Source organism: Leptopilina boulardi, unplaced genomic scaffold, assembly GCF_019393585.1.
Source record: "Leptopilina boulardi isolate dan_hultmark-lab unplaced genomic scaffold, ZJU_Lbou_2.1 LbouV2_335, whole genome shotgun sequence".
Classification (NCBI taxonomy): Eukaryota; Metazoa; Arthropoda; class Insecta; order Hymenoptera; family Figitidae; genus Leptopilina; species Leptopilina boulardi.
In genome coordinates, this window is record NW_026137902.1 from 367,864 (window position 1) to 656,221 (window position 288,358).

The following is a 288,358-nucleotide window of genomic DNA, read 5'->3' on the forward strand; positions in this document are numbered from 1 at the left end:
CGTATTTTCATTACATGTAAACTCCTGTTCCACTTAAAATCATAGATTTTTTAAACTTTGGATAAAATCGAACCACTAGCCAGTTAAAGGAAGTAAATCTGTACATAAATACCAAAGAATATTTCATTCCATTAAGTATTGCGTTTACAATAAACAATTTTCTTCGGTTTGTAAACTCCAGTCCCTGTTTCTGTGCTTAGGTACATTTAACGCAATAGTATCCTCACATAAAAGGTTAAAAATAAATTCAAGCTCAAATACTTGTTGATGCATTTATTTTAATGCTAATTAATACGATTAGTATGAAAAAAAATGTATTTGAAAACTTTTTTTCAAAAAAGTATCATTGTCAAAAGTGACCCATTTTTGGAGAATCACCTATTTAAGTGAAATATTTTCAAAACGTAAGGTTAAACCCCAAATCTTATGTACACAAATCAAGACTGATGCCAGTAAGCCCTAATTACAATTTGAAAGCTAAATCTTGATTTCAGTCCACTTTCACTGATAGCACTTACTTACAAAGTTTGAGCTTTGACAAAATTTTAGAATTCACAGTAAGATTTTAAGTCCAAAAATAGGAAAAGAACTAGGCGCAATTGCGCCTACATCTAGGGTTTCGTGGCGCTTTAAATTTTAATTAAAAAAAAATAAATCAAAAATAAATAATTTAAAAATAAATAATAAAATTTATTTTATAAATTTTATGTACTATTAAATTTTATTTATTTAGCAAAATTTTTATTATAAATTAATTATAAATTATAAAATATTAATTTCTATAAATTAATTCTCCCCCAGACAGTAAATTCGAAGAAAATCAAAAATTGGCAAAATCAAAATTCAAAAAGGTAAATGAAAGAAAAAAGAAAGAGTGGCTGTGGAGTGGAGGTCTTTCTTCTATCATTTATCTTTTTTGATTCACAAACAAAAACATTAGGTAAAATGTCCATTCGATAATGTCCACTATTAAGACATGTCAACTATAGGGACATGTCAACTATAGGGACATGTCAACTATAGGGACATGTCAACTATATGGACATGTCAACTATTGGGACATGTCAATTACTGAGACAGGTGAACTACTGGGACATGTTAATTATAGGGGCATGTTAACTAATGGGACATGTAATGTCCATTCATGTAATGTCCATTCAGTAAATGGAGATTTTGGATCTGTGGGGCCCCAAAATTTGAATTTGGGATCTGTGGTGCCCCAAAATTCGAATTTGGAAGCTATGTTTGCCCAAAATTCGAATTTGGGATCTGTGGGGCCCCAAAATTTCAATTTGGGAGCTATGGTGCCCCAAAATTTGAATTTGAGATCTGTGGTGCCCCAAAATTCGAATTTGGAAGCTATGTTTGCCCAAAATTCGAATTTGGGATCTGTGGGGCCCAAAAATTCGAATTTGGGAGCTATGGTGCCACAAAATTCGAATTTGGGATCTGTGGTGCCCCAAAAGTTTAATTTGGGATCTGTGGGGCCCCAAAATTTGAATTTAAGATCTGTGGGGCCCCAAAATTCGATTTTGGGATCTGTGGTGCCCCAAAAGTTTAATTTGGGATCTGTGGGGCCCCAAAATTTGAATTTAGGATCTGTGGTGCCCCAAAATTTTAATTTGGGATCTGTGCCCTAAAATTTGATTTTGGGAGCTGTGGTGCCCCAAAATATACTACGGACAGACGGACGCCAAAGTGAAACTATAAGGCTTTCGGCCATGGGCCACGAAACCCTAAAAATGGCAATCAAAGAAAATCAAAAATTGGCAAAAATCAAAATTGATAAAAAAGGTAAATGAAAGAAAAAAGAAAGAGTGGCTGCGGAGTGGAGGTCTTTTTTCTATCATTTATCTTTTTTGATTCACAAACAAAAACATTAGGTAAAATGTCCATTCGATAATGTCCACTATTAAGACATGAACTATTAGAGACATGTCAACTATAGGGACATGTCAACTACTGGGACATGCCCCTATAGAGACATGTCAACTATTGGGACATGTCAACTATTGGGACGTGTCAATTACTGAGACAGGTCAACTACTGGGACATGTCAACTATTGGGGTTTGTACTACGGACAGACGGACGCCAAAGTGAAACTATAAGGCTTTCGGCCATGGGCCACGAAACCCTAAAAATGGACTTGAGCTGGTTGTTTCCCTAAAAATCGTCTGATCTCTAGTTATTTTCGTCTTTGGCTGTAAGTGGAGTCAAACATTAATTTTTCTGTAAACTTGTATATTAAAATTTAAATAATAAATAGGTAATCATATGATTATATTATAATTTATTTTTTGCATAAAACCAATATTAATTACAATTCAATATTTTAAATAAAAAAAAATTTCTTCAAACTTTTACAGGCAGGTGATCGAACAAAGGAAGCAGAAAAAGAAAATGAATTCAACGATTATGAAGAACAAGTAATTACATTTTAATTATTTTTTTCATATTTCAAGAAATCTAATATATTAAAGGCCAAATTACACTGCAAAGAGACTTTCTGGTAAAATATTTAAAACAACTTTTTTTTGTTTTAAAAAGTTGTTCTTTAAAATCGCAAATTTATGTCAAAATGGACAACTGGGAAGTTGAATGACGTATCTTTCAGTGACTCTATAAACAATATCATCCTTCTACATTTTTCTAAAATGTAGCCTTCGTACTTGTAAAAACTAACAAATTATAATTCAAAAAACATCGCGTTTGTAAAAATTACTACAAAAAGTATATAAGCATTTTTTTCATAATATCGACAAGAAAAAGAACTATTAAACCAAATTTTTTGTAAAGCTATTAAAAAAGTTATGAACAAAGTAAGATTCGGCTGAAGGGACAAACATATATATTACATAACACTATTTTTGACTATATCTAACCCCCTCCTTCCCATGTCACACACTATTACATTAATTATCGACATTTTTTCTACAGGTTGTCACAAATTAATTCTCCCTTCTCCCCCTTAAAGTGTTGCGTAATATTTTCGTGGTCGCTGATTATGAATTTAAAGTCACATTTATAAAACTGATAATAGCAAATACAAGATGTCCGATAAATGGAATTAAAAAGTATATTATTATTCATAAAACTTTAAATATTTAAAATTTGTGTCAAATGTGCTGAATGTTTTAATTTACCAGATTTTTCTAGAAACTTTCTGTCGGTTAACAGTAGATTGCTTTTAGTACATTTAAACTTACCTGATTCATTTATATCCCTACTGAAAATCCCTGTATAAGATCTTGTACAGCTTCCTGTACAGGATCAGCAACTGAACTTGTACAATTTCTGACCAGTTCCTGTACAGGAAAATGCATACGAATTTGGAACAAGTTTATGTGTGAGATCTTGTACAAGATCTGGTGCAAGATCTTGTACAAGAAAGATGCTTGCACAAGAAAATGTTCATGTACAATTTCATGTATAAGTACTTGTACATGAACACGTCCATGTTCTTGCACATGTTAATTCATGTTTTTCTTTACCAAAAATTAAAAACTTCAAAGGCTGCGCAATAGTTTACTTTAACCTTTACAGCTGCGCAATAGTTTTTAGCATGCATGAGTTACGAATCTTAGTGGTTAAAAATTATCAAAATCTCAAATTTTATTAAAAAAAAAAATTTTACAACTATTTCATGTGCAAGAACATGAACGTGTTCATTTACAAGTACTTATACATAAAATTGTACAAGATCATGTACATTTTCTTGTACAAGTATCTTTCTTGTAAAAGATCTTGCACCAGATCTTGTACAAGATCTCACACATGAACTTGTTCCAAATTCGTATGCATTTTCCTGTACAGGAACTGGTCAGAACTTGTACAAGTTCAGTTGCTGATCCTGTACAGGAAGTTGTACAAGATCTTATACAGGGATTTTCAGTAGGGATGGTCAATGTAGCCACATCTGACAAATTTTTTTTTACCATCTTACTAACAAATTTCACTGTTTCAACCGCTTCACTCAATACTTTTTTACCAATCTTGTAACAAATAAAATTGACGGAAAAAAATTTTTATAGTAACTGAAATATTTTTTCACTGTAAGAGTTTAAAACAGTATGCTACTAAATAATTCTACACCAGAGAGTCTCTTTAATACTCCTATTAAATAAAAATTCATAATTCTACTGTGTAAAAATTAAGTAATAACACTTGAAGAAAAAATGCTCGATTTCTACACATCTTAAAAGACATAAACACTAATATGTTTTATTATTGCTACTAAACTTTCGAGATAAATAACACGCTATAATGGAAACACTGAACACTCTCAGAGGTTAACAAAGGACAACGCACAAAATGTACCCACGTGAAAAGGTTCCCGGAATTTTTGCAAAGTGACTCTGGGAGTAGTTCCCAGAACATTCTGAGAACATTCCCGGAATTTTTTTGGTTTTTTCCCAGAATTCATGGAATTTTCGTTTCAATCAAATAATTGATACTCCAGGATGACTCCAACGTACATCCAGATATCCAGGAGTCAATCGGACAACTTCTTCAGGGAAGTTTAGCTGTAATCAAACCATCAATACTCCAGGATGACTCCAACGTTCATCATGATGACTAGGAATCAATTGGAACACTTCTCCAGGGAATTTTAGCTGTTCTGAAACAATCGATACTCTAGGATGACTCCAACGTTCATCATGATGACTAGGAGTCAATTGGACAACTTCTCCAGCGAATTTTAGCTGTAAACAAACAATCGATACTCCAGGATGACTCCAACGAACATCATGATGACTAGGAGTCAATTGGACAATTTCTCTGGGGAATTTAAGCTGTAATCAAACAATCGATACTCCAGGATGACTCCAACGTTCATCATGATGATTAGGAGTCAATTGGACAACTTCTCCAGGGAATTTTAGCTGTAAACAAACAATCGATACACCAGGATGACACCATAGTACATCATAATGACTAGGAGTCAATTGGACAACTTCTCCAGGGAATTTTAGCTGTAATCAAACAGTCGATACTCCAGGATGACTCCAACGAACATCATGATGACTAGGAGTCAATTAAACAACTTCTCCAGGGAATTTTAGCTGTAATCAAACAATCGATACTCCAGGATGACTCCAACGAACATCATGATGACTAGGAGTCAATTGGACAACTTCTCTGGGGAATTTTAGCTGTAATCAAACAATCGATACTCCAGGATGACTCCAACGTTCATCATGATGATTAGGAGTCAATTGGACAACTTCTCCAGGGAATTTTAGCTGTAAACAAACAATCGATACACCAGGATGACACCATAGTACATCATAATGACTAGGAGTCAATTGGACAACTTCTCCAGGGAATTTTAGCTGTAATCAAACAGTCGATACTCCAGGATGACTCCAACGAACATCATGATGACTAGGAGTCAATTGGACAACTTCTTCAGGGAATTTTAGCTGTAATAAAACAATCGATACTCCAGGATGACTCCAACGTACATCGTGATGACTAGGAGTCAATTGGACAACTTCTCCAGGGAATTTTAGCTGTAAACAAACAATCGATACACCAGGATGACACCATAGTACATCATGATGACTAGGAGTCAATTGGACAACTTCTCTGGGGAATTTTAGCTGTAATAAAACAATCGATACTTCAGGATGACTCCAACGTACATCATGATCACTAGGAGTCAATTGGACAACTTCTCCAGAGAATTTTAGCTGTTATGAAACAATCGATACTCTAGGATGACTCCAACGTTCATCATGATGACTAGGAGTCAATTGCACAACTTCTTCAGGGAATTTTCGTTTCAACCAAATAATCGAGTTTTTAAGACAACTCCAACGTACATCCGGATACCCAGGAGTGTATTGGTCAACTTCTTCAGAGAATTTTACACGGAGAAAATTTAAGTATCAATTTTTGTTAAACTCATATGTATTTTTAGTAAATTGACTACTAAAGTGGGGAAAAAACGAGAAGAAGACGAAATTTCTTATTTAATAGAAGTCTCTTTAACAATATATAACCTCTTTTTTTCAATATTTAGTAGTCAAGTTAAGAAAAATTCGACGTGGACAGTGTCGTAATTTAAATGGGTTAGATGAAGCCCCGACTTCAAGCAACAATTATTCATTAACTTTTAATTATATCATAAATAATATTAATAAGGCTTTAATGTATAGGTTATTTTTCTTTTTCTGTGTTTACAATTTCACAATCCGGTTAGATTATACATTGAAAATACATTTTTTATGAAGTTAGGGGCGCTTAAAACATCAAGTACTCTTCTGAGCACATGTGAGCTTGTCTATGAAACCCCCCAAAAAAATATATCATGTCATGTACATCTCTTATATGAGAGATTCTTTTTCAATCGCCCCAGCCCAAAAAGTCAATGTTCTGGGATTGGCTTCATACTTTGGTAAATTGTTGTCCGACATAATAGTAACAAATCCCTAAAATATAAACGCATTAAAAAAATATTTGTAAAAAGTAGAGGGGGTTGAAGTTTTGACGTTAAGGGTAACATTGTCATTTTCAAATCCGTATAACTATGACAAAAGTTAATGGATTTGAATTTATCTATAATGAATTTTGATGCATTATTTACGTACTTTTCAAAAATGTATACAAAATTTAAAAAAAAAAATTTTGACCCCTTTTTTTCAAACAGCTAAAATTCCCTGGAGAAGTGTTCCAATTGATTCCTAGTCATCATGATGAACGTTGGAGTCATCCTGGAGTATTGATGGTTTGATTACATCTAAACTTCCCTGGCGAAGTTGTTTAATTGACTCCTAGTCATCATGATGTTCGTTGGAGTCATCCTGGAGTATCGATTGTTTGATTACAGCTAAAATTCCCCAGAGAAGTTGTTCAATTGACTCCTAGTCATCATGATGTTCGTTGGAGTCATCCTGGAGTATCGATTGTTTGATTACAGCTAAAATTCCCTGGAGAAGTTGTTTAATTGACTCCTAGTCATCATGATGTTCGTTGGAGTCATCCTGGAGTATCGACTGTTTGATTACAGCTAAAATTCCCTGGAGAAGTTGTCCAATTGACTCATAGTCATTATGATGAACGTTGGAGTCATCCTGGAGTATCGATTGTTTGATTACAGCTAAAATTCCCCAGAGAAGTTGTCCAATTGACTCCTAGTCATCATGATGTTCGTTGGAGTCATCCTGGAGTATCGATTGTTTGATTACAGCTAAAATTCCCTGGAGAAGTTGTTTAATTGACTCCTAGTCATCATGATATTCGTTGGAGTCATCCTGGAGTATCGACTGTTTGATTACAGCTTAAATTCCCTGGAGAAGTTGTCCAATTGACTACTAGTCATTATGATGTACTATGGTGTCATCCTGGTGTATCGATTGTTTGTTTACAGCTAAAATTCCCTGGAGAAGTTGTCCAATTGACTCCTAATCATCATGATGAACGTTGGAGTCATCCTGGAGTATCGATTGTTTGATTACAGCTAAAATTCCCTGGAGAAGTTGTTTAATTGACTCCTAGTCATCATGATGTTCGTTGGAGTCATCCTGGAGTATCGACTGTTTGATTACAGCTAAAATTCCCCAGAGAAGTTGTCCAATTGACTCCTAGTCATCATGATGTTCGTTGGAGTCAACCTGGAGTATCGATTGTTTGTTTACAGCTAAAATTCCCTGGAGAAGTTGTCCAATTGACTCCTAGTCATCATGATGAACGTTGGAGTCATCCTGGAGTATCGATTGTTTGATTACAGCTAAACTTCCCTTGAGAAGTTGTTTAATTGACTCCTAGTCATCATGATGTTCGTTGGAGTCATCCTGGAGTATCGACTGTTTGATTACAGCTAAAATTCCCTGGAGAAGTTGTCCAATTGACTCCAAGTCATTATGATATACTAATGTGTCATCCTGGTGTATCGATTGTTTTTTTACAGCTAAAATTCCTTGGAGAAATTGTCCAATTGACTCCTAGTCATCATGATGTTCGTTGGAGTCATCCTGGAGTATCGAGTGTTTGATTACAGCTAAAATTCCCCAGAGAAGTTGTCCAATTGACTCCTAGTCATCATGATGTTCGTTGGAGTCAACCTGGAGTATCGATTGTTTGTTTACAGCTAAAATTCCCTGGAGAAGTTGTCCAATTGACTCCTAGTCATCATGATGTTCGTTGGAGTCATCCTGGAGTATCGATTGTTTGATTACAGCTAAAATTCCCTGGAGAAGTTGTTTAATTGACTCCTAGTCATTATGATGTACTAATGTGTCATCCTGGTGTATCGATTGTTTTTTTACAGCTAAAATTCCTTGGAGAAATTGTCCAATTGACTCCTAGTCATCATGATGTTCGTTGGAGTCATCCTGGAGTATCGACTGTTTGATTACAGCTAAAATTCCCTGGAGAAGTTGTCCAATTGACTCCTAGTCATCATGATGTTCGTTGGAGTCATCCTGGAGTATCGACTGTTTGTTTACAGCTAAAATTCCCTGGAGAAGTTGTCCAATTGACTCCTAGTCATCATGATGAACGTTGGAGTCATCCTGGAGTATCGATTGTTTGATTACAGCTAAACTTCCCTGGAGAAGTTGTTTAATTGACTCCTAGTCATCATGATGTTCGTTGGAGTCATCCTGGAGTATCGATTGTTTGATTACAGCTAAAATTCCCTGGAGAAGTTGTTTAATTGACTCCTAGTCATCATGATGTTCGTTGGAGTCATCCTGGAGTATCGACTGTTTGATTACAGCTAAAATTCCCCAGAGAAGTTGTCCAATTGACTCCTAGTCATCATGATGTTCGTTGGAGTCAACCTGGAGTATCGATTGTTTGTTTACAGATAAAATTCCCTGGAGAAGTTGTCCAATTGACTCCTAGTCATCATGATGAACGTTGGAGTCATCCTGGAGTATCGATTGTTTGATTACAGCTAAACTTCCCTGGAGAAGTTGTTTAATTGACTCCTAGTCATCATGATGTTCGTTGGAGTCATCCTGGAGTATCGACTGTTTGATTACAGCTAAAATTCCCTGGAGAAGTTGTCCAATTGACTCCAAGTCATTATGATATACTAATGTGTCATCCTGGTGTATCGATTGTTTTTTTACAGCTAAAATTCCTTGGAGAAATTGTCCAATTGACTCCTAGTCATCATGATGTTCGTTGGAGTCATCCTGGAGTATCGACTGTTTGTTTACAGCTAAAATTCCCTGGAGAAGTTGTCCAATTGACTCCTAGTCATCATGATGTTCGTTGGAGTCATCCTGGAGTATCGACTGTTTGATTACAGCTAAAATTCCCTGGAGAAGTTGTCCAATTGACTCCTAGTCATTGTGATGTACTATGGTGTCATCCTGGTGTATCGATTGTTTGTTTACAGCTAAAATTCCCTGGAGAAGTTGTCCAATTTACTCCTAATCATCATGATGAACGTTGGAGTCATCCTGGAGTATCGATTGTTTGTTTACAGCTAAAATTCCCTGGAGAAGTTGTCCAATTGACTCCTAGTCATCATGATAAACGTTGGAGTCATCGTAGAGTATCGATTGTTTGATTACAGCTAAAATTCCCTGGAGAAGTTGTCCAATTGACTCCTAGTCATCATGATGTTCGTTGGAGTCATCCTGGAGTATCGACTGTTTGTTTACAGCTAAAATTCCCTGGAGAAGTTGTCCAATTGACTCCTAGTCATCATGATGTTCGTTGGAGTCATCCTGGAGTATCGACTGTTTGATTACAGCTAAAATTCCCTGGAGAAGTTGTCCAATTGACTCCTAGTCATTATGATGTACTATGGTGTCATCCTGGTGTATCGATTGTTTGTTTACAGCTAAAATTCCCTGGAGAAGTTGTCCAATTTACTCCTAATCATCATGATGAACGTTGGAGTCATCCTGGAGTATCGATTGTTTGTTTACAGCTAAAATTCCCTGGAGAAGTTGTCCAATTGACTCCTAGTCATCATGATGAACGTTGGAGTCATCGTAGAGTATCGATTGTTTCATAACAGCTAAAATTCCCTGGAGAAGTGTTCCAATTGATTCCTAGTCATTATGATGTTCGTTGCAGTCATCCTGGAGTATCGATTGTTTGATTACAGCTAAAATTCCCCAGAGAAGTTGTCCAATTGACTCCTAGTCATCATGATGTTCGTTGGAGTCATCCTGGAGTATCGATTGTTTGTTTACAGCTAAAATTCCCTGGAGAAGTTGTCCAATTTACTCCTGGTCATCATGATAAACGTTGGAGTCATCCTAGAGTATCGATTGTTTGATTACAGCTAAACTTCCCTGGAGAAGTTGTTTAATTGACTCCTAGTCATCATGATGTTCGTTGGAGTCATCCTGGAGTATCGACTGTTTGATTACAGCTAAAATTCCCTGGAGAATTGTCCAATTGACTCCAAGTCATTATGATATACTAATGTGTCATCCTGGTGTATCGATTGTTTTTTTACAGCTAAAATTCCTTGGAGAAATTGTCCAATTGACTCCTAGTCATCATGATGTTCGTTGGAGTCATCCTGGAGTATCGACTGTTTGTTTACAGCTAAAATTCCCTGGAGAAGTTGTCCAATTGACTCCTAGTCATCATGATGTTCGTTGGAGTCATCCTGGAGTATCGACTGTTTGATTACAGCTAAAATTCCCTTTAGAAGTTGTCCAATTGACTCCTAGTCATTATGATGTACTATGGTGTCATCCTGGTGTATCGATTGTTTGTTTACAGCTAAAATTCCCTGGAGAAGTTGTTTAATTGACTCCTAGTCATCATGATATTCGTTGGAGTCATCCTGGAGTATCGACTGTTTGATTACAGCTTAAATTCACTGGAGAAGTTGTCCAATTGACTACTAGTCATTATGATTTACTATGGTGTCATCCTGGTGTATCGATTGTTTGTTTACAGCTAAAATTCCCTGGAGAAGTTGTCCAATTGACTCCTAATCATCATGATGAACGTTGGAGTCATCCTGGAGTATCGATTGTTTGATTACAGCTAAAATTCCCTGGAGAAGTTGTTTAATTGACTCCTAGTCATCATGATGTTCGTTGGAGTCATCCTGGAGTATCGACTGTTTGATTACAGCTAAAATTCCCTGGAGAAGTTGTCCAATTGACTCCAAGTCATTATGATATACTAATGTGTCATCCTGGTGTATCGATTGTTTTTTTACAGCTAAAATTCCTTGGAGAAATTGTCCAATTGACTCCTAGTCATCATGATGTTCGTTGGAGTCATCCTGGAGTATCGACTGTTTGTTTACAGCTAAAATTCCCTGGAGAAGTTGTCCAATTGACTCCTAGTCATCATGATGTTCGTTGGAGTCATCCTGGAGTATCGACTGTTTGATTACAGCTAAAATTCCCTGGAGAAGTTGTCCAATTGACTCCTAGTCATTATGATGTACTATGGTGTCATCCTGGTGTATCGATTGTTTGTTTACAGCTAAAATTCCCTGGAGAAGTTGTCCAATTTACTCCTAATCATCATGATGAACGTTGGAGTCATCCTGGAGTATCGATTGTTTGTTTACAGCTAAAATTCCCTGGAGAAGTTGTCCAATTGACTCCTAGTCATCATGATGAACGTTGGAGTCATCGTAGAGTATCGATTGTTTCATAACAGCTAAAATTCCCTGGAGAAGTGTTCCAATTGATTCCTAGTCATTATGATGTTCGTTGCAGTCATCCTGGAGTATCGATTGTTTGATTACAGCTAAAATTCCCCAGAGAAGTTGTCCAATTGACTCCTAGTCATCATGATGTTCGTTGGAGTCATCCTGGAGTATCGATTGTTTGTTTACAGCTAAAATTCCTTGGAGAAGTTGTCCAATTGACTCCTAGTCATCATGATGAACGTTGGAGTCATCCTAGAGTATCGATTGTTTGATTACAGCTAAACTTCCCTGGAGAAGTTGTTTAATTGACTCCTAGTCATCATGATGTTCGTTGGAGTCATCCTGGAGTATCGATTGTTTGATTACAGCTAAAATTCCCTGGAGAAGTTGTTTAATTGACTCCTAGTCATCATGATGTTCGTTGGAGTCATCCTGGAGTATCGACTGTTTGATTACAGCTAAAATTCCCCAGAGAAGTTGTCCAATTGACTCCTAGTCATCATGATGTTCGTTGGAGTCAACCTGAAGTATCGATTGTTTGTTTACAGCTAAAATTCTCTGGAGAAGTTGTCCAATTGACTCCTAGTCATCATGATGAACGTTGGAGTCATCCTGGAGTATCGATTGTTTGATTACAGCTAAACTTCCCTGGAGAAGTTGTTTAATTGACTCCTAGTCATCATGATGTTCGTTGGAGTCATCCTGGAGTATCGACTGTTTGATTACAGCTAAAATTCCCTGGAGAAGTTGTCCAATTGACTCCAAGTCATTATGATATACTAATGTGTCATCCTGGTGTATCGATTGTTTTTTTACAGCTAAAATTCCTTGGAGAAATTGTCCAATTGACTCCTAGTCATCATGATGTTCGTTGGAGTCATCCTGGAGTATCGACTGTTTGTTTACAGCTAAAATTCCCTGGAGAAGTTGTCCAATTGACTCCTAGTCATCATGATGTTCGTTGGAGTCATCCTGGAGTATCGACTGTTTGATTACAGCTAAAATTCCCTGGAGAAGTTGTCCAATTGACTCCTAGTCATCATGATGTTCGTTGGAGTCATCCTGGAGTATCGACTGTTTGATTACAGCTAAAATTCCCTGGAGAAGTTGTCCAATTGACTCCTAGTCATTATGATGTACTATGGTGTCATCCTGGTGTATCGATTGTTTGTTTACAGCTAAAATTCCCTGGAGAAGTTGTCCAATTTACTCCTAATCATCATGATGAACGTTGGAGTCATCCTGGAGTATCGATTGTTTGTTTACAGCTAAAATTCCCTGGAGAAGTTGTCCAATTGACTCCTAGTCATCATGATGAACGTTGGAGTCATCGTAGAGTATCGATTGTTTCATAACAGCTAAAATTCCCTGGAGAAGTGTTCCAATTGATTCCTAGTCATTATGATGTTCGTTGCAGTCATCCTGGAGTATCGATTGTTTGATTACAGCTAAAATTCCCCAGAGAAGTTGTCCAATTGACTCCTAGTCATCATGATGTTCGTTGGAGTCATCCTGGAGTATCGATTGTTTGTTTACAGCTAAAATTCCCTGGAGAAGTTGTCCAATTGACTCCTAGTCATCATGATAAACGTTGGAGTCATCCTAGAGTATCGATTGTTTGTTTACAGCTAAAATTCCCTGGAGAAGTTGTCCAATTGACTCCTAGTCATCATGATGTTCGTTGGAGTCATCCTGGAGTATCGACTGTTTGATTACAGCTAAAATTCCTTGGAGAAGTTGTCCAATTGACTCCTAGTCATCATGATGTTCGATGGAGTCATCCTGGAGTATCGACTGTTTGATTACAGCTAAAATTCCCTGGAGAAGTTGTCCAATTGACTCCTAGTCATTATGATGTACTATGGTGTCATCCTGGTGTATCGATTGTTTGTTTACAGCTAAAATTCCCTGGAGAAGTTGTCCAATTTACTCCTAATCATCATGATGAACGTTGGAGTCATCCTGGAGTATCGATTGTTTGATTACAGCTAAAATTCCCCAGAGAAGTTGTCCAATTGACTCCTAGTCATCATGATGTTCGTTGGAGTCATCCTGGAGTATCGATTGTTTGTTTACAGCTAAAATTCCCTGGAGAAGTTGTTTAATTGACTCCTAGTCATCATGATGAACGTTGGAGTCATCCTAGAGTATCGATTGTTTGTTTACAGCTAAAATTCCCTGGAGAAGTTGTCCAATTGACTCCTAGTCATCATGATGTTCGTTGGAGTCATCCTGGAGTATCGACTGTTTGATTACAGCTAAAATTCCTTGGAGAAGTTGTCCAATTGACTCCTAGTCATCATGATGTTCGATGGAGTCATCCTGGAGTATCGACTGTTTGATTACAGCTAAAATTCCCTGGAGAAGTTGTCCAATTGACTCCTAGTCATTATGATGTACTATGGTGTCATCCTGGTGTATCAATTGTTTGTTTACAGCTAAAATTCCCTGGAGAAGTTGTCCAATTTACTCCTAATCATCATGATGAACGTTGGAGTCATCCTGGAGTATCGATTGTTTGATTACAGCTAAAATTCCCCAGAGAAGTTGTCCAATTGACTCCTAGTCATCATGATGTTCGTTGGAGTCATCCTGGAGTATCGATTGTTTGTTTACAGCTAAAATTCCCTGGAGAAGTGTTCCAATTGATTCCTAGTCATCATGATGAACGTTGGAGTCATCCTGGAGTATTGATGGTTTGATTACAGCTAAACTTCCCTGGAGAAGTTGTTTAATTGACTCCTAGTCATTATGATGTTCGTTGCAGTCATCGTAGAGTATCGATTGTTTCATAAACGCTAAAATTTCCTTGGAGAAGTGTTCCAATTGATTCCTAGTCATTATGATGTTCGTTGCAGTCATCCTGGAGTATCGTTTGTTTGTTTACAGCTAAAATTCCCTGGAGAAGTGTTCCAATTGATTCCTAGTCATCATGATGAACGTTGGAGTCATCCTGGAGTATCGACTGTTTGATTACAGCTAAAATTCCCTGGAGAAGTTGTCCAATTGACTCCAAGTCATTATGATATACTAATGTGTCATCCTGGTGTATCGATTGTTTTTTTACAGCTAAAATTCCTTGGAGAAATTGTCCAATTGACTCCTAGTCATCATGATGTTCGTTGGAGTCATCCTGGAGTATCGACTGTTTGTTTACAGCTAAAATTCCCTGGAGAAGTTGTCCAATTGACTCCTAGTCATCATGATGTTCGTTGGAGTCATCCTGGAGTATCGACTGTTTGATTACAGCTAAAATTCCCTGGAGAAGTTGTCCAATTGACTCCTAGTCATTGTGATGTACTATGGTGTCATCCTGGTGTATCGATTGTTTGTTTACAGCTAAAATTCCCTGGAGAAGTTGTCCAATTTACTCCTAATCATCATGATGAACGTTGGAGTCATCCTGGAGTATCGATTGTTTGTTTACAGCTAAAATTCCCTGGAGAAGTTGTCCAATTGACTCCTAGTCATCATGATAAACGTTGGAGTCATCGTAGAGTATCGATTGTTTGATTACAGCTAAAATTCCCTGGAGAAGTTGTCCAATTGACTCCTAGTCATCATGATGTTCGTTGGAGTCATCCTGGAGTATCGACTGTTTGTTTACAGCTAAAATTCCCTGGAGAAGTTGTCCAATTGACTCCTAGTCATCATGATGTTCGTTGGAGTCATCCTGGAGTATCGACTGTTTGATTACAGCTAAAATTCCCTGGAGAAGTTGTCCAATTGACTCCTAGTCATTATGATGTACTATGGTGTCATCCTGGTGTATCGATTGTTTGTTTACAGCTAAAATTCCCTGGAGAAGTTGTCCAATTTACTCCTAATCATCATGATGAACGTTGGAGTCATCCTGGAGTATCGATTGTTTGTTTACAGCTAAAATTCCCTGGAGAAGTTGTCCAATTGACTCCTAGTCATCATGATGAACGTTGGAGTCATCGTAGAGTATCGATTGTTTCATAACAGCTAAAATTCCCTGGAGAAGTGTTCCAATTGATTCCTAGTCATTATGATGTTCGTTGCAGTCATCCTGGAGTATCGATTGTTTGATTACAGCTAAAATTCCCCAGAGAAGTTGTCCAATTGACTCCTAGTCATCATGATGTTCGTTGGAGTCATCCTGGAGTATCGATTGTTTGTTTACAGCTAAAATTCCCTGGAGAAGTTGTCCAATTTACTCCTAGTCATCATGATGAACGTTGGAGTCATCCTAGAGTATCGATTGTTTGATTACAGCTAAACTTCCCTGGAGAAGTTGTTTAATTGACTCCTAGTCATCATGATGTTCGTTGGAGTCATCCTGGAGTATCGATTGTTTGATTACAGCTAAAATTCCCTGGAGAAGTTGTTTAATTGACTCCTAGTCATCATGATGTTCGTTGGAGTCATCCTGGAGTATCGACTGTTTGATTACAGCTAAAATTCCCCAGAGAAGTTGTCCAATTGACTCCTAGTCATCATGATGTTCGTTGGAGTCAACCTGGAGTATCGATTGTTTGTTTACAGCTAAAATTCCCTGGAGAAGTTGTCCAATTGACTCCTAGTCATCATGATGAACGTTGGAGTCATCCTGGAGTATCGATTGTTTGATTACAGCTAAACTTCCCTGGAGAAGTTGTTTAATTGACTCCTAGTCATCATGATGTTCGTTGGAGTCATCCTGGAGTATCGACTGTTTGATTACAGCTAAAATTCCCTGGAGAATTGTCCAATTGACTCCAAGTCATTATGATATACTAATGTGTCATCCTGGTGTATCGATTGTTTTTTTACAGCTAAAATTCCTTGGAGAAATTGTCCAATTGACTCCTAGTCATCATGATGTTCGTTGGAGTCATCCTGGAGTATCGACTGTTTGTTTACAGCTAAAATTCCCTGGAGAAGTTGTCCAATTGACTCCTAGTCATCATGATGTTCGTTGGAGTCATCCTGGAGTATCGACTGTTTGATTACAGCTAAAATTCCCTTTAGAAGTTGTCCAATTGACTCCTAGTCATTATGATGTACTATGGTGTCATCCTGGTGTATCGATTGTTTGTTTACAGCTAAAATTCCCTGGAGAAGTTGTTTAATTGACTCCTAGTCATCATGATATTCGTTGGAGTCATCCTGGAGTATCGACTGTTTGATTACAGCTTAAATTCCCTGGAGAAGTTGTCCAATTGACTACTAGTCATTATGATTTACTATGGTGTCATCCTGGTGTATCGATTGTTTGTTTACAGCTAAAATTCCCTGGAGAAGTTGTCCAATTGACTCCTAATCATCATGATGAACGTTGGAGTCATCCTGGAGTATCGATTGTTTGATTACAGCTAAAATTCCCTGGAGAAGTTGTTTAATTGACTCCTAGTCATCATGATGTTCGTTGGAGTCATCCTGGAGTATCGACTGTTTGATTACAGCTAAAATTCCCCAGAGAAGTTGTCCAATTGACTCCTAGTCATCATGATGTTCGTTGGAGTCAACCTGGAGTATCGATTGTTTGTTTACAGCTAAAATTCTCTGGAGAAGTTGTCCAATTGACTCCTAGTCATCATGGTGAACGTTGGAGTCATCCTGGAGTATCGATTGTTTGATTACAGCTAAACTTCCCTGGAGAAGTTGTTTAATTGACTCCTAGTCATCATGATGTTCGTTGGAGTCATCCTGGAGTATCGACTGTTTGATTACAGCTAAAATTCCCTGGAGAAGTTGTCCAATTGACTCCAAGTCATTATGATATACTAATGTGTCATCCTGGTGTATCGATTGTTTTTTTACAGCTAAAATTCCTTGGAGAAATTGTCCAATTGACTCCTAGTCATCATGATGTTCGTTGGAGTCATCCTGGAGTATCGACTGTTTGATTACAGCTAAAATTCCCCAGAGAAGTTGTCCAATTGACTCCTAGTCATCATGATGTTCGTTGGAGTCAACCTGGAGTATCGATTGTTTGTTTACAGCTAAAATTCCCTGGAGAAGTTGTCCAATTGACTCCTAGTCATCATGATGAACGTTGGAGTCATCCTGGAGTATCGATTGTTTGATTACAGCTACACTTCCCTGGAGAAGTTGTTTAATTGACTCCTAGTCATCATGATGTTCGTTGGAGTCATCCTGGAGTATCGACTGTTTGATTACAGCTAAAATTCCCTGGAGAAGTTGTCCAATTGACTCCAAGTCATTATGATATACTAATGTGTCATCCTGGTGTATCGATTGTTTTTTTACAGCTAAAATTCCTTGGAGAAATTGTCCAATTGACTCCTAGTCATCATGATGTTCGTTGGAGTCATCCTGGAGTATCGACTGTTTGTTTACAGCTAAAATTCCCTGGAGAAGTTGTCCAATTGACTCCTAGTCATCATGATGTTCGTTGGAGTCATCCTGGAGTATCGACTGTTTGATTACAGCTAAAATTCCCTGGAGAAGTTGTCCAATTGACTCCTAGTCATTATGATGTACTATGGTGTCATCCTGGTGTATCGATTGTTTGTTTACAGCTAAAATTCCCTGGAGAAGTTGTCCAATTTACTCCTAATCATCATGATGAACGTTGGAGTCATCCTGGAGTATCGATTGTTTGTTTACAGCTAAAATTCCCTGGAGAAGTTGTCCAATTGACTCCTAGTCATCATGATGAACGTTGGAGTCATCGTAGAGTATCGATTGTTTCATAACAGCTAAAATTCCCTGGAGAAGTGTTCCAATTGATTCCTAGTCATTATGATGTTCGTTGCAGTCATCCTGGAGTATCGATTGTTTGATTACAGCTAAAATTCCCCAGAGAAGTTGTCCAATTGACTCCTAGTCATCATGATGTTCGTTGGAGTCATCCTGGAGTATCGATTGTTTGTTTACAGCTAAAATTCCTTGGAGAAGTTGTCCAATTGACTCCTAGTCATCATGATGAACGTTGGAGTCATCCTAGAGTATCGATTGTTTGATTACAGCTAAACTTCCCTGGAGAAGTTGTTTAATTGACTCCTAGTCATCATGATGTTCGTTGGAGTCATCCTGGAGTATCGATTGTTTGATTACAGCTAAAATTCCCTGGAGAAGTTGTTTAATTGACTCCTAGTCATCATGATGTTCGTTGGAGTCATCCTGGAGTATCGACTGTTTGATTACAGCTAAAATTCCCCAGAGAAGTTGTCCAATTGACTCCTAGTCATCATGATGTTCGTTGGAGTCAACCTGAAGTATCGATTGTTTGTTTACAGCTAAAATTCCCTGGAGAAGTTGTCCAATTGACTCCTAGTCATCATGATGAACGTTGGAGTCATCCTGGAGTATCGATTGTTTGATTACAGCTAAACTTCCCTGGAGAAGTTGTTTAATTGACTCCTAGTCATCATGATGTTCGTTGGAGTCATCCTGGAGTATCGACTGTTTGATTACAGCTAAAATTCCCTGGAGAAGTTGTCCAATTGACTCCAAGTCATTATGATATACTAATGTGTCATCCTGGTGTATCGATTGTTTTTTTACAGCTAAAATTCCTTGGAGAAATTGTCCAATTGACTCCTAGTCATCATGATGTTCGTTGGAGTCATCCTGGAGTATCGACTGTTTGTTTACAGCTAAAATTCCCTGGAGAAGTTGTCCAATTGACTCCTAGTCATCATGATGTTCGTTGGAGTCATCCTGGAGTATCGACTGTTTGATTACAGCTAAAATTCCCTGGAGAAGTTGTCCAATTGACTCCTAGTCATCATGATGTTCGTTGGAGTCATCCTGGAGTATCGACTGTTTGATTACAGCTAAAATTCCCTGGAGAAGTTGTCCAATTGACTCCTAGTCATTATGATGTACTATGGTGTCATCCTGGTGTATCGATTGTTTGTTTACAGCTAAAATTCCCTGGAGAAGTTGTCCAATTTACTCCTAATCATCATGATGAACGTTGGAGTCATCCTGGAGTATCGATTGTTTGTTTACAGCTAAAATTCCCTGGAGAAGTTGTCCAATTGACTCCTAGTCATCATGATGAACGTTGGAGTCATCGTAGAGTATCGATTGTTTCATAACAGCTAAAATTCCCTGGAGAAGTGTTCCAATTGATTCCTAGTCATTATGATGTTCGTTGCAGTCATCCTGGAGTATCGATTGTTTGATTACAGCTAAAATTCCCCAGAGAAGTTGTCCAATTGACTCCTAGTCATCATGATGTTCGTTGGAGTCATCCTGGAGTATCGATTGTTTGTTTACAGCTAAAATTCCCTGGAGAAGTTGTCCAATTGACTCCTAGTCATCATGATAAACGTTGGAGTCATCCTAGAGTATCGATTGTTTGTTTACAGCTAAAATTCCCTGGAGAAGTTGTCCAATTGACTCCTAGTCATCATGATGTTCGTTGGAGTCATCCTGGAGTATCGACTGTTTGATTACAGCTAAAATTCCTTGGAGAAGTTGTCCAATTGACTCCTAGTCATCATGATGTTCGATGGAGTCATCCTGGAGTATCGACTGTTTGATTACAGCTAAAATTCCCTGGAGAAGTTGTCCAATTGACTCCTAGTCATTATGATGTACTATGGTGTCATCCTGGTGTATCGATTGTTTGTTTACAGCTAAAATTCCCTGGAGAAGTTGTCCAATTTACTCCTAATCATCATGATGAACGTTGGAGTCATCCTGGAGTATCGATTGTTTGATTACAGCTAAAATTCCCCAGAGCAGTTGTCCAATTGACTCCTAGTCATCATGATGTTCGTTGGAGTCATCCTGGAGTATCGATTGTTTGTTTACAGCTAAAATTCCCTGGAGAAGTTGTCCAATTGACTCCTAGTCATCATGATGAACGTTGGAGTCATCCTAGAGTATCGATTGTTTGTTTACAGCTAAAATTCCCTGGAGAAGTTGTCCAATTGACTCCTAGTCATCATGATGTTCGTTGGAGTCATCCTGGAGTATCGACTGTTTGATTACAGCTAAAATTCCTTGGAGAAGTTGTCCAATTGACTCCTAGTCATCATGATGTTCGATGGAGTCATCCTGGAGTATCGACTGTTTGATTACAGCTAAAATTCCCTGGAGAAGTTGTCCAATTGACTCCTAGTCATTATGATGTACTATGGTGTCATCCTGGTGTATCAATTGTTTGTTTACAGCTAAAATTCCCTGGAGAAGTTGTCCAATTTACTCCTAATCATCATGATGAACGTTGGAGTCATCCTGGAGTATCGATTGTTTGATTACAGCTAAAATTCCCCAGAGAAGTTGTCCAATTGACTCCTAGTCATCATGATGTTCGTTGGAGTCATCCTGGAGTATCGATTGTTTGTTTACAGCTAAAATTCCCTGGAGAAGTGTTCCAATTGATTCCTAGTCATCATGATGAACGTTGGAGTCATCCTGGAGTATTGATGGTTTGATTACAGCTAAACTTCCCTGGAGAAGTTGTTTAATTGACTCCTAGTCATTATGATGTTCGTTGCAGTCATCGTAGAGTATCGATTGTTTCATAAACGCTAAAATTTCCTTGGAGAAGTGTTCCAATTGATTCCTAGTCATTATGATGTTCGTTGCAGTCATCCTGGAGTATCGATTGTTTGTTTACAGCTAAAATTCCCTGGAGAAGTGTTCCAATTGATTCCTAGTCATCATGATGAACGTTGGAGTCATCCTGGAGTATCGACTGTTTGATTACAGCTAAAATTCCCTGGAGAAGTTGTCCAATTGACTCCTAGTCATTATGATGTACTATGGTGTCATCCTGGTGTATCGATTGTTTGTTTACAGCTAAAATTCCCTGGAGAAGTTGTCCAATTTACTCCTAATCATCATGATGAACGTTGGAGTCATCCTGGAGTATCGATTGTTTGTTTACAGCTAAAATTCCCTGGAGAAGTTGTCCAATTGACTCCTAGTCATCATGATGTTCGTTGGAGTCATCCTGGAGTATCGACTGTTTGATTACAGCTAAAATTCCTTGGAGAAGTTGTCCAATTGACTCCTAGTCATCATGATGTTCGATGGAGTCATCCTGGAGTATCGACTGTTTGATTACAGCTAAAATTCCCTGGAGAAGTTGTCCAATTGACTCCTAGTCATTATGATGTACTATGGTGTCATCCTGGTATATCGATTGTTTGTTTACAGCTAAAATTCCCTGGAGAAGTTGTTTAATTGACTCCTAGTCATCATGATGTTCCTTGGAGTCATCCTGAAGTATCGACTGTTTGATTACAGCTAAAATTCCCTGGAGAAGTTGTCCAATTGACTCCTAGTCATCATGATGTTCGTTGGAGTCATCCTGGAGTATCGATTGTTTGATTACAGCTAAAATTCCCTGGAGAAGTTGTTTAATTGACTCCTAGTCATCATGATGTTCGTTGGAGTCATCCTGGAGTATCGACTGTTTGATTACAGCTAAAATTCCTTGGAGAAGTTGTCCAATTGACTCCTAGTCATCATGATGTTCGTTGGAGTTATCCTGGTGTATCGACTGTTTGATTACAGCTAAAATTCCCTGGAGAAGTTGTCCAATTGACTCCTAGTCATTATGATGTACTATGGTGTCATCCTGGTGTATCGATTGTTTGTTTACAGCTAAACTTCCCTGAAGAAGTTGTCCGATTGACTCCTGGATATCTGGATGTACGTTGGAGTCATCCCGGAGTATCAATTATTTGATTGAAACGAAAATTCCATGAATTCTGGGAAAAACCAAAAAAATTCCGGGAATGTTCTCAGAATGTTCTGGGAACTACTCCCAGAGTCACTCTGCAAAAATTCCGGGAACCTTTTTACGTGGGTATAGAAAATGGCTTTCGGCCAATTTGGCTTAAACTGTGGGAAAATATTTTTTGAGGTGTTCTGAATAAATAATTCTTATGAAAAAATCTCTCCCAAAGAATATTTTTTGACATATAATGGGTTAAAGATGAAAAAATAGGTGGGCCTTTCTATACGCATATTAGAATTTGGGTCGTTCATAAACTACGTCACGCCATTTTTTCTGTAGAAAAAATTGCGCCAAAGCATGTAAAATTTATCACGCTAGGTGGGGGGGGGTAAAAAAGCGCAAAATATCGTGTCGTTGTTTATGAACGGCCCTATCTTCTTCTTAAAATATGAGTACACAATTTTATATTTTATAATTATATTATATTATATATTATATTATATATTATATTATATATTATATTATATATTATATTATATATTATATTATATATTATATTATATATTATATCATATTTATATATACCTATTATAAGGACCCATTTTCTTCTAAAAATATAATCACATTACATTATATTATATAATTATATTTTTAGAAGAAAATGAGGCCGTTCATAAACAACGACACGATATTTTGCGCGTTTTTACCTCCTTCCCCTAGCGTCATAAATTTTACATGCTTTAGCGCAATTTTTTCTACAGAAAAAAAATGGCATAACCTTCAAAATTTAATAATAATTTCAAAATTATAACAATATTTTTATAGATATGCGAAAATGTTGCAGAAGATTACCCCCCTCGCAATATGCATTTGTATTCTGCTGAGCAAGATGCTGAAGAAGATTATTCCCCTTGCAACATGCATTTGAATTCTACTGACCAAGATGTTGTTGCTAATGATAATAGTGAAGATGATGAAAATAATTCTGGTCATGATGATAATTGTGCTAATCATGATAATAATCTTCATTCTAACGAACGTGAAAGTGAATACGAAGAACAAAATGACTTTGAAGACTTTTCCGACAGTAACAGCGAAGGTGATGACAGCGATAACGAAAACTATCCCTATGACTTTCCCATTAACGAAATTGAAGAGAGTATGGAAATTGATGCAGATGGAAGTGAAATTTTCGATCCAGTTTTTGCTAACAATGAATTATACAAAATTATACACTCTCCTGAAACATTAAATATTATTTCTACGCCAATAGTTATAAGTAAAGGGGAACTTATAATGATTTATTTAAAGTTTGCAATTGTAAATAATTTATCTCATACAGCTGTAGCACAATTATTTAAGACTGTAAACTCTGGTTTTGCAACACCTGTCTTACCAGAATCTAGATATATGATTGATAAAATGTTTTTTACATCAAGTTACGTTATCTATCATACACTTTGTGAGAATTGTGGTACGTACCTTGGCTCATTTGTTAGATCTGATCGCGAAAAAGAATGCCCTATTTGCAAAAAAATTAATCCTCTGCATGATAAATATTTAAAAAAATTTTTTGTAACATTTAATGTAAATTTTGATATTAAAGAGCTGTTGGAAAGCAACTCAGAATATTACAAGTATGTTGTACAAGAAAGGACGCATGAAAGTGGTATGTTTAAAGATATTTATGATGGAATAGCTTATAGAAATTTTACACAAAATTTAGATCCTGAAATGAGAAAACAATACGTCACATGTATTTGTAATTGCGATGGAGCTGTAAGATTCGAAAACTCTCCTCATTCAGCATATCCAATCTATTTAATGGTTAACGAAGTACCCCTACATGTTAGAACATCGCAACCAATTGTATCTGGATTGTGGTTTGGAAAAGGTAAACCAGAAATGAATGTTTTTTTAAATGCTTTTGTTGAACAAATGAATGATATGACTGATTGTGAGAATGGTATTCCGTGCAATATAGATAATAAAGTAATTAACATCAAACCTTATGTTATCTGCTGTTGTGTTGATTCAGTCGCTCGTGCTTCAATGCAAGGTATTAGTTTATACAATGGCGAATGCGGTTGTGCATGGTGTAATCAAAAAGGTAAATATATACCAAGAGCTGGAGGTACACGCGGTGCTTGGAAATTTCCTTTATTAAGTGTCATGCCTGAAGACCGAACTGAGGAAAGTATGTTGAAATGTATGGAATTGCTTGTATATCCTAACAATAATGATGAGTCAGGGCAAGAACTAGAAGAGTCCCCAGATATTGAAAATGTAAATAATAATGATGATGGATTGCAAGAAGCAGAAGAATCTTCAGATGTTGAAAGTAACTTTCCAAAAACGCTTGGAGTAAAAAGCGTATCACCTTTAATTAACTTGAAGGAATTCAACATTGTTTCCGGGTTTTCACCAGATCCAGTTCATTTTGCCTACTTAGGTATAGCTAGACAATTTACCAATTACTGGTTTATTAAGAAAAATTCACCATTATCAAAGACTTTAAAGGAAAAAGAATTGAAGGAAATTGATAAGTTATTAGAAAAAATATCTGTTCCTCATCAAAACATGCGCTTAACTCGGTCAATTACTGACAGAGCATATTGGAAGGCAAAAGAATGGGAAAATTGGATACTTTATTACAGTCTACCTATTCTGAAACAGTATTTAGAGCCAAAATTATGGAAACATTGGGCTCTCTTCGTTGAAGTTATTCACATCTCTTTGCAAAACGTTATCACAATAACTGAATTAGAACATTTGGAATTCTTAGTCAAGGAATTTTTATTAGGAACTGAAGAGAATTACACAAAATATGCAATGACATATAATGTTCATCAGTCACTGCATTGGGTCACATCTCTTGCTAATTGGGGTCCCTCCTATTGTCATACAACTTATGCATTTGAAAGTGCTAATGGAAAACTACTGAACACAATAAAAGCCGCAAAAGGAGTAACACATCAAGTAGCCAGAAATTTGTGCTTCAAAAAATGTGATACTATTTTAAGAAATAAAATTCTAACGTTTTCTTCTCCTCGTATAAAAGAATTATACCTAAATTTAAGTGGAAAAATTACAAAAAAAACTTTTAAACTTAATAATATTAGATATTTTAGATCTGCTAAAAAATTAGAAGAAACTATTATAAACCAATTAAATCTCTCTCACCAAGCAGTTGGATATAAAAAAATTGTCAAAGATAAGTGTATTTATTCAACAAATAAATCTAGAATGGAGCGTTCAGATAATAGTTATGCAGAAATGAAAGACGGATCTTTTATAAAAATAAAACATTTTATTGTAGATGAATCGACCAATTCGGAATATACACTTTGTCAAACATTGATAACTGAAAATGCATGGCAAAATAACTGCCCTGTTATTAAAAGAATCACTTATCGCAACAATGATTTATTTGCAGTTAATACGAATGATATAAAAATAATTTGTGTCTTCATGAAAATAAAAAATGTAGAGTATATTTGTCCTTTTCCAAATTTACATTCATTCGAATAATTAATTTAAAATTAAAATATTCTTTTTTGAACTTATCAAGTTGAATTTTTCGATTTTTTAATTTAAACTCATCGATACTCTTTCATGGTTTACTAAAACATAAAAAGCACAAAAATATTACCGTCAACAGGGGCTATTCTGTAATTCGTAAAGTTTTTGAGCATTTCGCAAAATATTGCAGGCAAATGTTTTTAATTTACTTCTGATGATGTATACTAAGTTTGACAACTTTTTATTGTATATTTCAAGGGAAAATTGTAAAAAACTAAAAAATTAGGATTCTCTGGGTAATTATGAACACTTCAAAAAGTTAATTATTTATTAAAAATTTAGTTTGTAACATATTAATAATTCTATAGTGCATCATTCTTATGATATTTTTATGTTTACGAACTAAAAAATATAAATTATGAGATTGCATTTGTTTCAAACCAACATTAAAAATAGTAACTTTCATTGAATATTATGATATTTTCAAGATTGTGTTATATACTTAAGTCCAAATTGAAAAGAAAATTATTTTTAAAATGTAGAAAAACATTTTTTTTTCAAGTACTATTTTTCAAATTTGTTGCAATGTGTGTTATTACATGCATGACTTTGAGGTACCACTACTTCATAAAAAAAAACCTTCGTTGTTGTTAAAAACCACAGGGAATTTTTCAGAGTAGTATCCACAACATAACTTGATAGTTAAAAATCTATTTTTTTCAATTCTGAAGTTTGATCATGCACAGAGTACCAAAATGGCTGTTTTCTGAGCATAATAGCCCCGGTTGACGGTAGTTGTTCAGCAGGTAGAAGCAAATTTAAATTTTCGTCAAGTTAAAAGACAACAGATCATAAGAAATTTTCGGCTCACACATATTCTTTTTTCAAAGAAATTCCTCCCATTTTGAAAGGTGGAAATATTTACAAAACCAAAATTAATGTTTAAACATGACGTAAAAATATTTTTCACAAATTTTGCATATTAAAAATAAATTAAACATAAAAAGTTTAGAAATAAAATAACAATATATAACAAACAGAATTTTTAGGGGACACCACTGCATTTTTTCTTCATTTCGAATTATTTTTTTGTACAAATCGTTGCGTTTTTCATAGAACTAATATTACTTTTCATAATAGTAATAACTGAAACTATGATAAAAAAATATTCAAGAAATATTAATATGTATTAATTTTAGTTGGGGATACCACTGGCATGGATTGTTAAAACATTCCTGTTTATATCTATTGTATCAAGTTTAATTATTTTTTTCCTGTTTCGATTGCTCAAAATACAGTCTTTTATCTAAATTTATGATTATTTGATTATATATTTGATACATAAAAATTAAGCTTATATAGAAATCTTATGAAACATTTTGATGTTGTAGAAGTAATATTTATTGATTTCAAATTTACTTTTTGATTTTTATACTTAATTATTGTGCTTCTTCATAAAAGATACTTTCAACTCTTTTGAATGATATAATATTTAAAAATGATTTAAACAAAATTTTCTAAATATAGTAATTTATCTCATATGTTTATGACAAAATGTTGGCATGTACGTATACATGTATGTATGAATTTATGTTTTATGCATACACATTAAAGGAGAATATGAAAACTTATATTGTGGAAAATTGTAAAGATATTATATTGTCATCGAAAATATTTGAATGTCTGGTACTTCAAACATGCCAATGAGACTGCATGGGGTAACGCCGGAAAAAATCGTGCAATTTCGGGAAAATAAACAAAGATTCTTGAGAATGGTGCATTCTTTCGAGAAAAGAGTAATTGCGGGGGGAATCAAAATAAGGAAATAAATTCAATGACATTCTACCTTAATCGTTCAAAAAAATAAAACAAACAAGTTTTATCACTTCTGCGACATATTTTATATCTAATGGAGATGTTTTAAGGCAAGATCTGTATCCCGGTTAATAATACGACGTTAGCCTGACGAGATCGTATCATAAAGTAATTTCTATCAAATTTTATTCAACCATCTGGTTTATTGATTATTATAATTATTGGAATTCGTCAGATTTCTGTGCTCATGTATTTGTGTAAGTGTGACGACGATTTTAAGTTTTGAATGTTAAATACATTGTATTCTTCGCTTTGATTTATACTAAATACAGAGTTTTATGATTGGTTTAATAATTGTTCTTTCTTTTTCTTAAAAAAAAATTTTTTTTTAATAATAATCTATCTGTATATTCTTTTTATTTAAAATTGTTACTAAAATATTTAATGAGATAAAGGAAATGAGGGTGAATTATTTTTTATACATTAAACTATAAAATTATTAATCTTGTAATTTTTTAACCATGTCTTATTTAGGTATACGTCAGAATGAAAATTTTTATACACATGGAATATTAAAACTCACCCTGACTGGAAATATTTTATCTCATTTATAACAATTGATTATTATTAACTAAAACCTTTTTGTGCAAAATTAAGAAAAAATACACTTTCTTAGATTTCTTTTGTCAAAAGTTTGTTAGTAACAACAATCATTTATTTAAGTATTGATGAATTATTAATATCATAAAATACCCTCACCTTTCCCTACGTAGTTTATTTAAATTTAAAATGAGAAAAATGTACATTTTTCAGGATGCCATGTGTCAACAATTTATGTATAACAATAATCGATTGTTAAAGTAAAAAATATATTAATTATATACTATACATATTTTAAATTGCAAAATAAAAAAAAAGTTTTTTAAAACGCTTTTTGTCAAAGATGAATAAATAACAACCATTATTTGTTTAAACAATTGCTTGATTGTTTCAATCAACAAAAATATCTTAATCTCATTCGTACTCACCTTTTAAATTGCTAAATTACGAAAAAATAAACTCTTTCTATTTTCTTTGTCAAAAGTTTGTGAGTAACAACAATTATTTATTGAAACAATTGCTGAATTGTCAAAATAAAAAATGTTTTTAATCTCATTCTACTCACCTTGTAAAATTGCAAAATTGAAAAAAAATTACTGTTCTAGTTGTTTTTTGTCAAGTGTTTGTAAATAATAATTATTTGTTTAAAAAATTGTGGAATTGTTAAAACCATCAAATATATTTATGTAATACCAAACAGCTTACTTAACTGCAAAATGAGAGAAAAATCTGCAACTTTCTAGGTGCTGTACGTCAAAAGTAAGTAAACGTGAACAATTATTTGTTTAAACAATTGCTAAATTTTTGAAATAGAAAAATATTTTAATTTCATACTGATGATCTTATAAAATTAAAAAATATAAGAAAAATTTTTTTTTCTCATAATCTTGTAAATAACAAAAATTATTTGTTTAAACAATTGTTGAGTTGTTAAAATGAAAAAATATATAAATGACATTCTACTTACCTTATAAAACTGCAAAGTTGAAAAAAGTAAACTTTCCTACAATTTTTTTTTAAAAAAGTTTGTAAATAACAATAATGAAATGTTTAAACAATTACTGATTTGTAAAGTTTAATAAATATCTTTATGTTACATTACTCATTGTCAGTTTATGTAACCGCAAAATGAGAAAAAATTTACATCTTTCTAGGAACTGTGTATCAAAAGATAGTAAATATGAACAATTATTTATTTAAACAATTATTGAATTGTCATAATAATAAAATTGTTCAATTTCATACTACTCACACTGCAAAATTGAAATATTAAAAAAAAAAAATTTTTGAATAATTTTTTATCAAAAGTTAGTAAATAACAACAATTATTTATTTAAACATTTGGAAAATATATAATTTTACATGAAGTAATAATTTATTATTAAAATTAAGTTGATAAATTGCAATAATAAGAAAAAACTACCTTTTTAAAAGTACACTGATAAGAGAATTAATAGTTAAAAATTAGTGTCTTAATAAATATACAGTAAGGAATAAAAAATTTTATGGATAAACAACATAAAAAATGTTCCTCTTTACATAATTGATTAATACATAAGAAAGAAATAAAATTTTAATGAAATTTTTAATAGAATTAAAAAACATGTGTAAATACACGTGTAAATACACGTATAAAAACACGTGTAAATACACGTATAAATACACGTGTTTTTACACGTGTTTTTTTTCAATACGGCTCTTAAAATACATAAAATTATAATTCCGTATTCCCATTATCTTCATAAAAAATCACAATAGAAAACATCATATATATATATACATATAAGTTTATTTCAACTATTTGTGCGCGTAACTAAATTCACACTGTTTAACATTTTTGTGACAGTTTATGTTGTCCTTATTTTAAAGTTATACGCTTTGAAATCAAGAGGATATTAATATGCAGACAAACAAGAAGCATGTAACCCCGGGGCAGAAGGACTTTATGGTAGCCTTTATGCTAAGCCATAGAGAATTGGCGCTTGGGAGATTGAAGGGCAATAATTACAAAAAAAATTCTGTAAGTCTTTTAACATTATTTTGAAATTCTTTTTGAAGAAACTGTTACTTAAATTTAACAAGTGACAAATAATAATAGTAATAATTTCGAATTTCTCTCAGTTTCAGTTTTTTAATATATTATAAGTGTTATGATTATTACTATTATTATATTTTTTCCATTACGGTTTATCAACACAACAGTTTATCAAGAATAAAGTCATTTCAAGTATATTGAAATTTAGTTAACCAATTTTAACAAAAACAATATATTATTTAATATAAAAGTATTATAAAATAAATATAATTAGTAATTTTTTATATTTACATACAAAATAGTGATTTCTTAAATTATTTGCAAAATAATCCATTGTACATTTATTGTTTAGGAGGAATTTTTTGAACAAATGGCACAATTGCTAAATCAAACAACGAATGGAGCAATAAAAGATGTCGCATCCTGGAAGAAAGTGATTATTTTTGTTTATTTAAAAATTAAATACAACCACATATAATTTTTAGATTTTTAAAATTACATTCCAATCAAAAATTTAAGCTACACTGCGAATTTATTTTTCCTAAAAAATTTGCCAATTTTCTCGAATTCTTTTGAAATATTTCAGACAGACTCGGAATATTACGTGAATAAAATAACATATATATAGGAATTACGGAAATTTTCCAAAGATTCAAACAGTTAAAAATTTCTAGTTGTGATTACATAATATTTAAAGTAAAATTGAAACTTTTCTATACTTAGAGTTGGAGAGATTTCAAAAAACAAACCGTTCAGAAGAACACTCAAAGGAACATGGAAATAGAAAAAAATGAAAGTAACATAACCGAATTAACAGAATGTGAGAAAGACTTGTTGAAGCACATCATTCCAAAAGAACAATTTGGAATATCCATCCCTGAAATAGGAATTACATCAAAAATAGGGAAAAAACGCAAGAAACAAAGGTTTTTACCACAATCCATGTATTTTATAAAACATTTTTTCTTACATCTAAACATGTAACATGTGTCTTTATTTAAATTTTTACCATAGAAAAATTGTTTCTTACACTTTTAAATTTTACTATTTTATCCAATTACTACACAAACACTAACAGCAACGGATATTTCAGAATATTCAATGGACATCCTATCCGTATCCGGAAATTAAGATACCTTCAGGATGTACTTAAGAAATTTACAGAGATCCCTTGGACATCCTGTGGATATCCTTATTTCCGGATATCCTTAGGACGCCCATAGGATATTCTAAATATCCGTAAAAATGTTAGGGTATACGGTAAGAAAAGTTAACTATGATTATGCATGTTTTCATGCACATGATCATGTTCTTAAAAATGTACATGACGAGGTTATTTCTAGTACAATTAAATAAGAATCATGCATTCAAAATCGTTCCTAGGGAGTTGTGACGCTGATGTTGCTGAATTTGAATCTGAGGGAAAATTTGATAAGACAAAATAACGGATCTAATTTGTGATAAACAATTTTTTTATAATTTATCCCATTAACTTTAAACTTATTTCTTTGAGGTTTTTGAGGTTGATGATTTTTTAATATAAATAATTATAGTAAAATTCAAAATGCTTGTTCTAATAATGCAAAGTTGGTATCTGACATTTTGACTCTGCAGTCATCACAAGAAATTTTTTTCATGTAGCTTATTCTTGGCATTACTTAAGAATAATTTGCAATTCATTATTAGTGATACATTATTGTATGATAATTTTTTTTCCAAAAACTATATTCTATATTCAGAAAACAATTTTAATATAAATTTACATATTATTTATAATTTTAATTAATTGCAGGAAGCACCTATTTCTAAAGAGGAGGAGAAACATGAAGAAGAAAGAAAGGTGGAATATACTAATAATAATTATTCAACAATTAATATATTATTTACTTTGTTTATTTATAATTTTAATTAATTTCAGGAAGCAGCTATTTTTAAAGAGGAGAAGGAAGATGAAGAAAATAAGGTAGAACATACTAATAATAATTATTCCACAATTTATATATTATTTACTTCGTTTATTGAATTAATTATTTATACAGTAATTATTATTTTATTGATATTTAAAGATTACCACGGAAATAAGTTTTGACCTAAATGAATTATTTAAAGAAGAATTCAAGGAAGACGTAAGCTTTGCAATAGGTAGTTCTACAGAAAACAAACATTCTGTAACTAAACGAAAAGTTGATTTAATTTTTAGACAAAACAAGAAACTGAAAAGTGAAGGTAATTTAATGCTTACAATATTTTTTTCATTCACAACACATAAACACGTCGCTGTTAACCCTCAAAATCTCCTATAAAATAGCTAATTTTTTCTGTATAATATTTAAAAAGGATTCTAATTGTATTTCGATTAAAAAAAAAGTATGATCTATTTGGAAAATTATTAATTTTTTGAAAAAATTTCATTATAGTTTTTTTTATTGCGCTCGTCGACCACAATTCAGCACGACTTTTACTTTTCTAAAATTTTTGAATTTTCACAAAAGTTCAAAAAATGTATGCAAGTGAAAAAGTATGATTTATTTGGAAAATTCTTATTTTTTTGAAAAAGTTTCATTATCGAGATGCTGCTTGAAGTATTTCTCGTAATTTTTCATTTTTTAACCTTTTTCCAGAAACTATAATAAACATTGATGATAGTGAAAATGAAGCAGAAGAAATCAAAGAACAGAAATTCTCCAAAATAAAAGGTTTATTGATTATTTGTATTTATTTATTTATGTATGTAAGTTAATTATTGACATATGATTCTCTATATATATCAAGAATGTTTAGTTTATACATATATGCTTATCTACTTAATTTTAGATTGCCCTCTGAGCTTTAAAGGTAGAAAAAATGTTACAGTCGTTTTTTTGAAATGAAAGAACAAAAGGAAAAGTCATTAGATGTTTTATAAAGAATTAAAAAACTTTATCTTTATTTAACTATAGTAAAGGATACAATTTTATAAAAATTTAACTTTACAACCACATTTTGCTTATTTTTTCAAAGTGTTTATTTAACCACAAAAAAAATTTTTATTTAGCTATGAAAAGTAGTTAAAATTGTAAAAGTTAAAATGTTTCTAGAATTTGGAGCTTTTGTAAATAATGTATTAAATAATGAATTTTATTTATAAATTTTAATAATGTTATATAGATTTATCCTTAACCCTTTGCGGCACCGGAATCATTTCTAAATAAATTTGTTACTCAGGGGTTTTCGGGGTTGCTGACTACGAATCCGATGTCAGTTTTTCAAAATTCAAAATGGTGGATCCAATATGGCGGCTGATAAAATAAAAAATTTGTTGATTGAAATAAATGTTCAAAAATTCAAAATGGCGGATCTAATATGACAAGTCTCTAAAATGCGATTTAAATGGCTTTTTCTGGATTTATTGCGGTTTCCTTGGCAACCATGGTTGAAGCGAAAGGAGTTCATGATTTATGATTTGAATTATTCTGAGGAAATTAATGCTTTTGGAGTTGATTTATTAAACTTCCTTGAATGACATAAAAATTTATACAAGTCCATGATGAGTATTTTGATCAAAACTCAATAGTTTAAACAATAATAAGTTATTTTAGAGTTTTTTTATTGTCTCAACATTCTTTCCCATTAAATATTACACATTATTAATAAAAATGAAAAAAAATTATTTAATTGTTTTCAATTATATAAGTGTGGTATTGTATCCATTGTCTCTTCTTTCCTCTGGATTTTATTCTGTAACAATATAAAATTCTGATTTTTATAAATACTACTATTTTTTTCTAGATAAATCTGCAATAGAACTACTGTCCGAGAAGGTACAATTGAAAAAAGAACAACTAAAACTGAAAAAAGAAAATATCAAAAATCAGAAGAAATATCAAGAAAATCTATTAGCTGTTTTAAAAGATATTTCTGAGGGAATCAACAATATCGTCAGTCGATAAATTCTTCAGTTTTTTATATACAATTCTCGTTCAATTATTACATTTTCATCACTTTTGTTTAATTGTTGTCAATAGTAAGGTTTAATTAGTTATATTATTTTTTTCCGATTTGAAAATTTGTAATTTATTTTGGTTCGAAAATTTCTATTTAAACACAAGTCGAAATTCTAATTATTTTTATCTTCAAAAATTTAATTTTGGTTTGAATTTAAAGATTTTTTTCCCTTGCAATTCAAAATTTTCATCCGATTGTGAATTTTTCAATCAATCTTTAATTCAAATTTATTTTTTTGTCATTTAAAATTGGGAGTTTTTTATTTCTAGAAATCGATTTTGTTCTTATTTAAAATTTTTATTTTCGTTTTAATTTGAAATTTCGATGTTGTTTGTGGAAAATTTTAATTTCATTCCACTTTCAAAATCTGATTTTGTGTTAAATTGAAATTTTTATTTTTATCCAAAATTTTATTTTATTCTGAGATTTGTAATTTACTTTGATTCAAAAATTTGTATTTGAATCCAATTCAGAGTTCAGATTACAAATTGAAACTACAACATTATTATTATTATTATTACCAAATTTATAAATAAACTGGAGTACTTGTTCAAAACTTCGTGTGGAAATTTTTTGAAGTATTCTTTTTTATAGAAATCTCTTTCTTATTAAAAATAATCTGACAAAATGATAAAGTCGAATTCTTCATTATCGTAATTTTCGAAAAATCTTAATCATCAGAAAATAGAAATATAGTATATCTATATATCTAACATATTTACAACAAATTTTCAGTCTTATTGAAAAAAGAATTTCTTACTATTTTGAAACTCTAAAAAAATTTTCAGGTTTTCACAAAAAAAATTATTTTTTTTTAATACTCTACAATGCTATATTTTTTCTCTTTAATTACAAAATCCCATTTTTTACTTGAATTTTCATTAAAAAGAATAAGCAAATTTTGAATAGTGCGCTAACTTAAAGTTTTTATTGAACAATAAAAATGAAGAACTTCAGGATGTTGAAATTCCAATCTTTACGAAACAAATGAGAAAGATACAAAAAATGAAAATGTCAAAAAGCCACAAGATGGAAAGTATTTCGAACCTGCAAAGAACAATTTTAATTCGATTCATGCAAAATAATAAGGATCTCCTGCATTCCAAGTGTTCGAAGGGAGTTCAAAAAAAGAAATGGCAAATTTTAAGTACAGTGCTTAATATGGAAAAGAATGGATTTAAAACAAATGTGGACACATGGGAGAAGGTTAGATTTTATAAAATGATCGACTGAATAAATTTTCACATTTCATTTTTCTAAAATTTAATTTTTTCAATATTTATTATTATTTATTTTCATTATTATTATAATAATTATTATTATTATTATTAAATGGTTAATTAATTACATTACTTTTCAATTTGACTGTTACTGTTTTCACTTATTATCAAAGCAAAATTCTGATTTAGAAACGCGGGTTTGAACGCGCCTAGGGCGCGAAGAGCACTCCGTCGCGCTACGCGCTCCAAATGTTATGCTGACTCTACATTTAATATTATATTATAATATTTTAATATAAAAATTATATACAATAATTTTATTATTATTATATAGGATTAATTTTCTTAAAGTTCTTCGACTTTAAGGAGAACATTCTCATCATGGCACTCGCGTTTCACGCTCGAATGTATGATGCGGAATTAGAAGTGTTTTTGAGTATTTGGATTTTTTATTATTTAAATATATGAAACATTTGAGCAAACGAATACATTTAAGGGGTTAGTATCTCATCTCCATTATTTTTTTCAAATAGTTTTTTTAATTAAACAATTTATTTTATTTAAATCAAGCTTGTTATACATAAAAGTAAGGGTTATATATACTATTCCCAGTTGAAAAATCTTGTACAATATCATTTTTGCAAATCTATTTGTTTCGATTTATAAAAGTTATTTTGTCAACAACATTTTATGTCTATATACGTACGTACATACATACATACATACACACAGACAGACACTTCGCCGGACCATGCTTTTTCGACTCAAGGCACCTCAAAACGTAAAAATTTAATGGAAATAGTAAAAGTCAATTTTCGACCAATTATAATACCTTCTCATGTGATGTGTTCAATTCTGAGTGAATTGAATATTGTGAAATTTGGTGTTGTGCGCGATAATTTGAATTTACGCATCAAGTTAACACGTGAGGGCGCTAACATGTCACGGCGTCGTCGTTCCGCGCATCTCTGTAAATTTTAGTACTCACCAGATATCTCTAGAGGTTAGATCTCATCTATCTCAAGGCATTAATCTGTTCATTTTCTAAGTTAATAATCACTTAACTTTAGTTTATTTATCAAGCTCAATTTTATAACAAGGTATTTTATCACTCGGGTTGTCTCCCACACAATTATCGGTCGCGAAATCAAAGGTTAATCTCAAGTGCGTCGAAAACGTGCTCAGACCGGCATTGCCGCCAGCTGAGAAACACAAGACAATTCTAGAAACTCTAAGGAAATTCTCACCTTCTTAAGTGTAAATCTTGTGTGTTCGCTGATCAGCAATAAAGTGTTGTTTTTTGTGTAAACTTTCCGATATTTTATTTCGCTGTGAATTTTTGATAACAGACCTATTTCCTCACCAGCAAGGTTTTGCTCCCTCTCAAACATTTTTTGGTCCTTCGAGCCGGATGGCCTGTGAAAAAAGTGCATAGTGAAATTTCGAAGTGTTTGCCACAACGACATTTTCAAGGAAAGTGCTCAGTGAACAATCAACGAAGGAATCATTCTCGTGGCGTCTCAGCGTTGCACGCCTCAAGGATTCTCTCAGTTAACGCCATCTTTTCTACGGTTTCTTCCCCTCGCCTCATCGCAAGTGGAAACGAGTTCTCTCCCGTGTGCGCGCTCCCACTCTCACGGTTCCCCTCCTCTCGCAACGTCACAGTGCCGCGCTACAAGGATCCGCTCACCAATCTTCAGTGAGCGCCATATTGCTTCTCTCCCCTCTGCTCGGCGGTTACAGGTGACGACCGGTGCACGTTACCGCTGTGCTCACGCATCGAGGCTTCACGCACCCTTTCTCTCTCGCTCTCGTTGCGCGTCGCACTATTGCTTACACACCACTCAACTCCATTTGGTCTCGTTTTCCCTCGTTCTTTCAAATCTCTAAATCATGTCAAATAACGGGAAAAAGGAAGTTGAGGAATTCTTTGATGGCATGGAAAACCCCGACAAGGAAAAAACCGACAAGGATAATCTCACCAAGGACGAATCAAAAAAGGAAAAGTCACCTGAATCAATCTCCAAGGTGCATCTTGAACCTAAGATCCTTCTCAAGGTCCCTTCTGATCACGCGTCACGTGTCAGCTCAAAGGTAACAGATGACGACGATCAATCAAAAATCGATTCTACTCGCAAACCATCATCCAAGGTAGAACTCAAGGTATCAACTCAGTTCACAAGGCTCAAAATCGTGGAAAATACGTTCCCAGATTTACAACGAGGACTTTTTGTGGACAGTGCGGATTTTTTGGAACTAAGGGTTCAGATTCTCGAGAAGAATTATGAGGAGTTCAGCGAGATTCATGATGAACTCATCACCAGTAGTTCGGCCAAATTCCTTAAACACCCTTATGTACAGGAGGATGTTTTCGGACAATTTGTTGAAGCTTACACCAAGGCAAGGGACGCGATGCTGTACCACGTGTGCAAGCTTCGAAAATTGGAACCTCCCGCTCTCACCCACTCACCCTCATCATCGGAAGTGCGATCTTCAGGGAAGCTCCCCAAAATTCCTCTTCCAACTTTTTCGGGCGATTACTCAGCTTGGAATAGCTACAAGGATCTCTTCTCTTCTTTGGTCACAAATGACCCAAAGATATCAACTGTGGAGAAGATGCAATACCTTAAGGTTAGTCTCACTGGTGACGCGGCCAAACTCATCTCGAATCTCTCAGTTTCCAATGACAGTTTCGAATCTGCCTGGAACATTGTCGTTTCTCGGTACGACAACAAAAGGTTACTCATCACTCGACACATGGAACAGCTCTTCTCAACCACTATCATCCCCCCAAAGTCCGCGCAAGGTTTAAACACTCTCTTGTCCTCAACCACGGAAGCGTTAAACGCCCTCTCAACTCTCGGTTTGCCAGTGGACCAATGGGACCAAGTTTTGGTGCATCACATCTCAAAACGGCTCGACACTCACACTCGAGAAGGTTGGGAGATCAAACTCGGATCAAGGCTGGATCCCCCCACCTACACTCAACTCAAGGATTTCCTCACTGGTCGAGCTCGTGCTCTTGAGAGTATCTCTAGCTACTCTCAACCAACAAGGAACCAAGCATCAACATCAGGCAAATCTCAAGGTAACTCATCATCTCAAAGGGCATTTGCTGGATCCACTCAATCCCCAAGACAACAAGGTTCATCATCATCATGCTCAATGTGCGGTAAATCTCATTTCTTGGTCAGATGTGAGAAATTCCGAGATCTGATGCCTACCGAAAGAAGGCAATTTGTCATCAAGGAACGCCTTTGTTTCAACTGCTTGGGACCCCACAGTGCTAGTGCGTGTAAGAGTGAAAAAAGGTGTCAAGAGTGTGAGGGTAAACATCACACCATGATCCATCAATCCACTGCACCCAAGATCAACAAGGATACTAATCAACCATCAAAGGACAAGGATCAAGATCAAGGATCAAGTACATCAAACAGCTCCAAGGTCAATTGACGTGGGACGCAGCTCGACGGCGAAGGATTTCACTCAAGGCCAGTGGTTCTCCTCGCCACTGCACGTGCTCTTCTCATCACTCAACAAGGTACTCCTCATCCAGTTCGTATGCTTATTGATTCCGGATCTGAACTCTCTTTCATTTCGGAATCAACGGTATCTCATCTCAATCTAACAAGGCATCACTCAAACATCTCAATCATCGGCATTGGAGCAACAAATTCAGGTAACACTCGAGGAGTTGTTTCAATCACTCTCAAATCAATCCATTCCTCAAAATCAATTTCTCTCCACGCATACGTTCTTTCAAAATTGTCGTCAACGCTTCCTACCACCACTCTTCCATCTCTCAAATGGTCTCATCTTCAAAACATCCCTCTTGCCGATCCCGATTACACCATTCCAATGAAAGTTGATCTCATCATTGGAGCGGACGTGTATGCTCAAATCATTCAACCGGACATCATCAAGGGACCTTCCTCAACACCCATGGCTCAACTTACCATCTTTGGTTGGGTAATTCTGGGACCAACCGATGGCAATTCAATCAAGGAACATTTATCTCATCATCTGATTGTGGATCAGCAACTGGATGATCTTCAAGATCTTCTCACTAAATTCTGGACTCAAGAAGAAGTACCTACCAAGGAAAAGGATCAACTCACAACTCAAGAATTGGAATGCGAGGAGCATTTCAAGGCCACTTACTCAAGGGACTCCAAGGGCAAATACATCATTCGACTTCCAATCTCATCATCACCGAGTCAACTTGGCGACTCATTCTTCAAGGCTCAACGGTGTCTTCATCGGCTCTTCAAACGATTTTCAACTCAAGGACTTCTCAAGGATCGCTACTTCGCATTTCTTACGGAATATGAAGCTGATGGACACATGGTCAAGGCTCCTCCAAGGGATAGTAGCCTTACAACCTATTATCTACCTCATCATGGAATCCTCAGGGAGCAAAGTACCACAACAAAATTAAGGGTTGTTTTCAATGGATCAAGCCCTTCCACATCCGGTGCCTCTCTCAACTCAATACTTCACACTGGTGCAAAACTTCAAAAGGACATCTCCGACATTTTACTCTGGGTAAGAAGATTTCGATACATCTTTTCTACGGACATCACCAAGATGTTCAGACAAATCAAGGTACATCCGGACGATTGGGATCTACAACGAATCATCTGGGTGGATTCAAACAACAAGGAAATCTCTTACCAACTCACCACGGTCACCTACGGAACAAAATCTGCACCATTCTTGGCGGTAAGGGTACTTTTACAACTCATTCAAGACGAAGGTTACAGGTTTCCTCTGGCTGTGCCCGTACTTCTCAATGGTCGATACATGGACGACATCTACGGTGGTTCTGATGAGGTGTCAGAACTCAAGGACATAGCCAAGGATCTCATCGATCTTCTCAACTCTGGCGGATTCCCTCTAGCTAAATGGCAAAGCAATCACCCCGATTTCTTCGACGCTGTAACAAGGAAAGGCGACTTGAATTCCCACTTAATCGATCACACTCAAACCAAGGTTCTCGGTCTCTCATGGTTTCCAAGGTCAGATGAATTCAAGTTCTCATTTGAGCCAACATCTCTCCCAGGTCAAGGAATATCCAAAAGGTCTATCTTATCCGAGGTATCTTAATTGTTTGATCCCCTAGGATTTCTTTCTCCCGTCATCATCCGAGCCAAAATGTTGCTGCAGGAACTGTGGCTTGAGAAATTGGGTTGGGACGACCCTTTATCTGAGAAACTATCTTCAAGGTGGATCAAATTCAAGGAAGAGCTAGCTCAACTCCCCGAGATCTCAATCCCTCGATGGCTCAATCTCACATCAACCTCAACAACGGAAATTCATGGATTCTCGGACGCATCACAACTCGCAATGGCAGCTGTTGTTTTTCTCAAAACCTCGGAACCAAACCAAGAATCAAAAGTTACATTTGTTTGTGCCAAAACCAAGGTTGCTCCCCTCAAACGTCTAACCATTCCAAGGTTGGAACTCTCGGCTGCTCAACTCTTGGCACGACTTGGGAACTACGTTCAACGGACCCTGGAATTATGTCAAGTTCCAGTATTCCTGTGGACAGACTCATCGGTAGCCCTCACTTGGATCAACAGCCACCCCTCTCGTTGGAAGGAATTTGTACACAACAGGGTATCTTCGATCCATGACCTCGTCCCTCAAGGTCAATGGAGATTCATCAAAGGAAAAGAAAATCCTGCTGACTGTGCATCAAGGGGCCTATCAATTCAACAACTCTCTCAACATCACCTCTGGTGGAATGGTCCACCATGGCTCAAGGACATCAAGGAAAACTGGCCCTCATCAACCTCAAGGTCGGATTCATCAGCTCAAGTCGAAGAAAGACCAGGATTAACATTTACTGTTACCACCTCTCACCCCCAATTGTGGGATCTGATTCATCAATACTCAGATCTGCACTCATTGTTAAAAATCACCTCAATTTGCCTCAGATTTCTCGCTATTCTCAAAAGGATTCCCAACTCTTCTCTGGCCAACCCAATCGGACTCAAGGATCTCGATCTTGCAAGGACATTCTGGATCAAGAATATTCAAGTGGCCTACTTCTCAGCAGACATCAAGGATCTCAATCGAGGCACAAAATTCTCAAGGTCTCATCCGCTTTCCAAACTCAATCCATTCATCGATCATCAAGGTATTCTCAGAGTCGGAGGTCGACTCAAACACTCAAGTTTGGATCACGAAAGCAAACATCCTGCTATTCTACCCAAGGATTCTCCCCTCACTCGACTTCTGATAGCGGATGCTCATTCAAGGACTCTTCACGGAGGAACTCAACTCACCTTGGCTCATCTAAGGAATTCCTACTGGATCATCGGAGGAAGACAACCAGTAAGGTCATTCATTCTCAAGTGCATTCCTTGTGCTCGACAAAGAGGAATTCGTGCTCAACAACTCATGGGTCAACTACCTTTGGAAAGAATCACCCCTTCAAGGCCATTTCTCACTTCTGGGGTTGACTACGCCGGTCCAATCACCCTCAAATCCTGGACAGGTCGTGGAGCTAAAACGAAAAAGGGATGGATTTGTCTCTTTGTGTGCTTCTCATCATCGGCTCTGCATCTCGAGGTAGTGACGGATTATTCCACCAACGGATTTCTCGCAGCCTACCGCCGATTTGTCTCAAGGAGAGGTATTTGTCAAACACTCTACAGTGATTGTGGTACCAACTTCATCGGCGCGGACACTACTCTCAAGCAACTCTTCAAGGACGGATCTCAAGAAGCCAAGGAACTCTCTCAACTACTGATCAAGGACGGCACCTCCTGGAAATTCAACCCTCCAGCAGCTCCACACATGGGTGGAAAATGGGAAGCTGCCGTGAAATCAATCAAGTATCATCTCAGAAGGACGATCGGCGAGACGATTTTGACGTTCGAGGAATTTACGACTCTTCTTACGCAAATCGAAGCGGTTCTCAACTCCCGACCATTGGAACCTCTTACAGAGGACCCTGACGACTTGTCAGTTCTCACACCAGGACATTTTCTCATCGGGGAACCACTCACATCAATACCGGAACCATCCCTCTTGGACCTGAAAACTTCAAGGTTAACAAGGTGGAAATTGATTCAACAACAAGCTCAATTTTTCTGGGCGAAGTGGTCCACCTGTTATCTTCAACAACAACTCGCTATCTCCAAGTGGCATCATCCAACACATCAAATCAAGGTTGGTTCTCTAGTTCTCCTCACTGACGAAAGGTTCCCTCCCTCAAAATGGCCTTTAGCTAGGGTCACTGCATTACACCCTGGCAAGGACGGTCTCACCAGAGTCGTTTCAATTAAAACTGCAACGACACATCTCAAACGACCAATCACCAAGTTGGCTGTGCTCCCCATCTCGACGGAAGAAGCTCTCAAGGACAACAACTCAACCTAAATGGATCGTCAACTCCGTTGCCGATGAAGGGGAGTATGTTCAATTGGCGATTCAAACAGCTACACTAGCGCCACAGTTGAACTAATTTAGGCGTGACTCGCTCTAAAGCAGTCTCTGTTTTGACAGTTTATTTCAAATTATTTAATTATTCTGATATTTTTATTGCGTTTGTAAAATTATTTTTAAGCGTTAAATAAAAAAAAATAATTTAAAACACATGGAGTGCTACAGAGCGAGTCACACCTAAATTAGTTCAACTGTGGCGCTAGTGTAGCTGTTTGAATCGCCAATTCTGAGTGAATTGAATATTGTGAAATTTGGTGTTGTGCGCGATAATTTGAATTTACGCATCAAGTTAACACGTGAGGGCGCTAACATGTCACGGCGTCGTCGTTCCGCGCATCTCTGTAAATTTTAGTACTCACCAGATATCTCTAGAGGTTAGATCTCATCTATCTCAAGGCATTAATCTGTTCATTTTCTAAGTTAATAATCACTTAACTTTAGTTTATTTATCAAGCTCAATTTTATAACAAGGTATTTTATCACTCGGGTTGTCTCTCACACAATTATCGGTCGCGAAATCAAAGGTTAATCTCAAGTGCGTCGAAAACGTGCTCAGACCGGCATTGCCGCCAGCTGAGAAACACAAGACAATTCTAGAAACTCTAAGGAAATTCTCACCTTCTTAAGTGTAAATCTTGTGTGTTCGCTGATCAGCAATAAAGTGTTGTTTTTTGTGTAAACTTTCCGAGATTTTATTTCGCTGTGAATTTTTGATAACAGACCTATTTCCTCACCAGCAAGGTTTTGCTCCCTCTCAAACATGATGAGAATGTAAAAATAAATGCTTTTTTCATTAAAATCTTAAAAACGTAAAGAGATAGAGAATAATGTTTAATGGCAAAGTTGTAGCTGATAAAATTTTGAAGAAAAAAGTCTGTGGGGTCATTATGCCAAGATGAATACATTACAAGATAATTGAGTCAGATATTATGATTTTTGTGTAAAAAAATATAAATAATATGTATATAGAGTGGTTTTTTTCTAAATTGATATTTTTTTTACTTGTTTCATATTTTCTGAGTCTATTATGATGAGAATGTGTCTATTTTATGGACTGATTTTTTTCACCCCATTAGTAAAATTTAATTTTTCATAAAAAATGTCTTTTTTGGCGTTTTTTAGGTGTTTTTCGACAATTAAACCACTGTAACTTTTACAATTTTAATTTAATCAAAAAATTTTATTTAAAAAAAATGTTTTCTTTTTCCTGGACTGTAATGCTGTGTAGTGAAAAAAAATTTTTTTTTTAAAAAATTAAATTTCAAAATTTTGAAAATCCCGCAGTTTTTGCATTTTTTGATGAAAATGTCTGGCTAACGAACTTAACCTGTATTTTGATTCTAACTTTGTGTATGCAAAATTGCAAAACGATTTGTTTCGATTTACAAAAGTTATTGTGTCAACAACATTTTGTGTCTACATACGTACATACATACATACATACGTACATACATAAAGACACACAGACAGACACTTTCGCCGGACCATGTTTTTTCGACTCAGGGCACCTCAAAACGTAAAGATTTCATGGAAATAGTAAAAGTCAATTTTCGACCAATTATAATACATTCTCATGTGATGAGAATGTAAAAATCATATTCATTTAGACTTGGATCAACTGGAAGACAGATGTAAGGCTTAAGTCAAGGAATGAGAGAAAAAACTTAACTGCGACTGGAGGGGGGTCTCCCATTCCTGTTGATTTCCAGTACATGGACCAACAGTTAATTTTATTATTGAAAAATGAGGAGGATATAATTATTCTTCCTCCACCTGAAAATTGGGAGTTAACAGCTCTTAAAACTTTAAATAATGAAATTGAGTCCGAAAAAAAGACACAGGCAATAAATAATATATTAATTTTCAATCATTTTCACTCTTCTTTAAAAAGTCTTCTTTCTTCATTCTTGATTCTTATTCTATTTTCTTTCTTCCTTTTATTTTCTTCAATTTTTCTTCTCTCCTGATTAATTTTTACCTTATCTTTTTTTCTTGAGATTGGATAAAAATTATTAATAATTCTGGACTATGAAAGTAATATTAGAATTTTACAGGAAAAAAGCAGCAAACAGACAATGGAGAAAAAGAAAGATTCTTTGAAGCCAGTCAGAGGCAATGATACTTCTGGAAACGATCCTGAAAATATTTCTGCATCAGTGTCTTTAATTAATAATGATATAATCTTTCTTGATGATTCGGACGGTGAGGAAACAAGAATCACGGAACCAGAAACTACATCATCAAATAAATTTAAAGGTAAATATTAGAGTCTACTTTTGTTATTGTTGAAATCGATTGAAAATTAAAATTTCCTTACATTATTTTATCTTTTTTTCATTATTTGTTTTCTTGGAAATTATAGGGTTATATCAAAAGTACTTGAAAATAACAAACTTCTAAAATTACTACAAAAATTCTGCTTTTTTGGTGTCAAAAATATATTTTTGAAAGGCATACAAACCTTAATTTTTCCTTTTTGAATTCTATTTTCACCTTTAAAACTTTTAAAACGCAATGAGTTATAAAACAATTCCTTAAATTTTGTTTATATCTGTAAATAATTTAATTTGTTTTAAATAATTAAATTCTAGAATATCTTTCTTCAGGTTGAATAATTCTATTTTTTTTAAGTTTTAAATATGTTGTTTCCTTTAAAATTCTGAAGAAATTTTTTATTTAATAATTGATAAAGAATTGTTTCTTATAATTTTTAAAAATAAAATTTTTTAACAAAATTTAAATGATTTTAAATTAATTTGTATTGAGATTTACAAAGATTTTTAATTACAGTTTTTACTTAAATTACAGTAAATTTTTAAAAAATTTAAATTACATTTTCTTTAAATAAGTTTCGAAAAAATGTATTTAAAATTCTGAAAATTGTGGTTTTTGGAACATTTAAATTCTCTTTTTGATAATTGAATTAAAGATGATTGAAGTTTTATAAGCAAGTAATTAAAAATTTGTAAAGTAATTAAAATTTCCTAAATTCTACTAAAAGTTATCGATGGAAGTTTGATACAGGAACTAATCTTATTTTTAACTGTTTCAATTCTTTTTAGAAGGATCAAGGAAAAAATCAAAATTCTATTTGCAAATTAATTTTTAAAACAATATATTTTATATAATTCCATGACTTTTCCAGGTTTTCACTAACTAAAAAAAATTTTCTGATAGTTCCAGGTTTTCTCAGAGCGTAACGTCCCTGTAATTGGTTTATAGTTGTCAATTTTTTAATTTCTTTGTTAACTTTATTGCGTCTTTTTAAAGCAGATTAAATGTTCTAAAAGCAACTTTCCCAACAACACCTATACTTGCAGGAAGTTTGTCAATATTGCCTTAAGGTCATGTTATTCCGTGTGACGTATTTCCATAGTAAAGTATATGTGACACGTGACCACTGAATGACACGACCTTAATATTCTAACATCTTTATAATATTGTTAATGTTAAAATATATATAGATATTTTTTCCAATATTATATATAAGATTATGTACCGTGAGGGTTTTGCTTAAATTTATCTAGAATTATAATTTTTTGCTTTCTCCAATTAAGCACTATAATGGGTTTATTCATTTAGAATTTTCAATAAATTTTTAATCGTTTTTAAATATTTTTTTCTCCAATTTCTTCATTTAACTAATTTTTAAAAATAATTTGTGACTATGCAATGATAAAAAGAATTATTGGATTTAATTAGTATTAATTAAATTAATTAATTAATTAATTAATAATAATTAATAATAATTAATAATAATTAATAACAATTAATAATAATTAATAATAATTAATAATAATAATAATAATTAATAATAATTAATTTTAAAAATGATCAACAAATTACATTATTAATAATTTTATTTAATTTATTTGTTTACGGAATAACAAGATAATGAAAAACTTAAAATTTTTTACAGATTTATTAATGAAACGGAAAATGACTTTGGAGGATCCATTGAAATCGTATCGAATGCAAAAAGTTTTTCTATTAAAAGAAAATAACAAATTGATGGAAGAGAGAATGAAGATTGAAAAGGAGCGAAACGAAATTTTAAAAAATATTCAGTTACAATTAAAATCTTTGAGTCAAGACACGAGATAAATCTACAAAAATTTGAAATTTTTTATAATGTTATTATTGTAGTAGAATTCGTTTAAATTTAAAGTAAACTTAATGTGAAAAGTAATTTTCTTCCTAATTTGCGATTTTGAATCAATGTTTAATTATTAATATATTCTTTTATCAAAGTGAAATAAAATATAATTACATAATTGGTTTAATAATTTGTTAATTAAATAAATTAATTACTTGAACATTTGAATACGAGAAAATGAAGCTATGATTGCTGAAAAATATTATTTTAACAAATTACAAACCATGTATTCTGAAAAAGTGCACGGTTATCTCACCAGAGGGGCAGAACCGGGGAGTATTAAACATGAATTATAGTGGTTAAAATACTTTTTGTTGTGAAAACTGACAATACGGCCCAATAATGTCTGCCTAAATTCGTCAGACTTTACTTGGCAATTATTGACCATCAAATAGGCCCTTTACTGCACCAATTCTCTTTCACTTCTATAATAATAATAATAATAATAGTTTATTTGTTCAGAATCACTGATTCATACAAAAGAGTGCTATTGAGCATAAATAAATACAAATAATTCGTGGAATACATAAGATTATATTAGGTTATTACCTATTTTTTAAACATATTTATGACGAAGAAAGCCATTGCTTTAATATTTTCTGCTTGTGGAAAGTTTAATAGATCAAGCCAAGTATCCCTGATTATCGAGCGATCTTCATTTGTACATATATATTTCTTTTTAATATCACAGTATAGGTTACATTCAATCAGTACATGGTGTAATTCTTTCCCCTTCAACTCCCCATCTTCACAGCAATATTCACAATCAAACTTAAGAATACCTTTTTGAAGGATGACTCTTAAGTTATAATTGTTTGTTAAACGGATTTGCGCAATAATTTTTATAAGAGTTAAAGGGACTTTTAGTTTTAGATAATTTTGAATTCCTTCGCATAACGTTAAGTTAGGGAGCAGCTGTAGAGATCGAGAGTTTGCCAGAGAATTCATATCTTCCGCACGAAGAAAAGCTTCATACGTTTTTACTAATATAATTTTATTAGTTTGTATATATTGTACGTTCCACGTGATCTTTTCCCCAATAAATTCAAAGAATTTTTCAACCTGTTTACACCAGTTATATTTAAGCGGTATATTGGGAGATTTTGATAAGGAAATTAGTCTTAACAAGCATATTTTAGGGAGTCTATCATTATTCATTTTCAAAATTTTTTCTATTAAGTTTAAAGTTAGTTTAAAAACTCTGCTAGACAATTTAACTCTTTCACTTCTATTTTCAATAATTGACCCGAATCTTAACACAATATTGTCACATTAACGGCCCAAGTAATGAGCCTGTAATGGTAAAATGACATAGCCAATACTAAAAAATAATTACATAATTAATTAAAAAATATAATTATTTTTATTATTTTAATATTTGCCAATGCTGGGGGAGTAATTGCAACCTATATTGGGCCATTAATATCTGCCGAGATCTGACTGCCGACGTCCAACCGCAATTAGCACCACAAGAGTCGACTCAATATTGTTTGCCAAGACTCGGTGCCAACTTTGCCAATACTGGGCCAGTATTTTTTTTGGAAAAATTTTTCTTGGTTCAACTAAAAAAAATACTTATTTGTTTCTTTCAACAAAAAAAGAAGAAAAATGTATATTGACGAATTTAAAACCCAAATGGTAAATTTCACGTAGAATGGCCCATACTAAAAATTAAAAGACCGGTATCGCATTAGTACTACGCCGGCAGTACAGCCGGTCATGAAATGATTTTACTATTATTTGTCTGTACCATACAGGTAATGAACCAGTACCTCGCCGTTAGAGTAGTAGTATTAATATTAATTAATTGGTATTATTATTAGCATTTCACTACATCGACAGTGAAGTTGGTATAACATAAAACCCTGAAACAATGTACAAGACCAGTATCGCACTGATGGTTAATTAATACCAGCCTGGTACGTCTGCTAAATTCTTTCCTAGGTTATTATGCTGGTACTAGCTTAAAACTCATAATCCGTCATTGGTCCGCACAGTGGGAAAAAAATGACCCTCTGTGGACAAAAATCTACCGACAACACAAATCTTAATCGATTTTAATTTTTTTTTTTTTAAAATACTCGGAGAGGTTTTTCCTGTAACGCACAACTGCGATAAATTTGATTTATTTCAAACTAACCTTAAAAATGATACCTATATATAAAATTACGTTATTAGGATGGTTTAAAAAATAAAAAAATGATTAATTTTGATATAGCAGAGAGTATTGTGAACCCTTTTTGATCACTGAATGCGAATTTGACATTAAAATTGCAAAATTTTAAAATTCAAAATGGCGGGTGCAATATGGCAGGCAATGTTTTATAAAAGTCACCAAATTCACTCGAAAGTTGTTATTCAGGGGTTTTTAAGGTCGCTGGTTACGAATCTGAAGTCAAATTTCAAAAATTCAAAATGGCGGATCCAATATGGCGGATAAGAAAATCAAAAACTAATTGGATTTGCTTGAAAGTTGTTACACGGGGGTTTTTTGGGTCGCTGATTACGAATCCGATGTCACATTTCCAAAATTCAAAATGGTGGATCCAATATGGCGACCAAAAAAAATTTTAAATTCACTAGATTTGCTTAAAACTTGTTACTCGGGGGTTTTCGGGGTCGCTGATGACGAATCTGATGTTAAATTGTCAAAATTCAAAATAGCGGATATAAAATAAAAAATAGGAAAAGAACTAAGCGCAATTGCGCCTACATCTAGGGTTTCGTGGCGCTTTAAATTTTAATTAAAAAAATCAAAAATAAATAATATAAAAATAAATAATAAAATTTATTTTATAAATTTACCTAAAACATTAGGTAAAATGTCCATTCGATAATGTCCACTATTAAGACATGTCAACTCTTGGACATGTCAACTATAGAGACATGTCAACTATAGGGACATATCAACTACTGGGACATGTCAACTATAGGGACATGTCAACTATATGGACATGTCAACTATTGGGACATGTCAACTATTGGGACATGTCAATTACTGAGATAGGTCAACTACTGGGACATGTCAATTGTAGGGGCATGTTAACTAATGGGACATGTAATGTCCATTCATGTAATGTCCATTCGGGAAAATGTCCATTCAGTAAATGGAGATTTGGGATCTGTGGGGTCCCAAAATTTGAATTTGGGAGCTATGGTGCCCCAAATTTTGAATTTTGTCAACTATAGAGACATGTCAACTATAGGGACATGTCAACTACTGGGACATGTCAACTATAGGGACATGTCAACTATTGGGACATGTCAATTACTGAGACAGGTCAACAACTGGGACATGTCAATTGTAGGGGCATGTTTACTAATGGGACATGTAATGTCCATTCAGTAAATGGAGATTTGGGATCTGTGGGGCTCCAAAATTTGAATTTGGGATCTGTGGTGCCCCAAAATTCAAATTTGGAAGCTATGTTTGCCCAAAATTCGAATTTGGGATCTGTGGTGCCCCAAAATTCAAATTTGGAAGCTATGTTTGCCCAAAATTCGAATTTGGGATCTGTGGGGCCACAAAATTTGAATTTGGGATCTGTGGGGCCCCAAAATTTTAATTTGCGATCTGTGCCTTAAAATTTTATTTTGGGAGCTGTGGTGCCCCAAAATATACTACGGACAGTCGGACGCCAAAGTGAAACTATAAGGCTTTCGGCCATGGGCAACGAAACCCTAAAAATTAATAACTTTTTAAAAATTTGATCGCCATATTGGATCCGCCATTTTGAATTTTTTAAATTTGACTTCAGATTCGTAATCAGCGACCCTAAAAACCTCCAAGTAACAACTTTCATGCAAATTCAATGAGTTTTTAATTTTTTAATCCGCCATATTGGATCCGCAATTTTGAATTTTTGAAATCAGACTTCAGATTCGTCCCAATAGTTGACATGTCCATATAGTTGACATGTCCCTATAGTTGACATGTCCCAGTAGTTGATATGTCCCTATAGTTGACATGTCTCTATAGTTGACATGTCCAAGAGTTGACATGTCTTAATAGTGGACATTATCGAATGGACATTTTACCTAATGTTTTAGGTAAATTTATAAAATAAATTTTATTATTTATTTTTATATTATTTATTTTTGATTTTTTTAATTAAAATTTAAAGCGCCACGAAACCCTAGATGTAGGCGCAATTGCGCTTAGTTCTTTTCCTATTTTTTATTTTATATCCGCTATTTTGAATTTTGACAATTTAACATCAGATTCGTCATCAGCGACCCCGAAAACCCCCGAGTAACAAGTTTTAAGCAAATCTAGTGAATTTAAAATTTTTTTTGGTCGCCATATTGGATCCACCATTTTGAATTTTGGAAATGTGACATCGGATTCGTAATCAGCGACCCAAAAAACCCCCGTGTAACAACTTTCAAGCAAATCCAATTAGTTTTTGATTTTCTTATCCGCCATATTGGATCCGCCATTTTGAATTTTTGAAATTTGACTTCAGATTCGTAACCAGCGACCTTAAAAACCCCTGAATAACAACTTTCGAGTGAATTTGGTGACTTTTATAAAACATTGCCAGCCATATTGCACCCGCCATTTTGAATTTTAAAATTTTGCAATTTTAATGTCAAATTCGCATTCAGTGATCAAAAAGGGTTCACAATACTCTCTGCTATATCAAAATTAATCATTTTTTTATTTTTTAAACCATCCTAATAACGTAATTTTATATATAGGTATCATTTTTAAGGTTAGTTTGAAATAAATCAAATTTATCGCAGTTGTGCGTTACAGGAAAAACCTCTCCGAGTATTTTAAAAAAAAAAATATTAAAATCGATTAAGATTTGTGTTGTCGGTAGATTTTTGTCCACAGAGGGTCATTTTTTTCCCACTGTGCAATAGTTGACATGTCCATATAGTTGACATGTCCCTATAGTTGACATGTCCCAGTAGTTGATATGTCCCTATAGTTGACATGTCTCTATAGTTGACATGTCCCTATAGTTGACATGTCTCTATAGTTGACATGTCCAAGAGTTGACATGTCTTAATAGTGGACATTATCGAATGGACATTTTACCTAATGTTTTAGGTAAATTTATAAAATAAATTTTATTATTTATTTTTATATTATTTATTTTTGATTTTTTTAATTAAAATTTAAAGCGCCACGAAACCCTAGATGTAGGCGCAATTGCGCTTAGTTCTTTTCCTATTTTTTATTTTATATCCGCTATTTTGAATTTTGACAATTTAACATCAGATTCGTCATCAGCGACCCCGAAAACCCCCGAGTAACAAGTTTTAAGCAAATCTAGTGAATTTAAAATTTTTTTTGGTCGCCATATTGGATCCACCATTTTGAATTTTGGAAATGTGACATCGGATTCGTAATCAGCGACCCAAAAAACCCCCGTGTAACAACTTTCAAGCAAATCCAATTAGTTTTTGATTTTCTTATCCGCCATATTGGATCCGCCATTTTGAATTTTTGAAATTTGACTTCAGATTCGTAACCAGCGACCTTAAAAACCCCTGAATAACAACTTTCGAGTGAATTTGGTGACTTTTATAAAACATTGCCTGCCATATTGCACCCGCCCTTTTGAATTTTAAAATTTTGCAATTTTAATGTCAAATTCGCATTCAGTGATCAAAAAGGGTTCACAATACTCTCTGCTATTGGGATCTGACATTCGTACACATGCCATCTGGTGTTGAAAAATGTAACTAGTTTTGGATAACTATTTGTGTCACTTGCAATTGTAGTTCCGCTGTCATTGTTAATTATTTTATCATTATGAATGAAGCTACATTTTTACCGCGTGAGAAATCTTCCTGCAGAATTAAGTGTTCTGTGAGAGGCTGTGGCAGTACTGTAGCGAAAAATTTAAGCGTAATTTTCCATAAATTTCCTAAACCAAAACAACGAGTAGTGGATGTGAAAAATACGTTCGATAATTTTGAAAAAGTCGATCAATTAAAGGCCTGGAAAAATGCTTTAAAAATAAACAGTATAAGGCCTTCTATGAGAGTATGTTCTCTGCATTTCAAAAGAAGTGATTACATTTTGCCATGTAAGTTTAAGATTTTAAAATTTGGAGGTTATATAATCTTTCATATTACCCGTGCATGTGAACATTTTGAAAGTTAATTTATCACTGTAAAAACGGATAAATAAATTTTTTTTTCACTTCTTGTTAACAGACTTTCACAATGAAAAATGAAATACATACATTTATAAATTTTCATATAATTACATGAAATATAAAGGAAAATATAATATTTTTCTTGCACATGTATCGCTGGATTTGAGAAAATAATTTGTATAAAAATAAGATTTCTTTTATATTTTTATTCATGTTTGTAAATAGGAATGTAAATAGTAATTTTGTATTAAAAAAATTCACTTATACATTTATTAAATTAAGCAATATTTTTTAAACGATTTTAAAAAAGATTTTAAAAACGATTTTTAAACATGCATCCCATGTTATTCCCATGTAAATTCACTAAAAGTGTTACCCAATTTACGCCATATTGCTTTAGGCCCCGCCCCCATGTCAGATCCCAATATCAAAATTAATCATTTTTTTATTTTTTAAACCATCCTAATAACGTAATTTTATATATAGGTATCATTTTTAAGGTTAGTTTGAAATAAATCAAATTTATCGCAGTTGTGCGTTACAGGAAAAACCTCTCCGAGTATTTTAAAAAAAAAAAATATTAAAATCGATTAAGATTTGTGTTGTCGGTAGATTTTTGTCCACAGAGGGTCATTTTTTTCCCACTGTGGTCCGGTGAGATACCACGCCTGTCATCGATTCCTGCCTAGGTTGTACGTTTGATGAAAAGTTGACATTTAATACAATTTTTAAAACTGAATTTTTTATTTACTTCAAACTAAATTTATTTTTTACAATTATATAAATAACAGTTTTCCAAGATAATATCGTTCAATGCAAACAACTTGAATTTAGAAATAATTATTTGATTGGATACACAATATTCTAGAAATTTATTTAATAGAAAATTTTTATTTTATTTTATGTGTTTAAGAAAACTTAATTTTTAATTATTGATATTGTTTATATGGTTATTATTAATAAAATAAGATTATAGGACAGATTAATTAATTTTCAATTACTTTTCTTTAATTTAATTAGTTATTAATTTTAATCTATAAAATTAATTCAAATATAGTAGCAACAAGTCTTAACGGTATAAATTAATTTCAATGAAACTGTTCCCATTTCTCAGAATCTATCGAAAAAAGATGTATTTCAAATAACTCGATACGATTTTTAAAATCATCTGAATGAAAATCGTTTGTATAATTTATCGTGTATTAAAGAATCTGAAAATTGTTTTCCCGTGACTTATCTATTGTGAAAACGTTTGTAACTCTTGACTTGGTTTTTCGCCGGTAGAAAGATTTAATTGTATTAAAAATTGAAAAAAATTTGTTTTGCCATGGTTCAGCCAGTTTGTAAACGTTTGTGTCTCTTTCTGTGGTTAACCGCGAGTGAAAAGCTTTAATTGCATTAAAAATTGAAAAAATTGTTTTGCCATGGTTTACTACGGTTATGTGTATTTAGTTCATTAAAGAAACTAAAAATTGTTTTGCCAAGGTTCATATATTGTAAAAATGTTTGTGTCTCTTGCCATGAGTTGCCGTAGGTTGAAAGCTTTAATTGTATTAAGAAGTCGAAAAAATATTTTGTCATGGTTAAACCAGAGATAAATCATGTTTGCCTTGATCCGTGGTTCACCAAGGGTAAAAAAGACCAAAATTCAATAAAAAAGACAAAAAATGGTTTTCCATGGTTTGTCCAGGATAAAAATACCTTTTTCTCAATCTGTCCTTTCTCAAGGGTTAAAAAATCCAAAATTCTATTAAAGAAAGACTAAAAGTGTTTTACTGTGGTTCATCCAGGGTAAAAACATTTTTGTTTCAGTCCGTGGATCGCCAAGTGTTAAAAAGCGTTAATTTTTTAAAAACAATAAAAATGTGTTGCCTCTCTTTAGCCAGGCATTTCCCGGGTCACGGGAAATGTTCATAAGCAAGGGTACTCCCAGAAAATATATTAAGACTCCTTTTTCTTATTCAATACCAAGTTGTGTTTCCGTGCTTTTGTTACGCATCTAAACACCTTTCTTTTAAATGTAAAACTTCCGCCCCTTTGTAGCGCGACTAAAAATCTTTTCTTTTATATATAAAAGACCACTGCGTTTTGTATCCTCCTACGTTCATATACTGTATTTCTAAAAATATACAAATATGAGCGAGAAACTTTTTATTACCCTAAGAGGGCATAAACGAGTGTCTCTTTCCTACAGCTACGAATGCGAAACAAAAATGTTCTTTTTCTAATTTTCCCTATAATACTCACGTACTAAAATCAGACGAACCCCTCTAGTGTCTCTCTTCTACAGGTGCGATTGGGAAACAAAAATGCTCTGTTTGTATTCTGTAATAAATTCGGACGATCCCCTTTTTAAACGTTCAACAGAGAGAGAGGTTTCAACTTTTGGCTTCTAATATTAAGGTGGAAAAAACAACAAAAGGCAATAAAATTTTATCTATTCTCTTACGAAAATTCGGTATGAAAGGACTACATTTTTACGGAGAGAACAGTTTAGAAATAGCCACCGAACTTGCTAGTTCAGTTCAGAAATTGTCTCCAAACTCGTAACATCAGTACAGAATCTTGCAGAAGTACTCTGCCCAATTTCATTCTCAAGCTGAACTTAGAAGAATCTCTGTGTCAAGTATTAAAAGTTTCTACGTCAAGAAGAACTTATCTAAGTATTCAAGCCTTTGACTTTCGCATAATATTTGGAAATCATCTATTCTTCCTTTTCTGAAAGAATTTAATTATTTGGGTTTTCATCGCGGTCAATAAAACTCAGGACCTGTGTTCATTACCAAGGCCCGTCAAACTTCATGTGAGCTCTTAAACGATATCTGCTACCAGCCGTTCCTGCTTATATTTAAAGACATAGCAGTGGTCCTTTTTCATACAACTTACATCTAAATTTTCAAGGTGAGTCGATACTTTTTATCTAAATCCTTCCTCGTTATAAAGGATTTATTTCAAGAATGGTTGCTTCAGGATACTCTCTCTCAAAGATCAATTTTATAACTCTAAATGTTTGTCTAAATAAATTTGTAACCTTGTCATTAAAAATCAATATTCTCTTTTTTGCCTGTATTCTTAGCTCATAGCCTTCTGCTCTGTAAATGAAACAGGAAATCACTGCATCACCAAGCGGCCATAAATAAAATAAAATATTATTTCGTTAGTTATTTCTCTATTTGAGACGTAACACTTAAAACTTTTAAACAGGAAGAAAACAAAATTTGTTTTATATGTTTTTGAAAGGTTTTTTCCTGCTCTTTCAAATTGTGCAAAAAAATTTTTTTTAAATTTAAATCTTTTTTTCGAATGGCCATGTTAGCCAATTGTTTATTAACAATCCATTAACCCATAGTACTTCATGTATGGCTCGTTGGATGCGGAATTTTGTAAACTTTCATTCAGTTACTTCAGAATTACGATACCTTTATTCTTTTATAAAATATATAATTTTTTATTAACATTAATTAATTAACTACTATCTCGAAAATAAAAAAAAAGGACATCTCAATATTTTTTGAGGTAAAAATACACATTTTTAACTTTCAAAAAAATGACAGAACTAAAAAAATTTTTTTAAATTTTGATTTTCAGAAAAGAGTGTCAAATTTTGAATTTTTTTTACCTATCGAAAGAGCACAAAAAAATATTTGGAAAACATATATGTCAAAATTTTTTTTACTTCCTTATATAATATTTAAAATTTTTAGTTAATTTTTTTAGATTTATTTGATAAGCAAATAAAGTTATCGTAATTCTAAAGTAACTAAATGAAAATTGACATAATTCCGCATCTAACGAGTCCTATATGAAGTACTTTGGGTTAGTGGATTATTAATAAACAATTGGCTAACATGGCAATTGTTTATAGAAAATCCTCTAATCCAAAATAGTCCATATAGGGCTCGTTGGATGCGGAATAACGTCACCTTTCAATTGGTACCTTCAGGATTGCAATAACTTTATTTATTTGTATGTAAAATATTTCATTTTTTATTAACATTAATTAATTAATATCTCGAAAATAACAAAAAAGGGCATCTTAATATTTTTTGTGGTGAAAATACACATTTTTAGCTTTCAAAAAAAAATAAATAAAAAAAATAAAAAGGACCGAACTTAAAAAAATATTCGAAAAAATGTTTAATTTACAAAAAAAGGGTCAAAATTTGAATTTTTTGAAAACTTTTTGCACTATTTGAAAGTCTTCAAAAATTCACTGTTTAAATTTTTCAAAAAAAAGATTTTGAGAGAGACAATTTAAAATTAATTAATGATAAATTACTAAAATTACCAAGATTTCTTAATTTAGATAGAATAAAAGAAACGAAAATTAGTATGGAAGATACCGAAGCGATGCTACATAAATTAAAGACACATGAATGATTTCAGAGTTGGACGGAAAAGTCTTTGACGTATTTTGAGTACATATTATATGCAAGTATTGTAATTAGAATCTTCTATATAATGTTTAAAACGGAAATTATACAGTGTATTTTAAATTTAATGAGATATTGTATTGGGAACTGTTATACAAATTGTAGTTTCAACAATATAGGTCCATCGCCGCTTGTAGCTATTGAGAAAAATCTACTAGGATTAAATTTTGAATTACATTCTGAAATGGTATTTCAATAGTCAAAAATTTTATTACAAAATAATTATAAATTATTTAAAAATTATAAATGAATAAATATTAAAAATTAAATTATGCAAAGTAATGAAATTAAAACTAGATAAATTGAATTTCTGAAAATAATAGAAAGAGAGAGAAGATATCTATAGATAACACAATGAAAATATAAACAGGAAAAACAATAGAAAGAGAAGGTAGATATAAATGCGAATTAAGAGAATTATTAATTAATTTTCAATTTAAGGTTTTTTTTTCAAATAAGAATTTTTATAGATTATTATTTAAAAAATAAAGTTATTTTATATTTCTTTTTTTTATTATTTAGAAAGTAAAATAATAAAAATTATTTTAAAAAATTGCTGAAATTAATAATTAAATAAAATTATATGTTATATTAAAATAAAAATTATTTAAAAATTAATGGTAAAAGTTAAATAATTTTAAAATTATTATTTTTTGAGAAATTAAAGATTTTAGAAAATGAAAATCAGTTAGAGAAAAATGATTGACAGGTAGACAATGGCATTGTTCTTGGCGAACGTTAGAAACGGAATTAGAGAGAGAAAAATATCTCCGTCCTTAGAAAATAATTTAAATGTAATTGGCTATTCGAAAATAGACGCCGCACAGTGGGGCAGGAAAGCCATTTTATAGCTAAAAAAACAAAAAATGAAATTTTATTTTAAAATTCTGCAATTTGGTATATCATTAGACTATATATTGACAAACATTTTGGCTTATTTTAAAAGTCCAAAAGTTTCACTTATTGTTAGTCTTTACCATAATGTACTTTCTTCACAAGTTGACGGAACGTGGTAAGTATGGATGCAATTTCTGTGTAACTTGAAAGTGTTTGTATCTTCTTGTAGAATTGATAATAATGTTTCTAAAGCATAGAAACTTGTCCTGTATGTATTGAACTATATTCTAATCATATTTATTTGTTTATTTCATGATATTTTCATGTTTTAATACATGTTTAAGTAATGTGATGTTGGCTATAAGTGTAGGTTATAAAACATTCAATTTTTTAATTATGCATTTAAGTACATAGAGCACTGAATTATTTTTTTTCTATTACTTTATTCACTTAATTAGAAAGAGAAAATTTAAATTTTTATTGATTAAAAATGTTGAAGAGCAAAAAATTATTATTATTAAAATTTTCGGCCATTTTCTTTTTCTTAAAAGTGAAACCAAATTCGTTATCAGCGACCCCGAAAACCCCCGAGTAAGCATTTTCAGCCCGAATTGACACGTTTTTAGAAAAATTTATCCGCCATTTTAGGTCGGCCATTTTCTTTTTCTTAAAAGTGAAACCGGATTCGTTATCAGCGACCCCGAAAACCCCCGAGTAAGCATTTTCAGCCCGAATTGACCCATTTTTATAAAAATTTATCCGCCATTTTGGGTCGGCCATTTTTTTTTCTTAAAAGTGAAACCGGATTCGTAATCAGCGACCCCAAAAATCCCCGAGTATACATTTTCAGCCCGATTTGACAAATATTTGATTTTATAGCGCGAAATAAGCTTCCCTGCTCCACTGTGCGCCGCGAAAAATCCAAATAGAGGGAGAAATTGGCGGTAAGAAATACATGGGAGAAGCGTCCAGCGTAAAGTGGTGAGGGAAACTCGCGGATTTTCGCTCAATCAATTTGAAATTCCTTACTCATACACTCGCACATTTTGAATTTTACTTACCCCAGAAAATTAAGGGTAGGGACGCAACTATATAAGCCAAGTAAATGCGTGTTTCTGTCTCTTTTATCTGAACAGTTTAAACTGGTAAAAGCTTTCTTCTATATTTTATTATAAAGAAATTTCAGAACTATATAATCTACAAAGTCAAGTCTTTCAAACTTGAGAAATGCAGATTGTTGGGGGCTTTCTAACGATCTCTACCTAAGCAATCTGCATCTCTGGGCGAGAAAGATAAAAAGGACTAAATCGAAATTAAAAATAAAATTTATTTAATAATTGTTGATTTTGGGAGACAAATTGTTAGGGGCTCTCTAACGATTTCTACCAATACGATTGGTCCTTCCTAAATTAACAATAAAAAAATTGCTTAAGAGGAAGGTCTGTTGTCAGGAGCTCTCGAAAGATTTCTACCAACACGACAGACATTCCAAATCTGCAATAGAATAAATTATTATTTGACAAAACAACAAAATCATACCAACAAATAAATCTTCAAAGTCAAGCCACGGAAAATCAATGGTCAGGGGCTTTCTAACGATCTCTACCAACACCATTGATTGTCCAAGAGTGGTTAAAAAGATAAATCGTAATTCTTGTTTAATATTCTTATATGCCATGTACATTGCAATAGGCGATCCACATGACAATTTGAAAGATTAAACTATAGAGATGACCGTGACGAGCCCAAGAAATAGCTAGAATAGGATGTAATTAATTTATTCAAATTAATTATCTAGTAGGGGTTTTCAGAGATAAATCTATTGAAGTTTAATGTAAACATTATGGTTTGACAATGTATTGTTGAACTATGATGAGTCATTAAAGTTTAATTTTTTTTATACCAAGAATTGAAAATTTAGAAATAGAGTTAGGAGAAACTAACCCTTAAAGTTTTGTTAGGTAAAATTTTATAACCCTGTTAAAATAATTTATTTTATATTTTTTTTTGTAGATTTCAAAAACTACATAAACAAATTGCAAATCGCTTTTTAATTGTGAGATTATCACAAAATCAAGGTGTGTTTAAATTTATTTTTATTTATTTATAATTATTAAGTTCAAAGTAAGTTTTATTCTATTCAGAATTGAGAGAATTAATGAGGAAAGACTCACAATCGTTTATATAAACAAAGAAAAACTATATTGTCAGATATATTGTTTATTTACATTACTCAAATAAAAATAATTAATTCTTTTATTTATTATTATTTTCTTAGCATCAAATTCTTTGAAACGATAAACAATCAATTGTTTAAACAAGTAAAAGAATTTTGAAAAGTTAATAACAAAAGATAAAAAACTAAATAATTATTGGAAAGATTCCTCTAATTTAGTTTGAAAAGCGAATAATAATTTAAAAATAAAAGAGAAAGAATATTGATATATATAAGTATAATATAGAATTTGGAAAAGCAAAAAAAAAGATAAATACTAACGTATTTTCATTCATAAATTTCACTACACGTTTACAATCTTATCTGATGATATAGTTAGCACGTGTCTCATTATATTGAATAATAGAAATTAAGAATATAAAGTCCCTTTAAATTTTGACAATACCATTGTTTCTTTTGTATTAAAGATAATAAAATGTAGGTGATACTTCCCTAAACATTTATGTTTACAATCTATCGGCCACATGTTTGAACTCGTTTGCTTTTCAGAATCGATGTGTCACATAAATTTAATTAAATAAGAATTAGAAATTACATAATATATTAATAATCCCCGGACTGAGAGCTTATGAATGCTTCAATTCGAAACCTCCTAAAAGTAAACCTGCATAAAATTTTTAAATAAATGTTAATTTGAAAATCATTTATAGTTTAAAGGATGGAGGTGTCGACAGTATGAAGTATGAGTGTGTATTGTAAAGAGTGGGGACTATTGCACAGTCCTTTAAGACTAATACATAAGCAGTTATGGTTAGATTAATTATTAGTCGCTAATCAAAGTGATAGCACGATTAGTATATTGTCTTACAAAAAGACTCAGTGAAGCTTCGGAAGGATTGATTATCTCAAAGTTTTTATACTTTGCTTGTTAAATAATTAAAGTAGAGTTGGCTTTCAGTTGGGTAACCAACTTACAAAAATAATATTATTAGTTGTTTCTTACGGCGACAACAACTGGAACAAAAAAAATTTTTAATTTTGTTTTGAAATAACACACTTTTCAATTTATTTTTTAGATGCTTCCATTGTAGTTACTTATTATATTGCATATTACTAATTTACTTTTTTACTGCATATTTAAAATATTAAACAGAAATCAAACAAATTTCTTATATAATATTATTTGCTATCTGTTAGAAGAACAGAGAAAAACGCATTCTATAAACATTCTTGCTTCATCACATGTCAGTTTCTATTTACATTTTTTTAACTGATACCTAGAAGAATGCACAACTCCACCTGGCGGACGAAAAGGCGGCGCGATAGCTAGTCGTTGCGGTATGGTAAGTGGTAAGTTACCACCTGGCGCTGATGTTGTATTCTTTGCTTTTAGTCGATTACCGACAGATTTCTCGCGTATTATGTGCAGTGATTTTGACATTTATTACATATTTTACTATTTTTATATTAAAAATAGTAAAATATGTAATTTTTTATGCAAAATAAAATTAAATATATAATAGTCTACAAGTATAAAATAAGTGCAGTGCCAATATGTCTTATTTTACGTAATATTATTCATATTTTTTAACCAACACCGAACGAACACAGTATTTATTCATTAATACATCTAAAATCATATAAAATTGAGATGCATGTGTTTTTTATTCATTTTATCTTTTTATTAACAGATCACAGAGTCAACACCAAATTCAGTGTTTGTTCGGTGTTCCAAATCTGCTAGAGGAAGCCCTGGGTAATACTTTTTGAACTGCATTTGAAACCAAAACCCGTCTCAAACTGAATACATCACCCCTACTATAATTTAAGTATATTATATTTATAATATTTGTATACTTATGCTTTTATTAACAAAAATTGGAGATATTTTATTTTTCTGCATTATCGAAATTAAAATAATATTTTCTTTCATTCATATTCTTTCAAATATAGTTCTTTTTTAACTTACAACCTGTAAAAAAATTGGGTTAAAGTAGATATAGCAAGTTAGATGTGGAAGGAGGGTTGGAAAAGGGTTAAATTAGTTCAACGTACTTTATATTTACTAATCCTTAATAAAAAGTTTAAAATTTTATATTTTTATAGTTTGAACAAAAATAAACTTAACCTATACAAAATATTAGGTAATGGTAAAACTGAGAGAATTTATACTTAAACAAATGATTATTAACAAAATTCAAAGAAATGTATAATATATGATCACTCAGTGGATGAAATAAGTCATTATTTATTAAAATTGGATGAAATATGTGATTATTTACAAATATAAAAAAAATGTAGATTAATCACTATTATAACATAAGAATAAGCTTAATTGAAATGGAGTTTATAGAAAACAATAAATACCGATTGTGGTGCGATTTATTTCAAATCGGAGTAAACAGAATTAATTAAAAGGACCATTTTGTATGTATTAGATTTTGAGATGTTTCAATGAACATCTTTTTATTTTTATTAAATACATTTATATTAATAATATATGTCAAACTTTTTTATTCAGTGTCATAGAATAGATTTTTTCATATATCTTCATTAGTTTTAAACACCAGTTAGAGATTGAAGTTGATGTTTAGTGCTCCTGTAACAAAAACAGAATAATAATGAACTTTGCGACCCTTTGTAAAATTAAAGTACACTTTTTTTATTATTTGTAAAGAAATAGAGTAGATTCTCCTCAAGTGGACTTTTGGAAATAATTAGGTTTTCCTGAGTGGACATTTTCCTTTCCCTGATCATACGTATGTATGAAAAGAGGAAATGAAAGGCCTTGAATTTGTATGTGACAGCACACACAGCACAATATATTGCTGTAAGGTTATTCTATTATTAACTATATTGATTCTAAGATAACATCGTAAGACTGTAGTAAACTTACGATGGTACAATAACATACACCAAGCTTAGAATATCCTTACAGCAAGCTTACAATATTAGTTGACAATAAGTTTACCCCGTAAGTTGACTACAACGTTACTATATAAGATGACTACAACCTTAACTATGTGACAATATTACACAAAACTTACTAATCTTCGAGTTTATTTAAAAATAATAACAGTTGCCTGGAGAACGTGATTAACCCCTTCACAGTCCAGTGAAAAAAAAGTTTTCGTGAAATAAATTTTCAAAAAAAATTTTTTTTTTAAAACAAAACATCATGTTGTATGTTTTTGGGGTAGCTGAATTCGAATTTTTGGTCGAAAATAAAAAATTCAAAATAGCGGCTACAAAATAACGACCAAAAAATTTAAAAGTTAACGAATCTGGCTGAAAATATTTAATTTTCTGGTGGCCATTTTCTAGTCGCCATTTAAAATTTTTTATTTTCGACTAAAAATTCTGATTCATCGACCCCAAAAACCCCCGAGAAACCATTTTCTGCCAGATTCGTTACCTTCAAAATTTTTTTAGTCGCCAGTTTGAAGCCGCTATTTTGAATTTTTTATTTTCGACGTAAGATTTGGATTCAGCGACCCCGAAAACTCACGAGTAACCATTTTCAGTCCTATTTGTTAACTTTAAAATGTTCTTTTTTTCGATGCCGCTACAGCGGTCATAGACATACAAGGCACGGCTTTTCTGTGCTGTTATAGCGATCAGTGACAGTGAAGGGCTTAACGACGAAATAACACTCCAGGACTATTGTTATATTCGAAATCTCCAAAAATCTATAATTTCGTGGCTGACAAATTCAAATCTATGATGACAAAAATCGAAAACAACACCTGCAATGGGATTCCGTTAAGCGCCGGCGTAACATAGCGCTGCTCTATATTTAGCACTATATAGACCAAAAACTCTAAATTTTTTTGTTGACATTGGTTGTGAAGGATATTTAGAATGAATTACCGTTTGAATTTTGCTAAAAAGTTTAAAGACTTCCTTGTATGGAAAAAGAGAAAACAAGCAAGTGCTATGAGTTATGCATTTTGCCGCGAGTTAGGTGTCAAATTGAGAACTATTTATAGCGCCTATGTTTTATAACGCATTTGAAAGGATTTGGAAAAACTTTTATTACCTTTATTAATTAAGAGTTGTAAAACTTTCGATGACCCTTCTTACCTTTTTCAATAAGGGTTCACGCTCAAAAATTCAGGTATAGCAGAGTTTCTATCTTTCTCTGTTGAAGGGAATAAAATAACTTTATTATTACTCAGGTAGTGGTGGATAGAATATTCTATATTCAGTATATCTACTGATTTCATGATAAGGATAGTAAGATCCCCCTCTATCATATAAATGTATCACGTGTACTATATGTTTTCAGTCCAATATCTCGGACATACACTACCGTCGGAAATTGTCGGTACGATTAACCAATATGAAGTCATTTTTTAAAAATTTTTAATAGTTTACCCAATATAGCGGAATTTTTTTTTCAAATTCATCGAATTCTTTTAAAACTTATATTAATCAGGGTTTTTTAACGTCGATCACGAGTTCAATGTAAATTTTTAAAAATTAAAAATGGATGTTCTGTTATAGCGAAAATATTTATTCAAATTAATTGAAACTAGCGATATATTCCTCGCTCGCTGACGCTCACTCGGTAATGAATATAAACATGAAACATCAATTCAAAAAACAAGATTTATTGATTCATTATATCGAAAAAAATAAACATATATCAAATTTTAAATTATTATTGTTAAATAATAATTAAATTCTTAAATCATAAGAAGTCTTATTTGTGTCAAAGTCATTTGCGACGCCATAATTACAGTCATGCATGAAATTATTAACATTTTTTCATTTTCCATTTCCATTTTTTAATATTATATAATAAAGGAACCCAAGCAGCACGGTGTATCCCCTCAACATCCCTTGAATATCACCGTGGAATATTCCAATGATTTTCTAAGAAAACCAAAAAAATATATATATATATCCAAGAAATATTAAGGGAATATTCCAGTGATATGGAAGAAATATTCCACGGTTATATTAAATTAAATTTTTTTTAATCTTCCTGATTATTTAAATAACAATTTATAACACAATTCCATGATTTCAACACATTAAAAAAGTGGTTCATTTAATGAAAATATTTAGCTTCCTCATCTTGATTAACAGAACTTATACTATTAGTTTTAAAAAATTAAAATTGAATATCGCCATAACTTCCTGGAAAAAATTATTTTTTAGCTGAGATTTAAAATAGTAAAGTATTTTATATGCTATTAGCGTAAAAATATTCAAAATTTCAAAAAATAGAGCAGAAAAATTTTGCTTTTTTTTTAAATAGACATGTATGTAAGGCATGTGATTTCAAAATTTAAAGGAAAACTTTAAATAATTTCAGAAAGAAAACGAAAAAGTTGGTTTTGGTGTCGGTCGGTGTCGGTCGTTTTAGAACTTAATATAATAAGAAGGATATGAGGGATATTGAATATCGCCATAAATTTATAAAAAAAAATTTTTTTTTAGCTGAGATTTAAAATAGTAAAGTATTTTATATGCTATTAGCGTAAAAATATACAAAATTGCAAAAAATTGCAAAAAATCGCTCAAAAAAAGAAAATGTGCTAACTCACTGACACTTAAATGAACCCCCCCCATCTCCTATCAAGTTGTTTGAATAGCCGCGAATTCAGTAAATTATAAAAAATTCTCTCTCTTTCTAAAGTTTTATTACGTTCGTTGATACGACCGTTTCTTTTGAAACCTGGCGCCCAACAAAATTCAGTTAAGTTTGGTTTATGAAGTTTTGCATGTTCAGTTAGTCAGTTTAGTTTGTGTCGATTTGATTAACTTAATGAGGTAAAGTAATTTGAAGTTTGGATTTTAATAATGAAATAATAGAGAGAAATAATTTAAAAATTACAGTCAAGAAATTTCGTTGAAGCAGTGAAGCCAATAACTTCTATGAATGACATGGATAAATACATACAAATAATAATCAGACGCATAAAAATCCCCTAAATTTCATATAACAGAAACTTCATTGGACAGAATATTTACATAGCTGATGATTCAAAGAGCAGACTTCTTTCTAAACAGAAATTCGATTGGACAGAATTTTTATTTAACAAAAATGTCACTGAACAGAAAATTCACCTGACCTTTATATTGAAATATAATTTAAAATAGCAGGGATGAGAATCTATGACACAAAAGTTAAATTATGTCCAATGAGACTTCTGCTATACTCATATTCTATTAAATGGACGGTAAAGCTCTATTTTTTGAAGATAATGAGGCTAAAATAAATATCATAAAAGCTACAGTATTGTGACCTGATGCGCCAGTAAATACAAAAGACGTAACGTGTATTAAAAAAGTTTGTTGGGAAGATTTATATACAATAGGGACAATAGAATTAGAAATTCTTGGAATCAAATCTCTTTCCACGTAGTAGATTCCACATTTTCTATTTCAGCAGAAAAACTGGTTTCTACACTACCGTCCTGAAGAGTTATTCCAATAGTCAATAGATTATATTCATTTAAATGCAAGTAAAGAAAAAAATAGAGTACCATTTAATTTCAAAAATATAATGTCACATTTTGGTATAGATATATATATATATATATATTTGGGTAAAGAAAAATATAAGAAAGAAAAATACTGTTTTCATGAGTACACTTGCACTCAGGAGAATGAGTATATATATACATGTGTGTGTATATGATTGTCTAAACTATACACTAATATAGAAATCCCAAAAATATAAAATGCATAGATAAAATAAATCCAATGTTTAAATATTATATTAAATAATTAATAATAAATAAACAAAACACCCCTTTACATTATCTTAAATACCAATAAACTAAATAATTAAAAATTATTTTATTTTGCAAAATTATTATAAAAAATTAACTAATTATTTTAAAAGAAAAAAGTTATAAATAAATTATTAATAAAAATCAAAGAAAAGAAATATTAAGAAATGAATTTAAATCTAGAGAAATAGAATTTTAGAAATAATAGAAAGAGACAGAAGACATTCATAGATAACACCATATAAGAATACATAAGGAAAAATAATAGTAAGAGACGAAAGATATAATTTCGAATATAAAGAAATTATTAATTTAATTCAAATTTAAATATTTTTTTATTAACAGTATTAAAAATAAATATAGACTATTATTAAATTAATTAACGATATTTTTCATTTTTTTACATAAAATAATGTAAATTATTTTATTTAATTGCTTAAAATAATAATATTAAAACAAAAATTATATGTTAAATAAAAGTAAAAATTATTTAAAAATTAATGGTAAAGGTAAAATTTTTGTCAAATTATTATTTTTTAAGATATTAAAGATTTAAAGAAATTACAGTAATAATTGAGAAATGATTGACAGCTGAACAATGGCATTGTTCCCTGTATACGTTACAACGGAATTAGAAAGAGAGAAATCGCTCTGTCCTTACCAAAACAATTTAAATATTATTGGCTAAGAAAAAAGGACGCCGCGAAAAATGCGATTAGAGGGAAAATTTGGCGGTAAGAAATATACAGCAAAAGTATACGAAGAAAGGTAGGAAGGGAAAACCGCGGATTGTCAAGCAATCAGCTGTCAGAGTCGCTCTAACACATTTACTAAATTTAAATATACAAGGGATTTAGAGAAATTTGGGGGATGAAGCGTCTTCTCGAGTCAATAAATAGAGAAGGAGACCCAAATTTGGACATTCATTCTCTGAATTTCAATCGGTCTACATTTATATCATTATTATTAGTTTTTGACAGATAGTTTCGTGAAAATAAATTGTGATTGGATTTAATAAATATAAAGTAAGTTTTTGAGAATTAAGAACAAGTGATTTACATAGAATCTTTTTATTGTTTAAAATATTAAATTTTCATTATTTATATTTTTTATTATTTATATTTTTTTCTTAAATCTTATATGATATCTGAGAGGCTGGTGTAACAACCGTTCCAACTCAGAATTATATAAGAAATAAAATATTTCTAACAAACAATAAAATTAAACTCAATATTAGGAAAGTAGAAGAAACAAAAAAGTGTATAATCACTTTAATTAAAAACACATAAATCTACAAAGTCACGCCATGGTGAAAGACTTGAGGGGTTTCTGGTAAATCGGAGTACCACCTCATTATCTGGATCCTTAAGTGGTATCAAAAGCAAATCGTAAGTCTCTTGAAGATACATATATCTCAAATTCATTGCAATAGGCGATCAATTTGTTAATGTGTAAGATTCAATTGATTATGAATCCCTGTCCTCCCACAAATAGTTAATTTAGGAAATAAATAATTTATTTAAATTATTTATTTAGCAATTTTTCAGAGAAATAAATAAATTTTTCATTTATTTTCTGTCTAACTTAAATCATTTTAATATGTTGTTAAATTAATAACATGTTAAATAAATTTATGTCTAAGGAGAATATTTGTGAGATTGGTTTATTTATAATAGATTATTTAATTTAGGGAATAGGGAATTTGACCTTGATAGCTGTTAGGAATTGTTAAGTTTCTTTTATTTTATTTAAACCTTATTTTATATTTTTTTTATAGATAAGCCTACGAGATTATTTACAATCTCAATAGAGGAAAGATAAGTTTGTTAGAAAGGAGTTTAAATAAAGGGTGAAAAATTTAAGTTAATTAATAAAAAGATTTCATTTAGTTTCATTCAGAACGAACTCACAATAAATTATTTAAACCAAAATAATTAACAAATAATTATATTGAATGATTGATTTTATATTTAATTTTTCTATTAATAATTAATATTTATTTTTTTTGTAAGGTAAAAATATTCAGCTTTGAAACGATAAATGACATTAATTCATTTATAAAAGTAAAAGTGAATAAGAAAATAAACAGCTGATCTACCGAACAATTACAGGAAAGGTTCCTCTAATTTGGTAAACAAGCAACAAGTTTTCTAAAAATAAAATAAATATTTTCCTTTCAACACATTCTATAGAAACAATAAATTTAAAGGTTGATCCAATTTTAATAATTCTATTATATCATTACAATCATATCTGTTGACTTAGCTGGCACGTGTCTATTGTATCAAATAATTAAATTATAAAATATAATGTCCCTTTAAATTTAGACAATAGCCATTCTTTCTTTTGTATAAAGTTACGTAACGTGGGTGATTGACTATATAAACATTTATGTTTGTGGTCATTCAACCACATTTTTGAACTTATTAATTTCTCAGAACCGAATCAAATCAGGGCTAAGATAGATAAGAAGGTAAACACAAACACGTATAGTAGTATATATCCCCGGTGTGAGAGTTAATAATGCTACAACTGGTACCCCTGGTGTTTTCGTTTTCTGAATGAATTTAAATTGAATGAAATTTTTTTTTCTTTCTTTCTTTCTCTTTTTCTTTAAGAATATATAATAAACAAAATAATAGGGAAAAATAGAATTAAAAGAGTGCACTCAAAATCATTCACAATTATAAAAATATTGAATAAATAAATATAAAATTAAAATTTTTTTTTTGTTTTGAATATTTAAAATGGATCCCGAACAAAACAAAAGCAATGAAGCATCAAAACTTTTTTCAGATGAAGAAAATAAAGATAAAGCAAAGAAAACAGGTACAATATCTAAAAAACAAAGTAAAAATAAAGGATTTTTAGAGATTTTCGATGAAGAAATCACTCAGATTTCTCTTTGTGACAGTGATGAAGAATATGATCTTAATGATGAGGAACAGGAAATATTAAATAAAACTGAAAAAGATTTTGATGATTTCATGAAAGACTTGGGAATAACGGTAACAAAAGTAAAAAAGGGATTAGGTAAATTAAATACTAAACAGAAAGAAAATATGGATTTATGCATAAAGGAAAGATCTAAAATACGTAAAAGAATAGAACAAAATGAGAAAGAAATCGAACAATTAAAGGCTAAATTATATGATAGAGTAGACACCGGTATTGAAATTAACAAAAAAATATGCGAAAATTTAAAATTAAATGTAGAAGAATCACTGGACGAAGTAAATAACAAAATTCATGACATGAATGGCAAAATTAATAACTTACATTTGAGTACTGAGGAAAACACAATTTTAAGTTTAGATAATGAAAATAAAATAAAAACAATTCAAGAAAATCAAGAATATTTTGAACAAAAAATAAGTAAAATAAGAAATAATGATAATTCTAATAAAAATTCATGGATAAGAGAATATACTCCTCCTAAATTTTCTGGGACTACTCAGGAAAGGCCCATGATTTTTTTGAAAGAATTAGAAGATTATATTCAAGTAAATGGTATTTTAAATTCAGAATTCAAATACTTTATTCAAACATGTTTAGAAGGATTTTCTAAAGAATGGTGGAATTTAGTTAAGTCGGAAGATGATAATTTTTTGAGTTTTAAAGAAAAATTAATTAATCGATTTTGGAATGAAAACATTCGTTATAAAATAAGCACAAACTTAGAATTTGGTCAATATAATCCAAGCGGGAAATTATCAAGGTCAGCTTATGCAATTAAAATAATAAACAAAGCCAAAGACTTAATTCCATCACCTTTAGAGAACGAAATAGTTATTAAAATTGCCAGACATTTTAATGAAGATATACATACAGCGGTATTAATGAGAGGAATTAATACAATAAACAATTTATTAGATCTATTAGAAAAATTTGATAGGACTGGTCCAGTAAATTCTCAAAGAAATTTTCAAAATAAAACTAATAATTTTCAAAACAAAAGTAATAATTTTCAAAATAATCCAAAGAATAATTTTGATAATTATAGTCGACAACAATATGATAGTAAAAATCAAAATAGAACAAATAATTTTAATCGTAACCCTAATTATAGTAATACAAATCAAAATTTTGATCAAGGTAATAATTATCAAAATAAAAGTAGTGAAAATAATAGACAACAAAATTTTCAAAACAATCCAAATTTTAAATTTAATCCAAATTTTCCAAATAAAAATTACCGAGATCAAAATTATGATAGAAACAAATACTCGGGTAATAATTTTAACAATTACAATAATAGACAAAATAATTATCAAAATTATCCTAATCAGCGTCAAAATTATAACAATGGTTATGTAGAAAATGCAAGATATACACCTTATAATGTTAAGCAAGAGGACAAATTTTCACAAAATGTAAATAACCAAAATAATGAAGGTTGTCAACAAGCATGTGTAAATATAACAAAAAAATGCAAAAATCCAAAAAGTGATATAAATGATTGTGGAGAACCTTCATCGACTTCGGAAAACTTATAAACCTCGGGTTTGTAAACACGTGTACGAGGTATACAAATCCGAGGTCAATGACGCTTTTAAATATAAATAACGAAAAAAATACACAAAAACAAAATAAAAAATCAGAAGAAATAATTCCATTAGATTTACGTAGAGAATTATTAAAAAATATAAATTATCGTTTATTAAATCAACTAGGTAGATGTCCTATCGTAGAAATAATTATGTTTAATAAAAAAGTAAAAACACTTATAGATACCGGAAGTCAAGTAACATGTATTTCGGAAGATTTCTATGAGAATAATATTAAAGAAATGGAAGAATGTCTTTCATTACCGGTAGTAGGAATGAGTATTGTAGGTGCAACTGGAGAACGCCCTGTAAAATTAAAACTTCAGCTATTGATACAATTCGAAATGTGTGGTTATAATGCACAATATACATTTATAGTAGTTCCTAAATTAAATTGTGATTGCTTAGTGGGTGCTGATTTCTTAAAAACATTTCAAACTAAAGTAGATTTTGAAAAAGATATTGTTATTGTTATTAGAGAAGAAGAAGCATTAACTATGGAAATGCTTAAAGAAAATATAAATCAAATAAAAATTATTCGTGAAAATGAAAATATTGAAATTGAAGACATAGAAAATGAATTAGAAAAAGAAATCTTAAAAGAAATTAAAGAAAATCAAATTAATAAAAATCAAAATAATAATAATGATATCAGTAAAATTATTGTCAATCAATTAACGGGAATGGAAATGTTAGAAGATGCCCCAAATGTAATTAAAGATTTAGAAATAAACAAAGACTATGATGACACACAGTTCGAATTTGAAATAACTGAAGATGAAATTAAAAATAAAATTGCAGAATGTACTGTTTTAAACAAAAATGATAAGGAAAGATTTTACAAACTCATTTCACGTTATAAAAATGTTTTTTCTAAAAAACCGGGTAGAATTTCAATTTACGAACACGAAATAAAAGTAGATGATAGCAAACCATTTTTAAAAAATCATATCCTATTCCGATGAAATTGCGTGATAAAGTCAATAATGAAATAAAAAAATTAATTAAATTAAAAATTCTAAAAAAAATGAACACGCAATATATCAGTCCAATATGTATATCATTAAAAAAGGATGGTACTATTAGATTTTGTTTAGATGCGCGAAAATTAAATTTAATTGTAGTCGATGAATATGAACGTGCGGAAACAACCGAAGTTTTATTTCAAAGATGTACGGGTGTAAAAGTGATGTCTTCTTTAGATCTGGTCAGTAGTTTTTGGCAAATTCCTTTATCGGAAGAATCTAAAAAATATACGGGTTTTATAATAGAAGGTAAATGCTATGTATTTAATGTAGTACCTTTCGGTTTAAAAACAAGTACTAGTGCGTTGGTACGAGCGTTAGATCAGGTACTATGTGGTATAGGCGATTTTGTAATCACTTTCATCGACGACATGCTGTGCACATCACAAAATATTGACGAACATCTCTATCACTTAGAAAAAATTTTTCATCGTTTAGAAAAACATAACATGACAATAAACTTTGAAAAATCTCATTTTTTTCGTCCGGAATTGAAATTTTTAGGACATATTTTAACACCACTCGGAATTAAACCTGATCCTGATAAAATAAAGGCAATACATAATTTTCCGCGACCTAGAAATTTAAAAGAATTAAGAGGTTTTTTAGGACTTATTAACTTTTATACAAAATTTTCTAAAAATCATGCCCAAGAAATAGTCCCTTTACTTGAATTATTAAAAAATAAAAATAAATGGGAATGGAATTCAAAAAAGGATATAGCATTTAAACGGGTTAAAAATCTATTTTGTGAATTTACAATTCTTAGTTATCCAGACTTATCAAAACCGTTTTATTTACAAACAGACGCGAGCGACGTAGCGATAGGAGCCGTATTGTATCAAATAGACAAGGACGGAGAACACGTACCTATAGCTTTCGCGAGTCGAACGTTGAAAGGAGCCGAGTTAACGTATTTCACGACAGAGAAAGAGCTACTTGCGATAGTATGGAGCTTATTGAAATTTCGATCGTATATACTAGGAACTCATGTAATTATAAAAACGGACCATAAAGCATTAACGTTCATAAAAACGTGCAAATTAATAAGCGGTAGGATAACCAGGTGGATTTTAGCAATTCAGGATTTCAACTTTGACATTGAACATGTTTCAGGTAAAAACAACATAGTTGCAGATGTACTAAGTAGGGCACCATCATATGAAGAATACAAAATTGGTATTAATTCACATGAGGGCAAATTATTTTTGTATAAATTAGTTAAAACACCATCTTCAATATTGCGAAATAAATTAAAAAATATTTCACAAGAACAAAACCTAGATTCAATTTCAAAACAAAGAATCGCAGAAGTTAAAAGCGGCAAAACAAAGCGTTATTTAATAGAAAAAAATATATTATATTTTAATAGCGGGGATAATAAAAAAAAATTATGTATAACAAAAAGTATTATAAACAATTTAATCGATGAAACCCATGAAATGTATGGACATGTAGGACCACAAAGAGTTTTTCGCATGTTAAATGAATATTTTTATTATCCGCATTTTTCCAAGGTTATTAGGCATAGGATCGCTAGCTGTGACTCATGTCAGAAAAATAAAATTTCTAATCAAACTAATTACGCGGAAATGAGAAATTATGCACCGAAAAAACCGGGAGAAATTTTATCAATCGATTTTTACGGTCCTTTACCTGCAACAAAAGGCGGATTTAAATACATTTTATCAACAATCGATGCGTTTAGTAAATACGTTAAATTATACCCCATAAGAAAAATAACAACAATAGCGCTAATAAACAAAATTTTCAAACACCATATAAAGGAATATGGAAAACCAGAAAAAATTATTTCGGACCACGGAACACAATTTACTTCTGAAGTATGGACTAATAAACTCAAAGAAGAGGGGATACAACCTGTCTTCTCGTCAATACGTCACCCCCAAGGAAATATTGTCGAGAGAATTCATAGGGAGTTATCAAGATTTTTTAGAACTCTTACCAATGGTAGACATAATTCCTGGTGGAATTGGATATCAATTATTGAAGATTGTATCAACGAAACTCACCATGAAACTACCGAGTTTACACCTATAGAACTTCAGCTCAACAAAAAGCCAAGAAGAATGTGGGAAAAATGGTTCGATTTTCCAGATATTCCAAATAATATGGATTATGAAAGAAAATTAGAACTCGCGTATAATAACATCTGTAAAAAAGGTAAAAGAAGATCGGAAAAATTCAATATCACACATAAATTAACTGAATTTAAAGTAGGTGATAAAGTCTTAATTAAATTACTAAATAGGTCTGATAAGGAAAATAAAATAATAGCTAAATTTCTACAAGTCTATGAAGGACCATATGAAATAAAAAAAGTTATAAAAAAAGGCACATATATCATATGGGATAGTAACTTAGGACTGGAAAAAGGAATGTATCATAATCAGGATTTAAAAAAATATATTTCAAGAGATAAAGACTCTAATTAAAACAAAGTGATAATATATATATAAATAAAAAATAAAAATAATGTTAATAACAAAAATAATAAAAAGTGTAGTGAAGTGTTTTAAATAAACAATATCTATTTATTAATATTTAAATTATTTGAACATTCAATAATAAATAATTAAGAACAATCATATTAATAAATAATAAAAATTTAAAACATAAACAATTTCTACATATAAAAAAAATATTTAAAAAAAAATATATATAAATAAATAAATAAAAATTTCGTTAAGTGTTTAGTGATTAGTAAGTAATATTTACTTTAAGAAGAAAGAAGAGGATAGATAAAAGTGATATAGACATTAAGTATCTATTCTCCATATAAAAAAAAAAAAAAAAAAAAAAAATACATACATACATATATACAAATAAAAATATAATAAATACGAAAAAACGAATAAAAAAAAAATGTATAAAAAAAAAAATATATAAAAGTTATAATAATAATATTGTTAAGTATAAATAGTAAATAAGTAATATAGAAACAGTCAATATAGAAAAGCTTGCAATGGTTGGATTTCTTTTCATTTTGTTTGGAAACATTTCTCTAAATTTATATTCAATATTATTGGATAAAGTCAAAATTACACAATATTTTCCTTTTACTCTAGAATTTATATTTGAAATATAGAGTTGAATGTCATAATTTTAAAATATTGGTCAGTTCTTGTTTGTCAGTGACAAGTTAAGTGTAGTGTCGGTGAAGTGGATCCCGAAAATTGGATTAACTTTTTTAAAAAGGTATTTATATAAAAAATTAGTTAAGAATAAAAATTAGTTAAAAATAAAGATTAGTTAAAAATAAAAAATTAGTTAAAAATAAAAAAAATAGTTAAAAATAAATAAAAGGGGTATACTAGTAAAAGAGGAATTTCTTTTATTTTTTTTTTAAGATGGAGATTACAACTTGTGATCAAGGGAATATGACCCGTAAATATCGCGAATGCGACAAGTATGAATTAAAACGGGGATCCACAATTTCCGACACCATTCTTAACATTAAAAGAATAAAGAGAAATAATGTACAGAAGAAGAACAAATGCACACAAACAGAAAAAAATATAAATTCAAGTAAAATAAATAAAAAAAGTTCAAAGGAAAGGAGGAAAATTAGGAAAAGGATGAACATAATAAAAAAAAACATCAAAATAACCAAAACAGAAATTGTAAAAATAGATTTAGAAAAACTTTTTGGTCACAATTATACAGATTACAAAATACAAACACTGTTCAATAAAATAAAAAAAAATGTTAAAAATTGATAGAATTAAATAGTTAAATAATTAAAAATGTGTATTTTTTTTTTTTTTTCTCTTGTTTCTTATTCTTATCTTCTCTTGGTATTGTGACTGATTTTAAGTGTCACTAGATAGTATATAGCATCTTGTGATTTATTTCTGTTCTCTTCTATCTCTTACATTCATTTTTTCTATATTTCTATCCGCATAATATTTAATAATAAAAAAAAAAAAATAATTAAGTAGCGGAATTTTGTTTTTTTTTTTTTTTTAAAGATGGAGGCTAGTAACCATGATTTCGATATTGTTCTTTCAATGGAACAATATCCCTCTCACCTACTTCAGGTGAATAAAAAATACTACGTAAAAGTAGTGAATTCAATTGGACCATCTTTTATAAAAGTGAAAGTGGGGGAATTTAGTGAGGATTTCAAAAAACAAATGGCCGAATTTAATGAATTTTATTCATCATATGATGAATCATATAGATTCATTTTTGAAGGGGAATTAACGAACTATGCGGGATGGCCTATAGTGGCCAAAATAAACAACAATGCATACATAAGAGGAAATGTAATGTTATTTAATACGGGAGTACAAGATGTGTTCTTAGTATACGATGTCGACAATGACATCCACATACAAGTGGCAAAAGAGAATATCTTTTACTTAATATATAAATATCTCTACATAAAGAAAGATGTAACAAAAATAGCTTTGACGGATATCCTACCTAACAATAATATATTTTGGGAGAAAAACACAGTAGATAGGTTCACTATATTAATGCAAAACAGGTCATTTCAATTCCACTATAAAGCTCGAATCAATGATGTAAATATGGGTTGGGGAATACTCAACAGACTGTGGTCAGTTGATGACAAACTAATAGATTTAAATTTAGCCAAATTAGCACCGGGAACAATAGAAATTTTCCTAAATCACGATGAAGTAATTGAGGAGGATATTGAGGAAGATGTTGAGGAAGAAGAAAATGTTAACATAAGAGCCATCGGAGGCTAAATAAAGATATTTTTTTTTAAAAAAACATAAATTTTGATTTTTTTTTTATTTCAAACAAATTAATTCATTACAGGATATAATAAATTTATTCGTTTAGGGGGGCATTAAGGGGGTAATCAAAAATTTATTTTTTTTTTCTTCTCTTTAGATTGCCTATTGAGAATATTTTTCTGTCTTGTAAACAAATCAATTCTTTTATGCCAAAAGAATATGATTGGTTTAGGGGGGCATTGAAGAGTTATTCCAATAGTCAATAGATTATATTCATTTAAATGCAAGTAAAGAAAAAAATAGAGTACCATTTAATTTCAAAAATATAATGTCACATTTTGGTATAGATATATATATATATATATTTGGGTAAAGAAAAATATAAGAAAGAAAAATACTGTTTTCATGAGTACACTTGCACTCAGGAGAATGAGTATATATATACATGTGTGTGTATATGATTGTCTAAACTATACACTAATATAGAAATCCCAAAAATATAAAATGCATAGATAAAATAAATCCAATGTTTAAATATTATATTAAATAATTAATAATAAATAAACAAAACACCCCTTTACATTATCTTAAATACCAATAAACTAAATAATTAAAAATTATTTTATTTTGCAAAATTATTATAAAAAATTAACTAATTATTTTAAAAGAAAAAAGTTATAAATAAATTATTAATAAAAATCAAAGAAAAGAAATATTAAGAAATGAATTTAAATCTAGAGAAATAGAATTTTAGAAATAATAGAAAGAGACAGAAGACATTCATAGATAACACCATATAAGAATACATAAGGAAAAATAATAGTAAGAGACGAAAGATATAATTTCGAATATAAAGAAATTATTAATTTAATTCAAATTTAAATATTTTTTTATTAACAGTATTAAAAATAAATATAGACTATTATTAAATTAATTAACGATATTTTTCATTTTTTTACATAAAATAATGTAAATTATTTTATTTAATTGCTTAAAATAATAATATTAAAACAAAAATTATATGTTAAATAAAAGTAAAAATTATTTAAAAATTAATGGTAAAGGTAAAATTTTTGTCAAATTATTATTTTTTAAGATATTAAAGATTTAAAGAAATTACAGTAATAATTGAGAAATGATTGACAGCTGAACAATGGCATTGTTCCCTGTATACGTTACAACGGAATTAGAAAGAGAGAAATCGCTCTGTCCTTACCAAAACAATTTAAATATTATTGGCTAAGAAAAAAGGACGCCGCGAAAAATGCGATTAGAGGGAAAATTTGGCGGTAAGAAATATACAGCAAAAGTATACGAAGAAAGGTAGGAAGGGAAAACCGCGGATTGTCAAGCAATCAGCTGTCAGAGTCGCTCTAACACATTTACTAAATTTAAATATACAAGGGATTTAGAGAAATTTGGGGGATGAAGCGTCTTCTCGAGTCAATAAATAGAGAAGGAGACCCAAATTTGGACATTCATTCTCTGAATTTCAATCGGTCTACATTTATATCATTATTATTAGTTTTTGACAGATAGTTTCGTGAAAATAAATTGTGATTGGATTTAATAAATATAAAGTAAGTTTTTGAGAATTAAGAACAAGTGATTTACATAGAATCTTTTTATTGTTTAAAATATTAAATTTTCATTATTTATATTTTTTATTATTTATATTTTTTTCTTAAATCTTATATGATATCTGAGAGGCTGGTGTAACAACCGTTCCAACTCAGAATTATATAAGAAATAAAATATTTCTAACAAACAATAAAATTAAACTCAATATTAGGAAAGTAGAAGAAACAAAAAAGTGTATAATCACTTTAATTAAAAACACATAAATCTACAAAGTCACGCCATGGTGAAAGACTTGAGGGGTTTCTGGTAAATCGGAGTACCACCTCATTATCTGGATCCTTAAGTGGTATCAAAAGCAAATCGTAAGTCTCTTGAAGATACATATATCTCAAATTCATTGCAATAGGCGATCAATTTGTTAATGTGTAAGATTCAATTGATTATGAATCCCTGTCCTCCCACAAATAGTTAATTTAGGAAATAAATAATTTATTTAAATTATTTATTTAGCAATTTTTCAGAGAAATAAATAAATTTTTCATTTATTTTCTGTCTAACTTAAATCATTTTAATATGTTGTTAAATTAATAACATGTTAAATAAATTTATGTCTAAGGAGAATATTTGTGAGATTGGTTTATTTATAATAGATTATTTAATTTAGGGAATAGGGAATTTGACCTTGATAGCTGTTAGGAATTGTTAAGTTTCTTTTATTTTATTTAAACCTTATTTTATATTTTTTTTATAGATAAGCCTACGAGATTATTTACAATCTCAATAGAGGAAAGATAAGTTTGTTAGAAAGGAGTTTAAATAAAGGGTGAAAAATTTAAGTTAATTAATAAAAAGATTTCATTTAGTTTCATTCAGAACGAACTCACAATAAATTATTTAAACCAAAATAATTAACAAATAATTATATTGAATGATTGATTTTATATTTAATTTTTCTATTAATAATTAATATTTATTTTTTTTGTAAGGTAAAAATATTCAGCTTTGAAACGATAAATGACATTAATTCATTTATAAAAGTAAAAGTGAATAAGAAAATAAACAGCTGATCTACCGAACAATTACAGGAAAGGTTCCTCTAATTTGGTAAACAAGCAACAAGTTTTCTAAAAATAAAATAAATATTTTCCTTTTAACACATTTATAGAAACAATAAATTTAAAGGTTGATCCAATTTTAATAATTCTATTATATCATTACAATCATATCTGTTGACTTAGCTGGCACGTGTCTATTGTATCAAATAATTAAATTATAAAATATAATGTCCCTTTAAATTTAGACAATAGCCATTCTTTCTTTTGTATAAAGTTACGTAACGTGGGTGATTGATATATAAACATTTATGTTTATGGTCATTCAACCACATTTTTGAACTTATTAATTTCTCAGAACCGAATCAAATCAGGGCTAAGATAGATAAGAAGGTAAACACAAACACGTATAGTAGTATATATCCCCGGTGTGAGAGTTAATAATGCTACAGTCCGAAATTGTGCGAACTCTGCTTTTTCAACAACTATAAAACTGTTCAAATCTTCAAAAATATTAAAACTAAAATTTTTTCCTCTTTATTTTATTAAAGCTAATAAAATTCTGAAAGAAATGACACCTTGACAAAGAGAATATGTTAATTTTTCAATTAGATATCTAAGAAAAACCCAATTTTCAATGTTTTTACTATTTTTTTTATTTCTCTGGCAAAAATTAATATTTTTAAACGTTCTTAGGCTCATTGAAATCGTATTTTGTTATGCAATTCAAATTATATAAAACAATTCATGTACATCGAACAACATTACGAATTATATACGTTGATCTAAAATTTGAGTTAAAATGTAATTGAGAAAAATACTTATTTCATAATTTTTTCGTATAAATTATATTATTTAATTAATTATATAATTTAATTTACAGTATTCATTACAGTATTTGCTAAACTTATATAATTCTTAACAGTTCATTATATATATTATTAAAGAAAAAATCGAATTTTTTTTAATCATTCAAGAATTTAGTCAAAAATTTAGAGGCATACGATTTTCTTTTTTCTAATAAAAAAAAGCAAACAAATAAATAATATTTTGTATCTTTGGCTTTCAAATTATTTGTTTTGGAAATATAAGGGTTTAAACGATTATATTATACTATATGAATATTATTTGTTTCGGGTAATACAATTAATAAACTTATCATAACTATTGACATACTACACAGCCCCACAAAAAAAAATAATTTTGTCCGGCGAACTAAACTAGTCATTTCTCACGTATTTTGGGTCGCTGAATCCGAATCCGGGGTCAAAATTCACAAGTTGGTTCGTTTTTTCTTTCTAACCTCAAAAAACATACTTATTCGGTACATTTTGTGAGATAATGAAAAAGTGGGAGCTAGTTTTGAAATTATGACTATGGATTACAATTTAGAAGTTAAATTTACTTACCATTTAAATATATTCTTCAAATTAAAAATGGCTGTCTAATATAGCGGACTAAAAATGGCGGATATTTTACAAATTGTTCCGATTCGCTCGAAATTAGGTACTTGAGGGTTTTTTGGGTCGCTGATTACGACTCAGGCTTTAGTTTAAAAAAATTAAAAATGGCGGATCCAATATGGCTGATGAAAAAAGTAAATTTAGTACATGGGGGTTTTTCTGATTGTTGATTGCAAATAAAAATTCAGATTTTTGTAATTTAAAATAGAGAGTCTTACATAGTGAATGGAATTTTTTTTAAATTGATATGATCTGCTGCAAAATTGACACACAAAAGGTTTTGAAGTCAAGGATTACTAATCTTATAGTGTATTATAGTATAGTCACACAGACAATCTGCCTTGTATTATATGTCTTGAAAAATAGCGAAAAAAATGACTAATCTTATATATTTCACATTTAAAATATATATATATATGACTATCTTTCTGTAACCAGGGTACCGTCACCATATTGGATCCGTCATTTTTAATTTTTTTAAACTAAAGCCAGAGTCGTAATCAGGGACCCAAAAAACCCTCAAGTACCAAATTTCGAGCGAATCGGAACAATTTGTAAAATATCCGCCATTTTTGGTCCGCTATATTAGACAGACATTTTTAATTTGAAGAATATATTTAAATGGTAAGTAAATTTAACTTCTAAATTGTAATCCATGGTCATAATTTCAAAACTAGCTCACACTTTTTCATTATCTCACAAAATGTACCGAATAAGTATGTTTTTTGAGGTTAGAAAGAAAAAACGAACCAATTTGTGAATTCTGACCCCGGATTCGGATTCAGCGACATAAAATACCTGAGAAATGACTAGTCTAGTGTGGATACTATTGATGATGGTATAGTTGTTACTGGTAGCAGTATAGTTACTACTGGTGGTGTACCAGACGTTTGAGATTCACTATTGCTCATACTTTGATTAATATTTAATACCTAATAATAACATCACCGGGAGGGAAAGTTACTTTTCCTCCCGCTCAGTGACGTCACTGGGAGGGAATGTAACTTTCCCTCCCGCTAGTCGGAAAAGACATACTTTTCTCCCGCTACACAGGTAAGAAATGGTGTACTTTCGGTGTGTGTGTGTTAGAAAAAAATTGTTTTTTGTGGGGCTGTGTTATTAATTACTATTAATATTAGTAACAATAAACAATATTAACAAATATTAGGGGATAACCTAAATTTATAGATTAAACAGCATATTAATCTTAATTACAAAATCTTGTAAAGTAACGATTAACGTAACTGAATAAAAAGAATGGGATTAAATATTATTTGATAGGGTATTTAAAACAAAATTTCAGAATAATAAATGAAGCATTCTGTTCTACATTTAAAGGTAGTATATCAATAGATATTTTTGGTCAATTATTCAACAATAAAATTTGATCACATATTATAATTCCAATAATTAAAAATGAATAACATTTTTTATTGTTAAACTATTTAACTTCTTTATAAAGGGCTGTCAAGGGACAACAGCAAGAAAAGAGAGAGGGTTAGGGGTTGAAGAACACTTCTTTTTTTAAATACTTTATCTCCAACATGTTTTTGTATTATTAATTTTTATATATGGGGTAAAATTCCTGTAGCAAACTAAGTGAAAAAAAGGTTGATTGGATCGGGCTGTAACTTGCACATAGGTTAGCCCCAGGGGTGAGTAATTTAACCACGAAGTATTGTTAGGTTTTTTCAAAAACTGTCGAAGAGGGAGAGGGTTGAATTTTTTTGAAAAATTTAAACAGTCAATATTTAAAGACTTGTAACTTTTAAACATAAAGAAGAAGAAAAATTTGTCCTATATGTTTTCGAAAGGTTTTTTCCTTCTCTTTCGAATACTGTAAAAAAATTTTCAAAAAATTCAAATTTTGATCCTTTTTTTGGAAATTAAACATTTTTTCGAATGTTTTTTAAGTTCGGTCCTTTTATTATATTCATTTTTTTTGAAAGATGAAAATGTGTTTCACAATTTTCACCACAAAAAATATTGAGATGTCCTTTTTTCTTAATTTTGAGATATTAATTAATTAATTAATGTTAATAAAAAATAAAATATTTTACAAATAAATAAAGTTATTGCAATCTTGAAGGTACCAATTTAAAGGTAGCGTTATTCCGCATCCAACGAACCCTATATGGACTTTTTTGGATTAAAAGATTTTCTATAAACAATTGCCATGTTAGCCAATTGTTTATTAACAATTCACTAACCCAACGTACTTCATATAGGGCTCGTTGGATGCGGAATTATGTCAACTTTCATTTAGTAACGTCAGAATTACGATAACTTTATTTGTTTGTAAAATATATCATTTTTTATTAACCTTAATAGTTAATTAATTAACTAAAAATTGTAAATATTACGTAAGTAAACAAAAAAAATTTTGACATATATGTTTTCCAAATTTTTTTGTGCTTTTACGATTGGTAAAAAAAAATTCAAAATTTGACCGTTTTTTCTGAAAATCAAAAAATTTTTTGACTTTTTTTTATGTTCAGTTTTTTTTAAAATTTATTTATATTTTCTTTTAAGTTAAAAATATGCATTTTTATTTCAAAAGATTTTGAGATGTCTCTTTTTGTTATTTTCGAGATATTAGTTAATTAATTAATTAATGTCAATAAAAATTTATATATTGTATAAACGAATAAAGGTATAGTAATTCTGACTTTACTTAATAAAAGTGAACATTAGTGGATTGTTAATAAACAATTGGCTAACATGGCAATTGATAATAGAAAATCTTCTAATCCAAAATATTCCATATAGGGCTAGTTGAATGCGGAATTACGTCAGCTTTCAATTGGTACCTACCGGATTGCAATAACTTTATTTATTTGTGAAATATTTCATTTTTTATTTTATTAATAAAAAAAATAAAAAAGACCGAACTTAAAAAAAATTCGAAAAAATTTAATTTTCAAAAAATGGGTCAACATTTTAATTTTTTGAAAACTTTTTGCACTATTTGAAAGAGCAGGAAAAAACTTTCAAAATCATATAGCACAAATTTTTTTCTTCTTTCTGTTTAAAACTTACCAGTCTCCAAATATTCACTGTTTAAATTTTTCAAAAAATTTCAACCCCCTTCCTCATCGACAGTTTTTTAAAAAACATAACAATACTTCGTGGTTAAATTACTCACTCCTAGGGCTAAACCATGTCCAAGTTACAGCCAGATCCGATCAACATCAACATTTTTTTCAGGCGAGAACTAATTTGACCTTTTCCTAAAAATCTTCCTAAAACAAAAAAAGAGGAAACGACTATTTACCATTATAAAAAGAAAATCAATTTTCGTTAAACATTTATTTCAGCTACTCTACAAACTACAACAATTTCACTATCTTGAACAATTTGTGAACATTAAAAGTGTATAACCACTAAAAAACTCTTTGTAAAAAAAAATTATAAATAGAACAAAGGGGGGGGGGGTATTTGTTACGGATGGAATACCGTAAAGTTTTAATATTTTTTGGTAAAATATTATTTATTAACACACACACATATAAATTTTCTAATACTAAAATATTCAAATAATATTTCAAATTAATTTCATAACTATTTATAATTTTATTTTTTATTTATTTTTATTTTGAAATCAATGGTTATTTCGCAAATAATTGGAGATTATTGAACTTCATATTGCGAAATAACACGAACTAAATTGTCAATCGATTTCGCTAATTGGGGGACTTACAATGTGCAGAATTTGCCACATTAGTTTGGATAATTTGGAAACATATAAAAATTACAAAGGTAATTCAGGTGGTTAAACCGATCACGCCACTAATAAAATGCAAGTTCGCTAAAACTTGAATGGAAACAACTGAAGAGTTATTCCAATAGTCAATAGATTATATTTATTTAAATGCAAATAAAGGAAAAAGTAGAGTACCATTTAATTTCAAAAATATAACGTTTCATTTTGGTATATATATATATATATATATATACATGGGTAAAGAAAAATATAAGAAAGAGAAATACTGTTTTCATGAGTACACTTGCACTCAGGAGAATGAGTATATATATATATATATATATATATATATGTGTGTATATGAATGTCTAAACTATACACTAATATAGACATCCTAAAAATATAAAAATGCATAGATAAAATAAATTCAATGTTTAAATATTATATTAAATAATTAATAATCAATAAACAAAACATCTTTTTACATTATCTTAAATATTGATAAATAAAATAATAAAAATTATTTTATTTTGTAAAATTATTATAAAAAAAATAATTAATTGTTTAAAGAAAAGTTATAAATTATTTATAAAAATCAAAGAAAAGAAATATTAAGAAATGAATTTAAATCTAGAGAAAAAGAATTTCAGAAATAATAGAAAGAGATAGAAGACAGTCATAGATAACACTATATAAGTATACATGAGAAAAATAATAGTAAGAGAGAAAAGATATAATTTCGAAAATAAGGAAATTATTAATTTAATTCTAATTTAAGGATTTTTTATTAATAATATTAAAAATAAATATAAACTACAATTAAATTAATTAATCATATTTTTCATTTTTTTTATATAAAATAATATAAATTATTTTATTTGATTGCTTAAATTAACAATATTAAAATAAAAATTATATGTCACATAAAAGTAAAAATTATTTAAAAATTAATGGTAAAAGTAAAATCTTTGCCAAATTATTATTTTTTAAGATATTAAAGATTTAAAGAAATTATATTAATAATCGAGAAATGATTGACAGCTGAACAATGGCATTGTTCTCTGTATACGTTACAACGGAATTAGAAAGAGAGAAATCGCTCTGTCCTTACCAAAATAATTTAAATATTATTGGCTAAGAAAAAAGGACGCCGCGAAAAATGCGATTAGAGGGAAAATTTGGCGGTAAGAAATATACAGCAAAAGTATACGAAGAAAGGTAGGAAGGGAAAACCGCGGACTCTCAAGCAATCAGCTGTTAGAATTTCTCTGACACACTTACTAAATTTAAATATACAAGGGATATAGAGAAATTTGGGGGGTGAAGCGCCTTCTCGAGTTAATAAATAGAGAAGGAGACCCAAATTTGGACATTCTCTGAATTTCAATCAGACAGTCTACATATAGCTTTATTTTATTATACTTTTTTTTGACAGATAGTTTGTGAAATTTAATTGTGATTGGAGTTATCTATAAAACAGTAAGTTCAAAAGGAACAAAAGAACAAGCATTTGAAATTCTTTTATTATTTAAAATATTAAATTTTTATTATTTATATTTTTCTTATTATTTATATTTTTCTTTAATCTTATATAATGTCTGAGAGGCTGGCTTAACAACCGTTCCAACTCAGAATTATACAAGAAATAAAATATTTTAACAAATAATAAATTTAAAGTCAATATTAGGAAAGTAGAAGAAACGAAAAAGTGAATAATCACTTTAATTCAAAACATATAATCTACAAAGTCACGCCATGGAGAAAGACTTGAGGGGTTTCTGATAACTCGGAGTACCACCTCATTATCTGGATCCTTAAGTGGTAACAAAAGCAAATCGTAAGTCTCTTGAAGATACATATATCTGAAATTCATTGCAATAGGCGATCAATTTGTTAATGTGTAAGATTCAATTGATTATGAATCCCTGCCCTCCAATTATTTAGTTAATTTAGGAAATAAATAATTTACTTAAATTATTTATTTAGCAATTTTTCAGAGGAGTAAATAAGTTTTTCATTTATTTTCCATTTGACTTGGATCATTTTAATATGTTGTTAAATTAATAACATGTTAAATGAATCTGTGTTTAGGGATAATACTTGTAAAATTGATTTACTTGTGATAGATTAATTAATTTAGGGAATAGGGAACTTGACCTTGATAGTTGACAGGTTTCTTTTATTTTATTAAGATTTTATTTTATATTTTTTACATTCTCATCATAATGAGAAGGTATTACATTTGGGCGATTTTGAGCCTTCTCTAATTCCAGTGAATCTCGACGTTTTGAGACTTTCTGATGCCGAAAAAACGGGTCTTAAAAAAATGTTTGTCTGTATGTATGTCTGTATGTATGTATGTATGTCTGTAGAAAAATTTTGTCCGACGATAACTCGAACAAATTTTAATGAATCGACTTCAAATTTGGTATACACTTTAAGTGTACCAAAATCTCGCCTGAGTTCGTTGGCCAGATGATTTCGTCAAAAATCAACAAAATTATTCAAATTTTGAGTTTTTAAAAATTTCAAAAATTCGCATTTTTCAAAAAAAAATTTTTTTCAATTTTTTTTCGAAAATTACGTTTAAAAATAAACACTTTTTTCCTTTGACAATTTTTAATAGCGATTAAAACAAAAAAGTTATAGCACTTTTTTAAAAAAAGACAAAAAATGACAAAAACGGATGAAAAATGGGTAAAATGCAGAACAAAATCACTTTATTTTGAAAAAATGTGTTCAAATATGTATTATTTCTCTTTAAACCACCTTCAATTAACATAAATTAAAGTAACTTACACATAAAATACCGAATTTTTTGTTTTTTTTTTATAAGTGAACCATTGCTATCCATTTCCAAAAATTGCAATTTTTTTCATAATGTTTCTGATTAGTTCATGTTGCACTGTTTTTACTAGAATATCGTAAGTTTTTGATTGCTAACTTTTGAATTTAGTGAACTTCTTTTATTTTTAGCCCTTTTTTTTATCTAACCCCTTGACAGTCCATAGCTCATATATATCCCAATAAAAAGACGATCCTTGGTTTTTAGGTCGCTCATTACGATTCTGAAGTCAGTTTTTAAAAATTCAAAATGGCTTATTGGAACATTTTTGACACCATATTTTTAGCATTTAAAGGTATTCTGAAGGGATAAGATTTGAAAAATTATAAAAACTGAACAAAAATTCTAAAAAAATCTTTTTTTTAATGCTTGTAAATTGTTTATTTAAAAATTTTCGGTTCTTTTAGTACACTATTTGATAGAGCCTCAAATTACCTGTAAAAATTTCGTTAATGGGTTAATGCATGCCTCCTTTTCCTATTGTATGTTTCTAATTTTCGAGCGTGAAACGCGAGTGCCGTGATGAGAATGTTATCCTTAAAGTCAAAGTACTTTAAGAAAATGAAATTTAATTTATAAAAACCAAAAATTTCACTTATATAAATTGTACAAAAAAATTTTTATGAATAAAAACATGAGAGCGAAACCTCATATAATAAATTTGTTGCTTTAAAAAATGCATTTACTTTAAAGTTCTTTTTTTTAGTGTTTTTAAATTTTCAGTGCGATTCCAAGTGAGATTTTGACTTTTTCGGAGTAGGTTAACCGATTGCAATGAAACTTTGGAATTTTGTTATATATAGTAAGACTAATCTTGAACGTAAATTGCAGCTTAAAATATTTGTTAGTTTACGAGATTTGCAATAATAACAAAAAATTTTAAAGTGCTATATCTTCCGTTCTAATAATCGGATTGAGGTCTACTTTTTTTAAAATGTCAAGGAAAATGAGAGGAATAAATCTCTTTCAGAACAATTTTTTATAATTTTACAACTAAAAAAATTATTAAATAATAATTGAATAAATTTCACGCGACAATCTAAAATTCAATCACTCAAACGCTAAAATGATCTTACCTTTGTTTTCTTTAATGTTCCAAAGGAACATTAACGACATTGCGCACGCAGCATTCTCACGTAGCCAATTTAGTCCACGAATCACGTCAGCTAGTTATAGGAGAATGCTGCGTGCGCAATGTCGTCTGCACGTCAACTAGCAGAAATCGCAATTGTTTATACACGTAAATTATTAAAATTAAATAAGTTAAACTCGCATTTTTTGTTATTATTGCAAATCTCGTAAACTAACAAATATTTTAAGCTGAAATTTACGTTAAAGATTAGTCTTACTATATATAACAAAGTTTCATTGCAATCGGTTAACCTACTTCGAAAAAGTCAAAATCTCACCTGGAATCGCACTTCAATTAATTTTTTCTTTTACTCAATTGAAATTAGCTCAAAGCGGAATATCTTATTTTAGTAAATAATTTGGTTTGTCGATTTTCGTTAATTACAAAGACCTGGCCAATCCACGGCGCAATATTAAGGAACTAAGTTTGAACAGCTACAGTGCCGTCATTCTTCAGTGCCCGATAAAAAATTTATTCTAATACCTTTAAACCTTACCTATTTCTATAATTTAATTTAACGCATTTTAATAAAGCCTATGAGTTGTTTCTAATAAATTTTTCAAAACAAGTCGATTATATGAACATCCACTTTTAAAATAACTACTTTTTTACTTATTTTAACTCTGTGTGTAATTAATTTTATTCTTTTTAATAAAATTAATAAAAATAATTTCTTTCTTCTTGACATTTTACTTCAAAATTAATTAAATCAACTACAAAGTCTGAAACAACTACAAAATCTCATTCTACCAAATAGATTCTTGGGTGATTCAACTACTTTCTGGTAGTACAATTAATACAATTTTTAAATTTAATAGGAAAATTTTTGTATTACAGAGTGTAGTTAAAAAGTAATTAATGCTAATAGGTTTTGAATTGTAATAAACAAACAAAACGCGCGAAGCGCGTAATAATATCGGACCGCGAAGCGGGACGATTATCCTTCGTGCGCCCCGGGGCGCGCTCAAACTAGCGAGCGAAGCGAGCCCCTACGCGCGAAGCGCGTGATGAGAATGTGGCCGCCCCCGCAGGGGGCTGCCAGATTTTTTTTATAGATAAAACTGCGAGCTAATTTTGAATCTCAATTGAAGAAAAACAAATTTGTTAGAAAGAAATTAAATAAAAGGTGAAAAATTTAAGTTAATTAATGGAATTATTTCATTCAATTTCATTCAGAACGAACTCACAACTAATTATTCAAACTTAAATAACAAATGATTATATTAAATGATTGATTGTATATTTTATTTTTTCTATTAATAATTAATATTTATTTTTTTCGTAAGGTAAAAATATTCAACTTCGAAACGACATATGACATTTATTCATATATAAAAGTAGAAGTGAATAAGAAAATAAACAGCTGATCTGCCGAATAATTATAGGAAAGATTCCTCTAATTTGGTGAACAAACAACAAGTTTTCTAAAAACAAAATAAATATTTTCTTTCAAATATATCTATAGAAATAATAAATTTAAAAATTGATCTAATTTAAATAATTCTATTATATTATTACAATCATATCTGTTGACTTAGCTGGCACGTGTCTATTGTATCAAATAATTAGATTTGAAAATACAATGTCCCTTTAAATTTGGACAATAGCCATTCTTTCTTTTGTATAACTTATGTAATGTGGGTGATCACCATCTAAACATTTGTGTTTACGGTCATTCAACCACATTTTTGAACTTATTAATTTCTCAGAACCGAAGCAAATCAAGGTCTAGATAGATAAGAAGGTAAACATAAACACGTATGATAGTATATATCCCCGGTGTGAGAGTTAATAATGCTTCACAACGAGGTGTTGATTGCAAAATCAACCCTCCCACTAGTTACAATTACATACAAGCAGAGTGTGATTGTTGCTACCGAATTATTCGTCGAGGAGTCTTAATTTGTTTTCCCCGCAGAGCGGATGTGTTTCCGCAAAAAGGCGGATGATTATTAAGTTTTACTCCCACTGAGAGTGGTTGAGTTTATTGTTTATTCCCCGTAGTAAGGGTTGAAATTGTTGAGTTTACCTATAAAGACAAGTGAATATTCCACGATTACTAAAATCTATTAAGTTATAAAAGTTCATTTAAAAAAAGGAAATTTAATTTTACAAGTATAAAGAGTTATAAATGCTAAAGTGCAAGATCCCGTTGAAATTTAAAAGTGTTTTGTTTAATATCACAATTATTTATATCTCAAATTAACTGTTTGGGAAATTCAGGTTTAGTGAACCCATTATTCTGAATTTTTAAAAGGCAGATTTTGAAATATTGAAATAATTGTTTAAAGGCAATATTTAAGACAAGTTTATTAAAAGAAAAAATAAAGAATAAAGGAAGGTAAAAAGACTTCCGCATATTTCAGAATCGTATATCAAGTACGAGTGTTAAACTCTCAAGATTTCGAAAAGTAATTTGATACTTTTCTGTAACATTTTATTTATCATTATTCTGGTGAGTTGCTCTAAATATCCATACATTAACTGAAACATATAGAATTTTAAAAAGAAATACAAACATTATCACACACATTTCAAACACACAAATTGTTTTCTTATTATTGAAAATTTCTTTTATTTGATCTCTTTGTTTTGCTTGCAATAAATTATTTTCGTGAGACTTGATTTTCAATCAAGTAGCTTAACGTAAAATTTGTTTAAATTGTAATCATTTTATTAAAGATCAATTGGAGAACTGAATGTATACTTTTGGGGGCCGAATGAATAAACGGATTTCTTTTGTTGTGGTAATTACGTTTTCATTTATTTAGTCACCGTTTTGATGTCTTTATTATAGCTCTCTTTTTGATCAGTTTCTCTAAAATACCGTCTATCCGGGTTTATTGAATTAATAATATACTACGGGGCAGTCCACAACCTTTTTCTAACTTGGTTAGCGAAGAGCAATTTACGCTTCACCTATGAGAGGAATTGTTAATAGTAAAAATTAGTATTATTTCTGAACTTTATTATTTTCTCTTTAAATTATTTATTTTATTCTTGTTAATTAATTTCCGTCTTTAACATTTAAAAAAAACCATGTAATTTTTTTTCTTGTTATCCAAATGAGATCAATTTTTTTCAAAATTTTTAGAAAAAGATGCTATTTTAAGAAAAAAATAGTTCATGAAAAAAACAATTTTTTTTGCTCGGAAAAAAGTCAAAAAAAATTATGAATTTATTTTTTGAAAAAACTACTTCGATTTCAAAATTTTGTTTTCTACTTATTGCCTGTGATGTTAAGAATAACTTCTCTAATTTTCATATTGGGACAGCATGAACTTTGCGAGAAAAAATTAAAACGTCCCGTGTGGCGCGATGGGACGCGCGCATCTTAGTTTTCACGTCCATTATATAGTATGGAAACTTGCAAATATCTCGAAAAGTACAAATTTTCGTAAAAAATGTTTAAGACAAAAGTTGTTCCAAACAAAAAGATCTACATCTTTGAAACCAAAAAATTGATCCGGGGCCCAATGTTGGGCCATACAATGAAAAAAGTGGTTTTCTTAAATAAGACCACTAATTTTTAGTATCAAATTCGTAATCCATATGAAATTCTGCGTTCAGACATGTTGTATAAGTGCCAAAAATATTGGTCCCAATGTCTGGGATTGGGACTTACATTTTTTGACAAACAAATAAATTTAAACAAATCCAACACTACCGTCCGAAATTGTGCGAACTCTGCTTTTTCAACAACTATAAAACTGTTCAAATCTTCAACAATATTAAAACTAAAATTTTTTCCTCTTTATTTTATTAAAGCTAATAAAATTCTGAAAGAAATGACACCTTGACAAAGAGAATATGTTAATTTTTCAATTAGATATCTAAGAAAAACCCAATTTTCAATGTTTTTACTATTTTTTTTATTTCTCTGGCAAAAATTAATATTTTTAAACGTTCTTAGGCTCATTGAAATTGTATTTTGTTATGCAATTCAAATTATATAAAACAATTCATGTACACATTCTTCCCTAGCGTATGCAAACCGTGAAAGTTGGCTCATAAAATATCAAAAAATTGTTATTAATATTTATATGACAAAAAATGATCAGTAAAATGTATAAATCTTAAATTTACTTACATAAATCATAGAAGTTTAGAATGGTATATTTACTTGATTTTTAAACATTATATTTTATTGTAGAATTAAATTTAAATTTTTTGACATTTTATGAGCCAATTTTCACGGTTTGCATACGCTAGGGAAGAATATGTACATGAATTGTTTTATATAATTTGAATTGCATATTAAAATACGATTTCAATGAGCCTAAGAACGTTTAAAAATATTAATTTTTGCCAGAGAAATAAAAAAAATAGTAAAAACATTGAAAATTGGGTTTTTCTTAGATATCTAATTGAAAAATTAACATATTCTCTTTGTCAAGGTATCATTTCTTTCAGAATTTTATTAGCTTTAATAAAATAAAGAGGATAAAATTTTAGTTTTAATATTTTTGAAGATTTGAACAGTTTTATAGTTGTTGAAAAAGCAGAGTTCGCACAATTTCGGACGGTAGTGTATCTTGGGGGTTTTTGGGGTCACAGGATTAGAAATTCGAAGCTAATTTTCAAATTGAGCACAGAACCCAATGTAAGATTCCACGGCCCAATGTGAGGCCCACAGTAAAGAAATTAGTTTTAATACTGAAAATTAGTGGTCTTATTTAAGAAAACCACTTTTTTCATTGTATGGCCCAACATTAGGCCCCGGATCAATTTTTTGGTTTCAAAGATGTAGATCTTTTTGTTTGGAACAACTTTTGTCTTGAACTTTTTTTACGAAAATTCGTGAAAACTAAGATGCGCGCGTCCCATCGCGCCACACTGGACGTTTTAATTTTTTCTCGCAAAGTTCATGCTGTTCCAATATGAAAATTAGAGAAGTTATTCTTAACATCACAGGCAATAAGTAGAAAACAAAATTTTGAAATCGAAGTAGTTTTTTCAAAAAATAAATTCAAAATTTTTTTTGACTTTTTTCCGAGCAAAAAAAAATTGTTTTTTTCATGAACTATTTTTTTCTTAAAATAGCATCTTTTTCTAAAAATTTTGAAAAAAATTGATCTCATTTGGATAACAAGAAAAAAATTACATGTTTTTTTTTAAATGACATAAATTTTTAATTAGAAATATCTCAAAAAATTTTTAAAAATTGTTTGTGGGCTTTCATTCTGTTCAAATAAAGTAACATATTCACAAGGTTTCAATAAAATTGCTCCAATCATTTAAAATTCTTGTGATTAGGTCCCATTGAATTGCTCTTTACTGAAAAACTTCTGTAAGTTGATCACATGTATAGTAAATTTAAAATTTTTCTTTCAGAATAGTTTAAATCAAAGGTCTAAAAATGTACACAGTTAATTACAATGCAGTGGTTCATTAGAGGTTTTAAAGACACTTTTCTAAAAAATATACAAGCGCTCCTTTGCTTTAAAAATTAGCGACCTCTAAATCAGCCAAATAACATATTTAATCAAAAAAATTAAATTTAAAAAAAATGGACCGTAATATTGAATCTGACATTTAAAAATTTTAAAATCTGACATCAGATTCGTATTCAGCGACATCATAAAACCCCCGAGTAACCAGTTTTGAGAAAAAATATTAAGTTTTAAAATAAATCGACCACCATCTTGGATCCGCCATTTTGAATGTTTTTAATCTGACTTCAGATTCGTATTCTACGACTTTAAAAAGCCCCGAGTATCAAATTTCGAGGAAAAATATTAAATTTTTTAAAATCGACCGTCATTTTGAATCTCCCATTTTGAATTATTAAAATCTGATTTTAGATTCGTATTCAGCGGCCCCAAAAATACTTAAAAGTGTATTCTTTGATTCAATTTAATTAATTTTGGAAATTTTATTTATGTTTGTATTTGTTAAATCGTGACATTGATGACTTATGTCACATCTACAGGCGCCATATTGAATTTCTAAAATCGCTCATCTGCTTTTGAAAGTACAAGAGTATACAAGTTTTTTCAGCCCTTAAACGATTTTTTTATCAAGACAATTTTTGTCTATAGCTCTGTTCCGTTTGACGTGGAACATCCCATGGGACATTCCATGGCAACCAGGACAGTCTTCTAAACAAAAATGGTTTTAACCGATTTTAAATTTCTATGTCTTAAAAAATTCGAACATTCTTATACTTTCGAATGCCAAGTGGCTTTTTTCGAAAATTTAAAAAGGCGATGCCAATATTGCGGAAAAATGGCACAAAGAGCGAACATTTTAAAATAAGTTCGTGAATTAAACGTCTTAAAGAACTCAAGTTATTCTTAAATACAATATCCAATCGTTTTTTAAGGTTGCTGAATTAAAATCTGATGTAAGTTTTTGAATACAAAATGGCGGACAAAAATGTTTAAAATCGATCGAAATTGTTCGATACTTGTTTCTCGGGTGTTTTTGAAATCGATGATTACGAATCTGACGTTAGTTTTTGAAAGTACAAATGGCGGATTTAAAATGTCGGACAAAAACTTTAAAAATTGATCGAAGTTGATTGATACTAGTTTCTCGGGGGTTTTTTGGGTCGCTGATATTAAATACATAAAAAAAATGATTAAAATTTTTGAATTTTAGGTATTTGTTCTGTGTTATCCGAGTTTTCGCTTATCCGAGGTGCCTCTTTCCCCTTTACCTCGGATAATCGAGGTTCTACTGTAATTAAAAAATTAATCGAAATAACTCAATTTGACAGTAGATATGCCTTGAAAAGGCCGATTGATAAAATGTTGCAAATTGCAACGGTTTGGTGGCCTTATAAAAGGCCGATTGATAAAATCGAAATAAAGACGAAAAGCTAGTTATCGATCCAGGTTTTTCATACAGTGGTAGGGGAATACGGAGTGATAGGATACAGCGACGCGCTGATTGGTTCGCTTGAGTCGCACAAGCATCCAGAAACGTGATAATAGGTTCACTCGAATCACTTGAGCTCGAAAACTTGTGGAAGGTTACAAGAAAAACTTTTTGTAAGAAGAAATGATAACGAAATTACTTTTATTAATATTATTTGCAGGTGATGACTGCGTGAACAATAATTAAACGAATGAAAATTTTAAAAAAATCGAAATAAAAAATTTGAATAATGCTAGGGACCGACCGCTTGAACTAGGCCAATGTTTTTGCTTCCTCTGGAGGAAGCTATGTAGTCCTTCAAATTATGAAATTATTAGAAATGCACCAAACAAATTTTTTTCTATTTATAAATGTCATATATAAGTCCCTGATCAATTGTCCGGATGTATGTATGTGTGTGTGTATGTGTGTGTGTGTGGATCCATTTTTTTGTGAACACGATAACTTTAATACGTTTTAACGGATTTGGCTAAAATTTGGTACGTATATTTGTCACATAAATATCTCAAAATGGACACAATGATTTTAGAAAATACCCACAAAAAAATTTTTTTGGCATTTTTTCAAAAAAATCGATTTTAATCGAAAAAATTTATTGAAAGCAAAATTAAAGGCAATACATAGTAAAATCGTATTCCTCATATCAAGACGAATCGATTGGTATATATAAAGTTTATATTTCATTGAAATTTAAAGAATAAATTAAAAAATTCATATTTTAGTTAAAAAAGTTTTTGTGAACACGATATCGTTAATACGTTTTAACGGATTTGGCTAAAATTCGGTATGTACATTTGTCACATTAATATCTCAAAATGAACACAACAATTTTAGAAAGTACCCCCTAAAAAAAATTTTTTTTTACTTTTTTTCAAAAAATCGATTTTAATAAAAAAATTGTTTCAAAGCTAAAATAAAGGCAATACATATAATAATCTTATTCCTTACGTCAAAAGAAACTGATTGGTATATATATAGTTTAGATTTCATTTAAATTTAAAGAATAAATCTTTAAGGAAGAATTCCATTATTCTTCTGATCTTTTAAAAAATTTCACCTCGTAGAGGATGTAGAAAAAGTTTTTCATTTATATTATATTAATTAAACTTAATAATTGTTTACAGTAATTAACTTAATTAATATTATAATTAGTTTTGTTATAGGGACCGTAAAATAATATGTATATAAATTATTAATTTATTGCTTCCTCCAAGAGGAAGCAAATCTTTTGCTTTGCGCAATGAGGAAGCAAAATGTTCATGAAATGAACATAAACTTCTTTTATAAAAAGGGACCCCCATCTTGTTTATATTAGATATCAATAACACTGGGTTACAAAAAAATGGTCAAGTCGTGTTTATTTAAAATTTTTTGTGTTTATTGAAAGTTTAGGTGTCACTGAACAAGAGTATACCAAAAAAATTTTTTTTCATTCGGTCAGTTCCGTAAAAAACGAGATTAAAGTGTCAAAAAATTGTTTTTTAACACTTTTTGAAGCGTTGTAAAATAAAAACGCAACATGATAAAAATCTCCACAAGGGCTTGAATGAAAGCTTAGACCTTCAACTTTGAGTCCCAAAACTGAAAAGTGATAATTGCGGAGAAAATTTATTTGATATGAAATAACTATCTCAAATAGTCAAAATAGGTGGGATAGAGAGCACTTGTTAAAAATAGATTTCCAAAACCTAATTTTTTTGGAACTTATTACTTGGAAGTTTTTAACTTTTCAATTGACGTTTCGAAAGTTGAATTTAAAACATTGAAAATGGTGGATTGAAAATAGCGTTCAAAAGTTTCAAAAATGGACTTTTTTGAAATTTTGAACGCTATCTTTAATCCGCCATTTTCAATTTTTTAAATTCAACTTTCGAAATGTCAATTGAAAAGTTGAAAACTTCCAAGTAATAAGTTCCAAAAAATTCGGTTTTGGAAATCGATTTTTAACAAGTGCTCTCTATCCCATTTATTTTGACTATTTGAGATAGTTATTTCATGTCAAATAAATTTTCTCCGGAATTATCATTCACTTTTCAGTTTTAGGACTCAAAGTTGAAGGTTTAATGTTTCATTCAAGCCCTTGTAAATATTTTTATCATGTTGCGTTTTCATTTAACAACGCTTCAAAAAGTGTTAAAAAAAACAATTTTTTGACACTTTAATCTCGTTTTTTACGGAACTGACCGAATGAAAAAATTTTTTTTGGTTTATTCTTGTTCAGTGACACCTAAAGTTTCAATAAACACAAAAAATTTTAAATCAACACGACTTCACCATTTTTTTGTAACCCAGTGTAATATTACTTTAAAACTGCACCTTTTTCCAAAGTTTTTATTTTTTTCATTACTTATAGGCATTTTTCATGATTCTCGACTATCAATTGTATGGATTTTTAATAAATTTTAATTATTAAAAAAAGTAATTTTTTTAATTTTATTGATAAAAAATATAATAATGAATAACCTAAATAATATCAGGAAAAAAATTGCTGGACTTTATAAAGAAAAATTTTAAATGGTTGAATTTTCACCGGTCCATACGGAAAACCGAAATTATTATTTCATTAAAAAATCAGTATCGATCAATTTTTAAAGTTTTTGTCTGCCATTTTGAATCCTCCCTTTTGTATTTTGAAAAACTAACATCAGATTTGAATTCAGCAACCTCAAAAACTATTGGATATTGTATTTGAGAATATTTTAGAAGTTATTTTAAAATGTTCGCTCATTGTGCCATTTATCCGCCACATTGGCATCGCCATTTTAAATTTTTGAAAAACGCTACTCAGCATTCGAAAGTATAGAAATATACCAATTTTTTAAGCTTTAGAACATTAAAATCGATTATACAATCAAAGTACTAAATTTTCATTCGTCTGGCATGTCCCGCAGTGTAATTGACAGTTCATATTGTGAAAAAATATTATTTTTCTAGTGTTTAGCGGAAAATTCAAACTTGATTACTCTAAACCTTATTTATAAAATATCTTTTTAAATTTTGTCCCTGGATTTAATTATCATGCGTATTGCAACTTTGAATTCTCTATCGGATAGAATTGCTTATTTTATTATTTAATGTTGTTTCTACCTTTTTTTAAAAAAAACTGCCAAATTCTCATTCGTCTGGCACTTTTAAGACAGGATATACATTAAGCACTAAAAAAAGCGTAAAACTAATCATTTTTTAACAATTTTCGATTTTCTTGACTTAAAATAATCCTCACTAAATTTTTATGATATTGCTAAACCCTAATCTTTAATTTTCATTTTGTAAATATAATTATATTAATATAAATAAACAAATAAAAAGTACTTTTTTCCTGTGAATCGTACGAATATCACAATAAAATCGAAATATTTTTTATTATTAGACACTTAAAGTACTCCTACAGATTTGTGATTTGTAAAATTATGTTCTAGTAGAACACACGTAACTTGTTATAAACAAATTATATAAACAAATTACTAATTAAAGCGATAACTTTTTTTGATCCTTGTAAAATTCGTTACTCGGGGGTTTTCGGGGTAGCTGATTACGAATACGACGTCAGTTTTTCAAAATTCAAAATGGCGGATCCAATATGGCGAACGACTTTTGAAAAAACTTAATATATTTGTCTGAAAACAATAACTCTGGGGTTTTTGGGGTCGCTGATTACGAATCCGACGTCAGTTTTTCAAAATTCAAAATGGCAGATCCAATATAGCGAACAAATTTTGAAAAAAACTTATTAATTTAAATTAACCTGTTTATCAAAATTATACGTGCAAAAAATGTTTCATTCCATACTGTTTCTTTTTAGAATTACCAGATTACGAGTTTTAAGCCAGATTTTCAAAATATGACTATTTTAAAGAAATATCTTAAAAATTGAGGAATTTTAAAAATTGCACTTCAGATTAGTTTTCAATAATTCAAAAACTTCTGGATTTAAAATTTAATAAAAATTGAACAATTTTTTTAAAATTCGTTTAATAGATTAGATTCGAACATTTTAAATATGAAAAACTGACGTCGGAATCGTTATCAGCGACCCTACAAAGTTACCAAGTAAGTAGTCTCCAGTGATTTTAAATATTTGTCCGCCATATTGGATTCGCCATTTTGAATTTAAAAAAACTGACTTCTGATTCGTAATCAGCGACCCCGAAAACCCCCCAGTAAAGAGTTTTAAGCAAATCCGAACGATTTTTTAAAAAAAAAGTCCGCCATATTGGATCCGCCATTTTGAATTTTGAAAAACTGATCTCGGATTCGTAATCAGCGACCTTGAAAACCCCCGAGTAGAGAGTTTAAAGCAAACCCGAACGATTTTTTTAAAAAAAGTCCGCCATATTGGATTCGCCATTTTGAATTTTGAAAAACTGATCTCGGATTCGTAATCAGCGACCCCGAAAACCTTCGAATATTATATTTTGTATAAATCCATTAATTATTTTTTGTGTTAAGGGGGGAACACCAGTTGTAACTTTCGAAAAATCGATTTTTTTTTGTGAATTTTCTTAAAGTATACATATTTAGAAATGTGTCTGTAAATTTCAAAGTTGATCCGGTGAAAAATAAATGAGATATACAGAACACTACAGCGGCGCGTCCCGTGGCTTCATACAAGGTGGCCAGCCATACCTGACCCTAACGACAGATGGCAGCAAATTGGCATTTTAGAATCGGCAACCACTGCGAAAGAGTTATTATATGGTCCAGGAATCGATGACTCTTTGTAAATTGGAAACAAAATTTCTTCTGAACAAAAAAAAGTAAGTTGAAACTTTGAATGCGTTTTTCTCAAAATGACATTTTCCAAGTCGGTGACCACGATTACTCGAATACCATTAAACCGATTTATTTAAAATTTAGTGTGCTTCATTTACACATATAAGTCTAGTTCGTGATCGAAGGATTTTTTTTTTATGCAAAACTTTTTTTTATATAGCTGAAAATCGACAGTATTTTTTAACGAAAATCATACTTTTGACTTTGGTCATTTTGTCAAATTTTTTTTTTTTTTAAATCCTTCGATCAGGAACTAGATAATCTTATAATAAATGTAAATCAATTTCATTTTTGTATTTCAGACGAAGTATACTTGCAGAATGCTGGTCACCGCAATTCGCCTTTTTTCTTAAGGCGCCACTTCAATGGCTCATATCTCGAAAAGTTTTTGTTAAAAAAATTTTTTTTTTCTTTTAAATTACAGCTTTTTACATGTACTTTTAACTAATAAATAGTATTCTTTAAAAAGATTCATTGTTCTTTTGGAAAATATTCTTGTAAAAAGCAGTATTTGTTGAGTTACAACTTGTGTTCCCCCCTTAATGTGAATTTTCTATACACGATCTTAAGTTCCTGGATAAATTGTTTATAAACAACCATAACTTTTGTAAATTTAAAATTTTGTCTGGCCACTTTCAGATATCTTTTTTAGTGTCATTAACTTGAAGTTAAAGTACTTTTCAGACCTTAAATGAGAAAAAAATGTTGTGTCCATATTTTCTTCATTTTCGTCCTTTGTTTGTAGAATCACCCATATATATACTAGGGGGCGACGCACCCTGCGCGCTTCGCGCGCCAACCCCCATTCTCCAAAATTTTCGAGACAAATTCTGAACGGTACGTGAATTGCATGGTGGGCGAGTACAGCGAATTCCAGCGTAGTGTCGAAACTCCCCCCCTTCCCTATTCCCCTCCCCCACCCTAAATTTAGTGGTTAAGATCGTTTCAAGACTCTGAATATAGCCGCAAGTCCTTCCTCCCTTCTCTTCTATCCTCTTCTTTTGACTTGCGGCTATATTCAGAGCCTTGAAACAGCGGGGGCGTTGGCGGCGATATCTTTTTGTAATATAGGTAGATATATATATACATATATGTGTGTGTGTATTTAAATGTGTTTCTACTTAATTTGCATATGACAGGATAAAATTTGTAAAACAAACTAACACTTAAAAAATGTTTTCAAGAAAAAATTATAAATAATGTTTTTATCAAAAAGCTTTCGATGGAAAATCTTGTTTCGTCGAGTTTTTTAATCTACGAACATTCGTTCGAATTTTTATATTACCAATCTGACGATAAATATTGTTAAGGTTCCATTACTTCGGACTTACGTATGATAAGATATGATAGCTGAAAGTCTTACCTTAAAAATGTGCTCTTCTTTCCAAGATTAGCTGATGCATGTAATGCACAAAGACAAATTAAGAATATGTGTCTTATAGCTTCTGTGAATAAATTTGTTTTGTTCAGAATTAGTTTCTTTTTAAGATTATTACTCTGGAATGCGTAAGACAAATTACGTTGTCCAAATGGAATAGCATTTGAGGTTCTAATATTAAATGTTCTGAATTTTCTTTCCAATAAACGTACTTTTAGTTCAAAATTTATAAATCCTTTTACCCGATTCAAATTTCTTATACGATTAGTATCCGTTATCAATACTTTATTCCTGACTACTTGTTTTGTAATAACAGTATTCTCCCGTCTAAAGGAATTTTCAAAAATTTGTCTTTTTTGAGAACTTCTATAAAATAAAATTTGTCTTTGATCTGAAAATGTAATATCTTGTATTTCTTTCCGTTCAGTATCTTTTCTGTTACATAAATCTGATTCAAGATATTTAACTTTTGATCGTAACTTCTGTATGCGGTTATCCTTTTCCCCTAATACAATAAATTCATTTTTTCTCATACTTTTTTTTAATCCGGTAATCTGAATCAATTTTTGAAATTGTTTACTAAAACCAAACTTCAAAAAAAAATATTTATCTTCCACATGTAATGCATTTTTGTTTAATTCTGTAAATACATGTTTTACAAAATTAAATGCAATGTTCATTTGTCGATTAGTAAAGTAAGTGTCGAATCTTATGAAGTATTGAGGTAGTGTATTATGGTTTAATTGCTTATAGTGACGCATAATTTCTGTATTTTCTGTCTCTTCAAAATTATATTTATTTATTACTAATTTGTTTTTATTCAAATTAAACTGATTAACTCCATATTTCAAAGATGGGAAACTTGTCTCTGGTATTAATGGATTAATACTTTGTACTCTGAAAAGTTCTTTTGAATTAAACTGAACTTCTCTGAGTATTTTAAATATATAACTTTCTACATTATCATGAAGTCTATAATTTAACCTAAATCGTTGCTGACTAAAGTTATTGTTATATTGTTCACGGGCAAATCTTTTATAATTCAACCGAAATTTAAGAAATCTTTCTGTATATTTCAAAATAGTATCAGATTGCAAAGTTTGTGATGCTGTAAATCGAATTTTTCTATTGTTAGATCTTCTAAAGTGTCTACGTTCTTGAATAGGTTGATAAAAACGTAAATACATTGGATATATTTTATGTATTAGTCTTTCATCATTCGTTTCTCTTAATCGTTGCAAAATACGAGCTTTTTTACTTCTTCGAAACTTTTTTACTTCATTGTAAATAATAATATTGTCAGATGGTAATTTTCGTTGATTGTAAAACACACGTACTTGATAATAGGGTAATTGATTAGTTTTAATCAAAATAAAGGCTGCATCTCTTGTCACATATCGACTTGAAAAATCAAAATACTTTCTAAATGTTGATTTATCATCTCTAACTGTTATCCTCGTCTTGGATCTTGCATTAAAATAACTGTTATACCTGGAATGAAAAATTCAGTAATTGTATTATTTATAAATTGTTTAAGTTGACAGTTATAAATATACGGGGTAAATTTCCTGTAGCGTACTGAGTGAAAACAAAGTTGAACGGATCGGGGGGAACTTGCACATAGTTTAACCCTATGGGTAAGTACTTTAACCATAAAGTATTGTTAGGTTTTTTCAAAAACTGTAGGTGAGGGAAGGGGTTGAATTTTTTTGAATTTAAACTTTTTTTTTTAGTTCAGTTTTTTTAAATTTTTTTTTAAGTTAAAAATGTGATTTTCAGTACAAAAAGTTGGTTTTACGCCCTTTAACTTTAAATTTACGCTGTCATGTGTTAAGGCCTTTATATTTTTTGTACAGTGAAGGTACGGTCACAATATCTCATGCATGCACTTGCGCATGCATGTAGAAATATTTGTCTGGTCACACTTCAACAAAATCTAGTGAATAGTAAGCAAAAAAAATTTAACAATCCATCCAAGTCAAGTAGTCAATAAAATAAAAGAAATTATTTTTTACGTTTCGACAGCACTGCTGTCCTCATCAGAAACAAAGAAAAAATTTTTTAGCTATAAAATTGTCATCTTGAAATTAAGACGTCAAAAGACAACTTTTGACAAACTTGTCTTTTGACGTCTTAATTTCAAGATGACAATTTTATAGCTAAACATTTTTTTTTTCGTTTCTGATGAGGACAGCAGTGCTGTCGAAACGTAAAAAATAATTTCTTTTATTTTATTGACTACTTGACTTGGATGGATTGTTAAATTTTTTTCCTTACTATTCATTACACCAAGGGATAAATTCATTATTAAATTAAAATCTAGTGAATGATTAGTAACTTTCTATTAATTTTCGAAAAATTTCAGTTTTAACTAGAAAGTTACTAAACATTCACTAGATTTCGCTGAAGTAGGACTTGCTAAATGTTTCTGCATGTATGCACGATGCATGCACGGGATAGTGTGACCGTATCCTGACGATCATCCACGCGTAATTTACAAAAAAACATTCGATTTTTTTTAAATAATGACTGACTCAAAATTATGGTACGCGACAAACTATGGAAGGCACATGGTACAAAGAGTCAAATTATGGTACGATTAAATAATTATGGTACGGTCTGGCAACACTGGACGTAATTCCGCATCCAACGAGCCCTATGTGGACTATTTTGGATTAGAGGATTTTTTATAAACAATTGCCATGTTAGCCAATTGTTTATTTAACAATCCACTAACCCAAAGTGCTTCATATAGGGCTCGTTGGATGCGGAATTTTGTCAACATTCATTTAGTAATGTCAGAATTAGGATTCCTTTATTCGTTTATAAAATATATAAATTCTTTTTATTTTTGGATAAAATTGATGTGATTAATTTTGCAATTAATAAAGAGATTTTAGGCCAGATTTTTAATCCATCACCACAAATAGTTTATTAGATACGACGTTTCGGCAGCTGCCGCTACCCTTATCAAGTATTACATCAAGTAATTATACACTAAAAATGACAAGTTGAAAATCTTAATTAAAGTTTGAAATTAGTTTTATTTTTTACATTAAATTTGGAAAGAGCTGTACTTACGTTTAAACTGTTATATTTAAATTATAAAGTTTCATTAAGGAGGTTATGTTTAACCATCTCCTTAATGATCATTATCATTTTATTTAAAATAATGAATATTTGTATAAAAATTTTTTAAAAAGTGTATTGTTTAACTTATTATTATTTTTGTTTTTTAATTTTTATTTTGAATTAGTTAAACTTTTTGTTTTAAAAAAAAGAAAGAAATATAAGGATGGTTATATCCATTCTTATATAGTTTGTGTAGGACTAATGAAATACAGCATTCCAGATATTAATTCTATAGAGACTGTAAAAATGCTGATAATGTAGAACATCTCATTATCAATTTATTGTACATTATTCAAAAAACCTTGGTAGATATTTCCTAACTTTTCAATATCAGCTTTAAAATTTATTGATTTTTTTTCTTTTGCTATATATATCATTTCAAGAAATTTTCTTTTATAATAGTTCTGTTCTGTGTTCAAGATTGTTACGTTATTAAAATCAAAGTAATGGTTGTTTTCAGTTGCATGAGTAGCTAGAGCTGTGTTTGTTTTTTTGTATTTTTAATATCTCTAGCGTGTTCTGTTAATCTAGTTTGTAAATATCTTAATGATTCACCAATGTATATACTGCCACATTGGCATGGTATTCTGTATATGGTATTAATTTGTTGTTTCTTTTCTATTTTATTTTTAGTTGAGTGCAAAATATTTTTTTGAATTGTGTTTTCAATTGATTGCACTATTCTTATATTGAATTTATTGACAATGTTGTAGAAGATATGTTCTAAATCTTTAACATATGGTAATGAAATAGTTGCAATATTTTTATTATTAATTAGAGTTTTTTTGTTATTAGAAATTAAATAGTTATACCTTTCTTTGATTTTTTTATTTAGTATGTCTATTGGAAAACCATTTTTTATAAAGTTTCTTTAATTATTTGAAGATTTTCTTCGTGCAATTTTTCATCTGATAATTTAATTGCTCGATCTACTAAACCAATAATTATGCTTAACTTATATTTTAAACAATGTTCTGAATCATAGTTTATATATCGTCCTGACCATATTGGTTTTCTAAACCAATTTGTGATTATTTTATTATTTTTTATATAAAGTGTTAAGTCAAGAAAGTTTATATTATTGTTTATTGCTTCTTCCAAAGTGAATTTTATTTTTTCATTAATTGAGTTAAATTTTTCAAAAAAATGATTTATTTTATTTTTAGGTAAACAAATTAATGTGTCATCAATATTTTGCACTCAACTAAAGATAAAATAGAAAAGAAACAACAAATTAATACCATATACAGAATACCATGCCAATGTGGCAGTATATACATTGGTGAATCATTAAGATATTTACAAACTAGATTAACAGAACACGCTAGAGATATTAAAAATACAAAAAACAAACACAGCTCTAGCTACTCATGCAACTGAAAACAACCATTACTTTGATTTTAATAACGTAACAAACTTGTACACAGAACAGAACTATTATAAAAGAAAATTTCTTGAAATGATATATATAGCAAAAGAAAAAAAATCAATAAATTTTAAAACTGATATTGAAAAGATAGGAAATATCTACCAAGGTTTTTTGAATAATGTACAATAAATTGATAATGAGATGTTCTACATTATCAGCATTTTTACAGTCTCTATAGAATTAATATCTGGAATGCGGTATTTCATTAGTCCTACACAAACTATATAAGAATGGATATAACCATCCTTATATTTTTTTCTTTTTTTTAAAACAAAAAGTTTAACTAATTCAAAATAAAAATTAAAAAACAAAATTAATAATAAGTTAAACAATACACTTTTTAAAAAATTTTTATACAAATATTCATTATTTTAAATAAAATGATAATGATCATTAAGGAGATGGTTAAACATAACCTCCTTAATGAAACTTTATAATTTAAATATAACAGTTTAAACGTAAGTACAGCTCTTTCCAAATTTAATGTAAAAAATAAAACTAATTTCAAACTTTAATTAAAATTTTCAACTTGTCATTTTTAGTGTATAATTACTTGATGTAATACTTGATAAGGGTAGCGGCAGCTGCCGAAACGTCGTATCTAATAAACTATTTGTGGTGATGGATTAAAAATCTGGCCTAAAATCTCTTTATTAATATATAAATTCTTATTAACATTAATAAATAATTATCTCAAAAATAAGAAAAAAGGACATCTCAATATTTTTTGTGGTGAAAACACACAATTTCAGCTTTCAAAAAAAAATATAAAAAAAAGACCGAAATTAAAAAAAAATTCGAAAAAATTTAATTTTCAAAAAAATAGGTCAAAATTTGAATTTTTTGAAAACTTTTTGCACTATTCGAAAGGGCAGGAAAAAAACTTTCAAAACATACAACACAAATTTTTTTCTTGTTTCTGTTTTAAAGTTACAAGTCTTCAAAAATTCACTGTTTAAATTTTTCAAAAAAATTCAACCCCCTCCCTCAACGACAAATTTTGAAAAAGCCTAACAATACTTTGTGGTTAAATTACTTACCCCTAGGGCTAAACGGTGTGCAAGTTACAGCCCGATCCGATCAACTTTTTTTCTTATTTGTCCAAATGAACCACCTATTTCAAAGAATTATTATTACAAATTCATTGAAATCTGAATTAATATTATTAAAATTAAAATTATTAAATTAATAATAAATAAATAATTAAATAAATTAAAATCGACATTAAGAAATTATTATTAAAAATAATTTTACTGAAATTGCCTAAAAACAAATAAATTATTAAAAAGTCTTGAAACGAACATAACCTTTAAATTCAAGTCATTTTTGGCGGGAACTCCACCTCCAATTGCGGCTATATTGAAAGTCTTGAAATTTACATAACCTCAAAATTTATGTCATTTTTGGCGGGAAATACGGAGAGAGATGAGGGAAGGGGGAAGGACTTACTGCTTTATTCAGAGTCTTAAAACAAACATAACCTCAAAATTTAGGTCATTTTTGACGGAGGAGGGGAAATGAGAGGAGGCAGGGAGGGACTTGCGGCTATATTCAGTTAGAGACTTGAAACTTAGATGGTTGGAAAGCTGATGAAATTCTGCGTCTTGCCATATATCAAGAAATTTTTTTTAGTTTTTGGAGCGATTATAACACCGGAAAGGTTTCCACACAAAATTAGACAATTTTCCCATTTTCAAACTATTTATTTGACTCTCGGCAAAATGTTGAAAAATGTATGGAAAAATTTGAAACTTCCGCAACATAATATTCAATAACTTGGCTTTAATTTGCGTTTTTCAAACATAAAAAATGTTTTGTGGTTCTCGAGTTATATTGAAAAATGTTCGAGCATGTTTTTCTATAATTCAACCGCCGATCATCACTTTTCGCCGCCTCGCAGCTCTCCTCGTTCGTTCCGCCAGGGCCGAATTTGCCTTATTTCGAGTGGGTCCTTATTAGAGCCTGTCTAGTTTTTTAATTGTTTAAAGTTAATTAATTAATATAAATATTATAAACTTATTATTGTGAAATCTATTATTATGATTATTATTGTGATTATTATTATTATTATTAAATTATTTAAATATTATAGATCATTCATTTTACATAATTTTTAAAATAATTAATTATAATTAATATTTCTGTAAAATATCTATAAATTATTAATTATTCTGAGAATTTTTCAAACAAGAGAATTGAAAACAAATTGCAGAAAAACATTTTTTATTAAGAGAAACAAAAAAATTTCAAAAACACAATTTCTTTCAGCAGAAATTATAAACACAATATATTTTTTGTTAAAATAATTTACATTACATACTTCTGTTAATTAATAATATAAATTTAAGTTATATTGGCAGTTTATAAAGTTATATGACAAAAAAATTACAAAATTTTTGGTACGAAGAATTTGAAAATTGAAATGAAGATTTATTATCGGCTGTTATGCATTTTTTAATTACTTATGTAACAAATTTTTATTTCATTTTATGTGTGTTAAAATTTCGTTATCAGTGGAATTAAAAAATCATTGAATTTTCAAATAATTTATAATAATGGACGAAAATTAGACAACAATTTTAATAAAATTCTATACAAATTTTCTATATGTTGATACAGCAAATATAAAAAATTTTTAAAACACATTTTTATATAACAAAAATTTTTTGTTTAAAAACAAGTAATTCAATGAAAATTACCAAAACAATCTGTCATTGAAAATATTACCAATTTGAAAATTTTTTATAAAATTGTACCAAACTTGAGGTGAGAAGATTTGAAAATTGAATTGAAAATTAATTATATCGGCTATTATGTATTTTTTAAATGCATGTTACAAATATTTATTTCACTTGATGTGAAATAAATTTTGACTGTCCATGGAATTAAAAATTTTTATATTTTCAATTATTTTCTAAAAATCTACATACAGTTTCATTTAAATTTTAAATAAATTTTTTGATTTGGTTTCTGCACTAAAGAGAACAATTTAAAACAAATTAAAATATAAAAACATTAAATAAACAATATTAAATAAAAACATGGCTAAGTTTAAGAAAATTAAGTTATCATTTATAGTTTATAAAGCTACACACGAGACTCTTCAAAATATCCTCCTTTGGCTTGTATCACAGCTTTGCATATTCTAGGCATTCGGTTTGTCAACTTCGTCAATAATAATCACAATAATAATCATAATAATAGATTTCACAATAATAAGTTTATAATATTTTTATTAATTAATTAACTTTAAACAATTAAAAAAACTAGACAGGCTCTAATAAGGACCCACTCGAAATAAGGCAAATTCGGCCCTGGCGGAACGAACGAGGAAAGCTGCAAGGCGGCGAAAAGTGATGATCGGCGGTTGAATTATAGAAAAACATGCTCGAACATTTTTCAATATAACTCGAGAACCACAAAACATTTTTTATGTTTGAAAAACGCAAATTAAAGCCAAGTTATTGAATATTATGTTGCGAAAGTTTCAAATTTTTCCATACATTTTTCAACATTTTGCCGAGAGTCAAATAAATAGTTCGAAAATGGGAAAATTGTCTAATTTTGTGTAGAAACCTTTCCGGTGTTATAATCGCTCCAAAAACTAAAAAAAAATTTCTTGATATATGGCAAGACGCAGAATTTCATCAGCTTTCCAACCATCTAAGTTTCAAGTCTCTAACTTTCTTCTAACTCAAAATATCAAGTTCTAAAGTCGGCATCAAATTTCGACACAGCGCACGTCGGTCGTACCGACAATTTCCGGCGGTACTGTATACATATATATATATATATATATATATATATATATATATATATTAGTAACTTCAGGTCAACCGTGTCAACAAATTTTCATTGATTTTCTAAAATGTTAAAAATATTATAAAAATCTGTAGTCGGCATCAAATTTCGACACAGCGCACGTCGGTCGTACCGACAATTTCCGGCGGTACTGTATACATATATATATATATATATATATATATATATATATATATATATATATATATATATATATATATTAGTAACTTCAGGTCAACCGTGTCAACAAATTTTCATTGATTTTCTAAAATGTTAAAAATATTATAAAAATCTGTAGTTTATAATAGAGCAAAACAACACTTTTAACCGTTTTTAAAAATTTTTAATTTTTGTTAGTTTTTTTTGCATAAACAAAATTTTACAACATTTTAAAGAAATATTAATAACTCAACAACCGTTTGCAATAAATTAAAGAAACTTATACTGATTATATAAAAAATTGCCTTCTTTTCAATGAATATAATTAAAAACTTGTAAACATAAAAATTCGGTATTTTTAATAACAATTTACATTATTTATGTGTTCTACCTCTCTTATTGTGATTAAACTTAAATGAAGTGTACATGGCAGTCTCTTCTTTAATTTCAAAAAAGAAAAATTTGAATTTTCTACTAGAAGTGTATTAAAGAATTTTTATTGTGACGCGCGCCATATCAACGTGAGCATCTGACCTGCCTAACATCCAAAGGTGCTTGAGCTTGATACGCGAAAAGAAGTGGTTTACATTTTTTGTCTATTAATAAAAACTCTACTACTGTTTCTTAGTTGAATACACCTGTGTTAACCCTAACGTGCTGCTTAAATTCCATAATAAACAAGATTTAATAGCAAGATATTCAATAATTTAATTCTAAATTTTAATTGTAATATTTTGAAAATATAATTGCAAAGAATATTTAATCATTTAAAACTGTAGGGTACATAAATAGCCCACAAAAAGTCGAATTTTGAGTAACATTCGAGTAACGATTTTTAAGCAATACCGAACGATTTTTGTAAAATTCTTCCGTCATATTGGCTCGTCCATTTAGAATTTTGAAAAACGGACACTGGATTCGTAAACTTTAAATATATATTAATAGCTTCATTTTCTATAGATTCCTTAAAGCCTAAGTGCATTGTAGGTAGTAACAACCCTTCGTAGAGTGATATGGCTCGGTGGTTGGCGGGCGTCATAATAAAAAATTCGTTTAATACATTTCTAGTGGAAAATACAAATTTTTTCTTTTTTGAACTTAAAGAGGAGACTGCCATGTACGCTTCATTTATGTTTCATCACAAGTACAGGGGTAAAACACATAAATAATGTAAATTGTTTATAAAAATGTTATAAAAAAAAGAATTTTTAGGTTTAAAAGTTTGCAATTATATTCACTGAAAAGAGGGCAATTTTTTATATAATCAGTATAAGTTTCATTAATTTATTGCAAACGGTTGTTGAGTTATTAATTTTCCTTTATAATGTTGTAAAATTTTGTTTATGCAAAAAAACTAACAAAAATTTTAAATTTCAAAAAACGATTAAAAGTGTTTTTTTGTTTTATTATAAACACTGTTTTTCTGAGGGTATCAATATGGTGTGCAACGTTTTGATGCCCATAATTAATATCGAATTGATACCAGTTATGTGGATCATTTTGAAAAATGATGTATAAAACGGTCTCATTTTTTGATACTTACAAAAGGTATCAATGTATGTTTAACATGGCCGACGGGTACTTACTCGTAATTTGATGAATTATTTAGACGATAACAGTGCACTTTTGGCTTTTCACATACAATGTTTATTGAAAATCACGTAGGAAATAAAAACAAATAATTTTTATATAATAATTTAAAAGCGTAAATAAAACATTATAGTTAAAGCACGTTTCACTATCACAGTACATTTAGAACTGTCACAACATATGCTTAAAGGCAAGCTCATTTTTATGGTAATATTGAATAATAATGTTTTTAAAACTAAAACACATTTTTCTCATACAGGTTATTATTAAAATTACTGTCAAGAAAGAAATAGATCATTTTTGATCTATTAAACTTAAAACTCTTACAAGCAGTAAAGATTTAGCATTGATGACGTCATACGTTTAAAAATGCTCTTCGATTCGTATTGGAGACGCACCATTAAGGCCTAAGCACAACTGAGTCGGGTACGCAAGCCGGATACGCAAGTCGGATACGGGATATGTAAGTTCCCGCAACCGACTTGCGTATCCGACTCAATTAGGCTCTGTTACTTGTGACGTCAGAGTCGATTCTAGGTGTAACGTCAGAGGCCTGGAGGGACAACAAACAGACGACACAATGTTATTATTATGGGAAAGAAAATTAGTTTCCACTTTCATCAATTTTATTCATACTATAATATGGAAACGACTTGTTAACATATAATAAAATTAAAATGTGTGTTGATAATTAATTTTGTTATATATTTGATTCAATTGTATTTATAGATTCTCTGAATTCGTAATAAAATATAAATTTTGAGGTTAGGGGTGTTTGTTAACTAATCACATTTTATATTTTAAAAACATTATAAAACAATATACAGTATGCATGTTATTCAAAAGATATAAAATATATATTTTAAGTGGGAATTACCGCAGCAGTAAAATATTTCAAGTTAAGAAATAAACACCCCTAACCTCAAAATTTATATTTTATTACAAATTCAGAGAATCTATAAATGCTATAATGTTTTATTTACGCTTTTAAATTATTTTATACAAATTATTTGTTTTATTTCTTACGTGATTTTCAATAAACATTGTATGTGAAAAGCCAAAAGTGCACTGTTATCGTTTAAATAATTCATCAAATTACGAGTAAGAACCCGTCGGCCATGTTAAGGGGGGAACACCAGTTGTAACTTTCGAAAAATCGATTTTTTTTTTGCATTTTCTTAAAGTATACATATTTAGAAATGTGTCTGTAAATTTTAAACTTGATCCGGTGAAAAATAAATGAGATATACAGAACACTGCAGCGGCGCGTCCCGTGGCTTCAGACAAGGTGGCCAGCCATACCTGACCCTAACGACAGATGGCCTTTTCCTATGATGTAGATACGGCAACCACTGCGAAAGAGTTATTATATGGTCCAGGAATCGATGACTCTTTGTAAATTGGAAACAAAATTTCTTCTGAACAAAAAAAAGTAAGTTGAAACTTTGAATGCGTTTTTCTCAAAATGACATTTTCCAAGTCGGTGACCACGATTACTCGAATACCATTAAACCGATTTATTTAAAATTTAGTGTGCTTCATTTACACATATAAGTCTAGTTCGTGATCGAAGGATTTTTTTTTTATGCAAAACTTTTTTTTATATAGCTGAAAATCGACCGTATTTTTTTAACGAAAATCATACTTTTGACTTTGACAGGTCGCCATTTTGTCAAATTTTTTTTTTTTTTAAATCCTTCGATCACGAACTAGATAATCTTATAATAAATGTAAATCAATTTCATTTTTGTATTTTAGACGAAGTATACTTGTAGAATCCTGGTCACCGCAATTCGCCTTTTTTCTTAAGGCGCCACTTCAATGGCTCATATCTCTAAAAGTTTTTGTTAAAAAATTTTTTTTTTCTTTTAAATTACAGCTTTTAACATGTACTTTTAACTAATAAATAGTATTCTTTAAAAAGATTCATTGTTCTTTTGGAAAATATTCTTGTAAAAAGCATTATTTCTTGAGTTACAACTGGTGTTCCCCCCTTAAACCTACATTGATACCTTTTGTGAGTATTAAAAAATAAGACCGTTTTATACATCATTTTTCCTAACTTCTGATTGAAAAATATTGCAAATGGAAAGAAAGGCAGGGAATCACTCCAGGTGCTAGATTCATATGTTTAATCTATATGTAAATTTTAATTTTGAATCATATCTGTACGTAAATTACTGAAAAACGATGTAAAAAATAAAAATTTTTGTCTAAGTGACGTCACGAGGATAACAAATTATACATTTTAATATAATAGGAGAGATTTAAAAAAAAAATTTAAATCACGATGACTTTTTATAAATTGAATATTTTTTGATGAGTTTGAAATTAAAATATGATTTTTTTCTAATTCATCTATTTATTTATTCATTTATTTAATACACTTGTCTATGTATATAATAATGCGTACAAAAGGAATCCGCTAGAATAAGAATATAACAAAAAGAAAAACAGAATTAATATATAGCAATATAAAAACATACGTATAATCTATACAATTTGACGATCAGCTAAAATTTCCTTAATTATTTATTTATTTGTATACAATTCTCCGCAGTCCATAAAGAACCATAAACGGATAACAAAAAATAGTTAACTATATCGAAAAATAACATAGAATATAAATTAAATATTTCCTCGCAAACTAATAATATATCGATTGAGATTTTTCGCAAATTCAGTGTGTGATACGGTAAATAGATCGATACTGGTATCTGAACTGTTTATTAATTGATTTATGCAAAAGCATGCAAACTGTATAGGAGTATTATTTAGAAGGCATAAATCCTCATGATTAATATAAAAAGGTGCATTACAACGCGAAGAGAGACGAGGTATTCTGAAATTAATTAATTTGAGTAACGCTGAACAATCAATGTCATGTCGAATGATTTTAAATAAAAACGTTGCAGCAGAAATAATACGTCTTTCGTGAATGGTAATAAAGTTAAAACGTTGACATAACAATAAGTAGTCGCAACCTCTAGGAGGATATGTGCCATCTTCCTTAAAAACTAAAAATTTTAGAAAGCGCTTCTGAACTTTCTCAATGAGGTCAATATATTTTTTAAAATAGGGAAACCATATGAGGGAAGCGTATTCAGCAGGAGACCGAACGAAGGCGTTAAATAAAAGAGTAAATGTTTTAATATTAGTAAAAATTTTTGAAGAACGTAAGAAAAAACCAAGAGATTTATTGATTCTAGATAATATAGTAGAAATATGTTCGGTAAAACTAAGATCATATGTGAAAGTAACGCCAAGGTCACGAGTAGATGTCAGTCTGGCAATATCAGAATTATCAATTCGATACGGAAATTTAAAAGGGAAACCAGATTTATTGAATGATAAAACATGACATTTAGAGGGATTTAAAGTAAGTTTATTATTGACACACCAGACTGAGATCTTATCTAGGTCATCCTGCAGAACAGCAGCATCAAAAATTGAATTTACTCGACGAAAAATTTTAAGATCTTTAGCAAATAATAAAACGATAGAACTGATTTCCTCAACAATGTCATTAATGTAAACAGTAAAAAGAGGGCTTTTCTTTCGTTGTAAACGATCCTCCCATTCCTCAAAGCAAGAGGAAAGGATATCGTGAGGGTGACTTGAAGGTGATGAGACCTTATGCTGAAGAGCATCGATTCGAGATATTGCATTACTCATATTAGACTCACAAGAGGTTAAACGATCGTTGTGTTTAGAAATTTGCTCCGATATTCCAGCGAGCGAGTTCTCAACACGTGCTAGGGACTGTTGTACCTTAGTTGCCCCTTCCTTCATGAGATCCCTTACCACTGTTTTCAGCTGATCCATAGACACAAATACATTAGTATCTGAAGATTGTGGTAGGGGGGAAGATGCTCCACAACACTTTTTTAGACCACCATTAGGGATTAAAACTGTTTTTTGGACGCAAGCAGGGTGATAGGGGGCATGGCATCCTTGACAAAGAGATGCCTTAACTACACGACATTTACACATCGTACATAAAGCATCAGGTGTGTCGGATAAGTCGACAGTAGCGAACGACATTTTGATATACGTCATACAACGTGAACGGAGCAAACAAAGTATGTAAAAGTACAGGCTCAAAAAAAAGGGTACACTCCCGGCACAAAGTATGATATTAAAAATTTTGTATTAAAGTTTATAGCAACAAATTGACTCGGGATTGAATCACAACATTAAAATAATTTATTGAAAATAATATTTTCAAGCATTTAGGTTCGCATAATCTCTTCACAATGATATTAGATGGAAAACTTGGGGCGAACGAGCACAGAGAAACACAGAGCACCCACGTGTCCAGTAGTAAATCACAAACCGATAAATTGTGGGTCTCATTGAGGTTTAAACTATAAAATTGAGTTGTCAAGACACTAAAAACGGTATTCAGACACTTAAAATATAAAAGCCGATAGCAAAACACCCACTAATAATAACTAAAAGAATAATTTAATCTGAGCGACATTCAATGCGTTATATCACGGCGGCCATTCATAGTTTTTTTTATTAATTAAAAAAACGATACATTTTAAAGATTTAAAGTTATTCAAACACAAAATATTAGACCAGAGTTCCAAGTTATTGTCGTACTCTAACACAGAATATGAATTAAGGGGGGAACACCAGTTGTAACTCAAAAAATAATGCTTTTTTCAAGAATATTTTCCAAAAGAACAATGAATCTTTTTAAAGAATACTATTTATTAGTTAAAAGTACATGTAAAAAGCTGTAATTTAAAAGAAAAAAAAAATTTTTTTAACAAAAACTTTTGGAGATATGAGCCATTGAAGTGGCGTCTTAAGAAAAAAGGCGAATTGCGGTGACCAGCATTCTGCAAGTATACTTCGTCTGAAATACAAAAATGAAATTGATTTACATTTATTATAAGATTATCTAGTTCGTGATCGAAGGATTTAAAAAAAAAAAAAAATTTGACAAAATGGCGACCTGTCAAAGTCAAAAGTATGATTTTCGTTAAAAAAATACGGTCGATTTTCAGCTATATAAAAAAAAGTTTTGATTAAAAAAAAAAATCCTTCGATCACGAACTAGACTTATATGTGTAAATGAAGCACACTAAATTTTAAATAAATCGGTTTAATGGTATTCGAGTAATCGTGGTCACCGACTTGGAAAATGTCATTTTGAGAAAAACGCATTAAAAGTTTCAACTTACTTTTTTTTGTTCAGAAGAAATTTTGTTTCTAAGTTACAAAGAGTCATCGATTCCTGGACCATATAATAACTCTTCCGCAGTGGTTGCCGTTTCTAAATCATAGGAAAAGGCCATCTGTCGTTAGGGTCAGGTATGGCTGGCCACCTTGTATGAAGCCACGGGACGCGCCGCTGCAGTGTTCTGTATATCTCATTTATTTTTCACCGGATCAACTTTGAAATTTACAGACACATTTCTAAATATGTATACTTTAAGAAAATGCACCAAAAAAAAAATCGATATTTCGAAAGTTACAACTGGTGTTCCCCCCTTAAAGACTCATTCTCAGATTCGCAGAATTTACAGTTAGAGTCTAAAGTAAAACTAAATTTTATCATTATCGTAGATAATTCCGCAAACGTGGATATTCATCAGCCTGATTTGAGCAATTAACTTCTTTTTAGACAGAGGCAAATTTATGCGCAAATACAACTGCGGGCAAGGAACAAGCGAAAGACTCGGGTATATTTGCAAACTTTTGGAACGCGAGAAAGACTATGCGTCTTTTCCCTGAATGAAACCAATTAAATTTCATATATGGATCCTTCAAAGCTAGAGACCAAAGTCTTTAAAGACATCCCTACTGAAAATCCCTGTATAAGATCTTGTACAATTTCCTGTACAGGATCAGCAACTGAACTTGTACAAGTTCTGACCAGTTCCTGTACAGGAAAATGCATACGAATTTGGAACAAGTTCATGTGTGAGATCTTGTACAAGATCTGGTGCAAGATCTTGTACAAGAAAGATACTTGTACAAGAAAATGTACATGATCTTGTACAATTTTATGTATAAGTACTTGTACATGAACACGTTCATGTTCTTGCACATGAAATAGTTGTAAAATTTTTTTTTTTTAATAAAATTTGAGATTTTGATAATTTTTAACCACTAATATTCGTAACTCATGCATGCTAAAAACTATTGCGCAGCTGTAAAGGTTAAAGTAAACTATTGCGCAGCCTTTGAAGTTTTTAATTTTTAGTAAAGAAAAACATGAATTAACATGTGCAAGAACATGGACGTGTTCATGTACAAGTACTTATACATGAAATTGTACATGAACATTTTCTTGTGCAAGCATCTTTCTTGTACAAGATCTTGCACCAGATCTTGTACAAGATCTCACACATGAACTTGCTCCAAATTCGTTTGCATTTTCCTGTACAGGAACTGGTCAGAACTTGTACAAGTTTAGTTGCTGATCCTGTACAGGAAGTTGTACAAGATCTTATACAGGGATTTTCAGTAGGGATAACCTCGGAAACCTAGAAGGGTCCTTACCCTCGATCCTGTTAAGCCAAGAAAGAACTAACTTAAAAATTGAAAACGAGACATGAATTGAATCAGTTTCTAGTCTTACAGCGTAGTTTGGTGTACATATAGGTAGAGATAAGAGTCTTTTATAAAACGAAAGTTGAACACTCTCCATGTTACGCAAGTACGTAACATATTTTTTAAAAAAATTTTAGTCCTAAAATGAAATTCAAAATTAATTAATACCATTCATTTTATTTTTATAATATTTATAATTATAAAGGCACCAAAAAACTGCTGTAAAATGAGTACGTCAGCAGCTGATTATCGCGCGAAAATGAACTCGGGCCTCGACAGTAAATTATTTTTTTTCTGCCTGAAAATATAATTCCAGCAACCTAAAATTATTTTATTATGATTTCAATGATTTTCAGGAAATGCTCAACATATATTTTAATTATAATTTATATCATTTTCTCCTCTCTCAATTGTATGTATGTATGCATTATTATTATTATTGCTGCTATCTGTGTGTAGATAAATATATTCTGCTAGTATAATTATTATTATACAGAAGTACCTAATTAAAAAAAAAATTATTGAGAGAATTAAAAAAAAAAAATTAAAGTATTCGAAATTAAAATAATGTCTTCGCATCGACGGGTGGGGGCCACCGCTGAACGCGTTCAGTGGCAGCTCCCCGCGCATCCTTCGGCATTGCGCGAGAGAGAAAGAAGATATGCTATACAGAGGAATCTTTCTCTCTCTGATACATTATTGATGCGTTCTCTCTCAACCGCATAGTGTTCTCGCTTGTATTCACTATAGAGCGTGCGTCTCTTTCCACCTAGCAGCCGTTCTAAGAGAAAAGGAGATACATTGTACCAGCGAATCTTTTTCTCTTAGACTAACGTTCTCAAGATAAAAATACGGAAGCTAATGATTACAAATAACGACAATAAGTGTTTTACTCATGTACGGTTCACTATTATTGCTTGCGGGTCTTAAATGAATATAGATAGGCGTAGAAACCACATTAGAAATTGGACTTCTCACGAATTATGGGAAATTATATTTAAAACAAATCTGCGCGATGAGCTTTTTCCATGAACGTAATTCTTCAGTTTCCGATCCTTTCTTACTTCACCCCTTTTTATTACGTATTCTGGGCCTAACAATCTTACATGCCCACGACAACACAACATCCAAATTGTAATTGTCGCTAATGAAAAAGGGGTAAAAATACCCAAAATCAAAACATTTTCCAACAAAGAAAATTTATAATATAAATCCAAAAAAAAATGAAAGAAAAAAAAAAACAAGTCTTTCAATAATAATTTATGCTTGATTTTTATTAAGTGCATATTATTATATTTGGCTATAACTGTTAACAGAAAACGAAAACTCAGCATTATTGGCATAGTAACAGGCCCAGAGCTCACGCCTTATTCACGTGTTAAAAACCCTTAGTCCACAAAATTTTCCCACCTGAAGTCTCTAAACGTTCATATAAAAGAGCATCGCGGAAGTCAATTAATTGCAGTACAACTCTCATTCGCGAGTCAGCTCTGAAATTTTTCAGAGGCATAAAAACGATTTTGAGACGCCGGGACTAAGCCCGTCCGTGAGTCGGTTTTTCAATTTTTGCAATCCACTACATAGATAGTGATTAAAATTGGACGGACGAAAAGTTAAAGTAAATACTTCACGCCGACGAAGTCCAACGGAAGTCGTCTTTAATAAAAATCCAGTAATTTGAATAAAATCAAATTATTGAATTTTTGTCTTTTTGACCGGCCAGTCCGCACGTGTGGTGCCTGCGCTGTTTAGATTCGGTGGACCCGTGAGTGCAATTTTCGTGCGCTACCAATAGACACTTTCGCGCTTTGCTAAGTGTGTGTATTTTTCCGCCCGTCGGAAAGCAGCTCGACGCCTCGCCCTCGTTAGCTTGCGACGGTATAATAAGCAGTAGAGTAAGTTTTTTTAAACATGTATCGTTCCATTTTCTTATCTTATTGTATTATTTCAACATTTTAAAATCAAAGATTTCTTTTTATAATAAATGTATAAAAGGGTCTTAATTGTTTCATTGTGTCTTATCCCTTAAATTCAATTCCGAATAACGTAACTTGGCAGTTTTCTTCTAAAAAAGGATACACGATCCCATAAAATTAAACGGAATTTTTAATTTCGGCAGCTTGGTGCCTCCAGGACATAAAAAAATAATAATTTTTATAATTAATATTTTTTCGGTTCGTAACAAGCTGATGGTGGCAGCGGTGGGATTTTTCCTTACGTTGCTGTCAGCTACGTTATCGGAACAATTAATTTTCATCAATTGTCACTTTATAGTTTTTCAAAAAATTTAATTTTGACAAAAAAAAAATTTCACGTCTACTTTTAATTTAAAATTCTTATACTTATACCTTACTAACATTTCAAAACTAAAAATCAATCATTCTAATTTATTGAGTGATTGATTTTCTTTTCCTTGTATTGAAAGAAAAGTACATAATGACTTTGTCTTAAAAATAAATTCTGGATTATGGCTCTCCAACTTATGTTGTTGATGATGACGCAATCCTAATTTATGATTTTGGCTCTCCGACCTTGGTCGTTGATGATGACATTATCTGAGACATTGGTTCCGAAAATTCTTTCAATTAAAAGAAAAGAATAGTTAAAAACTTTAATCAACTAATTTCAAATTTCTTTTTGAGAATTGTGTAAGGGAGGATTTTTCCGAGGAAAAACCTTTCAATTTCTAATGCATTCAAAAAGTACATGACGACCTGTTTGAATTGCGAAAAATTGTGATTTTGGCTCTCCGACCTTGGTCGTTGATGATGACTCATTCACAATTTTGATTTTGGCTCTCCGACTATGTCGTTGATGATGACTAATCGAAATTCATAACAGTAACTCTGGAAATTTGTATCTTTTGAAATAAAGACAAAATTCTCATAGAGAAAACCAAAAGAAGTAATATTTTCTTTAACTGTCTAATATTTTCCTCCATTCTTTATACTTTACTTTGAGAATTCAGAAGAGAAAAATTTTCAAAAGGAAAATTTTCAATTTCCTAATGTATTCAAAGATTTAAGTGACAACCTGTTTGAATTGCGAAAAATTGTGAATTTGGCTCTCTGACCTTGGTCATTGATGATGACTCATTCCCAATTTTTGATTCTGGCTCTCCGACTATGTCGTTGATGATGACTAATCAAAATTCATAACAGCGAATCCTAAAAATTTGTTTCATTTTGAAATAAGAAAAATTCTCATTGCAAAAGAAAGAAACCTATTTTTTTTCTTCTATACTTAACATGTCTTTAATAGAAATTTTTCTTTTATTTACTTTCGTGTTACTTACCGTCACCTTTTCGCTCTCTCTAATTACGGAATTATTAGGAATCTTATTTCAACTTTTCTGTTTATGGGCCACTTTACTCTGTTAAAGAAGTAATTGAAAACTATTGATTTTTTTTTTGTTATGAATTATTCAAATTAGGCCAAATAAAATTAGGCCCCGTGGCCTAATACGACTAAACAAGACCTTAGAGTTTGAAGAATAGAATCAGTCAGTTTCTCGTTTAAAAGACTGAACGGAAAAATAATTTTATCATAAACAAATATTATTTTTCATGATTAAGTTACCATGACTATTCGAGTACAATATATTTAACCTAATTTGTTTGAATCAAGAAAAAAAAAGTTTTGTTGATTCAAATAAATATTTGGTTGATTGTAATAAATACTTGGATTTCATTTGATTATCAGCAAACGAAAATTTTTGTAATTCATAATGACAGTTATTATACATTAAGAACATTTAATATTATAGATCACATTGAATAGAAATTAATTCAACCAAAATATTTATTCAAACCAAACAAATAAGTTTAACAAAACAATTTTTTTTTGAATCAAACATATTTCTTTTCTTGTGAAGAACAAACTTTTTTTTTTCAAATGAAATAACCCATTTGGTTGATTCAAATAAAAGTATTCAACCAAGTTTTTGTTGTATCAAACAAATTTTTTTTTTTAGTGTGACAGTATATTCGGAACATCTCTGGAATAGTTAGAAATCCTTGTCAATAACGATACCAAACTTAATTATATTTGTGAGACACAACTTAAGACAGACTGCGCGATTCTTGGTTCCCGTCCGGAGACTGCATAAACGACGAATATGCAGAAATCTTAGGCATTGTTTTTCTACCAGTAAATGGAATCGAGATCTGTTTTTGTGTAGTGGACTCTTTCTTCTCACAAGATTGTCACATTACAACGGGAATAATTGGCAGACAAAGCGCCATTGAATTGGGATTACTATCATCCCAAAATTTATAAATACTGTTTAAAATTTTCTTTAAAAAAAAAAAAAAAATTTCACTTAAGGTTTTCCCTTTAAAAGAATTGTAGCAAAACGAAGTTTTGTAATCATTAAATTAATTATAAAACTAGTTACTCTACATCGCTGTTGCCGGTACGACACCGCGAGATCGGAAATTCCTATGCTGCATTTGAATACTTTTCCGAAAAGAAAAGCGAGATAGGAAGAAAATCAAATTCTCTTTCGCATCTCGTAATATTCAAAAGCGCTGGTTTCAGTACGATCTCCCCGTGAGGAAAGCTTCTTGCTGAGTTGTTACACTGCGAAAATTCTCTAATACGGAAAAACTTAAAAGAAAATCTGAATCCTGAGAATTTCCTTAATATCCATGCAGAAAAACCGTTACAAAACGAAGTTTTAGAATCATTAAATTGATTATAAAACCAGTTACTCTCCATCGCTGTTGCCAGTACGACACCGCGAGATCGGAAATTCCTATGCTGCATTTGAATAATTTTCCGAAAAGAAAAGCGAGATAGGAAGAAAATCAAATTCTCTTTCGCATCTCGTAATATTCAAAAGCGCTGGTTTCAGTACGATCTCCCCGTGAGGAAAGCTTCTTGCTGAGTTGATATAAATGTAACGAATTCCTGACGTGGAATTAATGAAAATCAGTGAAAAGAAAGGAAAATTTTCGATAATGAATACTTTAAAATGTCCAGTATAAACGGATTTTTGCTCAATAAAAACCCTAGAGGAAAAAGAGCAGGAAAAAGGTGGGGAAAAATTGCAGGAAAAAAGAGTGCACCCACAATTACAGAAAAACAACCAGCGACAAGAGTTCCGAGTTCGGAAATTTATTATAACCTTACCGAACCGACATTAAAAATCAAACCCATTAATAAAGTGAAACCTTTGTCCCCAGTTGTCCTCCCCATAGCAGGTCCAAGTAACCCCAGGTTCCCCCTCCACAAGCTCGAGTAATTGACCTTGAAAGAGAGGAGGAATTGGCTCGTCGCAGAATAGAACTCTTACAACAACACTTAGACGATAGTTCAAACGACTCTGACGAGACTACGGCATATGACAGTGACGTAATGATTTTGGATTGAAAATAATTAATAATTTTTCTAAAATGGTTTCACCTATTCTGACTGACAAAACACTCAAAGATTTAACACCTACGCCGACGTTGCCTTGTAACATTCCCTCAGTACTGGTTTTTTTTTTAAGAAAGCGAATAACCGATTCTACATCGACTATGCTCAATTAAACAAAAAAATTTCAACTCAAGTACCATCATTAGCGACACAAACAAAATCAGCCAACGCGATAGATTATAATTTTCCGCATGCTCAATTTCCTTGAAGCAAGTTTGCAGGAATATTCCGCGGTGGCGTAAGAGAAAAGAAAATAAGAGAGATAGTTTGTTCCCCTCTCGAAAAGAAGAGACTGCCAAGTTTGCGTATAAAAAAAAGGGCACATAAGTATATGTGTATGTGTTCGTGGGCATATATATATGTATGTATATATATATATATATAATATATGCATGTATATTTAAACACGCATATCATCACCCCTTGTAACAATTCAATTTTTTTTAATTCCTTTTGTCAATTAAGACCCTTTTGGCAAAAATGCCGGACCCTCCCGAAGACAACCCCGGCGCAAGGGGCGGGAATAATCACTCTTTATTAGAGACAGAACATGCCAACATAACACTTCGACAAATTAACCAGGACACTACGGCCGCCATGGCTTCTGTCCTCGAATGTATGACCCTACAACAGAGTACATACCACATCCCTTTCTTTGATGGAAAGAATCCACCCTTAAGAGGATTTCTACAAGATGTAGCAAATGGTGTCGTATTCACCACCGATGCCACAGAACCGGGTTTCCTTAAAGCAGTCCTTAGTAAGTTAAAGGGCGCAGCTAGGGAAAGTGTTAGAGATAAACATTTTAATAGAGTGGACGAGCTTGTCGCTCATTTGCATAAACGATTTGCATCTACAAAAAAATACCAATGGTATTTCGAAAATATAATGACAATAAGGATGAAACAAACCGAAACTGTGCGGGACTATAACGATAGGTTGCGCGGACTTCTAAGTGGTGCAAAACATGCCCTCGAAGCAAAGTACAATAGACGATTTCGCGAAGCCGATGTCCCCAACGCGCGTACTCGTGTGCTTCCTGAAAGTGAACTCCTGATACAACCGATTATAGATTGTGCCCTCGAATCTTTCATTCGCGGACTACCAGAAGAAATGTCAATTTTTGTTGACACTAGAAACCCCGTGGACTTAGAAGAGGCCTGCGAACATGCCCTTCGCGCAGAAGAGCGCCAAAAATATTCACATGACAGACAATAGAAAACCCAGTTTCGGTTCAATGAATAAATATTTTGAATTAAAATGAAAATGTAAAGGTAATACTTTTGCGGACTATTTTCTCATAATTAAAATTGCATTTTTCTAATTTTTATGTGCATCCTTATGTTATCATATCATCATCATCGTAAATAATTTAAAAAAAAAAAAAAAAAAAAAAAAAAAAAAAAAAAAAAAAAAAAAGGGTGGAAGATCGAAGAAAATATCTTTCAAACAGGAATTTTCCTCATTGTCAGTGGAAAAACTCGAGGAAAATTTCGAATTTTAAAAGAAAGCTTTATCGCTTATCTTTCCGAATTTTTTTTTTACACTAGTTGCGCAGCTTTTAGTACAGAGCCCTAGTTATGGAACGTTACAATTGGCGCAATGTTTTAGGTGTAGAATCTGAAAAGTTTGTATCCAAAATTATTCCCCATTCGCCTTCATAATTTTGTACATCGGAAAATTCGCATGCAAGTTAGCAGGAATATTCCATGGTGGCGAAAATCATTTCTAAAATGAATTTTGTTTTTCTAAGGTAAAGAAAATAATTTTCTTTCTAAAATTTTTTCCTATTTTCTTTGTTTTCTAAATTCTGAAAGTTAAAGATCTTTTTAATAATTTTTATTCTGAAATAATTTTTCAAATTTTCCAATCTTTTCCAAAATTAAGAAAATCTAATACTCCGTTTTCTTTGTTTTCCCTTAAATTCAAAAGCGGATATAATATATAATATAATTTAATTTAATTCAATATGCTTTTATTTAAAGAGAAATGCAAGAATTTCTCACCTGGCTTTTATACATTAAAATAGAACATAAATTATATGTGCAAAATTGTCTCAGAGTGTCTTCTGTTATTTCCTTGCATATTAGGTTACGATCAGTGGCCTTGACTCATTAAATGCGAGTTTATGAAATCACGGTCAATGTCTTCGAAATTAGAGTCTTTCCGCATTCCTCAAGAGACGTCTTGTTGACAATGCTTTTGTGTATCTGAACTACCTTGTATTAATAATTAAACTCTTTATTTTCAAAATTAAAATTTATTTTTACCAATAAATTCTAACATTGTTACATTTAGTTTAGTAACTTTAACTAGGCTGATTTGGTTGTTTTAATCGAAAGGTTCGGTCAAAAATTATCCCATTATTTTATTCCATAAAATAACTTAGAATTAGAAATTAGAAAACTAATGAGTATTTGTAATTAGTTAATTTTAATAAACCTATTTATTAATGTATCTAATCTAATTTATCAATTAATAATCAATAAACAATTGTTTAATTTGTTTATTAGTAAATTAATTTCCTTTACTTAATTAAATTAATTTTACTTTATTTTTTTATGTTATTACTTTATTATTACTATTGTTTTAATTAATTAAATTAAATTAATAATTTTAATTAATTTATAATCTATTACTATTAATGTATATAATTACATATTAATTAGATTCTAATAATAATAGTATTAATTTATATATTTATTTATATAATTATTATATTATTAGAATTATAATTATAATTTACTATAATTCACTAATATTAGTAACGAATTATTTATAGGTTATTTGTAAAATTTTTATATTAACTAATCTCTACATTTTATTGTAATAATATTTGTTACTATAATATGCTATAGTAAAACATAATTTAAGATTTGAACTGAGATTTTTACTAAGTCTAAAAAAAAAAAAAAAAAAAAAAAATCCCAATCGAACTTATTTGATTACAGCAACCAAACCATTTTATTTTTGCGTAATAATTCAAAAAAAAAATATAATTTTTAAATTTGAGCAAGAAAAACAGAGGAACTCTGAATAAAGATAATATTTTCATTCGAAATATTTTTTCTCCTTGCTGCGCCCCTGCGTAAAGCATCGCACAGGGCGGCAGAATAAATGGAAAAATTATTTAAGATGTTTTATGCAGTTTGAATTTTAAATAATTCATTAAAAATAATGACATTTCTTTCGTTTCCTTTTTTTTAAATTTTTATATAGAAATTTAAAATCTGTTAATACAAAATTTCTAAATTTTTCCCGTATAATTTTCCTCTTCAATTCAATACTTTTCATACGTAAAAAGTAGTATATATTTTACTCATTTTAAATGCATTGTGATTTATCATGCAGTTGGGACAATCGAGGATCAGTCACCCTGACGGTCATTTTGATAACTGGGCGACGTTTACGGGAAGGCAGGTAAAGGTTACGTGGTGTTGCATCATAATCATCCCCGCACAATGTACCGTAAATACAAGTGTGCCTACAGGAGGATGAGTGACTCTAGGAAAAGACTGTCCTCTTTTTGTTTCCTTTTGTATGGTGGAAAGCAAAGTATAAAATGACTATTTTTCATAAAAACAAAACTGTTGTTTCAAAATTATTTTTTGTTTCTCCGATGAATACCATGAATCATCCCTGTGAACTTGCAAACATGAAAGGGTTCTTTTGCTAACTAATTGTTTTCAGAATCTTTTATTTTCGTTTAATTTAATTTTATTGTTAAGAAGGATGGAATTTTTTTTTATATTGAGATTGTCCCACTTATTAAGAATTCTCAATCTTCCTATCCACTAAATTAAAACCTATATTTTAATTTCTTCTCCTTCGACTACCAACCTAACATAAATAAATGAATCAATAAATAAAGATATTTTCTTCAAAAAAAAAAAAAAAAAAAAAAAAAAAAAAAAATAGAAATATCAAAATTCTTTAAGGAAGTTCTCTCCCTCCAACGTCAGTCAAATCAATGCCCATTTAAGTTTTCATTTGTATCACGTAGTACTAGCTCAACGCTTGGCAACGTTGGAATATACTTCCCCCGTTCCGTTTCGTGTCGTCTGCTATTGTTTGATTTATTTTCGTTAAATAATAATAATAATAATTTATTATTTTAAAAATCTTAATTTTTTATAAGCAAATTCAAATTATTATTCATTATTATGAATCTTTGAAGAATATACTATTATATGTATATACTACTTATATTACTTTCAAATTTCGCGCTTTTTCTATACCTAACCTACAAGACGCAACGTTGCCAAGCGTTGTGCTAAGTAATTTCTGATTGTCAAAATACGGTGTTTTTTTAGACAAAATAATTAATTGTGAGTCTCCTAAGCCAGGTCTGATCAATTTTATTAAAAGTAAGTGAACATTGGCTATTAAACTTTATGTATATAAAGTTCCAGTAATATCTTTTCGTCAGATTTTTCACAATTTGAGATTTCAGACCAAAAAAATTCAATTTCCCATAAGAACCCGTGTTAAATGTGAAAAGAGAAAATTATTTATATCTTTTGTCAAAATCCACCTAGACCTCTAAAAATTTAACTACATCTTCTTTAAACCATTATCTATCAGTTTATCAAGTTTGATAATTAACTCTTCGTCATTTCTGTTTGCGAGAGAACTTCCTTAATACTCGTTTATTCAAACATTTTTTTTGTGTGAAATTTATTTTGTTAAGTAAGATTATAACAAAAAAAAAAAATTTTTATCTTCAAAATTTTATCGTATTCAATTGAATAAAATGGATCTTTTCGATTATTAAATTGTTTTATTTATTTATGTATTACTGTTTGAAAACAAAATTTTTATTTCAATATTCCCGAACATGAGCAGGAATATTCCATGGTGGCGATACAAGGTTTGTAACGCTACCACCATGAAAATGAGATAATGGTTAAGCACCTAGCCATTGTCTCCAACCAAATTGAAATTAACATACCTTTGTTTTTAGATCACTGAGAGATGACCCCCAATTTCCTATGCTTTACCTTAGAACCAGGAGCTAATTCTCATGATGTCGGACTGAGGGTGCCACACTTAGGGTTAAGCCTGGCAGAATGTTTTCTGTCTTCAGAAAAGGGCTCGCTTGGCTCCAGGAAGTTGTTGGGTCAACATCATAATCTAAAATGCCACCAACTGCATTTTAGATCCTATACGATCCTATACGGTAATCGAGGTTAAACTGTCATCAAACCTAACCTCGACCAAAATCAAGGTCAGTCAACCGCAAATCGGCCTTGATTAGGCGAGCCTACAATCCTGCCACATCATAACGGCAAGAGTTACTTTGGACTCATGTTACAACGATGTCACCACTAGTAGAACTCCATCCAAAATTTCAACGTCAACCAACATCTGGATCTTCTGAAGACAACTGTCATCTCACCGATAAAATAAGGTTGAAGGGAGGAGTTAACTATCGTAGCCATGGCGTTCTTACCCAGCCAATTTGGTTAGCCGAGGGTCATTCTTATGGTCCATTTTTCTGAAGCCTGTAGTGGAATGTCATTCATACCACGATACGAGTTATCGAGCAACCAGAAATTTGTGCAACCGGTCCTAGTTATCAACAATTTTGGAATACCCTGCAATTGGACTTTAAGAGATATCAAAGTCATTAAACTGCTACATCTTGTCTTCCGTCAGAAAGCCATCATCAAATTTCAGAAATCGACAAGGACGATTGTGATATCCGAAATCGTTAACGTACCGCTCCATAGAAGATCCACGTCGGAAATTTGATGTCAACTTCCATCTACTAATAACTGCGATCGACACCGATGAGTTGTAACCTCATTACTCTCTCTTAACATTCGTTTGTCACCGCTGTCAAAAATTAATCCCATTTGAAAACCTCAGAAAATTAAATCAACATAATAGAGTATTGTTTGTACTAGCTCATAGGACTTGACAATGCTCCTCAAGCAGATCAACTTTAGTCATTCATGATCTCATTTATTTTACAAATAAAATGAGATTATAATCAGAATGTTACTTCCGATTTATATTATCGACTACTTACTAACACCGCCTATTTAATCTCAATTATTCTAGAGTGCGTTTTTCTTCTTTTATAGCCCCTCAATTTCGATTATATTCTTAAACGTTATAATGTATGCGTATATGTGTATCGAATCGAATTGCATATGTGCAGGTGCACTCGCATGGTTAACATTCTGGTCACGGATAGTTCTTGACACAGGATGATTTGATCATTTTCTCTAAAATTTTGTTAAAAAAAAAAAAAAAAAAAAATTCTTTTTTTTAAATTTTCCAAAACTTTAAAATAATAATAATAACTTTTAAATATACTTAGACAAATCTTTCAAAACAAGAATACTTAATAGTTCCAACTGGTTGTATAATGGTAAATATTTACAAAATATATTATTATTATAGACTCAATAGTAAATATAAAGATAATTATATGTCAAATATAACGATAATTATTTTATTTAATTTAACCCGATCATTATGAAGAATCAATGTATACATATGTAAACTGCGAAACATAATTTCTAAAATTCAAATTAAATGTTTGACATATAATATTCTTTTCTGCATTCTTGAAAAACATGAAATTTTCAGTCATACCCCAAGTTCATTTCCATTGCGACAAGTTTTCGGGGACGAAAACAGGAATTTCCACGGTGGTTTGTTACGCAAGTACGTAACATATTTTTTAAAAAAATTTTAGTCCTAAAATGAAATTCAAAATTAATTAATACCATTCATTTTATTTTTATAATATTTATAATTATAAAGGCACCAAAAAACTGCTGTAAAATGAGTACGTCAGCAGCTGATTATCGCGCGAAAATGAACTCGGGCCTCGACAGTAAATTATTTTTTTTCTGCCTGAAAATATAATTCCAGCAACCTAAAATTATTTTATTATGATTTCAATGATTTTCAGGAAATGCTCAACATATATTTTAATTATAATTTATATCATTTTCTCCTCTCTCAATTGTATGTATGTATGCATTATTATTATTATTGCTGCTATCTGTGTGTAGATAAATATATTCTGCTAGTATAATTATTGTTATACAGAAGTACCTAATTAAAAAAAAAATTATTGAGAGAATTAAAAAAAAAAAAATTAAAGTATTCGAAATTAAAATAATGTCTTCGCATCGACGGGTGGGGGCCACCGCTGAACGCGTTCAGTGGCAGCTCCCCGCGCATCCTTCGGCATTGCGCGAGAGAGAAAGAAGATATGCTATACATAGGAATCTTTCTCTCTCTGATACATTATTGATGCGTTCTCTCTCAACCGCATAGTGTTCTCGCTTGTATTCACTATAGAGCGTGCGTCTCTTTCCACCTAGCAGCCGTTCTAAGAGAAAAGGAGATACATTGTACCAGCGAATCTTTTTCTCTTAGACTAACGTTCTCAAGATAAAAATACGGAAGCTAATGATTACAAATAACGACAATAAGTGTTTTACTCATGTACGGTTCACTATTATTGCTTGCGGGTCTTAAATGAATATAGATAGGCGTAGAAACCACATTAGAAATTGGACTTCTCACGAATTATGGGAAATTATATTTAAAACAAATCTGCGCGATGAGCTTTTTCCATGAACGTAATTCTTCAGTTTCCGATCCTTTCTTACTTCACCCCTTTTTATTACGTATTCTGGGCCTAACAATCTTACATGCCCACGACAACACAACATCCAAATTGTAATTGTCGCTAATGAAAAAGGGGTAAAAATACCCAAAATCAAAACATTTTCCAACAAAGAAAATTCATAATATAAATCCAAAAAAAAAATGAAAGAAAAAAAAAAACAAGTCTTTCAATAATAATTTATGCTTGATTTTTATTAAGTGCATATTATTATATTTGGCTATAACTGTTAACAGAAAACGAAAACTCAGCATTATTGGCATAGTAACAGGCCCAGAGCTCACGCCTTATTCACGTGTTAAAAACCCTTAGTCCACAAAATTTTCCCACCTGAAGTCTCTAAACGTTCATATAAAAGAGCATCGCGGAAGTCAATTAATTGCAGTACAACTCTCATTCGCGAGTCAGCTCTGAAATTTTTCAGAGGCATAAAAACGATTTTGAGACGCCGGGACTAAGCCCGTCCGTGAGTCGGTTTTTCAATTTTTGCAATCCACTACATAGATAGTGATTAAAATTGGACGGACGAAAAGTTAAAGTAAATACTTCACGCCGACGAAGTCCAACGGAAGTCGTCTTTAATAAAAATCCAGTAATTTGAATAAAATCAAATTATTGAATTTTTGTCTTTTTGACCGGCCAGTCCGCACGTGTGGTGCCTGCGCTGTTTAGATTCGGTGGACCCGTGAGTGCAATTTTCGTGCGCTACCAATAGACACTTTCGCGCTTTGCTAAGTGTGTGTATTTTTCCGCCCGTCGGAAAGCAGCTCGACGCCTCGCCCTCGTTAGCTTGCGACGGTATAATAAGCAGTAGAGTAAGTTTTTTTAAACATGTATCGTTCCATTTTCTTATCTTATTGTATTATTTCAACATTTTAAAATCAAAGATTTCTTTTTATAATAAATGTATAAAAGGGTCTTAATTGTTTCATTGTGTCTTATCCCTTAAATTCAATTCCGAATAACGTAACTTGGCAGTTTTCTTCTAAAAAAGGATACACGATCCCATAAAATTAAACGGAATTTTTAATTTCGGCAGCTTGGTGCCTCCAGGACATAAAAAAATAATAATTTTTATAATTAATATTTTTTCGGTTCGTAACACTCCAAAGGGTCCAAAAAATTAAGGCAATATACTTGAACAGCATAAAAAAAAATACTTAATGACAAGCTCTGAAACATTTTAGCATAAGAATCCCAGGAGTTAGCACCACACGAATGAATCACCCTTAAACCGAACCCGCAGCAACATGCGCAGCACTAATCGCTTTTTTAGCCGCAGGCAAAAAAGACCAACTACCCGAGAAGTTAACACATAAATACGTGTATTCATTAACGACCTATATGCGTTTATTTGAAAACTTTAAAGATTTAAATTTTTTATCCGATGAATTTCCAGATTTGCTAAAATTGACAATTTTTGTTTTTTCAATACTTACCGTAAGATTATTTTGCGAACAATAGAGCTGCAAAGCTTTGAGTTTTTTGTTTAATTCGGTAGGGGTAACGGAAAGTAAAATAAAATCGTCGGCATAACTTAACTTTAATATTTCCTCTTTATCATTAATTGAAAGACCTCTACAACCCTACTTCACAAAGAAGTTTCAATGTCAGAAGAAAATGATAAAAATTCCAGGGGACTAAGTTCTTCGTCCTGAAGTACACCCTGTGTAACACGAACTTCTTGGGTAGACCCTTCGCTGGTTCTAATTCGCGAAGTCGAAAAAATATATTTATGATTTTACAGCTCATGCCAAACGAGTGTAACTTATTCCATAATAAATTATAATTGATAGATGGAAAGGCTTCTTTAAAATCGACGGAGACGCCATATAGTGTTTGGTCTACTTAAATGAATTTAAATAATTGAAGGGAAGGTAAAAATGTGATCAACACAACTTCTGCCCTATCTGAACCCATTTTGAGATTCAGGAATCAGGTTAAAGTCCGTGGTCCAACATGCAAGCCGATCGCATAAAATTTGTGTAAAGATTTTAGCCACACAACAAACTAAGGTAATCGGTCTGTAGTTTTTTGGATCAACGGAGATGCCCTTCTTGAAAAGCATAAAAGTGGTGAGTTTGCACCAGTCCATTGGAACTTTTTCTGTTGTAAGAATTCTATTGGACAAATTTTTCATATAAAAAATCCAAATTTGAGGTAAATTCTTATAGAAGTTATAGTTAAGGCCATCTAAGCCAGGAGCATTCACATTCTTACACTTATTTAAAACAGTAATTCTTCAGTTGTGATACACTCTTCGAGCATGGGGATAGTAAAAAAGGAAGAGACACAGTAGTACACGGAGAAAGATCAGCCATAGAGTAATATTTCAATAAAAAATCATACCATGTATCTAGATCAATACAACAAACGCTACGTTGTTTTGAACGCATAGCATTAATGGCTTTCTAAAAACTGGACGAATTTTTACAATCTTTAATATCTTTAATGCGAGCATTAATATAATAAATTTTCTTAGTTTTTTCAATATTAGCCAAATTCCCTTTTCGTTTTTAGCCGATTTACAATCTTTATCGATCCATGGTTTACGTTTAATCATATTGTAGTTAGCTTCGTGTTTTTGCATTCCCAATTCTGACGCTACATTTTTAATTGTTCCTATGAGAATTTTGTTTATTTCATTCACCTCCGAGCTTATCTCCGCCACTTCTTCCCTTCATGCCATGGAGTCAGCAAACAGAGATGATTTTTCAGCATTCCAGGTCCATTTAGGAACAATAGAACGCTCCCTCAAAATTGATTGTTGTATCCCTGCAAAAGACAGAGTAACTGGCAAATTATCGGAAAGAGTTGCGATTTGTAAAACTTGGAGATCGCTGAAACGATTGAGAGGGAAAGAATTGCACCAAATAAAATCGACTACACTATTACCCTGAGGACCAACCAAAGTAAAACTAGCCGATGCATCAGAGCGCGCGCGCCCATTTAATAAAATAAATTCATTAATTTTCAAAACATTTACGAGATTTCTACCACTAGAATTAGTGATAATATCTGAGGAAAATCTTTCTGAGAAAAAAGGACATGCAAATAAAAGTATGAGGGATCCAATTGATTGAGATTTGAGACTCTACAAGTCACCCCCTATAACTACGGGAACATTTGGGTACATATACATTTACATGTCTAACATAGCCGACAAATTTTCAATAAATTAATTAAAATCGCTACCAGGGGCTTCATAAATTAAATTTAGAATGAAATAAGATAATTGATATTTTACTTTGACAAAACTGAAATTACTTTGCGATAATATAATAACAATTTCATAATATTTACTATTAAAAACAATACAGAGGCCACCTTTGACTCTACCATGAGTGAAGTCCCTAATGGCGGGGAAAAAACAAACCTGAAAGCCCGCTTTCTGAAGAAACCTCATCCTATCAAGCTCCACCCGCATCTCACTATCAGAAAAAAATTGGACTATTGCAAGTTGCACTCGCACTAATTCGAGGGTTCAGTACATCGACAATAATAAACACTTTTTCGTCCTTTCGTTTATAAAAATCTTCCAAGTGTCGAAAACAAATTTTTTTCTATATAGAAACGTGTTATATGAGATCCTGATCAATTGTCTGGATGTATATATATATATATGTGTGTGTGTGGATCCCTTTTTTCTTTAGACGATAACTTTAACAGGTTTTAATGGATTTAGATCAAATTTGGTAGGCTCATTTATCATATTAATATCTCAAATCTGACCAAAGGATTTTAAAAAATACCCAGAAAAAAATTTTTATCGTCTTTTTTCCAAAATTTTTAAATAGAAAAATGTAAGGCTATATATAATAAAATCGTATTCCATACGTCAAGAACAATCGATTAGTATATATAAAGTATAGTTTCAATTTAAATTTAAAGAATTAATGAAAGTTAAAAAATCAAAAATTCACATTTTGGCAATAAAATTTTGTGATTTTTTAAATCGAAGTTTATATATGAAATAATTGTATTCCTTGCATGAAAACGAATCGATTGGTATATATAAAGTGTACATTTGAGGTAAATTTAATAAATTAATGAAAGTTAAAAAAAATTCCCATTTTAGCTGAAAATTTTTTTATTTATTTAAATTAAAGTTTAAATATAAAATAATTGTGTTCCTTGCATTGAAACAAACCGATATAATTGTAAATAATTATAAATTATATATTATTTTTCTTCAATTTTCGAAAATTTCAGCTAAAATGTGAATTTTTGATGTGTTAACTTCCATTAATTCTTTAAATTTAACTCTAATCTATAGGTACTCAAATGTTTATATTATTCTTATTATATTATATTATTATATTATTCTTCTTATATTATTTTTGTATGTTTATTTCAATGTTAATGCCTTCTCCACGAGGAAGCAAATTTTTTTGCTGATCGTAAAGAGGAAGCAAAATTTTTTGCTGATCGTAAAGAGGAAGCAAAATTTTCATGTAATCAACATCTAAATTTACAACTTTTTTATATATATAATCGGACTCGCTATATTTTTACCGTAATCTACATGTAGAAACATGTATGTGTATTAAATTGAAGTTCTTTATATACCAAAATGTAGAAGTTAAGTAGGGGGACAGGGTCATTTTTTGTAATTACTCCGAAAAAAACCGATTTCTTTCCTTTCTAGCTCGTAACCATCAAATCCAATCGGACTCGCTATATTTTTCCTGTAATCTACATGTAGAAACACGTATGTGTACTAAATTGCAGTTCTTCATATATCAAAATGTAGAAGTTAAGTGGGGGGACAGGGTCATTTTTTGCAATTACTCCGAAGAAAACCGATTTCTTTCCTTTCTAGCTCGTAACCATCAAATCCAATCGGACTCGCTATATTTTTCCTGTAATCTACATGTAGAAACACGTATGTGTACTAAATTGCAGTTCTTCATATATCAAAATGTAGAAGTTAAGTGGGGGGACAGGGTCATTTTTTGCAATTACTCCGAAGAAAACCGATTTCTTTCCTTTCTAGCTCGTAACCATCAAATCCAACCAGACTCGCTGTATTTTTCCTGTAATCTACATGTAAGAACACGTATGTGTACCTTATTGTTAAAAATTTGTTCATTTTATGACCATTTAGCTTCATCATAATGATAAACACTTATATATTATTAGTTTTAAAAAACTTCGAAATTTCAATTTTTTGTTATAAATAAAATTACCTATCAATTTTATAAATATTGATAAAATGTAATCTTTATATACATCAAATCGATTTGTTTTGATGCCAGGAATACAACTCTGACAAAATTTGTTACAAATTTTCATGAGGAAAAAAGTTATTTTAAAAAATACGAAAAACGTTTCTTTTAGATTAAAAAAAATTTAATTTAAAGATTTTAAGTAAAATATAGACTTTATTTAGGTTAATCAATTCGTTTCAATGCGAGAAATTAGTTTTCATAACTCAGTCATAAAAATCGTGAGATTCTTTCCTCTGTCGATAAGCAGAAAAGATAGGTTTTATGAATGGTTTTTAAAAGGTGCTCTAGGAGCACTGTGTGACGTCAGAGTTCAAAAAAGAGCCTTGTTTGTGCATGTTACGAACCGAAGAAATTATTTGTTTTGAATTAATTATTATTAAAAATAATTAGAACAATACATCGGGCTTTTGAGATGGCCCAAATTTCAAAGGTTCTTGGAGGTCCAAACTGCCAAAGCCTGAAGGGCCTTGTTTTTATTTATGGGTTCGTTTCGTTCTAATTGCTGATATTTTTTAAGATAAGATAGAAAATATACCACGACTTCCTTTTTATAACTTGTTACTATTAGAATACAGGGAACAGAAAATAAAGAGAAGAAAGAATTAAAAAAATTATTAATTTTATTTTATCAAGTAAAAATACTGCTGACAAATATATTCCACTCTCTCTTACAAGAAGGAGGGAGGGAAGAAGGATGTAGTTACAAAAATTACCCCGGAACGATACTGAGTACTTACCGTTCCCCTTCCTTATTCTACTGTCGGCAATTTCTTTTCGACGGGCAAAAACATGAATTTTGAAAAATCGTCCTCACACAATCACTCGAGTGGCGCATTCGCGGTTTGCCGTATGTTCTCTTATTGCGCGAACAATTCTTAAACAGGGACAGACAAATCCACTCTCTCTTACTCTAATTCGTTAAGCCGTCAAATGCAAGGGCAGACGCGGGCACTCCGCACCCGGCTGGTCTTTCGACAAAAATTTAGAAAACGAAAATTAATTAGATTTAAAAACTCTTCACTTGAATTGATTCTTAACCGGCCTCCGTGGACTTCGGAGTAAGTTAGCGTTTTACTTTACGTCCGACCGAAATTATTCGTGTAAGCACACAAATTATTTCGGGTCCTTGGTACCGGACGGGAGCGCATAGGCTTTTTAATCCGGGCGGTTCCAAACAGAGTTGGAACTTCGATGCTCGCGGAAACCGTACTGAACAAAAATTTAGGGGCTGGTGATGCCTCTACAGGTCGGCTTAGGGCACCTGGTGGGAAATTTTGCTGATTTTGAATTTCGCAATTGTAGGTGGAAAGGGAAGGTGGGGCTTCTTGCCATGCCAGTTTTGCTGAATTTGCAAATTAATAAAATCGGTTTAGTGCAATAGTGTTGAAATAATAAAGTTATTTCAAAATAAAATTATTTCCAATTATTCTTTTGAATAATTTTGTATTTTATTTAGTCTTTAAAATTTTTAGAATTAACCTTCTTATGTAAAGGTTAACATAATTTAGGATAAGGGACATTTCCAAGCAGAAGGAAATTCCATTCTATTTTGTACTATTTTGAATGTTGTTGCAATTTCAGTTTTGAGATCAATTGTCTCAATATTGATCTGGAATTGATCAGTTGCATATAGATCTAAAAAGCACATTATAGTAAAGCAATGGCAGGCATAGCTTATAGGCTTGAGAGATACAGAGGGGCAAGGTAGGATAGGCTGTGAGTAAGGAAGCATAGGTGTATTGGTGCCATAGCGTACAGCATAGACGTCTCCAGCCATACTAATGTGTATTATGGTCGTAATACCTAACGAGTGCGAGAGAGCAAGCATCCACTATGCATTCGACAGCGTAAGAGCAAGAGAGACGCGTACTAGTCGTTGGAGCGAGGGAGAAAGCCATGCGACAGAAAGAGAACGCAGTACTCCGCGAGAACAGTGTGTCTGAGAGGGAACGCTTCGCCGTTAAGTCGGTTCTCCAATGGGCACGTTTGTACGTGTACGCTTGACGTTACGCGCCGCGCCGCGTTCGTGCTGACGTCATGAACGAGGATGAAAACTATGGTTGCCAACTGCTTCAAATTGTAGCAGAAATATGTGTCAATGGAAATGACAAATGAATAAGTGTAGAAATGTCAAGTGACAATTTAATTATTTTTGGCTATTGGCAGAGTAAATAAATGTATTAATGAATTATGTATTAAATTTTGTGTTGAGAAAGTGAGGTTATTGTGAATTTTCTACTGTACATTATGAACATTTCAGAAAACTTGAACAAATATTTATGTCAGAGCCATTCCATTATATTTCAATTATTGAATTGTTTTAATGAATCACGAGTTTTAATGAATTGTTTTACTGAATTTCATTAAAATTTTTGAAAATAATTTCTTTATTTCAGCTATTTGCGGATACAAAGTATTTTTCAATAGAGAAAAAAGTGTTTCAAAAATTATAATCCAGTTGAAAAGGAATAAAATTTGAAACAATTCATGACTATTAATACTCGTTATCAAATAAAAGATAGCACCCTTAACTTTAGATAGCAGAAATATGAATGCCCCTTTATGTTTTGCTTATTCTTTAATTTGAGGTTATGTGACTACATTATTCGCGTTTTATACTTGTGATTCTGTTTTGAGAACTTTTAAGTTGACTTTTTCCATTTATATTGATATTTTCGCTGTAATTATTTCCGTGACTTTTTGAACCTTTTTTCGAATTGGCCATTCAACGACCTACAAATTAATTCACGAAGTTTGTTCGGTCATATGGGATTGTTTATCCCCTCGATATTTGGCAATGAAGGACGCTTTTGACTGGGAAATTGTCGCCCGCGGGTTTTTTGACAAGTGGGATTTCCCCAATTGTTTGGGTGCCATAGATGGCAAAGAGATAAGGATAAAAAAACCACCTCACTCTGGGTCAATGTTTTTTAATTATAAAAAATTTTATAGTTTTAAGCTTTTGGCTGCATGCGATGCGCACTATCGGTTTACTTGGATCGACGTTGGTGATTATGGTAATATAATTTTCTAAGATTACGTTATTGCAATAATTGCCTTTATTTTTAGTGTTCATCTGATGTATTTTCAGGATCTGTAAGTGATTTGTCAGCTTTTGTACATACCGATTTTAGTATCGCTCTAGAGAATAATGAACTTGATTTGCCACAAGATGCACCGATACCTGGAACAAATATTGTTATTCCATATTCTTTTATTGGAGACGCAATATTTCCTTTGAAAAGGTACTTGATGAAGCCATTTGACAGGAACCGCAGATTAACTGACAGGCAATTAACCTTTAATTACAGGTAAATAAGTAAAAATATTTATTTTCATTTATAATTCTAACTCCAATCTTTATGTAGTAGCAGGGTGCCTATAAGCAACCCTTACAAACTTTTTATTCTTCTTCAATCAATTAATTAATAATTTACCCAGTACAATAGTATGTGACACACTTATGCTTTCTGCTCAGATTAGCCAGGGCTAGGAATAGCATCGAAAATGCATTTGGTTTAATTTCAAATAAATTTCCTGTTCTAAAAAACAGTTTGGATTTTGACTTGGGAGCATCAATAACAATTGTGCAAGCATTGGTGTGCTTGGATAACTTTTTATTAACAGACGAGTTACTACTGGAGGAAGAAAATAGAAGGTATGCAGTACAAGAAATTAGGAGAAATGGCGAAATAAATTTAAACGAACAGGATAATATTGATGTTGCGTGGAATGTTTTTGAACAAAGAGAGATGCTAACTGAATATTTTAATTCAGAGGAAGGTGCCTTAGAATAAAAATGTAGGGTATATTGTGCAGACCTCAGACACAAGATTTTTTATACTTTTTAATATTTCTTTTAGCTGATATAATTATTTGATTACCATTTTACAAAGGATACTAAAGACACTCTAATGAAAACGATTTTTGAATCACATACTCGTTCACATAAAACTTATGAAAGTATGTCTTTAAATATAAAAATGATTGTATTTTATCAAAGTGAAATTTTTTTTACTGAATCGAAAAGGCTGTAAAATAATTATTTGTAACTCTTTTAATCTAAATTGAAGAAATTTTTAACTACACAGACAAAAAATTATTGATTCAAAAACAAGTATGTAAACTAACGGTCAGAATTAAAAGACTTCCCACTTTTTGATTAATGAAATACCTCATAAAACTAATATTATATAATTATAATTCAATGATAAAAAAATTATGTACCGTGGATATCCCAGTTACCGTCCACCTAAGACCTAGTTTCCGTCCAGTTTAATTTTCAAAATAACATTTATAAAAAAATTATTTTCTTTTATTTGTTTACTTAAACTAATAAGTCGATTGTGTGCCAAAAGGAATAAATTATTGTTAAAAAATAATTTAAATTACTATACGAGATATTTGTAAAATGGACGCAAACTGGGACATGGACGGTAACTGGTACATCCACGGTACTATCACATTGATAAAAATATAAATATTTATTTTCAAATTGAGTCTGAATCCTAACTGGATTATCTAATATTAGTTATAATTTTTAGCGTTATGTTTATGTAGAATTATATAAGATAGTCAAAACCCTACCAAGTTGTGTGAAGAATAGGGGTAATTTAAAAAAACGCTAAAATTCTCGATATTTTTTATTCACATATGATAATAGTTTTAAACATTTTGAAATTAAAAAGAAATAAAAAATCTTACAAATTATAAGCGTCTTTGGCATACAACATAACACTTTAAATGGACAGTTAACTCCATTCTTCTACAAATAATATTCTTTACATAACTTTAATTTAATTTTGGTGGTTTTCATATATAAATATTTAATGCCCTAACAGTATTAATTTATTAAATAAAACATATATACTTTTAGTATTACTGGAGATACAACTTTATGCCAAAAGTATTAAAATTGAACAGTTTTAATGGGAAGAAGTGCGAATATTTCTATTTCATTAAACTGATTCAAAATACTTGTTTAATAATATGCGATCATTTTCTTATTTTAATAAGAATTAAACTAAATATTTTTAATTTCTTCAATGTAACATTGTAGAAAAATTTCATGTGTACATGTGTGCAAATACTGATATTTCGATAACATTTTGTATATTAGAATTTTTGGATTTATTGCAACATGTATATAAATTTTTCTGTACAAATATAATATGGTAATAATTACAGATTAATTATCTCTGGTATGAAAATACTTGTTTTATTATTTTTTGAATAATTTTGAATAACTTTTAGTAAAATTAATGCAATGACATTTTGACAAACATAAAAAAGAATTTTTAAATTTTCATAAAAATGTAAAGTATAAATGAAAGAGTAAAAAAATAAGCTTTCATAATATTTTTCACATTTCAACAAATCGTGTGTTCATGAAATCACATCTAGTTGTTACTATTTCACAAGGAATAAAATATTTATTGGTTACTCTTTTTTCCTTCAAATGATTCCATTGTCTCAAGAATTTCTTCCAGTATCTCCCTTTGATCATTGAGAGAAAGACGTAGGAATTCCCTTTTAATAATATTAAAAAAACCGTTTGTGGTGTTAAGACTAAAGTCCATATTTTTTTGTTTGGAAGCATTTTCACCTTCTGTTTTCTTTAAAGATTGTTTCCAATCAATGTACTGAGTTATTATAGCTGTTGCTGCAGACAACTTTGAATTTGCATGCTTCACTGTTTCAGATACTTCTTTACCGATTGAATCTTCGTTTTTCTTTTTTTTTAATGCAAACTTGTCCCAAGTTGGGACAATTTTCTTCGTGAATGTTTCTTTGTTTGATACTGCTGGAATAGAAGGCGATGGTTTTGGACACTGGGTTTTATTCTTTGCTCCTAAAGATGAACTGGAAAGCATTGATCTCGGTACGAACGAAGATATTGAAGGCAGAGAAGTATTGGATTTTCCATTTGACCTTGGAATAGTTGTGGTAAATTCATTAGAAGATGAAGACAAACTTGTTGATGGCGTTGGACGATTTGTAATTAATTGCAAAGGCGATGATATTTGTTGAGTACTGTATTGGACAATGTTGGAAGCAGAAGGTGAACACAAAGATTGAGAAAATGATGTAGATGGAGATACTACAGTTGATGAGAAGCATACATTTGGTCTTTTAAAAGCGCTTGTAGATGAAAATGTAGAAATCTTGAACGGAGTAAAAATCGAAGAAGTTGGTGGAGAAAAACTCACAAAAGGTGGAGACGTTGTTGCTATTGTTAATGAATTTGTTAGTGATGATTTTGAAGCACCAGTTAAAGAAGTAGCAGAAACTGTAGATACATTGAACATCTGAGACGCTGAAGATGAAATAGTTGTAATTGCAGTTGTTGAAACTGTTGATAAACAGGACGGTGTCCTTAAACCGCCAGTGCCGGAGAAAGTAGAAACACTCGGTGAAAAAGAAGTCTGAGATAGCGATGAAGATAATGTTAAAGGCATAGATGGTGTAGATTTCGATGTGGTAGAAAGTTTTTTAAACTCAGCATCTTCAATAATCATTTCATCCGCCTCTATTGGGATCTGACATTCGTACACATGCCATCTGGTGTTGAAAAATGTAACTAGTTTTGGATAACTGTTTGTGTCACTTGCAATTGTAGTTCCGCTGTCATTGTTAATTATTTTATCATTATGAATGAAGCTACATTTTTACCGCGTGAGGAATCTTCCTGCAGAATTAAGTGTTCTGTGAGAGGCTGTGGCAGTACTGTAGCGAAAAATTTAAGCGTAATTTTCCATAAATTTCCGAAACCAAAACCAAAATTACACGATTTACACCACACTTTATAATGTGCCCGGCTTGCAAAACGCGTTCACCTTCAATAAATTTTCGTTGAGCAGGATTTGTACCTGCCCATGTGCAAATACTGTCCATAGAAATGAACATTTTCTGCATCCCATGTTATTCCCATGTAAATTCACTAAAAGTGTTACCCAATTTACGCCATATTGCTTTAGGCCCCGCCCCCATGTCAGATCCCAATATCAAACAATTCATATGAATTCTGTGATCCTGTAGTTATAGATGCAACTGGAATAATTTCTGTTGATGAAACGTTGACCTGCTTGAAAAACTACCTATTGAATTTAACCATATATTTTAGTACATAAGGAATAATATACAGTATGGACTATACAACACAAAAAATTATTGCAAGGACACTTTGAATTAAACGTCAAAACATTCCACCTAGGTTTAAACAATACAAGATCAGTGATAAAATAAAGTATATGTAGAAAATGAAAATTTAATTAATTGGAAAGCTTATAAACTGTTGCGTAAAACTTGATTAATTACTTTCTTATGATAACGAAAACAATTCCTGTAATTTTTCTTCTTTCGTACAATATACTCAATTCTTGAAATAGTCTAGACAATTTGTAGGAAATTTTTAATATTCATACCTAATTATCATGATAACTTAATATTAATAAAATAATAATCAAATGTAAATTTTTTAAATTTTAGACAATTTTTGTAGATTAAAAAAAAATTTGCATAAAATATATTTTTTTTAAAGACGGGTGTATTTATGGTTTTCCTTTAATGTCATTTCAACAGTTTTCGACAGTAATGTATCCCTGTGTATATGCAACTTATAAACTATATGTCTTTTAAAATCAGTGTAAAACTTCCAATACACTAAGAAAATATTATATACTTTATAGCACGCGCCTTCAAATATTGCCAATGCATGTAGACCATTTATTTGGTGATGATTTGCAGTACAATTCAATGCATTTCTATTACATTAAAAATTCCATATTTCTTTCAAAATTACTTTATAAAATCAACTATAATAATATAAAATAAATCTACCTGTGATATGATAGGTGAATAACATAATTTGATTATTAATAACATGCATTCTGCAGCATTTTAATAAACGTACTATAGGCTAGATAGAATTCCTTCTTCAGTGTAAATATTGACACTAGTAGAAATGTATGAGTTATACAGTTTGAGAATACCATTTACTTCAATTATTAAAGCGGATATTGTTAATTTTTATTAGTTATGAGCCAAAAGTTTTTAACGTTCAAATGAACGAAATTATTTGTACAACTTCTTCAAATTCGAATTATTATAAAATAATATAAATACGAATTTATTATAAAATATTGTTTTCAATATCTAAAAAGAAATCATCAATTTAATAATTGTTTTATTTACTATTTTACTTTACAATTCTATAATAATTTTTAATCACTTATAGATTGAAAAAAATATTTCGTTCATTTGAGCGCTTAGAACTTTTGGATCATTATTAATTTGTTACTATTTAGTGTTAATACATGTAATATATGAGGAAATTTTATCAACTAACCAGAATGTTGCATCTCCAATTCCATTTCAGTAGAAGGCATAGCAATATCCACTTGCTGTTGTGAAAAACAATTCTGTCCAACATTCTTAGGACACGGAGTTCTAAAATTAATAAATTTGTATATATATTCGTTCATTTGACAAGAAATCAAATATAATTAATAATTGATTAATAATAAAAATGTATTAAATAAATTACTTTTTGTGACAAATGAATGGATCTAGAAATTTCATATGTCTGTAATATGACCAGTTTTGATTATTCTTCTTATGTCTTCTCACATATCTGTCGCGCAGTTGAAACCATTTCTCTTTAGCATCTGTTCAAAAGAATGCATTATTTGCAGCGAAGAAATAATAACTCTCAATTATAAAATAGAAAATGTCTAATTTAATTTTCAATTGAGGGTCCAGATCAAAGAACCGGTTATAATTTTTTTGAGCTGAAAATCATTGCCCTGATATTCGAAAATTAAAAAGTTGTAAATCACAATTTTTTAATAAAGAAATTGAAATTCCAAACTATTTTTTTATTCAGAGGTCGAGAATTTTGAGTCTCAAAAAATTATAACCGGTTCTTTGATCTAGACCCTCAATTGTAAATATTAATTTTAAAAATGTTAGAAAGAATATGTACACATACCCATGTCTAATTGAATGTTATTATCTTGTAATAGTGCGCGTAATTCATCCCATTTTTTTCTCTCTTCTGCACATTAGTCACTTTTTTATGTGGATTATAAATTCACTCTAATTGTTGCACAACACCAATAAAAAATACTACAACGTTATCTTCTTTTTCTTCTTGATTCAAATTCATTTTTGCGTTGACAATATCAATATAATTGAAAAAAATCAACTTGAAAGTTTCCAAAACAGAAACACAAGTGTAAAACACGCATAATGTATGCACATAACCTCAAAGCAGAGACAGTGTTACTGTTTCAGCATGGCGGTTTTGTACTGGATTCAAATTTTTAGCGATAAATTCAAATTAAAAATAATAAAAATGATTAAAAATTCTCCATTAACATTCATTAAGTGTTATTTAATGATCATATGATTCTTTTCTATAGTTTCTATGAAATTATAAGGTAAAAAAATACTTAATAAACATGACAGAAAAAATATGTCATTTTCTATCTCATTGTTTCCGTCCTCAAATCTAGATCACTAGATGCAACTAAAAAGTACTAGATCAAGTAGTACAATTGTACTAACTGTGGCAACACTGAGTAGAGAATAAGCAAAACCTGCAAGGGCTTCCATATTTTCGAAAAGGATACAATCTCATATATATAACCTACTTGCATAACTGTGAAAGTACCTTAAAGTCTTAAGAAACCAGTAACTAGAGGGCAGGAGAGAGTAAAAATAAATCAATGTGTTGGCTCCTTTCTAGTAATCAAGTGTTTCATACTTGGGTTTTTAAATCATACACTTTCTTCATCAGTCATTTACTTAATTTGATACATTTATAAAAACAGTGAATGAAATTGACGAGAACGAAATAATTATTCAACTAGTTTCGGAGTATAAATGTATATACGATAAATCATCAGACAGTTTTAAAAATAATGTGGAAAAAAAGAATGCCTGGATCGAGATTGCAGAGAGAGTGAGCACTATAACAGAAATGGAAATACATGGTATGTTTTCTTCAGGGGTCTATTGTACTAAAAAATTTCTTTAACTTTATAAAAAGTGTGTAACAAAAATATTTTTTGAAAAAGTATTTTTTAGACACATCAGGGTTGATGCACCGGTTTTGGCCATGGAACCTGTTTTGGCCAACCTCACATTTTTTTTAATTTTACTACTCTTCTGTTATTTTCATAGCATACGTATATATTAATTTACTAAATAATTACTATTTTTTAAAAACTTAAAATTCAAGAAATTCATAAACTAAGAATAGCAATGGATCTATTAAGAGCTAGAAGTAAGTCATTTTTTATAATTAACATAAAAAAATTTTTCATAAAAAGTATGAAAATCCTTAAAGCGGCCAAAACTGGTGCATCTACCCTATTTTAAGTTTAATACGTATTAAAATAACAAAACAAATTCATAGTAGGGGAGGATGGGGCAAGGATAGTTAAGCGGTAAGGATAGTTAGTTGCTGTTATGTTTAGACGGCTTGCTCAAAATTCGCGTCATTCATGGTATATTTGCGTCTTAACACCAATAGATGATAGTAAAAATTGGAAGTCAATCTGCCACCATTTGCGAAGTCAGGAGTTTATTTTTGTAAAAAGTCTGTTTTGCTAAAATGTCAACGTAGTGTTTATCATACTGTTTTCTATATTAGGGCTTCCGAATATTTACTTTCGTAAGTGTTTTCCGGAGTGAAATTTCCTGCTGAACACGAATATCGTATTTATTTTCAAATTAATTAACGTCGTTCCTTAAAATTTAGAAAAAACTGAAATATGGGCTCATGGGGCAAGGATAGTTAGGGCTATTACGGCTCGATAAAATCCTGCTAATGCGACTGCAAATTATAAAAAAATGTTTAATTTTTCTTTATATGTTGATATACATAATGGTATGTAATTATATACGAAAAAAGAAGCTTATTGACCAAGAAATTGGTGATCATCTGAAGAAAATTGGTTAAACCTCAGATTTTAGTTCAGACGAATTTTAATGCAATAATTGATATTTAGAAAATGTTCAAAACATGTTGTTAATACTTGATATATCAATATTGAATAGTCTAAATCCAATAAAATAAAGAAACCGAAAATTTACTGATTTTCTATGACAATTTTAGCATTTGGATTCTTTTAACTATCCTTGCCCCGGTACCGGGGCAAGGATAGTTGAAATTTTTTTTTTACTTTTTCATTCGTATCTCGTAGGTTTTGCACTCTACAGCAAAATAATGTATAGCAAAATTATAGCCAAATAACCAGGTTTTCTGAAGATACTATTCGATTGCTGATATATATTTAGGTTTGGCCGCTAGATTTGAAAAGGTCTTACCTAACTATCCTTGCCCCATCCTCCCCTACTAACTAAATAGCAGTAGACTGTTTTACAGTGGTATATTATACAACAATTCTTTTTGAAATTAATATAAATAACGACATCGGAAATATTGTCATAAAATAAAAAAAATGTCAATGCATTTATTTTGGTTTCTTCCCAGTAAACACAAGTAACATGCATGTAATAGTTGTTGTTGGTATTAAATTGGAATTTTTAAATAATTCAATTCATAACATTTTTTTACACAGATATTAAAGCCAAAAAAATTTGGAAAAATTTGAAACAAGCGTACGCGAATGAAAGGAAAAACATTGTTACATATGAACAATCAGGGTCAGCTGCAGCTGAAAAAACGAGCGACTGGATATACTACGATTCTATGAATTTCATCCAAATCTACGTAGATCATGTTAAGTAATACGAATTTTTTTGTATTAAAAATGTATTAAAATTATAAAATTATTAAAAATGTTTTAAATAAATTTTTTTCTATGTATTGTAATGACATTACAACTTGTTTTCAATATTTGGTACACGGTCTTAAGAAAAATAAGTTGAAAGCAAATCACTTATAGGTTATGTTTAGTATAGTTCAGCATTTATTGTATATAAATAACTTGTAACATTTTATTTAAAATAGAACAAGGAGTAATTTTAAAAAATTCAAAGAAAATCAAGAAAGAGTGGATGACAATATGTGGTATGGAGATACTGATGAGTGTCATGAAATTACTACTGATGAAGAAGATGAGACATCAGAAGATGACATCGTTGCCAATCTAATGCAAGGTTTTACAAAATTTTTTTGTTACTATATTGCTAATATTTATAATGAAATGGTCTAGTTTTGATATACAAAAACTTTTCTAATTTTTATTATTAACAATTGAATATCATTTGTTTTATTCTAATAAATTTAAAATGCACTGTAAAAGAAAAGACATTAACGATTAATAAATTTTAGCCGACAACAGCTCATCAGTAGCAGAGAGGACGATTGACTGTCGATCAACTGATTATCTTGTAGAAATGAAGCGAATTTGGGACAGAATTCCGATTGAAAATCAAAGAAAATGCTTCTTCAAAATAGAAAAAATTATTGAAAATAAATTGAAAAAGGAACAAGGTGAAAAATAATAATGCAATTTTAAAAAACTTTTCATTTTTTTAATAAATAAATTTTATACGACATTTATTATAAACGTCGATTTATCGATAATAATATAAATATGCATAAAAATAATAATGAAATAAATTCAATTTCATAATAACATTTATTGAAATTATTATTATTTATTGTCCTTTATATTTATAATAAACATCAGACGTGGAATTTTGATTCTAACAATTTTTTTCGAAGCATAAACAAATTTAATTCAATTTTATATAAATATAAATATTAAGATCATTAAAAAATCCATTTTTTTCTGTTATTTAATACCGAGTATTAATAGTCACGAATTGTTTCAAAATTTATTCCTTTTCAACCGAACGATAACTTTTGAAACACTTTTTTCTCTATAGTAATAAAAAACAATTTATGACGAGTCATTCTATTATATTTTGAATAAGGTCGTTGCCGACTAATTTAAAAATTTTTTTTTAAATTATAAGAGGGTTTTGAAGAATTTTTGAAGAATTGTAACTAAAAATTTGGAAAATAATTGAATTAGAGAAAAATTTAGAATTGAAGTTTTTATCAGGTTAAAAGAGAAAGTTAATATTTTTGATGGAGATGAGAAAAAAGTTAGGGAATTAATGAATCAAAATTTTGTGAATCGTCTAGAACGAGTTTTTTTTAGTACCTATATTCAATTTTGTGATAGCTACTTTTTACTACTTTTTTCAGTCTTAAAACTACTTTTTGATATATTTTTTTAAATCAAATATCGAGGGCGAAGCCTGGGATCAGAAAAATTGAACCAAATTATTTCAGAAATTCAAGCTCTTTATTGGATAATCAAATGAAAAGTAATAAATAAATATTACTTTCAACGCTTTTATATGAAGTTTTTTTTTCTTTAAAAAAAATAATTCCTTTAAGTTCAAGAAAAATAATTCCTAAAATGTCTGGAAAAATATCACATTTTAGCCTGGAAAACCTGGAGAAGTCAGGGAATTTTAGTAACGGAAAAGCGTGGCAATAGTATTTTGCCAGAATGATTCTAAAGGTATTAGGATGATTGAACAAAAAGAATTTTTTAAATATTTTTAATTTTTATCATAAAATAAGCATCCAAATGTAAGAGAAAATATATAATTTACTATGAAAATGTGAAAAAAATGTTGGAATTTAATAAGAATGTTCTCATTATTATTATTATCAATTCATATTGATAGAAACAATTAAAGATACAAAATATGTTGCACTTTCATATTAAAGGAAAAATGATTTTGAAATTCATCTGTCATAAACCTGAATTTGCACATCCATTAGATGGGAGAAAGATTAATTCATTAATTTGAAAAAACGCTAATAAATATAAAGTACCTGTGTTTAACTTTTATTTTTTCTTAACACTTTTTTCCCTTTTTTCTTCATAAATGTGAAAGAATAAGCAATTAAAATTGGCACTTTGTTTATTTTCACTATTTTCAAATGTAAATAACTTTCTTGGAGAAAACTGAAAAATTACAAAACTTGGGCAGTATCTAATTGATCACTAAATACACATACTGAAAAAAATTCTCTGTGGTCCAGAAGCTACTTTTCAAAATAATATCATTTAAACTTTTCACTATTTTTAACAGGTTAACATATATGTAATTTTTTAAGGACGAAGTTAGGTCTTCTTATGGTTAATCATTTTGAACCAACTTTAGTTTTATAAAATTCACATGGTTTTAACCTGATAATAATGGTGAAAAGTTTAAAGTTACTTATCTTGAAAAGTAGCTTCGGGACCAAAGCGAATTTTTTTCCAGTGTGTGTATTTAGTGATGAATTAGATGTTCAAATTTTGGAATTTTTCAGTTTCTTCTTAATGAAGAAGTCTTCTTCTTAATGACTTCTCTTTCTAATATTTAATAGATGAGATTTACAAATTTAGATTATTTGACAGGTGAACTTAAAAATCATTTCTCATTTAACATTTCTTATCAATTATTGTTTCTATCAATTTATAATAATAAATTAAATCATTCTTAATAAATTGCAATAATTTTTTTTTACTTTTTCATAGTAAATTATATGTTTACTCTTATATTTTCTAATAGATGCAAAAGTGATAGTTGTAAGGACCTCATATACTTTAGATGCTTATTTTAAAGTAAATATTAAAAATATTTAAAAAATTCTTTTTGTTCAGTGATCCTTGTACCTTTAAAATCATTCTGGCAAAATATATCTTTTTAAAATTAGTCGGCAACGACTTTAGTCGAAATATAATGGAATGGCTCTGACATAAATATTTGTTCAAGTTTTCTGAAATGTTCATAATGTAGGGGAGGATGGGGCAAGGATAGTTAGGTAAGATATTTTTGGATCTAGCCGTGAAATTTAAACTGGCATCGGAAAAAGAATAGTATCGTTGGAAAGCCTGTTTATTTAGCTACAATTTTGCTATACATTGTTTTCTTGTAGATTGCAATGCCTTCGAGATAATATTGGAAAAGTAAAAAAAAATTTTTAACTATCCTTGCCCCACTAGTGGGGCAAAGATAGTTGAAAATTTGTTTTTACTAAGAATGATACAAAAAATCATGAAATTTGATTTTCCATTGTTTCAAGGTATCGAATTATATTTGTCAAGACTTAACAATAAAAATTATTGTTCTAATTAAATCGAATCATGTTTAATACAACTTAGCAGTTAAGGATGATCATTTTTATAAAAAAAACATGTTTTTTGTGAATTTTTTGAAAAACAAAAAAATTATTAAATCGCGATCCATAAAAAGCAATTAGCATTTCGTTTGCAATTAAAAAATTGTGTTAGCCAGACATTACCTTGTCATAAGTATTACAACAAGGCACTAACTAGTTTTGCCCCGTGAGCGCTTTTTTCGAATTATCACAAATTTTTAGTACAAAAAAAATTTTTTTTTAAAAAACGAATATGATATTCGTTTTCAGCACAAAATTTTACACCAGAAAACATTTACGCAACCAAATATATTTAATAAATTATATCCGGAAAAATAAGATTGAATAATAAAAATAAGGTGAAAATATTTTAGCAAAACTGAGATTTAACACAAATGGGCACGTAGCTTCTACAAATAGTGTCCCCGCAAGCTCAAATTTTTTACTGTTATCTTTTGGTGTTAAGACGAGTGTACATGATAAATGACCCGTTTTTTTGACGAGCCGTTTCTGTATTAGAGCCACTAACTATCTTTGCCCCTTAACTATCCTTGCCCCATCCTCCCCTATAGTAGAAAATTCACAATAACCTCACTTTCTCAACACAAAACTTAATACAACATCCATTGACACATATTTCTGCTACAATTTGAAGCAGTTGGCAACCATAGTTTTCATCCTCGTTCATGACGTCAGCACGAACTCGGCGCGGCGCGTAACGTCAAGCGTACACGTACAAACGTGCCCATTGGAGAACCGACTTTACATACAATCTTCTTTCTCTCTCGCGCAATGTCGAGGGACGCGCGGGGAGCCTTCACTCAACGCGTTCAGTGAGGACTCCCACCCATGGCTGCAGAAATATTATTTTAATTTCCAATCTTATTATTTTAATTTCTATTTTAAATTTAATTTTTAATAATTTAAAATTTAACAATTCTTTTGCAACAATAATATAAATACTTTGCGATATATTTAGGATAATATAATAATACATTTTCATGAATAAAGAAGTAATGATTTTGAAACGAAATTCGCACTTGTTGCGTAACACCTGATTATTAAGTGTATGTATCTATTCAATAGCGACTCGCAATGTTGCTAAAAGGTTTTCGGACGATATTTCGACTGTTTACCATTTAATAAGATTTTAGCACGATTTATTAGCTTCAGGAGGTTGTGGCAATGTTTATTATCGAAGCCGCAACTTTCGCAAAATTGCGGTTCGCTAACTACGGAACTTACAAGTTGGTAACATTGCGACAAGGTCCATTTGCTTCTTAAGGATGACAGAGTCATGAATCTTCATTCTGCAACCTTCGCAAAATTGCGGTTCACTAGTTATTCACGAGTTTCGTCTGCAACGTCGCTGCAAGGTTATTAGTGTACTACAATAGACGCGGGTCTTGCAACAACGTTATTGACGAAGTTACAAGAATTTTTATTGAAAATAAAAGAACAATCAATCAATGAAGATTATAAAATTATTACCCCTCATTAATTGATATATTCTTAAAATTCGTGTTGGCTTCAAGAGCTTGCTTCATATAAATTAAATTTTTTTAAAAAGGAATAAAATTATTATTTTCCAAGATGCGAGTTGCCTAATAAAGTCGCGTTATTTCTTTACATTGTTTCGCTGGCGTCCCGAAATTCCTGACGGTAATATGATATTAGAGTTGCTACAATCTAACTTGAAGCAAATCTAATAATAAAGAAAAATAATTTTAAAATAAAATAATTCTGACATATTTAATTAATAATTTTATTATTAAAAATTTAATGTTTTAATTTTATTTAGGTTGCCAAATAAATATTGGCGTAACAGTGCATGTTCCCCACTATTTTTAACTTTTTGGAATCACTGTTTTACCGACGGAACAGAGTCAATGTTTTTAAAGTGAATAGTAGTTGAACCAGACCTGAGTTAAACGCACCTTGGATACGTAACCTACTTCACCACTGTTAACGCGAGAAACACGTTTTTGTCATATAGTCCGAGTATATTTTAGATAGTAAGTATATTTTTATATTTAATTATAACAATCTTATATTTTGGATACTATGTGCACTGTAAATTAAGTCTTTTTTATTTAAATTACGTTTCCTACGTTAAAATTGATCAACATATTGCTTACTTAACCATCAATTATGAAACCTAACCTTTAAACTAACTTAGTTGAACTAAAATTAATTTTTCGTTATCTCGGATATTGGAAAGTAGCGACGATGATCGTTGCACGCCGCCGGAGATTCGGAAAAAAGCAGAGGAAATTAACAGCGATTTGCTACCGAAGCAGTGAAAAGATGCATACGAAGATGCGTACAAAAAGTTCGTTCAATGGCAAGAGGCTAACAACGCAATCACGTTCGCAAACTGTTTGAAGGTTTATTTCAAAGACCTATTTAAAACTTACAAACCATCCACTATTTGGTCTAAATATTCTAAATTAAAAAGTACGATTCAAATTCATGAAAAGATTTCGATTGATAGTTATAAAGAATTAGCTGCGCTACTTGGACAAAACTCACGAGGATACAAATCCAAGAAATCGAAAGTGTTTTCTACTGCAGGAGTAAATGCATTTCTTGAAACTGCGCCAAATGAAATTTATTTGGCAATGAAGGTAAGAATTAATTACTTTAAAATTAATTACTTTAAAAAAATAAATAAAAATTATTAATAAATATGTAAAATAAATAATAAAAAGCAATAAAATAAATATAATTAATAAATAATAAAAAAAATCGATAATAAATAGCAATTTACATAAAAAATAAATAAGAAAAGAATATGATATAGAAAATTGTAATATATAAATAAATTAATATAAAGGTACCGTAAAATGAGGTAAAGTCGGCGTTTGCGGGTAAAGTCGGCCGGCGCTTTAAACACTTACTTAAATATTGTATTTCATTTATTAATTTACATTAATTCTAACTACATTTTTAATAAAACTCGGATTTCTTTTGGAAAAAAGTAATAGTTAAACTTTAAAATGATTTAAAGCGCCGGCCGACTTTACCCTCAAACGCCGACTTTACCTCATTTTACGGTACCTTTATATTAATTTATTTATATATTACAATTTTCTATATCATATTCTTTTCTTATTTATTTTTTATGTAAATTGCTATTTATTATCGATTTTTTTTATTATTTATTAATTATATTTATTTTATTGCTTTTTATTATTTATTTTACATATTTATTAATAATTTTTATTTTTTTTTTAAAGTAATTAATTTTAAAGTAATTAATTCTTACCTTCATTGCCAAATAAATTTCATTTGGCGCATCTTATCTTTGTTTATGCTGTTGCTAATTAACAAACGAAAAATGGGATAATACTTAGAATCTCTTGAAGAGGACCTAATAAATGAATAATATAAACAATAAATGTAATAAATAAATATAATTAATAAATTGCAAACAATCTATAATCAATAATCTATTTGATTTACAGGTTGTTCTTATCTTTGGAGTGAGTGGTTTTTGCCGAAAGCACGAAATTTATTCGATTAAAGATGATCATCTCAAGAGACAGGGAGAGCTCTTTGAAGTTATCATTCCTGACACTAAAAACAAGGTTCCAAGGAGATTTTTTCTCGACCTGAAGTTTGTCCCAATTGTTGAACAATACCAAGCTCTCCGACCTTTAAACGTGCTAAGGGACAATTTTTTCCTGCAGTACCACAATGGTAAATGCAGTGTGCAAGTTATAGGTATAAATACAATAGGCAAAATGCCTAAATTGATTGCACAATTTTTGAAGTTGTCGAATCCAGAAGAATATACAGGGCATTCCTTCCGAAGAACGTCTGCTACAATTTATGCAGATACGGGAGTTTCCACAATGGAGTTGCAGCGTCATGGAGAGAAGTCCGCAGCAGTGGCACAAAGCTACGTAGAAGATTCCACTGAATATAAAAAATAACCGCCAAACGAATTTCCAACGCCATAATTGATCGATAAAATGAAAATTCGGAAAATCCCAGTGTTCTCTTGGAGAAACTTAATGTTAGTAATTCTGAAAGCTTTAATTTAAATGTAAACAATCCTTCACCAGGAAAAATTGTGATTCAAAATTGCAGCAACGTAACTATTAATTATAACTAATATTAACTTTTTTACAGTATTAAAGTCAACGTTTAGTTAAAAAAAATTTAATCTTGAGATCAAGACTGACCCCTTAATTAATGTTACCAAACGTTAAAGCTTTAATAAGCTAAAGAAAAGATAAATATAAAATTCTAAGCGTGGAAATGTTTAATAAAATGTACAAACATGTTATATTTCATTTTAACAAATAAAGTTGAATATTTATAATATAAGTTACCTGACGTAACTTGTGTGAACTGCATTTTGAAACTCGCGCCAGTTTCTGGAACTCGTTTAAAAAACGCTATCAGTTCACACTTGTTACGAAATGTACTATTTTGGACAAAAAAATTAAATTTACTGTATAAAGAATTCTTTGAAAATTCTTGTGTTGGATTTTAAATATTGATGACTGCAATAAGCCTACAAATTTTCAGGAAGATCCATCAAAGAGTGTTGGAGATAATTTGTACACAAGATTTTGTGACATACACACACACACATCTGGACTTTTGTTTAAAACTTCAAATATATTTATTCTAGGTAAAAATAAGCCCACATAACCCATTTTTAAAAAATGAAAAATCGTCACGAATACAAAGCTTTCTCGGCAGGAGAGGAAGAAAAATGATTTAATATATAGATTTCATTAAAATAAGAACTTTATAAGGTTAATCGCAAGAAAACAGTTTTTTTCCCAACCAAAATTAAATTTACAATGAAATGAATTTTTTGAAAAAAATGTAAATATATTTGGAATTCCGTGTGTCAGATTTGAGGTATTCATGACTGCAATAAGCATACAAAATTTCAGGACAATTCGTTAAAACGTTTCTGAGATAGTTTGTACACAATATTTTGTGACATACACACACACATCTGGACATTTACTCAGCACTTCAAATATATTAATTCTAGATAAGAATGACTCCTTGTAACCATTCTTTTGAAAAATTGAAAATCGTCATGAAAGCAAAGCTTCTTCATGAGGAAGCAAAAACGAATATTTTTTTATGAGATTTGAAATTAAAATATGATGTTTTTCTAATTCATATGATTAATCTATGTGTAAATTTTAATTTTGAATCATATCTGTACATAAATCACTGAAAAACGATGTGAAAAAAACAAAAATTCTTGTCCAAGTGACGTCATGAGGACGACAAATTAAACATTTTATTATAATAGGAGATATTTGTCTACTCTAAAAAAATCGATTCAATTTGTCTGAAATTCATTATTCGGGAGTTTTTGGGGTGCAGGGTTGCGAGACCGTACCAGAATTATGTAATCGTTCCTTAATTTGACCTTTTGTACCATGTACCATCCATAGTTTGTCACGTACCATAATTTTGAGTCAGTCATTATTTTCAAAAAAATCGAACGTTTTTTTATAAATTACCCGTGGATGATCGTCAAGGTACGGTCACATTATTTCATGCATGCATCGTGCATGCATGCAGAAACATTTAGCAAGTCACACTTCAACGAAATCTAGTGAATGTTTAGTAACTTTCTAGTTACAACCGAAATTTTTGGAAAATTACTAGAGATTTCTTTGAACTGTTACCAGCCAAATATTTCTGCATGCATGCATCATATAGTGTGACCGTACCCTCACTGTGCAAAAAATATAAAGACCCCATCACATGACAGCGTAAATATAAAGGTAAAGAGCGTGAAACCAATAGGAACGCTCTGTTAGAGTAACACATCAAGAAATTTGAATGAAAATAAGGCATTTAATGGTTGTTAGTTTGAAAATGAGGAAACATGTGATATTACGTTTGATTCAAAATAGAATTTTTAATTTGTTCAATTTTAAGATTTTATATTAGATTAAGAGTTCCTTTTTACTCAAGTTGAACTAATTTTAAAAATTTTGCCAATAAATATTTAACGTTAAGAACTATCAATTAACAAGAGCATAATACTGTTAATTTATTATTAATATTTATTTTAAAAATTTGAAAATCTACGGAACTGAATTTTTTTTCTTTAAAAATTTTAATTAACAAGGGCATAATATTGTTAGTTTATTAGTAATATTTATTTAAAAATGTATAAAAATAAAGAAATTATTCTTGAGTAACCGTATTAATAAAATTTATCTCAGTTTAAATTTGAATTTCGCGCTGTGTACCATAATGTACCATAAGTTTGATAGGTCGAGTCCATAATTTTCTTTAACGCATCTGGCGACACTGCCGTCTACTTTTTCTGTCTCCGACGGGCGAGTATACTTACAATACGCCTATCGTTACAGCTGGACACTCAAATGTCACGAGGACGATTTGGAGATGAAAATAAAAAAGCTGAATAAACACTTTTAATGTTAAAATAATTTGAATTTTTTGATATTTTTTTAATTTAGTAATTAATATTAAGAAGTTAAGTTGAATTTTAGTTAGCAATAAAAACATTCTTGACAAAAAGTATATTTGTAAAATATATTGCAATTTTATTTTTGAGGCTAGCTACGTTTTTCTTATATGAAAAATAAAATTAATATTTACAGAAAAACTTATTCTTATAAAGACTAAGATACAAAAAAATGGTCAAAACTTCAGAAGCACTTTACATGAAACAGTTAAGAATAAAAAATTAAGGAAATTTGACAAATACTTAAATTGCTACTGCTCTTGCAAATAAAAAAACTGCAATAAATCAGACAGTTTTTGAAGAAAACTATTCAAATTGGGCACGTTTGACGCACAATTTTGTACGCTTGAATATTACATGAAGAGAAAAAATGTTTAAAACATAATTAATGCGGTAAACATCAGTTTAAGTTGTTAAATTGAGGAAAAACTGACAATTTCCACACTGAATTGGAAAACTAATCACTAGTACGAATTCTGTTAGTAAAGTTGATCAACTACAAAAAAGAAATAAATTCTGTGTTCTGTTTTTCTATTTCACAACACATATAACAAACTTACTGTGGTAAATTTCGGTGCTCAGGATCAAAATTGATTATACTTATTTTTCTTCCTTCAGAATTAATATGCGCCTGGCAATAAGTGATACAGGCAATTAAAATACACAAGATAATATTTTTTCGACCACATATTGATAAATTCAGAAGGTACATTTTACTCATTTCCTTTTTATACTTTCGATACCTATAAAGAGAAAGAACATAAATGTTTTAAAGTAATTGATGGACAAAACTTATAGCTTAGAAAGTTTAATACTAGTATAGTTTGATCCTACATTGGCAAAACCAAGTGGTCTTGGCTCTCGGGTTTTATGCTGGAGGTACAGGGTTTGATTCTTCTTTAGTTAATTTTTTTTCATTATTGTTTTTTAAAATTTTTTTTTATTTTCAAACTGTCATATACATTAAAAGAAAACAATAATTTTTAATTTTTAATATCAAAAAACATTAAAAGAAAACAATAATGAACAAAAAATTTACCCAAAAGAAGAATCGAATCCCGCACATCCAGCATAAGAGTCTAAACTCATAACCACTGCGCAATTGCTTACCTCGTCTTACTTGTCTCTGCGGCAGGTACTTATATAGCGCGCGCGAAAAGCACAGTTATAAAAAATTTATTTATTGAAGAATTCAAGCTAGTGGGTCATGTCACTGTTGGATAAAACTATACTGATAATGAATTTTTTATACTGTCAGTTTTGAACAGAAAGCTGCGGGAACATTGGCGCTGAAGCATTATTAACTCTCACACCGGGGATATATACTATTATACGTGTTTATGTTTACCTTCTTATCAATCTAGGCCTTAATTTGCTTCGGTTCTGAGAAATTAATAAGTTCAAAAATGTGGTTGAATGACCGTAAACATAAATGTTTAGATGATGATCACCCACATTACGTAAGTTATACAAAAGAAAGAATGGCTATTGTCTAAATTTAAAGGGAGATTGTATTTTTAAATTTAATTATTTGATACAATGGACACGTGCCAGTTATATCAACAGATATCATTGTAATAATATAATAGAATTATTTAAATTAGATCAATTCTTAAATTTATCATTTCTATAGGTATATTTAAAAGAAAATATTTATTTTGTTTTAGAAAACTTGTTGCTTGTTTACCAAATTAGAGAAGTCTTTCCCATAATTATTCGGTAGATCAGTTGTTTATTTTCTTATTCAGTTCTATTTTTATATATGAATGAATGTCATATATCGTTTCGAAGTTGAATATTTTTACTTTACAAAAAAAATAAATATTTATTATTAATAGAAAAATAAAATATACAATCAATCATATACTATAATTATTTATTATTTAAGTTTGAATAATTAATTGTGAGTTCGTTCTGAATGAAATTAAATGAAATAATTTTATTAATTAACTTAAATTTTTCACCTTTTATCTGACTTCTTTTAACGAATTTTCTTTTCCTCAATCAAAATTCAAAATTATCTCGCAGTCTTATTTCTATAAAATAAAATTTTACAGAAATAAAAGAAACCTGTCAATTCCTATCGACTATCAAGGTCAAGTTCTCTATTCCCTAAATTAGTTAATCTGCCATAAGTAAATTAATTTTGCAAGTATTTCCCTTAGACTTAGATTTATTTAATATGTTATATATTTTACAACACATTAAAATGATCAAAGTCAAATGGAAAATGAATAAAAAAGTCATTTACCTCTCTGAAAATTTGCTAAACAAATAATTTAAGTAAATTATTTATTTCCTAAATTAACTAATTAATTGGAGGGCAGGGATTCATAATCAATTGAATCTTACACATTAACAAATTGATCGCCTATTGCAATGAATCTGAGATATATGTATCTTCAAAAGACTTACGATTTGCTTTTGTTACCACTTAAGGATCCAGATAATGAGGTGGTACTACGAGTTATCAGAAACCCCTCAAGTCTTTCACCATGGCTTGACTTTGTAGATTGTATGGTTTGAGTTAAAGTGATTATTCACTTTTCGTTTCTTCTACTTGCCTAATCTTGACTTTAAATTTATAATTTGTTTAAAATGTTTATTTCTTATATAATTTTGAGTTGGAACGGTTGTTAAACCAGCCTCTCAGATATTATATAAGATTATAAAAAAAAGATAAAAAAAATATAAATAATAAAAATTTAATATTTTAAATAATGGAAAAAATTTTATTGAGCACTTGTTCTTTTATTCTTTGTAACTTACTTTAATATTGTAATATCCAATCACAAAATGAATCAACTACAATACACAAAAAAAAACTATCTGTCAAAATTGAAATATGTATATATTTATAGATATAGGTATATGCAAACAGCCTGAGTAAATTTCAGAGAATGTCCAAATTTGGGTCTCCTTCTCTATTTATTAACTCGAGAAGGCGCTTCATCCCCCAAATTTCTCTCTATCTTGTGTAGGTTTAAATTTGGTAAATGTGTGTGAGAAATTCTGACAGCTGATTGCTTGAAAATCCGCGGTTTTCCCTTCCTACCTTTCTTCGTGTACTTTTGCTATATATTTCTTACCGCCAAATTTTCCCTCTAATCGCATTTTTCGCGGCGTCCTATTTTCTTAGCCAATAATATTTAAATTATTTTTGTAAGGACAAAGCGATTTCTCTCTTTCTAATTCCGTTATAACGTATACAGAGTACAATGCTATTGTCCAGCTGTCAATCATTTCTCAATTATTAATATAGTTTCTTTAAATCTTTAATATCTTAAAAAATAATGATTTGACAAAGATTTTACTTTTATCATTAATTTTTAAATAATTTTTACTTTTATGCGACATATAATTTTTACTTTAATGTTATTAATTTAAGCAATTAAATAAAATAATTTGTATTATTTTATATAAAAAATGAAAAATACCGTTAATTAATTTAATTGTAGTTTATATTTATTTTTAATATTGTTAATAAAAAATCATAAAATTTGAATTAAATTAATAATTTCTTTATATTCAAAATTATATCTTTCCTCTCTTACTATTATTTTTCTCATGTATACCTGTCTATAGTGTTATCTATGAATGTCTTTCTTTAAATATTTAATTATTTTTATAAAAATTTTGCAAAATAAAATAATTTCTATTATTTTATTTATCAACATTTAAGTTAATGTTAAAAAAGTATTTTATTTATTTATTATTAATTATTTAATATAGTATTTAAACATTAAATTTATTCTACCTATGCATTTTATATTTTTGGAGTTTCTATATTAGTGTATAGTTTATACATTCATATTATTTTCTCTAAACATATTTTAAAGTTTTGTATATATAAATCAAACGGTGCAAGTTATTTAAATTTTTTTTATTTATAACGTTAAATTGTCCTGTTCTGAAGATATGCCCACATATGGGATTATTTGTATATTCCGGACCTACTAAAAAATTATTTTAATTACACTTTTTATGTTTAAATAACGAAATAAAATACATATATTATGCATGGGACGTTTCACGCAACAAGCCCACAGCTCTGCAAAAAAATCTAATTAATAAAAATAAACATGCAATACATCAAAATACTTGTAAATTAATAACCATTTAATAAAAACGTGTCAGAATTAAAAATTGAAAATAGCGTATTTAAGGTACCGCTTTAAAGATGCTGTATTCGTGAATAAACATATTAATTTCTTCCTAAAAATGATGCATAAATGTTGGGTCGTGATATATTCTAATGTTTTTTGGGCCGCTGATTACGAATCTGAAGTCCAATTTGCAAAATTCAAAATGGCTAATCCAATATGATTCAATTGATTGATCACCTTTTTATTTAAGAACTAGTTTACGAGTATTTTAGTTTATTATATGTTTATTTTTATTGATTAGAATTTTGGGCAGAGCTCTGTAGTAGTGGAGCTCATGATGCTAAATGGGGATTAACTCGAGCGTCATGATATTTTGTACTTTAGATGATAAGGAAAATAAAAGGTTTTATAAGTTTTCAGTGGTAGGAGAAGCGTCTACAAATTTTCAAAAATGTACAAAAAAATTACATGAAAATACTTGCGCGTGTCAAATATGAATTGTTCGGATACGCAAACGTGTCTCTGATACCAAAGGTATGTTCATCTGCCAGTTTTCTGGTGGTGGTGGCCCTCCCGATTGATAGAAAATAGAAAAAAAACAATTTTTGCTCCAATGCGTCAGATCTAAATTTAGAGTGGATTTTAAAACAACCCTAGAAATGCTCCCATTCAAAAGACTGACATTTCAAAAGTGACGCAAGCTTGTACCGAATTTTTTTAATTGCAATAAAATCGCTATCTTGAAATACTCTAGCGCTTGAAATTAAACCCTGCTTGAGAATGTCAAAACAACGTTTTGTTTTGCAAATTTGTAACCCTCTCACTCTCTTACGTTACGCTCAAATCCTAAGATTTTTTAAATGTACATTTTTTAGCTAGTAATTCACCCACCTTACCTATATTGTTACATCCCAGTAACAAAAATTTTAAAAATATATTTCATTTATATAGGCATATAATAAGTAGTAAAATTAATAGTAAACAAATCTTTATTCTTAATCTGTTTAAAATTGATAATCTAAAATTATAATTATTTCTAATATTATATTGAAGCATTGACTCATATATATCATTACATGTGTCTATGTCTATATATATACATATCTCTGCCTGCATGCTATGACTCGACGCAAGCGAACAATGCATATAGATATAGTGCGTACAGGCGTGGATATGTGAGTATAGATATAGCGCGTAGATGCATCACCGAAGGTGACCTCCCGCTACAGAAGGGCTATGCTAAGGAATCGCGTGTTGTTGTTGAACAAGAGCGAAAACTATCTATACTAGTTTTCGCCCTAATTCTTCAAAACTAATTATTTCTTTTTACAATATTATATAAAATTCAATTACCTATTACACAGCCACACAAAAAAAAGTACCCGGGCCGGGGAATGAGACCACCATTTCTTGATGTATTTTGATGCGCTGAACACGAATCTGAAGTCCGTTTAGCTCCATCACGTCAGGATTTTGACATAACCTTAAAAAACATAGCTGATTTTAAATGACAGGAGAAATTTTTTAAATAGTGGCAGATTTGCTTGAATCTTGTTACTCGGGGGTTTTTGGGGTCGCTGATTACGAATTTAACGTCAGATTTATAAAATTCAAAATGGCGGATCCAATATGGCGGACGAATTTTTAAAAAGTAGTTGGATTTTTACGAAAATTGGTATCTAGGGGTTTTGGGAGTCGCTGATTACAAATTTATCGTCAGATTATTCAAATTCAAAATGGCGGATCCAATATGGCTGAAATTTTTAAAAAGTAGTTGGATTTTTACAAAAATTGGTATCATGGGGTTTTTTTGGAGTCGCTGATTACGAATTTAACGTCAGATTATTCAAATGTAAAATGGCAGATATAGTACGGTGGTCAAATATCTTTATGTTTCTACATGTGTCTGCATCCAGGGCACCTCCACGCCGTGACGGTGGGCAACGGAGTTTGTCCGCTATCCGGCTAAGTCCCTGGATAATGGCTTTGATGCCGTCATGGCAGACACACGTAGGAAACGTATTACGATGCAGGGACTCGGAACCCCAGTATCAGCCAAGTTACATAAAAATTCAACTATTTTTTAAAAACTCGTCCGCCATATTGGATCCGCCATTTTGAATTTGAATAATCTGACGATAAATTTGTAATCAGCGACTCCCAAAACCCCTAGATACCAATTTTCGTAAAAATCCAACTACTTTTTAAAAATTCGTCCGCCATATTGGATCCGCCATTTTGAATTTTATAAATCTGACGTTAAATTTGTAATCAGCGACCCCAAAAACTCCCGACTAACAAGATTCAAGCAAATCTGCCATTATTTAAAAAATTTCTCCTGTCATTTAAAATCAGCTATTTTTTTTGAGGTTATGTCAAAATCCTGACGTGATGGAGCTAAACGGACTTCAGATTCGTGTTCAGCGCATCAAAATACATCAAGAAATGGTGGTCTCATTCCCCGGCCCGGGTACTTTTTTTTTGTGTGGCTGTGTTATTATCAAAATAACAAACATCATATTTTCAATATTGTAAGATTACAAAACGCTATTATTTAAAAGTATGAATAATGCTCAAGATAAAAACTTTCCTAATATGATTTCCACGCAATTCTTTGGCTAATTCTTAGGAAATGTTTTTGCAGCTGCATAAAGTATAAAATTCTATGCAATGTTCAATTTCTCATTTGTATCAAATAGCATAGGCTAACCTTTGACTTGAATATCGAAAGCCTGATGGTAGGCAATTCCTAGAAATTATACCTTTGCCATTTGATACTACTACGCACAATACTCTCTAGCAACGAATGGACTTATGACTCATGTATGCGTTTAGCGAGGCGCAAGCATAATTTTCGAGCGTAGTACTATTGGAAGATGCTTGTAGACGATGTAATAGCGATACTTGCGCTATGCGATACAGGATGCAGGTGCCCATCTAAGTTCTGAGAATTGTCTTAATTCTATGAAAGGTCTAAGAGTCAAGCTTGGAGATGGGGTGATCTTTGAACTTATTTACTCCCACTGAGGATGATTTTCTAGTATAAAAACCCATGCAAATGCATTGTCATTTGTCATTTGCTCCAGAATCATTTCATAGTTTGTTTCATAACGTGAAACTACCATCGTGAGTTTGACCCTTCGGTTACTTGAAAATTATTACGACTGTAACTCTTGCATCTCGAACAGTATATGTTTACTCGTTGTTCGGTATTAGAGCAAGTAATCATCATCGCCAGATTTGTAAGCTTGTCATTAATTAAATTTTTTTGTTAATCGTCGTATTAGTGTATTCTCAATTTAACGATTTTGCAAACGTGACGTGTGTGCATTACGGAGTTTACGAACTAAAAAACTGTGATGAAGTCTCAATCGTTTCTTTTCAGGAGTTGTAAAAACACACAGCGTCAAGGACAAGTGCCAACTTGTCAATTTATATTTTTTTCTGTCCTCTGAACAGAAGTAATTGTAAGTAATATATTTTAAAATTCACAATTCTTGTAACAACATCTTTTAACATAAAACATTATTGTAACATTTTGATTTAATTCATTTATATTAATAAATTATACAACACTTTATCAATAAAATTTTTCACTGAGATTCTCATATACCTAAATTCATATTAAAATTAACAACTATAAGTGTCAAGGCAATTATTTAATAATAAAATAAATTAAAAGACGACCTCCGTAGGATCGATAGGAACAAACGTTCTCACACAAAAATAAATGGTCAAGCTTTACCAACTTGACTTAATCAGCCTACCATTCCTCCAAAAAATTTTAAAATTGATTTTATTAATTAAAATTAAATTCAACCTCGCCTTTCGCTCGGGATGTATCAATATATTACCTATATATTATATATCAATCCCAAAAAACAAATAGGGCTACCTTACTACTGGGATTTTTTTTGTCCCTAACGTATATTAGCTGCGTATTAAAAATTAACGTTCTGCATCATATATACTATTCTTTGGACTCGTTATCCTAAGTAGACCCACATAAGAAACCCAGCATCAGGGAATGATAACAAATGACTTTAAAAAAATAATAAAGTTTTTGAAGTGATATAAATGGGCGATTCTACGTGAGATTTACCTATGACCTTTTAAATTTGTCTAAATATATTTTTTCTTAATGTTTGTAAAAGAAAAAGGTTTACGTATTTTTTTATAAGTGCTCAAATTTTCAAGTTATGAATTTTTAAAAATCTGATTTTTTAATTTTTTTTAAATACATCTAATTTCAATGAATTATGACTAACATACAAAAAAGTTTTAGTTTTTCATCGACTTTCAAAATATCCCGCGTGGAAATGGAAGTATGGGCAAAAGATGGTAAAGTATGGCCAACTATGGGTTAAACATGGCCAAAAGCTGACAATGTATGGCAACAGTATGGCAAAAGTATTGCTAATGACCGAATCCCATAGTTAAAGTATGGCTTCAAAAAAAACCATTTTTTTCAATTCTCCAACTATGGGCGAACTATAAGCAAAGTATGGCGAAGTATGGGAGTCAAAAAAAATCATTTTTTTCAAATTCTTCAAATATGGGCGAACTATGGGCAAAGTATGGCGAAGTATGGGAGGCAAAAAAAATCATTTTTTTCAATTTCTTCAACTATGGGCGAACTATGGGCCAAGTATGGCGAAGTATGGGAGGCGAAAAAAACACTTTTTTAAAAATTTTTGAACTATGGGCGAACTATGGGCCCAGTATGGCGAAGTAGGGGGGGCGAGAAAAACACTTTTTTTTAAAAATTTTTGAACTATGGACGAACTATAGGCCAAGTATGGCAAACTACGGAAGGCAAAAAAAATCATTTTTTTCAAATTCTTCAAATATGGGCGAACTATGGGCCAAGTATGGCGAAGTATGGGAGGCAAAAAAAATCATTTTTTTCAAATTCTTCAAATATGGGCGAACTATGGGCCAAGTATGGCGAAGTATGGGAGGCGAAAAAAACACTTTTATTTAAATTTTTGAACTATGGGCGAACTATGGGCCAAGTATGGCGAAGTATGGGAGGCAAAAAAAAACAATTTTTCAAATTCTTCAAATATGGGCGAACTATGGGCAAAGTATGGCGAAGTATGGGAGGCAAAAAAAATCATTTTTTTCAATTTCTTCAAATATGGGCGAACTATGGGCCAAGTATGGCGAAGTATGGGAGGCGAAAAAAACACTTTTTTAACAATTTTTGAACTATGGGCGAACTATGGGCCAAGTATGGCGAAGTAGGGGGGGCGAGAAAAACACTTTTTTTTAAAAATTTTTGAACTATGGACGAACTATGGGCCAAGTATGGCAAACTACGGAAGGCAAAAAAAATCATTTTTTTCAAATTCTTCAAATATGGGCGAACTATGGGCCAAGTATGGCGAAGTATGGGAGGCAAAAAAAATCATTTTTTTCAAATTCTTCAAATATGGGCGAACTATGGGCCAAGTATGGCGAAGTATGGGAGGCGAAAAAAACACTTTTATTTAAATTTTTGAACTATGGGCGAACTATGCGCCAAGTATGGCGAAGTATGGGAGGCAAAAAAAAACAATTTTTCAAATTCTTCAAATATGGGCGAACTATGGGCCAAGTATGGCGAAGTATGGGAGGCGAAAAAAACACTTTTTTTTAAATTTTTGAACTATGGGCGAACTATGGGCCAAGTATGGCGAAGTATGAGAGGCAAAAAAATCATTTTTTTCAAATTGTTCAAATATGGGCGAACTATGGGCCAAGTATAGCGAAATATGGGAGGCCAAAAAAATCATTTTTTTCAAATTGTTCAAATATGGGCGAACTATGGGCCAAGTATGGCGAAGTATGGGAGGCAAAAAAAATCAATTTTTCAAATTCTTCAAATATGGGTGAACTATGGGCCAAGTATGGCGAAGTATGGGAGGCAAAAAAAATCATTTTTTTCAAATTCTTCAAATGTGGGCGAACTATGGGCCAAGTATGGAGAAGTATGGGAGGCAAAAAAAAACAATTTTTTTTAAATTTTTGAACTATGGGCGAACTATGGGCCAAGTATGGCGAAGTATGGGAGGCAAAAAAAATCATTTTTTTCAAATTCTTTAAATATGGGCGAACTATGGGCCAAGTATGGGAGGCAAAAAAAATGATTTTTTTCAAATTCTTCAAATATGGGCGAAGTATGGGCCAAGTATGGAAAAGTATGGGAGGCAAAAAAAATCATTTTTTTCAAATTCTTCAAATGTGGGCGAACTATGGGCCAAGTATGGCGAAGTATGGGAGGCGAAAAAAACACTTTTTTTTTAAATTTTTGAACTATGGGCGAACTATGGGCCAAGTATGGCGAAGTATGGGAGGCAAAAAAAATCATTTTTTTCAAATTCTTTAACTATGGGCGAACTATGGGCCAAGTATGGCGAAATATGGGAGGCGAAAAAAACACTTTTTTTAAAATTTTTAAACTATGGGCGAACTATGGGCCAAGTATGGCGAAGTATGGGAGGCGAAAAAAACACTTTTTTTTAAATTTTTGAACTATGGGCCAAGTATGGCGAAGTATGGGAGGCAAAAAAACACTTTTTTTAAATTTTTGAACTATGAGCGAACTATGGGCCAAGTATGGCGAAGTATGGGAGGCAAAAAAAATCATTTTTTTCAAATTCTTCAAATATGGGCGAACTATGGGCCAAGTATGGCGAAGTATGGGAGGCGAAAAAAACACTTTTTTTTTAAATTTTTGAACTATGGGCGAACTATGGGCCAAGTATGGCGAAGTATGGGAGGCAAAAAAAATCATTTTTTTCAAATTCTTTAAATATGGGCGAACTATGGGCCAAGTATGGGAGGCAAAAAAAATTATTTTTTTCAAATTCTTCAAATATGGGCGAACTATGGGCCAAGTATGGCGAAGTATGGGAGGCAAAAAAAATCATTTTTTTCAAATTCTTCAAATGTGGGCGAACTATGGGCCAAGTATGCAGAAGTATGGGAGGCAAAAAAAAATATTTTTTTCAAATTCTTCAAATATGGGCGAACTATGGGCCAAGTATGGCGAAGTATGGGAGGCAAAAAAATCATTTTTTTCAAATTCTTCAAATGTGGGCGAACTATGGGCCAAGTATGGAGAAGTATGGGAGGCAAAAAAAATCATTTTTTTCAAATTCTTCAAATATGGGCGAACTATGGGCCAAGTATGGCGAAGTATGGGAGGCGAAAAAAACACTTTTTTTTAAATTTTTGAACTATGGGCCAAGTATGGCGAAGTATGGGAGGCAAAAAAACACTTTTTTTTAAATTTTTGAACTATGAGCGAACTATGGGCCAAGTATGGCGAAGTATGGGAGGCAAAAAAAATCATTTTTTTCAATTTCTTCAAATATGGGCGAACTATGGGCCAAGTATGGCGAAGTATGGGAGGCGAAAAAAACACTTTTTTAAAAATTTTTGAACTATGGGCGAACTATGGGCCAAGTATGGCGAAGTAGGGGGGGCGAGAAAAACACTTTTTTTTAAAAATTTTTGAACTATGGACGAACTATGGGCCAAGTATGGCAAACTACGGAAGGCAAAAAAAATCATATTTTTCAAATTCTTCAAATATGGGCGAACTATGGGCCAAGTATGGCGAAGTATGGGAGGCAAAAAAAATCATTTTTTTCAAATTCTTCAAATATGGGCGAACTATGGGCAAAGTATGGCGAAGTATGGGAGGCAAAAAAAATCATTTTTTTCAATTTCTTCAAATATGGGCGAACTATGGGCCAAGTATGGCGAAGTATGGGAGGCGATAAAAACACTTTTTTAACAATTTTTGAACTATGGGCGAACTATGGGCCAAGTATGGCGAAGTAGGGGGGGCGAGAAAAACACTTTTTTTTTTAAATTTTTGAACTATGGACGAACTATGGGCCAAGTATGGCAAACTACGGAAGGCAAAAAAAATCATTTTTTTCAAATTCTTCAAATATGGGCGAACTATGGGCCAAGTATGGCGAAGTATGGGAGGCAAAAAAAATCATTTTTTTCAAATTCTTCAAATATGGGCGAACTATGGGCCAAGTATGGCGAAGTATGGGAGGCGAAAAAAACACTTTTATTTAAATTTTTGAACTATGGGCGAACTATGCGCCAAGTATGGCGAAGTATGGGAGGCAAAAAAAAACAATTTTTCAAATTCTTCAAATATGGGCGAACTATGGGCCAAGTATGGCGAAGTATGGGAGGCGAAAAAAACACTTTTTTTTAAATTTTTGAACTATGGGCGAACTATGGGCCAAGTATGGCGAAGTATGAGAGGCAAAAAAATCATTTTTTTCAAATTGTTCAAATATGGGCGAACTATGGGCCAAGTATAGCGAAATATGGGAGGCCAAAAAAATCATTTTTTTCAAATTGTTCAAATATGGGCGAACTATGGGCCAAGTATGGCGAAGTATGGGAGGCGAAAAAAACACTTTTATTTAAATTTTTGAACTATGGGCGAACTATGCGCCAAGTATGGCGAAGTATGGGAGGCAAAAAAAAACAATTTTTCAAATTCTTCAAATATGGGCGAACTATGGGCCAAGTATGGCAAACTACGGAAGGCAAAAAAAATCATTTTTTTCAAATTCTTCAAATATGGGCGAACTATGGGCCAAGTATGGCGAAGTATGGGAGGCAAAAAAAATCATTTTTTTCAAATTCTTCAAATATGGGCGAACTATGGGCCAAGTATGGCGAAGTATGGGAGGCGAAAAAAACACTTTTATTTAAATTTTTGAACTATGGGCGAACTATGCGCCAAGTATGGCGAAGTATGGGAGGCAAAAAAAAACAATTTTTCAAATTCTTCAAATATGGGCGAACTATGGGCCAAGTATGGCGAAGTAGGGGGGGCGAGAAAAACACTTTTTTTTTTAAATTTTTGAACTATGGACGAACTATGGGCCAAGTATGGCAAACTACGGAAGGCAAAAAAAATCATTTTTTTCAAATTCTTCAAATATGGGCGAACTATGGGCCAAGTATGGCGAAGTATGGGAGGCAAAAAAAATCATTTTTTTCAAATTCTTCAAATATGGGCGAACTATGGGCCAAGTATGGCGAAGTATGGGAGGCGAAAAAAACACTTTTATTTAAATTTTTGAACTATGGGCGAACTATGCGCCAAGTATGGCGAAGTATGGGAGGCAAAAAAAAACAATTTTTCAAATTCTTCAAATATGGGCGAACTATGGGCCAAGTATGGCGAAGTATGGGAGGCGAAAAAAACACTTTTTTTTAAATTTTTGAACTATGGGCGAACTATGGGCCAAGTATGGCGAAGTATGAGAGGCAAAAAAATCATTTTTTTCAAATTGTTCAAATATGGGCGAACTATGGGCCAAGTATAGCGAAATATGGGAGGCCAAAAAAATCATTTTTTTCAAATTGTTCAAATATGGGCGAACTATGGGCCAAGTATGGCGAAGTATGGGAGGCAAAAAAAAACAATTTTTCAAATTCTTCAAATATGGGCGAACTATGGGCCAAGTATGGCGAAGTATGGGAGGCGAAAAAAACACTTTTTTTTAAATTTTTGAACTATGGGCGAACTATGGGCCAAGTATGGCGAAGTATGAGAGGCAAAAAAATCATTTTTTTCAAATTGTTCAAATATGGGCGAACTATGGGCCAAGTATAGCGAAATATGGGAGGCCAAAAAAATCATTTTTTTCAAATTGTTCAAATATGGGCGAACTATGGGCCAAGTATGGCGAAGTATGGGAGGCAAAAAAAATCAATTTTTCAAATTCTTCAAATATGGGTGAACTATGGGCCAAGTATGGCGAAGTATGGGAGGCAAAAAAAATCATTTTTTTCAAATTCTTCAAATGTGGGCGAACTATGGGCCAAGTATGGAGAAGTATGGGAGGCAAAAAAAAACAATTTTTTTTAAATTTTTGAACTATGGGCGAACTATGGGCCAAGTATGGCGAAGTATGGGAGGCAAAAAAATGATTTTTTTTGCCTCCCATACTTCGCCATACTTTGCCCATAGTTCGCCCATAGTTGGAGAATTGAAAAAAATGGTTTTTTTTGAAGCCGTACTTTAACTATGGGATTCTGTCATTAGCAATACTTTTGCCATACTGTTGCCATACTTTGTCAGCTTTTGGCCATGTTTAACCCATAGTTGGCCATACTTTGCCATCTTTTGCCCATACTTCCATTTCCACGCGGAAAAAGACAATTTTGAATTTGTTTTTTAAAAAACAGCGATTTTTTATTAACAAATTTTTTTTTAAATTTAGGCGCGATTTTTTTTATTTTTACGCAAATGAAAATAAGAAGAAAATTTTGTGATAAGTTTTAGAGTGGGAATGATGATCCTTTTTTAATATAATTTGTTAAAACAAATTTTCTTTTCCTTCCTTTTTATTTTTCGAGATAAAATGTATTTTAATTTCCTTTTCTATGAGTATACTAGTAGATCTTAGTGCCAAAAACACTTTTCATTTTGAAAAATAAAAAAAAACGAAAAAAAGTAAATTTTTTTTTTAAACAAATTATATAAACAAAAGGATCATCATGCCTACTCCAGAACTTATTACAAAATTTTCTTCTTATTTTCATATGTGTAAGAATATAAAAAAATAAAAAAAAATGTCGCCGAAATATAAAAAAATTAAATTTGTTTATAAAAAATCGCTGTTTTTTATAAACAAATTCAAAATTGTTTTTTTCGTTAACATATTTTGAAGTCGATGAAAAACTGAAACTTTTTTGTATCTTGGTCATAATTCCTCAATTCAATACTTTTAGAGTTACATTTCAAAAAAATCAGATTTTTAAAAATTCAGAACTCGAAAATTTGAGCACTTATAAAAAAATACGTAAACCTTTTTTTTCTTCAAACAATAAGATTTAAAAGGTGATAGGTAAATCTCACGTGGAATCGCTCAAAAGTAATATCCTTTAGTAAAATCAAAAATTACAGGCACACAAAAAAAAAGTTGTCTGTTTCTTAAACTAGACATATATTTCCTATAGTATTTTGGCCCGCTGAAACCGAATCTGAGCTCAGAATTGCTCCATCACCCTCAGTTTTTTTTAAATCGACCAAAACCACCCTTAAACGGACAAATTCACACTTCGGAGATAAAAAATAAATCAACTTATTTTTTAAAAAAACCGAATTTTACATCTACGAAACTTTGCTCCACTAACTCAAAAAAAGCCAGCATTGATCCAGCACCCCCTGAATTTTTTTAAATCGAAAAAACTACCCCCAATCTGTAGAATCAAATTCAGGAGGTAAAACAATAAAATAACTGATTAAAAAATTTTATAACCAGGTATTTTTACTCCAGCAATGCAGAAACAAAGCCAGAAATACTCCCTCACCCTCTAAATTTTTTTTAAATCGAATAAACCACCCTTAAATAGAAAAATTCAAATTTAATAAGTAAAAAATATTAAATTACCAGTTTTTTTAAAAACAGAACCTTACATGTATGTAGTTTTGCTCTTCTAACTTAAAAAAATAAAGCCAGCATTGATCCATCACCCTCTGAATTTTTTTAAATCGAAAAAACTACCCGTAATCTGGAGTAAAAATACCTGGTTATAAACTTTCTTAATTAGTTATTTTATTGTTTTACCTCCTAAGTTTGATTCTTTAGATAGATTTTTTTTAGGTAGTTTTTTTTATTAAAAAAATTCAGAGGGTGATGGATCAATGCTGGCTTTTTTTTGAGTTAGTAGAGCAAAACTATATACATGTAAGGTTCTGTTTTTAAAGAAACCGGTAATTTAATATTTTTTACTTATTAAATTTGAATTTTTCTATTTAAGGGTGGTTTTTTCGATTTACAAACAATTTAGAAAGTGAGGGAGCATTTCTGGCTTTGTTTCTGCCTTGCTGGAGTAAAAATACATGGTTATAAAAATTTTTAATCAGTTATTTTATTGTTTTACCTTCTGAATTTGATTCTTCAGATTAGGGGTAGTTTTTTCGATTTAAAAAAATTCAGAGGGTGATGGATCGATGCTGGATCATACATGTAAGCTTCTGTTTTTAAAAAAACTGGTAATTTAATATTTTTTACTTATTAAATTTGAATTTTTCTATTTAAGGGTGGTTTATTCGATTTAAAAAAAATTTAGAGGGTGAGGGAGTATTTCTGGCTTTGTTTCTGCATTGCTGGAGTAAAAATACCTGGTTATAAAATTTTTTAATCAGTTATTTTATTGTTTTACCTCCTGAATTTGATTCTACAGATTGGGGGTAGTTTTTTCGATTTAAAAAAATTCAGGGGGTGCTGGATCAATGCTGGCTTTTTTTGAGTTAGTGGAGCAAAGTTTCGTAGATGTAAAATTCGGTTTTTTTAAAAAATAAGTTGATTTATTTTTTATCTCCGAAGTGTGAATTTGTCCGTTTAAGGGTGGTTTTGGTCGATTTAAAAAAACTGAGGGTGATGGAGCAATTCTGAGCTCAGATTCGGTTTCAGCGGGCCAAAATACTATAGGAAATATATGTTTAGTTCAAGAAACAGACAATTTTTTTTTGTGTGCCTGTGTTATCGTTGTCAAAAATAATGGTGTCACTACCGTGGTATTCAGTTTTCAGAGGTAAGAATTTTTTAAAATAAAAGTTATACTACCCTGACATAGATATAGTTAGCAACATGTTAAATTATTTCGGAAACTTGATAAAAATAAAATGGCTATGAGTAAAGGCGCTTTTACTCCTTCCCGATCCCGAGTATGTTTCCGTCGTGTAACGCTTTTCTAATTGTAAGTTGCAAGTGAGTTTTCTAACCTGGAAACCATGCTAGAAAATTGTTTTTATGGCGGAATTATTTAAATATCTATTTACAATAATCGTTATTAATGAAAGATATACAGATGTAGATTATGCATTATCCATGAAATGAAAAAAGTGTCATTTTGAAATCGACAAATAAATGTGTTGTATCATATTTTCTGCAAACATGGACTTGCGATAACAACGGCAACTGTATTTCATTACTTTTCTCGTAATTTTGTCACTTATGTATTTTCATAATCTACATCTTTATATCTTTCATTAATAACAATTATTGTAAATATATATTTAAATCATTCCGCCATAAAAACAATTTTCTAACATGGTTTCCAGGTTAGAAAACTCACTTTCAACTTAGAAAAGCGTTACACGACGAAAAAATACTCGGAATCGGGAAGGTGTACAAGCGCCTTCAGACATAAAGTAAACTGGAAATGTCACTACCGTGGCACATCACAAAATGTTTCTACCCTGTCACTTCATGGAATATCACTGTCGTGGCATCTTTCCCTACTGAAAATCCCTATATGAGAGATTCTTTTTCAATCGCCCCAGCCCAAAAAGTCAATGTTCTGGGATTGGCTTCATACTTTGGTAAATTGTTGTCCTATATGATAGTAATAAATCCCTAAAATATAAACTAATTAAAAAAATATTTGTAGAAAGTAGAGGGGGTTGAAGTTTTGACGTTAAGGGTAACATTGTCATTTTCAAATCCGTTTAACTATGACAAAAATTAATGGATTTTAATTTATCTATAATGAATTTTATTGCATTTTTCACGTACTTTTCAAAAATGTATACGAAATTTAAAAAAAAAATTTTAACCCCTTTTTTTCAAAATCAACCCTTATTTTTCGATTTTCACCCCTTCGGGTATTTTTTTTTTTTTTTTTTTATTTTCATTGGAAAGCTGAGCTTTTTCCCATGAGCTATGTAAATATGAAAATGGGACAACAATAATTTTGTGAGTAACAGAATATTAAAGTAGGCGGTGCCGATAAGGGGTTGAAAGATCATCTTTGAGGATTTAGATAGGCACCGCCTAATTTAATATTATGTTTCTCACAAAATTATTGTTGTCCCATTTTCATATTTACATAGCTCATGGGAAAAAACCTCAGCTTTCCAATGAAAATAAAAAAAAAACAAAAAAAAATTCCCGAAGGGGTGACAATCGAAAAATAAGGGTTGATTTTGAAAAAAAGGGGTCAAAAAATTTTTTTTTTAAATTTTGTATACATTTTTGAAAAGTACGTGAAAAATGCAATAAAATTCACTATAGATAAATTAAAATCCATTAACTTTTGTCATAGTTATACAGATTTGAAAATGACAATGTTACCCTTAACGGCACCCTTATCGGCACCGCCTACTTTAATATTCTGTTTCTCACAAAATTATTGTTGTCCCATTTTCATATTTACATAGCTCATCGGAAAAAACCTCAGCTTTCCAATGAAAATAAAAAAAAAAAAAAAAAAATACCCGAAGGGGTGAAAATCGAAAAATAAGGGTTGATTTTGAAAAAAAGGGGTTAAAATTTTTTTTTTTAAAATTTCGTAAACATTTTTGAAAAGTACGTAAAAAATGCAATAAAATTCATTATAGATAAATTAAAATCCATTAACTTTTGTCATAGTTAAACGGATTTGAAAATGACAATGTTACCCTTAACGTCAAAACTTCAACCCCCTCTACTTTCTACAAATATTTTTTTAATTAGTGTATATTTTAGGGATTTATTACTATCATATAGGACAACAATTTACCAAAGTATGAAGCCAATCCCAGAACATTGACTTTTTGGGCTGGGGCGATTGAAAAAGAATCTCTCATATAAGATCTTGTATAATTTCCTGTACAGGATCAGCCACTGAACTTCTACAAGCTCTGACTAGTTTCTGTACAGGAAAATGCATACGAATTTGGAACAAGTTCATGTGTGAGATTTTTGTACAAGATCTGGTGCAAGATCTTGTACAAGAAAGATACTTCTAGAAGAAAATGTACATGATCTTGTGCACTTTCATGTATAAGTACTTGTACATGTACACGTTCATGTTCTTGCACATGTATAGTTGTAAAATTTTTTTTTATAAAATTTGAGATTTTTATAATTTCTAACCACTAAGATTCGTAATTCATGCATGCTAAAAACTATTGCGCAGCTGTAAAGCTTAAAGTAAACTATTGCGCAGCCTTTTAAGTTTTTAATTTTTAGTAAAGAAAAACATGAATTAACATGTGCAAGAAAACATGGACGTGTTCATGTACAAATACTTATACATGAAATTGTACAAGATCATGTACATTTTCATGTACAAGTATCTTTCTGGTACAAGATCTTGCACCAGATCTTGTACAAGATCTTACACATGAACTTGTTCCGAATTCGTATGCATTTTCATGTACAGGAACTAGTCAGAACTTGTACAAGTTCAGTTGCTGATCCTGTACAGTAAATTGTACAAGATCTTGTACAGGGATTTTCAGTAGGGTTGTAAGGTTGTTGTTATAAATTGAGTTTCAATAAATACACAGAATAGTAAAAAAGTTATAAAAAATATCTTTCATGAAAATGTGGTAGCATTTAACCAATTATTTAATAATATGTTATGATAAATTAACTTAAATTTGTTTTTTGTTATTTTTTGTAATAATTCGCTGATATTATTGTAAAATAAAATAGTAAATTATATTTTGTATAAGTAGTAAAATTCCTGTAGCGAACTAAGTGAAAAAAATTGATCGGATCGGGCTGTAACTTGCACATAGTTTAGCCCTAGGGGTAAGTAATTTAACTACGAAGTATTGTTAGGCTTTTTCAAAAACTATCTGAGAGGGAGGGGGTTTGATTTTTTTGAAAAATTTAAACAGTGTATTTTTGAAGACTTGTAACTTTAAACAGAAAAAAGAAACAAAATTTGTCCTATATGTTTTCGAAAGCTTTTTCCTACTCTTTCGAATAGTGCAAAAAAAATTCAAATAATTCAAATTTTGATTCACTTTTTTGAAAATTAGAATTTTTCCAAATTTTTTTTTTAAATTTCGGTCCTTTTTTTGAAAGCTAAAAATGTGTATTTTCACAACAAAAAATATTGAGTTGTATTTTTTTGTTATTTTCGAGATATTAATTCATGAATAAATTAATGTTAATAAAAAATGAAATAGTGAGGATGCTAATTTTGTTTTGAATTTAATATTGTAGTTACGATGGTAAATAGGTTTCTCCTATTAAGTATTTCAGTAACCTAATCATATCTGATAAGGTAGAAATTTTATTGACCAACAGTCAAATTTGTATGTACGAAACTCGTACAAATATTTTCGTGCATGGTTTCTGAAAAAAGTGGATCGCCTCTTGCTGCTGGGGTATGATCCCAGAACCTTTGAACGTAAAATGGGTCGGGATAATGACTACGGAAATCAATATGTTCGAGAAATGGAAAATCTAATCCGATCCAACTACGCAAATAGAGTAGAGAACTCACATAAAACAAACGATCGAACTTGGTATTTTGCTCATTTTGGTGTTACGAATCAGAATAGGTCGGGAAAATTACGTCTTGTATTTCACACATCAGCAAAAATTGATGAAGTGTTGTTAAATGATCAACTGATGTCCGGACTGGATTTGGGGACCCCACTTTTAAGTGTATTGATGCGATTTCGAATGTAAAAATTTTGTTTAAAGGAGATATAAAGGAAATGTTTCTACAAGTAAAAATACATAACGAAGATCAAAATTCTCAACGATTTTTGTAGCGAAGGTGGAACAGAGAAGAAGAAACATCTACGTACGTGATGACATCAACAGTATTTAGAGCTGCCTCGTTTCCAACTACGGCCCAATATATTAAAAAAACGCAAAAGAATTTGAAAACGAATATCCGAAGGCAGTAAAGGCCATATTACCAAAGTGCATAAAAATAGGGAAACAGTTAGAAAACAGGTCATTTGCAACAGGATCGATAAATCTCGAAACACCCGATGTAAACACACAGCGAAAATTTAGTTAATATGGGATCCTAGGACAGCTATGGTCACATTTGATCAAACATTTAAAAGAACACCAATGAACATCCTAAATGAATAGGAAATAGCAACAAAGCGGGAAATGTATCAACTTATCATTTCTGTCTTTGATCCATTAGGAATTCTGAGTCCTTATCACGTCAAGGCTAAAATTCTCCTTCAAAGCGTATGGAAAAGTGTGATCGAGTGGGACAAAAAACTGAAATAACATGAATTCCATTGAAGCCAACATACCGAAGATGGAGCTACAGGGAGCTTTGATAGGTAGTAGATTGGATGATTACACCGTCCGACAAAATTCAACTTTTTTTTCACACACGAAAAAATCAATGATTTTCAGAAACTAGCACCAAAAAAAAGATACCCGAGTCTGGCCGTTTTGCTAGATCAGGTCATTTTTTGCTTATAGGGGTAAAAACAACCCTTAAATGAAAGGTGTTAGGAAATCTTGTACAAATTAATAATTTTTTATGAAACCTGGTATCTTGGGGTTTTCCCGGTCACTGATTACGAATCTGATGTCAGATTTTCAAAATTCAAAATGGCGGATCCAATATGGCGGTCGAAATTTATAAAAATTCACCAATTCATTTGAAAGTTGTTACTTAGGGGTTTTTGGGGTCGCTGATAACGAATATGATGTCAGATTTTGTAAATTCAAAATGGCGGATCCAATATGGCGGTCGAAATTTATAAATATTAATTATTTTTTGTAAAACTTGGTATCTAAGGATTTTTGGGGTCGCTGAGTACGAATCTGAAGTCAGATTTTTAAAATTCAAAATGGCAGATTCAATATGGCGGTCGAAATTTATAAAAGTTCATTGAATTCACTTGAAACTTGTTACTTGAAGGTTTTTGGGGTCGCTGATTACGAATCTGATGTCAGATTTTCAAAATTCAATATGGCAGACCCAATATGACGGTTGAAATTTATAAAAATTGTTAATTTTTTATAAAACTTGGTATCTAAGGGCTTTCGGCGTCTCTAAGTACGAAAGTGATTGATAAGAATAATAAAAACGCCAAATCTAATTTAAGGTGAACATCACAAATCTGAAAAATAATTCGGAAAATTTGTTAAACAAATATAATGCAATAAAATAAAATTAATAGAAACATTTCATAACAACTCTTGTATTACGTTTGTGTAAATTTTAGACGCTTATTTTTACGATTTAAAGATCCGACCACCATATTGGATTCGCCATTTTGAATTTTGAAAACCCGACATCAAATTTGTAATCAGCAACCCCAGAAACCTTCAAGTAACAAGTTTCAAGTGAATTCGACGAACTTTTATAAATTTCAAACGCCATATTGAATCTGCCATTTTAAATTTTAAAAATCAATGGAATTCATGTTATTTCAGTTTTTTGTCCCACTCGATCACACTTTTCCATACGCTTTGAAGGAGAATTTTAGCCTTGACGTGATAAGGACTCAGAATTCCTAATGGATCAAAGACAGAAATGATAAGTTGATACATTTCCCGCTTTGTTGCTATTTCCTATTCATTTAGGATGTTCATTGGTGTTCTTTTAAATGTTTGATCAAATGTGACCATAGCTGTCCTAGGATCCCATATTAACTAAATTTTCGCTGTGTGTTTACATCGGGTGTTTCGAGATTTATCGATCCTGTTGCAAATGACCTGTTTTCTAACTGTTTCCCTATTTTTATGCACTTTGGTAATATGGCCTTTACTGCCTTCGGATATTCGTTTTCAAATTCTTTTGCGTTTTTTTAATATATTGGGCCGTAGTTGGAAACGAGGCAGCTCTAAATACTGTTGATGTCATCACGTACGTAGATGTTTCTTCTTCTCTGTTCCACCTTCGCTACAAAAATCGTTGAGAATTTTGATCTTCGTTATGTATTTTTACTTGTAGAAACATTTCCTTTATATCTCCTTTAAACAAAATTTTTACATTCGAAATCGCATCAATACACTTAAAAGTGGGGTCCCCAAATCCAGTCCGGACATCAGTTGATCATTTAACAACACTTCATCAATTTTTGCTGATGTGTGAAATACAAGACGTAATTTTCCCGACCTATTCTGATTCGTAACACCAAAATGAGCAAAATACCAAGTTCGATCGTTTGTTTTATGTGAGTTCTCTACTCTATTTGCGTAGTTGGATCGGATTAGATTTTCCATTAATGTACTAGCTTGGATAAGTGCAGATCCTCATAAATATCAAGTACTCGTAGCCCATCATCTTAGTGAAGTAAACTAATTGACGGACCAAAAAGAGTGGAAATGGGTAAGTACTTATGACAATCTTCCGAATGCAACCACTAGAGATCGCGAAATAATAAAAGACCAATAATTGGTCTTTTATTATTAGCCATTTTGATAATTATTATCAAAATGGCTACAAAGATCTGAATTCCTAAAATAACTGACGATAAATGGCCATCACCATTATCGATGAAGGTATGCTAAAGATTAACGGTAGAATAGGACTGGAAAAAAACTTCAACCAAAATGTGAAATACCCGGTTATTAAGGACGGAAAAAACAGGTATACAAAGTTGTTAATTCAATATTGGCACTAAAAATTGAATCACGGATTTACAGGAGCCGTCATCAACGAGCTACGCCAACGTTTTTGGATCTTAAACATCAGACCCTCCGTGAAACAGTAATATCACAATGCCAACCTTTCCGAATTCAGAGAGCCAAAGTTGAATCGCCTAAAATGGGAAATCTACCCGAAGAAAAAATGAACGTCAAACAGAAGCCGTTTACACGATGCGGTCTTTACTAATTTGGCCCTATCATTGTCACAGTAGGAAGGCAGCGTGAAAAAAGATGGGATGTGCTGTTTACATGGCCAACTGTTCGCGCTGTTCATATAAAATTGGCTCATTCGCTAAAAAATTCTAACTAAAAAGGTTCTCCTTAAGTCATAAAATGGACTCCTAAACTGGTTTCAACTAGGCACCCAAGTTAGAACCAGGCTAAAATCGCATCACTAACCATTATAGGACCAAGCAAGATTAAGGCAAAATAGAAAGAACCAAGCTGGGACCAATTTTTATTTTCTACACGGGTGTTCCTAAGAAAATGCGCGTATCGCTTCGGTACTAACGCGAAAACAGTGTAAAGTTAACATTCAAGTTTGACTGTACTGAGATCACCAACATCTACTTGCAGTCAAATATTAGGTAGGAGTGCCCAATATCTCTAATATTAATGAAGGAAATGTTTGAAATAAATTTGGAAGGACTGGGGATTGAATACGGATTCGTAGGGAAAAAGAAACAACCTAACCAACGATCAGAAAGGAACAATGTTTTGGGGCCTGATAAGTTGCAAGTGATCTGATTGGTTGACACGTGATCGACGACATAAATAGCTGTCTAATTTGAAATCAGTTCAAAAGAAATATTTTCTTTTTATATTTAGTTTTAATTCAAAGTTTGCCAAATTGCATGAATTATTTAAATATATTTAAGAAAAGAATTTAAATTTATATTGCTAAATTTTTTAAAATAAAAAATTTTAAAAGAATAAATAAATTTACGAACTAGAGAAAGTACAATGTTTATTAAAAATAAACACAAAAAATGATTAACATTATTATTAAAATTATTTATTATAATGAATTTACTAAAAGTTGGAAATAAAAATTTGTTCACTTATTTCATTTTTTTATAATTTGTATAATAAACTTCATAGTCAATTTAATTGTTTAGAAACATTAAATTAAATTATAATTGGATTTTGAAGAATTTTTAACTAAAATATTTTTTAAAAGGACTTTCTGATTTAAAATTGACAACAAAGACACGTTTTAAAACTTTTTTTGTAAGAAAATTATTAAAAGAAATAGCAAAAATTCTTTTTGGACATTGTTACACATTACGTAGAGAAAATTAATTTTAAAGGTTTCGATTTCGAGAAAGACGTGCACCAGTTTGAAAAATGTGTTTTCGAGAAAAACGCGTTTAAAGTTTTCATAACTTAATAAATTGAGCCAGGACTATCAAACAATTTTTTATTACAACTTTGGGTTTTTATATATGTTACCGGCAAAACCCAAAGACCAGGGAATTCGCAAAATGTCTAGGGAATTCGGGAAATGCCTAAGGTTGTAGGCATTATCTGAATTTCCTAGCGATTCATAGGCATTTACAAATTACCTAGGCACATCGCGAAATGCCGAAGCCGATTTAGGCAAATTGGGTAAAGGAAATAAATAAACAAAATTGAAAATGCAATGATGTATTTAGCTACTTAATAATTATTTGTTACAGGGTAAGTCCACGTCAGAAATATCAGAATCTGCAAGTGGTTCTTCGATTTTAATGATACTTGGTAAAATTATAGCTTTATATAAGAGCAATGTGTAAGTAAAAGGAATTTTTAAAATATCTAAAATTGTAGGAGTTATATCACTTTTAATGTTGATACTGCATTTTGTTCTTTCCTTTATATCTCGGTCAATTTTCAACCGATATTGATGAATCAAAAACGATTTTTTTCAGAAAATTACGTATTTTCAGAAAATTTTAAAATAAAAATAAAATTTTGTTATTTAAATAGAAAAAAGTAAAAAACAAAATTTCTTTTAAATTTTTTTCAATTTCGACCTCTTTTTTTTAATTTTTTAATAATATTCCTTTTTATTTCATCTTTAATTTAAAAAAAAATTCATCCTGGAGACTTTTTTAGATCTTGTGATATCGTTCTTTAAATATACACATCTCAAGAAAACTAGGATCCAGATTTGTGTTTCTACTTTCATTTGTTTTATAATATTATTGTTATAAACTAGAAACTTTCGCGTAATAATGTTTTTATTTTTAAATTACTTGACTAAAACAAGTGAAAATTCCAGCAAATCAATATTTTATTAATAGATTTGAAGCAAAGTTTTTATTTTCTGTAATATTTATAATTTAAAATAAATTGTAATGAAACATAAACAATGCAACCTGAAATTGTAGCTAAAGTTTTTAGCGCTTTCATTTAAAGGATTCTAAAACAAATAGTTATTCATAACCATAAAAAAGGCCGTAGCCGGATAAGCAGGGTCCTGCGGCCCCCGCTCAAATTTCGTCGATATTTACAGGATCAATTAGTCTCAGTACACTACCGTCCGAAATTGTGCGAACTCTGCTTTTTCAACAACTATAAAACTGTTCAAATCTTCAAAAATATTAAAACTAAAATTTTTTTCTCTTTATTTTATTAAAGTTAATAAAATTCTGAAAGAAATGACACCTTGACAAAGAGAATATGTTAATTTTTCAATTAGATATCTAAGAAAAACCCAATTTTCAATGTTTTTACTATTTTTTTTATTTCTCTGGCAAAAATTAATATTTTTAAACGTTCTTAGGCTCATTGAAATCGTATTTTGTTATGCAATTGAAATTATATAAAACAATTCATGTACACATTCTTCCCTAGCGTATGCAAACCGTGAAAGTTGGCTCATAAAATGTCAAAAAATTGTGATTAATATTTATATGACAAAAAATGATCAGTAAAATGTATAAATCTTAAATTTACTTACATAAATCAGAGAAGTTTAGAATGATATATTTACTTGATTTTTAAACATTATATTTTATTGTAGAATTAAATTTAAATTTTTTGACATTTTATGAGCCAACTTTCACGGTTTGCATACGCTAGGGGAGAATGTGTACATGAATTGTTTTATATAATTTGAATTGCATAACAAAATACGATTTCAATGAGCCTAAGAACGTTTAAAAATATTAATTTTTGCCAGAGAAATAAAAAAATAGTAAAAACATTGAAAATTGGGTTTTTCTTAGATATCTAATTGAAAAATTAACATATTCTCTTTGTCAAGGTGTCATTTCTTTCAGAATTTTATTAACTTTAATAAAATAAAGAGAAAAAAATTTTAGTTTTAATATTTTTGAAGATTTGAACAGTTTTATAGTTGTTGAAAAAGCAGAGTTCGCACAATTTCGGACGGTAGTGTATGAAACTTTTTTTCGCCATGTTTCAACGTCTAAAAATAATTTTGAAAAAAGTTATGGCATTTTTAAAAAAAATTAAAAATTGGATTTTCTCTTAAGCGTTTATAGTTTTTTAATCGGGTAAAAAATATGTTATAGGGGATGCAAAAATGCATCTAACAAAAATTTGGCGACCATTTTTGTGCAGTGAAAGAGGTAAAAAAAATATTTTTTTAATGTTTATATTTTTTAAAAATATTAATTGACTTGGCACAATCACCATATTTTTTTCCTACATTTTTTAACATCCAAGAAGCAACATATTTTTTTGGCACCACGATCTGAATGGTACTTGCCAGTTAAAATTTAAAAAAACTTATTTTTGGCCTTTAAAATGCATGGTATCTCATGAAAATGGGGGGCCAACATAACCGGGCAAAAAATATGTTAGAAGGAAAGTGTGACGAAACTATATATATATATATATATATATATATATATTGAGCACTGTTAGTATATCTGCTATATATAAGAAACAATAAGTCTTGACTTATATGTCCAATGAATGCACAAAGGGTGTAAAGAGTCAGTAATGACGTAGACATATGTTTTACACCTAGATTAGATATGCTAGATTTATGTATAATGAATGCTCAAGGAGTGTGACTAAAGTAAACAAAATGAAGAGAATCACATAATTTATTTGATATATTATAGCTTGCATAATTTCATATACATAGTAATATAAATCCTCCACTGCTAAAACTGTTATAATTGAATCGAATAGATTGGCGGAATACTGTGCTTATGATTGTGCACTAAGAGTGTTGCAGAACTAGTAATAGTAACGAAAAGTACACGAATAATAAATGTTATTGCATTTATGATAAGTTAGATATACTAAACTTATGTTAATATAGTTTTATATAATTATAATATTAATGAAAAAAGTGCCGTGCACTAAAAATACACTTGTCTTTTAATAATTGCCTGTTATTTTACTTAATGTTTCACAGTAAAAAGTAAATCTTATATTTAGGTTAATCTTAAATTAAATGATTCTTGGAAATCAACATAGTCTTAATTTAAAGTGAGCCTTGTATGAATTTAAGGTACTCATAAATCTGAATTTACAGAGTGTTTGAAATTCAACTCCCTTTGAGCCTTAATTTATAAAAGCTAAGTCTTAAATTCAGCTTGGGGCTGCTGCTTCTACCAACAAATTGCCTTCAATATAGCACATAAAAAATTCTGAAAATCAGCTTACATACTCCCTTTTTAAAATCAACAATGCCTGTCTTAAAAATGTTGCGTCTTAAAATAAGACTTAATTCCGCCCTTAAAATAAGATTCTCTTTTTACTGTGTTCAGTTTCACTCATAAAGCTGCCAAAAGAAGGCACACATTTGCATGTAAAAAAGAAGGGAAGAAAAAATAGGGCGATTGTGCCAAGTCAATTAAAAATTTTAAAAGAAAGTAAGAAGTAAAATATATTCTTACACCTTCCACTGCAGAAAATTGAATACAAAATTTTTTTTAAATGCATTTTTGCTGTCCTTTTAACATATTTTTTGCTCGGTTATGTTGGCCCCCCATTTTCATGAGATACCATGCATTTTAAAGGCCAAAAATAAGTTTTTTTAAATTTTAACTGGCAAGTACCCTTCAGATCGTGGTGCCAAAAAATTTGCCAGGTCAATTAATATTTTTAAAAAATATAAACATTAAAAAAATATTTTTTTTACCTCTTCCACTGCACAAAAATGGTAGCCAAATTTTGGTTAGATGCATTTTTGCTTCCCCTATAACATATTTTTTACCCGATAAAAAACTATAAACGCTTAAGAGAAAATCCAATTTTTAATTTTTTTTTAAAAATGCCATAACTTTTTTCAAAATTATTTTTAGAAGTTGAAACTTGGCGAAAAAAAGTTTCATACTGAGACTAATTGATCCTGTAAATATCGACGCAATTTGAGCGGGGACCGCAGGACCCTGCTTATCCGGCTACGGCCTTTCAACAAACAAATGAAAGTAATGATAGAAGCAAGTCCTGCGGTTTTCAAATTGATGAAGACTTATAATACTTAAAGGACGATATCACAAGATCTAAAAAAGTCTCCAGGATGAATTTTTTTTTAAATTAAAGATGAAATAAGAAGGAATATTATTAAAAAATTAAAAATTAAAAAAAAGAGGTCGAAATTGAAAAAAATTTAAAAGAAATTTTGTTTTTTACTTTTTTCTATTTAAATAACAAAATTTTATTTTTATTTTAAAATTTTCTGAAAATACGTAATTTTCTGAAAAAAATCGTTTTTGATTCATCAAAACCGGTTGAAAATTGACCGAGATATAAAGGAAAGAACAAAATGCAGTATCAAAATTAAAAATGATATAACTCCTACAATTTTAGATATTTTAAAAATTCCTTTTACTTACACATTGCTCTTATATAAAGCTATAATTTTACCAAGTATCATTAAAATCGAAGAACCACTTGCAGATTCTGATATTTCTGACGTGGACTTACCCTACAACAAGAAGAACTATTGTGACATTTTGAATTACTAAGCAGAGCTTTCATTCTGCAAAAACATTTTTTTTGTTCTGCAAAGCGTTTGGCAGTTGCATAGGGAAAATCCTTGTCCGTCTGTATTGGATTGGTGTATAGCGATTGACCTTACGGAAATCTTCTCATTCAGAACTTCCTGAAGGTCAATAAAGTGTTTTTTACAGAAATCGAATTTTGACCTAAAAGTCTAACGAAACTCTCTCCACTTTCGCCACAATGCCCATCTCCATTCATCCTCGCACTATCAACGCGACAGGCCCTTTGCTTTTCTTGCGCCACTTCTTTTAACCTCCTATTCGCCGGATACTTTTCCGAGCCGAATTTTCAAATATTTATTTAAATAAAAGGTTATGTTCGAAGTTAGATGTGGTTTTTAAACATTATATATAATTTATAACTTATAATTTATTATAAATAATTATTATATTATTAGGGACATTTCGCGCCAACCGGGCCACCCTTCCCTGCAAAATTGAGACTTTTTAAAATTATCGCTCATACCCAGAAACTATTTGTATGCATAAGTACTTTCGAAAACTATCTGGCCTTTTGAAAAATCTATTATGGCGGCTTCAATATAACCTATAAATGCACCTAAAACGTGAGATGGGACATAAACTTATGCATAAAAAAATATGGTGAAGAAAACACCTCTGTATTAACGTCAAAATTAATACTGGGTAGTATATTTTGCTTACTATATGCAAAAACTAAAAATTTCTAAAATTAAAAATGTCGAAAGAAAATTCTTAAAATTTATCAGATTCGGTTAAAATTTGTTACTCAGGGGTTTTTAGGGTCGCTGATTACGAATATGGTGTCAATTTTTAAAAATTCAAAATGACGGATCCAATATGGCGGACGAAAATTCTTAAAATTTATTCGATTCGGGTAAAACTTATTACTCAGAGGTCTTTGGGGTCGTTGACAACGAATATGATGTAAATTTTAAATAAAAAGTTGAGAAAAATTTGATCCTTGGAAGGAATAAAATAACATAAAAATTGTATGTTATTAATATTGTTTATTGTCACAAAACAAGAAACGACGTTTCGATGACTTGGTTCGTCATCATCTTCAGGTTAAATTTACTGAAAATATTTATAATTTTATTTATAACACCACATTATCTTTTTTTTTAAATAATAAAGTATAAAAAATAATAACAATTACCAAAAAATTAATTGAACCGTTACATCTTAGCGTTAAAATTTTATTAGGCACAGACTATGCTGGCACGTCAGGTTTATAGACCGGTATCGTCAAGACTAAATTGAAAATACAAAATTTTTAAATCTAAATGAAATAGAGGAGTCAATGAACTTAGATGTAAACAGCACGTGGAAGTGAAATATTTTCAGAAAAATAGAATCACGAGTCAAATTTGGAAATTAAATGGAAGTACACTACCGTCCGAAATTGTGCGAACTCTGCTTTTTCAACAACTATAAAACTGTTCAAATCTTCAAAAATATTAAAACTAAAATTTTATCCTCTTTATTTTATTAAAGCTAATAAAATTCTGAAAGAAATGATACCTTGACAAAGAGAATATGTTAATTTTTCAATTAGATATCTAAGAAAAACCCAATTTTCAATGTTTTTACTATTTTTTTTATTTCTCTGGCAAAAATTAATATTTTTAAACGTTCTTAGGCTCATTGAAATCGTATTTTAATATGCAATTCAAATTATATAAAACAATTCATGTACACATTCTTCCCTAGCGTATGCAAACCGTGAAAGTTGGCTCATAAAATGTCAAAAAATTTAAATTTAATTCTACAATAAAATATAATGTTTAAAAATCAAGTAAATATATCATTCTAAACTTCTCTGATTTATGTAAGTAAATTTGAAATTTATACATTTTACTGATCATTTTTTGTCATATAAACATTAGGGGGGGAACACCAGTTGTAACTTTCGAAAAATCAATTTTTTTTGTGCATTTTCTTAAAGTATACATATTTAGAAATGTGTCTGTAAATTTCAAAGTTGATCCGGTGAAAAATAAATGAGATATACAGAACACTGCATCGGCGCGTCCCGTGGCTTCATACAAGGTGGCCAGCCATAACTGACCCTAACGACAGATGGCCTTTTCCTATGATTTAGAAACGGCAACCACTGCGGAAGAGTTATTATATGGTCCAGGAATCGATGACTCTTTGTTACTTGGAAACAAAATTTCTTCTGAACAAAAAAAAGTAAGTTGAAACTTTGAATGCGTTTTTCTCAAAATGACATTTTCCAAGTCGGTGACCACGATTACTCGAATACCATTAAACCGATTTATTTAAAATTTAGTGTGCTTCTCCAAAAGTTTTTGTTAAAAAAATTTTTTTTTTCTTTTAAATTACAGCTTTTTACATGTACTTTTAACTAATAAATAGTATTCTTTAAAAAGATTCATTGTTCTTTTGGAAAATATTCTTGAAAAAAGCATTATTTTTTGAGTTACAACTGGTGTTCCCCCCTTAATCACAATTTTTTGACATTTTATGAGCCAACTTTCACGGTTTGCATACGCTAGGGAAGAATGTGTACATGAATTGTTTTATATAATTTGAATTGCATAACAAAATACGATTTCAATGAGCCTAAGAACGTTTAAAAATATTAATTTTTGCCAGAGAAATAAAAAAAATAGTAAAAACATTGAAAATTGGGTTTTTCTTAGATATCTAATTGAAAAATTAACATATTCTCTTTGTCAAGGTGTCATTTCTTTCAGAATTTTATTAACTTTAATAAAATAAAGAGGAAAAAATTTTAGTTTTAATATTGTTGAAGATTTGAACAGTTTTATAGTTGTAGAAAAAGCAGAGTTCGCACAATTTCGGACGGTAGTGTATATTTTGTTTAGATACATTATGTCTTCTTTTTTGTTAATAGTGGAATCATTGATTTTTATGTGTAACATTTCTCTCGCTATAGAGATTGAATCTCAGTATCTTAAATGTGCTTTAGTGGAAATTCTTTTTCTACATAGTTACTTGCTGGCGCGTACATATATTATATTACCTTCTTAAAATTTAATTCTTCTGGTTTGCTTTGGATATCATTTATTCGTCATATTTTCGGTTTATTTTTTGTTTTCAGGTTTTTTATTTTCAATCATTTTTTTTTGTTTTTTGATTTTTTATCATAATACTGAATACTTATTTCAAATCTCATTTCAATCAGTCCTTTTCAGGACTTAAATAAATAGTATTTTTTGAAAACTATTTAAACTTATTTCAGTTTTATAAAAACGATTTCTTATTCTTTTTCTTTCTTTCTTCATTTCAGCTGTGGTAGCTGTGTGTTTTGTGTGTCAAAAATAAAAAATGAGTTTTTTGAAAGAAAAAACTCTATCGGATAGATGCGTAAATCCTTTTAAAGAAAAGGGTCATGTTGGTGAGAGTCTACGTAAAGTTTCAAAATTAGTTTTAAAAGAGTTTTATAATGTAAATGAAAATTCAAAAATGTTTTCAATGTGCAAAAAAAAGTTTGAAAAAAGGAATGTTTCAAGTGATACATTGAACAATAAAATTACTTTTGAATCTGAGCTCTCTGATACAGATGAAGATTGTTTACCTAATAAAAAAGCGTTTTTCGAGATAGGATGAATTGGAAGAAATGTTAAAATGATTAAAGCAAAAATTTGCTTTCCTTAATGAAAATGATCCACATCGCTGACAGTTCTTACGATTGCTCCTAAGTGCTAGAGTGTTCGTAAAATCGCTCAAGAATTTGGAGCATCTAAAAGAATGGCTAAGAAAGCTAAACAATTAAAGAAACTAGAGGGTGCTTTGGCTTTGCCAGTATCAAAAGTTGAAAGATCCGTATCAGAGAAGAAGGAGAATAATGTGCACATAAAAAGGAGACAGGGTGTCGATTATGTAATTTGATTTGACGTCAAAATCAAATTAATTTAACGTCAATGTCAAATTTAATTCAACAAGTTAATTGTTTTATTTAACTTAGACGTTAAATTAAAATTTAATTTTTTATTTCAATTTAACGTCGCATTCAAATTTATTTTTTGATAGAAATTTGACGTATTGCAATCAAAAAATAAATTTGACTTTGACGTCAAAGTCAAATCAAATTACATAATCGACTCCCAGTATATATTGATGGTCAAAAGGAGAAAGTGCAGAAACGATTGTTACTTTGTGACATTAAATATTTGCACAAACAGTTTAAAGAACAGAATACAGAACATCCAATTGGATTTACGAAATTTGCTGAATTAAAACCAAACAAATGTATTCGTGCAGGAGCAAATGGTACACACAGTGTTTGTGTCTGTACTATACATCAAAATTTCTAAAATGATGTTTTACGCAGCAAATATTGCAAAACATACAAGTGATCTAGAGATACCATTGAAGGATTAAAAAGATTGCTTTCAATTAATGATTTGTAAAACGCCAAAAAATGAATGCTTTTTAAGGGGGAGTGACACCATTGACCCGAAAAAAATCGATTTTTTTTGTTTTTTAAACGATACTTTATGATGTGTAGAATAGAAATTATATCATCAAAAGTGATTTCGAAGCTATTTTATGTGGAAAAAATCGAAATCTGCAGAAGGTGTACAATAACGCTTCGAGTGCTTGTTGGCGCTATCGGCTATTTTCTCTTTTACTGTGCATGGTGGATTATACGTCAGCTGGCCATCCAAACATGTGAAAAAAATTATGTTTTCAGTGATTTCCTCTTAATCAATCAATCAATGTGGTTGGAAATATCGTCAGCTGGGTTATTGAATTATGTGTGCGTCAAGAGCCAGGTATCAACAGAATAATGCAATGAAATAATTTTATTAATTAAAATTCAAATAAAATTACGAGTTTTAATTATACATTAATATAATTTTAATTATATATGTTATAATTAATAATATCTTATCTAATTTTTCTTTCTTCTATTTCTCATCCTTATCTGTTATCTTGCTCGCTTTTCTTTCTTGAATTTGACTCATGTCATACAGACATAGTGTTTACATACATTAGCTGCGAATTTTTCCACTGTAAAGTGTGAGCAAATGTTGTCTGTATATATAATCGTTTCCAAAGCCATTGGACACCAAGTTCTTTCTCTATACAAGCGAGTATAATCTTTCAGAAGGTGCACAATGTAAAAATCTCTAAAATAAATCCTTTCTGTGTATTTTTTAAAAAGAAAACTTACGACTGTGTTTAAACTAATCATATCACGAAATCGTTAATTATTGAGAATCTATTATGATCAAATTGTGTTAATAAACATCTTTATATGGAATATTCAAGGACAATGAATTCATTACAAAGCCTATCCAAGCCTGCTGCTAAAAGATAGGAGAAAAGTTTTATCCCAGAAAAAATAATAAATATGATTCCAAAATCAATACTTGGAACATAACATTTGTGGGAAAATAAACAATACTTCCTGCAAAATCTGATGGTTTTCAACAATATCACAGTGAATGTTACAGGCGTTTTACTGCTTTGCCTTCTAAATATAAAAAACCTGCATCAGTACCAACAGAAGTATCGTTTCCTTCAATAATACAGTATGTGAAACAATATGATTCATAATTTTTTAAAAACATTTTTTTATATGTACTTGCATTCGCTTATATGATAAAAGCATAATGTAGTCCCTTATAAATATTACAATGTATATTATATGTATATTTATTATATATAGCTGCGTTTTCTTCACGTAATAAAATATTTTTTAGTTATTGAAGTCATTGACGATATACCTGTCGAACATGATACTGAAAGTAAAAATGTCTGCAGGTGCTTCTTTTGAGGAAAAAGTGGATAGGTCGTGAGGAAAAATTGTCTGTCTTAACGAAAATTGGTTGAACATTATTAGAAAAGGTATCGATTGAAAGCAACGATTTTAATTTGAAGTAAAAGCTGCAGAACTTGCAATCAGATCAGGAATACTTATTTCACAAAAGTTGTAAGAATATATATTTAACTTTTTTAGAATTTAAATTGACAAAAGAAAAAGAGAAGTCTGAATGGCACTCTGCTAGAGATATTCGTACAGAAGCTTATGAACTTGTTGAAGAGTTTGTCAATAAAAACATTGTCAGTCAAGAGCAATCTTTTTTTTAATTTTTAAATGATATGTTTATTGATCATCTAGAAAGTAACGAGAAAGATGTTTCAAATTACACTTGCAAATCGTACCATTTAAAAGAAAGATTGTTACAAAAGTTCACCAAGAAAATTAGCATAATCACTTTTAATGTAAAACTCTCGTAAAACCATACAAAGGTATTGTGATACAGAATGAGATTGAAGAGTACAACATTTTAGATACCGCCGCAAAAATTCTAAGCGAGGAAATACGTCAAATTGAATGTCAAAATTTTCCGGTGAAAATTAAGACACAAAATTTAATAGATGGTGAATGCAAAATTCCTGACAAATGTATAACATTTTGTACAAAATTAATTTCTTGTATAAATTACCCACAAAGGAGAAGTAAAAAAACAGTAAGATTAGCTAAATCATTTTTTTTCGCAGATTTTATTTATGCTGTTTGGAATGGTCGAATAAAGACATCAAAACAAATTGGCCTTGAAATGACATTGAAGAGTTTGACCAACAGCAAAAAAATTGTTAACATTCTTAATCGGTACGGTCATTGTTGCAGTTACAACATATTGGAAGGTATTGAAACAGAGGCAACATTAGCTGCCTGCGAAAAGACCGATATTTCTCCATATTATGGTATCGAACGAGCATTTTGCTTAAGAACTCGTGTTGCATTTGACAGTTTCGATCGCTTTGTAGATACGGGTACTGGTAAGGAAACGCTCCACGATACTGTTGGCATAATTTTCCTGATCGTAAACAAAGTTATTTTCGAGGAAGAAACTAATAAGGAAAATATTGAACCTAATTTGGATGTTATCAATGTTGAAGTTCCGTCATCCCATTCCCTGAAACATATGCGGACATTTGACGTCATCAACGAGGAATGAGAAAGTTACAAGAAGCGTCCTCAACTAATTGAAAATATGTTACCTCTGAATTCATTATCACTCATAAATAATTTACATTTGGAATTCGTACATCACGTCGATTTTGCATGGATGCTTTCACATTATTTAAATATGCCAGGTATACCGATGTGGGTTAGATTCAACAACCTGTTATACGAAGATCCATCTGCCAAGGAAAGTATTTGTTATTTAACAACGATTAATGATTCACTAACAAATAAGGATGTTGTATTGGAAACCATGAATCAAAGTAAAAAAGGTGCTCGTGAATACGGACAAGATTATATTAAAGTAACATACGATCTTGCAATTGCGAAAATTGCCCTACAGATCCAAAGTACAAAGATGGGATGGTTTGACAATTCATTCATCCACCTTGGACTATTTCATATTTCAATGGCGTTTTTTAAGGCAGTTGGTAAATTCATTGATAACTGCGGCTTGACAATCATCATGGTGAATGCAAAAATAATCGCCAACTGATCGGTCAATGGTTTCATTAGTGAGAAACATTTTAACAGATGTAAACGTTTACACCCTGTAATGATCTGAATTTACTAAGCCAAAGGATTTGCTCGCCGGATGAGTCCGGGTCTTAAATTTTAGGAACTCTTGAGTTCATTGCTCTCTTATAAAAAATATAAGTGGTAATATCGTGATTTACAGGTAGGTAAAGTCAATAATAATGAGGCGATGATATAAACCTTCGAAAGCAGTTTTTATTTAAACAAATGTAAAGAAAGAAATAATAAACAATATAAAAGAAAATAACAATAAAGTAAATGACTAAAATCGAACTGCTCGATAACTCTCAAAAATATATAATAATACAAAAATAAAGAAATCCTAAACTAACTAAATTAACAATAATAAAATAAATGCGAAACTAACTAACTAACTTAATTGTAAATGAAAGAAGTGGAAAAGAATAAAGAATAAAGAATTTTAAAAGAAGTAAGATGATAGAAGAATTTAGAAGAATAAAAGAATACAGAATAAAGAAATGAGAGAGAAAAGAAACGAGACGGTACGCCGCTGTGGTGCTGCACTAGTGCTGTATTTGATCCGCCGTAATACTGTAAAGAAACAATATTTAGTTCTCGCCATTTTGTATTTTTCCCCAGGTGAAATGCTCAATAATTATTTCCGCGAGGGAGATTCTAGAATTACGCCCCTAGCTACGAGACGAGCGAAAACTAGGTTTCGTGCACGACTAGTGATTTATTTTTAATCAATATTTCTAGATGCCGTTTCCGTACGACATTCATACTCTACGCGAAGCTAGTGCGGAAAGAGAGAGAGAGAGAGGAAAGTTACAGGTTATTCTTCCCTCCAGATGTACCTCGAGTTGAAGAATAATACCTGGTGCATCAACTCGGTGAAGAGCGAGATGTACCCCGTCTTCACAGGGTCGGTTCTCCAGGAATGGCGGGTCAGGATCGCGTCGTCCTTCCACGGATGTACCCCTGGTCAGACCTTGCGCGGCAGGTAAGAGAAGATGGAGTGCGAAGGGAGTTACTACTGCACCAAGGTGCCTAAGTACTACTCCTTCTGTAGGAGTACATCCACAAGGTCGGCCCCAGATGTACCTGAGATACCGTCCTCGAGGATGAGGTAGGCAGGGCTAGCAGCACAGATGTACCTGTGGTCCGCCTGCCCTGGGGAGGATGATCTCATTCCTCGGGAGAGACGTACCTCACCCTCGGCGATAGATTCGAAAGGAAGAGAGTAGGAGGAAAGGAGAGAGCTGCTGTCGTCCAGCCTCGAGATGTGCCTCGAGTCCGGTCGACGGCGAACTGAGGAAACTGTACGTGCAAGCAAGTATATAGCGCTTGACGTTTCTACAGGGAGCTATGGCGCGAAGTGAGAGAGGCCACGTGCTGCGCGGCAAAGTGTGCGCGTTCGGTACTCTCCTCCTGGCTATCGAGCTGAGAGCTCAACCGTATAGATATATATTCATGCATTGAAATAATTTGAATTAATATGCTGATAAAATACTTTCGTTTCAAATTAATATTTTAAATAAAATACTTTCGTTACAACCCAATGACAGCGTTAGCATTGAAAATGTTGCATTTTGAAAAATTCATTGAACAAAAGCAAGTAGATTTGTCGAAACCTGTCTGTTAGACTTTCTAAAATCAAAATCATCTGAACCTTCCATTCAAGAACTTCAATTACTAAAATTACTACTAGTGCTGAATAGGAGTGTCCGAACTAGTTATTTTGAATTGTTTAAATTCGCTTTATCGAAAGTGAATAATTTGTTTTTTACTTTCAATCAACCCAATTATGCGCGATACTTAGTAAAGTACCTCGATAATATAATAAAAATTAATAAGACACATCCAGGATTGCGTGAGCAATTTGAGCAGGGTTATTTCGGCATAAAAAGTGCAACAAAACCTTTCCTGAAACAACCAATTGATCTCACTTTCGAGCATACAATTAACGCTGATGCTGCAAATAAGCTCACTGCTATTTCTTACATTACCAATTCGACATCAGCTGGGCAGCGATAGTGCCTTAGCCATACCATTCGATCCACTATCATTTTACATACCATGGAAGAAACAGGCTTGAGTAAAGTGCAATTTATGACTGCAGATCTTTAGAAAAGCCGAATAAAGAGAAGTAAAGCACAGCTTGGCAAACTTATTGATAGCATGAAGCGTAATATTTGTTTGTATAACATTTCAACTGGCGAAGCAGCACTCGATCTCGTTGAGAAATTCTTGCTTAATGTTGAAGAGGAGGGTAACGAAAAACGAGAAGACTTCATTCAAAATTGCGTAGAGGACCCAAATAAATTCAAACATGCCATTTCCAAATTAAAGAACCACACTTTCACGGACATGGTGAAAAAGAAGAAAATTACTGTTGCTCATAAAGTAATGGAAGTGCGCATGCAGCGGGACTTATTTAGGCAGCTTCTTCACACTTCTCTGAAAAAGAACTTGATTTAGACAAGGTCCTAGCTTACCCAATGATGACAGTGCCACTGTTTCTATGTCACCTTGACGGCACAATTTGCAAAACGCAAGAATCGGTATTGATGACGATATTAGAGAAAGAAGTGAAATCCAATCCACTTCAATATACATATGTCAAAATGACAATAATTTATGTTTATTTATACTTAAAACTTCCGGACAGACAATTTTCACTTTCAGACATTAATACTCTCCACGCGGCGACTCACTAGCGCTTTACCCGCTTTTTCAAAAAAACACTTATATTTTTGAAAGTTGTGAATGAATTGACTCCAAAATCTCCAAAAAACTTCTTTATATATTAATAAACAAATGTCTCACTGGAAGTTCTTTCAACTCGAAAGTTCCTCACAGACTTTTTCTCGGCGAAGGTAAGAAATCGTGATTATCGACACGTCATCAATAATAATAATAATTTATTGAATAATTAATGATTATAAATTTTTTATTAATTTATCGTTATCTCTAGACCCAAATGCGTTTGTACACCGAATTTTAATCGTCCTATAAAAAAATCTCAAAGGAAAAAAAGATGCGTCTCTTCATTTCCTACTTGGTAGTATTTTTTAAAAATCATAATTTTCATTTTCTATTTTTTTACTTTTTGACCCGTCTGACTGGCTTTAAAGCGTACATCCGAGCGCTCGACCGATTATTGCAACGAGACTCTCAATTAGCATTTAACAGAATTGTCGTTAGACAAAACTGACATATTAACGAAATGACACACAAGCGAAATGTCAAATAACCGAATTGCCATACAGTAGAATTGTCATTTAACCGAATTGTCATGTAATCGAATAAACCATTAACCGACACGTCTATTAACCGCCAAGTCAAGTAACAGAATTGTTATTTAACAGACACGTCAATAAACCGACATGCCATTTAACAGAAATGCCATTTAACCGACATGACAATTACCCGACATGTCACATAACCGAAATATCATTTAACCGACAAGAAAAATTACCAAAACGTCATTTAAACGACACGTCAATTACCCGACATGTCAAGAGACAGAATTGTAATATAACCGAAACGTCAGTTAACCGAAAAGTCATTTAACTCGTTAATTAACAGAATTGTCATTTAACCGAAATGTCAGTTAACTGACACAGCATTTAACAGAATTGTCTTTTCATCGAAATGTCATTTAACCGAAACTATTTTAGTATGCGAGTTCACTTTCTATTGAGTATGTAGTTTTGTCGGTGAAGTAAACCTAGAGGGCAATATAATAGGAAAGTGTGCAGGTCTCCCTCTAGGTTTATTTTACCGACAAAACTATATACTAAGTAGAAAGTGAACTCACATAATAAAATGGTGTCGGGTAAATGACATTTCGGTTAAATGACAATTCTGTTAATTGACATTTCGGTTAAATGACGAATCGGTTACTGATATTTCGGTTAATTTACATTTCGGTTAAAAGACAATTCTGTTAAGTTACGAGTCGGTAAAATGACATTTCAGTTAAATTACAATTCTGTTACTTGACATGTCGGTTAATTGACATTTCTGTTTAAATGCTGATTCTGGTAACTGACAAGTCGGTTAAATGGCAATTCTGTTAATTAGCGAGTCTCTTATTTGACGTGACAGTTATATGGCGTTTCGGTCAAATGACGTTTCTGGTCAATGACGTTTCGGTTAAATTCAGTTCTGTTACTCAACATGTCGGTTAATTGTATTGTCGGTTAAATGGTGTTTCGTTCAAATTACATGTCAATAATTTGTCCTGTCGGTTAAATGACGATTTGATTAAATGTCGTTTCGGTTCAATGACAATTCGGTTAAGTGACGTTTCGGTCAAACGACGATTCTGTTATTTGCCAATTTGGTTAATTGGCCTTTGTGTTAATTGCATTTCGGTTAAATGACTGTCCGGGTAATTGACATGTGGTGCATATTCATGCGTCCCACGCGCTTGTACAATTCTTAATTGAAGATTGGCTCGGCCCTACCACCTTGTCAATCGGAATTGCATCAACATTTTCTAAGAGCATGTTTTATAGCGCAAATCTGGTCAAACGCGCATTTAATAGTTCCTACAACTAATTCACCTGCAGACTATGGCTAGGTAGAAAATGATAACAAATACGACTTTACATGGTTTTCTAGATTGCAGTTACCAAACTCTATTTCTGACATTACAATCTAGCCCAAAGAAGGTAACTTTTTTATTCGTATTGCTTATGTTATGTAAAATATATATACATAATTTATACTAGCGATGTATTCCTCGCTCGCTACTGCTCGCTCGGTTATAGTTATTCTTATTGTTGTTTCCTTATTGTAGTTTATATATAATATATATATACACTACCGTCCGAAATTGTGCGAACTCTGCTTTTCAACAACTATAAAACTGTTCAAATCTTCAAAAATATTAAAACTAAAATGTTTTCCTCTTTATTTTATTAAAGCTAATAAAAGTCTGAAAGAAATGACACCTTGACAAAGAGAATATGTTAATTTTTCAATTAGATATCTAAGAAAAACCCAATTTTCAACGTTTTTACTATTTTTTTAATTTCTCTGGCAAAAATTAATATTTTCAAACGTTCTTAGGCTCATTGAAATCGTATTTTGTCATGCAATTCAAATTATATAAAACAATTGATGTACACATTCTTCCCTAGCGTATGCAAACCGTGAAAGTTGGCTCATAAAATGTCAAAAACTTGTGATTAATATTTATATGACAAAAAATGACCAGTAAAATGTATAAATCTTAAATTTACTTACATAAATCAGAGAAGTTTAGAATGATATATTTACTTGATTTTTAAACATTATATTTTATTGTAGAATTAAATTTAAATTTTTTGACATTTTATGAGACAACTTTCACAGTTTGCATACGCTAGGGAAGAATGTCTACATGAATTGTTTTATATAATTTGAATTGCATAACAAAATACGATTTCAATGAGCCTAAGAACGTTTAAAAATATTAATTTTTGCCAGAGAAATAAAAAAAATAGTAAAAACATTGAAAATTGGGTTTTTCTTAGATATCTAATTGAAAAATTAACATATTCTCTTTGTCAAGGTGTCATTTCTTTCAGAATTTTATTAGCTTTAATAAAATAAAGAGGAAAAAATTTTAGTTTTAATATTTTTGAAGATTTGAACAGTTTTATAGTTGTTGAAAAAGCAGAGTTCGCACAATTTCGGACGGTAGTGTAATTTATGTTTTAAATTAATATTTTATTAATATTATATAAAATTGATCTTAATTTTGATCAGTAACATTGAAGGATGAAATGACAATTGTTAAATATTAAATGTTTTTTATAATTAAAATTATAACAACAAATATTGAATTATCTTTCCCCATTTGTTACTTAGACCCATCCCTTGATAGTGAAATTAAACCTAGAGAAAATAAAGTAAATGTGAACACTTTAACAAAAATTCAGATACATATTTGATTATATTGTTGATGTATTTTACAATAAAATTAAAAATAGAAATATCTTCATTGATGGTCCTGGAGGCAGTAGTAAAAGTTACTTACTAAATGCAATTATTGAATTCTTCAATGAAAATGAAATTTCTATAATGTCAGAGGAATGGACAGGGATAGCAGCAAATTTATTGATAAATGGCAAAACTGTACACACAACGTTTAAATTACCATTGACGATAAATGATCAACTAATGCAATATAAATCCTAATATAATTGATGGCCAAAAAATTAAAGAATGTCAAATAATAATTTGGGATGAAATAACCATGACTTCAAAGCATGCTTTTGAAGCAGTAAATAGATTGTTAAAAAATTTATGTAAAAGTACAGAAAGTTTTGGTAATAAAATTATTATTGCATCTGGCGATTTTAGACCAACTTTACCAATTATTAGACATGGAAATAGAACATTGACAGTAAATAATTGTGTTAAAAAAAGTGAATTTTGTAATTTTGCCAGGAATTACATTGTCACCGACTAACGAAGAAATACCAATTCAAATGTCAAGAAAGCAAATTCCAATAAGGCTTGGATTTCCTTTAACAATAAACAAATCTCAAGGCCAATCTTTCCAAAAAGTAAGCATATATCTTTCATCACATGTTTTTAGTCACAGACAATTATATGTTGCTTTATTAAGAGTAACTTCTAAATATAATCTTAAAGTATTATTAAATAAAAATTCAAGTATTACACCTATCGAAAAACAAATTAAAAAAGAGATAGGCAATGAAAAAGAAATTTCTGAAAGAAACATTTTTTACCAAGAAATATTACAATAATATTTAACACATGTTTTTAAAAAATTCGACTACGAGGAAATCTACTTTATAAATAAATTATATCATTGAATTGGAAATAGCTGCGCTGAACAGTAACGGCAGCGCCATAAAAAAATCTTCTATTATATTAAGTTAACAAATTTCGAAAAACGACACCGACCCCGTGACCTCGACACCGTTTTTGAAAAATCTATTTTCAATTATTTTCAAATAAATCAAAATACTTTGCATATATGCTGTTAGAAAATCTTACAAACTATTTTTATGCAACATCTTTTTTCAATTTTAACCCGAAAAAGGGTTATTTTTCAATTTTAACCCGATAAAGGGTTATTTTGCAATTTTTAAAGAATTTTTTGATTTTTTCAATTTTTTATTATTATTTTTTATTATTTATTGTTGTTTTTTCAATTTTTAGTTAGTAACCTATAATATTGAGTCTAATTTTAAGTGTCATTAAAATCAAATGTTTTTAACTTAATAATTTTAACATTTCTTAATTTAAAACGAAACATCTTCTATTATATTAAGTTAACAAATTTCGAAAAACGACACCGACCCCGTGACCTCGACACCGTCCTTTAAAAATCTAGTTTCAATTATTTTCAAATAAATCAAAATACTTTGCATATATGCTGTTAGAAAATCTTACAAACTATTTTTATGTAACATCTTTTTCAATTTTAACCCGCAAAAGGGTTATTTTGCAATTTTTTAAGAATTTTTTGATTTTTTCAATTTTTTGTTATTATTTTTTATTATTTATTGTTGTTTTTTCAATTTTTAGTTAGTAACCTATAATATTGTGTCTAATTTTAAGTGTCATTAAAATCAAATGTTTTTAACTTAATAATTTTAACATTTCTTAATTTAAAACGAAACATCTTCTATTATATTAAGTTAACAAATTTCGAAAAACAACACCGACCCCGTGACCTTGACACCGTCCTTGAAAAATCTATTTTCAATTATTTTCAAATAAATCAAAATACTTTGCATATATGCTGTCAGAAAATCTTACAAACGTTTTTTATATAACATCTTTTTTCAATTTTAACCCGAAAAAGGGTTATTTTGCAATTTTTAAGAATTTTTTGATTTTTTCAATTTTTTATTATTACTTTTTATTATTTATTGTTGTTTTATAAATTTTTAGTTAGTAACCTATAATATTGTGTCTAATTTTAGGTGTCATTAAAATCAAATGTTTTTAACTTAATAATTTTAACATTTCTTAATTTAAAACGAAACATCTTCTATTATATTAAGTTAACAAATTTCGAAAAACGACACCGACCCCGTGACCTCGACACCGTCCTTGAAAAATCTATTTTCAATTATTTTCAAATAAATCAAAATACTTTGCATATATGCTGATAGAAAATCTTACAAACTTTTTTTATGTAACATCTTTTTTCAATTTTAACCCGAAAAAGGGTTATTTTGCAATTTTTTAAGAATTTTTTGATTTTTTCAATTTTTTATTATTATTTTTTATTATATATTGTTGTTTTTTCAATTTTTAGTTAGTAACCTATAATATTGTGTCTAATTTTAGGTGTCATTAAAATCAAATGTTTTTAACTTAATAATTTTAACATTTCTTAATTTATAACGAAACATCTTCTATTATACACTACCGTCCGAAATTGTGCGAACTCTGCTTTTTCAACAACTACAAAACTGTTCAAATCTTCAAAAATATTAAAACTAAAATTTTTTCCTCTTTATTTTATTAAAGTTAATAAAATTCTGAAAGAAATGACACCTTGACAAAGAGAATATGTTAATTTTTCAATTAGATATCTAAGAAAAACCCAATTTTCAATGTTTTTACTATTTTTTTTATTTCTCTGGCAAAAATTAATATTTTTAAACGTTCTTAGGCTCATTGAAATCGTATTTTGTTATGCAATTCAAATTATATAAAACAATTCATGTACACATTCTTCGCTAGCGTATGCAAACCGTGAAAGTTGGCTCATAAAATGTCAAAAAATTGTGATTAATATTTATATGACAAAAAATGATCAGTAAAATGTATAAATCTTAAATTTACTTACATAAATCAGAGAAGTTTAGAATGATATATTTAGTTGATTTTTAAACATTATATTTTATTGTAGAATTAAATTTAAATTTTTTGACATTTTATGAGCCAACTTTCACGGTTTGCATACGCTAGGGAAGAATGTGTACATGAATTGTTTTATATAATTTGAATTGCATAACAAAATACGATTTCAATGAGCCTAAGAACGTTTAAAAATATTAATTTTTGCCAGAGAAATAAAAAAAATAGTAAAAACATTGAAAATTGGGTTTTTCTTAGATATCTAATTGAAAAATTAACATATTCTCTTTGTCAGGGTGTCATTTCTTTCAGAATTTTATTAGCTTTAATAAAATAAAGAGGAAAAAATTTTAGTTTTAATATTTTTGAAGATTTGAACAGTTCTATAGTTGTTGAAAAAGCAGAGTTCGCACAATTTCGGACGGTAGTGTATTAAGTTAACAAATTTCGAAAAACAACACCGACCCCGTGACCTTGACACCGTCCTTGAAAAATCTATTTTCAATTATTTTCAAATAAATCAAAATACTTTGCATATATGCTGTTAGAAAATCTTACAAACTTTTTTTATGTAACATCTTTTTTCAATTTTAACCCGAAAAAGGGTTATTTTGCAATTTTTTAAGAATTTTTTGATTTTTTCAATTTTTTATTATTATTTTTTATTATATATTGTTGTTTTTTCAATTTTTAGTTAGTAACCTATAATATTGTGTCTAATTTTAGGTGTCATTAAAATCAAATGTTTTTAACTTAATAATTTTAACATTTCTTAATTTATAACGAAACATCTTCTATTATATTAAGTTAACAAATTTCGAAAAACAACACCGACCCCGTGACCTTGACACCGTCCTTGAAAAATCTATTTTCAATTATTTTCAAATAAATCAAAATACTTTGCATATATGCTGTTAGAAAATCTTACAAACTTTTTTTATGTAACATCTTTTTTCAATTTTAACCCGAAAAAGGGTTATTTTGCAATTTTTTAAGAATTTTTTGATTTTTTCAATTTTTTATTATTATTTTTTATTATTTATTGTTGTTTTATAAATTTTTAGTTAGTAACCTATAATATTGTGTCTAATTTTATGTGTCATTAAAATCAAATGTTTTTAACTAAATAATTTTAACATTTCTTAATTTAAAACGAAACATCTTCTATTATATTAAGTTAACAAATTTCGAAAAACAACACCGACCCCGTGACCTTGACACCGTCCTTGAAAAATCTATTTTCAATTATTTTCAAATAAATCAAAATACTTTGCATATATGCTGTTAGAAAATCTTACAAACTATTTTTATGTAACATCTTTTTCAATTTTAACCCGCAAAAGGGTTATTTTGCAATTTTTTAAGAATTTTTTGATTTTTTCAATTTTTTGTTATTATTTTTTATTATTTATTGTTGTTTTTTCAATTTTTAGTTAGTAACCTATAATATTGTGTCTAATTTTAGGTGTCATTAAAATCAAATGTTTTTAACTAAATAATTTTAACATTTGTTAATTTAAAACGAAACATCTTCTATTATATTAAGTTAACAAATTTCGAAAAACAACACCGACCTTGTGACCTTGACACCGTCCTTGAAAAATCTATTTTCAATTATTTTCAAATAAATCAAAATACTTTGCATATATGCTGTTAGAAAATCTTACAAACTATTTTTATGTAACATCTTTTTTCAATTTTAACCCGAAAAAGGGTTATTTTGCAATTTTTTAAGAATTTTTTGATTTTTTCAATTTTTTATTATTATTTTTTATTATTTATTGTTGTTTTTTCAATTTTTAGTTAGTAACCTATAATATTGTGTCTAATTTTAGGTGTCATTAAAATCAAATGTTTTTAACTTAATAATTTTAACATTTCTTAATTTAAAACGAAACATCTTCTATTATATTAAGTTAACAAATTTCGAAAAACGACACCGACCCCGTGACCTCGACACCGTCCTTGAAAAATCTATTTTCAATTATTTTCAAATAAATCAAAATACTTTGCATATATGCTGTTAGAAAATCTTACAAACTTTTTTTATGTAACATCTTTTTTCAATTTTAACCCGAAAAAGGGTTATTTTGCAATTTTTTAAGAATTTTTTGATTTTTTCAATTTTTTATTATTATTTTTTATTATTTATTGTTGTTTTATAAATTTTTAGTTAGTAACCTATAATATTGTGTCTAATTTTAGGTGTCATTAAAATTAAATGTTTTTAACTAAATAATTTTAACATTTCTTAATTTAAAACGAAACATCTTCTATTATATTAAGTTAACAAATTTCGAAAAACAACACCGACCCCGTGACCTTGACACCGTCCTTGAAAAATCTATTTTCAATTATTTTCAAATAAATCAAAATACTTTGCATATATGCTGTTAGAAAATCTTACAAACTATTTTTATGTAACATCTTTTTCAATTTTAACCCGCAAAAGGGTTATTTTGCAATTTTTTAAGAATTTTTTGATTTTTTCAATTTTTTGTTATTATTTTTTATTATTTATTGTTGTTTTTTCAATTTTTAGTTAGTAACCTATAATATTGTGTCTAATTTTAGGTGTCATTAAAATCAAATGTTTTTAACTAAATAATTTTAACATTTGTTAATTTAAAACGAAACATCTTCTATTATATTAAGTTAACAAATTTCGAAAAACAACACCGACCCCGTGACCTTGACACCGTTCTTGAAAAATCTATTTTCAATTATTTTCAAATAAATCAAAATACTTTGCATATATGCTGTTAGAAAATCTTACAAACTATCTTTATGTAACATCTTTTCTCAATTTTAACCCGAAAAAGGGTTATTTTTCAATTTTAACCCGAAAAAGGGTTATTTTTCAATTTTTTAAGAATTTTTTGATTTTTTCAATTTTTTATTATTATTTTTTATTATTTATTGTTGTTTTATCAATTCTTAGTTAGTAACCTTTAATATTGTGTCTAATTTTAGGTGTCATTAAAATCAAATGTTTTTAACTTGATAATTTTAACATTTCTTAATTTAAAACGAAACATCTTCTATTATATTCAGTTAACAAATTTCGAAAAACGACACCGACCCCGTGACCTCGACACTGTCCTTGAAAAATCTATTTTCAATTATTTTCAAATAAATCGAAATACTTTGCATATATGCTGTTAGAAAATCTTACAAACTATTTTTATGTAACATCTTTTTTCAATTTTAACCCGAAAAAGGGTTATTTTTCAATTTTTTAAGAATTTTTTGATTTTTTCAATTTTTTATTATTATTTTTTATTATTTATTGTTGTTTTTTCAATTTTTAGTTAGTAACCTATAATATTTTGTCTAATTTTAATTGTCATTAAAATCAAATGTTTTTAACTTAATAATTTTAACATTTCTTAATTTAAAACGAAACATCTTCTATTATATTAAGTTAACAAATTTCGAAAAACGACACCGACCCCGTGACCTCGACACCGTCCTTTAAAAATCTAGTTTCAATTATTTTCAAATAAATAAAAATACTTTGCATATATGCTGTTAGAAAATCTTACAAACTACTTTTATGTAACATCTTTTTTCAATTATAACCCGAAAAAGGGTTATTTTGCAATTTTTTAAGAATTTTTTGATTTTTTCAATTTTTTATTATTATTTTTTATTATTTATTGTCGTTTTTTCAATTTTTAGTTAGTAACCTATAATATTGTGTCTAATTTTAAGTGTCATTAAAATAAAATGTTTTAAACTTAATAATTTTAACATTTCTTAATTTAAAACGAAACATCTTCTATTATATTAAGTTAACAAATTTCGAAAAACATCACCGACCCCGTGACCTTGACACCGTTCTTGAAAAATCTATTTTCAATTATTTTCAAATAAATCAAAATACTTTGCATATATGCTGTTAGAAAATCTTACAAACTATCTTTATGTAACATCTTTTTTCAATTTTAACCCGAAAAAGGGTTATTTTTCAATTTTAGCCCGAAAAAGGGTTATTTTGCAATTTTTTAAGAATTTTTTGATTTTTTCAATATTTTATTATTATTTTTTATTATTTATTGTTGTTTTATCAATTCTGAGTTAGTAACCTTTAATATTGTGTCTAATTTTAGGTGTCATTAAAATCAAATGTTTTTAACTTAATAATTTTAACATTTCTTAATTTAAAACGAAACATCTTCTATTATATTCAGTTAACAAATTTCGAAAAACGACACCGACCCCGTGACCTCGACACTGTCCTTGAAAAATCTATTTTCAATTATTTTCAAATAAATCGAAATACTTTGCATATATGCTGTTAGAAAATCTTACAAACTATTTTTATGTAACATCTTTTTTCAATTTTAACCCGAAAAAGGGTTATTTTGCAATTTTTTAAGAATTTTTTGATTTTTTCAATTTTTTATTATTATTTTTTATTATTTATTGTCGTTTTTTCAATTTTTAGTTAGTAACCTATAATATTGTGTCTAATTTTAAGTGTCATTAAAATAAAATGTTTTAAACTTAATAATTTTAACATTTCTTAATTTAAAACGAAACATCTTCTATTATATTAAGTTAACAAATTTTGAAAAACATCACCGACCCCGTGACCTCGACACTGTCCTTGAAAAATCTATTTTCAATTATTTTCAAATAAATCAAAATACTTTGCATATATGCTGTTAGAAAATCTTACAAACTATCTTTATGTAACACCTTTTTTCAATTTTAACCCGAAAAAGGGTTATTTTGCAATTTTTTAAGAATTTTTTTAATTTTTTCAATTTTTTATTATTATTTTTTATTATTTATTGTCGTTTTTTCAATTTTTAGTTAGTAACCTATAATATTGTGTCTAATTTTAAGTGTCAGTAAAATAAAATGTTTTAAACTTAATAATTTTAACATTTCTTAATTTAAAACGAAACATCTTCTATTATATTAAGTTAACAAATTTCGAAAAACATCACCGACCCCGTGACCTTGACACCGTTCTTGAAAAATCTATTTTCAATTATTTTCAAATAAATCAAAATACTTTGCATATATGCTGTTAGAAAATCTTACAAACTATCTTTATGTAACATCTTTTTTCAATTTTAACCCGAAAAAGGGTTATTTTTCAATTTTAGCCCGAAAAAGGGTTATTTTGCAATTTTTTAAGAATTTTTTGATTTTTTTAATATTTTATTATTATTTTTTATTATTTATTGTTGTTTTATCAATTCTGAGTTAGTAACCTTTAATATTGTGTCTAATTTTAGGTGTCATTAAAATCAAATGTTTTTAACTTAATAATTTTAACATTTCTTAATTTAAAACGAAACATCTTCTATTATATTCAGTTAACAAATTTCGAAAAACGACACCGACCCCGTGACCTCGACACTGTCCTTGAAAAATCTATTTTCAATTATTTTCAAATAAATCGAAATACTTTGCATATATGCTGTTAGAAAATCTTACAAACTATTTTTATGTAACATCTTTTTTCAATTTTAACCCAAAAAGGGTTATTTTGCAATTTTTTAAGAATTTTTTGATTTTTTCAATTTTTTATTATTATTTTTTATTATTTATTGTCGTTTTTTCAATTTTTAGTTAGTAACCTATAATATTGTGTCTAATTTTAAGTGTCATTAAAATAAAATGTTTTAAACTTAATAATTTTAACATTTCTTAATTTAAAACGAAACATCTTCTATTATATTAAGTTAACAAATTTTGAAAAACATCACCGACGCCGTGACCTCGACACTGTCCTTGAAAAATCTATTTTCAATTATTTTCAAATAAATCAAAATACTTTGCATATATGCTGTTAGAAAATCTTACAAACTATCTTTATGTAACACCTTTTTTCAATTTTAACCCGAAAAAGGGTTATTTTGCAATTTTTTAAGAATTTTTTTAATTTTTTCAATTTTTTATTATTATTTTTTATTATTTATTGTCGTTTTTTCAATTTTTAGTTAGTAACCTATAATATTGTGTCTAATTTTAAGTGTCAGTAAAATAAAATGTTTTAAACTTAATAATTTTAACATTTCTTAATTTAAAACGAAACATCTTCTATTATATTAAGTTAACAAATTTCGAAAAACATCACCGACCCCGTGACCTTGACACCGTTCTTGAAAAATCTATTTTCAATTATTTTCAAATAAATCAAAATACTTTGCATATATGCTGTTAGAAAATCTTACAAACTATCTTTATGTAACATCTTTTTTCAATTTTAACCAGAAAAAGGGTTATTTTTCAATTTTAACCCGAAAAAGGGTTATTTTGCAATTTTTTAAGAATTTTTTGATTTTTTTAATTTTTTATTATTATATTTTATTATTTATTGTTGTTTTATCAATTCTGAGTTAGTAACCTTTAATATTGTGTCTAATTTTAGGTGTCATTAAAATCAAATGTTTTTAACTTAATAATTTTAACATTTCTTAATTTAAAACGAAACATCTTCTATTATATTAAGTTAACAAATTTCGAAAAACATCACCGACCCCGTGACCTTGACACCGTTCTTGAAAAATCTATTTTCAATTATTTTCAACTAAATCAAAATACTTTGCATATATGCTGTTAGAAAATCTTACAAACTATCTTTATGTAACATCTTTTTTCAATTTTAACCCGAAAAAGGGTTATTTTTCAATTTTAACCCGAAAAAGGGTTATTTTTCAATTTTTTAAGAATTTTTTGATTTTTTCAATTTTTTATTATTATTTTTTATTATTTATTGTTGTTTTATCAATTCTTAGTTAGTAACCTTTAATATTGTGTCTAATTTTAGGTGTCATTAAAATCAAATGTTTTTAACTTGATAATTTTAACATTTCTTAATTTAAAACGAAACATCTTCTATTATATTAAGTTAACAAATTTCGAAAAACGACACCGACCCCGTGACCTTGACACCGTCCTTTAAAAATCTAGTTTCAATTATTTTCAAATAAATCAAAATACTTTGCATATATGCTGTTAGAAAATCTTACAAACTATTTTTATGTAACATCGTTTTTCAATTATAACCCGAAAAAGGGTTATTTTGCAATTTTTTAAGAATTTTTTGATTTTTTCAATTTTTTATTATTATTTTTTATTATTTATTGTCGGTTTTTCAATTTTTAGTTAGTAACCTATAATATTGTGTCTAATTTTAAGTGTCATTAAAATAAAATGTTTTAAACTTAATAATTTTAACATTTCTTAATTTAAAACGAAACATCTTCTATTATATTAAGTTAACAAATTTCGAAAAACATCACCGACCACGTGACCTCGACACTGTCCTTGAAAAATCTATTTTCAATTATTTTCAAATAAATCAAAATACTTTGCATATATGCTGTTAGAAAATCTTACAAACTATCTTTATGTAACACCTTTTTTCAATTTTAACCCGAAAAAGGGTTATTTTGCAATTTTTTAAGAATTTTTTGATTTTTTCAATTTTTTATTATTATTTTTTATTATTTATTGTTGTTTTATCAATTTTTAGTTAGTAACCTATAATATTGTGTCTAATTTTAAGTGTCATTAAAATTAAATGTTTTTAACTGAATAATTTTAACATTTCTTAATGTAAAACGTAACATCTTCTATTACACAGGCACACAAAAAAAAAAAAGTTGTCTGTTTCTTGAACTACACATATATTTCCTATAGTATTTTGGCCCGCTGAAACCGAATCTGAGCTCAGAATTGCTCCATCACCCTCAGTTTTTTTTTAAATCGACCAAAACCACCCTTAAACGGACAAATTCACACTTCGGAGATAAAAAATAAATCAACTTATTTTTAAAAAAAACCAAATTTTACATCTACGAAACTTTGCTCCACTAACTCAAAAACAAAGCCAGCATTGATCCAGCACCCCCTGAATTTTTTTAATCGAAAAAACTACCCCTAATCTGAAGAATCAAATTCAGGAGGTAAAACAATAAAATAACTGATTAAAAAATTTTATAACCAGGTATTTTTACTCCAGCAAGGCAGAAACAAAGCCAGAAATGCTCCCTCACCCTCTAAATTTTTTTTAAATCGAAAAAACCACCCTTAAATAGAAAAAATCAAATTTAAGAAGTAAAAAAATATTAAATTACCGGCTTTTTTTAAAAACAGAACCTTACATGTTTGTAGTTTTGCTCTACTAACTCAAAAAAATAAAGCCATTATTGATCCATCACCCTCTGAATTTTTTTAAATAAAAAAAACTACCCTTAATATAAAGAATCAAACTTAGGAGGTAAAACAATACAATAACTGATTAAAAAATTTTATAACCAGATATTTTTACTCCAGCAATGCAGAAAAGCCAGAAATGCTCCCTCACCCTCTAAAATTTTTTTAAATAGAAAAAACCACCCTTAAATAGAAAAATTCAAATTTAGGAGATTAAAAATTAAATAACTGACTTTTTTAAAACAGAACCTTACTACATCTATGTATTTCCGCTCCACTAACGCAAAAACAAAGCCAGAATTGATTCATCAACCTCTGAATTTGTTTAATCGAAAAAACTACCCCTAATCGGAAGAATCAAATTCAGGAGGTAATACAATATAATAACTGATTGAAAAATTTTACAGCCAGGTATGTTTCCGCATTGCTGGAGTAAAAATACCTGGTTATAAACTTTTTTAAATAGTTATTTTTTTGTTTTACCTCCTAAGTAGTTTTTTTTATTTAAAAAAATTCAGAGGGTGATGGATCAATGCTGGCTTTATTTTTTTAAGTTAGTAAAGCAAAACTACATACATGTAAGGTTCTGTTTTTAAAAAAAGCCAGTAATTTAATATTTTTTTACTTCTTAAATTTGAATTTTTCTATTTAAGGGTGGTTTTTTCGATTTAAAAAAAATTTAGAGGGTGAGGGAGCATTTCTGGCTTTGTTTCTGCATTGCTGGAGTAAAAATATCTGCTTATAAAATTTGTCAATCAGTTATTTTGTTGTTTTATCTCCTGAATTTGATTCTTCAGATTAGGGGTAGTTTTTTTATTTAAAAAAATTCAGAGGGTGATGGATCAATGCTGGCTTTATTTTTTTGAGTTAGTAGAGCAAAACTACAAACATGTAAGGTTCTGTTTTTAAAAAAAGCCGGTAATTTAATATTTTTTTACTTCTTAAATTTGATTTTTTCTATTTAAGGGTGGTTTTTTCGATTTAAAAAAAATTTAGAGGGTGAGGGAGCATTTCTGGCTTTGTTTCTGCATTGCTGGAGTAAAAATACCTGGTTATAAAATTTTTTAATCAGTTATTTTATTGTTTTACCTCCTGAATTTAATTCTTCAGATTAGGGGTAGTTTTTTCGAATAAAAAAATTCAGGGGGTGCTGGATCAATGCTGGCTTTGTTTTTGAGTTAGTGGAGCAAAGTTTCGTAGATGTAAAATTTGGTTTTTTTTAAAAATAAGTTGATTTATTTTTTATCTCCGAAGTGTGAATTTGTCCGTTTAAGGGTGGTTTTGGTCGATTTAAAAAAAAACTGAGGGTGATGGAGCAATTCTGAGCTTAGATTCGGTTTCAGCGGGTCAAAATACTATAGGAAATATATGTGTAGTTCAAGAAACAGACAACTTTTTTTTTTTGTGTGCCTGTGTTATTAGCCCCGATGTTAGTGGCTTAAAAACATTAAAAATCGAGATAAGGTAAGTAAAAATATTTATAAATTTTTTAATTAAATACAAAATATAACTATTAAATATTTATTTTACTAAAACTTGCATTTTAAAATTTCTAAAAATTCTCAGCGCAATTTTGCTACAAATTGTTCTTAAAACTTTTCGACAATTTTGCTTAGCATGTTTGCTGAAAGTTTTTGCTGCAAACTTGCCAAGGGAGGACATTTCAATATTTGCCACAAGTTTGCTGCAAACTTACCTTACAAACTTTCAAACATTGCACTGCAAACTTGCTGCAAGTTTCCGTGCTATTTGGGTAGTTTCAAAATTTCTAAGTTTCGCTCGTGTGTGCAAAATCGTGTTGAACGTATAAGTTTGATGGTAATAGAGGTTGCCTTTGCTGTCATCAGGGAAAAGATTATCTATTTCATGTTCTTTTTGATTGCCCTTCTTGCGAGCATTTGTGTGAAAGTGCTTTGCCGAAAGTGTTTGCGGGTTTGGACGCTATGGATGGTATATTGGGTGTTTTATCTTCTGATGACAATTTTGTAATTAAACAATTTATTGAGCTTTTGCAGTTAGTTCTTCGGGAGAGAAATAGTTTTAAACTGTAGTATGTTCAATGCTTAATTTATATTTAATTAATTTATTTATATCTAAGTTTTCTTATTTATATTGATGTAATAACGATTTTCCTCTTGTTAAATGGCTTAAAACAAGTGTAAATAAATCTAAATCGTGTCGAACAGTGCTGTAACCGCCATTTTGAATTATTAAAAACTAATACCGAATCAGCGATCCCGAAAACCCACGAGTAAAGATTTTAAGGCAAATTGAATAAATTTTCAAAAAATTCGTCAATCATATTGGATCCGCCATTTAGGATCATAATGGATTCATAATCAGCGACCCTGCCCCCAATAATGAGGTTCTAAACAAATTCGACGAAATTTTTAAATAATCGTCAGCCATATTGGATTCGACATTATGAATTTCGAAAAATTTGATATCGGAATCATAATCAGCGACCTTGAAAACACCGAATTAACAATTTTCAGGTAAATTGTACCAATTTTCAAAACAGTTGGCTGCCATATTGTATCCGGTATTTTGAATTATAAAAAACTTATATCGAATTCGTAATCAGCGACCCCGAAAACCCCCGAGTAACAATTTTCAGGCAAATTAGATCGATTTTAAAAAAAGTCGTCTGCCATATTGTATCCGCGATTTTAAATTTTGAAAAATTAACATTGGATTTGGAATGCAACCCTCTAAGATATTTAAAGAATATTTGTGTGGACATTTGCTTCATACTTTGAATATGCATGTGATTGATTGATGGCACTTAATCAAGCCATTAATGGACAAAATGTCAAAAAACATTAAACTGATTGGCAAACATTATATTTATTACATTATCATTATAACATTGTTCTTAACAGTTTTTGGTCTTAATATTTTCAGTAAACTGCTTCTCATTATAGGTTGCTTATGATATATGGCACGTTATAACAGAAAAACTTAAATCTTACCTTTATAGTAGATAATAAGTTTTTTCAAAAAAGAAATTGTGTCATTAAACGGACAAAAAAATTTGGCTATATCACGTACTACTTGATCAACGGTTGCAAAGCATTTGTGTCAAATACTGAAAGAACGGAATTTATACAATGCTTTGGTAATCCGATAAAAAATCAATTACTCGTTATCGGCTAGGACCAGATGGGACATATGCAGTGGTGCATGAAAGTATATAAAATCACCTTTGTGTGAAATGACTATTTAATGGATAGGAAAATAAGAAAACTATTTTGAATTTCCTACTACGATAAAAAAAATTTAATTTAGCTTTTATGTGTCAATATATTGATATTACTTAAATTTTGATTTAATAAAATAAATGTTCTACTTAATTACTAAATCATTTTACATGAAGATGCAAACCGTGAATGTTGGCTCAAAAAAAATTTTTAAATCAATTAATATTTTAATGACAATAAATGATCAGTAAAATATGTAAATCTTACATTTAATTATATAAATCATAGAAGTTTAAGATGATTTATTTATTTGATTTTTAAAAATTATATTGCGTTGCAGAATTGAATTTTTTTTAACCAACTTTCACAGTTTGCAAACGCCAGGGAAGAATGTGGACATTAATTTTTTTTATATTTTGAATTGTTTAGCAGAATGACATTCCAATGAGCTCAAGAACGCTTAGAAATAATTAGGCTGAAGAACATAACGTTAAAAGTTTAACGAAAACAAATTTCAAAATTATGCATTCTATTCAGTAAAAATAACATAAATTATACACGAAACACATAAATAGTAAATATTAAAAGCAAATCTAAGTGATTTTGATAATTATAAGGAAAATAATGCAATTTAATACAAAGAAAGAAAATAGTTTTCGTTTTCAACATTAACGATTGCAATTACTCAAAAAAATAAAAATTTGTCGCACTTTTAATTCACGCGATTAAAAAGGGCACTAAATAATGTGTCGAAAACGTCTATATTTTTTTCATTTTGATGAGCGGTAAGGGTTGAAACTGAACAAAGAAAAAAAATATTTTCCGTTTTCAACATTAACGATTGCAATTACTCAAAAAATAAAAATTTGTCGCACTTTTAAATCACGCCATTCAAAAGGGCACTAAAAAATGTGTTGAAAACGTCTATACTTTTTTTAATTTTAATGACCGGTAAGGGTTGAAACTGAACGAAGAAAAAAAATATTTTCCGTTTTCAACATTAACGATTGCAATTACTCAAAAAATAAAAGTTTGTCGCACTTTTAAATCACGCGATTAAAAAGGGCACTAAATAATGTGTCCAAAACGTCTATATTTTTTTAATTTTGATGAGCGGTAAGGGTTGAAACTGAACGAAGAAAAAAAAAATTTTCCGTTTTCAATGTTAACGATTGCAATTACTCAAAAAATAAAAATTTGTCGCACTTTCAAATCACGCCATTCAAAAGGGCACTAAAAAAAGTGTGTTGAAAACGTCTATATTTTTTTAATTTTGATGACAGGTAAGGGTTGAAACTGAACAAAGAAAAAAAATATTTTCCGTTTTCAACATTAACGATTGCAATTACTCAAAAAATAAAAGTTTGGCGCACTTTTAAATCATGCCGCTCAAAAGGGCAATAAAAAATGTGTTGATAACGTCTATATTTTTCTAATTGTGATGAGCGGTAAGGGTTGAAACTGAACAAAGAAAAAAAATATTTTCCGTTTTCAACATTAACGATTGCAATTACTCAAAAAATAAAAGTTTGGCGCACTTTTAAATCATGCCGCTCAAAAGGGCAATAAAAAATGTGTTGAAAACGTCTATATTTTTCTAATTGTGATGAGCGGTAAGGGTTGAAACTGAACAAAGAAAAAAAATATTTTCCGTTTTCAACATTAACGATTGCAATTACTCAAAAAATAAAAGTTTGTCGCACTTTTAAATCACGCGATTAAAAAGGGCACTAAATAATGTGTCGAAAACGTCTATATTTTTTTAATTTTGATGAGCGGTAAGGGTTGAAACTGAACGAAGAAAAAAATATTTTCAGTTTTCAACATTAACGATTGCAATTACTCAAAAAATAAAAATTTGTCGCACTTTTAAATCACGCCATTCAAAAGGGCACTAAAAAATGTGTTGAAAACGTCTATATTTTTTTAAGTTTGATGACAGGTAAGGGTTGAAACTGAACGAAGAAAAAAAAATTTTCCTTTTTCAATGTTAACGATTGCAATTACTCAAAAAATAAAAATTTGTCGCACTTTTAAATCACGCCATTCAAAAGGGCACTAAAAAATGTGTTGAAAACGTCTATATTTTTTTAAGTTTGATGACAGGTAAGGGTTGAAACTGAACAAAGAAAAAAAAATTTTCCTTTTTCAATGTTAACGATTGCAATTACTCAAAAAATAAAAATTTGTCGCACTTTTAAATCATGCCGCTCAAAAGGGCAATAAAAAATGTGTTGAAAACGTCTATATTTTTCTAATTGTGATGAGCGGTAAGGGTTGAAACTGAACAAAGAAAAAAAATATTTTCCGTTTTCAACATTAACGATTGCAATTACTCAAAAAATAAAAGTTTGTCGCACTTTTAAATCACGCGATTAAAAAGGGCACTAAATAATGTGTCGAAAACTTCTATATTTTTTTAATTTTGATGAGCGGTAAGGGTTGAAACTGAACGAAGAAAAAAAAATTTTCCTTTTTCAATGTTAACGATTGCAATTACTCAAAAAATAAAAATTTGTCGCACTTTTAAATCACGCCATTCAAAAGGGCACTAAAAAATGTGTTGAAAACGTCTATATTTTTTTAAGTTTGATGACAGGTAAGGGTTGAAACTGAACGAAGAAAAAAAAATTTTCCTTTTTCAATGTTAACGATTGCAATTACTCAAAAAATAAAAATTTGTCTCACTTTTAAATCATGCCGTTCAAAAGGGCAATAAAAAATGTTTCAAAAACGTCTATATTTTTCTAATTGTGATGAGCGGTAAGGGTTGAAACTGAACAAAGAAAAAAAATATTTTCCGTTTTCAACATTAACGATTGCAATTACTCAAAAAATAAAAATTTGTCGCACTTTTAAATCATGCCGTTCAAAAGGGCAATAAAAAATGTTTCGAAAACGTCTATATTTTTTTAATTGTGATGAGCGGTAAGGGTTGTAACTGAACAAAGAAAAAAAATATTTTCCGTTTTCAACATTAACGATTGCAATTACTCAAAAAATTTAAATTTGTCGCACTTTTAAATTTGTGATTATTTGGAAAATAAAATCAATTTTTTTATAAACAATCGGCAGAAAAAATTTTTCAAAAAAAGAAAGAGCCTTTTTTTGCAATAGCTAGTATGATGAAGAAGATTTCTGGTAAGTTTCATGAACATTGGTTAAAACTTGTCTGAGCTGCATTACACTGTGTGCGAAACAAGTTTTGAAAAAAACGCGTTTAAAGTTTTCGAAATAAAAATTTTATGTTTTAACTATTGACTTGAAGACGTGATGCGTTGGAAAAAAAATATTCCATTAAAACCAAGATTTATTGTCACTTGTTAATAGTTCTTGCTACTGACAATTAATAAAATTATATTTGAATAAAATAAACAATTACCTACACGATCTGAATGAAGTTCAATTTTTTATCTAAAAGAATGGAATTTTAAAAATGAAAAATATTTATCTTTGGGGCAAAATCGTTTTATAAATTTTTGGTAAATATAACATCAAAATTATTATTAATTTTTATTTTGAGCCGTTATTTAAATTTTTTTCAATTTGTACAGTCGGTAAAGTAGATATTTTAACGAAACTGTGAAGAGTTAAATTCAATATGTAAGGTTAAAAAGACGAGAAATAATTATTTTTATTTGTTTTAATAACTATAATTTTTTCTCTTAAAAAATGTAACCAAAAACTTCGCTGCCGCGTTTTCTGCATTTTCTTCTCTCTCCTCTAAGTTAATTTTGAAAATATTAGGTAACAAATTTTTATTAGTCGGTAATATATAATATTAGATTAAATTACAATCGTACTCAAAATTGAATTTTATTTGTTAGAATTTAACAATATATAGTATTTGTATTTGTAATAATATTTTGTAAAAATAAAAAAATAAATGTTCATGAGGAAACCGATAGCGTTTAAAAATACTAATAAATTAAACGTATGTAATTAATTTTTTTTTGTGGACTGATAAATTTCTTGGACAATATTGCCCAGAAGATTTGCCAGAATTCCAGTTTTCATTTTCACCTCTTCCCTTCTTTGATGTTCTTGAATATATCTGTAATACCTTCCACCTCGCCTTCTTCTCCACTTTCCACCTGAAATTTATTTGATTAAAATAAAACTTTATTTAATATTATTTACTTTTCTGTTGTTTTTTAAACTAAATAATGTATTTTTTATTTTCTTATTACGAACATGTTCTATTATTTATTTTAATTATTTAATTATTAATTTTTATAATTTTTTTAAACTAAATAATGTATTTTTTATTTTCTTATTACGAACATGTTCTATTATTTATTTTAATTATTTAATTATTGATTTTCATAATTTTTTTAAACTAAATAGTTAATTGATTGATTAAATAAATAAATAATTAAAGATTTTTTGTAATTATAATTAATTACTTTCTCATAAAAGTATCATTATATTCTTGAATATTTTACATTTTTCAAAAATAGGTTATATCAACTAGTTTTCATTTAAATAGAACATATACAAATGTAGAATTTTTTGAGAAAATAAAATTTTTATATTTTTGCTTTAATTTTTCAAACTAAATTATTTATGAGCAAATAAAGCATTTTTTATTTTAAAAAATTTTTAATTAATATTACTCTATGATGAGAAAGAAGAATATGATGAAAAGAATATGATCATTATCACCTACTTTATTATTATTATAATAATAATAATAATAATAATAATAATAATAATAATAAAGACAATAAAAACGATAAATTGTAGTTTAAAATTTTTTTAGGTTAAAATAATTAATTTTATCAAAAATCTGCATTTTTTAAATTATTGATTATTATTTTGCATTAATTTGAATTTTAAAAATTATTTTACCACTATTATTATTGCTTCCTTCTCTATCCCAAGCATTAAAACCATTATTCGATATTGAAGCTCGTGCATATGGTTGCTGTTGATTAAAAGATGATTGAGCAACAGATGGAACATCTTGAATCTGTATCGATTGAGTGAGCGATGGATTTTGAAGAGAGGCGTGATCATTGGAAGAAATATTGTCGTCAACCAGGTCGATCATTTCTGTCTTGTTTTCACCAGTTAACTAGAACAGTTACAAAAATTATTTTTAACGTATTACATAATTACATACTTCTTGTTTCACATTTAACCTAGAAAATTGTCCAGACAAATCGGAAACTCTCGTTTCTTGTAAAGCGCGTTCTCGCTGCTGCTTCTAAAAATGAAAGAATTTTACAATTATAATATTATACTCCTCGATGGTCTTTAGTGAAGATATTTATTACTTACCGGTGCATTAGTTTTAGTTCTTTTATTACTTTTAGACATGACGAGTCAATTTATATGGTTATGTGAATAATTGGTAGCCTTGACGACACAAAAGTATATATGCTTTTGACAAAAGTGTACTTTATTCATTTGTTCTTACCGTGATTTTTTCGAATACAAAAGGGTGCAATCGCAAAACAATGAAATCAGAAAATGTAAATCGCAAAATTCAAAATTAAGTTAGAAAAGAATTAAAAAGCGTAAATTAATATTTAAAAAATATTAAACAAAAACATATTTAATCTTGTTACCAAAACGTTTCAAATTTATACACTTTTACGTATTTTTGCGTGCAGATTATAGAAAAAATTTAATAAACATGATAGGCAATTATTTTAATTGAGTTTTTTCAAAAAATACAATTTTTTTAAAAAATGGACTTTTTCTTAAGTTTTACAATTTTTGACCCAGGAAGATAAAATTTTCTTCCTTGTTTGGGGCAAATTCCTGATTTTTTTTCAACTCCAATTGTGCTTGCTATATTTTTTTACAGTGTTTTGTCATTCTTTATAATTTGCCATTTTCTAATTTTTACCATTTGCTATTTTTTTATCTTTTGACATTTTTTATTTGTTGATATTTTTATTATTTTTTAGTTTTATTAATTTATTTTCAAATCTATGTGCTCACATTATTTTCAAATTTATGCCTAGATTATGTTCTATGTTTATGTCTATGTTTTCTATTCAGGCCTTCAAACTTTAAACCCCTCAAATTTTAGGTTTAAGGGTATGAAACCCTCGGTTTTAATGCGAGTGTAACTCGCACTTGTCCGATTTTTCTTTTTACTGAATTCGCTTAAAACTAGTTTCTTGAGGGCAATTTCTTTTCCAAAATGACCCTGTCCCTTCTATTTTTGGAGATCACGATTATGAATTATAATTGAAAGCAATCAAATTTTTTCGAAAAAATACTGAAAAATAAATGTTTTTTTGTATCAAAAAATTCAACCAATCTACGGAACCCCTGTTTTCAGATTTGTAAATTAATTTGTAAATTATTAAATATAAATATAATTACCATAAAAAGAGGTTATTCCTCTCATATAGGATAAATTCGCTCAACGGTAACCTGCCTTTGAAAATTTAATTATAAAAATAAAAATGGCAAAATTTTTAAGCAGTGTAATTCGAATGATTCCACATAAAAATTAATTATTTTAGTATTTTATTTGTTTCAATATTTAACTCTTTGATTTTTTGTCTTAAACCCAGAGTGACCAATATTTAGTTTTAAATATCAAGAAACTTATGCTTAAGATAAAAAAATGTTTATGTTGCCAGAAAGCAACACTTGTTCTTAAAGGGTTAATTTATTTAAGTATTAATTAAAATGATTAAATACAAAATTTAAAAATTCAAAACTTAACCCATTAACGCCCAAATGTCCACAATTTTTAACTTAACTTCAATGAAAGAATTAAAACATTAAAAGACCAGATATTTTAATGCCCATGGGTTCTAGGGGGTATTGGGTATCGCTCATTCAGATTTTGAGGTCAAAATAGAGATTGGTCGACCAGGAAATCCAATATGGCGAATAAAATAAAAAAAAACCTAAAAAATTATTGTTTTTTTTAAACATTTTTTTTGAAGCCGAAAACATTTTTTCTAAGACATCTAACCTATCCTATTGGTGGATAAAATAGTTGTACTTTTAAACTATGTTCATGAGAACCTTCAATTTCAAGATGGCGGACTCCAAATGGCGGAAAAGTAAATGCAATTTAGTAGATATGAACAGAATATTGAACTAACAGTTAAAAAGTCATTAATTATGCCTCAAAATGGTTACTCGGGGGTTTTCGAGGTCGTTGATTACGAATCTGAAGTCAGTTTTTCAAAATTCAAAATGGCGGATCCAATATGGCTGATTATTTTTTAAAAATTCATTGAATTTGCTTGAAACTTATTACTCGGGGGTTTTCGAGGTCGTTGATTACGAATCTGAAGTCAGTTTTTTAAAATTCAAAATGGCGAATTTTGAAAAACTGACTTCAGATTCGTAATCAGCGACCTCGAAAACCCCCGAGTAATAAGTTTCAAGCAAATTCAATGAATTTTTAAAAAATAATCAGCCATATTGGATCCGCCATTTTGAATTTTGAAAAACTGACTTCAGATTCGTAATCAACGACCTCGAAAACCCCCGAGTAACCATTTTGAGGCATAATTAATGACTTTTTAACTGTTAGTTCAATATTCTGTTCATATCTACTAAATTGCATTTACTTTTCCGCCATTTGGAGTCCGCCATCTTGAAATTGAAGGTTCTCATGAACATAGTTTAAAAGTACAACTATTTTATCCACCAATAGGATAGGTTAGATGTCTTAGAAAAAATGTTTTCGGCTTCAAAAAAAATGTTTAAAAAAAACAATAATTTTTTAGGTTTTTTTTTATTTTATTCGCCATATTGGATTTCCTGGTCGACCAATCTCTATTTTGACCTCAAAATCTGAATGAGCGATACCCAATACCCCCTAGAACCCATGGGCATTAAAATATCTGGTCTTTTAATGTTTTAATTCTTTCATTGAAGTTAAGTTAAAAATTGTGGACATTTGGGCGTTAATGGGTTCAAATGAAAAGAAATTTTCGGTAAAATTAAAACAATTCGCGAACTTTTGAATATTTAAAACCTTGGTTACAACTCAAATTGCATAAAAAATAGTTTAAAATTATTAGAAAATTATTTTTAACCTGACCACTTTAAGTTAAATTCATTTCATTTTTATTTATTTTGTCTCTTTAGTATTCTATCGAGGAATTGAACCGCTACAACCCTATTGGGTTCGCTTTGTATTTCTAGGTAATAATGTCCCCTCTACCGGACACAATTTCTGACACATATTATGTATCAAATTTGGTACACATATGTTTTTGTTTACTTGAAATTTACAAGTAAAATATAGCGAATATGTTTGGAGTTGATGATCTCAATATAAATACCAATACGAACAAAATTTTTCATATAAATTTTTAAATTTTAAACAAACTTTTTATTTAAATTCAAAAAATAATTTTTAATTGAAATATAGGTATACAGTGTAGATTACAGAAAAATGTGGTGAACACAAATGGAGTTGATGGTACTAGCGTTTTCAATCAAAACCCGACAATTTTTTAAAAAAAACCTTGTTTCTTCTGCCCTAGCACCCCCACAGCACCGAAAATTTCCTGAAAATTTCCTAAAGATTTATTTGCAAACTTCGGAAACTTTAATTGCAAAGCTTAGAGAAAATTGTATAAAGATTTAAATGTCCAAAATGAATAAATGTTTGTCGTAAAACTTGACGGAAGATTTAAATTAAATTTTCCAGAAATTTTCGACGCGAAAATTGAGTGAAGATTTAAATTAAAGTTTCGTGAAATGTTTGGCGTAAAAGTTGACTAAAAATTTAAATTAAATATTTATTAAAAATTTATACCGAAAGTTGAGTGAAAATGTAATTTAAATATTCAGTCAATTTTTGTGACGAATATTTCCTAACAATTTAAATTAAATTTTCAGAAAAGGTTGGACAAAAATATTTGTAAAAAATACAAAAATAATATTTAAGAAGTATTTATATTATTATTAATATTAATAATAATAATAGATAGATAGATAGATAGATAGATAGATAGATAGATCTTTATTATTATTATTATTATCAATAAAAAAAATTTACTATCTGGGATTAAAAATAAAATAAATAATATACAAACATTGTTGCTCTGCTTTGATTCATATTGAATCAAGCACTGCATGCTTGTTGAGCAAGAACTTTTGAAAACAAATTATGGGGTGCTGGGGATTAAACCTACATTCGCCGCGCGCTAGCTAAAGACCCTAACCACTACACTACAGATATCTGGTTGAGAAAAAAAATCTTCCACACGCTCTACAACTTGCTGATAGACAAGTAATCCTACTTATCGACTTAAAAGGACGGGCTCATTTAAAAAGGTTTTTCACGGAGATATTTGAATATTCTGAATATTCACATTGCATTTGAATATAAAAATTAAAAGTGTATTGAAATAATGCTGTAAAACCATGACTGAAGGTTATGTGAAGAGGTTATTATAAAATTAATTATTTTTTTAAATATTATTTATTAATTAAAAATTCACAAATTTGCAAAAATTAATTTTAAAGTTTTTTATTTATTAATAAACAATTATATTAGTATTGTTAAAGACAAGAAAAAGCGTTTTACAAATAATTAAGAAAATAATTTCAATATATTAAAATAAAAAATGAACATAAAAATTCTATCTTTTAAACATTTAAATCAAAATTATTATTCAAAAATTATTTATTATAAATAAAAATGTATTAAAAAATGTTTAAAATTAATAATAAGAATAAATTCTGTTGTAAATTTTTTTTTTTAAACGCTTAGATGTGGTAGTGCCCCTTTTTTCTTTTGTCAGTTAACATATATTTCTGTCAAACAGAATTATGTATATTATATGTATTTGTGTTTAATTAAATCTTGTAATAAATGTGATTATATTAATTGTTTAATTTACTTATCCTATTTTTAAGTAATATAATTTTTTTGTATTTATTAAATATTCTTTTATTTAAAGTAGGTATTTAAAAAAATTAGATTCTTTTTCAAAATAATTGAATTTTCAAAAATAATTAATTTTTAATTAATTTTAGTAAAATTTTTAAAAAACGAATTTTTAAAGAATTGTAATTCAACATTTTGAAAATACTTGAATTTTACAAATTGTCACAAATAAATATATTACAAGAATTTCTTTCTGTCTATTTAATCAATTTTATTTCGCATCGAAATATTAATTTTTTAAAAATTTTATTTCAACTTTAAGAACCATTTTGTAAAGGCCACAATCTTTTACAAAAAACGAAATATTTAAAAATTAATTTTTCAATAAATAAAACATCTTTAATTATAATAAATAATTTTTGAATAATAATTTTGATTTAAATGTTTAAAAGATAGAATTTTTATGTTCATTTTTTATTTTAATATATTGAAATTATTTTCTTAATTATTTGTAAAACGCTTTTTCTTGTCTTTAACAATACTAATATAATTAATATATTAATTTTACAGGAATAAGACTGGAAATTTAGTTTTTATAAATATTTATTAGAGACGTTTCGGCAGCAACGTTGCTACCCTCTTCAGTCTATATAAATTTATCAAACATTATAAACTTAAACTTAAACTTAAATTAAAATAAAATTTTTTTTTTAAATATTTTAATTTTTAATTTAATTTAATTTTTTAATTTAATCAAGTCAAAAACAGGTTATGAAAAAAAAACTCTTCATCCGAAGACATGTACCTTTTTATAATTTTAATTTAAGTTTAAGTTTATAATGTTTGATAAATTTATATAGACTGAAGAGGGTAGCAACGTTGCTGCCGAAACGACTCTAATAAATATTTATAAAAAGTAAATTTCCAGTCTTATTCCTGTAAAATTAATATATTAATTATATATACTGGATGAAAAATACAAAATTTTAATCTAATAGAATTGTTTATTAATAAATAAAAAACTTTAAAATTAATTTTTGCAAATTTGTGAATTTTTAATTAATAAATAATATTTAAAAAAAATAATTAATTTTATAATAACCTCTTCACATAACCTTCAGTCATGGTTTTACAGCATTATTTCAATACACTTTTAATTTTTATATTCACCTGCAATGTGAAGGTACACTCACAGCTCTGGTGACTGCTTGCCTGCGCATGCAAGCAGGCAGCCAGCGTTCACAGCTCGATTTTTCCATTTGAATATGATTAAAATGAAATATACTGTTTTAATACATATTAATAATAAAAAGGGTGTAAAAAAACTAAAACTACTGCAATATTAATGTTTTTTTGTAGTTAAGTGATTTGTGAATGACTACTGTGAAAAAAAGTGATGTGTGTATAATGTAAGTTATTTCAAAATTGAAAAGAATTAATTTCTTTGATTAAAAATTATCTGTTGCAAAAAACTAAACAAAGTTAAGTAATTAACTAATTAAAGTAATTATTTAATAAAAATTATTAATTATTACTAACAACCAGAAGGAATTACAAGAGTATTACAGTTTTCATTTACTAAAATTATTAATCTTAAACTAGATAGATAATTAATTAATTTGAATAAATTAATTATATCCTATTCTAGCTATTTCTTTGGGTTGTCAGGGTCATCTCTATAGTTTAATCTTTCAAATTGTCATGTGGATCGCCTATTGCAATGCACATAGCATATAAGAATATTAAACAAGAATTACGATTTGTCTTTTTAACCACTCTTGGACAATCAATGGTGTTGGTAGAGATCGTTAGAAAGCCCCTGACCATTGATTTTCCGTGGCTTGACTTTGAAGATTTGTTTGTTTGTATTTTTTTGTTGTTTTGTTAAATAATAATTTATTTTATTGAAGATTTGGAAAGTCAGTCGTGTTGGTAGAAATCTTTCGAAAGCTCCTGACAACAGACTTTCCTCTTCGACAATTTTTAATTGTCAATTTAAGAAGAACCAATCGTATTGGTAGAAATCGTTAGAGAGCCCCTAACAATTGGACTCTCAAAATTAACAATTTTAAATAAATTTTATTTTTAATTACGATTTAGTCCTTGTTATCTTTCTCGCCCAGAGATGCAGATCGTTTAGGTAGAGATCGTTAGAAAGCCCCCAACAATCTGCACTTCTCAAGTTTGAAAGACTTGACTTTGTAGATTATATAGCTCTGAAATTTCTTTATAATAAATTATAGAAAAAAGCTCTTACCAGTTTAAAACTGTTCAGGCAAAACAGACAGAAGCACGCATTTACTTGGCTTATATAGTTGCGTCCCTACCCTTAATTTTCTGGGGTGAGTAAAATTCAAAATGTGTGAGTGTATGAGTAAGGAATTTTAAATTGATTGAGCGAAAATCCGCGAGTTTCCCTCACCACTTTACGCTGGGCGCTTCTCCCATGTATTTCTTACCGCCAATTTCTCCCTCTATTTGGATTTTTCGCGGCGCACAGTGGAGCAGGGAAGCTTATTTCGCGCTATAAAATCAAATATTTGTCAAATCGGGCTGAAAATGTATACTCGGGGATTTTTGGGGTCGCTGATTACGAATCCGGTTTCACTTTTAAGAAAAAAAAATGGCCGACCCAAAATGGCGGATAAATTTTTATAAAAATGGGTCAATTCGGGCTGAAAATGCATACTCGGGGGTTTTCGGGGTCGCTGATAACGAATCCGGTTTCACTTTTAAGAAAAAGAAAATGGCCGACCCAAAATGGCGGATAAATTTTTCTAAAAACGTGTCAATTCGGGCTGAAAATGCTTACTCGGGGGTTTTCGGGGTCGCTGATAACGAATTTGGTTTCACTTTTAAGAAAAAGAAAATGTCCGAAAATTTTAATAATAATAATTTTTTGCTCTTCAACATTTTTAATCAATAAAAATTTAAATTTTCTCTTTCTAATTAAGTGAATAAAGTAATAGAAAAAAAATAATTCAGTGCTCTATGTACTTAAATGCATAATTAAAAAATTGAATGTTTTATAACCTACACTTATAGCCAACATCACATTACTTAAACATGTATTAAAACATGAAAATATCATGAAATAAACAAATAAATATGATTAGAATATAGTTCAATACATACAGGACAAGTTTCTATGCTTTAGAAACATTATTATCAATTCTACAAGAAGATACAAACACTTTCAAGTTACACAGAAATTGCATCCATACTTACCACGTTCCGTCAACTTGCGAAGAAAGTACATTATGGTAAAGACTAACAATAAGTGAAACTTTTGGACTTTTAAAATAAGCCAAAATGTTTGTCAATATATAGTCTAATGATATACCAAATTGCAGAATTTTAAAATAAAATTTCATTTTTTGTTTTTTTAGCTATAAAATGGCTTTCCTGCCCCACTGTGCGGCGTCTATTTTCGAATAGCCAATTACATTTAAATTATTTTCTAAGGACGGAGATATTTTTCTCTCTCTAATTCCGTTTCTAACGTTCGCCAAGAACAATGCCATTGTCTACCTATCAATCATTTTTCTCTAACTGATTTTCTTTTTCTAAAATCTTTAATTTCTCAAAAAATAATAAATTTAAAATTATTTAACTTTTACCATTAATTTTTAAATAATTTTTATTTTAATATAACATATAATTTAATTTAATTATTATTAATTTCAGCAATTCTTTAAACTAATTTTTATTATTTTACTTTCTAAATAATAAAAAAAAGAAATATAAAATAAATTTATTCTTTAAATAATAATCTATGAAAATTCTTATTTGTAAAGAAAAAACACAAATAGAGCATTAAATCTTCAGATTAGTGACATTTAAAAAAATAAAAGATCATTTTACTTTTCTTACAAACAGCCTTGGCGGATTTGGTTTACTGAAATCCGATTGAATTCAGTCTGTTTACATCCTAGTGATTTTTTCCAGATAAATCGATATAAAATCATGAAAAAACGATCAATTATGATAAACTGTTTTTCGGAGAGTTAATTCGGGTAGTAATTGACCTCAATGACAGTAAAAATAATGAGAAAATTTCTTTAAGTTCACATTAATTAAGGTAGTTCACGCGCGCGTTTGCAGACCTCTTGGAAAAAACATTTAATTGACCTTTAAAAATTCGTAATCTTCTTATAAACGGTATCTTCTTGGAGAAGACATATTATTTTTCACGAAAAAAATTTGAAACTCACAAAATGAATTATTTAGACAGTTTTGTGTGTGGCCAAACGTTTTACTCATCGTTTTTTACCAAATGTCTAAATAAAACATTTTTGTGAGTTTCAAATTTTTTTAGTGAAAAATAATATGTCTTCTCCAAGAAGTTACCTGTTATAAGATTACAAATTTTGAAAGGTGAATTAAATTTTTTTTCTAGAGGGCTGCAAACGCGCGCGTGAACTACCTGAAGATCAATTATCACCCAAATTAACTCTCCGGGTGTTAATGTATCATAAATGATTGTCTGTTAATCATTTTATAGTGAATTATCTTTAAGAAAATCACTTGTACCGAAGCCGACTGAATGCAGTTGAATTTTAGTCCACTGAATCCGAACAAATTATTAACCCCTAATTACAATCAGTATTAATATTTAATATCAGGGTCATTTCATTTCAAAACGACCCCCCTTGTAAACAATTGGCAATATAAGGGAGTTTTCCAAATAAATGTTTATTACTTTTATTACTTTTATTACTTTTATTATTAGCAATTTTGAAAGTATGATTTCTAAACTCTATGATGACAAAAATAATTTTTGGGAAAATCAGTTCCTTTCAATACAAATTTCAGTTTGAAAGATCAACTTCTAAATATCTCAATACACGTTGTCTCAGATTTTGATAAAATTTGTTTAAAAAGAAAGCTTAAATATTCTAGTTTTAATTTCTGTAAAGAGTATCATGGACAGTTCAGAGAATTTTGAGGAATTAATTATAATTCACAGTATTTTCAGAGGTTAAAATATACATAAATTGGAAACTAAATGCGAATAGATCGGCATTTGTTTTTTAACCTCTTCAATTACTGTGAGTTTTAATTAATTCTTCAAAATTCTCTGAATTACAGAAAATAAAACTGGAATATTTAAGCTTTCTTTTTACATAAATTTTATCAAAATCTGAGATTACGTGTTTTGATATATTTAGAAGTTTGACTTTCAAATTCAATTTTGTATTAAAATGAAATCATTTTTTCAAAAACTATTTTTGCCATCATAAAGTTTAGAAAATTTACTATCCAAATCGCTAATAATAAAACTAATTTGATTTTGTTGAAAAGGAGAAAAATTTATTTTAAAATTCCCTCACATTTTCAATTGTTTACAAAGGGGGTCGTTTTGAAATGGAATGCCCCATCAATATCATAAAATAATGGAAATTATAAGGGAAAAAAATAAAAAATAGAGATATAATAATAAATACATACCTCCACGTTTTTTTTACAGGAAAACCAAAATTTTCTTTATTTTTTTTATTTGACTCCTCATCACTGGAATTGCCGTCTTGACAAGTAAAATATTCCTGGGACGATTCGTTCGCAATATCTTCGATCTGTTTTCTTCTTGGTCGCACATTGGACACTGTACTGAAATATGTAATATATAAATTAATATGATATTTAATATTCACGCATAATTTTGTAATACTTACGTTCTATTATTCTGAGCAATAGGTTCGTCCGTAAAAGACAAATATGGCTCTAATTCCCAAGGTTTTTGCACCACAGCACCGGAACCACTCGCTGGAGATTTTTGTCGTCTCTTATATATTATAGGCTTTTAAATTCGCGAAGCGTGTTTTTGTGATTTGCGGACTCCAACCTGCAAAAAGAATGTCAAATTATTAAAAACAAAATAGATATTCATCACAAAAATACAAAATAAAGCAGGAACCATCACGAAATTAAGGGTCATTTTAAATAATAAATCTTACACATTTTAAACTTAAAGCATTTAAAATGCCATTATTCAAAAATATGAATAATATTCAGTATATAAAATTTTTCTAATTTGAATCCCACGCAATGCTTCAGCTAATTCTTAGGAATTGTTTTTGCAGCTGCATAAAGTATAAAGTCTTATGCGATGATCTACTTCTCACTTGTATCAAATCGCATAGGCTAACCTTTGACTTAAATATCGAAAGCCTGGTAGGCTATTCCTAGAAATTAAACCTATGCCATTTGACACTACTACGCATATTACTCAGTAGCAGCGAGTGGACTTATGACTCATGTAAGCGTTAGCGAGGCGCAAGCACAGTATTCTAGCGTCGCAATATTGTGAGATGCTTGTAGACAATGTAATAGCGATACTTGTGCTATGCGATACAGGATGCAGGTGTTCATCTAAGCTCTGAGAATTGTTACAGTTCTATGAAAATCTAAGAGTCAAGCTTGGAGATGGGGTGATCTTTGAACTTATTTACTCCCACTGAGGGTAATTTTCTAGTATAAAAACCCATGCAAATCCATTGTCAATCGTCAGTTGCTCCGGAATCATTCTATAATTCATTTTCTTAAAGTAAATTCACCATCGTGAAGCTTGACCCTTCGGTTATTTTGAAAGTTCTACGACTGTAACTCTTGCATCTCAAACAGTATATGTTTACTCGTTGTTCGGTTTTTGAGCAAGTAATCATCATCGCCAGATTTGTGAGCTTGTCAATTATTGAAATTTAAAATAAATCGTCGTATTAGTGTATTCTCATTTTATCGATTTTGCAAACGTGACGTGTGTGCATTTCGGAGTTTACGAACTAAAAAACTGTAAAGAAGTCCCAACTGTTCCTTTTAAGGAGTTGTAAAAACTCACAGCGTCGCTGACAAGTGCCAACTTGTTTTATATTCATTTCTGCCCTCTGAACAGAGGTAATTGTAAGTACTATATTTATAAAACACAATTTTCTTTGTAACAACATTTTTACACTAAAACACCTTTGTAATATTTTGAGTTCAATTCATTTATATTAATAAATTATACAAAGTTTAAATCAATAAAATTCTTTATTAATTTCTCATTTACCTAAATTTATCATAACTATTCATATTCAACTTAACAATTATAAGTGGAAAGGCAATTATTTAATAGTAAATTACTTAAAGACGACCCCCATAGGATCGATAGGAACAAACTTTCTCACATAAAAATAAATGGTCAAGCCTTACCAACTTGACTTAATCAGCCTACCATTCCTCCAAAATTTAAAAATTGATTTTATTAATTAAAATTAAATTCAACCTCGCCTTTCGCTCGGGATGTAACAAAATTTTAATTCACTTTTTATTGCAATTTGACGTCAAATTCAAATTTATTTTTTGATTGCAATCTAAAAATAAAATTTTAAACTATATTCTTGCAATTTGAGGTCAAATTCAAATTCAGTCAAAAAATAAATTAAAATTTGACGTCAAATTGCATTAAAAAAATGAATTTCCAAAAATAAATTTGATTTTGAAGTCAAATCAAATTACATAATCGACACCCAGTTTTCTTCTGCATTCTTATTGAGAATATATTTCAAACCTGATCTTCATTTAAAATAATTTTGCCCACCACACTGCATACTCTGTCTGCCACGTAAACTGTAGGTAAGACAATCATTCTGCAAGAAAAACATTTTATACTTACTTTCAAGTAAAATGAATTACATATACAATTGTACAATCCCTTCATTATGTTGTGTTAAGATTGTTAAATGATACAATTGTCTTTTTCGTCTTACAAATTATGTCCTTCTTCTGTAGAATAAGTGGTATAGTCCTTAACTTTCTGTGAACATTAAAATCACATTAATTACTTCATGAGTCGCTTTTTAAAGTTTATTTGAAGGATGTCATTTTCAATAATAAACTATCAATATTATGTAAAAACATCAACAAAATGACTTTCCATGTAACGAAAAATGTATAAGTTGCTCTGATTGTAGTGTTATATTCTTGAATATATATAATTTTCCCTTCCTCACCACATACACACACTTATACATGATTAAATGGTAAGACTATTATTCTACTAGAAGAAGAAGAAAAAACCAAATTACTTTCAATTATAATAAATTTAGTGATTTATTAAACGCATAAAGAGTGCTTTATGAAATATTTTTTTATTTCCATTTTTAAATTCTTCTTTTAAACAAAAAAAGTATCCCCCGATGATTGTACTCATATAAAAATGTCTTCATTATAAAGTATGTCCAACATTCATAATCCGATAATAATGTAATATTTATTAATATATTACCTACAATATAACGATGAAATCGAATTATTATATTAGAAGGTAATCACTTTGTAGAAAAACTGTCACTAAATTAAATTTATAACTAAAGAACTCCACAAACCTCCTTTTCAGGAAGAATAATTATGCCCACCTCACTTCATACCCCGTCATACACATAATTTTATGGTATAACTATTATTCTACTAGAAAAAGAAGATGGCATAGAGTTATTCTTAAGTATAACATGATGATGATGATGATTATACAGGAACATCTTGCTTTCTTTATTATTGTCGTGTCTTCTTCTAAATGTATGTCCCACGTCGATATTTCGCTGAGTGTTCTTGATTTTATTTCCTGCAGTATTATGTGATGAGTTTGAGTGATGAAATTTAGTTGTTGCTTTACATGCAAATCACAATGCGGAAAACATACCACTTAATTTGTTTTACAATTAAATAACTCAACACGCATCTTTTTCGAGAAGAATAATTTTGGCCACCTCACCACATACCCAGTCATACACATAATATTATGGTATAACTATTATTCTACTTGAAAAAGAAGATGGTATAGAGTTACTCTTAAGTACAACAAATTTAGTGTTATGCTTACCATGTGAATGACGCATGCTGATATTAATTTTTTGATTCCTCTTGTAATTCATCCTTCTTAGAAAAAATATGTCCCACGATGATTTTTCAAACAATCCTGTTGTTGTGATTATTATCGATAAATCCTTTTTTTGCGGTTAACATGATGATGATGATTATACAGGAACATCTTGCTTTCCTTATTATTATTGTTGTGTGTCCTCTTCTAACTGTATTTCCCACGTCGATATTTCGCTGAGTGTTCTTGATTTTTATTTCCGGCAGTATTATGCGATAAGTTTGATTGATGAAATTCAGTTGTTGCTTTCCATGCAAATCACAATGCGGAAAACATACCACCTAATTTCTTTTACTATTAAATAACTTAACACGCATCTTTTTCGAGAAGAATAATTTTGCCCACCTCACCACATACCCAGTCATACACATAAATTTATGGTATGGCTATTATTCTACTAGAAAAAGAAGATGGCATAGAGTTATTCTTAAGTATAACAAATTTAGTGTTATGCTTACCATGTGAATGACGCATGATTATATTAATTTCTTGTTTCCTCTTGTAAATACTCATTTTTCAAAGAAATATGTCCCACGACGATTTTTCAAACAATCCTGTTGTTGTGTTTATTACCGATGAATCCTTTTTTTGCGGTGAACATGGTGATGATGATTATACAGGAACGTCTTGCTTTCTTTATTACTGTCGTGTGTCCTCTTCTAAATTTATGTACCACGTTGATATTTCGCTGAGTGTTTTTAATTTTATTTCTTGCAGTATTATGTGATGAATTTGCTTGATGAAATTCAGTTGTTGCTTTACATGCAAATCACTTTGCAGAAAACATATCACTTAATTTGTTTTATAATTAAATAACTCAGCACACCTCTATTTCAAGAGGAATAATTATGCTTACCTCACCACGTACACATAATTTTATCGATCAACATGATGATGATGATGATGATTTTGCAGTAGTATCTTGATTTCTTTATTATTTATGAGTCCTCTTCAAAATGTATATCCAACGATGAGATTCCGATGAACGTCTAACCAAATCTAATGTACATTTAATTTTTTTGTTATTCTTGTTTTTTTATTTATTCTTGTTCGGGAAATGTCGTTATGATTTCTGTTTCTAATATTTTTAAATAGTGTAATCTCATTTGTTTGGCGTTTGAGGAATGTCTTACGTTGTATGGATTTCTTCCTGCCAGTATTGTGATTAAATTTGCTGCTGCATAAATTCCACAAGCAACGCCATCTGGTTGTTCAGTCACGTCTCCTCTTACAATATTTTTCTCTTGTAAAAATGGGTATCGTTTTCTTATGTAAGTTTTCTCTTCTTCTGGTAAATCTTTAAATTCTTTTGTAAATAAACTGTCAAATATATGTAAATATTCTCCATCGAAGTAAATGCAACGCCAATGATCTGACGTGTTTCCTCCTATGATTTGGGCATCCCATTCCCAGTCCTCAGTGATCTCAAACGGTGGTATATGTTCTGGATATAGTAAATAGTCTACATTTAGTAAGTCGTACGGCGTCTGTTCTCGGCATAATTTCAATAGTCTATTGATGCAAAATTGGTCCAATCGGTTGTCATCTTCAATCAAATGCTTAAATTCGGGTAAAGGAATTGAATCAGCAATCTTTGTCGACAATCTTTTTAATGGTTGATCCGTTGGTGGTTTAATATTTGCCACTATTTCAATGTCGTTGTCATCGTTGTTTTTTAAATCATTATGTTCATTAGTTTCAACATCAATGACCATTCCTCTATTATTCTCTTCTGTTTCGTCAATTGTATCATCTACTTCTATTTTATTTACTTTTATACCTTTAGCTTCAAGTATATAATCCGGTTCTCGTATTTTCATAAGTCTGTTCAAGCGACTATCAACAACTTCTGGAAGTACGCATTCCTTGAAGAATCTGGAGAGTTTGAATTCCATTTGATTTTTCAAAAAAAGGTCATCGCGTAAAACTATAACTAATTTTATATTTTTTTTGACCACATTGCAAATATGCAGAATTCACGCCTAGTTACGTGAAGCTGTCCCTGTATTTGAAAATAATATTTGTGCTTAGTGTTCATATGATTAACATTGTTTTTATCATAAACAGATCTAATTCTTTTTGTTATTGGCATATTAAACGCTTCCTCAATTGTTGTTTCACTTGCTGATTTTGGACATTTCACCTCTACTATTCCACCTGGAACAATGTCATATAATGTTGCTGATGTTACTCGTTGTATAATATTTTTTGAAACGTCAATGTCTGACAAAGAAATATCAACAAGGCCATCTGCAGAAGCTGCAAAAATTTCTTGTTTAGGATCAATACATAAACCACTTGGTTTAATTTGTATATTTAAAACCTTCTTTAATTCATTTACAGCATCTTTTTCGTGTTTAATTCCATATTCCATTGCTGCTAGAGCATTACTTGAATATGTAATTTTATCTGGATGTACAATTCTTTTAACTATTGTGTGACAAGATGTGGTTTCTGCCATATTACAAATATCGCCCATGTGTGATGCAGTTATCATTCCTTTCCTTGTATCGTGCCATAATTTGCTATCACGTTGCAAAGCTGTCTTTTCAAAAATAATTTGCCGTTTATCTTAATTTTCTTTTAATTTATTAAAGTGCACTTGTTTTCGTAATTCCAAAATGCTTTTAGAAATGTCTACTTTCATTGCATTTTTTCCATAACGTTCATCTTTTTCGGCATCACGTGTGTCAAACATTCGTTTACCGTTGTGGTTGATCCTGTTTCTTTCTATTTGAAGTTGACGACTCTCTTCCATTGTTGTAATAACTTCAGGTACATTTTTATTTATTCCTTTATATAAAGTTGACAGTGCTCCTTTTTTGTTTGCTTGCATTATTTGGAGTTGTACTCGTGTTGCATATCCTCGGGCTTTATTAAAGGAAACTCTTTTGCCAGCTATACCTTTACAAATGTGATTGTTGAAACATTCGCAGTCATTGGTGGTTGCATTTTTTATTAAACTTTCCACATTACTTGACATTCTTTCTAATTCTGACATAATGTTCGGTAGAATCTTATTCTCTAACAGATGACCAAGATTTTCCTCGCCTAAAGTTGCTATTCCTTTACACGGCCAATTTCGTTCCAAACAATGCTTGTGTTCCCCATAACAGTGCCACACGGCGTTCTCTATATCTTTAAACAAAAGTTCATTCTTTTCCTTTTTAGAAATATTCTGCCCTCGTCTTCTTGTAGCTGCTTCCATTATTTCATCTACAATAGAAACACTACAGCGTTTTAAATGTTGTCGAGCTTGCAAACATCCGTCTCCAGATACTTCATTTGGAAGTCGCGTTTTTGTCATCTCTGACAATCTTATATATGTTTTTTTCTTCAAATTATTTACGCATTCATATTTTTTAACTTTAATGCCATATTCTTTGTAAGGGTCTGCTTTTAGAATTGCGTTGTGAACACTACTGTCACCATCGCCAACGAAATTTTTATATATTAATCCATACTTTTCTACGCTGGTTTTGAAAGCCTCTACTATTGCATCTGGTTCCATGCTGCTGGAGCTTTTATTCTTTTCAAAATTTCGAACGCAAATGTGCGAATTTGGTTCCCGTTCTTCTTTCTCTGCCCTTTCACAAGTGGAACATACTTTTATCCTCATAATTATATCAATTACTTCTCTAGTTTACTCCATGCACAATCTGTTTTCACAGTTATGTAAGGAATTCCATCAACAACGTGTTTTTTTTCCATTGCTATGTTATATTCTTTTTTAGCAGACTGTGACAAAATTTCCCTACTTACCCCATAACTGTCCATAAAAATTTTATCCTGATATTTTCTAAACGTTTTTGCGCTAATGCAATTTAATCCTTGAGCAGCACGAATTTCTTTAGCATTCCAATATGGAATACCTGCTACCAAAACACCAGATGTAAAACTATAATTTGGATGCACGTAATTTTTATCTTCTGGATGTGTATTAAAGCTTATTATTTCTAAGCAACTATCACACTGTAAATATATTTTAGTCATGTCTCCTTTGTCGTTGAAGTCAAGAAGTGACCAGTGTCCATTTACACAATTTTCATTATGGTGATTTTCACGATCTGTTTTTTTCATTATTTCATTCAAAAAATGTCGAATATGAACAACGCGAGGTCCTATGCTCTCAAAATTATTAATACATTTATTTCCTTCCTCTTCTTTTACGTCGTTTACATTAGTTATGAGATTGTTTCTTTTATATTCTTTCACCGTTTTTAAATTATTTAAAATAACATTTTCTTCACACCTTTCTATAACGGAGTTTACATTCATTTCGAAATCTGAATCTCGGAAATTGCATGAAGAATCAAAAACAAAATCTGAGCCAACGTCAAATGCTATTGTATCTTCATCTACTATTACACAGCCCCACAAAAAAAAGTGTCGTGCGCGGCAGACCAGACTAGTCATTTCCTATGTATTTTGACGCGCTGAACACGAATCCGAAGTCCGTTTTGCTCCATCACGTCAGGATTTTTTTCTAACCTCCAAAAACCTGTCGGATTTTGAGAGGTAGGCTATTTTTTTTTAAAATTGATGGATTTACTTCAAACTTGGTATCTAGGGGTTTTTTGGGTCGCTGATGACAAATTTGAAGTTAGATTTTCAAAATTCAAAATGGCGGCTCCAATATGTCGGACGAATTTTGTAAAAATTGATGGATTTACTTCAAACTTTGTTTCTAGGGGTTTTTTGGGTCGCTGAATACGAATCTAAAGTTAGATTTTCAAAATTTAAAATAGCGGCTCCAATATGGCGGACGATATCGACCCTTCAAAGGTGATAATTCCGCCCTTACACACGAAACTAGGAGCAATTAAACAGTTTGTCAAAGCCTTAGATAAAAAAGGAAACTGTTTCAAATACCTGGAACAAAAGTTTCCAGAAATCTCTGATGCAAAACTAAAAGAAGGGGTTTTCGACGGACCACGTATTCGCAAATTGTTAAAAGATGAGCAGTTTATCACCAAGATGAATAAAAAGGAGAAAGCCGCATGGCTTAGTTTTAAAGCAGTTGTCGAAAATTTTCTGGGTAATCACAAGAGTGAAAATTGGGAGCAAATAGTTAGTGATATGATTAAAAACTTTGGTAAGTTAGGATGCTTAATGAGCATAAAGTTGCATTACTTAGACTCGCATTGGGATCAATTCCCTGAAAATTTGGGAGATTACAGTGAAGAACAAGGAGAACGATTCCATCAAGATCTGAAAGAATTTGAGCGTCGTTATCAAGGAAGATGGGATGTAAATATGATGGCCGACTACTGTTGGATGCTGAAAAGGGATATTGTACCTGGAGGCACCAATTTGAAAAGAAAACCATTACACAGATCCTTTGAGGACAAAAGAGTGCGCTACCATAAAAAGACGTGAATACCTTACTTATGTATATAAGAATTTCCATTTCTAGTTTTGAAAATCTAACTTCAGATTCGTAATCAGCGACCTAAAAAACCCCTAGATACCAAGTTTGAAGTAAATCCATCAATTTTTACAAAATTCGTCCGCCATATTGGAGCCGCCATTTTAAATTTTGAAAATCTAACTTCAAATTCGTCATCAGCGACCCAAAAACCCCTAGATACAAAGTTTGAAGTAAATCCATCAATTTTTTAAAAAAATAGCCTACCTCTCAAAATCCGACAGGTTTTTGGAGGTTAGAAAAAAATCCTGACGTGATGAAGCAAAACGGACTTCGAATTCGTGTTCAGCGCGTCAAAATACATAGGAAATGACTAGTCTGGTCTGCCGCGCACGACACTTTTTTTGTGGGGCTGTGTTATTTACATCTTCTTTCTTCATATCAGCTTCATGCTCCTTCAGCAGGTTCAGTAATCGCCTATAAAACATACACTTTTTGTAAAATATAATATTATTTGATTTATTTATTGTTTTCATTTCATTCTTTGCTATTATTAATTCTACAACTTAGTGTGATATACTGTAATAAGACAAATAAAAATTTTACTAATAAAAAATCAGTTTAAAAATAGACTAGGTACAAATTATGGTCGGCCGTTACGATTAGATTGACTGTCATCGGTCGGATCTCAATCAAGGTTCGACAGACTTTGATTGATTATTTTACCCGAAGGTGGGCCAACCTCGGTTGCCGACCGTAACAACTGCCTATAACCCATCTATGGGACCAACTGTGGTTCACAGTTGGGCTGATAGTTGGATATTTGGCGGTTGTTGTTGTCAGCAATCAGGATTGGCCATACTTTGGAAGAAATTAGCAGCCATACATGGTCCGACAGAAGACAGGCATTTCAACCGTAGCGGCCAACCAAAATTTGCAGCTAGAAAGTTGCAATATATCAAAACATTTTTTGTATAGAGATTCTTAGTATAATTAGGTGCGAACACACGTTTAAAGATTCCTTGGAAAGTGCTCCTAGGATTTTATCCTTTACAATTTTTTAAAAGAACCTGTTCTTTAATATAAACAATTAGACGTATTTTAATTTTTTTTTATTTTCTCTAGAAATTTAGCACGTGGTTCCAAATTTTAGGGGGTTCAGAATTTTCTAAGATTTTTTAAAATTTATTATTAAAAAAAAAAACTTTTTTCTTTAAAATACTTCTAGCATTGAAACAAATAATTATCAATCGATAAAATTTTCTTCCAAAATGAGGAATTTGGAATTTACTTGAAATTTCTAGATTTTCGGAAAATCCGTGACAAAACAATGATAAATATTTTTTTTATTTCAGGTTTTGGACGGTTGAAAATAATCAAATTTCATTGATGAAAATTAGAATCCTTAATTTTTATTTTTTTGTAGAATCAACGTTGGTAACTTTAGTTTCCTTATTATTTTTGGGCCACAAATAATTTTTTTAGGAAGAAAATTTGAAAAAAAATATTCTCATCGTAATATTATTTATGAAACTGATGTTACCAATGTTGAGTCAAAGAAAAAAAAATTCAGGATTCTAATTCTCATCATCAATAAAATTTGATTATTTTCAACCCTTTAAGACCTGAAATAAAAAGAAAATATTTATCATTATTTTGTCACAAATATACTAAAAATTTCGAATTTTAACGTAAATTGCTATTTTCTCGGTCGGAAATAACCTCCATGAAGTTGTCGTTGACGCTCAGCGCCAAAAATTGTTTTCCACAAGACAAAAAATGTTAAATTTTTTTTTTAATTTTCGGTGCCAATAATGCCTTGAGAAATACTTTTCAAGAAATAATGTGGACCAAAGCCTTTTTAAAAATGATTTGATTTTTTTGGTCCCTTGAAAAATAATTTTCGACACTGAGTGTCGACACCTACTTCATGGAGGTGAAACAAATTTTTTTTGATAATTATTTATTTAAATGCTAGAAGCCTTTTAAACAAGGAGTCCTTTATATATTTTTGATAAACATTTTGCTTCCTCATTGTGTGAAGCATAAAATTTGCTTCCTCGTGGAGGAAGCTATGAATTTCTCTAATCAATTGATTGATTTAAAACATTTCGAGTTAAAAACTGATTTAACTGAATTAAATTTTTTAAAAATTAAGAAAATTTTAATTTATTTTGGGTGTAACATATACTTTATATATACAAATCGATTCATTTCAATGCAAGGAATTCAATTATTTTATGTATTAACTTGAATTTAAAAAAATACTAAATTTTTTAGCTAAAACATGAATTTCTGATTTTTCAATTTTTATTAATTCTTAATATTTAAATCAAATCTATACTTTATATCTACCAATCGATTCGTTTTAATGCAGAGAATAAAATTATTTTATATATAAACTTGAATTTTAATAAACATAACATTTTTCAGCTAAAATGTAAATTTTTGATTTTTTAACTTTCATTAATTCTTTAAATTTCAATCAAATCTATACTTTATATATACCAATTGATTCGTCTTGATTTAAAGAAGACGATTATGTTATATATTACTTTAAATTTTTCAATTAAAAAAAAAATTTTGGAAAAAGACGATAAAAGTTTTTTTTTGGGGGCTACGAACGAAGCTGAAGTACGCAACGTTTATGATAAACGATTTTTAAAGAAATAAATTTTTTAAAATTAAAAATTCTACAATTTTTTTATAAAAAAATATTACTTGTAGTTTTTATTAATAAACAAATTATAAAAAAAATTTTTAGGTAAACAATTTTCTAATTTCCTTATTAAATAAAATTAATATCTAATCGCTGATCATAAACGTTGCGAACTTCAGCATCGTGGCTAGGAATAATTTTTTTTGTCAAATTTGCATATTAAAAAAATTAACCTCCATGAAGTTGGCGTTGACGCTCTACGCCATAAATTGTTTTTCACAAGGCAAAAAATGTTAAATTATTTTTTTAAAAAGATTTTTGGTGCAAATAATGCCTTAAAAAATATCACGTTGAGAAAATAATTCTTTCTTCAAAATTTCTTTTTAAGAAACAATTATTTGTGGCACAAAAAAAATTACGATGAGAAAATAATGTATATGTTAAATTTTCTCTATAATAACAATTTGAGATGAAAATTGTTTTTACTCAATAAAAAATTATATTCTCCTTGTGATATTATTTATGGAACTGAATTTACCAATCTAGATTCAAAGAATGAAAAATTAAGGATTCTAATTTTCATCAATGAAATTTGATTATTTTCAACCTTTAAAACCTGAAATAAAAAAAAATATCTATCATTGTTTTGTCACGGATTTTCAGAAAATCTCGAAATTTAAAGTAAATTGCAATTTTCTCGTCTCGGAAAAAATTTTCCTCCTTTGATAATTATTTGTTTCAATGTTAGAAGCAATATAAAAAACAGAAAAATTTATTTACTTATTTTCGGAAAATCCGTGACAAAAACAATTTTTTTTATTTCATGTTTTGGAGGGTTGAAAATAATGAAATTTGATTTAATGAGAATTAAAATCCTTAACTTTTATTTTCTTTTTGTTGAATCAACGTTGTTAACTTCAATTTTATTATTATTTTTGGGCCACAAATAATTTTTTTAGGAAGAAAATGTGAAAAACAATATTTTCTTATCGTGATAATTTTTTTGGACTAGGAAATATTTTTTTGTCAAATTTTCTCTTTAAAAAATTATTTAAATGAATAACGTTATAATATTTAATTTTTTTTGTACGAAAATTACGAAGCTGAAGTACGCAACGTTTAAAGAAATAATTTTTTAAAATGAAAAATTCTATAATTTTTAGCCTACAAAATATTTCTTGTAGTTTTCGTTAACCAACAAATTATAAAAAATATTTTTTAGACAAAAAATTATAGAACTTTTCATTTAAAAAAAAATCTTAAAAATCGTTTATATAAACGTTGCCTACTTCAACTTCGTCGAAAATTTGACAAAAAAAATTATTCCTAGTTCAAAAAAATTATGAAGCTGAGAAAATAATTATTTTTCTGAATTTTCTTAGTCAAAATATTATTTTTTCCCAAAAATAATGAAGAAACTTAAGTTGTTTCAACGAAGGAAATAAAAGTAAAGGATTCTAATTCTTATTAATAAAGTTTGATTATTTTCAACTCTCCAAAACTTAAAACAAAAAAAAATTATCATTGATTTGTCACGGATTTTAGGAAAATCTCGAAATTTCATGTAAATAGCAATTTTCTCGCCTCGAAAGCAATTTTTTTTACAATTATTTATTTTAATGTTAGAAGTCTTTAAAAAAAATAAAAATTACTTAAAAATCGGGGGAAATAGTAATATTTTTGAAATTTCGGGATTTTCTTAAAAATCATTTTAAAAAATGAAGCTGGGGTCTGTATTTATTACATGACGGAGAATTTTGATCGTGACAACGTCTTTTCTAATTAATTAAAATATATTTTATAAGATTATTATTTAGAATTTATTTTGTACATAAACACACTGAAAAAAATTTATTTTCTTCAAATAATCGATTGCTTCACTATTGTCAAATAAATTTTAATTGAATTAAATAAATTATACTTGTACCAATAATTTTTGTATTTGAAACAAACAACATTTCATTGACTCAAATAATAATTGTTACGTATGAATTTCGTAACTTCTTATTAATAAATTATTAACATTATTAATAATTCATTAATACAATACTTGAAAAAGAGGACACATTATGCAACACAAACAAATAACACTTTATAAACATTATAAGAAATGCCTTTAGAATCTCTTAGAGATGTCCAAATAACTATATATTAAATATATATTAACTTTCAATTAATAACCTAAATTTTAAAGAAGACCTATTTAAAATTCATGATAAAATTGAGAAACTACACTACCGTCCGAAATTGTGCGCACTCTGCTTTTTCAACAACTATAAAACTGTTCAAATCTTCAAAAATATTAAAACTAAAATTTTTTCCTCTTTATTTTATTAAAGCTAATAAAATTCTGAAAGAAATGACACCTTGACAAAGAGAATGTGTTAATTTTTCAATTAGATATCTAAGAAAAACCCAATTTTCAATGTTTTTACTATTTTTTTTATTTCTCTGGCAAAAATTAATATTTTTAAACGTTCTTAGGCTCATTGAAATCGTATTTTGTTATGCAATTCAAATTATATAAAACAATTCATGTACACATTCTTCGCTAGCGTATGCAAACCCTGAAAGTTGGCTCATGAAATGTCAAAAAATTGTGATTAATATTGATATGACAAAAAATAATCAGTAAAATGTATAAATCTTAAATTTACTTACATAAATCAGAGAAGTTTAGAATGATATATTTACTTGATTTTTAAACATTATATTTTATTGTAGAATTAAATTTAAATTTTTTGACATTTTATGAGCCAACTTTCACGGTTTGCATACGCTAGCGAAGAATGTGTACATGAATTGTTTTATATAATTTGAATTGCATAACAAAATACGATTTCAATGAGCCTAAGAACGTTTAAAAATATTAATTTTTGCCAGAGAAATAAAAAAAATAGTAAAAACATTGAAAATTGGGTTTTTCTTAGATATCTAATTGAAAAATTAACACATTCTCTTTGTCAAGGTGTCATTTCTTTCAGAATTTTATTAGCTTTAATAAAATAAAGAGGAAAAAATTTTAGTTTTAATATTTTTGAAGATTTGAACAGTTTTATAGTTGTTGAAAAAGCAGAGTTCGCACAATTTCGGACGGTAGTGTAAGTGAACTAATTTAATTCAAGAAACAAAGGATGGCGCAATAAACATTGCTGCATCCAAGGTATGTCCATTCAAACTGAACTGGAACACTACCCCAATATTGCAAGGTTGCAATAAAAAAACATTGCCAAGAATAAATTTGTTAAATAAAATATTCTTTTCCCCACCAAAAGTCAACTTAATAAAATCAGTTGACACACGAAGATCGAGGTCTTCCAAGTGTGGTCTCCGAGTGAGACAGGTGGAACAACCCCTTAGACCAGGGTTGTTTAGTCAGTAATTGTTGGGAGTTTGAGAGTGAGCTCAGTGTGGAGCTTGGAGTTTTTGAGAGTTTTGAGTTGGAGTTTGAGTCTCTAAGTTGAGAGACTCTTTGAAATACACCTCTAGTTTTGAGGTTGTTTCCATTTGGAGTTTTATCGAGTTTTATCTGAGTTTTGATTTTTGAGTTGGGATTATTTAAAGTATTTATTTTTGAGTTGAGATTTTTGACAGAAGAGTATTTAGTATTGAATTGTGATTTGATTTAAGAGTATTGAGTTTTACAAAGAATTGATAATTGAAGTAGTTGAATAAAGAGAATCTGATTTTTTGAGTTTGATTTAAAGAGTATATAAATGAGTTTCTTTTGAGATCACTTAGTTTTGAAATTAAGATTGAAAATAAATAGTAATTGAGTTTATGTTTTCTATTGAGTTTTGAGATTTGTTTACCATAATTGATTGAGATAAAGAGAATATTAAATAATTGTAATAAATTTGAGAATTGAAATAACGTTTGAATTGAGATACGAGGAATTCCAAAGGTAAATATACGTAAGAGTTCAGAGACTCTTAACACAATACGCACACAACATTATTACACATACATACATTCACATGTAAATTGTATTATAATACAGAATACTATAATATTTTATTATTTGAGCTATTACACAATATATATTTATATACAATTAATTAAATATTTGTTTGATCTTTTATTTAAATTATTCCTAACCAATTGCTCTGATTAATATGGATTCTCAACCAACTCACTGAATAATAGTGAGGTAAGGAAGGGATCCACTACCTTTTACAATATAATTTGTCCGAAGGGCAACGTGTGTTAAAGTACCAAAGTCTTTTAGAGTTTTAGAAAATATCAATCTTTGATTGATATAGAATAATTTTATAATTTTCAAAATTCATCTTTAACAATAATTATTTAATACAAATAAATATTTATTCGATAATGATAAAGTAACCGATTATTTGAATCAAATAATTTTTTTTTCAATGCATAAATTTAGAATAAACTGATAATAATTTCCAAACAATTGAATTTAAAAATATTGCATATTTTTATTTTTTTTTATTTTTGTATATTGCAAAAATATGCACCGAAATAATATCAAAACACAACCTCAATTATGTGTTTACTCTGTTGAAGAATTTTGGTGTACCAGTTAATTATAACAATTCTTGAACAAAATACATCTATGATTGAGGTTATGTTTCGATATTATTACGGTGCAAAATTTCAGCAATTGGCAATACTATGACTATGCTATGTACACAGGCCAACACTACACTACTCTACACTACACGATCGCATATCACTCCACATTTTTTTCTTCAAATAACGATACTTACAAAAACAAATAAACAAAGTGACAGCTTCGGCAACCATGTTCATTTTGACTATTATACATATATAGGTATAGTGGATACTGTCAGCAGTGGCGCTTTATACTAATATGTTAAATCTTTAACTGGTCGGTAACATAAAAAACTGTAAAAAATTTCATTTACAAATTTGACAAAAATAAGTTTGATTTAGATCGAAATTAATCACGTAACACAAAAATCTTAAAAATATGACTTATAGTTTTCGAAAAATCGACGGCGATATGAACGCCTATTTTTCTGACTGGCTCCCTAGACCTCGGAGTAAGACGTTGTCACGTCAAAATAAATATTTTTTTCCTCGCGTCGGAAGCAACTTTTCTGTTTTAAAAATTGCTTCTAGCATTAAAACAAATAATTATCAAACGAGAAAAAATTCTTCTAAGGCGAGAAAATGTCAATTTACGGATTTTTACGAAAATTCCGAAATTTCAAAAAAATTACTATTTCTCTGACTTTGAAGCAATTTTTCTGCTTTTTAAAAAGCTTTTAGCATTGAAAAAAATATTTTTTTTTATTTCAGGTTTTGTACGGTTCAAAATAATAAAATTTGATTAATGAAAATTAGAATCCTTAACTATTATTTTTTTTGTTGATTAAGCGTTGGTAACTTTAGTTTCATTATTATTTTTGGGCCACAAATAATTTTTTTACGAAAAAATGTGGAAAAAAATTATTTTCTCAACGTGATAATTTTGTTAGATTAGAAAAAAGGTTTTTTTCCTCAAAATGGTAATAACACTGAAGGTACCAACTTTGATTCATCAAAAAACATAAAAGTAAAAATTTTAATTCTTATTAATCAAATTTGATTGTTTTCAACCCTCAAAAATCTGAAATAAAAACAAAATTATTGTATTGGTATGGATTTTTCGAAAATCTCGAAATTTCAAGTTAATTGCAATTTTCTTGCCTCGGAAAAAATTTTTCTCGTTTGATAATTATTTGTTACAATTACAATACTAGAAGCAATTTAAAAAACAGAAAAATTGCTTTCGACACGAGGAAAATAATATTTATCTTTGTTTTGTCACGTTTTTGACGAACCTCCATGAAGTTGGCATCGTCGCTTGGCGCCGAAAATTGTTTTTCACAGGACCAAAAATGACAAATTTTTTTTTTTAGGATTTTCGATCCAAATAAGAAAATGAGAAATACTTTTCAAGATAATATGTGGACCCAAAACCTTTTTAAAAATGATTTGATATTTTTTATCCCGTGAAGAATAATTTTCGACGCCAACTTCATGGAGGTTTTTACGAAAATCCCGAAATTTTAAGTAAATTGCTATTACCTCGCTTAGCCAGCAATTTTTTATGATAATTATTTATTTGTAATGCCAAAAGCCTTTTAAAAAACAGAAAAATTGCTTCCAAGTCTAGGAAATATTATTTTTTTTGAAATTTTCAACAAAAAGGTGACAAAAAAATGATAATTACTGTTTTTCTCGCGTTGAAAGCAATTTTCTGTTTTTTAAATTGCTTCTAGCATTGAAACAAATAAATATCAAACGAGAAAAAATTTTTCTTAGACGAAAAAATTGCAATTAATTGAAATTTTCGGAAAACCGTGACAAATCAATAATTTTTTTTAATTCATGTTTTTTGAGGGATGAAAATAATGAAATTTGATTTAGGATTTTTTAGGAAGAAAATTTGGTAAAAATATTATTTTCTTATCGTGAAAATTTTTTTGGACTATAGGAATAATTTTTTGTCAAATTTTCATACTGCAAAAAAATTGTTGAACTAATTAAAGTAATTTAGTTATTTAATTTTTTTTACTACAAAAATTTGACAATAAAATTATTCTTAACCCCAAAAAATGTATCACATTAAAAAAAAATTTTTTCCTAATTTTCTTTCCAAAAAAATTATTTGTGGTCCAAAAATAATATTACGATGAGAAAATAACTTTTTCTTAAAATTTTGTTTGCAAAAAATTATTTGTGTTCCAAAATATTAGTAAAAAAAATTAATTTTTAAATTAATGATTGGATAAAAAAAATTGAAGCGGGGGTCTGTATTTATTACACGGAACGAAGAATTTTGATCGTGACAACGTCTTTTTTAATTAATTAAAATATATTTTATAAGACTATTATTTATTATTTATTTTGTACATAAACACACTGAAAAAAATTTAATTTCTTCAAATAATCGGTTAATAATTATTAATAATTTTAAAAAAAATCGCCTACTTCTCAAAATCCGACATTTTTTTTAGGTTAGAAAAAAATCCTGACGTGATGGAGCAAAACGGACTTTGGATTCGTGTTCAGCGCGTCAAAATACATAGGTTTAGGGTATTCCGGTCAAAAGTACATGACACTTTTTTTTTGTGGGGCTGTTATTTAATAAAAAAAAATTTATTCTATAATGATAAAGTAACCCATTATTTGAATCAAATATATTTTTTTCCAGTGCATAACTTTAGAATAAACCAGGGATGGGTAAATGTCGCAAACTCAATGTTTGCTACGTATGATACCTAAAATGTGTAGTATACGTAACAAATTGTCGCAAACGTCGCAAACCATATTATAAATATAACCTCACTTTTCGGATGTCAACTCGGACTCGCCTCATCATCATACCAGATAAATTATAATAATGTCTCAGGCAACTCAGGTAAATAGATCTACTGGTAAATATAAAGAGATGAAATATTCTTTAAATAATAATTTATTGCACTTCAGTTTAATAATTTTTATTAAGTTAATAACCTCGATTCATTTTTAAAAAGAATGTCCACAAAGCAATAATCAAACGAATCAAACAAAAATTCAAAGACTAAACACATAGCGGGAACCAACTAGATTGAGGTTATATTTGCTTCTGACCATTACGAGTGCCTACGTCATGAAATGTAACAAACGTTGTGTAGCAAACTGGACAAGTTGTATACACATGTAACATACGTAGCAAACTTAGGTAACATACATGAAGTATGTTACTTACCCATCTCTGGAATAAACTGATAATAATTTTCAAACAATTGAATTTCAAAATATTCAATAAGAAATGCCACATTATTACCAATTGCTGAAATTTTGCACAGGAATAATATCAAAACATAACCTCAATTATGTATTTACTCTGTTCAAGAATTGTGATGGACCAGTTAATTATGGGTGTTTTCGGCATTCACTCAGAGTTAACTCTAGAGTTAACAGTGGTGCTCAATGATATTATCTTTGAAAATTTATTTACCTAAATAAAATAATTGATTTTCTATTTTCATCACCCTGAGTTTGAAGTTAGTTGTCCTTGTTTGCTTACTTTTTTTAATTTATACGTATTTTTTGTTTTTCATTTAAAAATGGAACATATTTTTGCTACCCATAAACGTGTTATTTTTTTAAAGTTTATAGTTTTCAAATTTTTCATTATTTCCCTAACTTTAATTAATCTGAATTGTTTAAGGAACTAGATTATTTATTTTAATTAAAGTTGTTTTTTATAAATAAAAAGTTAAAATAATTTTTAATAAAAATAAATTATTATGTTTCAATTTACACTTTTCAAAACAAACAATCCGTTCACAAATTTTGTCGGCCATTAAAGGTTAGGACTGACCCTTTTTCTTTACTCTCGCAAGAAAACAGAGTTAACTCTGGGTCATCTTGTAATAAATTTTTGGGGACTTTTATGAAATCTAGAAACAAAAAATTTTATTTTAACATTGCATTACTAGAATAAAAGACCCGTTTCACATGTTGTTACAATTGCAAACCCTGCGCCAATCAAAATGAATCGTCTATGCCAAATTGCCAATCAACAACGTTCACAACCAACAGACGAACTGAAAATCAAAATTTACATTTGAGCACCACTGCTAACTCTAGAGTTAACTCTGAGTGAATGCCGAAAACACCCAATAACAATTCTTGAACAGAATACATCTATGATTGAGGTTATGTTTTGATATTATTTCGGTGTAAAATTTCAGCAATTGGCAATACTGTAACTATCCTTTGTACACAGACCAACACTACACTACACTACACGATCGCATGTATTTTTAAAGGAATTATTGATTAAAAAAATTTAACTTAAATTTTTAGATATCTAAAATTATAAATATTTATATTAATCTAAAACACTTACCTAGCTTTTGGTCCTTTTTTTTAGACAGTCTGAGTCCTGACGTTTGGTAAACACCTGTTTGACGTTTTTTATATCTGTCCTGCTGTAATTTTAATCCGTTGTCCATTTCTTCAGTTTGATTAAAACTCATTTTTGTCACAAAAGCGCACAAAAACAAGAAATATATTTCCCGCACAACGCAACCGATCTTTTGTTTTTATAAAAAATATCAGTGAAAGTTGCGAAGAATTTAATTTCACTACAAAAACAAAGAGTACTTTATTTATGAAACAAAGTTTTTTGTAAAAAGTAACTTTTTTTCATAAACAACATAAATCTTTTAGGAAATCTTTCCGTGCACGTTCAACACAGCGCTGATCCGACGGAAAACTGACACACTTTCAACTGGTCCCAGTGTGCGCATCAGCGTCTCGGTTACCCTCTCCTGATCTATTTTTTCCCTTGCGCGTCGTCATAAAAGACCCAAAAAGAAATATCTCCCTTGAAGACAGAAAAACAACTTTCACATAAAAAAGCACACTGGGACTTGTTTTTTCGCCTTGGTGTTTTCGCTATCTTGTGTTGATAAATAACTTTCTCTTATAAATATTGCATCAGTTTTTTTATAATTTTTTTCTTTTTTGCTTCCTAATGGAGGAAGTATATTATCATTTTTTGCATAATTTTTTCTATTATTTTTCTATTATTTTTCGATCATTTTCCTATCATTTTTTCTATAATATTCCTATAATTTCCTATCATTTTTTCTATCAGTTTTCTATAATTTTTTTTATCAGTTTCCTATCTTTTTTTCTACGATTTCTTCTATTATTTTTCTATCATTTTCCAATTATTTTTTCTTTAATTTTCCTATCATTATTCTGTTATTTTTCTATCATTTTCCAATCATTTTTTCTATCATTTTTTCAATTATTTTTCTATCTTTTTCTTATCATTTTTTCTATAATATTCCTATCATTTTTATATCAATTTCCTATTTTTTTCAATGATTTTTTCTATTATTTTTCTATCATTTTCCTATCATTTTTCTATTAGTTTCCTATATTATTTTCTAAAATTTTTTCTACGAATTTTAATTTTTGAATGCTCATAACTTCCTTAAAAATGCATCAATTTAAAATTTTTTTTCAAATTGTGTGATTTTAACTCAACTTTTGAAAACAAATCAAGAATTTTTTTAACCATATTATTATCAAATTTTTTAGTTTTAATGATAAAAAGGCATTTTTCTCATTTGACGTACAAATCGATTTTTTTCAAAATTTTTTCAAAAAAACTACATCTTTTTTTGAAACTTTTAGGCCTAGCCCGATAATGGACAAACAATTTTTACAATATTTTCGGAATTTTTCAAAAAATTCTGAATATTTTAATTTTAAAAAATTTTTTGTTCTTTTTATGCTACGTACTTGTATGTATTTTGATACAATGATTACGAAAATCATAGTAACAATACCCGAAAATTTGTTTTTTTTCATTTTCATTTTCTGTATTTAGAATTCCGTTAACTGGTACCTATAATCATTTTACATTTTGATATAGTCGATAAGAAAGTGGATTGGTGTTAAATCCTTATATTTACATAAAATACTAATAGAAACTTTTTCTTTCAAAAAATGATAGAAAAATATCAAAACTCACCAAAGTTTGACGAAGTTAAGCGAGTGAGTCCGATCACTAACGAGTAGTCACGAAAAAAATGTCAGAGAAAAATCAGGGAATTTTTTTCTTTCAGCCTTGCTGGACATCTTGATTTTAAAATAATTTTTAATACTACAATATGAATTAAAAATAATTTTAATTAATATTTAATAATAAAATACTTCATTTGTTTGCTCATAATTTTTAAATAATTTTTATTTCTGCAATATAGACTAGAAAAAGTTTTGATAAATAATTGTTTTTACTTATTCTATATTTCTTTTTCTAAATATAATTATAGAATACACTACCGTCCGAAATTGTGCGAACTCTGCTTTTTCAACAACTATAAAACTGTTCAAATCTTCAAAAATATTAAAACTAAAATTTTTTTCTCTTTATTTTATTAAAGTTAATAAAATTCTGAAAGAAATGACACCTTGACAAAGAGAATATGTTAATTTTTCAATTAGATATCTAAGAAAAACCCAATTTTCAATGTTTTTACTATTTTTTTTATTTCTCTGGCAAAAATTAATATTTTTAAACGTTCTTAGGCTCATTGAAATCGTATTTTGTTATGCAATTCAAATTATATAAAACAATTCATGTACACATTCTCCCCTAGCGTATGCAAACCGTGAAAGTTGGCTCATAAAATGTCAAAAAATTTAAATTTAATTCTACAATAAAATATAATGTTTAAAAATCAAGTAAATATATCATTCTAAACTTCTCTGATTTATGTAAGTAAATTTAAGATTTATACATTTTACTGATCATTTTTTGTCATATAAATGTTACATCCCGTAACAAAAATCTTTTCTTAAAAGTATTACATTTAATAATACTCTTGGTAGTAAGAGACCTAAATGTTTAGTCTTCTTACAGCTATACTATGCCACTTGATATGATTTTCACACCATTACCAATAGAAAATTGTAGCATCCGCAACTGAAGTCAATATATGACTCATATATTGCATCGCGAGGCGCAAGCACATAAGCTTATGCTACGTGACCACAGGGTAGCTTTCGCCTCGCGTTGCAATACAATACCCCTATAGAAAAGACTGTAGATGCATATGCCGACCAGCGACCTATATCTATAAGATCCAAGAAATTGTCTTCGTGATTCTAAAATTATAATTCGATCAGGACATGATCTTTGCTCATTTTCTCCCACTGAAGGATGATTTTGCTAGTATAAAAACCCTGCAATTAGCATGGGGCGTCGTCAGTTCTCCGGTTCTAAGATCGCACTTCACGTCAAATAATAAGTCAATATTTTGCTCTTTTCGATAATTGTAAAATCTTTCAAGTCTAACAGTACAAGTAAACTCGTGTTCAAAAATCTGCAAAATCATATCAAAATACGAATAGAGACATTTGTGCAGAGATTAACGTTCTGTCGAGAGACCCTTCGGTTATGCACTTAATTTAAACTTGCAAATTTCTAAAACTAAGTAAACTCGTGTTCTTAAAGAATAAGTTCTCTTATAAATTGAATTGTGAGACATTATTAAAATTCGCATCTAACCGTCGAATTAGTGTAACTTTTGAAAATAAGTAAGATTTCGGAAGTTATGAACTAAAGACAGTGTGTGTAAAACAACCATTCTGTGTGAAATTGAAAGAACACCGCTGCGTTAAATTCTCAAGTGTCAACCACTTGAATCATCTTGTTTTTCGGCCCTCATAAGAGGTAGTTGTAAGTACCAATTATCTATTTGTTAACTTCTACATTTTCATATAAATTTTAACACCTGTATTCACATCAAAACTGTACTTTTTCATATCATTTGCTTTTCAAATAATTTATTGAAATAAATCAAAAGATTACTATTATTTCGTTTTATTTTATTTCATTCAAAATTTAATCATAAAACTCATAAATCTTATAAATAATGGATAAAGTTTGACCAATTGTTAAATAATCTAATAAAGACGACCCCCATAGGATTGATAGATAACAACGATCTCACATAAAAATAAATAGTCAGAACTTACCAATCTGACTGTAATCAGCCTACCTTGCCTCCCTTATAAATTAAAATTATATTCAAAATATACATATTTATTAACCTCGCCTTTCGCTCGGGATGTAACAGCTGATTTGGTGGCAGCGGTGGGATAGTTATCTCTCTTTGTTAAATTATTTTATCCAATTTGTTAATAATAATCCATTCAATCCATTTTTCCATTAACAAATTTTGAGTTTTAGTAAAAACTGTTTTTATGCCGCACGGCAAATTATAGTTTTAAAATCTGACATCTTATGCCGTCCGGCAAATTTGTCTAACTAATACTCTTAACTTGTTAATAATATCCTTAAATATTAACAAATTCAAAGGATATCAATAAGAGGTATTTTTATGCCGCCCGGCAAATCATATTTCTGAAAATTGACATTTTATGCCGTTCGGCAAATCTGTTATATTGAGTCCTTTTATTGTTAATAATAATCACTTTATATTGGGAATATTCTATCGAAATTGTTTTTATGCCGTTCGGCAAATTGCAATTTCGTCGTTAACATTTTATGCCGTTCGGCAAATCTGTTAAGATAGAATCCTCAATATTCTATTGAATTTTTATTAAAACTTTACAAGAACTGCTTTTATGCCGTACGGCAAATTGTAGTCTTGCAATCAACATTTTATGCCGCGCGGCAAATCTGTTGAATAAGGTTTTAATTATAAATAAAATTCAATATTGAAAGGTTAAGAGTTATTTTTTTTGCAAGAATTATTCTTATGCCGTTCGGCAAATTATAATTCTGAAATAGACAAATTATGCCGATCGGCAAATCTGTCTTGCAAATACTCTTTACTTAATAATATTGAACTCCAATATTAACTTATCTGAATATTCAGTAAAAAGAGCTATTTTTATGCCGCACGGCAAACTATAGTTCTTGAAATTGACATTTTATGCCGTCCGGCAAACTTGTCATGCTGATGTTCTTATGTTGTTAATATCTTTTCCTTGTTGTTTAAATCAAAGGTATTCAAGTGAAACTACTTTTATGCCGCACGGCAAATTGCATTTTCATAATTGATATTTTATGCCGTCCGGCAAACTTGTCAAATTGTCTACTTTTGATTTTGAACACAAATCACACATTTCGAGATATTCTGTCGAAATTGTTTTTTATGCCGTACGGCAAATTGCAATTTCGTTATTGACATTTTATGCCGTTCGGCAAACTTGTCAAATAGACTTTCTCAAAATATCCTCTTAAAAATAATTTAAATTTCACAAGTGATACTTATAAGCTTTATTGTTAATTGTATCTCTGTGATCAGCATTTTATGCCGATCGGCAAACTTGCTGAGTGAAATCAAAATTATAATCCTTGATAATTAAACAAATTTCCACCGTGCGTCAAATTTTATTTTACAATTCACATTTTCTGCATAATAAGTTTAAAAATTTTGTTCTTAAATATCATGACTGAGTGAAATAATGAAAATACAAGTCTATTATTTCTTGTTGTTTAAAAGGTTATTGTTACATTAATTTAAAATTTTATCTTAATTACAAAATTTCTTTCCTTTGACACCAGTCATGTTTATTTTACAGTTGTTCCAAAAAACATGAACGACGGTGCTGAAATCAAAATATTAAAAGTAAAAAGACGCGGAGGAATAAAAGCACGAAGAAGATACGAAACTGAACAAAAACCAAACATTGAAATAAAAACTGAAACTAATAAAAATTTAAAAACTTTCGCTTCAGATGAAGAATTTTCAAAAATTTTTGAAGAAATTTTAGATAAAACAGAAAAAGTGATTAATAACGTAAAAAACTAAGAGGCAAAATAATTATGTATTGATTGTCATAATTCCATAAAAGAAAAATATATATAAGCATACATAATATAACTGTCAAAGAAAAGGCGATCGATATTTCATTCTCCTTCATAATCCCATTCTTTATCCTGAATTTAACAAATTTATAAAGATTCTAATGTCAAATCATTCTTCACATTTAACTTTTCACCATCATAGTAAAAGAACTATAGTGACTATAAATTCCATATTTTTAAAAGAAGAAGTTGGTGATTTTCTATACGATCCAAACGTTAATATTAATTTAATTGAAGAAAGTAAAGTTGCTTCATTTGTTCACATTAATTATTCAAAAATTCATATAATTAAGGAATTGGTATTGAGTACATTAGGCGTAACAGATATTCCAATTTTAAGAAAAAAATTGAAATTTAATGTTATAAATAGTGGTATAAATTCAAAAATAATAGGAATTGTTGGAAGATCTTTTATTAAAGAATTAAATTTGCCAATACCTGAGAACAAATAGCTTTATTAAAGTGAGATCGTTTAATTGAATTATGCGTTCTAAATAATTTTGTTAATTCAAACAACAATAGAGACAATTAAAGTTTTTTTTTTATTTGAAAAGCAAGTGGCTTTATTTTATCAAATGACATGTCATCATACTTTTCATATTTAGAACAACGAAGGTACGCTTTTCCGACAACATATATTATTGCACAACAATTAAAATATTTAGAAGGAAGTTTTATTATCGATTCTTCTTTACCTATTAATTTGATAAGAGAAACTGAATTAGCTCTTTCAGTGAACATAGACCGATCTGAAATATATATTCTTAGAGGAGCAACACTAGTAACTATCGGTAAAGTAAAAATTGACGTAGGTAATACACCTGTAGAATTTCAAGTTATTTCACACGATACAGATTCAGAAATTACCGGAGTATTAGGGTCAGTATATTTTACAGGGTCCAATTTTGAATCAAATTCTATTTAAAAGTACATAAAACAATAACGGCAATCAAACATAATTTAATCTAAAATATCCCTTTTATTATTAATAAAATAAACAAATAAACATTTGAGAACATTCCAACCGATTTAAGCAAAATGGCTCACGACGGTGGAGAAACAAGTTGTACTGGATCCATAAATCGTACCCTTACAGATGAAATGATGACATCCATGGCCGAGTGTTTTGCATTGCAACAAGCAACAATAAATATTCCAGCATTCGACGGTAAAAATATGCCTGTTATGGACTTTATTCAAGACGTTGAAAACGGTGAAGCTAGTGTACCCCCCAATTGCGAAACACAGTATGTCAAAGCAATATTATCGCGACTAAAGGGTCCAGCGAGAGAAAGTACTCACGGAAAACAATTTAATACTATAAACGCTTTAAAACAACATTTAAAACAGCGCTTTGCTTCTAGAAAATCATATTCTTAGTATTTGCATGAAATTTCTACCATTAGAATGTATCGTACCGAAAATGTTAATGAATTTTATGATCGAGTAACCTTGTTATTACATGGTGCACAAGCTGCTCTACAAGATAAATATGAGAATGCAAGAAATATGATGTCACCTTTACAGGATTGCGCATTAGAGGTATTTATTCGTGGATTACCAGATAACATTTCAGGAATGGTAGAGGCCCAAAACCCAGAAAATTTAGATGCGGCCTTGAAACATGCTATAAAGTATGAAACAAGGCATCAAATTCATTCTCAAGGATATCATGACTATAGGTATTCACAGTCTAACTACCAAAATTATCGTGATCGTAGTCCTAGTCCCCAGGTAAGATTCGCTTCATCTCCTGAAAGAAAAAGTTTTTCTAAACAAAATCCTCCAGGAATAGTCAAACCAAGAGAAGATAATCAATATTATTCCAGAGATAAATATCCTCAAAGAATTCAATCTAATTACTATGCGGATGGAAAAACTACACCCCCTAGGAGTCAATCACCGATACCTTCAAGGTCTCAAGCTTTAAACTACAACAGTGCTCGCCGAACAGACGCACCGACGAGCGAGGAGAAACCCGAGCGTCAGACAAGTGTACGAATTCTCTTAAAACGACAGGAATCTACCAAGCAAAATTAAGTGAAGAATCACCTGTAATAAAAGTTTCTTCTCCTTATTTAAAAAATGAACATGGATATTTTTTAATTGACACTGGTGCGGATGTTAATATCATTAAACTAACGTCTTTACATGAAGATGTTATGGTAACTGAAGATAATGCTATTGAAATAATTGGAATAACGGAAGTTAAAATTACTACTTTAGGAACAACAATACTGGATATAGGAAACACAGAAGTGAAGTTTCATGTTATTTTTCCAAATTTTCTCCTTGAAGTTGATGGTATTTTAGGAAGAGAATATTTGCGTCAAGAGAAGGTGGAAATTTCCTTCTGGCATAATACTATAGTAACCGCTTCAAACCCTGTAGTTCCAATTCCATTTATTGATATTGAATCGTTACAAAGTAATAATGATCTTGAACCTCAAAAGAAGAGATATTACAATTCTATTGTTTTAAAATCAAGGTCGCGACAAGTAATACCAGTTAAGATTTTAAACGAGCAAATGAAAGAAGGATATTTACCTTTAATAAATGTACAAGATGGCGTGTTTATAGGAGAAGCAGTGGTAACAAATTCTAAGGGATATTGTCACGTATATGCAATTAACACCAACGATAATGAAATAGAAGTAAATATACCTCCACAGGAACTTATCCCTTTTGAGTATTATAATTTACCCGGAGAAGATTCCTGCGATAGTATGGAAAACATCGACGATTTTTCTACCTCAAACAGGTACCAAACAGTAGTAAACCATTTAAGGTTATCACACTTAAATGCAGAGGAGAAAACACATGTTTTAAAATTAGTTAATGAATTTCAAGATATTTTTCATTTACCTGGAGAACATTTGACTCCAACTCATTTAGTGCAACATCAAATACATACTAGTGACGACATCCCAATCAATACTCGTCCTTATCGGTTTTCACCTTCACAAAATGAAGAAGTTGAAAGAGTAATAAATAAAATGGAGTCCGAAGGTGCTATACGACATTCTAAATCACCATACAATTCACCATTATTAATAATTCCAAAAAAAATTGATGGCACAGGAAAAAGAAAATGGCGAATTGTAATTGACTTTAGATTATTGAATGAAAAAACAGTGGGTGATGCTTACCCCCTCCCCTGCATATCGGAAATTCTTCAAAATCTAGGTGGCGCTGTCTACTTTTCAGTTTTTGATTTAGCAAGCGGTTTCCATCAAATTGAATTAGCACCAAGCGATCGAGCCAAAACAGCGTTTTCAACTTTAAATGGTCATTATGAATATGTCCGAATGCCCATGGGATTAAAAAATTCACCTGCAACTTTTCAGCGATTGATGGACCAAACACTACTGGGATTGCAAGGAAGTGAATTATTTATGTACCTTGACGACATTGTAGTATATGCAACTGATTTAGACAATCATGAAAAGAAGTTAAGAAGATTATTTGCAAAATTAAGAGATGCAAATTTATCCTTGCAGCCTGAAAAATGCGAGTTTCTTTTTAAAGAAATACAATACTTAGGGCATATAATAAGTAGCGATGGAGTAAAGCCAGATCCTAAAAAGATTGAGGCTGTTAGTCAATATCCAAGGCCGAAAACACCTCGTAATATAAAACAATTTTTAGGTTTGGCTGGATATTATCGTAGGTTTATAAAAGATTTTTCAACCCGTGCAAAACCTTTGACAAATCTTTTAAAGAAAGGAATAATCTTCAAATGGGGAGACAAAGAGGAAGAAAGTTTCAAAGATTTAAGACAAGCTTTATGTACGAGTCCCATATTACAGTATCCTGAGTTTGATAAACCATTCACACTCACTACTGATGCCTCAGACTACGCCATAGGTGCGGTTTTAAGTCAAGATAAAGATAATATGGACCTCCCTGTTGCATATTTTTCTCAAGTTTTAACACCTGCAGAAGAAAATTATTCTACAACTGAAAAGGAATGTTTGGCAGTTTTACATGCAGTGAATCACTTTAGACCTTTTCTTTATGGACAGCACTTTACCTTAGTAAGCGATCACGAACCACTACGATGGATAAATTCAGTTAAGGAGCCAGGACAGCGATTAGTAAGGTGGAGATTAAAATTAAGGGACTACGATTACACATTTTGTATAAGCCCGGAAAATTAAATTCAAATGCTGATGCATTGTCCCGTAATCCCATAAGCGTTAATTCTGACGATAAGAAAACTAATGTAGTTAAAGAAGAAAATATTAAAGAAATTCAGGTTGCTAAAATGTTGCCTGTGCAAACACGTCAAACTACAAGGACAACAGAATCTAAAAACAAGCCTGAAAATAAACCTTCTACATCAAGTTCAACATTAAATCCATCAAATATTAGGGAAAAAGGCAGAATTTCAAGTTCCATAAAATCGTCATTAAAACCATTTAATAAGCCCACTTATTCTTCAGTTTTAACGAAAGATCCGACAACGTTAAGAAAAAAGAATCCTTCACTTTCAAGGCCAGAAAGAAAACTAGATGAAAGTACTATAGCAAAGCGATTACTTCAAAGGAGAACAGAACGAGGTAAAAATTCAAAACCTAAGTACAGCGAGACTAGCACAAGTTCGGAAGAAACGGAGAGTGATAGGGAACCACCTCCTATTCTACGAAAAAGAAAAAGTACTTTACCAAGTTTGGAAATTCCCTTAGCAGCTATACCTGAATCTCCTATACCAAAAAGCGCGCCTCCAAAAATCCAAACAAACACGAATGAAAATTTATTGACAAAAGAGCTTGATGATCAACTCGAAGAAACAGGGAATGTAATAAGAGTGAGCCCACCTCCTACTGATAGCGACGATAGTAACACTGAAGAGGATTTAGAAATTCAACAAACTATAGATACAGACGAAGGAAAAAATTCTATTATACCAATAACTAGAGAAGAATTACAGGATTCATTTTCAAAATTCGACGAATATTTGCATTCCCATCTTCCAAAACCACAGGAAGAATATTTTGTTACAGCAGAAAAGGTTGTTCCAGATGTATTGGCAGTATCAGATGGAGAACAAGACAGATATATACTTGATGCAATAGAACAGCTTGAAGTTGAAGAAAATGATGACCTCGATTGTCGTGTAGAACAGGTTATTAATTGGTCACAAAAGGAATTAAACGAAAATCAAAACTCCGAGAGAAGAATGGAAGATGGCGACGGTGAATATGATCATTTTTCACCAAGTAAATCACAACAACCTCGTAAAAGTGTGACTTTTAATCCAAATGTAGAAATGCAGTCGTTCTTTTCTGAAAATACTCCATTTACTAGTGCTCAACCTAAAGCGGTTTCCACTCCACATTCGGAAAAATTGAGTCAAATCAAGCCAAGGCAAGTAAAATTTGATATCTCACAAAATAATGAAAATTTTCCTTCGCCCTTTCAACTGACTCAATCAGCAACATCATAGCTAGAAGATCCTACAACAAAAATTATCCAACAAATGATGTTTCAACATTGCCATTTTATATAATAGAACAGCGATCTAAACTAAAACATAGTCGAGAAAATTTGACTTATAATAAAGGTAATTATCTCCATTTTCTCTCTGCTGATTGCGAATTTATTACCCCTATTAGTAGGCTATTAATAGAAATTGGAGCATTAGACCCATATGCGATCAAAAACAAAAAGCCAAAGGTAGGACAAGTAATTATTACATCAAGAGGAAAATTTGACATTTACACTTTAATAATACAACACAAACATTATGACGAAACAATGAAAGAAAATTTGATAATTGCAATTAACAATTTGTCAGATGTATTGCAAAGTAATAGGGTAAATTCCATTCGAGTTTCAAATCAAGGTAATTTAACTGATACTCTTTCAAAAAGAATTTTCTTTGATCTATTAATAGAAAAAATTTCACAAAATAACATTGAAATGACAATTTGTTATGGAAATGTCATTACTCCAAAAACAGAAATGCAAGAAGAAATTATAAAAGAAAATCATGATAGAAAATATGGAGGACACAAAGGTGTTAATAAAACCTATAGAAGGATCCGTGAAAAATACTTTTGGCAAGGTATGAAAGAACAAATAACTGAGTTTGTAAGGAAGTGTATTGTTTGTCAAGAACAAAAACTTGTCAGGGCAAAAACTCATGAACCTATGTTGATTACAGACACACCATTAGATGTGTTCGATAAAGTTTCTATAGATACAGTAGGAAAATTACCTACCACTCCAGATGGAAATCAACATATTCTCACGATTCAAGATAACTTATCCAAGTATTGTATAGCTGTACCGATATCAGATATTACAGCTACTACAATTGCACATGCATTAGCGAAAAATTTATTCTGTCAATTTGGTTCTCCTAAAGTTATTTTATCAGATCGAGGTACAGCATTTACTAGTTCATTAATTAAAAAACTATCAAAAATATTTGGAATTAAACAGGTAACAACTTCAGGTTATAGACCACAATCAAATGGAGCCCTTGAAAGAAGTCATGCAGTGTTAATGGATTATATTAGAGCTTATGCTGAAAGTTTTGATGATTGGGATAGATTATTGCCTTTTGCAATGTTTAGTTATAACACTTCTGTTCATCAAGCAACAAAATTTACTCCTTTTGAGTTAGTATACGGTAAACTTGCACGAACACCTAGTTGCTATCCTATTAATGATAATTTAGAAACTTATGGTTCGTATTTAGAAGAACTAATAATAAGATTAAATGAATTAAAAATTTTAGCTGCTGAAAATTTAATCGAAGGAAAACAAAATTCTAAATCAAACTATGATAAAAAAGTCAAACCATTCTTAGGAAAAATAGGTGATATGGTCTATGTTCAGAAAGAAGTTAAATTACATACAAAATTAGATAGCCAATATCATGGCCCTTACAAAATTTATAAAAAATTAGATAAAAGCAATGTAATTTTAGAAAGTAAAGAAGGAAAACTTTTTCAAAAACACGTTGATAAGTTAAAACTTGCTTACCTATAAAAAAAAGAGAATATTAATAAAGTTTATCTGTTTAGGAAAACAATGGCGGAATGGATTGTCACCAAGCCTCTTCGAGGACAATTTTACCCGTCCTACATTCTTCCTAAAGGGAGAGTGGAGGAATTAGAATTTGCAAAATCCCAATTGGAGGAGCTAGCCATAGAATATAATTTATCGAAACCTGTGGTAACATTGGATCGAATAGAAGGTCCTCAAAAGAGTCAACTTTTCTTTATGAAAATAGCCATAGAAGAAAAGAAAAATGGCAATACGTTTGTAGCTGTAGGGGATGGAAAGCCATCTAAGAAGCAGTCCTTACATTCTGCTGCCAGAAAAATCCTTAAAAAATTGGAGGAAATCTACTATTTTAGTGAGGAAGAGAATATAAATAATGTAAAAGAAAACACGTATGTATATTGTCTTAATTGTCCTTTAAAGATTCTACGCATCAAACTTTTTAAATGGGAAAATGCGTGTCAGTATTGTTATGCTCGAGAACACGTGATGACTGAGTGTCAAAACGAAATACGAAATAAAAGATTTCGTTAAAAACTCAATGGACTCTAAAAAATGAAGTATGGCAATTTAAATTTTTTTTGATAGTTAACTAACATAAATGATAATCAAGATGTAAATATTCATTCCTTTACTAACAATTATATATTGGAAATTATTTTATTTGCATTTATTAGTATTTACTAACAAAAAAAAAAGGAAAAAAAAAGGTTTAAAAAAAAGGTAGTATTAGAACATATTCCTTATCCAAATAAGAAAAAAGGGGAGTTGGCTATAAGAACCATATATAAAATAACATTATGTGTAACTATAAAATACTACAACCGTGCTTAAAAACACTATTTTACAACCAATCACTATAGTTGCTTTTATAATCATATAACTAATGCATGAAATACTAAACTAGTATGTAATTATACAAATTATTAAAGTAAACTTTAATAATTTGCTTTTAATTATTAGTATTATTATTATTTTATTTTTTTTTTGGTGGTCAGGTTATGCATCACTCTATAAAACTTTATAACTTACATCATTAAGGAATAAATACATTAATCTAGATATTCATTTTATTTACTTTAACTGCTTTTTTTAAAGAAAGAGTTTGAATTTATATAATAATTATTATAATACGCTGCGTAGTAGTAATAACATTTAAGAAGTAATGAGCATGAACTTTAATTAATTTTATTCAGTTGATTTTAAATAAACAAAAATACGATTTCCCTATACAAACATAGTTAAGAATGCATGAAATACAGTTGTCATTTATATACAAAGTATTTAATCAATTTAGAATAAGAATGGTCATAAGTTTTTATCTCTCTTATGTTATTGACTCCACATTAAACATTACTATTATAGAATGCTAATGCACTTACATAATCACTTACAATATACAGAGAAATATAATATGCATTATTGTAACAATAACTTTAAGTTTGCTTTAAGTATTACTTTCTTTTAACAAGCCGTTTATTCATAATCTATACCATCATTTCTATTTTAATAGATTTGCTTTATTTTATTAATTTTAATGCTAGAATAGTTCGTGATAATTAAAGAAAAACATATTAATCCATATTGTTAGGACTACATTATGCTATTAAATAAAATATATATAACCATTAATATTACAAAGCTGCATGATTTTACACATTTGTGTTTATTATAACATGTGGTTATTATTATAGTGCATATTAATTCTATAATAATGACCAAATATTATAAACATTTAATCAACAATACACTAAGATTTATTTTATCAAACAACAATTGAAATAGTATAAGTAATGCTGGTTTACTTATATAAATTCCACATTGTGCATAGTACGTAAAAATTACAATTAACTAAGGAACAACTGCACTTAGAGATATTTTATTTTTCCCTTACTCTGTACTACAAATTATAATACTTTTTATCACATTTCAATGGGTTTTGTTTAATTATATCAAATACTTCGTACACCTAATGATATTCCTATGATTTTCTCACATTTATAACACTACAGGTATACGAGAAATATTAAGCAAAGAAAATATACAATGAATGCATGTATTAAAAAATTAAAATCTTAGAGGTAGGCAACATATATCGCACCTATAGCACATAACGCATGATTAATATCTTTAAAACTAATACTTATATTAAAATTGCATGATTTAGATTAGTTCATTATTAATCATTAAGAGTAAAATTTATTGGTATCCGCATAAGGAGCATAATAAAATATTAAAGTATAAGAGAAAATATACAATTCTTACTATTTGTATTACATATCTTATAATCATTTATATTTAATCATTACTATAAGTCAAATTCATATACTTTTATTATAATACTTGTCAAATTGAAAAAAAAAAGGGGGAGCAAAACAACAAACAGTTGTAGATAAAAGAAAGATAAAATCAACAAAATTCAATACCTTTTTCTTTTATCTAATAATCATAAAAAAAAATTATTATTCCCAATAAATAAAACAAAATTCAAAATATTTAATCAATTTCACAGATGGAAATTCCTCTTTTTGGTTGGATCACGGACGTCAAAACTTACTTCTACATTGCCTTTCGAATCATATTATTGTTAATAATTTTGGTCATTGCAAGATATTTATATACATGTTGCAAATCCATTCATGCCAGGAGTAAAAGGACAAGAAATTCGAATAATAGAAATCAAAATTCTCAAAAAAGAAGTCAAAATTCCGTAAATTCACGTGTCATTCCATCCATTTACATCGAGGATGATGCAAACTTTTAAGGAGGGAGGACAATACAATAAAAATTTAAAAAATAAATAAATAAAATTCATCATATTAAACAAGCAAAAAAAAAAAATAATTGTCGCCATTTCTCCATCTTTAAAATCTATATACACGCCTCTTTATAATGGCCTCTTAATATGAAATTACGAATCACATACTAATGTCAACTAGCCATTGATTCGCACTTCAATATCACGTTACGTTGGGCGGCCGGACGGAGGAGGCGGAGAGAAGAAGATCATCACGTCGCTCATTAACAGCAACTACGTGACTAATATGTATCGTAAGTCACAGCGCGAGCGAAAGAATGTACAAAACTCTAATACTCCAATACATTTAAATTGTCCATCTTTTAAAATACAAAACATTTGATTAATTTAAAAGAAAAACTTATAAAAATACAAAAATGTATCTTATGTGCATGTGTATATGCATGTATATGCCCATATAAAATATATGAGTATGTGTATGTATACATATGTGATTATTAAGGTAAAGAATTTAAAGCTTACGGATGAACAATTGAAATACTTTGTATTGGATATTAAAATTTTACGAATATATCTTAGAAATTTTAATTTTATGCACATATAAATTAAAAAGTAGAAAATTTCATTAAATATTATAGCTATAATAGAATTGTGCATAGAATAATAAAAAATTTTTAGTTTTTACCTATACATATATACAGTAATTAATCAATTTAAAGTTTCTATATATAGAAAAACTATATTCTCATAGTATATATGTATATGTACATTATATTTGGTAGAATAGAAAATTTTATAAAAAAAAAAAAAGAGAAAAAAAAAAATTTTTTTAAATACAAATTATTAAATTAATATAATTAACTAACTTTCAATGTATTTTAAAGAAAATTTTAATAATAATTGTTAAAAATTAGTAAGGATGGAGCAGAAAAAAGGAGTTAAAAAAAAACAGAATTTAAAAAATTATAAAAAACTAACTCGTTTATTCAACAAACACTCGCACATTTACGCTACACAAAAAACCACTCACACATATACCATTTCACATCACAATTTAAAAAAAAAAAAGACTAAAAGATAATCACAAACACTAAACACTTAAACTAACAGTCTATTTGAAGAGGGTCTTCTTCCTCCACGAAAAAATTCTCTTCAAAATCCTCCACAAAAACTTGAAAAAATTGTGGAAGCTCGTCTATTGGCTCGTCTTTCACTTCGACTTAAAAAAATTCCTGCATATCGGTAGCAGTACTGGGGCCAGGTATCGCCGCAATATCTGCTACTTCTATAAAAACAAAACAAACAAGCACTTTAGTATATGTATATACATCCACAAATATGGATATATAAGAAAATTGTAAAAAAATAAAATTTACCATCAGGAATTTCTCGTTCACCAAGTCGGCACTTTCCACACCAACAATTTGAAAGACGATCTGGACAACTGTAACAAAAATACAAGAGAAATAAATAAAAATACGATATGAAAGCAGAATATCTTTTCATAAATAAGAAGATATAAAAGAAACAATACTAACGTTATCAATGAAATTACATCCGCCAACTCTGCATTGACGCTGAGGATTTCTTTAGTAACTTCATCGAACTGAGTCGTCCGATTCCTTTGCTCCAACTCTTTTCGACTAGGACGACCCTTTTTCCGATTCGCCTGCTCCATATTTTGACACAAATCTCTCAGTGCTTGCCACACTCCCAAGCTGTGGCCTAAATCTACTGAAATCAGCAGGATTTTGTCCAAAAATTGGCCTAATTTAGTTGGACATTGAGGTGGAATTCTTCCTACAAAAAAACATAACATCAATAAAAAAAAAATAAAGTACATGTATGGAAATAGATAAACCAGTTAAATGTATTTAGAAATTAATGTTCCAAATTACCTGCTAAAAAGTCGTCATATTGCCAAGTATCAGCAGAGGATCGTCCACTTTCCATGGTTGCAGTTCGATTACTAATGAAGATTTGATCCCCACTATGTCACTCAAGAGAAGAGAACCCATTAATAAAAACAAATGATGAAGGAATTTTGCACGTATTAGAAGTCAATGAACGTATGAAGAAGACGAAATAATACTTACGAGATCACTGCTCCTAAGGCGCAACTGATAACACAAATCACATCACACCATACACTATAAACACATAATCGAGAGTAAGCACGTACCTCCTTTATAGTAAGCAAAGTCCTCACTTTTATAAACAAAACGTAGTTTCGATTAAATGCCTTTACTACAATGTATGAGTATGAGATGAATGAAAGAGTACGAAATTGATAAAAATCAAGCTCACAATTCATAGATATTAAGTTCATTTGGGACAATGAACACTTTTAAGGAGGGAGGACTGTTACATCCCGTAACAAAAATCTTTTCTTAAAAGTATAAAGAACACGTATATACATAAAATAATATAAATTATCAAATATTAGTAGAAGGAGGGTGTATATAAGAAAATTCATTGTTCTCACCCATTCCTTCTGTTAATATTTGCAAGCAATCATGTTTACTACGAGTCGTTTTGGAAGCATTTTAGTTTGAAATAAAGGATTCTTTGTTCAATTCCTTTCTCACGATGAGTCTTATGCAGTTGCATAGGCTAATATCTACCGATGTGTTTACATCATATCAAGTCGCATGTACATTTAATAATACTCTTGGTAGTAAGAGACCTAAATGTTTAGTCTTCTTACAGCTATACTATGCCACTTGATATGATTTTCACACCATTACCAATAGAAAATTGTAGCATCCGCAACTGAAGTCAATATATGACTCATATATTGCATCGCGAGGCGCAAGCACATAAGCTTATGCTACGTGACCACAGGGTAGCTTTCGCCTCGCGTTGCAATACAATACCCCTATAGAAAAGACTGTAGATGCATATGCCGACCAGCGACCTATATCTATAAGATCCAAGAAATTGTCTTCGTGATTCTAAAATTATAATTCGATCAGGACATGATCTTTGCTCATTTTCTCCCACTGAAGGATGATTTTGCTAGTATAAAAACCCTGCAATTAGCATGGGGCGTCGTCAGTTCTCCGGTTCTAAGATCGCACTTCACGTCTAATAATAAGTCAATATTTTGCTCTTTTCGATAATTGTAAAATCTTTCAAGTCTAACAGTACAAGTAAACTCGTGTTCAAAAATCTGCAAAATCATATCAAAATACGAATAGAGACATTTGTGCAGAGATTAACGTTCTGTCGAGAGACCCTTCGGTTATGCACTTAATTTAAACTTGCAAATTTCTAAAACTAAGTAAACTCGTGTTCTTAAAGAATAAGTTCTCTTATAAATTGAATTGTGAGACATTATTAAAATTCGCATCTAACCGTCGAATTAGTGTAACTTTTGAAAATAAGTAAGATTTCGGAAGTTATGAACTAAAGACAGTGTGTGTAAAACAACCATTCTGTGTGAAATTGAAAGAACACCGCTGCGTTAAATTCTCAAGTGTCAACCACTTGAATCATCTTGTTTTTCGGCCCTCATAAGAGGTAGTTGTAAGTACCAATTATCTATTTGTTAACTTCTACATTTTCATATAAATTTTAACACCTGTATTCACATCAAAACTGTACTTTTTCATATTATTTGCTTTTCAAATAATTTATTGAAATAAATCAAAAGATTACTATTATTTCGTTTTATTTCATTTCATTCAAAATTTAATCATAAAACTCATAAATCTTATAAATAATGGATAAAGTTTGACCAATTGTTAAATAAACTAATAAAGACGACCCCCATAGGATTGATAGATAACAACGATCTCACATAAAAATAAATAGTCAGAACTTACCAATCTGACTGTAATCAGCCTACCTTGCCTCCCTTATAAATTAAAATTATATTCAAAATATACATATTTATTAACCTCGCCTTTCGCTCGGGATGTAACATAAATATTAATCACAATTTTTTGACATTTTATGAACCAACTTTCAGGGTTTGCATACGCTAGCGAAGAATGTGTACATGAATTGTTTTATATAATTTGAATTGCATAACAAAATACGATTTCAATGAGCCTGAGAACGTTTAAAAATGTTAATTTTTGCCAGAGAAATAAAAAAAATAGTAAAAACATTGAAAATTGGGTTTTTCTTAGATATCTAATTGAAAAATTAACATATTCTCTTTGTCAAGGTGTCATTTCTTTCAAAATTTTATTAACTTTAATAAAATAAAGAGAAAAAAAATTGAGGTTATGTTTCGATATTATTACGGTGCAAAATTTCAGCAATTGGCAATACTATGACTATGCTATGTACACAGGCCAACACTACACTACTCTACACTACACGATCGCATATCACTCCACATTTTTTTCTTCAAATAACGATACTTACAAAAACAAATAAACAAAGTGACAGCTTCGGCAACCATGTTCATTTTGACTATTATACATATATAGGTATAGTGGATACTGTCAGCAGTGGCGCTTTATACTAATATGTTAAATCTTTAACTGGTCGGTAACATAAAAAACTGTAAAAAATTTCATTTACAAATTTGACAAAAATAAGTTTGATTTAGATCGAAATTAATCACGTAACACAAAAATCTTAAAAATATGACTTATAGTTTTCGAAAAATCGACGGCGATATGAACGCCTATTTTTCTGACTGGCTCCCTAGACCTCGGAGTAAGACGTTGTCACGTCAAAATAAATATTTTTTTCCTCGCGTCGGAAGCAACTTTTCTGTTTTAAAAATTGCTTCTAGCATTAAAACAAATAATTATCAAACGAGAAAAAATTCTTCTAAGGCGAGAAAATGTCAATTTACGGATTTTTACGAAAATTCCGAAATTTCAAAAAAATTACTATTTCTCTGACTTTGAAGCAATTTTTCTGCTTTTTAAAAAGCTTTTAGCATTGAAAAAAATATTTTTTTTTATTTCAGGTTTTGTACGGTTCAAAATAATAAAATTTGATTAATGAAAATTAGAATCCTTAACTATTATTTTTTTTGTTGATTAAGCGTTGGTAACTTTAGTTTCATTATTATTTTTGGGCCACAAATAATTTTTTTACGAAAAAATGTGGAAAAAAATTATTTTCTCAACGTGATAATTTTGTTAGATTAGAAAAAAAGTTTTTTTCCTCAAAATGGTAATAACACTGAAGGTACCAACTTTGATTCATCAAAAAACATAAAAGTAAAAATTTTAATTCTTATTAATCAAATTTGATTGTTTTCAACCCTCAAAAATCTGAAATAAAAACAAAATTATTGTATTGGTATGGATTTTTCGAAAATCTCGAAATTTCAAGTTAATTGCAATTTTCTTGCCTCGGAAAAAATTTTTCTCGTTTGATAATTATTTGTTACAATTACAATACTAGAAGCAATTTAAAAAACAGAAAAATTGCTTTCGACACGAGGAAAATAATATTTATCTTTGTTTTGTCACGTTTTTGACGAACCTCCATGAAGTTGGCATCGTCGCTTGGCGCCGAAAATTGTTTTTCACAGGACCAAAAATGACAAATTTTTTTTTTTAGGATTTTCGATCCAAATAAGAAAATGAGAAATACTTTTCAAGATAATATGTGGACCCAAAACCTTTTTAAAAATGATTTGATATTTTTTGTCCCGTGAAGAATAATTTTCGACGCCAACTTCATGGAGGTTTTTACGAAAATCCCGAAATTTTAAGTAAATTGCTATTACCTCGCTTAGCCAGCAATTTTTTATGATAATTATTTATTTGTAATGCCAAAAGCCTTTTAAAAAACAGAAAAATTGCTTCCAAGTCTAGGAAATATTATTTTTTTTGAAATTTTCAACAGAAAGGTGACAAAAAAATGATAATTACTGTTTTTCTCGCGTTGAAAGCAATTTTCTGTTTTTTAAATTGCTTCTAGCATTGAAAATCATAGTAACAATACCCGAAAATTTGTTTTTTTTCATTTTCATTTTCTGTATTTAGAATTCCGTTAACTGGTACCTATAATCATTTTACATTTTGATATAGTCGATAAGAAAGTGGATTGGTGTTAAATCCTTATATTTACATAAAATACTAATAGAAACTTTTTCTTTCAAAAAATGATAGAAAAATATCAAAACTCACCAAAGTTTGACGAAGTTAAGCGAGTTAGTCCGATCACTAACGAGTAGTCACGAAAAAAATGTCAGAGAAAAATCAGGGAATTTTTTTCTTTCAGCCTTGCTGGACATCTTGATTTTAAAATAATTTTTAATACTACAATATGAATTAAAAATAATTTTAATTAATATTTAATAATAAAATACTTCATTTGTTTGCTCATAATTTTTAAATAATTTTTATTTCTGCAATATAGACTAGAAAAAGTTTTGATAAATAATTGTTTTTACTTATTCTATATTTCTTTTTCTAAATATAATTATAGAATACATTTGTTATAAGTTTGCTTCTATAATTGAATTAAATGATTTTATGATAAAAATTGTTCTTTGAAAGGTAATAAAATTTTTTATTATTTCTTAATAAATAATTTTTTTTTTTTAAATATTTAACAATGTAATATTAAGCTTCTCACAAGTGCAGAAAAATCTGTCTATTTAGTATATAAAGAAGTTCAGAATTTCTCATTTCAGCGTGAATTATGTATCTATATGCGTTGCGTTATTCTGCGTTTATGTATGCGTATTGTAGTTAGGATGTGTTAAGAATAAGGCTGTTTCTATTTCGCCCGCTCGGGCGAACTAATTCATTTCTGTTATTTCGCCCGTCACGGGCGAAATAGATACGACTGTGTGAACTGGCTATTTCGCCCGTCGAAATGAATGTGTTTTAGAAGACGGGCAAAATAAGAAAAATAGATTATTTCGCCCGTTCAAGATAAAATCGAGTATCTGGAAGCAGGGCGAGTATATTATTTCGTCCGTGAAATGTTTAAACAAAAACGGGCGAAATAATCAAAATACAATATTTAGCCCGCTAGGTATAAACAGCTGTATATATTAAACATTTTTCTTAAACTATTTTATTATCTTATTAATAAAGGTCACGTAGCTTTCAAAAAATTGAACGTTATTAGTTTAAATTTTCTGTTTCAACTATTTTTATTAATAACATTTGTTGTTAATTTAATAAAAACAATTTTTTTAACTCAATCTGTATAGCTGTTAAGAAATATATTATTTTCTTTTTATATAATTTCAATTTACAAACTAAAATTATTTTAACTTTTATTTTGCAATTTATGTTAAATATCATATATTTGATAAACAAATTTGATGGTCTCATTAATTTTTTGTGTTTCGATAAAAAAAAGGGTTTTTCTGATTTCTTTCTCAGCAGAATCATGGTTTTATATATCAATGTGAGATTATACTCCGTATAGTATATTCTTTAAAAAAAAGTAAAATTATTTTTTCTCATTATCTAAAAAACAGCTGTCTATACTTAACGGACGAAATAATATACTCGCCCGTCTTCCACTCTCTAAATTTGAATTAGTCATTTTTGACTAATTCAAATAGGGCGGATTCGTTTACTGTGAATTAGTCAAAAGTTACTAATTCAATCTGTAACTAATCTACCACTAAATGAATTAGAAGTTTCAGTTACTAGATAGGTATACATAGGTAGATAAAGTAGGTAATGTAGACGTAATTTATTTTAAAAATAGACAAAAATTATTGCTTAAAAAATAGGAAACGATTATATTTTGTTTTTATATAGTTTAAATAACGTGAATCAATAAAAAAATCTATTTATTTCATTTTCTTAATTATTCTGCGATAATTACTGGTGGGAGATGTCACTAGGATTTGAACCCATTACCTTGCCTTCTACCTTGGGAGCTGCGCCTTGACGCGCTCAACCAAAGGAGGCTATGAAAATTCGTTACAAAATGTCTCTTATAAGGAAATTGACATAAACTCGTTGTCAAATCGCTAATAAATAAGGTAAAGTCGATTTGTTTTCTATGCAAATTTAATTACTATATAAATTTGAAATTAGACTCTTATAAATATGCCAATATTGATTTAAATTTGTTAATTAAATTAATTAACATTAACATAACAACAATAGTTTGGAGTGTTTTTTGGCCATCTATACAAAAAATTAAAAAATAATTCAATTTCCAAACATTATTTTGTACAATTTTGAATTTTCCAACTAGGAAAATTGAAAAAAAAGTATTTTTTTTTTGAAAAAAATACGAAAAAAACAATAATTAGGGGAGGATGGGGCAAGGATAGTTAGGTAAGATATTTTTGGATCTAGCCGTGAAATTTAAACTGGCATCGGAAAAAGAATAGTATCGTTGGAAAGCCTGTTTATTTAGCTACAATTTTGCTATACATTGTTTTCTTGTAGATTGCAATGCCTTCGAGATAATATTGGAAAAGTAAAAAAAAATTTTTAACTATCCTTGCCCCACTAGTGGGGCAAAGATAGTTGAAAATTTGTTTTTACTAAGAATGATACAAAAAATCATGAAATTTGATTTTCCATTGTTTCAAGGTATCGAATTATATTTGTCAAGACTTAACAATAAAAATTATTGTTCTAATTAAATCGAATCATGTTTAATACAACTTAGCAGTTAAGGATGATCATTTTTATCAAAAAAAACATGTTTTTTGTGAATTTTTTGAAAAACAAAAGAATTATTAAATCGCGATCCATAAAAAGCAATTAGCATTTCGTTTGCAATTAAAAAATTGTGTTAGCCAGACATTACCTTGTCATAAGTATTACAACAAGGCACTAACTAGTTTTGCCCCGTGAGCGCTTTTTTTGAATTATCACAAATTTTTAGTACAAAAAAAATTTTTTTTTAAAAAACGAATATGATATTCGTTTTCAGCACAAAATTTTACACCAGAAAACATTTACACAACCAAATATATTTAATAAATTATATCCGCAAAAATAAGATTGAATAATAAAAATAAGGTGAAAATATTTTAGCAAAACTGAGATTTAACACAAATGGGCACGTAGCTTCTACAAATAGTGTCCCCGCAAGCTCAAATTTTTACTGTCATCTTTTGGTGTTAAGACGAGTGTACATGATAAATGACCCGTTTTTTTTTGACAAGCCGTTTCTGTATTAGAGCCACTAACTATCCTTGCCCCATCCTCCCCTATTTATTTAAAAAATTGAAAATAATTTAATTTGTAAACATTACGTTTCACAATTTTTAAATTGTCAAATTTCAAAATTAGGAAAGAACTTAATTTTTTTAGGAATTTTTGAAAAAAAATATTTAAAAAACAATAATTACCTATTTATTTCAAAAATTAAAAAATAAGAATTATTTATTTAAAAAATTGAAAATAATTTAATTTGTAAACATTACGTTTTGTTAAAGATGAATTTTGAATATTAGAAAGTTATTGAATATCAATCAAAGATTGATATTTTCTATAACTCTAAAAGACTTTGGTACTTTAACACACGTTGCCCTTCAGACAAATTATATTGTAAAAGGTAGTGGATCCCTTCCTTACCTCACTATTATTCAATGAGTTGGTTAAGAATCCATATTAATCAGAACAATTGGTTAGGAATAATTTAAATAAAAGATCAAACAAATATTTAATTAATTGTATATAAATATATATTGTGTAATAGCTCAAATAATACAATATTATAGTATTCTGTATTCTAATACAATTTACGTGTGAATGTATGTATGTGTAATAATGTTGTGTGTGTATTGTGTCAAGAGTCTCTGAACTCTTACGTATATTTACCTTTGGAATTCCTCGTGTCTCAATTCAAACGTTATTTCAATTCTCCAATTTATTACAATTATTTAATATTCTCTTTATCTCAATCAATTAATGGCAAACAAAACTCAATAGAAAACATGAACTCAATTATTATTTATTTTCAATCTTAATCTCAAAACTAAGTGATCTGAAAAGAAACTCATTTATATACTCTTTAACTCAAAAAATCAGATTCTCTTTATTCAACTACTTCAATTATCAATTCTTTGTAAAACTCAATATTCTTAAATCAAATCACAATTCAATATTAAATACTCTTCTTGTCAAAAATCTCAAATCAAAAATAAATACTTTAAAAAATCTCAACTCAAAAATCAAAACTCAGATAAAACTCAATAAAACTCCAAATGGAAACAACCTCGAACTAGAGGTTTGTTTCAAAAGTCTCTCAACTCAGAGACTCAAAACTCCAACTCAAAACTCTCACAAACTCCAAGCTCCACTCTGAGCTCACTCTTTACTGACTGACACTCCTTGTGTCTACTGGTTTTATTGAGCTGATTTTTGGTGGGAAAAATTATGTTTTATTTGGTAACTTATTGTTGCCAATGTTCTTTATTGCAACCTTGCAATATTGGGGTAGTATTCCAGTTCTTTCTGTACTGACATACTTTGGATGAAGCAATCTTTATTGCGCCATCCTTTGTTTCTTGTGTTAATTTAGTTCACTTAGTTTCTCAATTTTATCATGAATTTTAAATAGGTCTTCTTTATAATTTAGGTTATTAATTGAAAGTTAATATTTAATATATAATTATTTGGACATCTCTCAGAGATTCCAAAGGCATTTCTTGTAATGTTTATAAAGTGTTATTTGCTTGAGTTGCATATTTGTGTCCCTCTTTTTAAAGTATTGTATTAATGAATTATTAATAATGTTAATAATTTATTAATAAGAAGTTACGAAATTCATACGTAACAAATACCCCCCTTCTAAGCGCTGTCGTCCCTTGACAGTCTATTATAATAGTTGTTTCGAAAAAGTTACATAAATTCCTCTTGATTACATTGTTTTTGTTGTTATGGTCTTGTGTTGTTTCTTGGATGTTGCTGGTGTTGTATGCTTCTTTTTTTTTTGGTATTATGTTTTCCAATCTTAGTTTTTCTGTAAATAAATTAATTAAGATTTGGAATTCTCTATTAATTACTGTTCTCAAATTAGAACTGTAGTAAAGGTAGAGAGTTCCAAGATTTTGAAAAAAACAAAATAATATATGAAAAAAATTAAGTGTGTAAAAATAATAATAAAAAAATGTTTATTTTTTTTTGTGTATATATATATATGAGACAAATTTTATTATTAAGAATATATGTGTATATGTAATTAAAAAATTTAATATATTAACTGAAATATGTTTTTTTAAAATTTTTTAGACGTCTCAATATTTGAAAAGAAAAAAATATTGGGAGAAAAAAAATACAATAAAAATTTATTTTTATGTGAAATACCAAAAAAAAAATATTTATAAATGTGGTATTTCATACCCCCCTTTTTATGGGCTGTCGTCCCTTGACAGTCTATATAATACAAAATTAAGATTGGGAATTTCGTTTGTATAAAAGCTTTATTTATAAGATGTATTTTTTTAACTTGTTAGTGACCCAATAGATTATATATGTATTGCATGCCCTTTATTATATGTATCATATTTAGAATATGATTAAGGTATTAGAATTGTTTCGGTTAATGAACTTTACCGTCTTTTTTTTATTTGTTATTTAAAATAATTTTTTTACTAATATGATCCCACAAAATGTCATTATTATTATTTTATAATTCTATATATTATAATGTATCGTGATTTATTACTTCATTTATTTTCTTATAATCTACATTTCTCCAATTATAAATTAAATAATTTGTATTTTAGTATACATGTTTACCCTATTTGTTAATAAATTTATTATTGTAGTTTATATTTAATAATGATTATCATGGGGTTACTATGTTAAATATGAGTTTTAAATCCTATTCGCTATAAAGCAAATATTACAATGCAAAAGTCCAAAAAAATGTAATATATTTTGTTTTTGGTACTTTTTATATTATATCATTTTTTAGCTCAAATGTAACGATATTATTTTTTTGAAATTATTAAAAATATCGTTTTTTATAGTCTCATTTTTTCCTTTCAATTTTAATCTAAACCACCATCGAAAGTTATATTTTTTAATTGTTGAATTACATTTTTTTAGCATTAGTTCCCATTGAATAAACAAATTTCAAGGCATATTTTATATTAAATCAATTTTTTACAGTATATGATTATTTGATTCAAGTTTTCTATTTTATTTCCTATTTTTTTTTAACCTTAGTTTTCTTAACCCTATTTTTTAAAAAAAACTTGTATAATTCCATTTGTCACTAGTCCCTTTTTTTTAAATATTATCTTATACCCATTTAGTAATCATTTAAACCCTTTTCTAATTTACATTATAGACAGATAGTCTTAAATATCTAATATATTGTATTTTGTTATACGTTTCATTATTGGTATGATAGTTATATCCCATTATCGACCTGTATATAAGTTATTTTATTTATCTGTTATTAATATTTCTAGCACTGACGCTAATTTTTTTATTGTTTTTACTTCTTTATTTCTTACTTTACCATTGTAATCAGGTTTTGTTAAAAATTAATTCTACGACTTATCCCTTTATTATATTGCTTATTTTTTCAGAATTAATATTAATACGTATTTCGCATTTGTGGCGTTATTTTGCTATTTTAGCAACCAGTTTATTAATTTGTTACTTGCAAACTTAGAATTTGCATAAACCCTAATTCTACTATATGGCGATGGCTTTGAACATTGCTTCAATTTTTGCACTGTTATTAGTTTATTTATTCTGTGCCTTTTTCATGATATTGAAGTAACTATAATTTAATGCTAGTTCGAGCATTCCCTTTAAAATTTTTTTACGATTGCCATCGGCGTAGATGTATATTAATCTTTCTTTATTTATTAAAAAAAAAATTTATCATCGTTTTTTTCAAGAACACGTTCTTTTGACTTGATCTTTGCTTTTGCGGAACCTTTTTCTTGCTGTATTACTTAAATTAACGTTATTCTTTTCAATAATTCTCGCAACATTATAAGGGCCACGATAGTATGGTGAAAATCTCTTTGTTTTATTCGCTTCAACCTTGTAACTATTTTCAAAAACATTTTCTTTCTTAGTATTGAGTTCATCCCTGATGTCGTTTGTTTGGTTAGGAAATAATTTTATTCTTCTTTTGTTTTCCTGGTTTGTCTGTCCTATTGCATGTGGTTTTAATCGTATAGCAATTGGTCGCTTTTCTTCATTTACTTCTGTCAGTTTTATTTTAATTTTCCATGAACGTTTCCTTTTTCTCTCTTGTCTTTTGTGTTTTATTCCTTTGTTTATTATTTTTGTCAACACAACATGTTTTTTACAAATTTCTATATCTGGTCCCAGTTTATTTTCTTTTTCAATAGAAAAAGAAATATTATTATTTTCCATTATTTCCCTTCCCATAAGTAGATTTTTGGTTCTATCTTCTGAAAATATTCCTTCTTCTTTATCAATTCTCTCTTCTTCTGGTATAAAGGAGCAGCCTTGTATCATGTTATTCATATCTTGTGGCTCTTTGATTATTTCACCCATTGATTTTGGTTCTGGTTTATCGTCCCAACATTTGTGTTTTTTAAATTCTTCTGCATCTAATTCTTCTGTTGTCTTAGTATTCTCCATATTTTCGATTTCCTCAAACATGCGGCTGTTCCAAAAATAACAATGTTCTTCTAGTATTGAAGTGTCAATTTTTCTTGTAGATTCGTGTATTTTCTCTTCATCAGAATGATCATCCTTTCCTAATTCGTGTTCTGTTTCAATTGAAGGAGGAATCGTGTTGTGACTTTTCCGTAAAATGGGGATGCTCTTTCCTTTAATCGGGAATTCTTCTTCTGTAGATGCTGCTTCTTTTACCAAAGAAATTGGTTGAATAGACTTGGATGATGATATTAAAATATTTAGAAAAACATCTATGCGTTCTTTTTCATCCCTCAAATATGGTTTTCCTATTACCCCGTCAGCATTTATGGGAAAATCGTCTTCTACCACATGAAAAGTGTGTTTATTTTGCAAAATTATTATATCTATTGTCCCAATAGTATAAACTTTATCTGAAGTGATACCTGTTATGTGAGATTTTTCATTTACGTTTACTGGGGCACAGTCTTTTAGTGCTGAACCTTTAATGACATTTATATCTGCCCCTGTATCTATGAAAAATTTTGCTGTTTTGTTAAATAAATAGTCTCCTTGTAGTTCAACTACAGGTGATTCCTTCGGTATTTTAGTCATTGTATAAAGACTTGTTTGCTGACGAACTTGTGTCCAGTTTAAACTCTTTCTTTCTTTCTTTTTTGATATGGATTGAGACCTATTCTGTGTACATTTGTAGTCATCATAGTCGTATAAATTTTTATAGTGTTGTTCTGTCCGATTACTTCCTCTCTTGTTATTTGTATCACGATTATAATTTCCTTCATATTCGTTTCCAAACCCTAAATCTGTACGATGACTGTACATCTCTCCTAGAGTCATAGTGTTTAAATTTCTTGTACTATTATTTCCTCTCTTGTTATCGCGATTATAATTTCCTTCATATTCGTTTCCAAACCCTAAATCTGTACGATGACTGTATATCTCTCCTAGAGTCATAGTGTTTAAATTGCATGTCCTATTTTTACCAAATCCTAAATCTGTACGATGACTGTATATCTCTCCTAGAGTCATAGTGTTTACATTTCTTGTCCTACTATTACCAAACCCTAAATCTGTACGATGACTGTATATCTCTCCTAGAGTCATAGTGTTTAAATTTTTTGTCCTACTATTACCCCCATTTCCAGAGGGTGCTCCATGCTGAGGTGTGTCCGACATTTTTGAAATTATTCTATTCCCTACCCAAAAATATTTTCTTTGCGATTAAAAAAAATTCCCACAGAAATTTTTTTACAACCCGAAACTTGCGAAATATTCGTCAACTAAGGGGTGTGATATCCAACCATTTCCTCCTGCAGTTTTCCAACCTATTACAGCTAAGGTGAATATTTCTTCGGTAGGATGCAGTGGTTCAATAACCGAAAAATAAACTTCTTGATCATCAACTTCTAGTTCTATTCCCCCGATTATGTTAACTTGCTGTCCTAAAACATTATCCTCTACTGCATCACACATTTCATAATCTACATCCAAGAGTTCAGCAGAAATATAATTATGCTTTGTTTCTGTGGTTAAAATGATCTCAATACTACCTCCAATTAAATCCGGATTGTGAAAAGCAACACTAAAAACGTCTTGTACTGTCAACGGTATTAATTCATTAAACACGAGGAAAGACATTGTTCACTTTAATCTTTATCTGATACTCATTATATGTTTCACCGCTTTATTCGTCTATTTATCTATTTTTTTTATTTTGGATTTTACTATCCCTAAAAAAATTCAAGTTTAATCTGAGAACTTATTTAAAAATTCCGAAAAGGATTTCTAAATAATGAAATTAAAATTTATTTTATTTCAAGTATGTTTAATTCGCGAAATTCTTTGTTATGATTGTCGCAAGAATACTCGTAATATTTATTTCCTCATTCCAGAGTTACTTGAGTTGTAACCTGACCCAGTGTCGCGTTACCTATATACCGAGTTTAAAGACCCACTTTTAATATTCGCAATGTCTCTTTTTTCGTTACGTAATGTTTATTCTCACGAAATATGTATCATTACAATTGTATTCTCTTTATTATATTCCTTTCATCGAGAATTCCTAACGATTCTATATTAATTTCTTAATTTCCCTTTTTGTCTAACTCTTTCTATATTTTATCTAGCAGTACATCTTTCGTAACTATTTCTTTTTTATTGAACAACTCAACTATCTTTATTATAAGTTTTCTTTATTAATCGCGTTCGGCACCTGAACTGTAATCTAATATGGAGTCTTCTTTCCACTCTCATCGTATTCATATACCTGTTATTTCTATTTATTATTTTATTTTGTTTTTATTCTTTGATTTCCCTTTAATTATTTCGCTCTTCTTTTACTCAGTAAAATTACCTTTTCGTCTTAAAAAATCATCATCTGTCTTTACGATTTTATTATCGCGCATCGATATTTTTCAAATAACTTCTTTTTATACTAATTATGTCTCTCCTTTATACTAAACAACTCTTTATTTCGCGTCAAAATTACGACATATAACAATTTACTCTCTATTTTCAATTTATAATTTCACTTTACTATTTCGACCGTGCATAACTCAAATATAATTTTTTTTTTAAAAAACTTTTTTCCGAGGTAAAAGCCTAATTTAAAATTTTATTTCCGTTATTTAAACAATTTCGTTGTATTAATCCTCTCACTTGCCCAAGTGGCTACACACTTTCGGCAAGGTTATTCAAGGAAATTTCACGTTTTTTGAAGAAACCAGAGCTTGACGGCATTCAAGGGTAATTACTTTGCCCTATGTTCGACGTTAGCGAACAAAAAAAAATCTACCTGATATACCCGCACTTGTAACTAAACATAAACCATATACTCATATCAATTCACATAAAAAATATTTGTGTAAATGTTTTGTGTATTTAAAAAAAAATTTTTAATTTTATTTTTATTGCCGAAACCAACTATTCTCAAAAATATAAGGAAAGAATCCCACCGCTGCCACCAGTTTGTTAAAGATGAATTTTGAATATTAGAAAGTTATTGAATATCAATCAAAGATTGATATTTTCTATAACTCTAAAAGACTTTGGTACTTTAACACACGTTGCCCTTCGGACAAATTATATTGTAAAAGGTAGTGGATCCCTTCCTTACCTCACTATTATTCAATGAGTTAATTAAGAATCCATATTAATCAGAACAATTGGTTAGGAATAATTTAAATAAAAGATCAAACAAATATTTAATTAATTGTATATAAATATATATTGTGTAATAGCTCAAATAATACAATATTATAGTATTCTGTATTCTAATACAATTTACGTGTGAATGTATGTATGTGTAATAATGTTGTGTGTGTATTGTGTCAAGAGTCTCTGAACTCTTACGTATATTTACCTTTGGAATTCCTCGTGTCTCAATTCAAACGTTATTTCAATTCTCCAATTTATTACAATTATTTAATATTCTCTTTATCTCAATCAATTAATGGCAAACAAAACTCAATAGAAAACATGAACTCAATTATTATTTATTTTCAATCTTAATCTCAAAACTAAGTGATCTGAAAAGAAACTCATTTATATACTCTTTAACTCAAAAAATCAGATTCTCTTTATTCAACTACTTCAATTATCAATTCTTTGTAAAACTCAATATTCTTAAATCAAATCACAATTCAATATTAAATACTCTTCTTGTCAAAAATCTCAAATCAAAAATAAATACTTTAAAAAATCTCAACTCAGAAATCAAAACTCAGATAAAACTTGTTGTAATGCCCGTGTTTACAGACGTGATGGGGGGGGAGAGTCTCGCTTGTCGTGAGGGGCCGCGGACAAGTCCGTGGTAGTGCAACGAGTGATTTAGGGGGGGGGGGAATTCGTATAACTTACAAATTAATACAGATTCATTCTGTAAAAATAAAAAGGTAATCGATGGAAAATGAGACAAATTTCGTGGGGAGATTGTGATAAGGCTCTAGTCTTGAGGAGAAGGATGTTGGAGAGATTCCAGGGTAGAGAAGTGACAAACAGGAATTATCAAAATAAGCACTTTTTATTCACCCAAATACACCCTTGTTTACAAGATATTTATAAATTAATTTTTTTATTATTTAAAATAAAATAAATGGGTTTCGTCGACGAGATTTTGGGGGCGCATGCCCCTGTCGTTGGGTCGTCGTGTTCTCCTTCGATCCGGACCGTCGTCCAAATTTCCGGGTAACTGAGGGGCGGAGGGCCCTGTCCCCTGCCTGGTTCAGCTCCCGAAGGGTGGTACTCTGCCTGAACGGTATGTCAAGCAGAGAGCGAGGTCCCTCGTTCTCCTTGTTCTCCGAGATTCCTATCGGAGGCGGAAAGTTTAACACCCCCGTTGAGCTCAATTGAGGTGCAGCTGGACTCTCACCTCTTGGCCTTGGAAGAGGGGAGGTAAAAGCTCGAGGATGGGTGCCGGTGATTGGTGATCCTGGGGTTATGTCTAGGATGTCGTCGTCGCTGTCACTCAGGGTGAGGTCAATCTCCAAACTCCGGAATGGGGAGACTGGAGGCGGTACTGCCTCCAGCCGGGAGATGAAAGAAGGCCCTTGCTTGAGCAGTCCCAATGTCGTCGGGAAGGAGTTCGTACGTAAGAACTCTATCTCCGTGATCCTGGCGTTCCCCCGTTTGGTTGGATCAATCCGCGGGTCGCACCTTCCTGAGGTCACACTCGGGGGCAGATATATTCTGCGTGGGGTGCGCCAATCAGAGCTAGTTGCGGGGGCCGGCTTCTCAGGTGTGGTTATCACCCACGGTAAAGGGGCGATATACGGCTCACGATCCAATTCCTCCTGTAACTTTTCTCGCTCCAGCTGGACAGCAAGAGTCTCTGCAACAGGTCCCCAAGACGGCGCTTGGGGGGCGGTAAAATACCCCTCGAATTCGGCGTAGGTTGGTCTTGGAGGAGGGGAGGAATTTCCTTTCAGGAGCGGTCCGGTGCCGGGACTAATATCCCCTTGGAATGTCGGGGGTGTGGTGGCCGGATTCACTGACGTGTCCCTCTCTGTGGTTGTGATCGGGGGCCGAATAACCTCCCTTTCCGCCCGTCGTAGAAGCTTTTGCAACTTCTTATACTCCTGGATCCTCCACCCTCGAGCCTGACTCCTCAACCTCTGGCGGACGCTTTGGCGATGCTTCTTAGCTGGTATGGCCATCTAATCGGGAAAAATACGAAATTAGTCATGGTGTTGGCGGGGGGGTTGTCAGGAAGCAAAGGGAGTGGGAATGCAGGTTCTGTTGAGGGAGATCGTATCGGTACTCGCAAAGCGAGTCTACGATTACGTATCTATGTGTTAAAGCGTGTGTATGTCTGTTTATACGGAATCGTAACGGCGCTCGTAAAAGTAAGCCTGCGTAAACGAATCCGTATAATTATGAGTGACTCTTTCCCCTATTCGAATCGTGATCGCGCCAGCGCAAACCGGCCTTCACCACGGATTCGGACAGATTCCAGTGTCAGTGCGTGTATCTTCCCCCTTTGCAAGTGCGTGTATCTTCCCCCTTTTTTCAAGTGCGTGTATCTTCCCCCTTTTGCAAGTGCGTGTTGGGGATCCGAGGTGCTTGGGAAAAGGGATATGAAAGTTGGGAGTAAGGGAGCAGTACCCTCCCTATGGTTTAATGTGTGCGTTTATACAGAATCGTAACGGCGCCCGTAAACGCGGCCTACGTATACGAATCCGTATAATTATTGTGTGACGCTTTCCTCTATTCGAATCGTGATCGCGCCAGCGCAAGCCAGCCTTCACCACAGACTCGGAAAGATTCAAGCATCAGCGTGTGTATTTGTACGGAATTGTAACGGCGCCCGTGAAAGTGGGCCTACGTATACGAATCCGTATGTTAATGTACTTCCTTCCTCTATGCAAATCGTGGTCGCGCCAGCGTTAAACCGGCCTTTACCACAGATTCGTATAGATTCAAGCGTAAGTGTCAGCGAGTGTATAGTCCCCCTTTTCAAGTGCGGTTGGAGAGCTGAGATGCTTGGAATTCGGGAGAAGGAAGCATGCAGGCGGTCTGGTGTGTGTAGCGGAGAGCGTGACAGTGACGTCACGTTCCTGTGTATAGCCGGCCGGCAGGAGCACGTGCCGGGGAAATTGAGAAATAGTGGGGGTGTTGCTTAACGTAATGCGGCTGGTAGGATGAGTAAGAGACACCACTTGTTTTGACACTTATTTATTTTTACTTCAAGACCGAAAAATCGATTGAGAGCTATGTACAAGGGACCGTCCTTTATATAGGCAGAAGGGCGCCATTTTACCCCTTGTGGAAGGGGTAGACGGCGCCTTTTCTCATAGATCTCATGTACAAAATCTCAAATTGATCAATTCCTTACAAAAATTGATTAAAAATTAAAATCTACTTATAAAATTATAATATTATATTAATAATTATAATAACAATAATAATAATTATTAAAATAATAATAGAAAATAATAAAATTAAATTCTACCATCAATAATAATAATTTTATTTACATTATAATATTAATAATAATATAAACCTAATAATAACTATTAATAATAGTAATAATAATAATAACAATCATAATATTAATGAGAGTAATGATAATAATAATATTAATAATTATAATAATAATAAATTATAATAGTAATAATAATATTGATAATAATATTAATAATTATAACAATAATAAATTATAATAATAAATTATTATAGTAATAATAATATTAATAATAATATTAATAATTACAATAATAATTCTAATAATAATAATATTAATAATTATAATAATAATATTAGTAATTGTAATAATAATAATAATAGTAATTTTAATGATAATAATAATATTAATAATAGTAATAATTATAAAAAAAAAATATTCCTAAAATATTAAATTTAATACACTTAACTTAAATTCTAAACAGATTAGACGCAAACAACATAAACACGTTCCATTTAAACCTCCCAAGGCAGCCTTTGTTTTGCCGGGAAAACAAACGCTGGTCCCGTGTGAGTGAGCGAGAGGCCCGAAGAAAACGTTGGAGTGAGGGAGAAACAAATAGCACGTAGGCGTGCGAGCGAGAGGCCCGAAGAAGACATTGGAGTGAGGGAGACACAAATAGTCCCTATGTGTGTGAGTGAGAGGTGCGAAGAAGGCGTTGGAGTGAGAGAGAAGCCAATAGGCTGTACGCGCTAGGCTAACGGGACTTCGTCTGGCTGTAGTGCTGGGCGCCAGCCGGGGAAAACCCAATCTTGCCGGCAGCCTATAGGGCCCATAAGAGCGACGAAGACGCAACTAGTTTATGTCAAAGTTGCGAAGGTCGTTCTCTATCGTTTCGGTTGGCGAGTACAGAAAAATTATTTGAGATGAGTTTTCTTTAAAATGTAATTTTTCTTCTCGCCGACCGACGTATAACAACTCCACCCCCTCCCGGATAGACCTTTGCTACTTTCCTTTATTTATGTCTTGCGTTTTTATCTATCTACGGCGTCTCTGCTGATGCGCATAAGGACGGTTGTCCCTATAATTTACACGATTACGATCGCGTAGTAGATAGGGCCTTCCGGACCTATCCGGTGGTTGGATGCGTGAGTTACAAGGTTAGGTTGTACCTTGTCGTTAGCTGCGAAGGTTTGTGGTGGTTTTCCACCAGCCACGAGAGTTAATTGTGGTTTTTCCGTAACCACGAAGTTTTGTGTTGGTTCGTCCCCAGCCACGAGAGTTAATTGTGGTTTTTCCGTAACCACGAAGTTTTGTGTTGGTTCTTCA

At 29.9% G+C, this 288,358-nt stretch overlaps 5 protein-coding genes and 1 long non-coding RNA gene across 8 annotated transcripts; 4 read left to right on the top strand and 2 right to left on the bottom strand.

The window, feature by feature from the left end:
* Positions 1-37,278: 37,278 nt before the first annotated feature.
* Positions 37,279-38,838, top strand: LOC127285580 (uncharacterized). The gene has a single exon (XM_051311678.1). It carries the CDS (start codon positions 37,279-37,281, stop codon positions 38,836-38,838), a length of 1,560 nt encoding a protein of 519 aa, XP_051167635.1.
* A 108-nt stretch (positions 38,839-38,946) lies between these two features.
* On the top strand, positions 38,947-40,491 carry LOC127285581 (uncharacterized). Its single transcript, XM_051311679.1, has one exon. The coding sequence runs from the start codon at positions 38,947-38,949 to the stop codon at positions 40,489-40,491; it is 1,545 nt and encodes a 514-aa protein (XP_051167636.1).
* A 48-nt stretch (positions 40,492-40,539) lies between these two features.
* Positions 40,540-42,774, top strand: LOC127285582 (uncharacterized). Its single transcript, XM_051311680.1, has one exon. The coding sequence runs from the start codon at positions 40,540-40,542 to the stop codon at positions 42,772-42,774; it is 2,235 nt and encodes a 744-aa protein (XP_051167637.1).
* Positions 42,775-62,981: 20,207 nt separating this feature from the next.
* Positions 62,982-216,073, bottom strand: LOC127285560 (uncharacterized). The gene is made up of 4 exons (XM_051311652.1): positions 215,957-216,073; positions 159,592-159,774; positions 102,401-103,906; positions 62,982-63,157 (listed from the first exon to the last, which is right to left on the bottom strand). The coding sequence occupies exons 2-4, from the start codon at positions 159,750-159,752 to the stop codon at positions 63,118-63,120; spliced, it is 1,707 nt and encodes a 568-aa protein (XP_051167609.1). The 5' UTR covers positions 159,753-159,774; positions 215,957-216,073; the 3' UTR covers positions 62,982-63,117.
* On the top strand, positions 208,396-211,559 carry LOC127285561 (uncharacterized). 2 transcript variants are annotated; one of them, XR_007843613.1, is made up of 4 exons: positions 208,396-208,516; positions 208,916-209,285; positions 210,056-210,303; positions 211,443-211,559. It is a non-coding gene; the product is annotated as an uncharacterized LOC127285561 (long non-coding RNA). The 2 variants fall into 2 exon arrangements; XR_007843614.1 differs by lacking the exon at positions 211,443-211,559 and adding an exon at positions 211,044-211,170.
* Positions 216,074-268,000: 51,927 nt separating the features above from the next.
* LOC127285559 (uncharacterized) lies at positions 268,001-270,246 on the bottom strand. 2 transcript variants are annotated; one of them, XM_051311651.1, is made up of 4 exons: positions 269,017-270,246; positions 268,657-268,918; positions 268,495-268,562; positions 268,001-268,403 (listed from the first exon to the last, which is right to left on the bottom strand). In XM_051311651.1, the coding sequence occupies exons 1-4, from the start codon at positions 269,069-269,071 to the stop codon at positions 268,339-268,341; spliced, it is 450 nt and encodes a 149-aa protein (XP_051167608.1). In that variant the 5' UTR covers positions 269,072-270,246; the 3' UTR covers positions 268,001-268,338. The 2 variants fall into 2 exon arrangements, with proteins under 2 accessions (XP_051167608.1, XP_051167607.1); XM_051311650.1 differs by having other exon boundaries at positions 268,341-268,918.
* Positions 270,247-288,358: the final 18,112 nt, after the last annotated feature.

What these genes read in the sequence shown, in the direction of transcription:
- LOC127285559 (XM_051311650.1), bottom strand. Translation starts at nt 269,071, where the DNA reads ATGGAAAGTGGACGATCCTCTGCTGATACTTGGCAATATGACGACTTT. An exon ending in ATATGACGACTTTTTAGCAG is followed by an intron (nt 268,919 to 269,016) that starts GTAATTTGGAAC and finishes GTTTTTTTGTAG; the next exon opens with GAAGAATTCCACCTCAATGT.
- LOC127285581 (XM_051311679.1), top strand. Translation starts at nt 38,947, where the DNA reads ATGCTTATTGATTCCGGATCTGAACTCTCTTTCATTTCGGAATCAACG.
- LOC127285560 (XM_051311652.1), bottom strand. Translation starts at nt 159,752, where the DNA reads ATGAGTAAAATGTACCTTCTGAATTTATCAATATGTGGTCGAAAAAAT. An exon ending in GAGCACCGAAATTTACCACA is followed by an intron (nt 103,907 to 159,591) that starts GTAAGTTTGTTA and finishes TTTTCATTCCAG; the next exon opens with GTATAACAGTTATTTTAATG. An exon ending in AAGAAGAGCACATTTTTAAG is followed by an intron (nt 63,158 to 102,400) that starts GTAAGACTTTCA and finishes TTTTTGTTACAG; the next exon opens with GAGCACTAAACATCAACTTC.
- LOC127285582 (XM_051311680.1), top strand. Translation starts at nt 40,540, where the DNA reads ATGTTGCTGCAGGAACTGTGGCTTGAGAAATTGGGTTGGGACGACCCT.
- LOC127285580 (XM_051311678.1), top strand. Translation starts at nt 37,279, where the DNA reads ATGTCAAATAACGGGAAAAAGGAAGTTGAGGAATTCTTTGATGGCATG.